The sequence below is a fragment of the Labrus mixtus genome, chromosome 12 (genome assembly GCF_963584025.1).
Source record: "Labrus mixtus chromosome 12, fLabMix1.1, whole genome shotgun sequence".
Taxonomy (NCBI): Eukaryota; Metazoa; Chordata; class Actinopteri; order Labriformes; family Labridae; genus Labrus; species Labrus mixtus.
Window position 1 is genome coordinate 25,328,869 of NC_083623.1, and position 288,358 is coordinate 25,617,226.

Below are 288,358 nucleotides of genomic sequence, written 5' to 3' on the forward strand. Positions count from 1 at the left end.
TCTTAACCCAAGAAACTTTCATCATTACTAAACCTAACAAGGATTGTTTCTTAAGTTAAAATCACCTAATGCTAATTGTGTTAGCCCGTCAATGGTAATTGGCACTATGTGTTTACATTAAGCTATAATGAATTAAGATGTACATCTCAGTCCATCTGTGAGGGATTGTGCCCCCAGCCCCCCCAAATGTTTGCTTACATATGCAGGTATCTCTGCATCCCATTTTCAAAAATAATTGCTGCATTGGCACCTGATTAGACTCCGGTCCTTGACCCTTGTGTGTATGTCATTCCCATTAATCCTGGCCATCTTCACTGCCCTATCTATTAAAGGCAGGGTTTTTTTAAGATTCTGGTTGAACTTGTCTTTAGGTCCTGGCAGAAATTAATAACTCATGTTCTCTGAAACAGGAACACAGAAAATATGTCATCTGTAGCAGTTGTAAGCCTGTAAAAACTTCAACCTATATCTGCCACGAGGTACCAATTTGATGAACCAATCAGATGCCTCCCTGTCTCCCTGCTCGCTCTCTACCCCCTGCGTGCATACAGAGTTTAAATTATACTGTGAGTTTACTTACTGCTGAATGAGACATGAGACGACGTAGTTTCTACACAATGTAAGAGATGAGCTGAAGTCCCCCTCGGGAGAAACGGCGCTCGTGCATGTAAGTGAGGGGCGTGGCTTTTGAGGGCGCACAGAGGGGAGGGGGTGGGTGTAGACGGAGCACTGAGGGAATGCTACATTCAAAATCATGCTAGTTTTTGAACGTTACCAACCGCTCCTTTAAGGGTAAAAGATACAAAACGATGTAATATTTTAAAAAAAGGAGCTGGTAAGGTGGTGTTAAGCTATTAAAAATGACATCATCCCTAAAATCAATCAATTTCAATCAAGTTTCTTTCCTCAAAAGAACTTTCTGTTTGTCCTCTGCAAACTCTGCAATACATTGATAAGTTAAACTTTCTGAAGTGGAAAATACAGGACTCTACATTCGTCAAGCAGCGAACTGTCTGCCAATAATTTGTGCGTTGAACCATTTGTGTGTTGGCGTTGGTGGAGAGGACTGTGAAGAAGCGATAAATTGTCATCTCAACCATTTCTGTTGTGTCCAAACAGCTCGGGGAAGAGTCCAGAAGAGAGAGAGGGAGAGACAGATTCATTGCTCTCTGGAGATTTTTAGTTCCAGAGCTCGGCGTCTCTCCGGGGAGAGAGAGAGCGACTCACACGGTCAAAAGCAGCTGGAAGTTTCTCAGAAAGTGAGAAGTGGTCTCCATCCGCTGCCTTCTAACATCTGACTCGGCCAGAAAACTAGAGATGTGAAACTGCTCGGCTTCTCGTCAACACTTTTGGCCACTCTGCACCAAACATTCAGTTCAGACGCTTTTGTTTCGGTTGTAATATTTGGATTCGGTGTTTTGGCTGGATAAACTGCCCCGTTTCTCTTTTTACTGCTTGACTCAGCAACCACACATCCAGCTCCTCCTCCTCCGTAGCCCCGGCATCTTTTATCATCATCAACACGGTCATAATCAGCGCTCACTTCACATTAAAGCAGCGTGTCACTGATGCAGACCAGCTGCTGTTTTCTTACATTAATCTACAGACGGACAAGCCCACATTCTTCCCCATGATTAATGAATATATTTCCTATCATAAACACAAGGACATGAACCCAGGGGCGTTATGGGAAATATTAAGGAGGAGATAGTGACTGAACATCTAATGGGATTTCCCACCAACCGTAAGGACAGCACATACGCTCACATACAGTAAAATGTGTAGGGTTTTCCCCCCCCTGTGCTTTCCTCACCTCCACTGTGATGTATCGTAAAACATATATATTTCCCCTCCCTTCCCTCTCCAGCTGTGAAAATATTTTCTCTGTCAAACATCTGTTGGAGGAATGTGGGGACAGAGCCGGCCCTGCTTCCTGTCAGTAAAGCTGCAGAGTGGTACACACACACACACATACTCCCTCCCGTCTGCCGGCTCCTTCCTGAGGAGGGATCCCAAACATGGCACATACAGTACGTCCCTCTAAGCATCCTCATCCTCACATATACCCACACCTAGTGATCGCAGAGATATTTATTCACAATAAGGAGTCCGTCATCTTTATTCACACAAAAGGGGGTTATTCATTTTTTAGTCTTCTGACTACTCAAAGATCTTTTACACTGCAGGTTACACCTACACATTCACACACTGATGGTAGAGGCTGCTGTGTAAAGTGACCATCAGAAGTAACCTTGTGTCGCCTCGTTCTCGCCTTTTCTACCTGTGAGTCTTCTTGTGTTTTTTGACCATTTTCTGCCTTCTCCTTGTTGCCATGCCTTTGGGTTTATTTGCACTGTTGACTGCTTACCCGTGTACTGACCTGGACATTCAGGTCTGCCCCACAGATGCACGTAGTGTTCAAATAACTGTCCCCTAGTATTTCTATTTTTTGAACGCCTTGGATGTTATAACACAACTGTATACGCCTGTATACTTACATTTAGTCATAAAACAACTTTTGTGTGCTGGATGTGTGAGCGTTCATTGTCAACAGTTTTCTTCTAGATGAATCATTTGAATTGAAAGTTGAAATGAAGTAAACGTATCATCAGCTTGTTCTGTAGAAAGAATCGTGCAGCTCTGCCTAAATGGTTTGGTTTACTTGACTAAAACATTAACTAAGTTTCACAAGAAGTGCTTCTACTCTTCTTATTACAGACGTGGTTTAAACACAGAGGTAAATCAGCTAATAATACAGCGGGGGGGGGGGGCAAGCATAACCTTGAGCCGCCATAAATTCCTGTAAAAGGGGGGGCCAAAACTCCATGACCGTAAAGTTTGTCACAATATTATGTTACTGGTTTGCCCTCACTGGGAGGGAGAAAGAACATCATGATGGATGTTTAACTCACCGTTTTTAAAGGGGAACTACAAACGTGATTGGCCAATTTGTAACAATTAAAATAATATTTCCATTCTGTTTAAGCAAAAACAACTCTAACTTGAAGTGAAAAGTTCAAGGATGAAATAGTCGTCATGCAGAAAAACAGGCTGCAAGTGATTAAAGACAAAGATTCAGGACTTCAGGTTTCATTCTTTGTGATGGTTAGAGGTCAAGTTGCATGTAGGGACTCTTTAGCTGCTTTCACATCAGCACTCCTGAAAATGTCTAGAGAATTTCAAGGAGGGTTGCCCCTGAAATCCTCCTGATCTGGTTGTTCACACTTGAACCTCACAGCGGGAGACTATCCCTATCTGACGGGAGGGGGGGCGAGGGGTCTCCTGAGGCAAGACATGACGTAAAAAGAACGAGGCAGAAGTGGCACATGAAGCTACACGATGCTATAATGACAATATTTGTCTTTATATCAATGCTACATGTAATTCAACAGAATCACACTATGACCTAAAGAGCGGAGAACAACATCCTGGAGAACAGGAAACATAATGCAGCAGGTTCATTACATGCACAGAGGTCATATCGCTTTCGTGCAGACAGTCTAGTCATGCACCGATCACAGGGAACAAATGTCACTATGACCTCCCACTCGCTCGAGGTGAATTCTCCTGATTATATCCTGCTAAATTATCAGAAAAGCTCACAAGGACTTTCTGCAGATAAATAACAAGTGGGCTAGAAGGAGAAGCTTCAGATGAGATCAGAGTGAAATATTCGGCTGTTTGCGTTCACTCACACAGCTCACCTCAAAAATATGAAGTTTCCACAGTGATGTCACAAGTTGAGCAAATTTGAAACAGAGCATTTTTCTCTGTGTTGTAAGACTTATGCAGACCACAAACAAAGGACTGGATGGATTTATTTCACATTTTGTGGATCAGTAGACACTCAGGTTACCCAGATATATGTTCAAAAACACTGTCAAAGAGGATTTTTCATAATATGTCCCCTTTAAATTTTTCCAGGAGTTTTGTGCAAGTGTGAAAGCCTTACATGAGTGTGATTTCAACCATTTTTAATCATCAGTCACCACGCTGAGGATGTTCACATGGCGGCCTCGACTGAATGAATTAGTTAATAATGATGATCTCTTTACTCAGCAGCCTCTACCATCAGTGTGTGAATGTGTAGGTGTGACCTGCGGTGTAAAAGAGCTTTGAGTAGTCAGATGCTACAAAAGAACGATACAAGCTCAAGTCCATTTATCCTTCATCATTACTGTCTGTATCAGATGTAAACGTGCGGCCTCTGCTGCATGGATCAATAACACATTAAAGAAACCTTTGTGTCCTCATGAACAGCTCTGCATCCTGTGCTCAACCCAAAGCCTGCTGATGGACATTGTTTTTTTAAGTTTCTCTCATTATGGACTTAAACTGAACCCTGACGTCTTGTTGATGCGCGGTCGATGCACGCGGCTGTGATAACCCCAGAGTCATGAAGTGAAGACAGTTCCTGTCAGGCGCTGCCGTTCACTCACTGACAGCTCTTTGCACTTTTATCTCAGTGGGTCAGGCGCTGTCATTTGAATGTCAGCCCACATGATCAGGAAGATTTTTATGTCTCTGGCTCTTCTATATACACATCACTGCTGCTACCGACAAAGTTGTGTATTAACATATTTCATGTGAAGGGAAGGGAGTAAAATAATTGTGATTGAATGTTGAAAAACAAAGGTCATGTCAAGCGGCAACCTTTGGTGTTGAAAAATGCAGAAGTGCAAAATCCTGCAGTTCATCGAGTGTCCACTTGAGGCTGGATGCAGAATTACCTGAAGTCACATACACACCCATTCAAAAAAAATAAACGATGCGTGTTATTCATGATTGACAGGTGGGCATTAGGTAAAGAGGCTAAAACCCGCCTCAGCTCCAGCTCTCAGCCTATCGTTAGGTTGACTGAAAGTTAGTGTGAGACAGCATTTCCAACATGGCGGCTGCTGCCGATGAGCCTCCAAAGCCTCCTGAAGTAACAGATGGCTGATGTCACTCAGTAATATTCACAGTCTACGGGTCGTATACAACAATACATTTTGTTATGTCATTCAAATTGGACTTTTGTGATGCGGTGTTCATTTATCAAAGTTTATATTGTAAGTGATTGCCAGTTGCCAAATAGGCAGCTTTTTTTATTTGAACAATGGAAGCCTTTCCCCCCTTTTTGTTGTTTTTGAATACACGACAGAATAAAGGGACGATCTTTCTCCAGACAGCTCCAAACTCAAAATGTACACCTCGTACTAGGCGGAGTCACATTAATGATCTCACCAAACAGTGAAATGTGAAAAAGAGCTTATTTTAGGGTTTAGTAATGAAAATGAATAATTTCTGTAAAGTACAGGCACACGTGTCAATCATAGGTCAAACCATTGATGTTTTTGGCTTATTTCATGTTACCATAGAGGAGCCAATCTTGTTTGTATTTAACTTATTATGTTTTAACCTTTACACTGAAAAGTATCCCATGCAGGTTTGTCCTTTATTTTTCTTCTGCCTCAGTGTCACACAAAGCTAAGCAGAGGTCCATCGCTCTCTCAGAGGTCATCCAGTCAAAGCACCCAACCTCATCCTTGGCCCTACATCCGCTGTCTGCGTGACCTCCAAGGTCAGCTTGGTCAGGAAGCAGATGGGCAGGGGTCTGAGATAGCCCCACATGCTGGGGTCAGTTGTGATTGGCTGTGTTCCTGTGTGGCTGGACGATGACAGAGTGTGTTATCAGAGCGGAGTGTGAGAGGCCGGCTGTTTGGCTCCGGCTGCACTGGGGCCTGACAGGAGCAGCTGGGCTGCTGCACAGGGTTCCCATTATTCATGTGGGGTCCTGGCATTAAGTCTGCAGCACACTGCTGCGCTGGGAGAGCTGCACCAACTGCCACTAACTGTACGACCAAGACTGTGGAAGGACACAGCAAGAGGGGACGTGGGGTGGATCTGAACGTTTCCTGCCAAGAATCCTAAAAGAAGTCTGTGATACTGTACAGTGGACATAATGATGCTGTGTCACTGAATGCACTGAGGGGGGCCTCAGATCCTACACAAAGGAGGATATTTCTGTCTTTAGATGCAATTTGAAAAGTCCTACTATGGTCAGAGAGGAGTTCCTCATTACACATGATTTCACCAAGCTCATTAGCGTAAACACCTTTAACATGACAAACGAGTTAGCAAACACATTTCTGTCCACATACCCCGAGAAAACAAAACAGTAAGCATTCATTTGGAGTTTAACTGCATGTCTAATACTCACTGGCTCTGCAGACACTGATCGTGTCACCACCCAGTTGCTCCAAGTATCTTTTGTTTGGTTCCTAAAAAGTGTGATACAGTGAGTTCATTATAACTTAACCATTGACAACAGATAACTCCTGCTGCTTTATTCCCTGCATTTTTATTATTGTGTTATTTTCCATCTTGATTTTGACATTTAAACCTCATTAAGAACTCATGATATCGTTCCCTTAGTACGTCAGTAACTGTTTTTATCTAGGTGGTCTCAACTTGTATATGGATTGTGGGCTGGGGGGTCGGGGTTCATATGTTGTTGGTGCTTGTGTCTTTTATGAAAAGCATTTTGTGCTACATCACTGTTTGAAAAGTGATATACAAATAAAGTCTGACTGATTGATTGCTGAAGGTTTAGAGAGACTGAATTGTAATAAAGCCAAGGGCCGATATCTGTGAGTTTTAAAAGCTCTCCTTGACACAGTTGTAATTTTTACACCCAGCACTCACATCGTTTAAAAGCTTTATATGTGATTTTTCACACTTAAATATAATAGAAATCAAGTATATCCTCTGAAAATAACTCTGTGAGTCATAACTGTCTACAATGGGTGTAACACCCGAGTCCCACTGTCTGTCATGTTTTCAGAGTTTTCAGAGTCCTATCTTCAGTTTGTTTACATCACCAGGACGGCCGGCTGACTCCTCCCCTTGTGTATAAAAGTTCTTTAATTGAGGGACTAGAGAAAAGAAGAATAACATACTGTACTCACTGCTTAACTGTGTTTCTAGATCACGCTCATTTCAGGTAAATTTACATGCAGTGTGAAGATACGAGCCTAATAAAGATCGCTAGCATTAGCATGTTAACACAACAATGCAGCGCAAGTTGTTTTGGTGTCATGCTGGTGCTCGAGGGCGACATCTGCTGGATCAAAAAATCGCATATAAAGCATTTAAGTATTAAATGAACTCGCTGCCGCATAAGCTCCTGGTGTTGTTTTTTTGTTATAAAATGAGGCGTGGTCAGGCGCAAAGCTGGTGTGTTCCTATCTGGAGGACACAGAAAGTGAGTGCACCTTAGACCACATAACCACCTAAAAACCTGGTCTAAAGTCTGAAGTCTGTGATGCAGGATGTTTAGATGTCATGAGCGAGTTCATAACACACTCTGAGCTTGTTCCACTCACACAGGATACACAACATCACACCTACTTCACAGTTTCATATCAGGGAGTTTTTTAAAACATTCAAATATCATTTTTAGTGGAAGCTGAGAGACGGAGAGCTTTTTTTATCTGTTTCTGTTTTCTGTGGAAACACACAAACACACACTAACACACACACAGACTTTGCATGCAACAGAGCTCTGGACTGATAATAATTATATAACCACACTGTGATAATTGTGATAATTGTGCCCACAGATATAAATGCAGACTGTCCAGTTTTCTACATGCATTTGATAATATAACTTAGGATTCCAGCAGAGAAAATAATGAAATAATTGTTTACATCCTATCTTTATTTGATGTTGAGCTCACAGAACATAACAGAGATCCTGAAGGACCGAAGTCCACCTTGTAAAAACTACAAGTCAGCCTGCAGGTTCACCTGGCTCATAAAGGAAATGAGAGCTGACACTCTGATTGGTTTGATCTATGTTACGTTCAAAACACACCCATGCCTCAGATCATGTGCTGCATATCTAGAAAAATGTAGCCTGACACGCCCCAAATCACCTTGCACCCCACACTTTAGACACCATCAAAGAAGGGCCCTTAAGTTTAAAGGTCAAACATTGAGTCTTCACGATGGTGGTTACTGAGTATTTGGGCCCTGATGCTGTATCTGACCATGGTGTTGATAAAACGTTAATGTAGAAATATTTCTATTAGCTTTAGAATAATGGAGTCATCAGTGTGTCCTTGGCCCTCCTCGTCTTTCCATTAAGTGTGATGAACATTACTTCCCTTTGTTGCCATAAACTCTGTTTCACTGTATTTATGACAAAGTCTTTTATTGTCCTTTTCACACAGCAGTCCCAGCTGCACCATCATCTATTCCACCGGGACTCCATCTGATTACAGTTGTTGCCTCCTACTCTTCCTGTCTGTGAAGTACACCAGCTCTGGTCAATTTGTCATGCAGCTTGTCCTCCCTCTGCCCCCCCGCTGGAGTGATGAGTGTTCAGATGTGGACAGATTGAATCTGGGTTGATCACCACTGTCCCTTTCTTCTGTTCGCTGCACCTCTGCTCAGGATTACTACCTCAGACTTCCTGCCAGGAGTTACACCAGGATCCTTTTTTATCTGAGCACACTTGTAAAATAATCCTGTTACAGGCCCACTGAGCACATCAACTGAAGGAGTCCTCCACAACACCTCATCCTGTCGTTCAGCATGATGGTTCATTTAATGCTTAATGGTTTTCCTGTTTAAGCAAATCGGCCCAGGCTCACTTATTTAAAGGACAGGACCAGCACTCCCCTGTACAGAAAATATGAAGCTACAGCTTGAACCACACCCGGCACACACTTTATGGTGAGGGTTGAATTTGTTGATGACTCATCTGTTTTGAGTTGATGAAGGATAAGAAGCATTCATAATATGACTGACATGATTGTAAGGTGGGTGCAATGTAGTGATTTGTGAAGAGGCTTAAAAGCCGCCACAGCCTTTTGTCATGTTGACTGAAAGTTAGACTGAGACAGCATTTCCAGCATGGAGACCACCATGGATGGGAATACAAAGCCCCCTGCAGGAACAGACGGGTGATGTCACTCTGGCTTCGTCCATTAATATTTACAGTCTGTGTGCTCAGTGCAGGTCGTAGTAAACATGCAACTATACTTGTAGAATTTGTTACTATAAACAAAGAGTCAGCCATTTCTCCCACCACTGCCAGTGTTTACTTGTTGTCTCATAACTTATGTACATAACCCACTTATGTAAGTACTTGGGTTGTGCTGCATGGGTGAAGGGAAATGGATGAATTATCCCCCCAAAAATGTACAGGGATTTTTTTCCTACCAGCCCACGAGTACATTTTCTGCATGAAGTCAAACAGGAGGAGGAAGAGGAGGCAGCAGGAAATATTCCAGAAAATTCATCACAGTTGAGCAGGAAGTGGGGGGGATATAGGGGGGGTGATGTTTATATCCTGCGACCAGCATGCAACTGATGCCATTTCTGTGCTCATAATGCTGCTGCTTCATAATGTTTTCTGTTTTTTAAATGTTCCTCTCTGCTCTTTGGTTGATACTATGAATATGTTGATCTACACCTAACACTGATATTAAGGCAGAAGTTGTCGTCAAAGCGTCTGACTCTGTTGCTCCTGACATTTCAACATTATTATTCTTTATCATCATGTCCTGCCTGCTGAGGAACAAGGATAGTGACAGTATGAATAACTGAGGATGAGGGTGAATCGTTGTTCTAACATGAAGTGAACTTACCTGTTAAACCAACTTACCTCCCTAACAAACCAAGAACAGGAGAAAACATGGTTAAAGTAACGATACACCCCCCTTCTGACACAAAACAAACTAAGATGCATGGCCGGTTGGAATGTCAGGGAGATGGGGCGACGGCATCTTCCTGCTCTTATAGAGGGAAAGACCTCTATGCAGTGTACGATTTGTTGGAGCAGGAACTTGATCGGCCAATCAGCTCCTGGGACTGGCATACCTATTTACAAGAATGAAAACAACACAGCAAGCAACACAGCCGATAATACACATTACTGCTCACAGTGGTAACACAGGGTAGCTGTTGAGTCATTTGTTCGGTCATAATGCTACAAGCTCGTCTTGTTGGCTGCTGGCAGAAAGAAAGTTTGTTCAGATTTTTTAAAAACCAGAAAAGATCATCTCATCGTGTTGCCTAGAAAGTCAGTAAGTATATTTCCCAACATGTCAATCTTTTATGTAAATCAAATATTTCTCAAATAAGTGATGCGTCACTGACACATTTCTGTCTCCACAGTGAGCCGTAACATGTTACTGTGTCTCTGCAGGTGGTACAGTTTTCAAATGAACGAGCCATGCCATAAAAAAGTGGGTTAATGTTTGTTCAGAGACCGGGTGGTTATAAGCAGGAACAGCTGTGCATGTGTTGATGACGCCCCAGTGTACAGAAAAGCGCTGTGGCCTCTGGTCAGCGTACACACAGCAGCTGTCTGAACTGTACTGTACTCCACCAGGAGAGGAAACGAGCGGGAAGATCGACAAGAACGCTTTTTTTGAACGGTTGTTTCATGTGTAATTACGAACCAGTCCCTGTGTGTGGGAGTCTTTAATCTTTTCTATTCAAAGGTGATCAAAGCACTTCCAGTTTGGCTCAAAACTACAGAGTTCTGCTATTTGAAGTCTTTTTTCTTTCTTTTTCCAACTCCATGTTTTTGATTGAGAAGCGTTGGAGTGTGTGCTGAAGTGAGAACATTTAATCATCCAAATGCCCAGACTGGACGTGACCCGGTCGGATAAAGAGAATTTTATATCAGCCATGAGAGAGCTGAATAGATTTTTCCATTTGAAGAGGGGTTAAAGGGGAATGGGAGTCAAATTTCTGGTGAATTAGAGTGAATAAACCTCATTTTTAAAACTGGCTAATCTCACCATTATTCAGTATACTGCCTCCTCCAGAGATTAGAGATTCATCTTCATTTTGCTATGCGTGTTATTCCTCAAGCTTCCTGGACCTTTCCAAAACTGTTAAGAAACTCCATGATGTGGTTCAGATTGATGCAGGCTGCAGATCTGCGCTCTGATTCTGGTCCCTCCTGCGTGATGAATGGATCTCATTCTCATCTCATTCTTATATTGTGCCGTCCATTCCTCTCTGCCTGTATGTGGTCAGTTCGGTTTTACTTCCTGGTTCAGCAGCCAATAGGCAGAGTCATGAAGGACATCAGGTAACTGTGTACACCTGAGTTAATCAAGCCTCAGCTGATTTAAGTGGCTTCCACAGATAAATATATCACTACTTAATTCATTACTAATGACAGTCACCACTTTCAGCTCTTTAATACAAACATAGGATGTGGGTCCACATTCAACTCTATGTACTAATATAGTTTAAACATGTTTTAGGGCAAACAGCAAGCTAGTTTGAAATATCATCATGTAGGATGGGCCTCCTCCTTAAGTGTTTGTTAAAGAAGAAACCCAATTTTCCAATATTTATCCACATTTCTGTTTATGGAGCTTTTAAGAAACATGCTAATCAATATGTGATTCTTGGGGTACAGGGGGTTAATTTTTTATAACTGGTCTGTTTTTGATCTTAGTAAAGGAGCAAGCTGTTTGTGAGGACCTGGGAGTAATAACATGTTGAGGTAACATTTAAAGGTCAGGTGGGTGGTTGGGCGTGAGCTGTGCATTGTTTGATTGTTTGAAGAGACCAGAGCTCAGGTCCACAATTAGACTTAGCATTAGTTTGATTGCTGTGGCCGCGATCTTCTGATCAACAGGAAGTGAAGCTCCTGTTTGAAGCAGGTAATGAAACAGAATGAAATGTATGTTGATGCCTCTTTATAACTAAGAAGAGAGACCATCAGGGACATGATTGATGTTTTCTGTATGGTTTATAATGCATGTCACAGCTGCAGCCAGGTTGGTGTCCAATGAGGCGAGTCACTAAAACAACAGCAAGTTACTCAAACTGCCTCTTTTTAAAATCTATGCAGAAGTCTATTGAAAAAATCTATTGAAGACTAGAAAATAACGATACAAGCTCAAGTCCATTGAACATTTTACAATATCCCAAAATAGCGCCCATTTACCTGTTAAGTCTCGGTTCAATACGAGTAACAAGTAATTGCAAAATTTCAATAGTTAATCATATTTTAATCACATGTTTGATATTTAATTGTTTCACCTTAAAAAATAAAAATTGCTAGGCTTTTATTTTGAAGTTTTTTGCTGTCTTAAGCTGAGAGTACTTTACTTCCTGTTTTAATTCAACAGTGATTTTATTTTGACATAAAGTAAGGCCCTTCTGGTAGAGTGAAGGTAAGCACAGAAACAGGAAGTGGTTAGGGATCCCAAATTGACGTCAAACAGCTCAAAGGAACGGTAACAAAGTTCAATGTGTGATGTCATCAGGTGGATATTACTTTGGACTCGTCAGCTGAGCAGTCTGAGAGTTTGTTAAAGTGAAATGAGACATTCAAAGATGCAGCAGTGTTCTTCTTTTACATCACTGAGACTACAGGGAGACACTGAGGACGACTATCTACGGAGAGCCTGAAGGGACAAAATAGTATGAGATTAATCAGGATTTAAAAATGAGTTAATGATGTCAAGCTTTGTCTGGTCTGTCCTCATGAAGAGAAAAAAACAACTTGTAAAATGTGTGATTGCCGTATGGAGTTCAGACTGATGATTTCTAAACTGTTTCAGGTACTCATGGAATCTAAACGCTGAGTGTTTAGTCTGATCTTTGATGGATATAGTGTGAGCTAACGTCTTCTCTACAGTCGTACAGAGCACGCCGGGCTTAAGGCGACCATGACTGCAATCCAATGAATAATGGCCTTTGGATCTGAAGTTTGCACCAATGTTTGATCTGAAATCAGGTTGGATTAAAAAAAACTCTTCATGAGCCGGTTATAACTGTGAGGCCGTTAGGGGGGTTTATATTCCCACTTTAACGAGAGCTGGCGGTTGTGTTACACTGTAATTAATACATCGTGGCAGAAAGTCACAACTTCAGAAGCAGAGGGAATGCCGGAGTCCCTGAGAGGAAAAACGAATCATTTTTCATCCTTTGAAAAATAAGCTGGACGGGTAGAGTAACATGGAAATGTGCCAGACGGGGGCTCTTACAGAAACACAGAGCGGGGTTCGGTGCACGGTAAACATGGCTGCTTGTTTCAGAGACTTTGAATTCCTAAAATGACTTTTGACTTGTGAGCGTTAACGCAGAGCTCACTGAGGATAGTTTTTACAGAATGCATCAGGCTCTTCTGATCCTGAGTCTGGGTGGTTACATGTGCGTCCCTGTGAGGTTGGCGGTTTAGGGTTTAAGAATGTAGTGGACGTCGGAGAGTGAGAGCCGGATCATTAATACTCTTCATTCTGCGGGCGTGGGGAGGGGGCCCCAGGAGGATATGTGGGGAGCACGATGGCAGCGGTTGTGTGTCTATTATCAACGCAGCTGATTTGTGCCCGTGACCTCTGCAGTCACAAGGGAGGGGTCACTCCAGGGGGAAAGATTAAATCTCCCCCTCACATGTCGGACGCAGGAAGCCCAAATGTACACAGCAGTCGATTTGTCCTGGGTGTGAGAGGCGACTGATTAGACCAACAATGCTTCTGCTGATGTTTGTTGTTTTTTTTTGCTTTTCGACACATCTGGCTGAAAGCGAGCGATGCTTAAAATTTGAATATTTCCCCATCGCGTCAATATTTCATAGCGCTCGCTTTTTAATTTAACCTTGACCTCCGTTGGGTTTCCTCCAGAAGTATTAGAATACAGATTAGACTGGAGTGGTGTTGGGGGATGAGTTTGTCATTACATGTATAAGAGCGGGGCGTGGGAGGGGGGTTCAAACACAGCAGAAAAATCTCCACCTTCAATACTGCTGGGACTTCTCTGATTGGTTTTCCAATAAATCAGGGTTTCAGACTCCTGCGCAGGAGAAAATCACTTGCTCAGATATTTGAGATGGACATTTTCTTCAGTGGGTGGGTCACTGGGGGGGTGGGTGGGTCACTGGGGGGGTGGGTGGGGGGTCTGTGGCCTGGAGAAGCTTAAATTACAGCTCCAGAGGATGTGGGGATTGACAGGCCTGATGGGTCACAAACAAGACTGATAGTAAATTACAGCTCCATCATGTGAGGACAGCCACGCCCTCTTACACACCAAAGAGTATCGACTTCATTCAACGACTACAGAACTGAAATGCAGATCAACGGTTACAAACACCAGAATCTAACAACTGAAATGCTTTGCTGTACTCATTAAGGTTCCCCAGTAACAGCAGGGTACACAGGATGTACACCATGAACTGCCCCCCCCCCCCCAGTGTTTTTTTGTAAAATAACATTAGGCCCCATCTTTCTTTTCTACCTTCTTATTTGCTAACAGAATCTTCTGTATGCTACACTGTTTATGCATCACGCATCCCTAAATCTCGTTATCGATTGATTGAGTGTGTACTTGAAAGTTAAAGAGCACCAGTAAAACAGAGATAAATAGGCCCAGTACTATTAAAAATCGAAATATTGGGGCTGCACTTTACGAAAGCTATTGTCCTCAAATCGGGTGGCTGGGGTTCAAGTCCGTCCAAGTAGCAGCTGCTTTCCTCATGTCATTCTCTCTCTCTCTCTCTGGGATGTTCTACTCTTTCCACTGTCCTATCTATCCATTATCTAAACCACTTATCCCGTTCAGGGTTCCAAGGTGGCTGGAGCTGATCCTAGCTGCCATTGGGCAAAATGGGGGGGGGGGGGGGTACATCCTGGACTGGACACTAGCCAATCACAGGGCTGACATATAGACAGACATTATATATTCACGCTCACATTCACACAATCTTAGAGTCACCTATTAACCTAACGAGCATGACTTTAGACTGTGGGAGGAAGCCGGAGAGAACCCACCTACTTCAACTACTTTTGAAACAAACAGGATATTTTGCATTTAAATTTTTAAGAGAATTGAAAATAGAGAATATTTTTTTATTCATATATTGACTTCAAACTTCTTAAAAAATAATAAGAAATTCAGATAATGTAGAATATTCTGATTTAAAAAAAAAAACTCAGCAGCAGCAGCAGTAGAGTTAGATTCAGGGTCTGTCTTCATGCAGAAAGCCGGGTCTCTGTAGAGTCTGCTTAAATCCTCACATCCTCACAAATAAACTCCTGCAGTCCTTGAAGATCCACATCGCTTGTGTTTTTCCTCAGAATGTGAAATACATGTTTATAGTCCTCCAGGGGAGACCGCAGTAACCCTCTGAGGTCCATGTGGAGGTGAAGAGGAATACATTTTTTATCATAATTCAGCTGCCCAGTCTGCTTTACAGATAAGGTTTTTCCATTCTGATAGAAGACACAGTCCATCATTTATAGCTGAATACACTCAGGTGTCTGAACGTAGCAGGTTTCTGTCTTTATTTCTTATTTCTGTGTGAAGCAGTAAGAGTAAGACCCAGAGTGCCTTTGCCCCATATAACACCCTCGAGAGGAAATCAAATGCTTCTGTATCGACTGGCACAGGCTGTAATTGCTGTACAGCAGCAGCCATAACACTCAATAAGTGAGCCAAGCCAGATCTGCAGATTTGTAATCTGTCGACTCTGCCACACATTTTCTTTTTATTCGCGCTGTTTTTTTGAGAGGGAGGGAGGGAGGAAGGGAGGGAGGGAGGCTGGCAGGGGTCCCGTCCTGCAGCAACTGGGAAACAAAAGAGGAAGAGAGCCTCCCTTCTCCACGCTGAGAGGCCCAGGGGAGACACTGCAGCTGCTTCCTGCGCTTCAATCTGAGGGCAACACTGCCCTCTAGAGTGTCTGCTGCTGTAACTGCGGCCTGAGGGAGGGGGTTGGGAGGGCTGCAGTTACCACAGGCTGGTGTGTTGCCATGGTGGCGGTGCTGATGATGGTGGTGGCGGCGGGGCTGACAGTGGAGGAGAATGCTGATGATGATGAATCAGATTGTTTATCCCCACCGGACCTGATTTAGTGCTTTGTTTTCTCGTGCAATGTTGAGTCTGCAGCAGCGTCTTGGTGTCTGTGTGTGTGTCAGGGGAGAGTGTGATGTGGTCGTGTGTGTGTGTGTGTGTGTACGTGCTTTATCTGCTATTAATTTATTAATTGGATCAAAAACAAAAGGAGATATATTCAAAGAGATGAAGAAAGCCCTCCACTCCCTTTGACACCAAACACTTCAGCACCATAACTCTTAAATGAATACCCTTGATAGAAATATAATGTTGGTGTTATGATGCATTCAATCCTCATAAAACCAGATCAAAAAATGTGTTTTTATAGCATTATAATCATTAAACAACTTTTATACTTGTTGCTAATACTGCCGTTCAATTTGTTGTTGCAAACAGAAGGTTGATGCGGGGGAAATATGTAACTTGTCAGCAAGATATTTCGTATTTTTGCATCTTTAATAAGTGTTTACATTACAGTAAATTGTCCATTTTCTAAAAGTAATGATGACAGTCTTCGTAAAACAGAGACTCTCTTTGCGTTGTCTCCTAAATAGATGGGACCTGTTGATGAGTGAGGGTCCAGACCAAGAGGCAAAAGCCAATGCGGTAGAGCAAAAAGCTGCAGTTCCCTGAGTGTCCACATGAGGCTGGCTGTGAAAGCTCAGGAAGTCACATACACACCCCATTCAAAAATGCCTGTTTTTGGGGGGTTTTTTACAGCAGAAATGTTCAAGTTCACAGTCTACAAGTCTGGAGTTGGTCGCTCATGTCGTTATCGGCACATACTGGATGGGGGTGAATTATTTTAGAACTTGATTTAAATGAAGGATAAGAGTTATTCTTAATAAGGCGCCTGGATGACCTGACTTATGGGCTGGCGTTTCATAGCTGTTTGTCAGGAGGCTTAACCCAGAATTACAACAAAGTCCAATTCAGCGATTGTGTTTCCACAGCTCATGCACGCCAGAAGCACCCCTCAGCTATGCTCTGATCCAAGTATGCACCAAGTTTTTTATTGGAAGAAGACCGCATCAAGCATTCATCGAAGTTGAAAAAAGTGGATCGACCAGGACAGGAAGTCCGACAAGGTAACGCACATTGAGTTTCAAAATAAAATACAATATACAGAATCCTGATCGAATTTTCAATCATTTTATTAACTAAATGTCAAAACAGGCATCAAACAACAAATCATCCTCAAAAAAGAGAAAGAAACATGCTGCTATTCGATTTTTCTTCCTGAGTGATCTTGTGAACTCCTGTAGATCTGCTAATGTCTGCTCTCATGCTACAGAAACAGACCCAGTGAAGCAGGTCATGTGCCATCAGGACGGAGTGAAGCTGTGGTACTGACTGAACACAGAGCCTCAGACTATGTGGACTCATGGTGACAGCCATCGACAGGCTTCATAAGTCCCCTTCGGTAACCGATGGATGACGTCACTGAGACTTGGTCCATGTTTATCTACATCCTGTGATCAGCACGATCAGTTTGATTACACTGTTTTCTTTTCAAACGTCTTAACTGGATGAGGCTCGCTGTTTTCACTAAAATGTAACACTTTGAATATTTATATTTTCCTGAAACAAGGTCCACACTGAGTCATTCTAGCATACAGCCACTGTGTGTGTGTGAGAGAGAGAGAGAGAGAGAGAGAGAGAGAGAGAGAGAGAGAGAGAGAGAGAGAGAGGCCAAAATGCTCATTAGCAAAGATGGTAGCGTGCTGAGGTTAATTGTTAATTAAAGGATGGTGATGATGACACACGGTGAAATCATTTCAGAGCATGTTCAGGGTTTCAATCCTCCCTCTCAGGCTGATTCGCTCTGATTGGGAGACTGTTTTTAGACTCGTTAAGCTGATTCACATCTCCTGTTGACACAGCCTTAACACGACTTTGTCAGTCTTCAAGTAAACATTCTTTCTAATAACAAAAGTACTGTGGATATGAGTGATTCTGCCTTTGGATCCCAATAGATACGATTCAGTCAGATTAATGTAGTTTTTTTTAATGTACAACCATCCAGTGTGAGGGTCATTTTTCCCTTTTTCAAGGACACAACATCCTCAAAGTAGACAGTGTTTTAAAAGAAGACATTTATGTCTGAAAACAGAAATGGTTTATTTTATGGCAGATAGTATATCTAGAGAGGCGCTTGGAAAGCACAAACCTGAGCTAAGGCCAGAAGTCAGGGCTTGTATGATGCACTCATCTGAAAGTGAAACCACAAAAGGTATATACGGTATGTGTAGACATCCAAAGCAACAAAAAAAATGTAGGGGGGGTGGGGGTCTCCTTAGAACATCTTACAAGACGTCGTCACAGCAACCATAACTAAAATGATTGGAGGAGCATGAAGTGTAACCCAGAACTTCCACCAGATTCGTTTGCATTGCGTGTCTTCACCGGCCCCGTTTCGACTCTGTGCAGCCTCTTCCATCAACACCCACTGGCTGCGGACGGAGCACAGCCGTCAGCTAAAGTGCTGAGACAAAGGAATTTCTGCGGCAATTTAACAGATTCACTTGCGACAGCGCAAAATAATACGATGTATGTGGTATAAAACTCTATATAAACCTTATAAACAAACGGTCATTTTTCTGAGTGTTTTATTCTGAAAATAAACCAGTTGTTTCAGTGTCTGACTTCCCGTCCCGCTTGTTCTTTTCTGTGCTAAATTGGGCTCCGGCATCCGGCAAAGATAGAAGTCCTGCGTATCTGCTGTGGAGGGCACCGGACTGCCGGATCTCAGACGCAGTACATAAAATGAAAACTCTGAGACGGACCGAACATGCATCTGGTGAAAGTTGGCCGAGAGGGACACTGTGCTTTGTTGTTCTTCTGCCTTGTTTGATTGAGGAGGTGCTACATTTGTGAACTGTCAAACAACCCTAGGGTTTACCTTCTTAGGTCATTATAATTGTTTGCTAGAATACCCTTAACCATAGACGGAGTATGAGATATTAGGCACGTGGACTCTACAGCCCCCACACACAATTATTGGCAATAGCATAATAACTATGTCGTACACCGACATTCAACTGAACCTCAGCAGGATTCGAAGCACATGAATATTGAAAGGCAAAATCAAAATATTTTCATGGCCAATATCAGGTGTTTGCATAAGGAGTGTGCACTGCAGAGAGAGAAACAGAGACACACACACAGAGGCAGACTGAGGTTTATTTGTTTTAGTTTTGCTTTTTAACTCACTGATAATAATTACTGATTTTATTAAACTGACTTTAACAGAGTGTCAGCGCGCATCGTGACAGCGTTGACTCGTCTGAACGGGAACAGAAAAAGGAATCTCTGCGCTTCATATCAGGACTTTAAAAGCAGCAAATTACTTGCTTTAACGAATTTCATTAGTTTATAATATTAAGAATCGTAAAATATAATTTTCATGAGGCTGTTAAGCCAGAAAGTGACGGATCAGTAAAGCATAAGGAAACTTTTGCACGGGCACGGCGCGCTCAATTAAAGACTTAATGTGCAATTTCTTGATCCAGCAGATGTCGCCCTTGAGCACCAGCATGAAACCAAAACAACTCACGCTGCATTGTTGTGTTAGCATGCTAATGCTAGTGATCTTTATTATGCTCGTATCTTCACACTGCATGTAAATTTACCTGAAATGAGCGTGATCTAGAAACAGTTAAGCAGTGAGTACAGTATGTTATTCTTCTTTTCTCTAGTCCCTCAATTAAACAACTTTTATACACGAGGGGAGGAGTCAGCCGGCCGTCCTGGCGATGTAAACAAACTGAAGATAGGACTCTGAAAACATCACAGACAGTGGGACTCGGGTGTTACACCCATTGTAGACAGTCATGACTCACCCCCAATTCACACATATTCCGTGCGTGCCGCGGTACGTCAGCACCACAATTTTGCTCCGTCGGACGGCTCACGCCCATTCACACTGGATCCGTTTCTGGGACGTCAGCGCACCCATGACACATCACAGGTGAACTACAAGATCCCGCGAGAATAAAGAGAAAAACATGCAAACAACATGTTGCTTTGTCTTTCTGATGAGGCATTGTTGTTAATTCGGTGTCTGTTTTAACGTAATGTTGATAAAGTGATGAAAAATACGATCGTATATTGTGTTTTATTTTGAAATTGACCGGATGTTCTGTGCGTTTCCTTGTCTGACTTCCTGTCCTGGCTGTCATATTCTGTCCAGCTTGACGCGTGCCTGCAGCGTATTTCGGCGAAAATAGACTCGCTGCGTATTTGAAACGAAGTAAAGCGTAGTGTCGTCTGTGACACGCAGCGGAGACGGACCACAGCGTGCCCTGTGTGAACACAATGATTGACTAGAGTGGAGGCTAAGTACAACGTAGTGCGCTGTGCTGACGGACCGCAGCGCGCACGGAGTAAGTGTGAATTGGGCATTAGATCGATGTGAAGATTGGAGTCACCAAATACCATCCTCCAGCGATGGAAGCAGAGCTGAACATATACAGAGACTGCAACCAATCTAAATATTTGCCTGCTACATTGCTGCAAGCTTCAAAACTGTGTTGTCTCCATGGTTCACCATGAACCACAATCATGAACAACACAATCTGCTAAACTTTCCCCTGTATGACTAGTGATGGGCTCAAATCCTAGAAAGCGTTCCACGACACAGCATGTTTTGCTCACAAACCTAAATATAAATGTGAGCTGGTCCACTTTGGTCTAATCGGGGTTCAAGTCGACTATAACAGAAAAATACTTTGCATGATGTAATTCCTTTGTAATTGTTTGTTCTGTTTTTTTCTCCCATGAGTTCAATAAATTATTCACAATATTGAATGATAAATATGAAACACTGCCTCTACCCATCGGTCCAAATTTTCGTATATGCTCGGCCAAGATCATAGCTACCCAATAGTTCGTCTTTTCCCCTAAATGCAAGGCCCCTCTCCCCAAAAAACTTGATGACGGAAACAAATTGAAGTTGGTGCCTTCTTGGTCGAGAAAAGGCAGAAAGTGTCTTTTTGGCTCATGTTGATGAAAGACACCAAATACCAGAATGCACAGCACCGCAGGCCACTCCCACTCAGGTCCTCTAGTTCAGAATCAGAAATACTTTATTAATCCCAGAGGGAAATTCAATAAATACAGTTTCTCCAAAATATACAGTATAGCAGTAGAAATATAAAAACATTTACAGACATATTTACTTCAACACATAAGACCATTTCCTCAACTGATTCAGAGATTTCTTCCAGAATTGATCTTGGAAATTCCTGTCAGAAAACAGACTCTATGTCTGTGTCCATAGACAAACAGTGAGAGCACAGACACTACCAGTCTGCCCCAGCTCGAGCCGGCCCCGGCTCCTCGTCCTCACCACCGCTGACAGGCAGGCATTATGTCTCAGCTGCTGAGCTGGCAGCGGCCAGCGGAGGCAATATAGCCGCGAGACGGTTGCTGCCGACAGGCCGGTCTTGTGTCGCGGCCAGCGCCAGCAGCCAAAACACAAGACCGGTCTGTCGGCAGCAGTCATCTCACCGCTATATTTATATTTTTTCGCCATTATCAGCTTTCTCCATAGAGCCTGTTAACATAGCTTCCAAGCAATATGGCGGACGTTAAGTTTCGATTCTGGGAGTGAGTTCCCACCCACTGATCTGTGATTGGTCTGTAGCTTCAATGGTTGAAAATATGAGGAACTAGCGTTGTAGTTTCACCCTTCTAACCGCAACAGCTTCCAGTGACGCAAAAAATCATAATTTTTGCGTCACTGGAAGATCCTTTTCAGACTTAGAAATACAAAGCTTAATGCAAATGGGTGATGTATCCCTTTAAACACTCCACAATACTAATCAAACACTAATACGTCCCGGTTTTGAACAGTCACTATCCCGGTTTTAACTAACCAAAACACGATAGACAGATTGGAACACAACGAAACTTTGTCTGCTGCAATCATGAACAGCAGAGTTACAAAATCTGGTCACATACACTGCACTCGCGCTCCAGATGTTATGGTTCATCCTTGCAGCCCCTCCCTTCCTCGTGTTTGTTGTTAGTTTTCCTCTGTTTGTCTCTACCCTCTGTTTCTCCTCCCCTGTGTGTGAGTGCAGGTGGGCGTGGTTTTCGCCCCAGGCAGCCCAGGTGAAATCAATCATCCTCATCTGCAACTGTTTATCTACTCCGGTCCTTTCACCACTCGTCACCTGAGTATACAATATCTCTCTGTGGTATTAACCTCGTTTTTGGCCGACATCTTTGAGTATCGTTCTGTGTGAACTACTAGTGTGTGTTGCTAACTTCTACCTCGGTGTCTCTCTGCCTCAGTGCCTGGTGTTTTGTGCTCGTGCCTGCCCGCCTACTCGTGGAAGTCTCTACCTTGTGGATTTTGTTTTTTTCGCTTCCAATGCTCTTTTGGCATTGTGGTTTTTTGTTGTCCCGCATTAAAGACTGTTTGGATTGTGCCTCTGTGTCTGGAGTTTTGCTTTTGGGTCCGTACTCTCGTGCTGAGTCATAACACCAGAAACAGACCCAGTGGGGCAGGGTGCCATCGTCCAAAAGAGCAAAACCGTGGCTCTGACTGAACACATTGCCGACGGACCATGCTCACAACACTGATTGTTTTTTCTATATATGGACCACTTTACTGAAGTGGTTCAAAGTCAGGTTAGAAATGTTTTGAAATGTTGTTTTTTTTTCCCCAAAATGTCCCTACATATATCATACCATAACTGAGGTACACATATCTATAAAAGAAACATCAGTTTCTGTATTTTCAGACTGTTTTAGTCTCCTCAGATTTGTCACTACAGAGTATTACACTATGATAAAAACCTATTCTGTTAACCTGATAAGATTGTGTTTCCTTCCCTTGTTTATAGAACATTTTATCAGTGATCAGACTTATTGCAAAATCAATGATGAAATGAAAATGAAAAATGAAAGTATGTAGTATGTATTGGCCAACCAATCCCAATATTGTCCAAAGCAGTCACCACTGAAGGCCAACATTAATTGGACAGAGCGTCCCTTTACATTCAGAGCTTAAGGTGGAATGGGCCTCTATCTTCTGGAGCTGTTGGTTCAGGTGTTCTTACGTCTCTTCCAGGCAGGTCTTGTGGTGCAATGTTGGTGCACGATGGGTGGAAACATGACCTCTCTGTTGAAGAAGCAGCTGCACACTCTTGGGGTGCAGATCACTTGATGAACGCTCAGTGTACCTTTGATGGCGGTCAGCATGTGTTTACTCTGTTCTTCCTCCACGTTGAGGAGCTTGACTTCGGTGAGGAAGGAGTGTGTCATAGAGGACTTTTGCTGTGGGAATGTCTGGGATTGTCTGTACCCATGCCAACCGGTTAATAAGCAGTTCTCTTCATGGTGGCTCCAAAGCCATCGGCATGCCCTTTGCCGTGACCAGCTTCCAGAGGTAAAGCCCATCTGGAATGGATTGGTGCTCATGATAGAAGTTTTTGCCCCGAAGTGGACATTTTGCACATCCTCCGCATATTTGCACTGCCAGTTTCTTTTCTCTTTTTAAAGATCTATTTTTGGGCATTTGTGCCTTTATTGGAGAGATAGGACAGTGGATAGAGACTGGGGATTGACATGCAGGAAAGGAGCCACAGGTTGGATTTGAACCTGGGCCGCTCGCTTGGAGGACCATAGCCTCCATACATGGGACGTGTGCACTGCTCCACCAGTGCCCCACACTGCCAGTTTCTTAAGTAAAGGCTTTAAACTTTTTCTGCTTCATGTCTGCCTGATAAATCACTTCACAGTCACAGGAAGTTCTTTCTATATACGAGTCTGCTGTACAATAAGTTTGCAGACGCAGACGCACAGCACAAAACCTTTGTTTAAGCAGGCTATCAAAGTAAGTATTGTTTCCTTTTATATCCCAATCAGTCCATCTCGTTATCACTGGTATTGAGATCATTGGAGAAAAGAAACAGATTTTCTAAAAAGTTAAAGTATAAATGTTTCCATTTTTGCAGTACTGACAGTCAGGTTACTGTGAAATCTCCAGTTTCTGTTTATGAACTGTTTCCACTCAGTCTTCGTCAGCTGGAGTTTGTGCTGAACGCAGATTAATCAGCTTTACAGGTTTGTCTATCGGCTGAAGGAAAGCGTGCAATCTTCCAAACACAGTTTCCATTCTGAGTAAACTGTGATGCTCTAAAGCAAATATTTGGACGTTTTAATTGATGTCAGTCTTTGTTTGGGCCACGTCTCATTTCCAGCCAATGTTTTTATAATCTCTCTCTCTCTCTCTCTCTCTCTCTTTGTGTCTCGTCTGTTCTCTTCATCCCTTCCTGTCTTTCTCCTAATAACTCATCTCCTCCTCTCTGAGGGATGATTTGTCCTTTGGATTTGTTCCTTTTTCACGAGGATTACCTTAAGGTTGAATAAATACATTTTGATACAGGCATTGATCCCATAATTATCTCTGATGATGAACTTCATTTGAGTCTACAGGGAAGCTGTAGGTCTAATTGATATTATCTTATACAGAGGCCATGAGGAGAAACCATCTTGATTCATTTAACCTCAGAAGTCTTAATGTCAACTCACGATCTTGCTTGTGTATCCTGAGTGCTGCACATTTTTTAGACAGTTGAAAGTATAAAGACACAGCCTTGAAAATGACCAGACACATCCAGCAAAACATAGAACCTCAGGAAAAATGGTTGACATTTATTTAACACAACTATTAAAACATCTCTCACCTAATGGAGACCATAGAGAGGATCAATCTGAACAACCCCCACCACAGCTCAAGCCTGTATCCCCTGCAGTTTGCTTACCAACCAGACATCAGGATGTATGACGCAATCATCTACGTATCTGCTGGCGTACACCAGTTTCAGGCCCCATTTTGTGTGTACGCAACGTTTATAAATGAGACCCCTCGACCGCCAGCGTTCAAATGACGACATGAGGCAATATGTGATCACTAGTCCGATTACGGAGGGGTCCAGAGAACACTACGGAGTTCGACATCGTCTTAACAAATGTACACTCTGACTCCACATTAACCTCAGTGACTTCAGACTGGACGAGTCTGGAGTCATTAGTGCCAACATGAACTACGATTGTACCAAATCTACGTTTAGTCTTTGCCAGCAACTTTAAATTAGACTAAATGTCCCCCACCCTGGCCCCGGGGATACTCCTCACTATGACCACTGACTTTACCAACTTAACATTTCTGACTAAGGAGTCTCTAATGATCAGAGTTTTAGTCTCAACGAGTGTGTCGCTAAGTTGGGAAAATTTATTTGAAACATTTAGTGGTTGGTGGGGAACAGTGTGCTTCACCTCGGCAGTGCTCGGGAAGTGCCCTGGCGCCTCTCCAGCTACAAGACCAACTTCCATATTATGGTCCGCACCGGGTCATGAACCGGTGACCCTCCAGTTCCCAACCCAAGTCCCCAGGACTGAGCTACTGCCGCCAAATTATGTATGTGGTCTCCCAAGTTTGAGATTTGAGAGTCGTATAAGTGTGTAGCCAGCTTTAGAGAGAGCCTGTCACTATCTCTGATGGTGAGATAATGAGTCAGCCCAGAGCGCTATAACCCAAGGAAATATATCACCTTACCACACCTGCTCCCAATCAGGGCCAATCACACACACACATACCTGACACTGCACTGATATAATTATCTCCTCAAACTCAGTGAGTGACCAGTGTGATACCTTTAAAAAAAGGTCCAAGATATAAATGAGTCTAAATAATTATTTAAGCAATTATAAAAACCTTAAAGCTATTATCTTTAAAGACTCTTTAGCCTTTTGGGATTACAATTAAACTACATGCACACACAAGAAATACCAGGAAATATCCATCCAATTGCTCCCAATCCTAGAATGTTCCAGTCCAGTTTTCTGAACATTTCATGCACAACAACTTGTATGTCATTTTCTTAGTATATCAGGATCTTGGGTTTAAAGCTCTTTCCAACATCTGAGAGTAAACTGAGCACAGGTTATTACTCACTGCTGCACTACGGTTATCTCTCAAGGGGGGGTAAAACCCAGTTTAGAAATAAATGTGAACTTGTGCCTGTGTTGGTGTGTTTTGTTGGGTTTTGTGATGGTGTCCTCTACATGTCCTCCAGTCTGCACGTTGAGTCAGTGAATCCCTTTGAAGTGTGTGATAATGATGTTCTTACACACACTTCTGAGAGCTTCTGTAATGAAGCCAGGCTGAGTCAGTCAGTAGTGAAGATGTCAGAGGGCAGAGCGAGAAATAGAAAGCAATTTACTACTTACACCACCAGTCTGGACGCTGACAGCATCTGGACCGAGTGGACGACCAATTAGATAAAGTGCTTTTGTCGCCCAAAATTCCCTCAGGCCTGTCTCTCTCTCTCTCTCTAACATAATGGGAGAGATGAATGGAGCTTGTTGCAGATACAGAGCCAGAGAGAGAGTGAATGGAAGTCATTTATGTTCTGTTTTGCTCCCAGTGACGTACATTGTGTGGGTCGATTAGTAGACGGGGTGATGCAGAGTTGAAGCTGTCTCCCAGGGAGATTTGTCTGATGTTTCCTGGATTATTCTGTCCTCTCAGAGACGGTCTCACATCAGCAGAGCAGACAAAGGACAGCAGGTAGAATAACTTTGACAACTTTTAAGATAATTATTCAATGACACAAGTCACAAAAACACATCATTTAAAGACTGTGTTTCCTGCAAAGTCACTATTTACACAACTACAACTAGATTTATGTTGACATTGATTTGCCATCATGCTTCTGGTTGAAATTTATCCGAAGTTAACTGCAAAAAAAAGGTTTTGGCCACAGCTATGGTGTTTATTCAGTGGTTTGCATTATGGGATCGAATCGGTTACATTAGCAAGGTTAGCATAGCTTTCAGACAGCTCCAGAGGCATTTTCTTCCCCTCTACTTCAAACATTTTACAGGTTCACTGTCCTACAAAGTGTGTTGTACTATGTTGTTCAATCGTCTTAAACTGTAGCCTGCATAAGGGGAAGTAGGCCATTGTAAGCATTTATGCTTGATTGCTAATGTTATCACATTGCTGTTAGCAATTGACCTATCGATAAGCCCCGCCCCCTTAGCACACTCGGACAAACAATCAGCTCACTGCCAAAAGACACAATAGCAGCTGTCAGTGTCAGAGACATATCCTTAGGTCGGCACTTTTTAAGACTCAATCACATTTTTTACTTTGAGTCAATGGGGTTAGCGTTAGCCAGCCTTTGCTGTCTTCATAACTTTTCAGATAAGTCAAAGTGAACACTTCTTTTAATTGGATGGGCTTTAACTATAAACCAACACTGATTTTTGATTATTAAATACTAAGACTAAGTTGAAAAGGGAATATGATGAGTTAACACTACAAAACTAAAGTTAGTCGTAGCGTTACGTTGCATCATTTGTTGAAAAGTGATGTTATATAATTTTTCTGGGTCAATGAATGCATTAAAGCTAATGCAAATATAACTGATTATTTTAATTTTGGCAATGTATTTACACAATTTTCATCTTGGTGATAGGCAGTCGTACATGCATCAAAGTAGGTCATTTACATGTACATTGAAAAATTGATAATATGCATACATTGAAATTTTACGAGCTTCACTTTTATCATCTGTTACAGTTACAACTACAAAGATCTGTGCAATTCCAGTGTGCCTACTGGCATGAACAGCTTTCACAACAGCCACTTGACTAGTTCACTGCAGGCTTCTGACGCCATTGGCAGAATGCTCCACACAGGAAGCCACACGTGGCTGTCTTCATCCAGGGTCCATCCCCTTCCTTCTGGACTGGTTGTAGGACCACTGGGCCAGTTCAGATGTTGTCCAGATCCCAGATTGGCAGGCAAGTTGCTTGTACTGCTGCAGGTAATCTTGAATTGGTGGAGTTGTCTCCATTGTTTTGTTCTTCTGGAAGAACAACTCTCTCCTTGCTTCATTGACAGGCACTGTGGACTTGTCTTTGCCCAGAGCATGGCAGATTTAAATGAAGAAATAACACAAAGGAATTGCATGACTTTTGCCCCTGCTAAACCTGTGCAGATTAATCCAAAAGACATCGTCTCATGCTTGGCAAATGTTGTGGGATCAACACCAGAATATTCATACATCCCGACCCAATGCTCCGTGCCCTTTTGACCCAGGAAGTTGTGGAAACATTAGACCCCACATTAAACATTTTAATCCAGGGTCTCATTGCAAATAGTTATCAGTATTGATCCCAAATTTCACTGCCATTTATAGATGTAACTCATTTCATCTCGATTTGTTGGGTTAAGTTTGATTTATCTGACCGATACAAAGCCTGACGATCCTCTTCTCCTCAGCTGTCAAACTGCTCTCCATGGCTCACAGTGAAAGTCATCTTCAAACACATTAATTCATCCACCTCGTGTTCCTCATAAGCTTTCCTTATTTTGTTTCTAATCGGTCCATTAACATTTAAGCGTAGGTCATAATGGCACATTGGGCTTTAATTTCTAGTTCACACTGAATCATGAGTCAGCTCTGCTCTGTTACTGCTACATGCTCCCTCTCCCGTCAACACCCATAGGCAACAAACACATAAGGTCATTGTTCTTAACTGTCAAAACAAGTCTTTTATTCTAAAAATATGACCAGACTTCCTGTCTGGTGTCTCTCTGAGTCATGACTGTCTACAATAAGGGAGAAGCTCGAGTCCCGCACGCTGTGTTGTTGTCAGAGCTGTGTTTACATGGACGGGACGGCCGGCTCCTCCCCTTGTGTATAAAAGCTGTTTTAGTCAAGGACTAGAGAGAAGAAGAAGAACATACTCACTGATTATTTAAATGTCACGTTTAGATCACGCTCATTATGTGTTAATTTAACATGCAATGTGAAGCTACAAGCTAACTAAAGAGCGCTAACATTAGCATGCTAATACAACAATCCAGGCCACAGGTGATTACAGCTCAAGCAAAGGACAATTTAATCCGCCAGTTGCACTTGACTCCTTCGTGCGAACACAAGGGGAGGGGGGTTGGAAGTGTGTTGCTGGAGGAGAGCGGAGGCTTCAGATTTTGCCTATCGTCGACTGAAAGTCGAATGTTGTCGTTGTTGTTTTTGTGCTCATTGATCCAAATTCTCATTTGAGTTTAATCACATCATTCAACTATTTGTCTTCTAGACTTTGGATAACTTTTTTATTCTGTGATAGGACTCGATCAGTCCTTATTCTCACTCATTAAGTCTGCATTAATATGACCTAATAACCATATTACAGTAGGCACAAACAATGACGGCCCAGTGTGTGCATATTGTGGCAGCATCCACAATCTACACATCTGTCAGACCACCGACAAAGAATTGTTCTTAACCCTAAAGATTTACTGTAGATTTACTCCAGATCATAATATTCCAACAAAAATGGGCCACAACTATTTAAAACCAGAGAAAGATTTAATCCAAAAACATTACATACATGACACTTCATAACAGCCAATGAGAGCCTTTGTTGAGCTGCCTCTCCCTGTTCTGACGGCCAATTGTACGCAACTGTGCCGATGACTGACATCTCTTGAAGCTAATGAAATTCTCTAAAAATGGATATAGTGCACACACTAAGGAGATTGATTTAAAGTATGATTGGTTTTCAGAACTGCATTTTATTTCACCAAGATAGGCTGTGAGTCATCAATTAGAAAACTGACAAATCTATGTAACATTAGACATTAAACACCCCCATAAAGCTGGAATGGAACAAACCTTGTGCTCGACTGTGAGGCTGGCAGTCGACTGAGGCGCTGATGAACGAAACATCGAGTATTGGACTACATGGGGTCAGCCCTAGTCTCCACTTTTTCATTAGTATACAATATGCTGTGCTTGATTAATTTCCCCAAAATTGAGTTTGACATATTAAGGACCTCCAAATAACCTTGGGATATTTCTTTGGCCTTGAATATTGCTTGCCAGGTGTCCAAACACTTCACATGATTACATTAAATCCTAAATTAAAATTCCATTTAAATGAATGATTCTACACTGATGTCTTCTTCTGATAAATGTGTGTATGGAGTCCACCCACCCTTTTTTAATTCTTGGCCCCTGGTCTCTGTTGCTTCTATGCTTGGAGAGCATCTGATGGACTGAACTGGCATTTGGGGAAATGGAAAAGAAATCACAGAAATTGATTGAAATTCCATTTAAAGTAATTCTTCTACACTGATGTCTTCTTCTGATAAATGTGTGTGTGGAGTCCACCCACCCTTTTTTTAATTCTTGGCCCCTGGTCTCTGTTCCTTCGGTGCTTGGAGAGCATCTGATGGACTGAACTGGCATTTGGGGAAATGGAAAAGAAATCACAGAAAGACTTCCAGCATGTGTGATTTGCAGCTCTCTAATCGTTCGGATAGTTTCAGTTTTCAACGTACGTGAGCGGAGATTGAATCACTCCGTTTTCCCACAAAGTCAGACCTCTGCTCTACATTTTTCAAATTGCTCTCTCTCTCTCACACACCCGCCCCTCCGTCCATCTGTTTCTAATCAACACTCGCTGCCAAGACCGAGATACATTTCTCCCCGAGGAGCGAACTCACACGCTGAGAGAAATTGCAAAGGAGTCTGTAAAGTGGACATTAAGAGTAACCGGATCTCACGGGAGAGCTGCATCTACCAAACAGCCATTAATGTTTTTACATGGTGTTAATCATTCTTATAATACCAAGAAATGTATTTAAATGGTAACTCATTTGGATGCTTACATGAATTTGGTCATGCATCTTAAATATTGAAAACCACAATAAAGGGGTTTAAATCTCAGAACTATCCTGAGATTAAAACACTCTGAAGGCCTCAGGGTTTTTTATGACACTGTATCAGTCCCTTTATTAGTCGCCTTTGACACTGCTAAAGTGTCAACACATCATATTTTAAATATGACAGCTGGAGCCAACAATACAACTGGTTGCTTTGTCTTTCAGGATGTTATAATGTGTCCGTCAGCCAGCACACTAACCCCCAATCCCCTCATACTCTGTGGGATGTGCACTGCCCCACTGGATCCGTTACTGGAACGTGAGCGCAGCTAAATGCAGCCGTGATCAACTGTACTCACATCACAAGAGAACTACATGAGAAAAATGTGCAAATAACTTGTTGCTTTGTCTTTCTGAGTATCATTTGTTGTTTGTTTGGTGCCTGTTTTGATGTAACGTTAAGCAGGCGCGTCTTTCACTGAAACGTAATTTCATCCCCCACACTTTTTACAAGTGGAGTCATTAATGAAAACCTATTGGTCAAGTAAGATTTATTAAGTGACAATTAAGCCAATCATGGCTGTTTACACTGTTACAGTTGAAGCACGGTAAAGTTACGTGCATTTAGCAGTAATCCTTCTGTCACTCATCACTCAGTCAGAGCTCAGAGCTAACAAATGGATACATGCTACATGTAGCATCCTTCTGAAAGAGAGTTACTCACCCAAACAGATGTTTTTAAGATAAATCCACCTAACAAAACAACGTAAGTGTAACATTTTCTCCTCTTGGTTGTTCTTTTAGCTGTATTTATTTACTCCCGTAACTTTACGATGTAGCAGTAGAGTAGTCCCCTTTGCAGTTTTTCAAAATAAAAGCACATTTTATATGAAGACTGGAAATAAAGAGACTGAGGCATATGGCAATAAGAAAAGCAAAATAAAAGCATCACAAAGAGCAGTTTTGAATCTCGTTTTTTAGAGCTTAAGCTAACTGGGTTACTCACAATGGATGTTCATAAAGTTAGTGTCTAATTATCTTTTGTAACTTTGTCTTGTTGTATGATGTGTCAGCTAAACTTAGTTATTGGACATTAAATGAAACAGAATGTGTTGATTTGCTAGAGGGTGGTAATATACTAGCATTAGAACACCCGCACTTTTAAAATCGCTGCTCCACCCATGATGTTAAGTGATGGAATATACAATACGATCGCTAGTCCGTATATTGTGTTTTATTTTGAAATTTACCAGACCCTCTGTGCGTTTCTTTGTCTGACTTCCTGTCCAGGTTGTCATATTCTGTCCAGCTTAACGTGTGACTGCAGCGTATTCCGTCGAAATAGAGCGTAGTGGCTCTGGTGGTACGCTTACTTTTTAACCATAGACTGTATATAAGAAGTGGACATCATGGTTACTGTGACATCTCAGTTGGTTTGTGGACACGTCAGTGATGAAGCAGAGTAGAATTTTCTGGCTTCCCCGACTTCCAAGGTGCATGGAAAGTGAAAGGCTTGAAGAGGTCAAAAAGCTCCAGCAACACTTGCAGTATAAAGATCAACTTCATTAACTTTATTAGACCGACATGTTTGGGCTTGTGGTCTTCAACTACACGTTTTCCTGAAGCTTTTTGACTTCATTAAGCTGTCAGTGACCATATTTGGACAGAAAGGTGGAGTCAAAGAAGAGTAAATGCTATGCTACCAAAGTCTAAACCACAGTTTCTGTTTAATCAGAAAGTCAATGGCGTTGTTTCTCCACACAATGAGATGTAAGGGATAGTAACCTGCTGCTGGTTTTCACACTGCTCTTGTAGAAGAGAAAGTGGTGACTGAACAAAACCAACGAAATCCCACATTATCCTGATGTTCACCTTTCATGTTGTCAGTCTTTAAAACCCTTATTTTATCCACTGCCTGGAACGGTCCGTTTCAGCTGCTGTCTCTTTAAGGCCCCCTCCCCACATGCCCACTTTCTTCTGATTGGTCAGTTCTCTGGAAGCTTTCAGTGGTGCAGAACGCTGCAGGGCTAGCCTGCTAGCGAAACTTATCTGTTCGCATCGGGTGCAGAGGGGCGGTAAACAATGCCATGGTAACAGCGAGCTCCACCAATCAGAGACGTCGCTGTGACACTCTACGGTATTGGGTAGTGAAGTATTTTGCCCCAATATCGTGAATAAATCTATTTTTTTCTTAAAACGAGGTTGATATCATCAAACTTTTGTTACCTACAGGAGCATAAACCATCGTATCACATTCGATTGCTCGTAGTAAGTTTACCTGGGATAGTTATGACATTATGGCTAATATTCAAATCCACTATGGAGAATATGTGTGGGAGTTTTACTTCCAGAACAACACTGTTGAGGCCTATTTTGAATAACTCTTATCCTTCAAGTGAGTGTCCACTCAAGTGGACACTCGAGGAACTGCCGGATTTTTGCACTTCAGCATTAGTTTTGATGAAAAAGAGGTCATTGACTGTTGAGCTCTTTTAGTGCTAACATAATAATAAATGATGATTCATATATCTAAATCATCTGTTGCTCATGCTTCTGTGTGTCTTAAGTTACAATCATATAAACATGATGTTATAGTATTTGTCCAAAAACGACATTAGGTTTCTCTAAAATGCACCAACAATACGAGCTGAGATGTAAGCTGATAAAGTTTCACACATGATTCTTCACAAATTGCAAAAGTTGTTATCATTGCTGTGTCCACAGAGCTGTCAGAGCTTCCAGTCAGTGAGGAGGTGTTTGTTGTGATAGAGGTCATAGTTTTCTCTGGTATGTGTGGAGTGTAAGGAGACACTGAGGCTGAGGGGAGAGGGATGACCTGCTGGACCCTCTGACCTTTCGGCCCTCTCAGCAGAGGCCGCCGTGCCTCTCTCCTACTGCCCTGCGCTGAAGCTGATTCTCAGCTAGACACACAAAGTTCCAGCTTTAAGAACAAGTATCAAAATAGCATTTTTATAGAGAATGTCCTAAATTTATCAGCAATTATTTTGTCATGAATGCCATTATTTGGTTTATAATTATAGTACGACCAAAGCTCAAAGAAGAAGACAAATTTGAAATATGAAAAGTCCAGTTTCCCCTCTTGTCTCATTTATGGATGTTGTCAAATGTTGTTGTATGAGGTCGCAAAAGTTGGCTCAGGGGGTTCAAACACTCATCCAAAAGTTTATGGTTGATTTACATTCAGTTGATTCATTTTTGATGAACATAACATACTAACATTCATATTTATTCAAACCCAAACATTCTTTGGATTTCATTATGTAAGTTATGTACCTACATGACTGAGCACAAGTTTATACTAATTTAACCCAACACATCTTCTTTTCCCTCAGCATCTTTTCCCACTTACTTTTTGTGCCTAAACTTAACGGAGCTGCTTCATGACTCTTACATAGTTTGATGATCATTGCACTTCTATAACTGATACCAATCAGTAAGATCATCATCAGACATTAATGAAACATACTATGTTGAAGTGCTGGCTTCTCTGACAACAATGCAGCAGTCAGTATGTCCTCCTTCTAACTTTAGATTCTGGTCCTGAATGCTCTGGATTTGTTTGGACCAGAGAAGGTAGACGGTTTTAAGACACCCCCACACGGCCGTTTTGGACGCCCCTCAGTTTGTCAGATATGAGAGCAGTTATCAGGTCAACAGGTGTTGCAGTGATGGAAGTGTTCAAGAGAAGTGGTTCAGATAGAAGTGATTGTACCCGACCTAAAAAGCCTCTGCATGTTTCTAATAAGCTCCACGAGCAGAAACGTGCTCAAACTAGGATCAATATTGGAGATGCAGAGTTTGCACATTTTTTTCTTATAATCAAACCTGACGTATTTGACAAGTAGGGAGTGCGAACGTGTTGTGATATGATAAAATAGTATTATTTAATATGACCTTTTTAGCCCATTTATTTTTGGAAATATTGTCAGAAAAATGATAAACTTTTTGGTTTTTGCAAAGCGCTGCAGTTCTCTACTGAGTAGATCTTATGACACTTGCCCTGCAGCACTATGGATAGATTTCTCCATGTTGCTTTTGGCTCAGAGGGCAGTGTTGCACCGTGCCCAGCCTGCTGTATCGCTCAGCTGCCAAAAGCCTGCAGTGGCTTGGGATCACATGACTGGCCTTAGCTGAATAGGTTGGCAAAGAAGACCACCCAACAAACTTGGCCTTTTGTAGAGAAGTTAAGAATAAAGTGCTGAAACCTCCTCCATCCACTGAATACTTCCCTGGCATGTGAGTGATCTCTTTGGTGTTTACACCAAAGCATGTGCTGAGAATACCAATGGTGCAATGGTGCAAACACAGAGAGGGAAAAGTCCTTTCTGTCTGAGTGAGCTGGTGAAGTAAACAGAGTGTGGTTCAGCACGGTCAAACATCAGCCCTTTTTGTGGTTTACTGCTGCTCCTGTGCCACTTCCAATTGCATGAAAGTGTTTTATAAAGGCTTACATTGGACTCAAACGAGCATAACTGGAGTCTAGAGTTACTACCGAGGCTGCAATTAACTCTGTTATGGCACCACAGGGTTTTCATGAGCAGGTAATGTGAGGGTGAGGAGCAAAAGACTGTTAGTGAATGTGGCCTCTTTGTTTGGAAAGTTAAGCAAACATAGGAAAGCTTTAAACATGCATTCTTTATAACGTCCAGCAGGGGAAGAATCCATTGGAAGTCTTTAGCCATGTCGCATATCGCAAGACAGATTGCGTCACAGCGGTGCGTCGAAGGCTGTCTGATTTTGAAGGTTTTTTTTAAAAGCAGCTGACTTATGTTTCCTAATTTTCCCTGGCCACCATGGATCCATCAGTTGCTACCGTCATGAGCCGACATATCACAAGATTTAGTCAAATGAGTGGATGTTAAAGTATTTTTTTTAAAGTGTCCTTCTAGTGCTCTTCAGTTTAGGGATTCAAGTTTGAGTACCTCTCTTTTAACTTCAGACGGGAAGTGAATACAAATATTTTGAAAAATGTTCCTTTAAAAATCCACCCTCTAGGTGCTTCAGCCTTCTTCAATATCCTGATATTTATTGAGTTGCATTTTGAAACAGATAGCGGACTCTCAATTGGCTAAGTCCTTTTGAATGTAAGTAATTAGTTTCAGATCAATTGTCTTAAATAACAAAAGGTTTAGTAACATGATGTTAGTTCTGTAATTTAGTTCTGTTAGAACTGTAAAGGTTTTACAGGCCAAGCTGAACAGAGCAGATTGACCCGGACAGGAAGTCATTTGCGGGAACACATAGAGCATCTGGTCAATTTCAAAATAAAACTCCATGTAAGGCTGTTCGTATATCCCATCACTTTTTCAACATTACATCAAAACAGGCACTGAATAAACAAATGATTATCAGAAAGACAAAGTATCCTGCCAGGTTCATGTTTTTCTCTTTATTCCCATGTGGTCTTGTAGATCGCCTGTGAATCCAGATGTTTGGGGCTATACTCCACCTGTGCAACCTTTTAGAAACGGATTCCAGGAGGGTATGGCTTGCAACACATATTTAAGATTCACTCCAGTTCAATGGATATCTGAAAAACAGGTGTTGTGCATTTAAAATAATGAATATAAATATTCTTGTTGTTTTGCTCTGTTACATGATGTCCACTGTAGTGGAAAGATCTGTAACTTCCTCAAAATGATGGCTGACTGATAAAAATCACCTCAGGGTTTATTTTCTGCTTGTAATACCTCATGAAGATGTTTATCAGGTCTAAGGGGTTTATAAATTGTGTAATCAAATGTTTTTCAGTAGATATTGGATGAATACTCTTACATTTGGACTTGAGTTTTTGCAGTGTAAACTGAAGGCTGTTATGTGGAAGTCATCTCTGCCATACATAACTGGAATGTGACAACCTGTTTATTGGTCACTTGAGACATCTGACTTCCACATAGTGCTACGAGCTGTAGCATGACGTATATATGTGGGACGTATTTGGAACTGCTTACAACATGGTCTCTGTGGAGGAGACACAACTGTGTCTGCTCGGTCACTCGTTTCAGCACGTTCTGCCTTCACAGTGTCCATCTGAGGAGGAACTGCAGCTTTTTTAAGTTTCAGACAATACATCCATTGTGTTGGAAGGTGTCACAGTCATGGCTCTTCCTGCGAGACTCGCACAGTATCGATAAATTTAGCACGTTTTTGAAGGTCTGACCTTGGAAGACAAACAGAAAGCTCATGTCTGGGGGCTGTGAGGAGGAGCTGGATATCAGAGCAGCTGTTTCTTTTCCGCCTGCCGAGTGCGGAGTGAGTGCTGAAGTTAAGACCCTCTGCCCACCCTGGCCGAACAGAGGGGGAAGGGGGAGGGGGTGCTGCCTGTTGAGCCCAAGGTGAAAGGGTGCCACAGTCCTGCAAATGGATACGGGGAGCACTCAATGTGACTCTGCCAGTAAGAGGTAGAGAGGGGGGGGGGGGAGGCCTCAGTTTGGATGGGTGCTCAGAGCCTGCCTTCTGCTCAAGAGACAGAAGCCCTCTGTAGCTCATTTGCCCCTCTTGTCCGCCCTTCTTTCTCTCTTCTCCTCTCCCTCTTTCTCTTTTTTTTTTTTTCCAGCCTTCCCATCTGTATGTGATTTAGGCGCAGGCTCAGGGGAGAGGCAGGTCCGCTAGGGGAGAGGAATCAGCACAGGGAGGGAGGGAGAGAGAGAGGGAGGAAGTCCACACCAAGTTTGTTTTACAGGACTCAACCCCGGGCCGGGACTATAGGCGTACAGCACTGCATCTGGAGGTCGGAGCAGTGGAAAAAGTGAAAGCCAACGAGTGCAGCCCAGCTAGAGGAGCTGCCCGGAGACGCTGACAGGAGCACAGACAGACAGAGAAAGAGAGAGAGAGGGGGATCATTGCTCCACTGGGCAAACACACAAATATGGCTGCTAGATCTCTGTCCTGCTTCTGCCTTCTCGGCATCCTCTCAGGGATCGCCTCTCCAGCGTCTGCTGCCAGGCTCGGGGAGCAGCAACAGACTGAGCTCAAAGTAAGACTGATTTGTTTGTTTTTTTAACTCTTTGGTTTGTAATCAGAGCGTTGTTGTTGTGGTGACTTTTCAAAGTTTCTGTCTCATCTACAATCTGACCTGGACTCTGCGTAAAGAGGCTGAAGATCAGTGTTGAGTGTTAGTTCTGCTTGTCCTCTGAGGATCTGTCTGGACTTCTCAAAGGTCCAGCTTTGTGTTCATTATTGTGTGTGTTTGTGTCATCAGAGGAACCCCAGGGCTAAAGCTCACATGGGGCTCTGAGTTACTGTCTCCAGCCCTGTCATGCCCCTCCCGCCCCTCCCTGACAGACCTCTAATGGAAACCAGCTGCCAAATGTTGAGCAACACCCCAGAGAGTGAGAGAGAGAGTGAGAGAGAGAGAGAGAGAGAGAGAGAGAGAGAGAGAGAGAGAGAGCACAATGAGCAGCGAGGGCATGAGAAGGACTGCTGCCCAATGTTCCCTTGGCGTAGTCTACCTCCCAAAGGAAAGAGAAGCAGAGGCCAAACTTTAAAACTGAGCTGACAATCATTTCTTTAATAGTTAGTTTGTGTTGCTCCAGAGTGTCTGTGTACTGTAATGACTCATCATACACAGATGTTGGTTTACAATCACTTTGGTTGTAGAGAAGTTGTAGGGGCGGCTGTGGCTCAGTGGTGGAGTCAACCTGAAGATCATTGGGGGTTCACTCCCCAGCTTCTTCAGCCACATGTTTCAGTGTGTCGTTGGGAGAGACACCCCAAGATGCTCACATGCTGTGAATGTGTATGAATGGGTTAATACTGGTGGTCACTTTACAACAGTGGTGAAAAAGTGCTTTGAGTAGTAGCTGGCAGCAAACCAGGTCTGACTTTCTCTGTTAGCGTTAGCTTGTTCCATCAGACTGTTGGAGTGTTTGTGGCTTGAAAGTGTTTCATCAGGTCAGTGAATTGGTTTAGTAGATGTTCGGCTGAGGCTCGTGTTGAAGTTAGCTTGGACTGTGAGAGAACGCTAATGGGAGGATTTGGTGTATCAAAGACTTTAGGTGGCTGTGGCTCATTGGTAGAGTCGGCCGTCTCTCATCAGCTCCTGCAGCCACATGTCCGATGTGTCCTATTGACAAGTACTTCATCCAACCTACATGGGCTAACACATCCTCCACTACATGATAACATCAAACAGAAAGCTAACAGTGACTATTCATCTAGAACCACTGGAGCCACTGTCGACTGCGAGGTTCCCCTCAGACGATCCATGATTGGTCCCAATGTTTCTCTCGTTCAAAGGGAGCACATTATGGATCAGCTTACCACCTTAAAGGTTCATCTGAAGCTGTGGCTCAGAACAAATTAGATCTGTGACCAAAATCTATCTTTAATTATGCCTACATTGAAACATCTATGTAGCTAACCCTGCAGTGCGATACTGCGTACATATCCATGTACTGTGTGCATAGTTACAGATGTGTAATCACAGCAGCACTTTAAAGTAGAGATGTGGCCGATCCAATCTTTTATCGGTATCGAGTCCGATATTGAAGTAATTTACATATCAGCTAATACAGAGAGAGAGTCCAAGATCACATGGGAATGTGATATGTTTCCACGTCTTTATAAACATTGTTGTTTATAACAATGTTCATTAAAATGCTATTGTTCCTATTTAAAATTAATAATTAAAACAAGCACACTTGAAAAATACCAAACGATCCCTTTACTGTGAGGCAGAAGAACAGGGTGTGGTTGTTGCACTGTGGGGAATGTTATCGTCTCTGTGGGGGACTGAAGTTCATATCCTGTCAAATAACTGCACCGTTCTCAAACCTCTCCTCCAGTAGTACCTGTTTAGTCTTTTTGACATTCTGTCTCTAAAACATAAGCTTTGGATAGAAAAGATTTTGTCACTGTTGATGGATACAGACGTTGTTTAAGAAACATGGGCAGCTGACATCAACTGTGATGAAGCTAAATGGATCTAAATGCTTTATTTGAGAGATGATCACTTTTACTGACAGGTTGATTAAAACTGTCCTAAATCCATCTCCACAAAGAAACGGGTGACAGACCTTCCTGTGAGGATTCGATGTCACATTGAGTTTTCAAGCTTTCTTAGTTAATCAGGAGATCTATTAACATCGTTTTCACACCTAACCTGTTTGGTTCAGTTAAAACAAACAATCAATTTGTTTTAATTAGGGTTATTATTTAGGTTACTTAGGCCCCGTGTTCACATAGAGTTTCTTTTACAGGCAGAAAAGCGCTGGCTGTGCGCTCGCTAGGACGAAAAATGCTGCACGTCCGTCCGGTCTCTATGACAACAGTTTGTTGACAACGACCGCTGTATGTCCGACACTGATCCGTTACTTTTTACAAAATATTTTTTATTTTTAGATCGATTACTTCTTGATCAGACACAGAGCAGAAAAGATGTGGGTACAAGACACCGACCGTGTGCTGCAAAACTATGTTAATATCATATATTAAAAATAGAACGCCTCCTGACAGTAACGGCGCCTTTTCTGAAAAGTGCAAAGATTTTAAACTCAAAGAGCTCGGAGAGGACGCACAAAAAAGGCGGAGCACCTGGAAAAAGAAGTTACACGCTTCGCTTTTCCTCCAGGCAGCCGCCTGCTGCTTTGACCGCTCTCTGCTCATTGGAAACAATAAAAAACATGCAGGCGCTCAGAAAAAAATGCTAGGCGGGCAAAGGGCCTAAGGGTTCTAAATCTCTTTGCTGAACATGTATTAAAGACCACAGGCAGACCTGACGGATCTTCAGAGAGAACAAATCTTAAACTGATGACATGGCTGGATGGCTTGAACTCTACGGGGAGGGGCCGGGGAGAGAGCAGAAAGAAGAGAGGCTAACGATGAGGGTGAGACTCCACGTGATTGGACAGATGATGATTAGCTGATGAGTCAGCTGAGTGACTGATTACAGCCCTAGAGAATGACATGAAGTGTGAGTTTGCATCCAGTGAAAGGAATGAATGAGAAATAATCAACAACCATGACTCTGAACTTATTCTAGAGCGTAGACTGAGGTGTCAGGCCGAAGATAAACTACTGGAAACTTTTACATAGACGTTCTGCTACACTGCAGCTGTCATCTTGTGGACGCTTTGATGCTTTTCAGCTTGATTTGTGTCCATTAGCCATGAGAACTGGACTGGAAGGCGGTGAATCTTGGTATCTGAAGATGTAAGTGTACATACAGTGACTGATCGGTTAAAGGAAACATCCTGAGAAAAACATTCTGTAGGTCAAAAAAGTCAGAGTATGTGGAATTATTGAATCCCCCAAACTTGGCGACGAAAACCCAGCATATCTAAAGAACGGCCTTGTCATTCATTTTATATATCGTGCATGTTTATTTCTCAAAGTCTTAGTTCTCTTAGTTTAGAGGTCTCCGGAGAGAGGAGGGCCTCGCCCCTGCAGCCAGACTGTCTGCGTTGGGATGAGTTTCTCATGACCCGGGATGTGTGTAGTCCTGAGGATGTTCAGAGGAGTTAGCATGACTAAATCCAGTGTCTGAACCCCCCCACCCCCTCCCTCTTCAAGGTCAGTATGAGTACAGCAGGCAGTTCCAGTTGGGAAAGAAAAAGCGGAAATGAGACTCAACCTTCAAGCTTTAAACATTTAATCCACTTAATGCTCCCGCTCTGGGAAAACTCTGCCAGCATGCAGATGTATACGTACAAGCCCAGCGTATATAAGGACCAATCCTATTTCAAACTTATCTCTGTAAAACAACACTCAGGGGGTTCATCTGTCTGTCACAGAGGCTTCCCACCCCCCACCCTCCCTGCAGAGAGAGGGCATGCTCACAGTTTTCAAAGCCACATGAGCACACAGTGTGTTGACTTTGGACAGCACTCAAATCCTGTTTTTGTGCTTCGATACCAGCGGCGTTTGTTCTGCTCTGTTGTCGCAGAGATACACGGCCTTAAACCTCCGACCCCTGGAAGCACACGCTCAATAAAGGAGGAAATAAAATGTAATGTAGTGGTTAAGACAGCAGAGCACAGGCAGAGGACTGCTTCACATGCAAACAGAGAGAGAGAGGCGATATCACATGTTGAATGTCATCTTTGTTTCGGCTCTGCGGTGGGCACAGTGGGAGGGCGGCAGAAATAGCTCGCATTACTGAGTGAGCTCGTGTAGTTGGCAGGAGGCGGAAAATGTCAATTGGTTTTAATTTGCATGAGAGTTCGAGATGTAGAACAGTAACCGCCGTGTTTGAGATTCATTCTTTAATCTCTCTGTGTCACTAATAGAGGATTACACCTGAGGAGATCATTTCCTGAAACGCAGAAACACAAATGTACATTTAAAGGTTAATTGAAAGCCTTTTTTTCACAAACTGCTTTTTAAATCTGCCTTGGAAACGATCCCAGTCTGATGGGGGGGGCTGATGTCAGGAGGCGGGACATGACGCAAACAGAATAACCAGGAGGTGGAGGATATACCTCAGATCTCAGCGCTACAGTTGCAAACCGGACAAGGGGCGGCTGTGGCTCAGTGGTAGAGTCGGTCGTCTCTCAACTACAAGGTCGGGGGGATAGATCCCCAGCTCCTGCAGGAAGTTGTCCAATTTGTCCTTGGGCAAGACACTTAACTCCAAGTTGCTCCTGCTGCTTTGTTGGTGGTGTATGAATGTGTATGAATGGATTACTGCTGGTCTCTTTACATAGCAGCCTCTACCATCAGGGTGTGAATGTGTAGGTGTGACCTGCGATGCGAAAGCGCTTTGAGTATTCAGAAGACTAGAAAAGTGCTAATAAAGCTCAAGTCCATTGAGTATTTACAAGCAATATGGACGCCTCCAGGAGTACTTGTGTTTTGTTAGCTAATACCTGACGATAACAACACACTACGTGATAGTTTGTGCGAATTTGTGAAATAACATGACAGCATGTCCACAGATAGAACGAGCAAGATACAATCGTGTGATTGATTTATTTCCACTAAAAGAGGATCAGGTTGATAATAATCACAGCAGTTGCAGCTTAAACATTACGGTTGATGCATTTAGCAGCCATGTTGGTTTTTAAATTGGGCTGCGGAAGTTGCTCCGAGTTTCAGAATTGGAATTCTGACTTCAGGTGGATGCTTGAGGCTGGGCGTCAGGTACGTCATTGGTAGTATTTCCAGATTACCTCGCTGAATTTTGAGGGAGCTCCGTCTACTCGAGAGACTGCATTCTGCTGCCAGGGACAAACAGATTAGAAAAATAACAAACAGACAATAGCACTGAGTAAAGCAGCACTTATTTGGACACTGAAGGACGTGTAAAGTATTTTTTTTTCAAGGAGGAAGAATTATCATGCAGCTCTACTCATGACGCCGTGTGTTTTTAAGTGATGAAGTCGAGCAGTTTGGACGATGCTCCGTCAACGTCCTGACCCCAGCCTCACCCTCATAAGAGTTTCATGTGTTCCCAGTCTTGGAAAGAAAGCGACTCAGTTCATTTCCTGATATTTGAACTGTTGCTTCTAGTTCTGACACTTCTTTTATAAATGCAGTTCATGAGGACAACAAGTCATCTAAACATGGGAAGTAAAGGAAGAAAAGACAAGCTGCTGAGGTGCATACTCATGATGCATTCCTCAGATTTTAAAGTCATTAAAGACCGACCCCCAACCTCCCCCCCCCCCCTTTGTGTATACACACTGCAGCTGTCTGAAGCATCGCAAACTGTCACACTGCTTAAAGGTTTGAACCATTTCTAAACTCCTTTAAGTGGATTTACAAATGGTAGATAGTGTCTCGCTGTTTTATTTCACCATAAAGTTTCTGTTTACAACTCGGAACAGCTGGGAATACCATCTGTGGTCAGAACTCTTTTAACCCCATAAGCATCCTCAGCTGTATTTCCCAGGATGTTTACATGGAGGCCCGTCACATTGAGTGTGTATGTGGTAATGTTGGATGTGTGTGTATATTCAGATCTCTGCGGGGAAGAATGAGCGCTGCTGTTCACAGGATGTTTCACATGATCTGCCTGCAGAAGCACGTCTTTGTGTCTCAGTCCATCTGTGAATAAATCAAAGGAAAATGCGAATCATCTAGAGAGGATACAGCTCTATGTGTCCGTCCTGTCTGAGGAATGTCCTGCATGTTGTGAACGAGTAGCATTAATGTCCAGTCGACTGAGCGGAGCGTGGAGGTCAATGTGGACTTCTTAAAGACTGCAGCTTTTGTCCGCCTCGCTGAATGCTGCTGCATGTATAATGTTCAAAGACGCTCAAAGGGTAGTTCAAAGGCCTGTGTGTGTGTGTGTGTGTGTGTGTGTGTGTGTGTGTGTGTGTGTGTGTGTGTGTGTGTGTGTGTGTGTGTGTGTGTGTGTGTGTGTGTGTGTGTGTGTGTGTGTGTGTCTGGTAGGGGAATTACACCATCCTGAGAAACTGTGGTGAACAAACATCGGACAGGAAGCAGATTTTAGAACGACGTTGTGTTAAAAGGAGGGACCACTTGGTTTAGGTTAAAGCCTGGTTGTTGTTTTTCTTTACTAATTATTAATATAACAATGATATATAAAATAATATATAAATAAAAATGTAAACTTGTTTATTTAAAACACAGTTTAGCATGCTACAGACGACACTCTGGGAGAAGTTCAACTACAAACCTGGGTGGAGCTCTTAGTAATTAAACTACAGCTACAAGGAGAATTCACCTCACACAGCCCCTAAAGGATTCTTTTAATCTTTTGACCAGATATGAGACCCTCTAGTAAGCTCTATTAAAAACACATTCTGTAAAGAGTAAATGAGCATATCTGCATCAGGATGCAACCAACCTGAGGGTGAAGGAAAAACCAACATTAACGTTAAGTATTTCCTTGAAAGATATTTACATCAGTGTTTTGTATATAAGGGGATTTATACATTTTCAGTCGTCCATCCATCTATTGTATATTGTTTTCCCAGTTCAGGGTCGCGGGGGGCTGGAGACGATCCCGGCTGTAATTGGGCGAGAGGTGGGGTTCACCTTGGAATGGTCGCCAGTCAGTCACAGGGCTGACATACAACCTCTCACTGTTGGAGGAAGCCGGAGAAAAAACATGCATGCGGGGACAACATGCAAACTCCATATAGCAGGGTACAGTCCAGGGTGTACCACGCCTCTCGCCCAATGATGAGCTGGGATCGTCTCCATCCCCCCGCGACCCTGAACTGGAAAAACAGTTTAGATAATGGATGTATGGAGGACAGTTGATAGAGTCAGAAATCAAGGAGAGAGAGAGAGGGGAATGACATGCAGGAAAGGAGCCACAGGTCGGATTTGAACCCTGGCCGCCCTCTTTTGAGGACTGTAGCCTCTGTACATGGCGAGCAAGAACTAACCACTAGGCTACAGAGGGGGTACACCTGCTTGAAAAGAATCTTTATTCTGCTGTATTTGTGCCTCAAGCTTTCTTCAAACACAACTCTTAATAGAAAATATCCACTTTGTGTGGACTCGAACGAGACAGAACTGTTGGAGCCTCGTTCTACTGTTTAACTTTTTAACTTGGTGTGTTTTTCTGTTTCGGTCTCAGGTGTGTGCAAAGGGATTCTTCCTGAGCGAGCAGAGTATATGCTTATCATGTAACTGCAAAGGCCACGCCGACTACTGTGAAGACATCACCGGTGTTTGTTTAGTAAGTGAACGATCAACAACAAGGTCGTGACTGTTAAAAAAACAGCTTTCTTTTTCCTTCTTCTCATTGGTTCTTTGTCTCTTTCAGAACTGCAGGGACCACAGCACAGGAGATTTCTGTGAGATGTGTGAGGACGGCTACATGCTGGCCCCGAGCCTTAACGGACGCCACACCTGTCGACCCTGCGCCTGCCCCCTCTCCGTCCCCTCCAATAAGTAAGTCGCTCTGTTTCTTGTTGCTGCAGCCACATGTCTGTGTGTTGGCAAGCGAGTGAGTCATCTCTGAAATACTTTCCCCCCCCTGTGTGTTTAGCTTCGCGGTGCATTGTGACAGAGGAAGTGCCGTCCTGCGCTGCAAGTGCAAACAGGGCTACGCCGGACATCTTTGTGAGAGGTCAGTGCTGCGGCTGCTCTGAGCAGAAGATATCAAACAGAACACGTGCAATAAGGCTCCACATGCTCATCAGATACCAATTACATATTACTGTCTGAGATCGTCATGACAACACATGAAGCAGACATTACATTGCACATACAGTATGTGTTCCTGAAAATATCTAGCTTTGATTTTTTGAATGACCTGATTGACAGGTGGACGCAGTGTAATGGTTTGTCAGGAGGTTTAAAACCCGCCTCAGCTCCAGCTCTCAGTCTGTTGTCAGGTTGACTGAAAGTTAGGGACAAAGAGCTGAGAACCTTCAAAATAAAAGAAGGTGGTTTTTCTACACTGAAACAAGTTGTGATATCGTCAGTCATCTTACAGAAAGTCTTCCCCACCTAGGTGTGCTCCAGGTTACTATGGCAACCCCATGGAGATCAACAACAGCTGTAAGAGATGTGACTGTAACGGAAACTCTGACCCCAACCTGATCTTTAACGAGTGCCACAACGTGACGGGTCACTGCCAACACTGCTGGGGAAACACCGCCGGAGCCAACTGTGAGAGGTGTGCCCTGGGTTTCTACGGCGACGCCATCACTGCCAAGAACTGCAGAGGTGAGGACTAACTACAGTCTATGGGTGTTTGATTTTTAATTAATAGTAACAACATAAAAGGGGAATTATCGCCTTAACTTTTATACAAATTTACAAATTGTTCATCATGAGAACAAAACTCATGATAACTACAAGACACGAGAACCCAGGAGCTCCCAGGAAGATATGTGTAAGATGTAAGACACTGTAGACGCCGCCGCCATGTTTGTTTGGCTGATACGTCACTTGGCTGAGGCTGAGGCTTTGCAGGTAGTCTGCAGCGATCAGAAACCCATTTTATTTTGGAGTTCTGCAGGCTGCAAAATCATGTTTTTCAAGTTCATGATGAGGGCTTCTCCCGCTTTCTGAAACCAGGATCTGATGTTTACATGCAGAAACACAAATACAACAACAAGAACAACAGTTCTACTTGAGCATATTTTTTTGAAAGATTATTATTATTATTTTTGGGCTTTTTGTGCCTTTAATGGAGAGATAGGACAGTGGTTAGAGTTGGAAATCAGGGAGAGAGAGAGAGAGTGGGGAGTGAAATGCGGGAAAGGAGCCACAGGTCGGATTTGAACCTGGGTCACCCGCTTGGAAGACTACAGCGTCCGTACATGGGGCGTGCACACCAACCACTGCACCACCAGCGCCCCCTACTTGAGAATCTTGATCCAGCAACAAAGCTAAATTCATAATGAAGACAGGGACATTTATCGCTTCAACACGTTATCTGACTTTACATCACAATTGTTTTTCTAGTTTTTCTTCTCAATTATCTGCAATTATTATGAAGGTGTATTTTCCTTTTGTTGCTTTGTGTCACTGAAGCTGTTCAGTGGAAAACAAGCCAATGTCACCGTGCAGGATGATGGATTACCGTGTGTCTTTTAAAGCCCTACATGTCCAAAAATATTTAGCCCGTGACATCATTCCACCTCTAACATTCTCCTCTTTCCGTGTGTCTGTCGCAGATTGTGAGTGCAATAAATGTGGCACCTCTTCATGCGACGACAGGACCGGAGTGTGTCACTGCAAGCCGGGAGTCACCGGACAGTTCTGTGACCAGTGTGAGGTGAGAGACCTGACTGAAGACAGCTCAACTTGTGTTTGAAGAAGGGTTAATGGTTGAGTCTACTTTATCACATCATGGGTGTTACTGTCATAAATGTGCCATAAATACAGCAACATTACTGAAAAGATGTGAGACGGTCGCACAGGTTGCAAACAAAATCCAAAGTTAGACAAATTTTGGAGAAAAGTATTTATAAATTAGGGCAAACGTCAAACCCCCAACGATGAAAATTTTTTAATTGCAAATGGGAAAATTTCAATAGTTATTCCCAGTTAATCATATTATTATTTTGCATGTTTGAAACTCCATTATTTCCAGTTAAAAATGAATATGTTAGGCTTTTATTTTGAAATTCTGTACTGTCTTAAAGTACTTCACTTCCTGTTTGAATACAACCTTGCTTTTATTTTGAAATAAAGTAAGGAGTTTCTGGTAGCTGGAAGGTTAGGACATGAAGGTAAGCACAGAAACAGGAAGTGGTTAGGGATCCCAAACTGATGTCAAACAGCTCAAAGGAACGGTAACAAAGGTCAATGTGTGATGTCATCAGGTCAATGTGTGATGTCATCAGGTGGATATTACTTTGGACTCGTCAGCTGAGCAGTCTGAGAGTTTGTTAAAGTGAAATGAGACATTCAAAGATGCAGCAGTGTCCTTCTTTTACATCACTGAGACACTGAGGACGAGTATCTACGGTGAGCCTGAAGGGACTCGTTCATTAGTGTGTCCCCCCCTCCCCCCGCCCTATAGTGTGTCATGACCTGCCAAAAGGGCATATTAAGGGAGAGAAACCAAAAATGATCTTTATTGACCCAAGCCTGAAATTAAATTACAACAAAGGTTAGAAGTGGACATCAGAAGAGTCAGTATGAGTGAGTAGGTGTGTGGAAAGTGTGATGTGCACAATGTGAAAAGGAGGAAAAAGACCCTTCTGGGATTTGCCCTCTGCTAACCCAACAGAAACTACTTTCCCACACTGTGTTGTAGCTGCATCTCCTTTAGTTGTCATAGTTTCCAGCATACTCTGCCAAAAAGTGCCTCCAGGTTTTGGACTGTCCTGTACTCTGGAAAACCAGGGCCAACCACATAAGGGGCTTGCACATTACCACTTTCATGAACGCAGGACACCTGGTCACGCTGCTGTAAACATGTCATCACTTTAAAGGAGCAATATGTAACTCTGACACCTAGTGTTTAAAATGGGTACTGCAGTCTAATTTCAAAACATTGTAGAGAGCTGTCTCTGCCCCCCCCCCCCCCTCTCTAAAGTCGATGCTCACACAGGTCACCATGTGGTGGACACTGTAGCTTCAGTGTTTATCCAGCTCTGCATCGGTCTGTAAACCTTTCTGTGTTCTAACCTCTCTCCATTTTTCAAAAGCATCTCCAATATTGATCCTAGTTTGATCATGTTTCTGCTCGTGGAGCTTATTAGAAACATGCAGAGGCTTTTTAGGTCGAGTACAATCACTTCTATCTGAACCACTTCTCTTGTCCCCTCTCCTCACTGCAACACCTGTTGGTTTGACCTGATAACTGCTCTCATATCTGACAAACTGAGGGGCGTCCAAAACGGCCGTGTGGGGGTCACCTTAAAACCACCTACCTTCTCTGGTCCAAACAAATCCAGAGCATTCAGGACCAGAATCTAAAGTTAGAAGGAGGACATACTGACTGCTGCATTGTTGTCAGAGAAGCCAGCACTTCAACATAGCATGTTTCATTAATGTCTGATCATATAGTAAGGTCACTTTATCATTTCACTCACTAGATATCTTACTGATTGGATCTTCTCTACATGGGGCCTCACAGGGGTCAGGGACTGCCTTGAACTATGGAAAACCTATTTTGTTGTCATGATGCTGTGTTCTCAAATCTCAGCTTTAATTTTGCAGTGTGAAGTTATTGTTATTGACAGAAATCATTTTCATAACAACCGTTTTTAAGAACCAAGATCTGACACAGCATGTTTTACTTCAACATGCTTCTTAATGAACTTGAACAGCCTCACAATGGGGTCTTACTGTGTTTGTCACTCATCTAATCCAGGAGGGCTACTCCGGTTTCTCCAGCTGTCAGGGATGTCGGAGGTGTGAATGCGGTCCAGCTTCCATGCGCTCCACCTGCCACCCTCTCACCCACAGCTGCCCCTGCCGCCCGGGGGCCGGAGGTCGTTACTGCGAGCGCTGCCTGCCAGGACATTGGGACTACAGCCCCTCCGGCTGCCAGAGTAAGTCATCTGTCTGTCATACCACACGTCAAACAACCCCGGGACCATTTGTCGAAAACATTCAATTGAGGAAAAATCTTTCCCAGAGGAAGAGGCTGAGCCGAGTCCTCACGTTCCCACACCCACCGACGCAGTAGATCACATGATGTCAGAGAAGCATCTGCTGAGAGATGTGACCCTGTGGCCGGAGACTCTCTGCTGAGAGCTGAATGACATCACCATGCAGCCCAAATCGACACACACACACACACACACACACACACACACACACACACACACACACACACACACACACACACACACACACACACACACACACACACACACAGCTGCCTAAACCATCAGTCCCACAGAAGAGAGAGACCGCAGGACAGATGTGCAGGACTGGAGCCAACACAACATCTGTCGGTCCTGATGTATATGTAATAACTGTACTGAACAGTTTCCAGCAGATCTTGAAATCAGGCTGATGTGCTGATCTTTCAGTTTATCACTCTCTGATGAAATGTTTCTGCATCTGTTTTTCCACAGAGTGTGACTGTGAGAGCGGACACTGTGACATGCACACAGGAGAGTGTCTGCCAGAGGCCGCCACGGTCAACCTGTGCAACATCAGTAAGTGGAGCAGCAGCTTTATAACAGACTGCACTGTATACTACATTATACACTATAACTGTACCAGTGGTGTTTCTTGGTTTCAGGTTGTGATGAGTGCATTTGGCATCTGATGAGGGACTTGAGTCTCTCCAATACGACACTGGACCAGCTGAAAGTGGGAGTGTTGAACATCTCTACTGGTGCTGCAGCCAACGACAGACTCAAATACTACAACTACACGGCTCACCGACTGCAGGTTCATTCACATATTTTTTAATCTGACCCGGTTCTGAAACCTTTTAGAATTGCTCCTGTAGATTGCTTCAGCGGGCAACGGTACTGACTGTCTCTGTGGACAAATGTGGGAGCTAAAGGTACATCCACCTGAAGTGGGTTTTTAACAAAAAGACGGAAAATTGTTATTCAACACTGAAGAAAGGGTCCCTTGAGAGAGCTTTTGGTCAAAGAGTAAGATCTTTTTTTAACCTTTGAACAGCTGTTTATCCACCAGTCCCCATTAAAAGCATTTACATGGACTTGAGTATCCCGGTTATGAGCCTTATCCTGGTTCTCATCATATTCAGGGTATGATCCTGTATCTCCTGTCATTGTCATAGTTTCCATCATACTCAAAAAATTGTGCCTCCAGGGTTTAGCTAGGCAACTGTCCTGCACTCTGGAAAACCAGGGCCAACCAAATAGGGGGACAATGTTTAATTTGCACTTTCATGAAAGCAGGACGCCTGGTCACCCTGCTGTAAACATGTTTATTTCTGCTGTAACCATTGGAACTTCAAAGGAGCAATATGTAACTTGCAAATATTTGCTTGTAATATTTGGTTGTTAAAAAAATAACATTGCCCAATATTTGCTGGCTAGGACTTCCATTTTTTCTGCAATGTTTGTTTTGCTGATGCAGTGCTTACCCGGGGGAGAGACCGGGGTAAGGCATAAACATGCAACAGTGTAACATTGTTTTTCAGAGTTCTCCAGGACGCAACATCGGGTTCATCAAAATTGGGATAAGAGCTTATCTAAACTCGGGATATGATGACTTAGACTTAGACTTGGAAAACGTTATTTATCCCAGAGGGCAATTTGGTTCCACAGTCCACCCAGAACATGCATACATTTACAAACAAACACTTATCAGAGACAACAACCAAATCAGTACTTGACAAAGATGAGCTCTGACATGCTGATACCCTGGTGTGGTCTCTTTGGACAATGACACACTCAAGGGCCAGATGAAAAGCACGATGTGTGCACAAACATAAAAACAGGATACTCAGGGGCGCTGGTGGCGCAGTGGTTGGTGTGCGCGCCTCATTTATGGAGGCTGCGGTCCTCCAAGCGGGCGGCACAGGTTCAAATCCCACCTGTGGCTCCTTTCCCGCATGTCACTCCCCACTCTCTCTCTCCCTGATTTCCAGCTCTATCCGCTGTCCTTTCTCTCCATTAAAGGCACAAAAAGCCCTAAAATTAAAAAAAAAACAGGATACTCCAGTCCATGTAAACATAATCACTGAAAAGAAAAAGTTAACTTTTCCCTACAGAAAATTGAAGTAATTTAGACTACATCATCCTTGTTAGTTAGTAGTTGTTTTTTGTGTAATTATGTCTTATTGCTAAATTTGAAACATAAAAAACAATCATGAGCCAACACTATAAAGCAGCAGATCAGCAACTGGTGTTTACCGCGAGGTAAAATCACAAGTAGCATTATTTAAACTGAAGTCATGATGTAGCTAACAGCTGCTTCTGGTAAATAAAAAAGGTTTTTGCTTTACAATCATCTCCCTGCAGCAATAATGTGGGACACTTCAAAAGACAATCTGGTCAGTACATTGTACTCTGATTGTGCACATCTGTTCTGAGAGATTTTCTTTCAGTTTTATGGTTTAAAAATGATTTCCCAGGAGATGGAGAGGACTTACAGAGAAGTCTACTGCAGCGCTCCAGAACACAATCACACGATGTTTCTGACATTAAAACATTGAGCTCTTTTGTGGTCTAATGAATGGCTTTATCTGCTCTGCTCCCAGACTCAGTTTCAAGGCTGGAGAAACAAGTCCTCTGTGATGAAGGCCCAGGCCGGGGATCTGGAGGAGGCTGCAGAGGCTGTGGTTTTGGATATCAAACAGCTGGGAGAATCGGTCAGCAAACCCACCGTCTGTCATTTAATGCATGATTTGGAGTTTGAAGGCTTTAGAGATTCAAGGCCCTGGAAATATATTTTGTGTAATTTCTTACGGTGATGTTTCCAGAAGCAATGGAAACAGCTAAACTTGAAACCAGTGGTGACTGGTGCATTGTTTCAGGGTGGGCCCAGTTTCTCACAGATGGACCAGGATTTATAGCCTATCTTACTTTGTTAGCTTGATGCTAACACATATTGGAAAAAAGCATTAACTGGCTAACAGAATTAGCATCACGCTAATTTCAAATAAGGAAGTGGAGTAAACTGGATGTTTTTACGAGACACCTGATAGCTTCAGCTCAGTCTTTAGAAGTAAGTGACTGATTGATCATGGTTATTGATCAGTTGTTGTGGTGGTTTTTTTCAGGAGAGTGTGGTGGAGGCTTTGGGGAACAAACTGGAAAACGACACCTTGGAGACGTTCACCCTGGCTGAGCAGCTCAACACAAACCTCACTGAACTCAACGTACGCATTGAAGGTACAGACCAAACTCTGCTCACATACACTCCACATGATAACGATAACTGACTTTGATTTTGAGGTTCATTTAAGCGCTCTATTCAACAACTTAAAACACGTTAAAGGCTTCTTCCTGGGTTTTTAAACTTGGTTGTATTTCTGCATATACTCAGTCAGGTACAGAACATTTTGGCACTGCTTCTGCACATTGATTCAGCCATCAGCTACTGTATAATAATTGCATCATAATGTTTCAGGGAAAAACTGCTGAATCAGCGTACTTCCCCAAAAAGTCAGTTTATGGCTCTGACGGGTTAAGATTGTCATCTATGTGTGTTCATGTATGTTCACAGAGATGATCCAGGACTGGGAGCTGTACAGCGTCCACCAGGATGTGGATCCAGAGGAGGTCAGACGAAACACTGAGTTGGCCCAGGGGATGGTGGCCTGGATGAGGACACTCGATCTGTCCCCCCGAGAGCCCATCGCCACTGACGAGTCCACTGAAGCCCATGACGGTGAGATCTGTGCTCAAAACAGACAGAAACATGCTCCTCACTAACGACTTGCAATTTCCTCTCATCGTCTTTGTCATCTTTTTGGTCTGGGTACACACAGCACTCATAAGGTGGTCTCCAAATTACATCACAATTGTTCTTTAGTTTTCCATTTTTGTACTCGAGAGTGAAGATGAATCACAAAGAGAGAGTAAGACCGGATCATCATATTCAAATCTTATATATTTAAATAAAACTATAAGCATGTGAGGAAGATGGATGGATGAACTCATAGTCAAATAAATGCAGCTGAAAAAGATGTCACATGAAGATTTATTTTGGTTCATTTGGTCACCTAGAGAACAAAAGTTACAAAATAATATTGGGAAAAGAAGTCATGGGTCCAGTGTGAGCACAATACTGAACTACGTTGGACTTCATTAAAAATGGGTGCTGCCAGCAACAACAAAAAAACAGTGTTAGGCCCCTTGTCCACCTAGTGTTATTACCGTGCAGAAAAGCTGTGCGCTCTGGATGCGCTTGCATGGAGTTTGTGTGCTGAGATTAAAAGCACTGCCCGTCCATCCTGTCTCTATGACAACAGGCTGTTGACAACAGCGGTTTTTACTGTATGTTTTTAAAAAATATATATTTTAGATCGTTTATTTCCCGATCAGACACGGAGCAAAGAGGATGTGGGTACAAGACTTCAGGAAATATCCTACATTTGGAAAAGAGAGCCGTCTGCTCCTGTGAGCGCCCTCTTCTAATTGAAAACAATTTTAAGACGCTGGCTCTCCGAAAAAAACGACACGAGGCCTAAACAATTTCCAGCTTTTTTAGAAAAAACACAATTTGGATGTACACAAAAAACAGAGATCATGTACATTCTAACAAACACTTTGTTGTGTCAGGAGGATAACAATTGGAAGCCGATTCTTGATTTTCACTCACCGACAACCAAACTGTGATGAGCATGAGAGTTACAGCAGCAAACCCACGAGTCAGATGTGCATGTTTAACTTATTGTAAGTGATTGTGTTTGCAGTGCTGAGGCGTGTCCGTCAGCTGGAAAAGAAGTTGATGAGCACAGACAGCCGCCTGCCGCCCGTCAGGGAGGTTCTCTCTCGCTTCTCCACCAAGCTGTCCGACGCTCAGGGCTTCCTCCATAAAGCAGCCGGCCATGTTCAGGAAACAGAGGACATAAACAAAGCCACCATCCTGAAATATCAGAGGAGCCAGGTAACTTCTCATAAGTCTCTAGGATTCTGCTGAGTGCATCTCCCCCCCTCTTTTCTCATTCTGTCTGTGTGCAGGTATGAATGATTCAGTCCTGTGGGAGAGCTCACAGCCCTTCCTCCCTGCTGTGAGAGTGTGCTAGCATGACATTCCTCCTTTTAAATGCCGTCTGCTTAACCTCCTCTCCTGATGTGTCAAACAATGTGCAGTTTTGCTCCATCACACTGCGCTACCTGGCCATGACAATAACACAAGAAGGTCCAAACTTAGCATTCCCTGCACTGGGGGGGGGGGGGGGGGTAGGGAGAGACGTCTGGTTGTTGTTTGTCAGGCATCTTAATGTCTATTACTTCTGGTATTTAAGGCCTGAGAACAGAAACACAGAACCATCTGTGGGAGCTTTGGGCTGTTACATTAGGAGGAGGCCCACATGGAGGGGGGAAGCTACACTGCAATGCTCAACCCCCGCGATCCCCCTTGAAAATATTTAGAGCCTACAAATTTAAAAAAAAAACATGCCTTTATTTTCCAAGATGGAGCCAACACACATGATTCTGACTGTTCAGAGAAGATTCATTGCAGGAAATTTAACCAGATAAAGATCAACTTTTATACATCAAGACGTATGTACTCTATTAGTTTCTGCTTTGCAATCTCCCAGGGCAACCGCAGCACCCCCATGAAGGCGCACTGATCGGCTGTGGCTCAGTTGGTATAGTCGGTTGACTCTCAACCGGAAGGTTGGGGCTTCGATCCCCAGCTCCTGCAGCAACACGTCCACTGTGTGGGCAAGATACTTAACCCCAAGTTGCTCCTGCTGCTTCTGCAGCGGTGTGTGAATGTGTATGGTTGGATTAGTTTAAACCTCTACCATCAGTGTGTGAATGTGTAGGTGTGACCTGCAGTGTAAAAGCACTTTGAGTTGTCAGAAGACTAGAAAAGAACTAAACAAGCTCAAGTCCATTTGCAATTAATTAAAACATATAAACGTCCATGACATCTGTCATCAGTATTTTAAAATATTCAAACTGTTATGGTCTCTCCAGAGTTGTAATGTCTTGTCCTGTGATGTGATGATTTATCACTGAGTGAACACCATTTTAATCTGGATCCATGAAGTGTGATCGGCCTCTAGTCGTCACGTCCTGGCTGACATTACAGGTCTGCCGTCCAGCAGGACGTGTGTGTGTGTGTGTGTGTGTGTGTGTGTGTGTGTGTGTTTGTGTTTGTGTGTCCATGTTATCAAGAGTGGAGATCTCTATGATCAGGTCTTCTGCTGTAAATCAATGCAGTGAATGGTGCATTAACCAAACATGGAGCCTCTCTAATCTGGGGCTCTTCGTCGCCCTCAGCACAGACCGGTCGACCCCGGCTGCAGACACACAGTGTGCTCACTGCGTGGTCGCCACAGCCAATCAAGTGCTCTCATCAGTTTGTATAACTCAGTCATGCAGGTGAACTACAGTAAAGGTAGTTTGGTGAAACAGTAAAACATAATCCACAGCCACCACATCACCAGCTGCCACAGTGCCTCCCACAACATGACTCTACTTATTAAACTGTAGATAAAAAGATATTTTAGAGGCATTAAGAGAATGACAAAGGAGTGTAAAAAGACATTTCATGTTCTTGGGTTTGGACATTCACTGCACATGCTGCCATAGACACGTCTGATGTTATTTTAAAAATACACCTTTGAGGGGTGCAGTTGGCCTTAAATCATACATTAACACTCCTTTGTGTTGCTTAGCTTAGCATAGCTAGCTGTGTGTTTGAAAACCACTCCTTCAAATGTCTTAGTGTTTTCAATTGGCTCTCATACGAATAAGTGGAAGGTAACAGGAAGGGGAAGGCATTGAACCCCCTTGACAACGCTTCAAGGGTTGATGCTAAGCTAAACCCTGGGATTCCTGGCTCTGGCTGCAAACTTAACTCACAGATATAGATAATATAAATCTTCTTACCAATAAAAAACAAGAAAACATGGAAAGGAAAATGTATTATTCCTTAGTGAACGTTCCTGTAAAGTGTTCAGGAAAGCCCCTCCAGGTCAACTTTCAGATCCCCTTTTCAACCTCATGATAATATTTCTGTCCAATAAAGACACACAATGATGCAGCAGATTTTTTTTTTTTTTTTACCATGTTCTGAAGTTAAACTGGAGGATTTTGATGTCTTTGTGCCTTGCAGTCGAAGCAGCAGAGGCTGGCAGAGGACCACGCTGCTGTCAACGCTACTCTGGAAACAGCCCGAGGATTCATCTCGGAGACAGACGGAGCCGTGGCCGGGATGGATGCTTTAGTGCAGGTAAGGTCATAAACAACAGCCTGCACCCTTATGGCTTCTTATGATGAGGGGGGAGAATGAAATCATCTCTGGGTCCCTGACGTCCAATGATGCTCGGCTTTCTTTATGGCTCACTGAATGAGGGAGTATGTTTCATAATCTAATAGACAGTGATATCAGGCTGCAGTATCGCAGGGCCCACATTGAATTTATCCATGAAATGGATTCCAGAGACGCAGCCTGTGTCAGATTCTTAAACGAGCCAATTTGATTTGGAAGCAATTTGTGGATTGCTGGAGATTGAATAAGCCGTGTTCTCAAACAGCTCTCCACTTTTAGTCCAGTACTCTCTATTGAGTTACTCTGTGGGGGATTGCAATCATCCTGAGGTAACAATGTTAGCTGGTGTGTGTGTGTGTGTGTGTGTGTGTGTGTGTGTGTGTGTGTGTGTGTGTGTGTGTGTGTGTGTGTGTGTGTGTGTGTGTGTGTGTGTACTTTAAGTTATCACAAGGCACAAGGATTCCTCCAATGGAATACAAAACAAAAGCAGTTGATTATCCTTGCATATCATTTTTAAAAAAACCTCTTAAATAAATGTGTACATAATGTTTCGGTGTGTACTCTCTGCGTGCACAGAACGTGTCCCAGTACCACGCAGCCATTGATGGAGCCGGCCAGAGGCTGCAGGAGAAGACTGAGCGTCTGTCGCTGGCTGACGGGGATCTGGTGCAGAGGGCCGACGACCACGCTGAGGAGCTGGACAGACAGGCCAACGAACTGGAGGAGTGAGACTCTATTTATTATTAATTCAAAACCATGAAGTAAACGAAACACATGGTGTTTTCCAGGCAGACAAAGTGAAAAGCAAAAATGTTTCTGAGGTTACATTTCAGGATAAAGGAAACAAAAAATGAATTTACCAGGGAAAAAATGTGATGCGATACAATGGGATTTATCTACGAAACGATAAAACATGATATACTGTGAAACATCTACCATAAATACAATATGATGTTACATCTATGAAACAATACACTTATGATATGGTATCATATGGTACAATACGGCACGATTTGATACACTCTTAACCTTTTAAAAAGCATCTTCTAAATAACTCTTCTGTTTTGATCTTATTAAAGGAGCAGTATGTAACTCCTAGTGTTTAAAATGGGTACTGCAGTCCAAATTAAAAACATTGGAGAGAGCTGTCTCCCCCCGCTCCCTCCTCCCTGTGTCGAGGCACTCACAGGTTGCCATATCTCGGACACTGTAGCTTCAGTGTTTATCCAGCTCTGCATGGGTCTGTAAACCTTTCTGTGTTCTAACCTCTCTCCATTTTTCAAAAGCATCTCCAATATTGATCCTAGTTTGAACACGTTTCTGCTCGTGGAGCTTATTAGAAACATGCAGAGGCTTTTTAGGTCGAGTACAATCACTTCTATCTGAACCACTTTTCTTGTCCACTTCAATCACTGCAACACCTGTTGACCTGATAACTGCTCTCATATCTGGCAAACCATGTGCTGATGTCTTAAAAGCACCTACCTTCTCTGGTCCAAACAAATCCAGAGCATTCAGGACCAGAATCTAAAGTTAGAAGGAGGACATACTGACTGCTGCATTGTTGTCAGAGAAGCCAGCACTTCAACATAGCATGTTTCCTTAAAGGTCCCATATTATGCTTTTTCTGGTTTTATATGCTCTTTAGTGTGTTTTCCATGTGTCCTGTGCATGTTTAGACACATCTATGTGCAAAAATTCAAAGTCCGCGGAAACGCGGCTTCTCCTACCTCCTCCTGTTAGCTGTAGCATTAGCTGCATGTAACGCTCGGTTCTAGCCCCCCTCGATAAAAATTTGTCAGTGCGACGTCATTGTCAGTGTGAGATCACTGATCTAAGCCCATTGGCTCGTTGTTGCAAGCCCAGCAGCTCATGTTGAAATTTCCGAGAAGCGTGCTGAGCAACTGACCAATAACAACAGAGCGGATCGGCAGACCAATCAGAGCAGACTTGGTCCACGAGGGGTCTAACAGTGTGGGCACAGCAGAGCGTAGCTGACGGACTCAGAGCGGAGAGGGAGCAAGGAGGAGCAGTACATGAAAACAGATACTTTTTTCAGACTTTAGCTATTGTGAACATACAAAAGTAGGTACATAGATTAAATATACGAACCCCAAAAAAGGCATAATATGGGCTCTTTAATGTCTGATCATACAGTAAGATCCTAACCCCTAACCCACCTGGGGGAGGGGTTACTGCCCTTTGTGATGTCATGAAGGGAAAATCTCCAAACAGCCTGTTTGAGCACACATTTTCTGAAAAGTGGAGCAGGCAGAAGACAGAGAGGATGGACTATACTCACAATTGGGGGTTTGTAGACAGACTAGAGACACATGTATTAGTGATAGAAAACAATGGTGAAGTGTATTTTCCATAATATGTGACCTTTAAACGACCTTCAACACTTACATTTAAATTTGGAGCTTCTGAATAGTGGCTGTCTTCTGATCTGTTGTTGTTAAAACAGAAAAATGGATTACTGCAGCTTTAATTCAATATGATTTCCAAGCTCACCGGGGAGATTTGATGCTGTTACGTTCAATATGGAGACAATCAGATAAGACTGTAGCATCCATCATCCTGTCTCCTCCAGGGATCTGAAAGAGAGCGACGCCAATGGCTTTGTGCAGAAGGCCATAAGTGCCGCCAACGTCTACAACAACATCATCAAATACGTCGACGATGCCAACATCACCTCCATCACCACTTTCAACTTATCTCAGAGAGCTGAAGATGTAAGTAACCTGACAGAAACACACAGCATGCACACACTGTTGTTCCTGCTAACACCTGTGGCATGATGTTATGTTGTGTGTTTTCAGGCCGTCGATGGGATCAATGCACAGCTGGGGTACCTGGTAACCCAGAGCGACAATGTTTTCAAGGAGTCTGTGTCGTTACATTCGGAACAGAAAGGTTTGAAAGGAGACATTTGCGACATGTCCTTGTTGTTCATGTGTTATTTATCAGATGTCCCTTTAACAGAGTGCATCTCTCTGTCACAGAGGTAGAATTGGAGGTGATGGAACAGCTGAAATACATCGAGGAAACCCAAGAGACCATGGAGAAAAACACCAAGAAACTCGCAGATCTAAAGGAAGACATCAGTGGAATCCATGCAGGTAACACAATACTCCTTTCTTATTGGTTTGTGTGACATTTGACGAACTCAACAACAGATGAGAGATCCCATTTAATATATGGTTTTTAACCCTTAAAGAGGGACGGGATGGCCGGCTCCTCCCCTTGTGTATAAAAGCTGTTTTAGTCAAGAACTAGAGAGAAGAAGAAGAACATACTCACTGATTATTTGGATGACACATAAGAGTTTTTAGATCATGGTCATTTTGTGTCAATTTCATTGCAATGTGAAGCTACTGGCTAACTAAAGAGCGCTAACATTAGCATGCTAGCACAACAATTCAACAACGAAGACCAATTTTTGTCCACTGCTTGCCCTTATTGGTGCTTCATTATGGTGCGTTCCATTTGATTGGCTTGATTTTTCATTCGTTTTTAAAATTGAGACTGAATTTTATTTTTAAACGTCCTCATCCAGACAGAACCCCGCAGCGGCTGGAGTTCACCCTGGAGGTGGCTAAGGGGACTCTGAACCGCTCAGCAGAGGTCCTTCAAACCATCAGCCCAATCAGTAGCAAGGTGGAGCTGTGGGCCGACAGCATGAAGAACAATGAATACTCCACAGAGGCTTATGAGCAGGCGGTCGAGTCTGCAGGGGAAGCAGGTACCAAAACTGCTGCAGTGTTCAAAACAACAAACTCAAACACAGTGTTTAGGTTCCGATGGTTTTAAAATCCTCGGTGTGGGATCTCTTTGTAGTGGAGAGCCTGAATGGACTGGTTCCTGCGCTGCTGAGCAAACTGAAGGTGGTGGAGGAGAAGAAGCCCGTCAACAACGTGACCACCAACATCATGAGGATCAGGGAGCTCATAGCCCAGGCCAGGAGCGTGGCCAAGAAGGTCAGTGCATCAATTCAGCACAATGTTATAACCATTGTATTCAAGGCCAAGATTTACATGCAACCATTAAAAAAATCTAAGCAGGCTTTATGAGAGTGAGAGTGTCTGCATTCACATAATTAGTCCGACTGTAACTCATATGGTTTACCTTCTACTGCAGGTCCAAGTGTCCATGAAGTTTAACGGCCAGTCGTCAGTGGAGGTTCATCCTCACAGCAACCTGGAAGAGCTGAAGACAGTGACGTCCATCAGCCTATTCATCAGAGTGGACCCGGACAAGGATCCCATAGAGGACCGCTTCGTCCTGTACCTGGGAGACAGAAACGTGAGGAACATGTTTATCACTTGAGACGCTAAAGCCAACCAGAGAACATGCAAGGGGATACAGATAGAAGTCATGACATGAGTAAAGGCATATTTAGTTTACAAATCCCAATAGTAAATGGACTTGAGCTTGTATATTTCTGTATAGTCTTCTGACTACTCAAAGATCTTTTACACTGCAGATCACACCTACACATTCACACACTGATGGTAGAGACTGCTGAGTAAAGTGAACATCAGTATGAATAGTCCAGGAGCCAGGTCCATCCTTCAGGATGTTTTATGCTACCGTTTTTTTACTATGATTTTTAGTTAGCCCATACCTTGGGCCATCACAAGTTGATAACAACCACTCCCAACTCAGGGCCGTTTGGTCCTGGGGGGCCAAAAAAAACCTTTTTGAAAAATGCTCAGGTCAAGATAATAAAAAGTCACAAATTATCTTGTTAGAATTGCATCAATAGCCATACAACTATGAAATTTGGCACAGAGTATCCTGAACTAAAGGGGAAAGCAGCAAAATAAGATTTGGGTACTTTTTGCCATTCAGTTTGAAGTTATCATCACTAAAACTCACAAAAAGACAATGCAAATAGCTTCTGCTGCACAAAATCTAATGGAATATGATTAGGTTAAAGCACTTTATTGTTAACATCACTGTCTCGTTTTTATTTTGAAAAACTTCCCTGATTTATACACTTTAATTTGAGCCCAAGGTGACATTTTTACTCTGAATATTTCACTTTCTGTGGACCTAAATACTTCACTATACCTCACAGCAGAGGGAACAGAATTCTCCAGATGGGAGTTAGCATGGAACCGCACTTCATATTTCTTTTTCATATGTTCTGTTTCACTAAACATTATGCCTTTCAAATGAGTCCTTCTTTATGCTTTTTGGCATTACTTCTACAAGTATTTTTCCTTTTAACTATGCAAGGGATGGATATATTTTTGTGCCTCAGGAGCTATTTTTATTGTCTTTTAGTGACAGCCGCTCACTTTGTCACCAGAGGCAAGTTTTGCAATATGTCACTTCAGATGGATGTGTCACTCTGAGTGTGGCAGTCTTTCGTCTGAATAAGAGAGTAAATAATGTGTAATAAATCAATTGGTGTTAAAAAAAAAACTGTTTTTATCTTTGTGAAAGATTTAAGCATGGGATCATTCTCAGATATCAAAGAGGATCTCTCAGTCAAACAGGAGGTAGTGAGAGAGGATGTTTGTTTGTAGCCCAGTGCTGCTGCTGAAACTTCACAAACTTGCACCCAGAGGCCCAGGGCAAAGATAAAAGGGCAGGGCGCTGCTTGTGGACAGCAGTACTTTGTTTCTGAAGTTGGAGGCAGCAATGACAGGCTTTGAACACTCACAGTTGCCGCTTTGAAAAGGTCTTTGAAAAGAGACGCCGGTGATAATAGTGCATGCATGTGCCTTCAAAGATGGAGGTCATTTACATAAATACCGTCAGCCCCCTCCCACTCCGGCACAGAAACAGTGAAGTGACCCAGTGTGAGGCCTCTCTGTTCTCTGTTGACACTTCACCTCGGTGATTTCACAGCCTCTGTTTTATATGGAGTGGTGTTCATGAGACTTTTAATGAGGAAAAGAAGCCCCAGCAGGAGAGCTTTTAATTCTAACAAATTAGTAATGTTTTTGTTTTGAAACAACTGTACTGTACCGTGAAATATCATGAAGGCAATGATGAGAAAAAGAGCAGCGAATGAGCTCACGGTCAAGTTATAACACAAGAGTCTTTTCTTCTGTTTCTGCACGCAGGGCAGGAAAGACTACATGGGTCTGGCCATCAAAAATGACAACCTGGTGTACGTGTACAACCTCGGAGGAGAAGATGTGGAGATCCCGCTGGGCTCTAAGCCTGTCAGCCAATGGCCTGCAGTCTTCAACTATGTCAAAGTAGAGAGGTAAAAACTGTTAAAAGAAACTTCAGGTGACAACTTTGGGCCTCATGCAGGAACCAGCCAGACAAACCGACTGATTCAAGTGGTGCAGAAACTTTCTTTAATTTTTCTTCTTCTCATATAGATATCTGGATGAAGTGGTTCGCTAGTTTAGCTAGGTTATTTAGCCATGAGCAACAGCCCAAAGAGATGTGGTGTGAAGTCGAGGACTTCTGTCCTCCAGAGTCTCCCCTTTCAAGGCCCAAATTAGCCAGCACACTGACACGGCTACATGGATTAGAATTTCTGTTCTCGATGCCTTAAAAGCTTTTATTTAAGAGAAATCTCAGGCAAGGACACAGGCACGTTCCTGCATGATGTCCAAAGTCTCACATCCTGTTTGTTTCTCTACGTCTAACTAATGTCTTCTCTGTGCTGTGTTCTTTCAGACTTGGCAGACATGGAAAAGTGTTCCTGACCATCCCCAGTCAGAGCTCCACAGACGAGCAGAAGTTCATCCAGAAAGGAGAGGCTCCAGGCACCGACTCGCTGTTTGACATCGACCCCAAGGACATAGTGTTCTTTGTTGGTGGTGTCCCGCCAGAAGTCAGGGTAAGGCCTCTTCCAAATATTTCCTTATTCAAATAGATTCTTTTTTTATCTTCTGTATTTTCAATCTCAAATGACTTTTGTTCTTTTTCCTTTTCATGAACTAGCTTCCCCCTCCTCTGAGTCTGGCTCCTTTTGTGGGCTGCATCGAGTTGGGTTCGCTGAACAATGACGTGATCAGTCTGTACAACTTCAAAGAGACGCACAAAATGGATGTAGAAGTATCAACACCGTGCCCGAGGTACAGATTTTCCTGGACACTTCAGTCTATAATGAGGCTCCAGGGCTGATTCAAATACAACAGCCGACTATGTTCTTATGTATTTCTCACATCACTGAAGTCTTAAAGTATTTTATTTCTCTGTACAAAGTAATATATCCAGATTCTCACTTCTCACTAAACCCAACATTCAAACTGGGCCACTCCTCCTGGGCTTGTCGCCCCCCTGAAGCTCACGCTCACTCCAGGACTTTAGTGTGTATGTTTACTGCTTGTACCTACACAGCAAGCTACCGCACACTAGCACAAGCTAACCACAGGTGTTTGTTACCCTCCTGTCCAACAGAGATCAGACCAACTCAAAGTCTGCTGGTGAAAGCAAACACAAGGTTCACCCTCGTTTTAGAAAGAGCTTTATCCACAAAAATGACAATCGCTGATTTGTATCCACTCCTAAACTGACCTGTGCACTGTCATTGCCTGAAGGAAACACTCCAGCTCCCCGCCCAAAAACGTCCCAAGTCAATCAAACAAAAACATGAACATCCAGTCAGAGGACAGAGTCTCTGCAGACACAGTCACCACCACACATGTATGGAGGAACATAAGAGATGATTGAGCAGCTTTACTTTTGTATAAGTCTATATTTGCTACTGACTCCATCTTTAAATTGTTGATACACATAGGTAACAAAGTCAAATCAAGCTAACTAATATTATTTCTCCGTCTGCTCTCAGGTACAAGTTGGCCTTTTCTCAGAGTCGCATCACCAGCTACCTGTTTGATGGAACGGGCTACGCACTCATCAATAACATCGAGAGGAGGGGAAAATTTGGTGTTGTCACAAGGTTCGATATTGGAGTCCGTACTGTGGCAAACAGTGGGGTCCTTTTCCTCATGGTCAAGGAGGTGAGTCTAGAAACTCTCTAAATCTTTCACAAAAGACCTGAAGACCCTCTTTATTAGGAAATATGAGCAGAAGTCTACTTTTCTACATTTAGTTTTACTGTTTCAGAGAAACTAGTTATTTGTAAGCAGAGTGTCATCACACAGGCCAGAGAGAATGAAAAGTTCACATAAACTGTGCAATAAATATATGAGTTCATGGGCGTAGTAGTGGGAGATAAGTGGGACTGTCTTCCCAGAATACCAGAATTTTAAACTTTGTAGTAGTAAAAATCAAATGATATCTTTACCTGTTTTTATACCACAGCAACAAAACCAGAGGTCATAGGTGGCCAATATTGGGTCATGTCTTGTGTTTAAATAACAGAAGTTGCAGGAAACTCCTTCACATTGTCTGAATTTTACAAAAACATCAATAACATTGGTATTTTTATTTACATTGGACGTTGGCAACATTGCAATATATGCATCGTGCATTGGCGATGTTTGAATTTATGACTTTTGCAACACGTCAACATTGGGATGTGTGTGTTGAACATTGGCAACATTTTGATCAATGCATTGGGCAATGGCAATTTGGATTTGTGTTTGTTGGACTCATTGCGATTCTTGCATCTTACGTTGGAAACATGGCAACATCGGGATGTATGTGTTGAACATTGGCAACATTGACATTAATTGTGGACATCGGCAAGTTGAGATGTTTGTGTTGGACATTGGCAACTTTTCAGTCTATGCATTGGGCAATGGCAATGTTTGGATTTGTGAGTTGGAGACGTTGCGTTTATGCATTGGACATTGGCAGCATAGCAACATTGGGATTTATGCATTGGACAGTGGCAATGTTGAAATGTATGTGTTGGACTGCATAAACAGTTCAATGTATAAATCCCAACATTGCCAACGTTATTGTACAATTTAGACAGTGTGCAGGAGTTTGCCTGTCATTGTTGATGGATATATTCTTTTCCTACACACCTGTCTTATGAAATAAATGTAGTTATTATAAAAGCTTCAGTGCTTTTGAATAGTGTCAATCAATAAAATAAGAGATTGTCATTGTACGATGTGTGGTATCAAAAAGGATTGGCTGAAACCTTCATTTAAATTTTTCAATGGGTCATTTGTGTAATACAGGAGTGTCTTATAGTATTATCATTAAGTTGACTGAGGGCCTTTACTGGGGCCAAGAAATCCAGGAGACGCCCCTGATTACATTATATCACACCTTCTGCCCTTGGACATAAGAAAAACTGAAACGTTTTAACTGCATTATAACATTCATTCTCTCTATCTGATGTATTCTTAACCCTTTTTTTTCCAGGACAAATTCTTCCTCTTAGAGTTAAAGGATGGCTACCTGCGCCTGATGTACGACTTTGGCTTCAGCAGTGGGCCAATCATTTTTGAGGATAAAACACCGAAACTCAAAATAAATGATGCAAGATACCACGAGGTAGGATTGATCTTCTCTTTTAAGGCCTTTTTTCCAACTTGTACAAGAGTTAGGTGTCGCTGTAACAGCAGTGTTGGTCTGTTTCCACAGGTGTCTGTGATCTACCATCAGTCAAAGAAGGTGATCCTCCTGGTGGATAAGAGCCATATTAAATCTTTAGAGAATCCAAAAACCACTCTACCTTTCACTGATATCTACATAGGAGGCGCTTCGTCCAGCATTCTCAAATCCAGGTGAGATTAATATTGATGCAACCAAACATCCATTTACACTCATCACAATAGAGGTCAGGTTTTCAATGAATCAACCTTTATAGCATGTTTCCGCTGATAATGCTGTGATCAGTTTTGAGATACATCACTGTCAGCACTGTTGAAGCAAACAGGCAGACCAACAATTGTCTTTATATCCAGACCATGACGACCAGCCGACAATGTGCTATCGACTAGCTAACTAAAAGCGAACATATTTCTGCTCTTAAAAAATAAAATAGTAGCTTTAAATTTAAGCATTTAATAGTTGAGTCCAGGATGATGCCAGACCTCAGTGGATGGGCGGACGGAGCAACCGTCAACTTCCAGTAAGATATCTCCAACGTTCCCGAGAAGCGTCTTGGGAGGCAACAACCATGACCTTGGTTTTATTGTTATTAAGTTTATGGAAATTGGTTAACATCCAGGTGTGGATGTTTTTGCAGGCAGTTGACCGAGAGAGTGGAGGGTTTGGAGCTGAAGTAGAGCTGTGTGTCATCGGCGTATGAGTGTAAATTGAGAGTGCGGTGGGTAGATGATCTGACTGTGGTCTTCAAAGTTTCAGCCCACTGCTTCTTATTTTGTTGCAGACACTTTACACAACTGTGTGGATTAAAGGAACATCGTTGGGGGCTGGTTTGTGGCTCTTTTGGTGGAGTGGGGGGTTCAATCCCCAGCTCCTGCTGCCACTTGTCCGATTTGACCTTGGGCAAAACACTTAACCCCAAGTTGCCTCTGCTGCTTCGTCAGCGCCGTATTTTTGTGTATGAATGGGATTAGTCAATACTGATGGACTCTTTACAAAAAAGACTCTACAATCCTGGTTTGAATGTGTAGGTGTGACATGCGGTGTAAAAGCACTTTGAGTCGTCAGAAGACTAGAAAAGTGCTGCACAAGCTCCATCCCATTTACCATTTATCATGTTGCAGCTGAATTAAAGATGCTACCTAGACAGATATCTGGTGTAGTGCAGCTCAGAGAGTCCACCACAGGATTCTGACAGTACAGTTTTCCCCACAGGCCGGAGCTGTCTGCCGTCGTGGGCCTGAAAGGCTGCGTGAAAGGTTTCCAGTTCCAGAAAAAAGACTTCAACCTGTTGGAGGAGCCCGGCACCATCGGCATCAGCAGCGGCTGCCCTGAGGAGTCATTTGTAAGTGCTCCCCGCAGGTTCACACTCCGTCAGCGATAATGAGCTGCATGGCTGCCTAATATGGATGAAACTTAAACTGCACACAAACACGAGCTAACACAGCCGAGTGAGAGAAAATAATTGGTTGTTCCAGCTCAACAGCTTTCACATGAGTCAATCGATATTACCATTTTGGGATCACTGAACTGTAAGCTGCGCAGAGAGTGAAGATAATGGACGTAATAGAAAGTGAAATGTGTTTTTTATTGTGACAGATGTCCCGTAAAGCTTATTTCACTGGAGAGAGCTACCTGGGATCCACAGCAAAGTTTTCACCCTTCGACAGCTTTGAGGGAGGAATCAACTTCAGAACTCTGCAGCCCAGCGGACTCCTCTTTTACCACAGTGATGGGGTAGATATGTCTTATTTTTAGAGAGTGCACAATGCCAAACATTCTATTTGTTGTTTACTCGTACCGCTGAATAACGAATCTTCATGTTTTTTTCTCCCTCCTCAGTCCGATGAGTTCAGTATCACTGTGGAGAACGGAGCTGTGGTGATGAACTGCAGAGGCACACGAGTCAAATCCCATAAGAAACAATACAATGATGGAAGGACACATTTCTTGGTGGCTTCAGTGAACAATCAGAAGTGAGTATTTAGTTTCACAGCTGCAGGGTTCAGCTTTGAAGTCCTGTGTTGACCTTTCAGTTTAATAAGCTAAGAATTTAGTGAAGTGTATGAAGGCAAGTTTATTTGTATGGCACCTTTCAGACACTCAGCAAATCAAAGTGTGTGACATAGCCATTACAAGCATTTCATATATTTAATCAGATAATTTGTGTGTGCATACACAATTAATACTCAAGCGGCAACCTCCAGTGTTAAAAAATGAAGCCAATGCGGGAGTGAAAAATCCTGCAGTTCGTCGAGTGTCCACTTGAGGCCGGCTACAGGAGCACAGGAAGTCACATACAGAACTGCAGACATATTTTATTTATTTATTCATTCAACGACTGACAGTGCACATGAATCAACATTCAGACTGATGTAAATGTACCCGAGTTAGCAGAGAGTATGGGAGAAGACCTTTAAATTTGAAGGTCCCATGACATATAACCAAAGTATTAAAACTTGTAAAGTATCAACAACACAACATATATATATAATCATAAAAGACAACATTTAGGAACTATGCTGTGACTGAAAACATATCTTGATTAATTAAGGCAAAAGACTTCTGCAAAAGCAGGCTTCGATCAGGACATTACAGCTTGTTCAGCACACATCTCGAGAATCCAATTAAATCAAATGCAGATCTCCTAAATCCATGCCAGAGCCAAAAACAGAAAGTTACTCATTAACTTTGCACATATATCAGGTACATTTAATGAAAACTTCTGGGTACATTTATGAAATAGGCTGCAGACAGGCATGATGGCGGGTTGGTAGACAGATGGTGGAATATGTGAGGGGTGGTTTGCTGTAAGAATAAGTCTGAAAAGACGGTGCACTGTTGAGTTGACCTGCTGAACTGTTCTCAGGTATTCGCTGCTGGTGGACGACAAAGACAAGCAGGAGAAGAAACGTCCGTCCTCAGCCACCAGATCATCCTCGGGTCCTGCCGTGAAGACTTTCTACTACGGAGGGTCTCCGAGCAGCAGCTTCAAGAACTTCACCGGTTGCATCAGCAACGCTTACATCAACAGGTAAAGAGTCACCTGTCACTACAGATGACAAGCTCATACCTGACAGAACTGTCTTGTTATTTCAGCTCTTTATGGAGGGTCTGGCTCTGCTCAGCATGTATACTATACTCTCTGTCCCTCTATGTTAGTGAGGAACTCAAAAATAAGGCTGTAAGCGGGGAGCTACGTCCATGTTGTTGCTATGGCAACATGTTCCCCCAACTCTGTAAGATATGGCAGCGTGTGCAGTGGCCCTGAGCCTAGACGTATTAGTTCTGATTTACTCCTCTTATTCTTGCACTTGCAGGACTCAAGTTTGCAATAATAGTAGCACAATGTGAAATAAAAAACTGATGTTTGTGTTTCCTGTATAAAAGTCTCATGTCTGTTTGACCTTTCCTTAGATCCTGCTAAACTCTTCATAACAAGGGTCATCAGATTTTGAAGAGTAGGATCACTGACCAAACCAAGAGTCTGTCTGTCGAGACATGCCGGTGTTTATGTGAGCGTTTCTGCAGCTTCCCTGTGTCTCTCTCTGTTTCTGCAGACAGGACCGGGACATCGAGCCTGAGGACTTCCAGCGCTACACAGAAAATGTCCAGACCTCTCTGCAGGACTGTCCGGTCCAACGTCCCCCAGTTGCTCTGCTGGCACGACACAGGGACCACACTTCTCGAGCCAGACAGAACCAATCACAGGTAGAATGAAAACAAAAGAGTATGATCATCATATCCATCTTCACCTTTAATCTATCAGAAGGTCCTTGCTTTAATTCAAAATAAAAGCATGTTAGAATTCAAACAGCAAGTAAAGTACCCTCAGCTTGAGGAAGTACAAAAATTCAAAATAAAAGCCTGGCGAAACCTTTTTTTAATTCAAAACAATGGAATTTAAAACATGCATTTTGGGAGCGCTGGTAGCCTAGTGGTTAGAGAGTGTGCCCCATCTATGGCAGATCTATGCTGCGATACCATCGGTCTGATGATTTAATTACACAAAAAGACGACTAAGCTGCTCATAAACACAACAGTAACAGCTTAAACATCCCTTTTGATGCACGTAGCAGCCATATTGGATTTGAACTCGGGCTACTGAAGATTCTCAGAGTTTCTGAGTCTGAATTCCGACTTCAGGGGGCGTTCCTGATGACCGGCAACTCAGAACTTCCGACTTCCGAGATCAACTGGAACGCACCAATAGTCCTCCAAGCAAGCAGCCCGGGTTCGAATCTGACCTGTGGCTCCTTTCCAACATCCCTCACTCTCTCTCTCTCTCTCTCTATGATTTCTGACTCTATCCATTGTCCTATCTCTGAAATAACTTTTTTAACTTGTTAAAGCCACTCTCCCGCTCGCTGTGAATATGGAAAATGAATCCTCTTTTTTTGGAGACTTGAGCCTTCCTGACATACAACCCCTCTTCTAGATCAGCAGGGATCCATCTAGCCTCCCTCTGGGCCTGACGGAGCTGAGGAGTGATGACCAGGAGCCATCAGAGGCGAACATCGAGCCCTGTTACCTCTCCTCGAGTCCCAGAGCGACCCGCCAAGCCTTCCACTACGGTGGCATCGCTGACAGCAGGCAGCAGTACACAGACCTCCCAGAAATCTTCTCTGAACGGTACGTGAAGCAAAGAAGTCCTTTAAGAGAAACCTGAAAGGTCAGGTATTTTTAAAGCTCACTCTGCACGTGTCCTCTTTCAAGGATTTCTTTGTGTCTGCACGCATGACTTAACGCACCTTCCACCTCGCAGGTCCCACTTCTCCCTCTCCCTGAAGACGCACTCATCCTCTGGCCTCATCTTTTATGTATCTGATGTCCAAGAAGACAACTTCATGGCTCTCTTCCTGGCCCACGGGAAGCTTGTATACACCTTCAATGTAGCAGACCAAAGGGTGAAAGTGAGGAGCGAGGGGAGCTACAATGACGGTGCGTGGCACAATGTAAGTTTCTTTCAATCTGCACGCACGCACGGCCGGATTGCATGTTTGGTTATGTGTCAACAATTTCTGCAGTGACAAGCTCCTCTCTCTCCTCTCCCCGCTGAAGGTTATTTTTATCCGCGATGGAAGTACGGGGCGGTTAATAATTGATGGGCTCACAGTACTGGAAGACAGAGCGCAGGGAAGCAACGTCTCCTGGCATGTCAGCAGTCCCTTCTACGTGGGAGGAGTTCCTCCAGAGAGAGCGCAGAAGAATATCCAGGTACAGGTCGACGTTCATGTGGAGACGATAATGTTCAAAATAAAAACACAGAATGCCTCAAACTCATTAAAACCTCTAATGAACCTAACATAACCACAGAGTCAGACTGAGAACACATCCAGCTCTGCTCGGCTGTTCTCACAGACAGACACAGCAGGAAACCACAGCTATGACTCTTAAACACCCCGAACCCTCCAGAAGCATCATCTCAGTTTTTTTAAAGATGTAATAATCACAAAAAGCTTCATGTTTTTGTTCACATTAAATTATAACGACACTACATCTTTATAGGGGAGTTCTGTTGTTTATATCTTGGCACTATTGTTACATAATTCAGGCTCTAAATCACAAACAGGAAATGAGATTTCTTCAACTGGCTGCAATTTGATCATTCTGGGAAAATCCACCTGATTTTCTTTAAAGAACTTGTTTTCACTAGTGATGGTCTCAGATTGTTATTCTTAAAGTGTCTCGCAGAATTAAAAAATGGTCCCTACAGAGCGAGACATTTAGTCAAAGAGTAAGGTGTCACATTAAAAAATAACTATTGACAAAACAGTTTTTTTTTACCTGAAGGAGTAAGTCTAGTTTGTCCTTGATAGGTGTGTATGTTTGTGTTACAGTACTAATTTGCTATTTTTAAAGAGAGAGAGCAGCTACTCTGGCTCTGTGAGGTAAAACGACTGATTTGTTAAAGGAGTCTGGTCGCTTTAAAGACCTTCTGTTTTTGCCGTGTAGTCTTTAATGAAATACCTTAACTATCTGTCTATCTCTGCACAGAACCTGTTTGATTTGTTTGAGAAACTTTTGGGCAACAATCTCGGCCTGTAATATATAAAAAATAAACTTATTTAGTGAATGCACCTTGATGGGATGTATTTTCTACTAAGGATTGTGTTGCATAATGTTTCTCAGCATAATCTAATTTGCAGCCGAATGCTCTACTACATTAACCAGCTAAGCATTGACTCTGTCTGTGTAATGTTTGATACTGGAACATTCAACCAGAGGAGGTATTGAACTGTGCCAGAGTCCCTCAGAGTTACACTTTCTTCCATCCTTTACATTCCAACGTTCATATGTGTTTCCAGAGAAACTCTCTGCACAGCTTCAACGGCTGCTTGAAGAACCTTCAGCTTGACGGGCAGTGGCTCTCCTCCAGGGTCGAGACTTTCGGGGTCACTCCATGCTTCGAGGGGCGCTCCGAGGCCGGGACGTACTTCTCAGAGGAAGGAGGCTACGTCGTGTTAGGTATACTTCCTGATTTTTCTTTGGCTTCAGACTTACACTGAGGAATTTGAGGTTTCTCGTCCCAAATGTAACACAATGTACATTTGGCAGGAGCTGCAGCTCTGTGCAAACTGAACATCTGTTACATTACACGGCTCGTTAGATTTCCTCTCTGAGCCCCCTCTCTGCTCTTTCACCATCCCCGAGTGCACGGGGAGAGTTTGGTTGGGGCGAGGGAACATGATACCCTCAGTGCAGCTGTGGTGAAACTCTGTGAAACTGGAAAGAGAGGAGGGTAAGGCCCCAAAAGAACTTGGGAACTCAGCTGCAGCTGCTGGACCAGTCCAGTAATTTCACACGTACACGCACCGCTGAGAATCACGTCTGATTAATGTGTTGAAAAGGTGAGGCCCGGAGCAGATAAGGCACCAGCACTCACTCTATCTACCCCTCTCTCTCTCTCTGCTTCTCTCCCTCAGATGAATCATTCAACCTCAGGCTGAAGTTCCAGTTGGTGATGGAGGTGCGCCCCCGTGTGGCGTCTGGGGTGCTATTGCATGTGCCCACAGCAGAGGTCAATTTCACTTTGTACCTCCATCAAGGAAAGGTTGGTCACTGACATGGCGATGCAGCAGACTTTACACTCTGAGGCCATGTTATGAGGAATGCATCCTCCAATCACAATGTTTAACTAAAACCATCGTGCTTGTTCTCAGGTGGGGATCGTTGTCAAGGACGGGTCTGATGAGCTCAGCACAAACGTGTCCCCCAAACAGGGTCTGTGTGACGGCAACTGGCACAAAATCACCGGTGAGAGTTCAGATTTAACACCCTGAAAGACCGTAAACAGACACATGAAGAGGAAAACACTGAGAGGTTGAAGGGGTCTTTAATGACTAGAATGTATTGGTCATATTTGACGTCTTTTCTGGAGGGTAATCAATTTTTTTTATAACTTTAAAAAAAAGGAGCCTTGAATAAAATTAAAGTGTCATTTGTAAGGTTATGGTATGAAAAGGGTTATTTTTTTTGTCTTTGGGTTATTGTTTTGATATTTATTTTGGGATTACTCTTAACCTTTCCTGCTTCGGCGTTGACAGTGGTCAGAGCACACAGGCGACACTTATTGGGAGTTTTAGCTCTTGACTTCAGGGCTAATCCCCATCACTTTCACCAAGCAGCCTCTAGCAGACAAAGAGAGTACGGCTTCTTTCTTCAGGAGTCGGAGCATTTGTTCTCACACAGAGCTCAAACTGCTCATCCACTTTGCTCTTACAGCGACTGTTAACTCGTTTCTCTGTTCTGTCCCCGGCATAAACAATGTTACTCACACATCGATCAACTGAATATAACACTCACTCACTTCCGTTCTCTCTCTCTTCACTCGCTCCACCACCCAGACACATGCACAGACACAGGTGGATAACGGGTCACATGGGTATGGGATGTTGATGTTGTATTGATTTAATACACCTGTATTCCTATATTGTACTTAACCATTTCATTTTCTTCACAACAAACCTCAAATTAAAACGTTAAGATTTTTATTCGCTGTATTTTTTGTAGCCTTAGTTAAAATATACGAGAATTCCCCTGATAGGTTACCGTGTTCTAACCTCTCTCCATTTTTCAAAAGCATCTCCAATATTGATCCTAGTTTGATCATGTTTCTGCTCGTGGAGCTTATTAGAAACATGCAGAGGCTTTTTAGGTCGGGTACAATCACTTCTATCTGAACCACTTCTCTTATCCGCTTCCATCACTGCAACACCTGTTGACCTGATAACTGCTCTCATATCTGGCAAACTGAGGGGCGTCCAAAACGGCTGTGTGGGTGTGTCTTAAAACCTCCTACCTTCTCTGGTCCAAACAAATCCAGAGCATTCAGGAGCAGAATCTAAAGTTAGAAGGAGGACATACTGACTGCTGCATTGTTGTCAGAGAAGCTTCAACATAGCATGTTTCATTAATCTCTGATCATATAGTAAGATCACTTTATCATTTCAGTCACTACATGTCTTACTGATTGCTCCTTTAATATGTAAAATGAAAAGCTGAGAAAATTAACATATCCATTCCTGTCCTGCATGATCTCAGTGATCCGAGATGCCAATATTATCCAGCTGGTTGTGGACTCTGAAGTCAAGCATGTGATGGGACCCCTGAACCCCAGCGCCTTAGACTTCAAGAAGCCGGTGTTCATCGGTGGAGCTCCAGGTTAGAAATGACCATATTTCTTTACTCTCGTGCCAACAGTTCTTTACGCTCATCTTGTGCTGCTCTTTCTCAGACCTCGTCCTCCCGGAGAGCCTCTCCACCAGGAGGCCCTACGTGGGCTGCATGAGGAACCTGACCATCGACGACAACCAAGTGAGCTTCAGTAAAGCTGTGCTGGTCAGCGGAGCAGTCGGCGTTGGAGCGTGTCCCGCAGCATGACAACGTCCTGATCCCCCAACATAGCACTGACCAAACACATTAAAACAACTCTCTTTGTGCTAAACATAACCATTAAGAGAAGTGGCACTGTTTGTCTGATGTTTGTCCTCTTGTCTTTTATTCTGATTCATTCTTCTTTGTTGTTTTACATGAAAGTGTCGCGTGCAAAAGATATGACCAAATTGTCCAAATTAAAAAGAAACACATAAAGGAAAGAAACTCATAACTGGATAATTCAAATGTGATGAAAGTAAAGGTTATGAACCAGCTGAAGGGGTCTACAGTTTATCGGTTTCTTCCACTTAGAAACATTTTACAGTGAACAATATGAAAGACAGATTCGATCCCTCTACTGGTGCAAGTTATGCTCCACGAGCCAGCTTTATAATCTCAGCATCACAGGTTTTATACAAGACCATGTTCAGAACTGTCTCTTTTTAACTGTTTTATTTCTGATGAATAAAAAGTATTTTACAACCATCTCATTGTTTTTGGTCGTCTCTTAGCCGGATGGCTGGGGGTTCAATCCCCAGCTCCTGAAGCCACCATATAGACTGTAAATATAATTCAGTCATCTGTTACTACAGGGGGCTCCGAAGTATTAACGGCAGCAGCCACCATGCTGGTAATGCTGTCTCAACCTAACTTTCAGTAAACCTGACGACAGGCTGAGAGCTGGAGCTGAGCTAAGCAAGTGTAGCGGTTGTGTAAGCATATAGTATAAGGCCTTTCACAGCCACTCTTGTAGTAATAAGCTCCAACATTGTTAAAATATATAAACAAATAATTGAGCACTTATTTATGAGTACTTTTAGGGGAGCTAAACACTAACTTATCACGGATACAGCATAGTGCAGACTGCCAACGACACGGGCAGCGGGCTGCACAGCTCAAGCCTGCAGGAGCTCCAGCAGAGGGCGCTCGTGTTACACAAAGCATCAGTCCCAGTCAGTCATATCTACAGTCTATGGTCCCAGTGGATACTCATCACAATACCTAAAGAATATGTATTTACATATTACAAAATAGTAAAATAAGAAAAAATTATGGCAAGTGGAATCATTAACAAGCTCAAGTCCATTCCTCTTTTTTTTTCTAGGATTATTTGGAGATGAATTACAATATTTTAGAATATTATAATATACAGTATAGGCTATATAGCCTATAATGTTCTCAAATATATATATATATATATATCAGTTTAGATTTAAAAACATAATTTATGAAATCTTAAAAAAAAAATTTAAACTATTAAAACTGTGAATTTGAGCTCCCTTCACTTTGTTAGAAATAATATGAGATTTATAATAAAATATGTATTCGTATGTGTCACATTGAAATGACCAAAAAAAACCCACACATTTTCCAAAATAAGTTTAAAACAACAAATAATGATAGGCTATGTAAAATAAATCTACAAATATCTTGTGAGTATGTGTATGTAAGTGTAAACATTTCCAGAGTAGACGAATAACAGTCTCAGCGTGGGATTCATAGAAGGTAAAACTGAGGCTAAATCAATATCTTTTGTTTAAATTTAACTCAAAAGGATTTGACTTGATAACACCGATGAATAATTGTAAAAAAAAACCTTTAAACAATAATAATTAGGCCTACTGTGGTAGAGGCGTAGACTGTAAATGTAATGCCTCAAGTTTTTTTTTAAGTTCACAATTTACGTTGATTAAAAAGTTGTCAAGAAATTATTTTATTGTAATTTTACCATACATTTTTTTAGAATTGGCTTTGTTAAGATTCGTTTCCGGAAATAATCTTATGAGAGTCACTCCTGTCCTACAGTCGCTCCTGTCACGCCAGGGGCTGCAGCTCGCTCTCGAGACGCAGCTACACCGTCTCCATGGTGATACGTCATCAAAGCTCGACCAAACAAAGTGAGGGCGCCAGTCTGAAGAAGCGTTCAAAAAGTTTTTCTAAAACTCGTTTTGACGAGTAAATGCGGGAGAGATGAGAAGATTAAATATGATATAGGTCATCTTTATGGGAATATATTTGTGTTCCTACTGCAATGACGCAGTCAGTCGTCGTCCAAGGTGAGTAAAACTACTGAGATAACTGATTAAACAGTAGAGTTAAAAAAAACAATAACAGGAAGTGTTGTGCTTGATTTTGAGATATGTCAGCTATAAATTGTATAATATTTATTTATTCAGTTATGCTGTCTAATGTTTAAATCCGTGTTCTCCAGTGGGACAGTGTGGAAACCAGGTCGGCTGCAGGTTTTGGGATCTTGCTTTACGGGAACATGCCCATGTCAATAAAGTGAGTGTCAAATATTATATTTTATTTTATTGTTTTCAGCACATTTCATACACATGTGAACTCAATGTGCTTTACAGAAGACAGAAGTAAACAAACACAATATAATATCATAACAAAAATATAACAAGTAGGTTTAAAAACACATGAATTCCAAAACACATTTATAAAAGGACCCTGCGCCATCCCATACAACACTGACACACATACAGGTTGATGTGTAAGGTAGACACACACACACACACACACACACACACACACACACACACACACACACACACACACACACACACACACACACCTGTTTCTACTAGAGGGCTAATATAGGACTATGCACCAACTGAATATGAACACACACACTCACAGATGAAGAAAGAAAAGCAATGACGGCTCTTAAAATAAATGTTTCTGCAGGATGTTTGTTCTAAATACACACAACACACTGATATAAAAAGCTGAGTCAAACACATTCAGCTCACCACACATCTGTTTACACTATAACACTGTATGTTTTAAAGCAAGGACTGCAGTACAAGACAATTTGAAATGTCCTTAACGTATACGTTCACTGCATTTTACCATGACTCTCAATTGCTAGTTGAAAAAGTTATAGCTGTTATAAAAGGGGTTTTAATAGAAGCATATTCAAAAAGAACTCTTACTCTTATTCTCAGTCATTAATTAGAACAAGAATAGAAACTATTTATTGTCATTATACAATGAAATTAGAAATGCTTCCCCTTAACGTATCATTTATCTATTTGCTTTTAATGAATGTTTTCAGAAACCAGAAATAAAATCAAACAATTTTTCAGCATATTTTCTTGCTTTGCAGCACATTTCCAGTGCACAGAGCGACCTCCACAGCTACAAACAGCCTGCATTCAATGAAGAAGAGAGGGACGATGTCTGTGTAGAAAATATTTACAGCAGATGATGTACGTACATTACACAGTCAAAAGTAGCTTGCCACAAATGAAGAATATACGTTTATTGCACAGTCAGAAATTAAAATTTTGCAACAGTAAGAAATGTTTTTTCTGCTTTAGAAAAATCTGATTAAGAGAAAAAATATATGTATGCTCTGACGCTCAGGTAGAAAGTGTATGAATAGAAGTAGGTTAAAATTAATAAATATATAATACACAGTGGGCTGCACAGTGGTTCAGTGGTTAGTGCACAAGCCTTACAGTGAGGAGGTTCCTGGTTTGAATCCCCGTCTGACAGCAGTCTCTCTGTGTGGAGTTTACATGTTCTCCTCATGTAGCGTGGGTTCTCTCCGGGTACTCAGTCTTCCTCCCACAGTCCAAAGACATGCTCGTTAGGTTAATTGGTGACTCTTAATTGCTCCTAAATGTGAGTGGCTGGTTGTCTGACTCTATATGTCAGCACTGTGATTGACTGGTGACCAGTTCAGGGTGTAACTCCGCCTCTCACCCAGTGACAGCTGAAATCAGCTCCAGCCCCCTGCGATCGGGAAAAAGCAGTGTAGATAATGGATAGATGGATGATATTATTGCAAAAGGATAAGTAGGTGAATAAGAGAGGAAGGGTGATGCATTGGAGGGTCAGTGCATGTTTGAGTTCAGTGTGGTTGTGGCTCTGGGAAAGAAACTGTCCTTAAAGGCAGGGTTGGTCATTTCCTCCAGATCCACTTTTTAAGATTTTTGATTGAAATTGTCTTTAGGTCCTGACAGAAATTAATAACTCATGTTCTCTGAAAAAGGAACAAAGAAAATCTGTCATCTGTATCAGTTGTAAGCCTGTAAAAACTTCAACCAATGTCTGCCACGAGGTGCCAATCTGATGAACCAATCAGACGCCTCCCTGCTCGTTCTCTACCCCTAACATGCACGAGCCCACACTCAAAGAGCATCACCGATGACGGAGTTTATACTGTGAGTTTACTTACTGCTGAATGAGACATGGATGACGTAGTTTCTACACAATGTAAGAGATGTGCATGTAAGTGAGGGGCGTGGCCTTTTAGGGAGCACAGAGGGGAGGGGGTGTAGACGGAGCACTGAGGGAATGCTACTTTTAAATAATACTAGCTTTCGAAAAAATAAACCATCCCTGCCTTTAAATCGGTTTGTCCGTGTTCTGTTGGACATCTAGCGCCTTTCAGTGGGATACACGTCGAAAAAGATGAAAGTTATTCCTCGGACAGAACTTCATGAATGATCCATCATTTCCATCATCAAGCACAGATTTTTTTAAATCTTTTGCCGTCTCGAGCGTTTTAAAATGATATCTTATGTTGGTTTCTGGAAATAAAGACAAAACATTTTTTTAACTGTAACTTATAATCAAATACAGTTTGATGAAATATATCTCAGGTGCATCCCTGGGAGAAAGTCTCTCACACATTATCAGTTGAAAACAGACTTTTTTTTATGGTCACATCTACAGTAAACTCATCCCTTGTAACACATCTTTGTTTTTCAGAAAGGAGTGTACGATGAGGCCCTCAGTAGTTTTTTCCGAAACGTGGACTCAAGGTAATCTCTTCTGTTTTTAACCACTTATTCCTGTTCCTCCTTAAAATAGTCCCCTTTATGTTGACGATTTTCTATATGCTGGGCTTTTCTAGGAAACGTGACGGGGGATCCTGCTGTGTTGGTGGGAGGATCCAACATCTGAAGGCCAGGGTAAATTCTCGCCTTTACCAGGAAACAGTTTTTCATCTTGTAGGCTTCCCAGGCGTAACACTTCAGAGTCAGGGTCAAGGTCAGGCAGGGAATTCTGTGTCGAAAGCTTTGGCATTCATTGGTTAAGGTTATAAAAAGGATTTATGGAATGAAGACGGGGGGGGGGCAAAGAGCAATGCAATATACGTGCTGGCCTCATAATTGCATATTTGAATCCACAGGCGGTGCTGGTGGACATGGAGGAGGGTGTGGTCAATGAGATCCTACAGGGCCCGTTGAGAGAGGTTTTCGACAGCACGCAGCTCCTCACAGACGTGTCGGGTTCAGGCAACAACTGGTGAGAGACAGACGAACCACAGGACGTCAGCTCTCCAGCTCACATGGCCGGGGGCAACTGTTACAAATCAATATTTTGTGTAGCTGGGCCCTATTAGAACACATGTTGGGGTCCAAATAACTGAAAGGGTTAAGACGTTTTGTAAAGGTCCTATAGACTGCTTCCATAGGACATGCTGTTAGTATATCTATAATGTGATCTTCTGGGGAAACAAGTCAATTTGAAGTACTTTGAAGTCTCAGTGAAGACCCCCCTCATCCTGATGATGGCACCATGCTGCTCTGATAAGTTACAGAACCTACCCTATGGCCCTTAGTCACCATGGCAACTCAAACAGCGTTGCCAGCTTCAACAGACTCAGGATCAGTACATGCAAGCTCCAGGTAGTGACAACGCTGATACTACCTACCCTACCAAACGGCCCCCTCAGCCCCCCCACATCTCAACCCTGTAGACTGATGGGCAGCCAGAGCCAGGACATCACCGGGGTTACCAAGAGGGACCCTCCCCTCTCTGGTGTTTCGTCCGATTATCAATCAATCTTCATTAGTATTAGCAGGTAGAAGACCTTACTCCTTGTTATATCCTCTACAAAGACCCAAACCCTCATGAGCACTAATAATCATTTCAAACCACAAAGTCTAAAAACAGTACAAATAAACTAACCAGACCAGCAGCACCATGTTCTACAAGGTTAACTTACCAGTTCTGTCACTGAGTCTGACAATGTAAAGGATGCTTATGTTTAAAAATGTGATAAAATATAGTGACCTATATCTACAGTTCCTTTCTGTAATGATGTTAGAAACCCTTCAGGCTCAAATATTCTTTCTTTTCAAACACGCGTACACGTAGACAACCTGCTGCGTCGTGAACGTAAATGTTCACATACTTCCTGATGTACAACGCGTGTTACTGGAGGATTCCTCTGGGGGGAGCACCTCATAAAATCAGATGATGTAGAGATGATCTGTCACCAGCTATTTTGGCACGCATGTTTGTTGCTATGCAACGGCAATGACACATCATGTTGCGGGTTTGATCTATTAACTTTTTGCTGTTGTTGTTGTTGCTTTCTGGTGTCTCCGATGTCATTTCTGGCTTCTTCACTATTACAAACTTACACTGTTAGTAGTGCGAACGAATAGCGTTAATTTCTGAGGACGATTGGCGAGGCCGATGTCATGCGTGCGCCTTCACGTAGTGCTTTTAAGAGGAAGTTAAATGACTTGGAGGCGGACACATCTGGATGTAGATGATCTCCCTGATGTGTTTGTGGGCGATGTTAACAAACTAGAAGGAAACTCTTCAGACGCTCCACAAACAGAGGCCGCTGCTCTCAGAGAAGGACTGTAGAAATATAATTCTGTGGACTCCTCTCAGACAGGATCCAAAGAAAGTACTGGAGCACACAAACCGCTGGAGGGACTGCGTCTTCCTGGTTTGGACTCTGAGGAAGGAAGACGCAGTGTGTTGAAACGTTCCTTTGCACCAAAATAAATTTGGCTTCAGTGATTTGCGTGCTCCAGGACTTGCTGCCTGAGAGGAGACCACTGTATTATCTTTTGAACGATCTTCTTGACAAACATTTGCATATTTAAATGAGTTAATTATGTCTGTTAATGTCTAATAGGGTCTTTTTTTGTATTTGTATGTGTGTGTGATACTCTGCCAGGACACTCTTGACCAAGAGATTTTTAATCTTAATGAGTTTCTCTCCTGGTTAATTAATGTTTAAATAAATGAAGATGAATCAATACATGTAGCTCAGAATATGAACGACGTGCTGCTTGTTCTTCAGGGCCGTTGGACACATGACGTACGGCTCAGCCTACAGGGAGCAGATCGTCGACAAGCTGAGGAAGGCAGCAGAACACTGTGACTGTCTGCAGTGCTTCTTTCTCATCCACTCCATGGGAGGAGGTAAGCCGCATATTTGTTGACCTTGTTCATATGCTGTGTTCAATTGCCTGTAGGAAGACGATAATTCCATGTCGGTTTTTCTGACATCCAATCTGAGTTAATAATTAACGAACAGGTCATTCTGCTTACCTGTTAGTGTTTGCCCTATAGTTTCTGATTTGAAATTCCGACTTGAATAGCTGCTGCATTGAACTTTACCGAGTCAGAGGTCGTTTTTTTCCCCGAGTTCTGAGTACAATGGAACGCAGCATATCTGACAGCCCAAATCAGATTTTTGTGGCACAGCTAGACTGTATCCAGCTGGATCTCATAGAGTCTGGATAAAAGTGTGTGTGATGTAAATCTGCAGCTCAGTTCACAGGTACACGTAGAGATCAGATCTTACAGTGTCATCTCAGTCTGGATGCTGTGGACACTGGAGAGAAAATTCAAACTGATCACTCACAAAACAACAAATTAAAGGTACACAATGATAGAAGCAAACATCGGTATCAGCCAATAAGGGTTTTAAAGTAAAATAATGGGAGCGTCTCTAAATAAACATGTTTGCAGACATAAATAAGAAGCAGAGACACATTGAATTAGGACAGTGCACATTAAACAACATGTTCAATACACAACGATGTAAATATACCGGAATTAGCACAAAAGCTTAACTTCATCCGTAGTCCTCAGACAGGTACTGACAATAACGTAAATCCAATTTACAGTCTTCTGGACAGCTCACAGAAGAACTCACCGAAAGTTTGACAAACAGAATGGACACATCAGTCACATAAGAAATAACAGACACACTGACGATGAGCTCATTCAAAACGCAGGATGATCCAGAAGCTCCCGAGAACGGACACCATGAAGTGGAGGACACATATTATATGTTTGTTTTTACCAATGTGAGTTTTCTTTGAAAGGTGAAGTAGTCGTCTCAATCCCTGACATGTGCTGGTCATTTAACAGACGCCACCTTCTGACTAACTTCAGTTCTAAAGGTTTATCTTTTGGGCTTTTCATTCCTTTATTTTAGAGACAGGACAGCAGATAATGTCAGAAATCAGGGAGAGAGAGAGTGGATTCAAACCTGGGGCATGCGCACTAACCGCTTGTCCACGGGCGACCCAGACTACCTTCAGTTCTACACCTCTGTACATTACAGTGTCCTCTAGTTTGTTCTCTGCTATTTATCCTGTTGTTAGCTTTTTTACGGATAAAATAATGTAAAGGTGAAGGGGGAGCCCATTCAAACTTTAAAAAAAACAAACATCCAGTAAGGTTTAAAATCTTATTCTAACTAATGATATTGCAGTAGTGTAAATGATGAGATCTGGTGTCCAAAATGTTGACTTGATGTGTTTTAACGAGCTCACTGTTGTATGTGACCAAGATGTAAAATGTTATGTGAGAAGTGACAAAGATTTCTTTGTGTGCATGTTAGATTTTGCCTGCTGTGAAGTCAGAGAAGGTCGAATATGACGGACATCTTCCAGGTTGAACTTAATAACATTTGAGATTTTAAGTTCATCGAATTCCTTTCACTTTATACTCTCAACCAGCAGGGGGCAGCATTCACCTTGAAAAGTGAAATTTGAAAAACCGTTTAAAAAAACACCAATGTAAGTTTGTGTCATTTCCACAACAGAAAGTGAATCCATTGTTTTTGAATGTTAGGAACGGGCTCGGGCCTGGGTACGAGAGTGCTGGGTCTGCTGGAGGAGGAGTTCCCCGAGGTGTGTCGGATCGTCACCTCCATCTATCCATCTGCAGAGGATGATGTCATCACGTCTCCGTACAACAGCATCCTGGCCATGAGGGAGCTGACGGAGCACGCTGACTGTGTGCTTCCTGTTGAAAACCAGGTCTGTGCAGGTTTAATGTTCCCTCTCTCTGCAAACGAACCTGCTGAGTGCACAGACTGAGATCACAGCTAAGTTTGTGATCTATAAACATGACTGTTAAAAGTGATGTTCATCGATCAAGCTTTTGATGAATAATGTCGTAGAGTGTTGACTGACATGAGCATTATGACATCTATCTATCGTGTGGGTCCTGTAAACATATAAACACTGAAGATACACTCGTTTGTAATGATGTGTTGCCGCTGCAGGACGACTGCATGAACGTTTATTTTCTCCGCCCTGAATCTGGCTAATGATCCAGCGCTGAAGACCTTTGATCAGCCCGCTCGTTTGTATGCATTTTCATTCATGATGAACTTTGCATTGACCGTGTAAGGTTGAATGTGGGCGTGTAGAGGGCGGTGTATGGAGCTGATCCTCGGGCGCAAATTTTCAGGTGCGCTGTGATTTAAAAAGGGGACATCACTTGCAGCTGTGCGTATGCCTGTTTTACAAATATGAGTAATTTTTACCGTACACCATCTTCAGGTTTTTGTTGTACGTTAGTGTTGTGGTATTCAAAATCAGTCTTGGTCTCAATACTTCTGTCGAAACCACTTTTTGAAGGTCTCAGTCTGGTCTCGGAATCTAAATCATTTTTACGCAGCCTTGTCTCGTTTTCAGACCAGGCGCCCTCCAGATTTTAAATCAAGACCACCACTGATAGTCTATATATATATCACTGTGATTAGAAGGAAAAAGCCTCTTTCTAAAAGAACAAAAAACTTCATAATAACTTCATCATGATTAGATTTCAACCTTCCCTGTGTCACGCTCTAAGTGAGTGACACGCCCCCTGTGAACAAGATGATGATTTTTCATTTATATTTACGGTCTTGGTCTTGACTCGACCTTGATCCCTGAATATCTTAGTCTTGTCTTGGAGCACTCTGGACTCGGGTATGTCTTAGTCTTGGTTAGTGTGGTCTTGACTTGTGTACGTACACTCTTAGTATGGATCCTACGCTCTGTTTTATAAAAGAGACCCCAGATTTAATAGTTCCCTCCCTCTCTCTCTTCTCCTCCTGCAGTCGTTGGTCGACATTGTGAACAAGATAAAACAAATGTCTCACGTTGGAAAGCCGGGCTCTGTGATCAAGTCGGACAGCTCAGTCATCTCAGGGCAGGGGGGGCTCAGCGGGGCAGAGAAGCCCTTTGACGCCATGAACAACATTGTGGCTAACCTGTTGCTCAACATCACCAGGTAAAGTATCTCAGGTCTGACCCATGTGGGACTTTTGGGGCTGATAACAATAACGATATTGGGGGGAGAAAAAATCTGAAACAGATAAATCAGCCGATATCTTTCTTAGATCTATCTTCGATCTGTAGCGATAGATAGATATACACATTTATTGTGATGATCCCTCAAATGCAGTTATCAAACACTTGTGGAAAAGATATTTAAAGAAGACAAGATGGTCACTCAACTGGAAAGTAACTGCTCATGTACATGCATCATCGCCTGACATCACCTGAGAGTGATAATGCTTGTTGTAATCCATATAGCTCCCTCTGCTGGTGACAGAGAACTGCTAGTGTAATACACTGAAACTCAAATTAAATGCTGTTTGACTGATGAATAAATCGAGTAATATTGGCGCATATCTGAGATAAGATTAACCGATACCGATAGTCACTGAACAGATAATATCAGACGATAATATCGGCTGGTTGATCGAATCAGTCGGGCTCTAACAGTATCACTGTTAAACATGCTTCGATGGTTTAAGTCCTATTGTTTTTTTTGACTCTTGATTCTACATCTTTTCATCAAAGACTTCCAACCTCCAACTTAATAAATTTTTAATGAAGGCACTTAAACTGAATATTTATAATACCACATAATATACAATACTAATATAATACTACATAATATACAATGAGCTCAGTTCTTTCTCATCCAAAGTTTCCGTCAGACCGAACTCTGTCAGTCAGGTTTATCATCATGAGCTGCTTTATCAGCGGAGAAGCTAGCCTCGGTAAATAAATCAGCTCACCTCGTCCGACCTCATAGGAAGACTGGAGGACTGAGAGGGCAGCTGGTGTATTTCAGGGAGGATTTCATCGCTGCCAGCGAGACGCCACAGCTCGACTGTAAATTTAGCTTGACTTTTTTTGAGCTGAGGACCAGGTTAACCAATCAGCACAGGCCTTATAGCCATCCAGGCAACTTTAATGATAGAGGAAACATGCTGTAATAAAAAACTGTCACTCACAGTGAGGAACTGATCATGTAGAGTCTGTGAATGTGTTGCAAAGGGGGGAGGGTCTTTTACTGTAAAATCAGTACTTCATAAGTTTCACTTACACTGCAGAAACTCAAATCTTAGGAAGTGTGTTTATCTCATTTCCAGACAGATATCTCATAATACGTTTTATTAGTCATATTTACCTGACTACTCCAGATCAACATTTTATTTTGAGATATTACAAGCACAAAAAATGAAACGCTCGTAATATGTTAAATCTGCTAATAAGCTAAAATATTCATTTAGTTTATTGATATGAGACGTTAGATCTTATTTTAAGGAGCTTATAGGAGTGATATGCAACACTGACACCTAGTGTTTAAAACAGGTACTGCAGTCAAAATTCAAAACATTAAAGAGAGCTGTCTCCCCCGCCCCCTCCTCTCTAGAGTCGATGCTCACGCAGGTCACCATGTGGTGTACACTGAAGCTTCAGTGTTTATCCAGCTCTGCATGGGTCTGTAAACCTTTCTGTGTTCTAACCTCTCTCCATTTTTCAAAAGCATCTCCAATATTGATCCTAGTTTGAGCACGTTTCTGCTCGTGGAGCTTATTAGAAACATGCAGAGGCTTTTTAGGTCAGGTACAATCACTTCTATCTGAACCACTTCTCTTGAACACTTCCATCACTGCAACACCTGTTGACCTGATAACTGCTCTCATATCTGACAAACCAAGGGGCGTCCAAAACGGCCATGTAGGGGTGCCTTAAAACCTCCTACCTTCTCTGGTCCAAACAAATCCAGAGCATTCAGGACCAGAATCTAAAGTTAGAAGGAGGACATACTGGCTGCTGCATTGTTGTCAGAGAAGCCAGCACTTCAACATAGCATGTTTCATTAATGTCTGATCATATAGTAAGATACCTTTATCATTTCATTCAGTAGATATCTTATTGATTCGACCTTTTAATAATTACATTTGACTCATTAAAACAATCTAGGCCTTATTTTTCGCTTGTAATAACTTAATATAAGATTTGTATTTGGACTTGTGGTGTAAATGTGGCTTAAGAACGACACTTTGATTACTGCGCTAAGATTTGAGTTTTTGCAGTGCGCCTCTTCAGTTCTCTTATGTGTCACTCTAACTTCCCTGTGTCTCAGCTCAGCTCGCTTTGAGGGATCACTCAACATGGATCTGAATGAGATCGCCATGAACCTGGTCCCGTTTCCTCGTCTACACTATCTGTTACCGAGCCTCACGCCTCTCTACACGCTGGCAGACGTCAGCGTCCCCCCCAGAAGGTGACTGCGCTCTCACTGTCACTGCAGCTATTTTTTTCTCTCACAGTTGTTTGGTGTCCCGCAGAGCTCCGAGTAGTGAGCTCACGTGAACTCCATCATCCCCTCAACACGGGTGTCATGTTGACATTAGTGATGAATGAGAGGGGATCCCCCCATCAATGACCTCACTGGTTAGAGGGTGGGAAAAAAACAAAACATGTGCACTGGTTCTTAAAGGTGCAGTCAGTTCAAATGTTTGTTGCAGTTTGTAAACGCAACATTCAAACTGTTGCCCCTCCTCCTGGGCTCATCGGCACCAGAAGCTCACACTCACTCCAAGACTTTAGTATGTACGTTTACTGCTTGTACCTACACTGCAAGCGACGACACGTTAGCACAAGCTAACCACAGGTGTTTGTCACCTGCCTGTCCAACAGAAAGCAGACCAACACTGCATCAACCAAAACAAAACAAAACATGAAGATCCAGTGACAGGACAGAGTCTCTGCAGACAGTCACCACCACACATGTATGGATAAGTGATGATTGATCGTTACATTAGTATATAGTCTGTAAGCTGCTGACTCTACCTTTAAAGTCTCACTGACAACAAGACATTCATGTTTTACAATCAGCCGGACAGATAAAAACTTAAATAAATCAAATCAAATCTGTCAAATTTAATAGAATTGTGATTAGAAATCTGAGAATATCATGAAGATGGATCCCTTCAGAGTCAGACCTTTATGTCAGGATGTTAAAAATACATTTTCTACTTGGTCTCTTCAAAGCCCCTAGACTCCAGAGACTGTAAACATTATCTAACCCTACAGGACAAATGATTTACTGCTCTCTCACTGTCTCAGGCAGGTTTAGTTTATGAGCTTACACATTTGAACAAATATGATCCAGGTGAGGCAGCGGTAGATTAACAACATTTGTGAGCTACAATGAAAACAGTGACTTCAAAGACACAAATGTAACGCTGGTTTCTACTTTCAAAGAAAAATGATCATTATTAGGGCTGTCAGCATAACTAGTTACTCATAATCAGTTAAGGTCTGAAATGAATGCAGTACATTTTCTTTAATCCTGATTAATCTCATGTTATTTTGTCCCTTTAGGCTCACCGTAGATAGTCGTCCTCAGTGTCGCTGTATTCTTGTCAGTGATGGATTACGGCGATGTCATTTATAGACATGCTGCAGCTTCAACTCTGAAGCCTCTGGACGCCGTCTATCACTCCGCCCTCAAGTTTATAACAGCTGATCTATTTGACACTCATCACTGTGATCTGTATGAGAGGGTCGGTCAGCCTTCTCTTGAAGAGAGGCGTAGCAAACACTGGTTTTTATATATCTTTAAGGCTCTTATTGGAAAACTTCTACCTTACATCACAGACCTGTTGGAGTGGAATTCAGGCGCCTACATGACCCGTTGTTCTGATTGGCCCGTTCTTAAAGTCCCTCGAGCTTTTACTGAACTCGGTAAATCTGCATTTTCTTTTGATGCCCCAAACTCGTGGAACGCCCTCCAGCAAACTCTAAAGATCAGAGTTCTTCCCTCTCTTCCAGAGTTCAGGAATTTGATTTTGAGCCACTTTGTTTCAAATTGTAACTGTTTTAATTGATCTCAGTGGTTTTTGTCACTGATTCTGAGTGTATGTTGTGTTTGACTTTGCTTGTAATCTCGACGGCGTTGGAAATGAGGGAAACCTCAGTGTCCTTTCAAGAATAAATAAAGGTTTGTAATTTTGGATTTCCAATTCACATGATAACAACAAATGTGATTAATTTAGAAAGTAACAGCCCTAATTATGAACTTAGTAAAAAGGTCTAACTCTGTGAGGATTCTTTTATTTTGCTGCTGTTACAGCATGCTTCTCTGCTGAATGACTGAATCCTCCTCAAGAATGTGCACTCATTGGTCCTTAGCCCCTTAAGACCCCCAAATGGAAAAAAGTCAGTCCCAACTTTAATATGAACCAGAATTCATGGAGCTGCAGGCTTCTGACAGGAAAACAGCATTTGATCCGCCAACCACCTCCTCCCTCCTCCCTCCTCCTCCCTAAATCCAGCTGCCATGAAAGTATCCTGTGTTTGAACCGTAGAGACCTCGTCTTCTCCAGAGGAGCTGCTTATTGGTTTAAAAAGAGTGGTGGTCTCACTGGGCAAACTCTCAGCATGAATATCTGTAAGTGTTTGAATGCAAAGCAGGGTGTTGCTTAAGGATGTCTTGCCTGCTCAGCAGAACGTGTAGAGTAAATAAAGGTACAAAACACTTCTTTCTTATACATGTTGACCCCTGAATACACAACCAGCCAGTCCTACTCGAGGGTCCTGAATCCCTTCAAGACCCTTCAAGATTAATAATGTAGACTTTATACTCTGATGGAGCCTCAACTAGGACTGTCATTTTCTTTTCTTATAACATGTCTCTTAATTCCCTGTCTAGACTTGATCAGATGTTTAGCGACGCCGTCAGTAAAGACCACCAGCTGATCCGGGCCGACCCGAAGCACAGCCTCTACCTGGCCTGCGCCCTCATGGTGAGGGGCAACGTGCAGGTGTCTGACCTCCGCAGGAACATTGAGAGGTAAGCACCATCCTCCGTCTCCATCTGCATCAAAACATCCCACACAACTCAGTAAACCCCCTAACCTCCTGACAGGGGCCCAGAGATGACCTTCACTCTCTGCCTCCCAAATAAGTACCCCCATTTAGCCCTGACGGCAGTGATTCATGACTGGTCCATTCAGCATCCTGCAGACCTTGTTTTTTCTGTGGCGCGTAGTGGAGGGGAAAGTGAGACAGACGCTGCTGTGAGCGCACATATTTGGACGTGACCATGGTGTAAAGGAGGGAAAGAAGGGGGGGAGGAAAGGACAGAAATATTAGCCGCCAAAAGTTTCTTTAGGGCACACTTCTTCACTGGAGCCATAGTGCAACATGTGTGCAACAGAAAAAGTTAACAGGATGTTTGTTATATTTGTGTAACATTAAAGAGCTGCTAATCGAAAGAAAGATGAACTCAGTATTTTTAAAGCATAAAAGCAGAATGAAGGTGGTTCAAAAATGCTTCTCTTCTGGGGCGCTGGTGGCGCTGTGGTTAGTGCGTGCGCCCCATATATGGAGGCTGTAGTCTTCCAAGCGGGCTGCCCAGGTTCAAATCCAGCGACTCCTTTTCCCGCATGTCATTCCCCACTCTCTCTCTCCCTGATTTCCATCTCTATCCACTGTCCTATCTCTACAATAAAGGAACAAAAGCCTTTTCTCTAAAGCCGGACGTATCCTGTACGATTGTATGAAAATCGTGGTGGAATGTCATCTCACACCTTACGACTGGAAGGTTTAGATCGCACGACCAGAGCTCACCATTAATGTGCGTATCTGCGTTTCTGCCATGATCTGAGGGGGGAGACAGTTTAAACAGGCATGTATGCTGTTGCCATGGTGTTTTCCTGCTGCCAGTCAGTTTGTGCAAAAAAAAGTTCGAGTCTCAGCTCTCACTTTGGGAGTGTTTGCACTCGTACAACCAAAACCTCAAACATGCCGGTCAGGAGCAGTTGATCGGGAGTGATCGTGCCTCAGTGTTCATGGCACGACTAATGGTGAGCGATGACTTCAGAGTTAGTCCCACAACTCTAGAAAAGAAAATGTCATGTTGAAATCTTGAAGTCATTCCTCTTCTTGTACAGTCATCCATGTTTTCTACAAAATGTGTCAAAGTCACAAGACTGCAGTTATAAAAAATAGTGGTGTTACCGTTTCAGTTTTGAATGATTCTGATAAATTTGTATCATTCTTTAAAGGTAAAGTTTTCCTCTTTGGGGCCCCATTAACCATCACTTATGTCCCGTCTCCAGACTGAAGCCTTCGCTGCCCTTCGTCTCGTGGAACCAGGAGGGCTGGAAGACGGGCCTGTGTTCGGTCCCTCCTGTGGGTCACTCCCACTCGCTGTTAGCTCTCGCCAACAACACCTGTGTGAAGCCCACGTTCATCGAGCTGAGGGAGCGCTTCACCAAGCTCTACAGAAAGAAGGTGCTCTTAAGTCATTCAAGGTTTAGGACTCTCCTTCAGAAAGAGTTAATTTAAAAAACATCTGATTTTCATGTGTGAGTGTCAAGAGTCCAGAAGAATGACGTGTGACTGAACAAAGCATGCAACCTCCTGTGTTGAAAAATGAAGCTCATGCTGAAGTGCAGTTCCTCGAGTGTCCACTAGAGGCTGGCTGCAGAAGCACAGGAAGTCACATACACACCCATTCAAAAAAGCCAGTAAATTAACGAGTTTACAGCCTGGTTCACAACATGAAACAGGTCTGATTAGTTATTGTCCTCATGAGCACACACTGTTTTCATAACTCATCTGTTTTGATATTTTGAACTATACATGTAATATATATCCACAGCTTTTGGAGTGCTCTTTAAAAAACTGGTACTCAACTGGTGGGTCAGGACCCAAAAGTGGGCCGAGGAGTCATTTTCAGTGGGTCGCAAAAGTGTGCCTAGAAAAAAAAAAATTGGGTCATAAAGTTTATAATGAGCTTTTAAAACATGCTTGTGTACCGTCTTGTTCCAAAAAACACAAATGTAATTGGTTGAAAAATATTATCATAAAGGATCACATCTTTCCCCGCAGGCTGAGAGCTGGACTACTCTGTGGCTAGTAGGAATGCAACCCTGACAAAGTGAAAACAGACTTTAGAGCTACACAGCTGCACATGAACTGCATGCTGTCGACTTGGCTGAGTTCATAAGAAATTGTCACGCAAGAAGACAGTTCAAACATTTTTTCTCTCTGCTTCTTATTTCCCGGTGTGACTTGTATTCTGAACTTTTTTTCATTCCAACAGTAATATTTCTTATTACCAGCTGTGTGTGTTCTTTCTTGTGTTTGTTTTCCCTCTTAAAGCCTGACATCATATTGTTGTCCTTCTGCTCTTTGAAGGCTCACCTACACCACTACCTGCACGTTGACGGGATGGAGCAGGAGTTCTTCTCAGAGGCCGTCAGCTCCCTCGACTCACTGATCGAAGAATACAATCAGCTGGACGCCACCAAGGGGAGACTCGTGCCCGATGCACCCAGACTCGACATCGCCAGATGAAGGTCGCTCTGATGTTAACGTGCGTGTGTGTTTGTGTGTGTGTTTGTGTGTTCTCTGTCTGCTTACAATGCGATGATCATTGTTTTTTAAAGAATGACACAACACAACCAAAATGTTTGTACATACCTTTATAATTTATATCTCGTTACTGTCTAATTTATGACCTGATTCAACATTTTCAGGAACAACATGTCACATTACAAGAGTTTCACTCAATATGTTTTAGAACCTGATATAACATGTAGGTGACCATTAGGAGGTTTTGGTCATGAATTACCGTAAAATCTGGTGTATTAGACTCACTTTTACATCTGAACAACGGGCTGCACCTTATATCCCTGTGCCACTAATACACCTGTACAAAATACTCAGACATGCAACGTCATGCCTGCATGTGCAGCCGTCACCCAGTGCTGAACACAGATCAGTCTGAAGGAGCCATGTTAACAACTTTTCTCCCTCATGAGGTCATTATTGTGCTTTTAAAAAGAAGGCTGGTATACGGTGAAGTAAATCAACCTTGTGGAGCGCTGGCTTGATTGAAAAGACTCCTCAATTAAAGACAACAAGTGACCAGCGGAGGTGGGAAGGGGCTGTTGGTCCCGGGCTGTTGGTCCCGGGCTGTGGCTCCGTACTCCTCAAGTATCAGCACTACCGTGAGGCTGAGAGCTGAGCTTGTGTCCTGCTGTAGCCGTCAGGATTGTAAACTCCACATGGTGAAAACAGATGGTGCTACAAGAGCTGCACAGAAACTGCACGTTGTCAACTTTGCTGAACACAGTGAAAAGTGTCACGCACGAGGACAGTTTAAACCTTTACCCCCTCAGGGTGACCCTCAGACAAGGCTGCGTCTTAGGGCGCACTCACACAAGGCAATCTGTATCGTTCCCAAGCACGCTTCAACCCTAAAGTCCAGTTTGTTTGACTACTGTGAGTTCTCCATACCATGGTCAATCACGGTACACTTCCTTAGTTCTGGCAACGTTGGAAGAGGTGTTCTTCGGCATGGTACAGTTCATACACGAGCAGAAGCACAGGTACACAACGTGGAGATTAAGTATAATCTGCCCCCGCCTCCATTATCGAGAAATAGTGTGCTCTGGCTGTATCTGATCAAAATAAGCCACAAAGTCTGTAAAGTTTCATGTTCTCTGTGTTGTTTTCTGATGTGCGGACGGGGACTCCACCGAGCGTCCCTTTTATTTATTCTTTCTTCAGCCTGTCTTGTAAACTAAGCATGCTTCATGATCACATAAAGCCATGCATGTGTTGAATTGCAACGTTATGTACAAGAGATAACCGTGCTCAGGCCCTGGTTAGTCCTGGAATAGGGAGGGGGGCATGGTGCTTGAGTACAGTACGGGCACCTTTGCCTCGTGTGAGTTTGCGCTTATATTCCAGTGCGACTTACATCCAGATTTTACGGTACATCTGCCATTTCCACTAATGCACTGGCCACATGACTTAACGTTATTGCACGATCATGTCCTTAGAAAAGAGTTCATTAAAAAGAAAAGCTTCAAACTTTCATGAAATATCTTGCCGCCTTTCTTTCTTATTGAATGAGGTTTTGTAGTTTCAGTTCGAGTCTTGTGGTTTCTTGAGGCACGTCACCAACACTGAGGAGAACTTTAAAGGTCTCATATTATCCTCCATTACTTTAAATAAGTCTCAGAGCTCCTCAAAACATGTGTGAAGTTTCTTGTTCTAAATCCACTCTGATCCTGTATTTGATCATGCCTATAAACCCCTCTATTTCAGCCCTGCTCAGAACAGGCTGTTTCTGTGTCTGTACCTTTAAATATGTAAATGAGCTGTGGTTGACCACGCCCCCTCTCTGGAAGGGCTTGGGTGTCTCGGTCTTTCTCGCTCCTATTGTTTACAGTGAGAAGGCAGACTCAGAGGGCAGAACAAACACCTAGCTGCGGGAGTGTCACCCACCTGGGGGAGGGGTTACTGCCCTTTGTGATGTCATGAAGGGAAAATGTCCAAACGGCCTGTTTGAGCACACACATTTTCTGAAAAGTGGAGCAGGAAAAAGACGGAGAGGATGAACTTTTCTTATAATTGGGGGGTTTGTAGACGGACTAGAGACACATATTAGTGTTAGAGAAACATGGTGAAGTGTTTTTTAGATAATATGTGACCTTTAAGTTCTAGTTTTGGGGTCAACATGATTTTAAGGTTCAACGGCTGCTACGTTTTTAGGGGGAAATTTGCCAAATTAAATCTAAAGTTTAGCAAAGGCAGAGTTGGTCATTTTCTCGACGGGGTGTAAACAGAGCAATGACCAACCCTGCCTTTAACAGAGCCAGTTTCAAATTGTTGTAATAAGTGTTTTAGCAACATTACATAAAGGTTTTCTTCAGAGAAAGTTGTTTTTGTCCTGAGATTCTCTCGACATAATTGGTACTTTTGCCTCGCAGGATGTGGGAGTTGGTTTTCCACTGCCGCCTCAACTTTCCCCCCCGTGATCACACTGCAGCCCTTACATTACTGTTTAACAAACATTACCTTGTGCAATTCCAAACCTTTATATACCTACACATCACTTTGATCTCCAAATGACACAAAATATCACAGTGTCCCTTTAATGATCGAAGTCATTCTTCCTTAGGTTTTGTCCGTCTTGCAGTGTTGTGTGTTTTTTTGTGTATTTTTTTAAAGAAATTGATCCTTCTAAAGATGACTCTTTTTGAACCTAATCATGTGTGTGTGTTTGTTCCTCAGTCTGACACCGGGGGGGGGGGGGGGGGGGGGTCTCGTCTCCTGCGTCTGTGTCTCTGGACTTCCCTTAGAGTAATCGCAGCTCAGAAAACATGTCGCCCGGGTCGTTGCACTTCCTCTGGCACACGCAGGACGTCACCCACTGCATCTTCCACTGCGTGTTGGAGCCTCCCTTGCACGTGAAGTTGACCTTGATCATGCGCGACTTGTTGGGCACACAGCAGCGCTTGTCTGTACACACGCCGCAGTACGTGGGTTTAAACTTCTTGGTGCTGGTGCAGCCCGAGAGGGTCAGCTTCTCCGCTTTCTTCGCTTGGAATTTAGCCCTGCATGTTTTCCCCTTCGGCATCTACGAGAGGATATAAACGGTTTCATTTTAATATGTTAAAAATGAAAAACCATTATAAATATCTGAAACTAGATTCTTGAATAGACCGGTCACCTTGATACTCTTGATCACGCTCTTCTGACACGGGCGCAGCAGGCACAGTCGGCGGTCTTTCCTCATCTCACACTTGCCGTTGTCGTTGTTGACGCGCACCGAGATCCCCAGGCCGCAGGTTTTGGAGCAGGGGCTCCAGGGGGTGGTCTGGACCAGACAGTTCTTCTTCCAGGCTAAAGGAGGATCCCTGTAAGCTTTCAGTATTACAGTTAAAGGGCACTGTGTCAACAACACCCTACACCAAGAGCCCGTCTGGGTGCCACTTAACTGTCGAGCTGAGCACGGACTGGAGAGACCCCCGAATACATACTCATCTCAAGGAATACCCTTGTTTTAAAGATATGAGTTATTCATTCTACATGTTTCTTTTGAGATGTGACACCAGGCGCACCAAAAAGCAACAAATCTTTAGTTTATTTGAGACATCCCAAAGAGTTTTTTCCACTTTGATATCTGAAAAACACACGTTATGACAGAGTTAATGTATGCGTCCAATCAGAGTTCTGACTTCAGGGGGAGCGGTCCTGACCACGTTTCAGACCAGCACCTCTGAATTCCTGACTGTTGAGATCAAATGGAACGCACCAACACCACAGGTCCTGAGGGGGGGCAGGACCTTCTCCATTGCCGTTCCCACCCTCTGGAACTCACTCCCATAACCATTACAGACCCCCCCCCCTAACTTTTCTCCTTAATGACATCTCTAACACCTCTTCTGAATCGCCTACAGCCACTAACAAACTCTGTCTGTGCCGTTATCACATCTGCACTCCTGAAAATATCCAGATAATTCCAGTTTGTAGCCGTTTAATTTACGAGCACAGAGATCGTAGACTGTCTGTGCAGCAATCACAGTATATGACCGTCACGCCCTCTCTCATTGGCTCGAGGTGAATTCTCCGCTCACTCGCTGACTTAATGCAGAAAACTATAGAGGGTCTGGCAGGAGAAACTCCAAGTGAAGTCCGAACGAAAACATTTGACCACCAATGTTTGCGTACACAGATACAGCCCCTCCCGGAAAGATCAGAAGATTTTCAGGAGTTTTTTGTGTGAAAGCACTTTTAGATTACTTCCTCTTTATTTTGTTTTGTTGTTCTTTGTGAAGCGTCTTTGAGTAACTCAGAAAAGCGTCCAATGTAAAGGTAAACTTAATCTCGCCTCTCCATTTCTGGTGCCACCGCCTGAGTTAAGATGACCTGGAAAGAGGAGGGACACTTGTAACGCTGCATAAAAATGTAAAAACAAAATGTTCAGCCTTCCTTTTTGGATATTTAAACACTCAAAGAGTCAACACTGCTCTTGTCGTTAGTGTGGGCCATTGTACGTTCACCAGTTAAATGTTCACTTTCTGTTTAAAGAAACACTTTTAACGGAGTTTCATGCCAAGCAGAGCGCACAAACCAGCACTGATACATCAAAGTGAATAAAAACAGAGCCGCCCCTGTCGTCCTGGTTATAACTGGATCCATCCATCTGTCTGTATCCCTCTGTGAGGCAGTCTAACCACAGGCAGCCACACCTCACTCCCCCTTCACTACCACAGTAATGAAAGCCCCCCCCCCCCCCTTACTCATTCACATAACTTGGGGAGTAATTAGCATTCCTATCCAGACAGGCAGGCCCTTCTCCGCGGCTCTGCTCCACAAACACTCACCTGACATGTAGGTGGTGTCCTGCTGGTGCTTCTTTGGGCTCTGGCCACTGCGGAGGCCGGCTGGCATGTTGCCCATCAGCGGGGCGGGGCCTAAGAGACCAGCAGGCTTCTGAATGAAAGCAGGGGTGCAGCCGATGGCCCCAGCGATACATGTGCACTTATAGAGGGGGCTGGGCTGGAAACCTTCTCCGTTCTCATAGTGGGCCCCATTCAGGTCACAGCCCACGGCCATCAAGTCTGAGAGAGGGGGGGGGGGACTAGTCAGGGCTGGTGAAGATTTAAAATACAGACAAAGATCCTAAAATATTAATGATGATATTATGTTATTTATGAAGTCATTTCTAATACTCAGGGTTGTAACGGAAAAGTTGTGATTTTTTCAGGGATGTGAATAATGGATTTTGTCTGACTTAAAGAGATGACCCACGTGAATTATATCTAAAATCCAAGCATCATCCTCCAGTGTTGAAAATGAATCCAAAGCTGAGGTGCAAAATCCTGCAGTTCCTCAAGTGTCCACTAGAGGCTGGCTGCAGAAGCACAGGAAGTCACATACACACGCATTCAAAAAAGCCAATTTTTCAAAAAACAAAATAGGTCTGATAAACTCATGTATCGATCAGCACACACTGTACAAAATAAGTACATTTTTTGATGAAGGATAAGAGTTGTTCACAATGAGGCGTGTAGCTGACCTGACTGACAGGTGGGAACGAGGTAAGGGTTGATCAAGAGGTTTAAAAACCGCCTCAGCTCCAGCTCTCAGCCTGTCTTTAGGTTGACTGAAAGTTAGAGTGAGTCAGGATTTCCAGCATGGAGACCACCATCAATGGGACTCCAGCGCCCCCTGCAGGAACAGACAGGTGACGTCAAGATGCTTCAGAGAGTGCACGTGACATGCTTGGCTCCCCAACAAACATCATTTTATAAAACGTCTCCTCTAGGATCCAAATTTTATTGGACCAAATGGATCAAATTCAGCCAATAAGGACTAAAACTGACGGGTTTGTTACTTTGAGTAACATGTATCTCATATCTAGTCGCCCCCTTGTGGAATGACTGTGAGGACACCCAAATCCTCTCAGCTCTGTTCCATACATGGTCAGGTTTTATCATTAAAACTCATCTCAGTCATCTTAAAAATTCCTCAGCTTCTCCTGCACATGACCGTCTGCTCAAGTCAGAGCAACAACTTGGAAACTTTGGAAAGAATATGGCGCTTGCTGACTTGACGTCATATTTGCCACCAACATGGGGGTCAAAATATGTTTTGTTAATATTGAGATATTTTTGATTAATTCCTGTATTGCAGATGAATTTGTAAGTCAAATATAACTCGTAACAGAGACCCTCCACACATCGTCTTTGTAGAATCCACGCTGTTTGTTGTTGTTAAAACATTCCACTTTCCCAACTGAAAACATGTTAACACACTAAAGTCGGAAGAATGACTTCCCAACTTGGAAACTGGGACCATCCGAGGAGCTCCTGAATGCAGCATAAAGCCTCCTGACAAACCGCTACAATGGGCGATTGCAGTCAGATCAGACACGCCCCTAATTATGCATAACTTGTTTCCCTAATGAAAATCAAAATGGGTGAATTCTAAACATCGATGTTTACATCCATTAATGAAGACATTAACTAATCTGGGTGTAAACATGTTTATATTCTGCTGTCAAAACAGACATTTTAATATGGGGTGTGTATGTAAATGTAGGTCTTTTGAAACCGGCATCTAGTGGACACTAGAGGAAGTTTTGTATGCACTTCCACATTGGATTCATTTTTCAACACTGGAGGTTTACCCGTTGAGTAAGACTCAACTGTTTTCCTTGTGTAGCGCTTGTCCTTCATTCATGAAGGGCAGAAGCTTCTCATTTGAGATGCTTTCTCCAGTCGAAACTTCAAAACCTCCCCAACAGCAAGCCCTCCTGCTCCACTTATTATGTAATTTAATTAACTCTGTGGTCTGGTTGAACTGTTTCTACAGAGATCTTTGTAAGGAAAAATTCTCCGCTCTGTTAAATCAGTCCTCAGAGTCAAAGGAGTATTTCTTTTGTTTGGACTCTAAAAGACTCTTATCTTATCTTATATTATCTTTGTGTTTGTCCATTTCAGGATTAACATTTTCAATTAAACTCTTTCTCTTACGTTCATATATCATCTGACTTATTCAGCAAATACTTAGATCTACTCACACGCACACACTCCGACCTCGAACCTCGGCTTGTCTGCGGAGAAGTCGCAGTACATGCCCTTGTGCGGGTCACAGACGTCCCTCTCGTTGCACGACTGTCCGATCTGCCGGGCGCAGCTCTTGCAGCAGCCACATCCGTCCAGGACTGAGCTCACCCCCGGGGCACAGTAGGGTCTTGGCTGACACTTGCAGGGCCATTGGCAGAACTGCCGCCTCTCAGCAGCAGCTCGCCCATCTCTAGCGGCCAGCTGCCCATTGTTCTGAGCCCTGCTGAGGCACTGAGGAGGAGGACAGAGATACATGAGTGACTGCAACTCAACTTTTCTGAAGGATTGGATTTTGGAAACCGGACATGCTAAACATTAATGTTTTGCTTATTCTGACTCCTGAATCAAAATTGTAATTGCTTTTTGTGCAGCAATTAGCTGTGGCATAAGCAGCTTCAATACATATAATAGATTTCCTCAGAATAGCCTCACACTACAATGCCATCCATCCATTATCTTCAGCGTTGATCCTGTTTGGGGTCCCGGGGGGCTATAAGCCGATCCCAGCTGTCATCGGGCGGTACACTCTGGACTGTTCACCAGTCAATCACAGGGCTGACATGTAGAGACAGACAACGAGCCACACTCATGTTCACACCTACAGACAATTTAAGAGTCACCATTTAACCTAATGAGCATGTCTTTAGACTGAGGGAGGAAGCACACAGGCACGAGGAGAACATGCAATTCCACACAGTCTGATGGGGATGGGAACCAGGAACCTCCTTGCTGTGAGGCAACGGCGCTAACCACTGCACCACAATGCCACCTTTTCAAAATGTTGATGGGAAAATAGTTACGCTTTCTCCTACATCTAAACTGAATTTGCATACAGATATACTTTTGCTCTTACATTTCAAGACTTAACGTCTTCTCTTATACATTAAAACTAAGTGTAAATATTCAGGGCTAGAAATAAGTTCTAAATACATCACTTGTAGGAGGAAAGCTGAGAACAGCATCACTCTTGCACACTTAATTGCAAAGTTACTTAAAAGGAAAGTTGGTATTTTTATATTTTAGACTCTAAATGACTAACAAGTACAAAAATGATTCATAGTGAAACTACTACTTCCTGTATTGACCAGGTCTCACTTGGAAAAGAGGTTCTGGTTCTAAGTTTAATTAAATGTACTGTTTGCATGTTATGAACTATCTTAAAACAGAAATAAGCTACCTTGTATACCTGTATGAGGTGTACAACCAGTGATGTAGTGGTGCCTGAAGAAGTGGGTATACTCTTCATTTTCCCCAAATGTTTTTTTAAGTACCCCCTTCCAGCAGAGTGGAAACTAGTGTTGTAGTACTGGAAATCAGTAATAAAAAGTGGTCTCAAGACCACTTTTTGAAGGTCTCGGTCTCGTTTTTGAATCGAAAGCATTTTGACTCGGTCTTGTCTCGGTCTCGGACTGGTTGGTCCACCACTGACAGGCTTTTTTCCCACGTCATTACTGTGATTAGAAGGAAAAGACCCTATGGAGACTGAAACTACTCTGTACACCTGTGTATATAGAGCCCGACTGACATAGGTTTTTGGGGCCGATACAGAAAAAATCTGATACCGATATCTTTTCTAGATCTATGTTCGATCTGTAGAGATAAATAGAGATATACGAGTATTGTGTTCATCCATCAAAATGCAGTCACTCGACTGGAAAGTAACATGCATCACTGCTTGATGATGATTGTTGTAATCAATATAGCGCCCTCTGCTGGTGAAAGAGAACGTTTAGTGTAATACAATGAAACTCACATTAAATGCTGTTTGACTGGTGAATAAATGTACTTATATCAGCGCATATCTGCGATAAAATTCGCCGATACAGAAAGTCACTTGATATGCTAATATCGGCCTGTATTATCGGCTGGTCGATTAATCGGTCAAACTCTACATGTGCACTTCACCACTGGGTACAAATCAAACAGTACAACAGAACAGACAACACACAATGACCTCAACTTAAATGTCTCACTACATCTCAGATACATGACGTACCGCATAGATTATAGTCAACAGATCTATGGCATGCCGAGTGTTACGGCATCAAGGATTCTTAAGGATGGGGAAGTGTTGAACAAACAGAGGACAACATGAGTATACTTGCACATAACCTTTTTATAAAATAAATTCAAAAGATATTCAGGCTGTCTAATGATTACATTTTGTAAATAGCGATTCATCTCTAAATGTCAATAGTTAATCTTATTTTTATATCTCTATTTTGTTATTTGCCTTTCAAAACAGTTGTTGTTTTGCTTTTATTTAGCATTTTAGTACTCTCTTATGCCTAGGGTCCTTGACTTGTTTGGGAACAAACCTGCTTTTATTTTGAAAGAAAATAAGGGACTTATGGTAGAGCGAAGGTTTCATCATGACCTTAACTAAAGAGAATCGAAATTGTAACGGATCACAAATTTAAAGGTCACATATTTTACAAAATATACTTGACCATGTTTTTCTTTGACTAACATGTGTCTCTAGTCTGTCTACAAACCCCCCAATTATGAGAAAAGTCCATCCTCTCTGTCTTCTGCCTGCTCCACAGGCCATTTGGAGATAAACTCTTCATGACATCACAAAGGGCAGTAACCCCTCCCCCAGGTGGGTGATACGCCCACAGCTAGGTGTTTGTTCTGCCCTCTGAGTCTGCCTTCTCACTGTAAACAATAGGACATGGAAAGAGAAAGCCCAAGACACCCAAACCCTTACAAAGAGGGGCGTGGTCAGACACAGCTCATTTACATATTTAAAGCTATGCTGTGCCGCGCTTCCACAATGCCAAAACCCAATGTGAACTCACAGACAGAGACACCAATATTACGCCATCGCTGAATCAATATGAATGTACAAATGTGCAATGATGTCTGTTTTGGTATTGGCTATTGCCAACAATAGCCTGTGTTCAATATCATTTTCATCGATCAATTAATACACATTTCCGGCGACTCCATTTAATGTCCTAGTGACCCCAGGTGGGGATGGGACTCTAAGGTTTGAAAAGCCTCATTTAAAAAGAAAGAAGCCAAAAAACTAGACATGATTTTTTTTTAATCTTCCACAACAAACAAGGCTGCACTCATAGTAAGAACAAAGTTAGTATTCAAACTACAAATAGACAAACTACTTCCTTGTTTTCCTAAAAAATCTTTGTTTTCTATTGACTATGCCACCGTGACTGCTCTGAGCCTCTTGTGCTCCATTTCCCCCGGCTGCTTAGTGCTGCCAAGGGTCAGGAGGGGTTATGCCAAAAATCTGAAGCCTATCTGCCAGGTTTACTGAATGAGCTCATTTCATGGTGTGAAAATGGGTCCTCCGAATCTTTAAATGCAAAGACCTCAGACTTTGCTCCCCTTTGAGAGAAAGACCAACCTTCACCCAATCATAGAACACAAGTGGAAATATTCCCCAGGTTCTTAAGAAATCTGAACTTACAAAACTTTTCTAAACAGAGCAAGATGCATTGATCCTCTGTAGGAGACTTTTTGAACCTCTGCTATACCAAGAATTCCCAAGCATCCCAGTTGTTTATCTCCCAGTTTCTTCATGTATGGCAGGTGTTGAGTGTCCTCAATGGTCCGTCTGTTTGCAGTGTTAGAATAGTAAAAAGATAATTCTCTTCTTACCTGTTGAACAAGGATGAGCAGCAGGGAATGGCAGAGAAGCGATAGCATCTCTTAAGTGAGAAGGTTTGTGTGAGCTCCAGGAGGGCGCAGGGGGACGAGGGAGCTGGAAGGTGGGATTTAGGGAGGACGACTGACAGAGGGAGAGGGAGAGAGAGGAATGGGGAGGGAAGGGTGGGGGGGCCGAGAGATTGGGAGAGCTGACCTGTCGGAGAGAGGGGGACAAAGCGCCCCTCTGTCTCCTCTCCAAACACACCTTTCCCCGCCTTACTGATCCAGAGTGGAAATATTTGTCTTCATAACTGCTGGGCCGCTCCGAGGCCTTCAAGTCCTGCCCACTTGTTTATTCTTAGTCTGCGGACTTGGATCGCATTTATCAGGGTTGCTGTATATCACCCTGTAAAATACATTTTAAGATATACCATATAGCTCCATGTGTTGATGAACAAAAGTTGAATTCATGCAGAAAGTGTTTTTTTAGTAGGTTGATGCATTCAGTGTATGTTGTTGTAGTGGGAAATGTAAGATGTATGCTCCCACTTAAAGTAGACTGACATGTGTTTGTGTTCACATTCCATTATTATTTACCCTTAGTGAAGAGGTCCCTCTCAAGAGCCTCGTCAACCTAAGGCAACACGTCTTTGAGAATTCATTTGGATCAAGCAGCGACTTCCAGGCCTGAGAAATTAAGCCAACACATAACTGTACTTCCCTGAAAGTCCACTAGGGGCTGTCAATCTGCATTAGGCCCCACGTTCTCTCTCTAATGTCCCGGTAGTGTTAGGGTGGACAAACTCTTTACCCTTGCAGGGTTGCTGGGAGGGTCATTGGAGTTTGACAAATAAGCCAAGGGAAACTGAAAATGGTAAATGGACTTGAGCTTATGTAGCGCTTTTCTTTTTTTGAATTAAATTGAATTGAATAGTCTGCTGACTACTCAAAGTGCTTCTACACCGCAGGTCACACCTACACATTCACACTCTGATGGTAGACGTTGCTAAGTGATGTGACCATCATAAGTAACTAATCCATTCATACACCACCGACGAAGCAGTGGGAGCAACTTGGGGTTCAGTGTCTTGCCCGAGGACACATGGGACATGTTGCTGCAGGAGCTGGGGATTGAACCCCTGACCTTCACATTGAAAAGAGCCAGAAAGGGGTCCAGATGGTGTCTCTCCTGTTCCTGCATAAGGACACGCTGACCTGAGTTTTGGGGTTGAGATGCCAATTTTTTTTTATTGCCAAACAGAAAGGACTCAGAACATTCAGTTTCCTGTTTTAATGGCTGTTGACCTGGATTCACTGACCTGTACAGCAGGCAGTCAGTAGGGGGCGCCCTCAATCTTTTGCCTTTAATTGACGGCTTTATTGCACTGACATTCTTATAGACTCTTTTAAAAAAAACACGTACTATACTAGTAGTATGTACTGATTTGGCCAAAATGCAGTATGCCAACAAATGCGAGTTCCGCAGTATGACAAAAATACCTGGATGTTGTACTGATTCAGGAAGAATCTACAGTATCCATCAGACCAGTCTCTCTTACGTTCTGTTTCCCACAATGCACAGCACAGACCAACCCACACAAAGATACCACCATTATTTAGAGAGATAAGAATGTTATTTTTGTTGGATTCTCTAAATCGTGAAAATCTAAATGAATAATGTGTCAGGTTTTTTAAGACTGTAAGTGGATGCTGTTTCTGTCAGCTGGGCTGTTGTTTACTTCCTCTTTCCAAGACCGGAAACCAGCTTAGAAAATGCTGGAAAATAACCACGACTGGCACTAGCCTCCGCTCTCCTCCAGCGATTCCACACCTCCAACTCTCTCCCTTCGCATTCAAGCGCAAGCAAGAACTCAAGGTGCGGACAAAGTTGTCTTTGGCTCGAGCTGCAAATGCCTGTGTCCTGCACTGTTGTGCTAGCATGCTAATGTTAGCGCTCTTTAGTTAGCTTGTAGCTTCATATTGCACATAAGCTGACACAGAATGACCGTGATCTAAACACACTTATGTGACATCACATAATCAGTGAGTATATTCTTCTTCTTCTCTCTAGTTCTTGACTAAAACAGTTTTTATACACAAAGGGAGGAGCCGGCCGTCCCGTCCATGTAAACACGGCTCTGACAACAACACAGCCAGCGGGACTCGAGCTTCTCACTCATTGTAGACAGTCATGATTCAGAGAGACATTTACACAGGATAGACTGGATTTCTGATATGTAAAATGTTACATATTCTTCCTTTAGTGAAGCTTTGCTAGAATAAAAATACTTACTTACTGTATTTAAAATGACTATTTGTACAAGTGACCATTTCTGTTACTATTCAAAGATATCTTTGCATATTTTATATTTTCCCCATTGTATTATTTCTCTGTGTTTGAGATCTCACTTTTTGCAGTGTTGCCTAACAACAGCTGCACAATTGTACCCTGCTGGAGTTCAGAAAACTGTCAGATACAAATGTTTTCAGCACAAGTCTGAACTGGGAACTGTGTCAAATGTGCACTGGACTGTCCACATAATCCCACCGCATTTTAGGAAAGAGCCCATAAACAGGAGGCTTTATGAGCAGGGTGAGAAAATAACCAGTAATTCCTGATCATGGGTAAACGTGTGCAGACGATCAGGAGGCCAAACTGCTCACTAGACAGACAGTCATTAAACCAGACAGGAATTCAACCAATGCTCAGTGGTATGCTCTAACAATGCAACACATCTTTAGTGTGTGTTGGTGTTTGTGTTCCGTTTCATTGATTTTTTAAAGCAGATTGCAGGAACTCTCTCTTGGTTCAGTTAATCAGATTAAAGATCTGAAGAATTTGGTGTTTTCAAAGAAAGGGAGCAAATTAGCTAATATCGTCCCAATAATCTATACAAAGCTTTTACCTGTCCACTGACACATTGTCAGAGGGGTGGTCTGTTGTGCTGGAGGGCGACCCTCCCACCTGTAAAGATCTCTGTCTGATCTCACTAAATGACTCCTTCTCGCTCTGTTAGTTCACATTTTCTCCTTAAAGCAGAACCCCTGACCTATAGTGCAGAGACGACGCAGAGCCGCAGCCGCCCAAAAATGTGAATGACCTGATCCTGTAGGGACCATTACTGCATGTGCTCAGGGACACTTTCAGTGTTTTTTATTATTATTATTATTAGTTCATGCTCTGGGGAAACTTACATTTGAGTAAAGTAGTATGATATATGGTCAGTTACAAAGAAAACAGTTAAGAGAGAAGAAAAGAAACGAGTAAAGAAAGTTAAATATGATGGTTAATCATATCCTGGAAACAGAAGGTATGAGGCTGATATACAGTTAATATCTGCACAATTCATATAAAGTGATGATCAAGTTTATACATATACCAAAGTTGTAACTTATAGTGTAACAAAGCCAGAGTGTAGGATCATTCAGAGACACACAATTGGAGAGAACATGAAGTCCTTGAAGTGTTTGTTATCTCTTATTTAGGACAAGTAATATTATAATATATTTGTGAATTTATCTGATTCCAGGTTTCATAAGATGGAGAGTAAATGGAGTTTGACATTTTTTCTAGACTTAGTAATGTTTCAAATGTTTGTAACCATGATTTCTCATTTATTGTTCGTAATCTTCCAGTTAGAGGCAATGATTCTTTTAGCACTCATAAGCCAACATTTACAATCTTTTTTTCAGAAGCCATGTTTGTCTTCATCCCTGAAGGCCTTTGCACACTGAGTCGGTTTTTTCTGTCCAAACATTGACGCACATTAAAAAAAGATATTCTCATGTTATGTGCACACTGACTCCGGATCTCTCGTCCATCTTTTTTTTTTTTGGGAACAGGTTCGATTTTCTGCGTTTATTCGCATCCATCCCTGTTTGTGTGTGTGTGTGTGTGAGTCTGTAGTGTCCCTACCTCAAACATACTGCCAGCTGCTGTTGAGGATCAGTTGCTTCACAGAAATTGGAAAGTGTTCTTTTTAATGTTTGGTTCCAGTATAGAGAGCAGCGTATCAAACTGTACCACTGACATCCTGAAATACTCCTGGAAGCCGTCGGGATTTTCGCAATTAATAGAAAAATAAATTCAGCCGACCCAGTGTGCAAAATGTCTGTGCGTTAGGTTCAGGATAACGGAACCAAAAAAAAACATCCTAAGAAACGGAGTCAGTGTGCAAAGGCCTTTAGTCTACAAATTCAAGCTGAAACTCTTCCATTCAAAAAGGAAACTGCATGATCCCATTTTGCTTCATGAAAAGAGTGAACTCCTCTGAAGTGAATTGTGGCCCGTTATCGCTCACAATTTGTTCAGGCAGACCATTTTTAGCAAAAATTGACCTGAGGACACTTACAGTCTTTTCTGAAGTGGTTGACTTCATCTGTATCACCTCCGGCCACTTGGAATGAGAGTCAACGGCAACCAGGAACATGGAGTTCACAAATGGTCCTGCAAAGTCGATATGCACTCGTTGCCATGGCGCCGACGGCCATTCCCATGGGTGAAGGGGTGCCTGTGGTGGTGCATTTTGGACTCGGTGGCAGCCTGAGCAGCCTTTAGTGATGTCCTCAAGTTGTTTGTCTATACCCGGCCACCAAACATAGTTTCGAGCTAGACTCTTCATCTTGTCTGTACCAAGGTGTCCTTCATGGAGAGTCTCTAACACCCTGGCTCGAAGTTTTGAGGGAACTACGACACGGGAGCCGCACATTAAGGTTCCCTGACAGATGGAGAGTTGATCTCGTCTAGCTCTGGGAACAGAGGGTCACCATGAGCTGGCCATCCCCGCATCGTTATTTCGTACACTTTTGACAATGTGGGATCATTCCTGGTGTGTTTCTGTATGTCAGAATTTGTCACTGGCAGCTGATCCACCACTGCTGTGTGGAACACATCTACTGGATCTGGATAGGGAGCATTTTCTCCTTCTGTTGTTAACAGGGGCAGGCGTGACAAGCCGTCAGCGTTGCAGTGTTGTTTTGTCCCTTTGAATTCAATGTCATATGAGTGAGCTCCAAGGAAAAGTGCCCAACGTTGTAAACGGGTGGCTGACATTACTGGGATCCCTTTTCTGGGATTAAAAATCGATACCAGGGGTTGGTGGTCTGTCACAAGAGTGAACCTTTGGCCATAAAGGTAATGGTGGAACTTTTTAATACCCCACACTAGACTGAGGGCTTCACGATCGATCGCTTGACAGTGATCTAGAGGCGAACACAATAGGGCGTTCAGATCCATCCTTCATGAGGTGTGACAGAACACAACCAATCCCATAAGGACTAGCGTCGCAGGCCAGTCTGATGGGTCGTGCTGGGTCGTAATGGGTTAGCAGTTCATCTGAAGTTATCAGTCTTTTTGTCTCTTTGAATGCTCTATCACATTCCTCAGACCACTGCCATTTTGCTCCTGTCTGCAGCAGCGCGTTGAGTGGGTAGAGCGTTGTAGCTAAGTTTGGGAGGAACTTGTGATAGTAGTTGACAAGGCCTAAATACGACCTCAGCTGCGACACATTTTCTGGTTTTGGTGCCTGGAGCACAGCTTAAATTTTCTCTTTTGATTTGTGTAAGCCGTGCTTGTCAATGACATGTCCACAGTATGAGATTTCGCTCCTGAAAAACTCACACTTATTTCTCTTCGCACGCAGGCGAACTTCTCCCCTCCTGCCAGCGATGCAAAGATGTCGTCAATACGTGGCAGTGGGTACTGCACAGTACACAACACAGGATTGATGCTCACTTTGAAGTCTCCACATTATGCGAACAGCTTCAGCCTTCCCTTTCTTCATCACAGGGACAATGGGCGTCGCCCAATCACTCCATTCAACTTTTGACAGGATGCCAGAGGCCATTAGATTCTGTAGTTCAGCTTCCACCTTTGGATGCAGCGCATATGGCACCGGACGGGCTTTGTGGAATTTTGGACTTGCATTTTCATCCAACTCAATTCTTGCCTTTATCCCTGTTAGGGTGCCTATGCCTTCTGCAAACACCTTCTCGTGGGTTTTGAGCAGCTGCGACAGTCTCTCTGTGGCACTGTGTGAACTATCATTGTCTGTTCGAGCCAAATGTAGAGCTTTAATGGTGTGCCAGTCCAGTCTGATCTTCCTCAACCATTCACGGCCGAAGAGTGGCGGCCCTCCCTTTTTCAACACATACAGCATCAATTGCAGTGTTTTACCCTCATACGTCACTTTCACTTTCAGTTTACCTGCGGGGCGCACTCTTTCACCTGTGTAGGTCTTCAGCCGCACAGAGGTCCTCAGCAACGGTAAGTTGGGGAACAGTCGCTTGTAGTCGGCTTTTGAAATGACAGATAAGGCTGACCCTGTGTCTAGCTCCATTTTCAGTCTTATGCCAGACACATCTGGAGTGATCCAGATCATTTCCCTGTCGTCTTCCTCGGTTATGTCATGCAACTTCAAACAAGCCAGTCCAATACTGTCAGACTCTGATGTTGATCCACTTTCACATGTTGTCACATTATGCACATGTTTACCTTTGTATCTTGGCTTTTTATCTTTGTTTGATTTTTCTCTTGGTGCTTGCTTGTTGCTGGATTTCTGTCTGCACACTCTCTCCATGTGTCCGGTTCTGTTACACTTTCTGCAGTTTTTGTCCTTAAACCAGCAGTCGTTTGCATCATGAGATGTTTTGCCACATCTGTAACACTTGTGTTCTTGTTTTCTAGTGTCATTCATTGACATTTTGTGTATGCCACTGTCTACAGCTTTCTTCTGTAGCTCCAAAGCATCCTTAGCTGCTGTCTCCATTGATACTGCAATAGCCAGTGCATTTTCCAGTGTAAGATCTTTTTCTGACAGTAGCCTTTTCTGTGTGCTTTGACAATGCATGCCACAAACCAGTCTGTCACGCAGAGCATCAGAAAGTCCTGCTCCAAATTCACAGAACTGAGTCAGCTTGCGTAGTTTAGCAACATATTCTGAGATGCTTTCATCTTTAGACTGGTTCATATTGTGAAAACGGAATCTCTCTGCTATCACAAGGGGCTTTGGGCTCAAGTGATTTTTTAATATGTCCACAATGCTTTGAAACGTCTGTGTGGCAGGCTTTTGGGGGGCTAGCAGGTTTCTGAGCAGGCTATATGTTCTAACACCTATAAGGCTGAGGAGTGTTGGAACTTTCTTTTCATCCTCCACATCATTTGCAGTGAAGTAAAGTTCAACCCTTTTCAATATATGATTCCCAGTCTTCATTTGCACTGTCAAACTCCTCTATTTTGCCAACAATTGACATGCTCACGTTTTGTCCACGTTATCCGCGCTTTGAAGTTACCGTAGCCGTTAGCCTGGTTTAGCTCGTCACTCACGAGTCCTGTTTTTTTTTTTGTTTTTTTTGCTCTTTTTCCTCTCTCTGCCGAGCTCCGCAGCCTCCCTCAACTGTCAGTGCAGCCGGGATCATTCACTTGCATCTCGGTTCGTGCTCGTCGCCAATTTGTTGTGTCTGTAACAACTTTTCAATGAAAGACGGAGACAGAGCTTCAACTCAGTATGACGCTTTACTGATGAACGGCAGGTTACAAGAAGTCCGGCAACACATATCACTGCGCCAATGTAATTAACTATGAAGTGCGCTGTAAGGCACAAGGGGTGATATAATGTATGCATGTATAAATAGTCCATACACTACACAACTCTCTACTGGCAGGTCTTCCTACATGCACGATCAAACCTCTGCAAATGATACAAAATGCAGCAGCACGACTGGTCTTCAACCTTCCTAAAAGAGCACATGTCACTCCGCTGTTCATCTCCTTACACTGGCTCCCAGTTACTGCTCACATCAAATTTAAAACTCTGCTGCTCGCTTACAAAACAGCGACAAAAACAGCTCCTCCTTACTTTAATTCTCTCATCCAGGTCTACACTCCCTCCCGCCCACTACGCTCTGCCAATGAAAGGCGTCTGATCCAACCTTCACAACAGGGTCCTAAGTCTCTGACTAGACTCTTCTCCTCTGTCGCCCCCCGGTGGTGGAATGAACTTCCAAACTCCATTCGATCTGCAGAGTCCCTCTGCACCTTTAAGAAAAAGCTAAAGACCCAGCTCTTTCATGAATACCTACTAACTTAATGATGATGGTCTCCATATCATTGATGATGGTTGTGACGATGGTTTTTGTTTGATAACGATAACTTATAAGATTTTCTTTCAGATCAGTTTCTATACTGTATCGTTTGCTCTTACTGACATTGTTCCCCTTTTTCTAGATCCTTGCTTGTGTTGTATTTACTCTCTGATGTACGTCGCTTTGGATAAAAGCGTCTGCTAAGTGAATTGTAGAATTGTAGCTAAAAGGCAATACTCGATATATGGATATGTCTATTATTAACAGTCAGTTGCACAAGCTCAACATGCACATGAAAAATAAACAACCTGTTTGTGAAATTTAAAGGTAATATTATCAAATAAAAGAGTTCCTTAAAGGGGCGCCGATAGCCTAGTGGTTATGTCGGGTGCCCCACGTACAGAGGCCATGGACCTCGTTGCAGTGGCCGTGGGTTCAAATCCGACCTCAGCCCCCTGTTGCATGTCATTCCCCTCTCTCTCCTCCCAACGTTCCCTGTCTCTCTTCAGCTGTTCTATCCAATAAAGGCAAAGAAGTCCAAAAAAATCTTTTGAAAAAAAAAGTTCCTTAAATATGATACAATAAATAAAAACAATTGTCCTTTTCTGCGTAACAAAATAAACAGCTGTTTACTTTTTACGACAAGGGCAAAAAGTTTTGAAGAAAAGTTAATAGATATAGGGCCTGATTTACTAAAGGTTTGCATGTCTTAAAACGTGTGCAAACTTGATACCACCAGCAAAAAAAGTGCTCTCTAATCTACTAACAACGTGCAGTGAGGATTGTGTCTTTCAAATGAGCAAAACAACACACATTGACTATTTAGTACCTTTGCCTTAATGAATATGCAATATGGGGCGTTTCTGCACTAACGTGCAAAATACTGGGAGGAGAAAATGCAAAGAACTGAAGTTAGTACACGCATTGTGATTTACCAAACCTGGCAAAAATTGTGGTGATTGTGACAGTGTCTGAATTTAACACCTTTGAAAAGAACGTGCTAACCCAGGAGACCAGTGTTACACACAACAGGCTGCTGTTATTGTAGGAGGAGACATAGGCACAACAAAAGAAGGCATAAAGATCGCGTTTTTCCCCACAAGTGTTTACATGTTTCAAATGACAGAAAAATAAATGGCATGTATTTATTTTTTAATTTGATTCAATATTCTAATCGTTAAGGAAGAGAAACACCATGATTAAACTACAGGCTGTTGTTGCCAAAGCCTACAGCCAAACAAAACTGAACATCCACAGCCTCTGCATTCAAAAGAATTTCAACATTGACATTTATTTCTTCCTATTTCCCTCTTTTCACCAACATTATATTTTAAACATGGATTTCCTTTTTCTCGGGTTGCGCGTCTCTCCCGCAGCTCGCCCCCTCCGGTGCGCTCCTCTCCATAGTGCGCTTGTCTCCTCCCTCTAAAGCCCACTGCTGCTACTCTGTAGGACGCTTGGATTGGGGTACCTCACCACTGTTTGTACCCCCGTCTTCGATACCTTTTTTCAGGGCATTTATGTCCGATCAGACACAGCGCTGGCCAGCTGTCTGGTGAGGACACAGTGCGCACCTCCTGCGCAATGTATGACACTTCATTCTTAAGATTGAGGGAAGAAAAGAGAGGCCCTGTTTAATGCCGATGTTTTCTTATAACCAACATTTTCTTTGTAATATTCAGATTTATATCCTATAACTCAAAAGTATTGTGCGTTTATTTGCCTCTCCCACTGATACCTATTTTACGCTTGCAGTCATCCTGCTTTCTGTCCAAACTCTCCGTGACGTAAACAGTAGAACACGCAAAAGCCTAACTTAAATAGTAGCGCCTCCACAAGGTTTGCACCTGTTGTCATTCACGCAAATTTTCTTAGTAGATCACCCGCAAAACGCCCACCAACCAAACGTGCAAACTTTTGGAGTGAACACACAATTTAGTACTCTTTAAATGAGAGGTTAGTAAATCTGGCCCCAAATCCGCAACTACCCGCACTGTGATGTGTCATTGCCGTTGCATAGCAACAAACATGCAGGCCAAAATAGAGAGGAAAGAAACATGACGTATCTCTACTTCAGTGTTTTACGTCGTCTGATTCATGTGGTGCTCCCTCCAGAGGAATCCTCCAGTAACACACATCAGTACGTTGTACATCAGTATGTATGTGCACATTTACGTTCACGCCGTAGCAGGTTGTCTACACATACAAGTGGTTGAAAAGCAAGTATATTTGAGCCCTCGCATCTTTTTATTTTCATGGTTTTTTTTGGTTTGTTGTTTTTGGGCTTTTTGTGCCTTTATTGTAGAGATAGTACAGTGGATAGAGTCGGAAACCAGAGGGAGAGAGAGAGTGGGGAATGACGTGCGGGGAAGGAACCACAGGTCGGATTCGAACCAGGGTCACCCGCTTGGAGGACAACAGCCTCCATACATGCGGCGTGCGCACTAACCACTGCACCACTGCCCCACCAGCGCCCCATCTTGCAGTGTTTTGATCCAAAAAATGTACATGAAGTAGTTTGTAGACGGTGTCAACAATAGATGGTTCTCGAAGGCAAAAATGGAAACCTTAATTTTTCCTCAGGAATTCTCTTTGTTACCCCCTCCCAGTTTGAGGCCTAAACATCGGACTCCAACAGCTCATCAAAAGAATAGCATGAGGCAGTCCTCTCAGATTTCACCCAGGAGCCCTGCTCTACATTTATGAACGGTTACAATAAGCAAAGTCATCAGGAGTAATTCGGAAGAGAAGAACACTCTCCTGTGTGTCCCCACTGTGAAAACATTAGCTGAAGCCAAAGGATGGCCCAGTAAGACTGAGCTATGGGAGCTGTGGTGATGATGGCAGCGAGGGGCCGAAGCAGCCATAATCCCTCCATGCTGTATTCATCTGCTACCTTTGTGTCACAGTTTAAATGCTCACTCCCCCCACATGGAATCCAGCTGGAATGTGTGTATCTTTAGCCAGTACCTATGTCCCCACTGAGAGCAACGATGATGAAATGTTGGTTTCAGTCAATAAACACTGCGACACAAACACTTTATAAAGGCTTGTTTGTGTCATGCAGAAAGGACAACACTGCAGAAACTCAGACTGAAGTCACAGTCCTTACCTAAGTCAAACTTGTGAAACTTTTTGAATGAGAGTGTGCGGGCACAGGGGACAAAAGCAGCTGCTCAGCCACCATCACGCAGCAGCTCCTCCCACCCAGGGCAAACACCTCCCTCCTGCTTTACTTAACTCCCCATTCCTCCCTCGGAGAGCTGCACAGCTCACAGATAGCCAGGTGTGAGCACATCTAGGGGCCTGCACACGTTCAGTTCTGTGTTGTTGGGTTTTTTTTATCTCAGACTTAACTGATGCTTGACTCTCTGCTTTGTGCATCAGCTCTATTTTATGAACACCTTTTGAATCTTTTCTGATTATTAACTGGTGGACACATTTAAAGTCTGAACCTTTAATAAGCCAGAGAAATGAATTTTGATGAAATTCTCTGTCTCATCGGGGGCTTCGGGCGGTTCCAGAAGCTCTTGTACGTGTGGATCTCTGTACCTCAGATATTCCTGGCGTTGCACATGTTCATCTCTATCTTCTCCGGGGCTGTTCCTCCACATTTGTGTCGCCTCACATGGCCTTCAGCTGATGCTCCTGCTACCACGAACTTCACCCACAGCCGTCAGTCGGCCTCTGATGGCTGGACACGGCTGTCCTGCGCTGCCCCCTTGAACCACAGTGGCCTTGGAAATGGACTCCCTTCTGGGAGCTGCCAGGGGGGCTGGGAGTACAGTACAGAGACCTTTCAAAACACCATAGTGACCGAGGTGAGTAACAAAGCAACAGCCTAACACAATGAAGTGAATATCTATATTTGCAGCTGTTGTATTGGATATTAGGACTCCATGCAGCTCAGGAATTTGGAGGGGCTTAGTAGTGTTTTAGAGCCTGACACGTGAGACAGTCTAGAGATGGACTCCTACAGTGCAGGCATCTTTTGGGGCCTTCCTAAACGCTGACACAGTGCGAGGTTTTGTAACACATGAGCCTGAGGGGTGAGCAGCAGGAGCAGTTACATGAACCAGATTGTGTAAAGCAATGGAACATGTGGCTGGCTGGCACGAGATATACATTTGATTTCACAATGTGAATGTGAATATTCCAGAGGGTCAGTAAAGATCCAGCTGTGGATAAGTCTGTTTACAGTCCCAACTTGCTTTACACGACTGCGGAACCACCGACACAACGCGTCATATCAAGATCCAGGTACTGGGGTTGTCAAAAATGTCAATACTGTGAAACCATGTGTTTTTATATGGCATAATCTACATCATCTTAAAGGAAGAATATGTAACATTTTACATATATATATCAGAAATCAAGTATATCCTGTGTAAATGTCTCTCTGAGTCATGACTGTCTACAATGAGTGAGAAGCTCGAGTCCCGCTGGCTGTGTTGTTGTCAGAGCTGTGTTTACATGGACGGGACGGCCGGCTCCTCCCCTTGTGTATAAAAGCTGCTTTGTAACAAATGTAGTTCAGCGTGTCAGCACTCGGCGATCTGAGCGTTAAACGCCCTCAGCATCAGGGTTTTTTTGTGTCGCTGCGCTCTCAGTTATAAACAGTTTAACTTTTGTAATAGTGCGACGGTCATCAGTGTCACTGGTTCCTCACTGGCCAATGAAATCACGAATGGGCGGGACTTCTGATATCAGCTTTGACAACAACAGTGGCGGAGGAGACGCTAGTCTGACTCATGTTTGAGGGAACATTTTCCAGGTGTAGAGCTGATGATGACAAGATTCATTTACATCATGTTCATGGCAAAAGTGAACTTTTGCTTCCCCCTGTACTCTCTGTTAGGTGTGTTTTTAGATAGCTCTGTGTGCTTAATATTTGCTTTGACTCAAGGAAATATCACCAAGAAAACATGAAGGTTAAGGTATCATGTCCTATCATCAGCAGCAGCTCTATTTCCTCTAAAAGACGAGTCGGACTCTCCTGTAACAGTGCTGTTGACAAAGCTGATCTCAGAAGTCCCTCCTTTATTTGTTTGGTCTGTGAGGGAGGAGTGACACTGATGGTGAGCACTGCCACTAGAAATATATCGCTCAATTCATCTTTAGGACCTCGGTAGCCAGTTTGAACAGTCGACTTTTTTCATCATAATGTATATGATTTAACATTCTTTGAATAGTTACATGGCTATCTTACAGATATCAATCATTATTCTAACACTTGTTTGATGTTTTTACTCAATCCTACCCAGTAGATTGAATGACTTGACTTGATATACAAACTGGATCTGTTGCAGAATATAAACCAAAGTGAGTGTTATATTAAAAAGTAGAAATAGAACTTGCTTTTTTATATCTGAGGACCTGACAGTTTTATTTCAAAAGCCGAAGTGGAGGTGGAAAATGTGACACCAATAACTACCATGCTGAGCCATGCTTCAATCAAAAGGATGGGAGAGGGGAAGCTGCATGGCTGAAGATCAAACCGCCATATTTATATGTTGGGATTTAGACATGTTTGTATAAAATGAGGGCCTTCACCATTCGTTCAGGAGTCTGATCTTTTTTGATGAAAATGCAATGAAAATTATTTGTATTGTTAAGTGAAGGTAAGGTAACTTTATTTGTACCCGTAGGTAGATTTGGTTTGCAGCGTGAGTCGGCCTCTTTTTACACACAAAACGACAGCACAGGACAAAACATGAAAAAACATGATGAAGTGACAACAGTGCTCAGTACTAAAGAGAAAAGCCTGTCAGTAAAAAACAAAGATAAAGTAACCCATCATAAGAATAAGAATAAAAACAAGATAAAAATGAGACTATAGCAATGGTAGAAATTAGCCATCAGTAAAAACAAGATAAAGGAAAGACAAGATCAAAAGTGCAGAGATCAATAAATATACTAAAAATGCTCCAAAAGAAGATTGCTTCTGCATTATATCTTGTTCAGCTCACTGATGGTTGCTGGGACAAAGGACAGGGGGAGCTGGAATTCAATATTTGAGGGGTGGGAGTCTTTTAAAACGGAGCCAGATATCCTCTGTAACTGTTTACTGTACAGGGATTCTGGGTTCAGCCTGCTGGACCATTTCATAATTTGATCCAGACATTTTTTGTTTTTGATGTTCCCAAACCATGACACCAAGCAAAAGGATAAAACAGATTTAATAAAAGCACGATAAAACAAGGTCAACAAGGTTCTGTCAACGTGGAAGGAGCACAGTTTCCTCAAACAGAACAACCGCTTGGTGTTGAATAATAAAGACAAAGGGAGAAGACAATAAAAGGAGTTTTTGAAAACATGAATGAGCACTGCTACTTTCTTAAAGATCTGGTCTTTAACGCTTGGTTTGAGCACAACAGCTTGTCAAAGAGGAATGTGGACCATACCTGGGAATAAGAAAGGTCAGAGGGACACAGAAAGGCCCTTTGGGAACAAGGACACCAGGACTGAAATTCACAGCAATCTGGATCTTTGGACCTTATAAGGTCATACTACTTTGAAAAAACATTTTCAAGCAGGTCTCATGTAAAGGGTTTAATTCTCAGACAGTTCATGAAAAATGTGTTTAATAATTGATCTGTCCTGCTCTTCTTGCAGTGGGATTTGGTTTGTGATAATGCCAACCTGAACAACCTGGGCTCCTCCATCTACATGTCTGGCCTCCTGGTCGGAGCTGTAGTGTTTGGGAGCTTAGCTGATAAGTAAGTTTGATTGCATGTACCAGTCTTCAGCAAGTGGCAACCTCTAGAGTTGAAAAGTGAAGTACAAAAAACTGCTGTTCCTCGAGTGTCCACTTGAAACTGGCTGCAAAAGCCAAGGAATCCTAATGAGGTCTCATTTTAAAATGCTTGTTTAAGAGCAGAAATAAACATGTTTACAGCCGGCATAATGAAAATAATATCAATAGCTCATTATTCGTTGGTAAACACTTTACAAAGGGGGTTCATTATTTATAAGTTTGTTTTGATCTTATTAAAGGAGCAATATGTAACTCTGACACCTAGTGTTTAAAATGGGTACTGCAGTCCAAATTCTAAACATTGTAGAGAGCTCCCCCCCCCCCCCCCCCTCTCTAGAGTCAATGCTCACACAGGTTGCCATGTTGAGGACACTGAAGCTTCAGTGTTTATCCAGCTCTGCATGGGTCTGTAAACCTTTCTGTGTTCTAACCTCTCTCCATTTTTCAAAAGCATCTCCAATATTGATCCTAGTTTGATCACGTTTCTGCTCATGGAGCTTATTAGAAACATGCAGAGACTTTTTAGGTCGGGTACAATCACTTCTATCTGAACCACTTCTCTTGAACACTTCCATCACTGCAACACCTGTTGGTTTGACCTGATAACTGCTCTCATATCTGGCAAACCGAGGGGCGTCCAAAACGGCCGCATGGGGGTTTCTTAAAACCGCCTACCTTCTCTGTTTCAAACAAATCCAGATCATTCAGGACCAGAATCTAAAGTTAGAAGGAGGACATACTGACTGCTGCATTGTTGTCAGAGAAGCCAGCACTTCAACATAGCATGTTTCATTAATGTCTGATCATATAGTAAGATCACTTTATCATTTCATTCACTACATGTCTTACTGATTGCTCCTTTAAAGAGTTTTCCATAAATTTGCATAATTTGGAGTTTGGCTGATTTGACTAACAAGTGGGCTTTGAACCAACGAGGGCTGCCTTAGTTTCACCTCTTTGCCATTCTCAAGATTGATTAAAAGTTTGGTCGAGACCACCATTTTTGGTTTCATAAAGCCTCTGCAGAACCCAATGTGTGACATCACTGACACTATACGTCCGTGTTTCAAACAGTCTTAAATAATTTCTGCTCTACAAAAAAATGGTGTTGACACCAATTTTAATGAACCATTTTGTAAATAAAGTTTTTAGGTTTGTTGGAATCCCAGAATGACCACCTTTTGTAAATGTCTCCTTTTTCAGGTACGGTCGCAGAATTATCATCCTCATCAACCTCGCTGTCCAGGCTGTCTTTGGCGTCGCTGCTTCCTTCGCCCCTAATTTCTACGTGTACACGGCTCTTCGGTTTATCGTTGGAACGTCTATCTCCGGGGTCATCATGAATGCCTTCGTCCTGGGTCAGTGTCTCAGATAAGGTCACAGCTGCGTGTGATTCATGTCTCCTTATCTTAAAGCTGCCACACAGGCTAAGGCACTTGTTACAGTGGGACACCCTCATTTCCTGGTGGAAAAACAAAGAACAACACAGAAATTGCCATAGCTTAATGATTTCAGTTTTACTCGGTTAGCATTATGGTAACTTAACTGCTGCTGCACTAACACTGTGCTTTAACTACAAGCAACTGCCCAGCTATCTCATCACACTACGACGGACATAGTGATACAAAACCTTGTATATTGGGATGTTTCTAAGGCCTAGTTCACACGTAGGCGGGTATTTTTTCCTCAGTTTCAAAAAAGAATCCTGTACACACGCTAAGTTCTCAAAAACATCTTCGTCTACATGAAAATGCGAAAACACACTGTAACAGCTGTCATGAGCACGCCAAGTCAAAACGATGTTCTAGACATGCTCAAATTTTCCCGTCATTCCTCTGCAATGACCATTTAATTTACAACGTTTTCCATTTACTGTAGGAGTCTCTGCTCGTCAACATAGTGGGAGAGTAACTTTGTATGCTTGTGTAAGCATGTATAAAGTCCAGTTAGCATCGTTAACACCAGCACTCGTCCTGTTACGCCTGCCATCGCACTAATCTCATGTAAACAAAAGTGACAGCGTTGCACGATGATGTCATATGGAGAAGAAACCGGCGCACAGTGAGACGTTACAAGAATCAAACTCACTTCTCCCCGTCTACACATAAACACCTTAAACAGAATTTCTGAAAATCTTCACCCTGGAAGGAGTTTCCAAAAGGTGACTGAAAACGCAGTTATTTGCATTATTTGCACGTTTCAAGGCTAAAAGCTCTTGATTTTTTGTGAACATCAAGCCTGGCAGACAGATTGGTTTGATCGTGTTAACTACCTTTTCATATATCTGACTGTGAATCTTCTCCAGCCATCCGTGCAGGGAGGTACCTAAAGGTGCTTGCAGCTTTGCAGAATAGCATTTGTCACACTCAAAAAAGCTCAGCGTCTTTTAAGAAAGAATGTCGCAGGTACTCGAGAAGATTAACAAAGCTCACTTAGGTTTTCTTTTAGTATCTGTTTGCCTAATAAAGCAGACTCACAGCTTCACTAAGTAGGTCAGGAAACTCAAGTAGAAACTCACAACACTGGTCGTGGAAATCTTGAAGCTGTAGCTAAATGAACTATCCAAAGAAATGAGAGAGAAATGTTTTCTCTCTGCTGCTGTCAGTATGTTGTTTTCCATTTTCTAAGTGAAAACAAAAGATGTGATCCATCTTTTAAAATATTTAAGTTGTACAACTTTATTCTGTTTCCTCCGAAGATGTATAAACAGTATTTCAAGTATTTCCTGTTTGTGTCTCATACAGGCACCGAATGGACAGGATCCAGGCAGCGGATGCTGGCAGGGATCATCACCGACTACTCCTTTGGTTTTGGCTACATACTGCTGGCCGGCGTGGCATACCTCATCAGAGACTGGCGTAAACTGCAGTTAGCTATTTCAGCACCTGGTTTCCTCTTCATCTTCTACATCTGGTGAGTCACAGCAGGGCAGCACATTGACCCCGCTCTGACACAATGTGTGTTCTGATGCAGAAAAACAGTTTCCTAAGTTCTCAAAAGAAAATGAAAATCGATGACAGACTGCATTTGTTGTGCTTTTTCAATGAAAGATACAGGTGATCACTTTTTCCTATGAAGTAATGATGTCATAAAAAATGGAGCCCGACTGATATAGAATCTTTTCCTGTTTCCTGCATGTCATTCCCACTCTCTCTCTCTCTTATTTCTAACTCTATCCACTGTCCTATCTCTCCAATAAAGGCATAAAAAGCCCCAAAATAAATCTTTAAAAAAGAAAGGAAAAGAAAAGAGAGAGAGATAGATAGATTTAGATTTATTGCATTGATCACCCAAATGCAATTATCAAACGCTTATGGAAAAGACAGACAGTGTAACATAGACAAGATGGTTACTGGAAAGTAATGTACGTGTGTCACCGCTTGACACTTGAGAGTGATGATGCTTGTTGTAATCCATATAGCGCCCTCCGCTAGTGAAGGAGAACTGCTAGTGTAATACACGATACTAAAATGAAATGCTGTTTGACTGGTAAATAAATCTAGTAATATCGACGCATATCTGCGATAAAATTAGCTGATAGCAATAGTCACTTGATATGCTAATATTGGCCGATACTATCGGCTGGCCCATTAATCAGTCAAGCTACAAAATGTGTTTTGCTGAATGAACACTGGTACCAAATTCCTAATGTCTCTCAGGACATAATACACTGTTGCGCCTGCTTATCCTGCAAACATGTCAAAAAACGATGTCTACTTACCAAAACATGCACAAAGGGTTAAATGCGCCCCTAACTGCGCCGCAGAGCAAACAGCATTTCTGTGCGCCAGGGATATTTTCTGGGTATTTAACTGAGCCATTATACAGTCATTTTGGGGGGGAAGATCAGTAATGATGCCGCTCACAGTCACATGTAGTAAGACTGAAAGATTAACCGTCTGCTGAGAGTTGGTGGTAACTGTGCTGCAGTATTTATGGTACTTAAGATATCCTGCGTTGACTTTCCAGTGATCATGACAATAACTCCATCCTCCGGATCACCTAAAGACAAATCATCTGTAAATACAGGCTGTAAACGGGACTTTGACATTTATATTACTGACTTTGAGACAGAGCAGATAGTGGGAGGAATTATGCTCAATATTTGGTGGAATTAGCAGACGCGGTAAATTATTATTGAATTCCCACCTCAGTGTCGCAGCCCATTGAAATCTAATGACCTACTTCTCAGGGTATCCTTTACTATGGATGTTTACAATGATTGTTTTATTTTTGAAAAACATAAATGATAATGTATATAATATTTGATGTACCTTTGTAAGCTAATGTAAGAAAGGCGCTAGTCCTGCAGTACTATAGTGCGTAATTTGAGTGTTTTTTTCTTTATATTTAAGGGTGTTGCCAAAGTCAGCTCGCTGGTTAATGGCCAATGACAGGCAGGAGGAAGCATGGGAAGTGATCCGGAAAGCAGCTCAGATGAACGGGCACCCCCTCACCAAAGATCTGGAGATGTGTCAGGTAGAGATTCTAACACTTTCTTTATGGTTCTCGAGTCATGAGATGTATCTTCTTTACACAGCTTTTCAATAGTAAAATTAAAGGTCTTTGTCAAAGCCTGGTTGATGTTGTGAAATTCTACCTTTGTTCAGCCTCCCCACATTTTGTCAAAAAGTTTGGTGTGATTTTTAAAAACAATTTACACTCATAAATTCTGTTTCATTTTGGGACCAATTAAAGGATAAGGTCAAATACAGCTGTGACCTTAAAAACATTTTCACCATAGACAATTTTTTTGTGGGGTTTCCTGTTAAATTTAGACTTACAGAAGTCCAGAAAGCCTACACTTACAGTATATGACAGTTTACAATCCTATAGGTGTTTTCACATCTGCACTCCTGAAAATATCAAGATCATTTTTGGAGGTCTGCCCCAGAAAACAATATGCAGCAGTTCACAGGATATAAACGTCACAACCCCCTCCCATTTGCTTGAAGTGAATTCTCCTCATTATATCCTGCTGTGAGTTCACATCAGCTCACTCAGACTTTCTGTGGAAACTCTGGATGAAGCTGTAACTCTCCTGGAGCTCAACTCCTTTTCGGCATGACAGCTCGCCTACCTGTCGCAGCAGGTCCTGTTAGCATGATAAGCTAGGCTACCTAAGCAACAGCCGGAACCCGAGATTGTCTGAACTTTGACTCATCTTAGTGTTTGTATTAGTGATGTTTTTCTTCTGGTTAAAAGAGCAATAGTCTTGGAAACGACACTGATTGACAAATATGCAGACAGTTTATTGTTTTGTTTGGTAAGAACTGGGACAGGGACTGTTCAAAACCAGGACATTTGAGTGTTTCATAGATATTTGTGGGGACTCAGGACACAGAGCTTGAAAAGGAGACGGTCCTGGTCAAATCGGCATGTATGGTGGTCACTCTACTTTGAGGATAAGGAAAATCTGATATTAATGTCATTATGATGGTTGTTGTTCTTGGAGTGAAAACTTCTTTGAATCAAATAATAAGACGGGTAGAGCTGCAAACTGTAGCCAAAAATTGAATCAGGTACAAGCTTTGTCACCAGGAGGAAACATTATGTTCTCATTGAAGTGCAGCTTTTTTAATATTACCTCCAAACTGTTGTGCTCCTCCTCAAAAAGTCAGTTGCAGTGCTGTAGGAAAGCATGCTCATGGTTTTAGCTAGCAGAGAAACGCACTGTTAAATATACTATTTAACACTTTGATGTTGTGTCTCTGAAAGGCAAAGAAAAGTATGGTGCTTAAAAGCCTTAATGTTGATGAAATTTCTTACTACTGCTGTATGTGCACAGTGAGCTCATGGTCAGCTCTTCACTAAGTTTAAAACACAGCAAAACATTAGAAAATGTCACAGAACTGCACAACAGCAATGCATTTCTGCATATTGAGTCTCCAATGATTCCTGCTCACTGTGAAGCAACATAGTCACTTTGCATACATGTTTCTATCAATCATTATCGTTTCAACATGCAAACTACTCAAACAGTGCTGTGTGGTGTCCCTTTATCAGCCTGACTTTAAAGTCTCTCCCTCTGTGTGTCTCTTTTACCAGGTCTATAAAGTTGAAGAGAAGACAGAGGTGAAGAGAAAATACTCATTCATCGACCTTGTTCGAACCCCGAAGATGAGGAAGCAGTCTTTAATTGTGTTTTACCTCTGGTGAGTATGAGCAGAGCTTTACCTGCTTCATCATATCAAGACTAAGGTTAAAGGGTCTGAAAGATTATCCTTTTCTCCAGCACTGTTTACTCTAATTGTCATTCTAAGTCAGTGAAGGAAACACCCAAAACATAGCTTTTCTACTTTTCCTCGGTTGGTAGATGATACAGCCCTCAGTATCTACCCTCCCCCTCCTCTGTGATTCCCATCTGTTGTCAGCTGTCCAATCGAGTAAAGGCCAAGCAGCAAACTCCGGTGTTGAAAGATGAAGCCAATGCTTAAGTGTAAAATCCTGCAGTTCCTCGAGTGTCCACTAGAGGCTGGCTGCAGAAGCAACAGGAAGTCACATACACACCCATTCAGAAAAGCCTGTTTCTACAGCAGAGATTAACATGTTTACAGCCGGGTTCAAAACACCAAACAGGTCTGATTAGCTCATATCTGGATCGGCACACACTGTACAGGGGTTAGGGTCTAGAGACACATACAAGTGTTAGAAAACATGGTGAAGTGTATTTTAAATAATATGTGACCTTTAACTATCACTGATCTTATTCTCTCAAAGCAACATCTGCTTTATTTTTAATATCCATCTCTCCATTATTTCCAACCCCTCAGAGGGAACCATACAGGTTTTTATTTGTTGTTACCATCATTTAAGTATTTGTTCTTTTCTAACTATAAGAAGTGAACCGCAGCCGCAATGTTTGTATGTTGACAAGCTTTTATAACTCAGTATTAAAGGAAGAATGTGCGACCTTTTGATCCAGTAGATGTCGCCCCTTGAGCACCAGCATATAACCAAAACAAACTGCTGTTTGGCCACACCTCATTCATACTGAAGCTTTCGCTCTCCTCCAGAAACACACCTCCAACCCCTCTCCCATCACACAATATTTAAGAACCACTAAGCGCAAACGTTGGTCAAAATTGTGCTTGGCTCGAGCTCATCCATGTAAACATGATGGAGACACTGCTCAGATCACAGTACAGCTGGCGGACGATTCTCACTCATTGTAGACAGTCATGACTCAGAGAGGATATATTTGATTTCGGTTTGTTAGATAATGAAGTTATTGTAAAGTTTTCATCGGGACATCTGTGTGATTCTCTTAATTATGATCTTGTTCAGAGCAGAATGTGCAGGTTATAACAGACTTTCATTAATGTGTGATGAACTTGAAACGCATGGTCAGTAACTCAGCAGCCCTGCAGACTGTTGGAGGGTTTTACAGCCCACTCAATGTGGCAGACCCTCCACAACCAGAGTTGAAGGTAGGGGTCCACAGAGTTGGTAGGTTTAGTGGCCAGTCTATAAGATGACTGGAATGCACTCCTGCAGATCGTTAAATGTTAACGAGCATGCGCACCCCTTTTGTACGCAGGGTGTGTTCAAGTAGTGCATTGTCATTTCCTAACCACTCATCAAAGAAGACCTCATGAGGCTAAGGAAGGATGTGAGGAGTCCACAATGACTTATACTGTTTTCTCAAAGTTTAGAGAATCTGAATCTGAAGTCACATTAAGATGGCTGCAGACATGAGACGATTTTGGGCCCTCTTTGCCCCCTTCAACAATCGGGGGGGGCGTGGTCAAATTCACCGCTTGTTGCAACCAATTATTTGTCAAAAGAAGAAAAAGAACTCAAATGCTTCCCATCGAGTCACAGCCCTTCAATCTGGAATCCTAATTATCATAAATGTTTGATTTGATGTTTATGATTTCTAGTCCGAGTGACTCCGATGAGCCAATGAGAAACAAAACAAAACACACAGCAGGACAACCAGCTGATGACGTCCATCGTCCTCCATATTTGTTTTCTTCCAAAGTCTGGGGTGTCTGTGAGGTCTTGTGTCTGTTTCTACAGACTGCAGATGTGTGGTCTCCAGGTCTGGCTGACTCATCTATAGTGTGTGCGTTCGGAGGATTATAATATTAAAAATCCTTTTGTCTGTGGCCTCCCACATTTTAAATCAGTTAAGATTTGAAAATCCTCTCGAGTGTGGCCAGCTTAAGGTGGATGATGTTGGTCTGCAGTGGTGAAATTACTAAGATCTGTAGATGAATTCAAAATGCCTGTTGTGTTCTTACCGTGCTGTCTGATGAAGACACTTTGCCTTTATATCATAAGTGTAATTGGACAAATTCACTGAACCAACAGTTGAAAAAACAAACATACTAGCTGCAGAAAACATGATGAAGCATCTTCTTTACAAGCACAAAGATGGCACCAATCACTTAATATAAACCTCATCACTCCTGTCCACTTGCTCCTGGTGAATTCTCCCTTGCACATCACCACAACTTCACACTGAAATTTAACAAGGGGTCTGGCAGGAAAAGTCTGAGGTAAAGTTCAGACTTTATAGATGCAGCTCACCCTTGAAATGTTGTTAATGTTCAGGATATTTGTGTTAAAAAAAAACAACCGTTTAAACATTGGACAACTCCAAGTGTTGCACAGGAATAAACTTTAGGTGAAGAAGTTCAAAAGTATTTTAAAGATCTGCAAAAATGTTTAAATCTTAAAATCATGATACAACTGTGAATTACACATTTGATTGAAGACATTTATATCTATATTTTTTTTATCCTCATATTTATTTTGTAAAACCAAATTCTTGGTCATTATTTATTTTTTGTTAAACAGTGTTAAAGGAGCAATATATAACTCTGACACCTAGTGTTTAAAATGGGTACTGCAGTCCAAATTCTAAACATTGTAGAGATCTGTCTCCCCCCTCCCTCCTCTCTAGAGTCGATGCTCACGCAGGTCACCATGTGGTGGACAATGAAGCTTCAGTGTTTATCCAGCTCTGCATGGGTCTGTAAACCTTTCTGTGTTCTAACCTCTCTCCATTTTTCAAAAGCATCTCCAATATTGATCCTAGTTTGAGCATGTACTTCAACAAAGTATGTTTCCGTAATGTCTGATATCATATAGTAAGGTCACTTCATCATTTCAATCAGTAGATATCTTACTGATTGCTCCTTTAACATTTTCATGTTTTATTTTACTTTAATCTCTAACCGTCCAATCGTCTGTTAAACACTTAAAAAATGATAAACAGAGGTTTGTCAAACAGAGATTTAAAAAGTCTCATATATGCAGGTAAATAATCCAACACATTTCAGCTTCAAGTCATCACCTGATAAACACACTTTCTGTACAAGCACATTAAGGGTTGAGCTGCAGATACCTTTATGAACAAGAGAGGATGATTAGGTTACCTGAAGGATAAACCAAATTGTTTTCTGATTGGAAATTCTTTAAAGGTTCGTCATTCCCGTATTTGGATCCCCTGTTGTGTCATGGCGGCCACTTAAATACTTCCAGGTCATTTACCTTAAAAAGGGACCGTTTCTAAACAGCAACAGGACCGCAGCCTGTGTACTCTGGGGGAGGAGATTTAAACGGCAGCCTGTCAGTAAGTTTTCAAAGTGTCTTGGTGTGCCACAGTGTTTGCTTTAAACAAAAACTGAGAGAGGCCTGCTCCATCTGTCGGCAACCATCAACATCCCACCATGGTTTACGATTGGAGAGCCCTTCAAATGAAGTTTTGTTGAAGACTTTTTTTTAACTTGAAGAATTGTTGGGAATTTAAAACTCAACACCTGAAGCAAAAAACAGTTTTTATACCTGACCAAAACACCTGAAAAATGTGCCTCACATTCTGGGTGAGCTGCATCTGTGAACACAACGATTTCATCCCAACTTAACCAAACTTTTTCATGCCCATACCCCACTAAAGATTCTGCATGAAGGGGGGCAATGTGTGTATGCTAGAGATGAGCCGAATATGAGTTCAGAAAGGCACAGATAGCATGATGTGTCACTTACTGATTGCTCCTTTAAAGTAACAGTCTGAGCCTGTTAATACTTTTGGTTGATGTTCTTTACTTGATGATTTAGGTAGCTGCCATTACAGCCTGTTTGGTGGCTATCAGCTGAAGTTATCTTTTCAGGGATATTACAAATATTTTTGTACCTATTTGTCATCTAGAACTCAACATATGTGGAAACAAGCTCTGGTGTGCTTCTGTGTCCTGAATACTTAAAAGCTGAGCTGTGTGATGTGATGTTTTTGTCCCCGTCTGTTTCAGGTTCGCCAACGTGCTCGTGTACTACGGCCTGTCCCTCAACATCTCTGACTTCAATATGAACATCTATCTGACCCAGCTGATCTTTGGCCTGGTGGAGATGCCTGCACGCACCATCACCCTCTTCACCCTCAACCGCTCCCGCAAGATCTCGCAGCTGGCTTTCCTGGTTGTGGGCGGCACGGCCTGCCTGCTCACCATCTTTATCCCCGATGGTATGAACAGAAATCCTTTAAACACCTTAGGGCCCTACTTATTCTCAAATATATGAATTGTTTATTACAATGTGTGCAAGCTGTTAAAGAGCATGACTCTTCTGCATCCTCTCCTGTAGACCTGTCTGTCATCAAAACCGTGCTGGCCATGATCGGGAAGTTTGGTATCACGGCCTCTCTCTCCATCATTTATATCTACTCAGCTGAAGTGTTCCCCACAGTCATCAGGTAAGAGTCTACTTCACATAACCTATATTTTGAGCTCCTGATGGAAAAAGTCATACAACTAATCAAGATTAGTGACAGTTAACAGCTTGTGATTAAACAAGGATAGAGAGGTGGTGTCCATGGTTACCACAGAGCCAAATGACATATTTTTGAAGGCCAACCAGGAAGTAGCATCGCCATGGGGTCTAATGAGAATTTGCCTGTGGGATTTTTTCATTGGCTTTTGGATCATTGCAGAAAATAATCTCTGTGGCAAACACACGTTTCTGAAGCGTAGGCGTTTTGTTCAGCAGGATAATCTTCACACATGAACACCATGTTTATGATGTTTGAAGTGTTAATTCAGCTGACAGAAGTAAAAAGCTAACGTTATGCTACAAGCTAACTACACCACGGTCGGATGATTGTGACGTCACTAGTGTTATGCTACAGACGATCTCCGATAAACTAATCAGCGTAGCTTAATAAATAGTTTACTAACATAATATTTGCCTTAACCTAAAGATTAAGCCTACAGGAGATCTCAGACTAGTGAGAGAGTTCCTCTGTGTCCGGCGTGATGACGTTTAATGTCCCTGACAACCATTGTAGTCACATTTAGCCACTTGTTAGCAACCGTCTTTTTAAAGACGCGTAAAAACTTCAAAATTCACAAGTGGGGGTATTACCTAACGTAGTTTATGTGGTCTAACAAAACGGCAACATCTCTTAAGCTTTTGTTAACCACAGACCTTATTTCAGGTGTCTAACCACAAACCCATTCATAATTCCCATTGACTTTTAGATTTTAGACCCCATGGTGCTAATATGCTTACTCACTTCTGGATTTTAGGACTCATTCTTGTGGCGCCCTACTTGTTTGTTAAAATAATGAATTTGATCAATCATGAAAACAGTGACATCAGAGTCTGTTGTTTGATTCTGAGGTTTGAGATGATGAATAAAGAAAAACTCTGTCAGCTGTAAATGTTCATTAAAAGTATTCTTAGCCCAGCCTGAGGAGGAGGAGGGATACATACACGATGTGAAAAGGCCTAATGTTGTCACTCATGGAATGCCTCTTGTCCAATCAGATTGTTTGGTTGGAGCTTACTATGTAAGAACATAGATAAAGGCTTTGTCTGAAACCGCAGACATATCATATTATCTAAATAGCTTTAAACCGTAAAGTAAAGCTGTCTTTTTAAAGGACACATATTCAACTCCTTTTAAATAAGTCTCAGAGCTCCTCAAAACATGTGTGTGAAGTTTCTTGTTATGAATCCACTCTGATCATGTATTTGAACATGCCTATGCCCTATGTGCAAGCATATTTAAAAGACCGGCCCCCTCAGTGTCTGTCAGTAAAAAAGCTGGTCCTTGTACAAATGTAGTTGATGACCAGTGGTTTATACAAACTCACCAACAGAAAGTGTTTTCTCTGGGAGTGTATCGTCTCACACCAAGCCTCAGATAACTTGTGGTGGAGTGTGTTTGCATGAGAGCTGGCTTTATGGTCAGAGGTAACGACATGATGAGAAACAGAACAGGTGCAAATATAAATTGTTGATCCAAGAAGGGAGACAGGATGCTTCAGGGTCCGAGCACCAACATGTGTCAGCATACACTAATCACTCACTCCCTCTCTCTCATCATATGTATGCGGTTGTGATGTCAGGTTTACCGCCAAAAGGGCTTGATGGCACATTTGAAACTCGTTAACCTTTACATTGTCTTAGACATACAGAAATCAGAATGGACCTGACCTTTACTGTTATTATTTCAGTGGATTTATACTGTAGTGCTTTGTGATAGTCTACAGCCTAGATGGTGTGGGATTTGTATCCTCAGGTGAGTCTTTTTACTGATTAAGAGCTTTGTAGTGATTATTGGCATTAGAATATCAGGTAGGTAGTGAATAATGAACAGGTGGAGCAGGTGATGAAAAGTGTGTGCTTTATAGTTTACCGACTTTCAGAACCACGGGCAGCGCCACGTTCAGGTGCGCTTATAGGCCTCGATTTCCGGCTTGGAATAGCCTAATATCTCTGTGGATTTGGTGTTTGTGTTTATGTGAGCCTTTGGCTTTAAGGATGTGCAGTAGCATGTAAATAACCCACAGCTGGTCTGCAGATGTGTGTGGAGAATGTACCACTCTGATCCTGTATTTGATCATGTCTAGAAAATCTCCAAACAGCCTGTTTGAGCACACATTTTCGTAAAAGTGGAGCAGGCAGAAGACGGAGAGGATGGACTTTTCTCAACATTTGTAGACAGACTAGAGACACATATTAATGTTAGAAAAACCTGGTGAAGTTTATTTTACATGATATGTGACCTTTAAAGGTGACACCTGGACTGTACAGTTTCTAAACTAGATATTCCTCACTATAATCTCAAGCATGCACACACTATAAGATATGAAAATAATAGCACATCACAGACTACAAGATTATCGTGCCAGACGGAGGAACGCACCAACTCAGGTGACCTCATGTAAACATTGGAGCTAGAGGTTCATTTTGTGATTATAATGCTCTGTGCAGAGAGGACAAAAACATTTTTAAAAAACACGTGTTGGCTGAAGAAATGTCTGGAGAGACGCTGACAACACAGATTGTATATTCTTCATCAGGACCTGGAGGTCAGATGGTAACTTGCATTACTGTTGTCCGGCCCACCTGTCCACTCATTACTGTCCGCCCTCGTCTCCCGTGGTTACTGTAGTCACACACGACTTCCTCCAGACCCATTCATGATGTGATCGTCAAGATTTTAAATCCTAGATATCAAACATGTTTGAAATACATGAGGGCGTCCCGGATGATCTCCAAGCAGATCGGGGACGTTTGGATCTTTGTGCCACTCACACTACAAGATGATCTGAGAAGATAATCTGTTCAGAGCAGCCTTTAGTCTGTAACATCCCTGAGATTGTCAGAGAGGAGGAATCGGAGCTCAAATCTGCCTGATTATCCTGCAGTCTGAGCCAGGCTTAAGGGTCTCCTCACAGTCACCCCTCACAGTGGCTCTAGTGGATCTAGAGTTACTGGTTTTTGTGTCTTCCATTGTTTTATATGTTTTTTTCATCTATGCTCGCTCCTCTGTCACTCACAGACAGAACGGGATCGGTATCGGCTCCATGTGTGCTCGGACCGGAGGAGTCCTGGCTCCCATGCTGTACCTCCTGAAGGGCATCAGTCCTCACGCTCCCATGTTCCTGTGTGGCCTCTGCCCTCTGCTGGGCTCTGCACTCGCCCTGATGCTGCCTGAGACAGCCAACAAGCCTCTGCCCGACACCATCGAAGACGTGGAGGGCTCCAATTTCAGGTTTGTTTTTTTAACACCAAATCACATGACCATTTGATCTTAAGAAATGTGTTTGACATGTTTCCATCTGTCTCTCTGGCAGTGAGGAGGACGAGGGGGGTGAAGCAGGTGGTCCATGAGACTCCTCTGAAGACAACAGGCGGTGTCTACAGCAGCTGGACGGACTGATGAACAACAGCAGCACCACCAAGGCTGCCACACTCATGAAGCAGGCAGCACACATCAGGACTTATTTAAAGGCTGAAGTCTTCTTTTGCTCTTGTGGAGCTCTGCCTTCTCACTGTAAACAATAGGACATGGAGCGAGAAACATGAGACACACAAGCCCTTCCAGGTCATTCCAGGTCAGACACAGCTCATTTACATATTTAAAGGTACAGACACAGAAACAGCCTGTTCTGAGCAGGGAGGTTCTGAGAGAGAGGGAGTGAGTGATTAGTGTATGCTGACACATGTTGGTGCTCGGACCCTGAAGCATCCTGTCTCCCTTCTTGGATCAACAATTTATATTTGCACCTGTTCTGTTTCTCATCATGTCGTTACCTCTGACCATAAAGCCAGCTCTCATGCAAACACACTCCACCACAAGTTATCTGAGGCTTGGTGTGAGACGATACACTCCCAGAGAAAACACTTTCTGTTGGTGAGTTTGTATAAACCACTGGTCATCAACTACATTTGTACAAGGACCAGCTTTTTTACTGACAGACACTGAGGGGGCCAGACTTTTAAATATGCTTGACAGCCTGACAGCTGCCAGGAGTGATGTGAAGACGTTGGTGTCAGAGGGGAAATCTAATTTCTCTCCAATTAACCCAACACGTATTTTAGCCTTGTTTTTTTATATTTTATGTTTTGAGTTTAATCACCCGAAAGGGGGCCGGATGGGGAAGCTTTGGGGGGCTGGGTGTGGCCCGCGGGACGCCAGTTGATGATCACTGGTATAAAGTATTCAAACAGACAGCTCCACGCAGCCTGGCCAGCCACAGGATGACACTAACAGTCTGACTGATGAGGGTTATTTTTTCAAAATAAACTGACCTTTTCATCAATCAAACTAGACGTTTTCTATGTTGATTGCATATTTATAGAGTTACTACGAGAGCTGCTTTTAAAGACTATTTGACATTAACATGCAGTTCTAGTGCGGAGCGTGTTCTCAGTTGTGATGCTCTGCTCCGTGTGCTGCAGGCCGTGCTGAGGCTGGACTGTAAACTGTAGCGATAGAGCACACTCTGACTGACCAACTCTGTGATGATGAAACTTTTTTAAATGGCTCAAAGCCTTGTTTTTATCCCCACAATCAACAGATCTCTGATGTGCCTGTTTTTGCTGATAATGTCCAGTGTTATCAGCCAACCCTTATATCGGCCTGGCTTTGGTGCTGTGACGGATTTGAGCATTTATTTGTATGTTTCTTTCTTGTTACATCTGTAAACAAACCTCATGAGCACTGCTGAGTCCGGGCTCTGAACGTTTGGGGATCTCTCCTCTACCTGTAGTTTTGAATCTACGATTAGTGAGTGACACCTTGAGCAAAGCGGCTTCACTGCTTTTATGTTTTTTTATCTTTTTAGTGTATATAGTGTACATTAATCAACATTCAGACAGGTGTAAATAAATGTACCCGAGGTAGTCAAAAGGTCAACTTGTGCTGCAGCTCAGCAGGGTGCAGATACTCTCTTCTACACTAGGCAGACATTTTTGTATCTGATAAGTTTTTCACAGCTACGCCGACTTCTTCCTTCAGATGAAACCTGATTGGTTGTTTGTGTAAAGTTTGAAGCTTTGATTCATTCGGTCAGCGGGGACATTCCTGGTTCTCTGGAGACAACAGCAGTGTTTGGTCCACACATCTGCACAGACAGTTCACAGTCAACATATTTACAGTAACGACCAAAGCAGGAAGTGTCTGAGGAAACACTGACACCTACTGGTGCTCACTGAGTGTTACACCTCTCTCTGACAGCTCACCATTAAACACTTGAAATATTGTGCAAAGTAAAGAGGTTTCAGTGTTTCACTGTGCTCTGACATGTTGTCTGTTTCATGTTATGTAACTCTGTGTTGATGCATCTGTCTGCTCATTTACATTCATAAACAGAGATTTTGTTAATAAAAAGGCTCAAAAGGCTGTGACTCATGTGGGAAATGTTTTCATTGACGATCAAAAAAATAAAATAAAAGGTAGAAGGTAAGTCTGGACCATTGTCTGTATATTTATTTGATTTTTCCAACGCTGCTATAACACATCACATCACATCATTTTGATTTGTCAAACAGATTTAACAAAAGGTGACCGTATTTTCAAACCTCCAAATCTGGACGCTGCAATTTGACCATAAACCCACAGGTATGGATTCATAGATTCACCTGCAGTGATCGCTCGAGTTGGTAAAGGTTTCCACATTATTTTCCACTGTGGCCGACTGAAAATAGAGACATGCAGTGTGTGCAAAACGCAGCATATTCATTGATTGGTACTCTCTAAGGTAGTGTCTCTGATGGAGCTGTTAGGAAAACACTGACTCCCTTTTCAACAGTTAGCCTAACTGTTGTTACACAGCAGGTCCTGTTAGCATGATAAGCTAGGCTAGCTAAGAAACAGTTTTTTTTGGTTTGTTTTTGGTTGGTTCAAACCAGGACAACAATTCTACATCCTGACCTGTCGGACTTGTTTAATAATGAACATCACAACTTTCTACATGTGTCAAAGTTTCAGACAGCTGTTCATTAGGATACAAAAAACAAAGTTATTGTATTCTTTTATTTAAGGGCCAACCTCTGTGACATCATAATGAAACACTTTTCTGTCCGTCTCTCCAGTTCCATTCTTGTGATGTGTTATCCCAGAATAGTGTTTACACTTATATAACATATTACAATAAAGTGTATCTTTATCTTTATACGCTCAGATTTGAGCTTTTGCAGCGTAGTCAGGTTTCTGTGACCTCATGTTCTCTTTCAATCTCATGAAAACAAAACGATATCCAAATAAAGCTGGAATGAAACTGAAAGCCTTTGTTTTAGAGATAGGACAGTAGGGTGCGGATCAAGTCTGGAAATGGATCTGGTATCTGGAGGGGTGCTGGTTCTCTTCCTGAGCACTGCTGAGCTGCCCTTGAGCAAGGCACCAAACCCCCTCAGACAGCTCAAGAGTATTTCAACCTATGTGTGTGTAGCGTGTTGAACAACAGAGTGTAAAATTTAATTTCACCTTGCTTGGACGGAGTATACTTTCTTCTTCTTCTAGGGTCAGCTCTACAAAAGGGAAAAAGTATAAAAACAGGAGAGAAATTTAAAAGATAAGAGAGCAGGAAAATAAATAAAACAAGCACATAAGAAATATACATTGTTAGAGGAGACACTGTGAAATTAAAAAAACAAGAAATAGAAAAACATCAAACTCTATTCATAAAGTCTATGAGTTCATCTTAAAGCTGCTGTGATCAATCCGTCCTGCTGCAGACAGTTTGTGCTGCAGGGACACAGCACACCTGTGCACAGAGAACAGAGGTGTTCCAGTCTCTGCTGCCGGATCTGATCCTCAACTGAGGCGACAGTTGGTGTCTGACGTCTGCAGACCGGTCTGTCAGAGCTGACAGCCCCGCTGCACCCCGCTGCTAGCTCCCCACAACTCATAACCTCCAGCTGTCCTTTACTGGACAGGACAGAGTCACACACTAACCATAAGTCATCCCATCAAGATGAAGGATATCAGCAGCTTCTTACACAGTGGAGCTGGAATAAGGTCATAAATCACCTTATCTCAATGTCTAGACCAAAGTTATTCTCAGCAAAAATCCACTTATCCACACACAACAGTACGTACATGTGCGGTGCTGATGCATATGCTTTGTGGTGTGTTAAATGTTTTATAAAGCCACCTCCAAGATAACACAGACTGTGTGTAATGTTCAGACCCTGTACTCAGGTCAATTCAAGAATAAATAAACCAACATTCTGCAGATTTTTTTATATACCCACTTGGTTTTTTTACACATATTTTTTGCATATAGTGACCAACTTGGGGGAACAGTTCAAACAATAAATAAATGCCAGAAATGCCTGAGATACCATAATGCAAAAATAAATATATAACTATATGTAGCAGATATTTTTGAAGGTAGTTGAACGTGAAAAAGAAAAGTTTGGATATTGAATTAATTTTGTGTAAAAGCTAACATCTGATGTGTAATGATCAGTTTTGAATTTGCACTATATCAATTAAAAAAGGTTTTATATATTCAAAATACACCTCAACATGTTTCTCTAACACTAACATGTGTCTCTAGTCTGTCTACAAACCCCCAATGATGAGAAAAGTCCATCCTCTCCGTCTTCTACCTGCTCCACTTTTCATAAAATGTGTGCTCAAACAGGCCGTTTGGAGATTTTCCCTTCATGACATCACAAAGGGCAGTAACCCCTCCCCCAGGTGGGTGACACTCCCACAGCTAGGTGTTTGTTCTGCCCTCTGAGTCTGCCTTCTCACTGTAAACAATAGGACATGGAGCGAGAAAGACCGAGCCACCAAATGCTTTCCAGAGAGGGGGTGTGGTCAGACACACAGCGCTTACTTATTAAGCCCCTGATCTGAGCCAGGCTGAGGAGGCGATTGTTAGCCAGGAGGAGGCTAGCTCTTACTGCTGATCCCACACACATCATATTATTAAATAACATCTGTGGAGGCTGGAGGCCCATTCACTAAGCCTTTCAGGGGCCCAGTGGTCTCTGTGGACCGGCACACAATGAACGTTAAGGAACAATAACATCAGGCTTAATGGATGGAAATTAGATAAACAGCTCCTTTGATTAGTTTTGAACAGTGTCTTTATACGTTTCCCAGAGTCAGCTTCCTGCTTTTTAAGATTAGAGTGCAGTTCTTCACACAGACGAAAGATGGCGCTCCAGCGTTGAGTTAAAACCCAAACACATGTTAGACCTCAAACAGCTGTTTGTCACTGAAGACACAACTCAGCAAACGTCAGCAGGACTTTTCCTGCTGGATACACAGATGACATTAAGATGGTTTTATTAGACTATAACATTGTAATTATTTTTATCAGAAACGTAAGTGTAAAAGTATCACAATAAAAGTGAAGCTGGGCAGCTTCTGTAGCTCTATTGAGACTCTGTAAAACCTTCTAGACTTCATTAATTGTGTTGAACATCTTTTAAAAATACTTCTGAACTCGTTGCTTTACATTATATCAAAAAATATCCAAAGAAATCAAAACATTTAACACGATAACGCCTGCCCCGCCCATCTCCTTTTCTCTGCTGTGTTCTGATTGGACGACGCCATGTCCGTCAAAGTACAGGGCCCGTTGTGCGCACTTCATGTGATACTAGAAAGCTCGGAAATCCGGTTCACCTTACAAAAGTTAAGAAAGATAAATCTGGTTCGCAAAAGATGATTATATATTGTGCCACAAGATGTTTCTTTTTTTACTTTTTGGGACTTCAGGGGCTCCGTACTTAGACTTAGTTATAATTGCAACAGTTTTTTTTTTAAATTAAACAACAAAAAAATATGTAAAATTATGCTAATTGAAATCACAAATAGGATGAAAAGGCAGGGAATTAGAGGCCTGTAATATTTACTGAAATTAGCCTAAATAAGAACAAAAACAATAATCTTTTCTTCCTTTGTTGTTAAAACATAACTTTCCCAACTTCAGCCAGATATGTCTACGCATTTCTTGCTTGCCTTCCTATATTGTTATGACGGTTCGTTGAGGTTGAAACACTGATTGTGATTTTTCCGACAATCCTCGAAGGCAGCAGCGGTTTCATTGTGGGCCCTGCAGAGCTGCTAACGCCATCATCATCATCACACGCACACACACACACACAGCGGCCACGACGAGCAGCACGGCGACACCAGGGCACCGCTCCCGTTCCTCCCGTTCCTCCCGTCAGATCATTCACACAGGACGGACATGGATTACAGAGCTCAAGATTATTAGACGCGTTCAAACTGGTAAGAGACGCTGCTTTTTTAAAAAATTTTATCCATCCTCCAGCCCGGCTGTGTTTCTGCAGCCGAATGAATCACTTTGATTTCTCTTGGTGTTTTTGTTTTTATCATCGTTTTTTTTTTTCTTCTTGAACCTGAAGGTGTTTAGGTGGCCTGTTAGCTGGCTAGTCCTCCTTTATGTGAAAACGGTTGCTATGGTGAGGTGTCGGCTTCCTTTCTTTCTTCTTTAATAACGGTATCCTGTGTGCATGGGTTCACTTAAATAGCCTGCACACAGCTGCAGCATGCATGTAGCCCACTTAATGAAGAAACAGCACCTAAAGCTAATTAAACAAGTAGGTTACCCACGGGCTGTGTTTATTATCCCACAGGAGGGTTTAGCCCCAAATGCATCTTGACGCATTGGTTTTTTAGACCCTCTGCTCGGTTGTTTACCTCCTCCCTCTCTCTCTCTCTCTCTCCCACATCACCATCATCAGCATCACCTATTGATGCTCAGTGGAGTCAGATGAAGGACACCACGTCACATGACTATCAGGGCTCTCTCTCTCTCTCTCTCTCTCTCTCTCTCTCTCTCTCTCTCTCTCTCTCGGGGTCGTTTTGCATGCATCAGCTGAAGCCAGTGAACTTTAAAGGAGCAGGTTGCATTCCTCCACATGGAGGAAGGGTTGCAGGTGAAGCATGTTGGCGGTCACTTGAATGCAATCTGTCTGCAAGATGTTGGCTGTGATTCCTGTTGAGTTCATCACTTGTTTATCCCCCCCCCCCCCCCCCCCCCCCCCCCCCATCGTTAACTGGAGTGAGCTCATCACCTTTTAAACAATGAAGGGATTCCCTCCATCCTTTTCCTTCAGCCCATTAAAAGTGAAACTGCTCACATTTGTTACAACTATTGTGCATCGGGATAAGTCTCTCTCTCTCTCTCTGTCTCTCTCTCTCTCTCTCTCTCTCTCTCTCTGTCTCTCTCTCTCTCTCTCTCTCTCTCTGTCTCTCTTTTGCATCTGCTTATTACAACATGTGACAGACAGTGAGACGTGCCAACTGTTGTGCTTTTATTTTAGGTTGGCTTTCAAGGGAAGGCTCAAAGTGAAACTTTTACTGTGATGTTTGATTTAACACACTTTCTCGTGCTTCTGAAGTTCTTTAAAAGCTGATCTCTTCGACCTATAATTGTAAGATTTCTGCATCAGAGAGACAAACACTGTTTGTTTTACCACCTGTGTGAAGTGTCAGAGTGCTGCGTTCAGGAGCACGGTGTGTTGTAACGCTCTGAGGATAGATCCCTGTTTGCTTGGATATTGCTGTTGAGATGACAATAAGAGATTTAAAGGTCCTGTTGTGCTTCATGAAAAGTCATTTTATGTGAACTTAACAGAACTTCAATCATCTCCAACAGATCTTATTTCTTTGAAATCTAAGTTGTTTTGAACCCTTAACTATTAACAGGACACACCGTTTCTGTCATTAGAAATCTGGAAATTAAAGGTGTAACCTGTAGAATTTTTAGTGTTGAGTACTTACATTACCTCAAATAATTTCCAACAGTCATCACATTACCTCATGCCGCCCTGTCAATCAAGTCAGCTACACATCTTATTGTTAATAACTCTTATCCTTCATCAAATCAAAACAGACGAGTTATAAAAAAATTCACCCCGTACAGTGTGAGCCAATCAGGACATGAGCTAACTAGACCTTTTTTTTGAACCAGGCTGTAAACATGTTAATTTCTGCTGTAAAAACAGGCTTTTTTGAATGGGTGTGTATGTGACTTCCTGTGCAGGAGGTTGCCACTTAGAGTAAACCCTTAAAAATGTGTGAACGATGGTTTGATACCTGATTTTTAAAAAAACTACATTTGAACTACAACTGTCTCCTCAGCGCATTCAGCTCAGACCTTTCCCTTGTTTCACATTATGTTACGTTGCAGCCTGATGCTAAAACCGTTTAAATGAATGTTTTCTCACATCCATCTTCACTCAATAATGAGAAAGCGGAAAACATCATTTTTAGATTTTTTTTTGCTAATTTATTCAAAAGGAAAAACTGATCAGTATTCTGACCCGTTGCTATGACACTGAAAATCTAGCTCAGGTGCCTCTCACTTCTCCTGATCATCTTGTATCGCCACCTGTACTGGAGTCCACCTGTGGTCAATTAGACACACAGGCACACAGCTGTCTATGTAAGGTCTCACAGATGACTAAGAATATCAGAGGAAAAAACAGGCCATGAGGTGGAAGGAAGGTAAAGATTTTAGCATGAGGCTGCAAGATAGTAAGTGAAGGAAGTGGTTTGAATACTTTCTGAATGACCTGTAGACTCATCAATGTAGAGAAAATAATTGTTATACAGGAAGTAACTGTCGATTTTAATTTGCAGCAAGATGGAAAGAGATACCTATGAAAGAGACGTCTATGTTTGGGTCAGAGCAGGCGAATATGCAGTGAAGTATTTCAGATGTCCTCGTCTGACTCCTGGCTTCTTACAGGGAGAACAACACGTCTCTCGTCAGGATGAGTTATTGGTCAGGAGCTTCTCCTTTTTATTCTCGCTGCTAAACACAAAGGAGGAGGCGTGCCCGGTTTCACTGATCAAAGTCCCCTGTGTTCAGGCCGACAGCTTTAAGCAGCTTCTCATTCTGTTAGCGTTCACTGCGGTGCAAAAAGAGTTGCTCATCACAGCAGGAGGACAGGAGGGACCTGATCAGGCTCACAGAGGTGAGGATGGAAGGAAAGCAGCACACAGAGGATATAATGAGGGAGACAAAGTGGAAGGAAGGTTCGACAGATAGTCCCTTAGGTGGCCTTCACATATGAAGTCTGGTGGCCTCGATTGAGGTTGCATTTTTCATTTGGTCCCCCCCCCCCCCCAGTTGAGGCTGTAGCTCCGGTCAGTGGCTGCTGCCATCCGGCCTAATGCTGCACTGTGTGTTGTTAGCAATGCTAACGTTAGCCACATAGCCAGAATACTGATGTTCAACCCACAATGCACTGCTTTTTGGTTCACTTCCCTTGTTTGGTCTGGATCGCGTTCTCACCTACGGCAAACTGAACTCTGAAGCACTTAAACCAGGTGTTAGAATTCTTATTCAACCAGCAAAACAATAATCAATAATATATATCAAATAAAATGACTCCCAAGAAATATATTTGAACTCTGTCCCTTCACATACAAACAGGAAGCAGCAACAACTGTCAGGATTTTCAAAATAAATCTTTTAAACTGAGAGTAAGAGGAGCTGTTCTCATCTGGTCTGAAAGTCGATTTGTGAGCGCTTCTTACTGTTCAGTCTGTTTCGCCTTCAAAGACGAGAACGTTGAAAGTACCCAGCAGTGATGCTATCTGTTAGCTGTGCTTGTTTACATCCTGGTAGTAGAGCAGAGAGAGCTACAACCAGTCTGTGGCTGCAGCCCTGTCTAGTGGCAGGTGGCTGTATTACAGTTTGATCACAGCAGTTCACCGTCAAGTGTTAATAAATCAGGATGAAGAATATTTTCTACTGAATAAATAAACACTGTACAGCCATGCTTAAGGACTTTATTTATGATGAACAACATCTCTGGACACAACCTGCAAAACACCTGCTGCTGGATTTTGCACAGATTCACCTGATGTGAACCTCATTCATCCTTTTTTTATTCATTTGCAGCCTGCTGCTGCTGGAGCGTACTACTGTCCTGCACACAGAGCTCCTCTAGAGCAGGTGTGAAGTGTGCTCACAGTGACATCACATCACATCACCTCATGGCACTGTGGCTCCTGTCACTGCCTGTTTGTTGTGTGGCACATATTTGGACCCGGTCCTTGAATCAGAGCCAGCGCAGAGGGCTGGCAGAAGTCGAGGTGAAGCTGTAATCCTCGTCCGTTTGCAACTTTATGTAACCTCTAATCTCTGTTACTTCAGAAGTGCTCACTTTCCAAACAGGAAGCTGTCATCTGGGGGCAGTGCTCTGTCCATTTCTTAAGCTGCAGTGTATTGATTTGGACTGCAAAATACTTTTTGGGCCCAATGGCATCACTTGACATGCAATACCATGTTCAGCCACCATGTCTAATTGGCTCCAATGGTCCGGGCACTTCCTGGGGGCTTGATAGAGACAGACAAACATTCACTCACACACTTACAGGTACGGGAAATTTAGAGTCACCAATTAACCCAACCAGCAGTCTTTGGACTGTGTGAGGAAGCTACTGTAGGTAACCAGCAAATGCACAGAGAGATCATGCAAACTCCACACCGACAGGCCCAGTCCGATGGGGAATTTGAACCAGGAACCAGAAGCGGTCTCTGTATGGCTGGTTGGTCGCACTGGGGTTAGATTGACAGCTTTCACACCATCACAAACAAACTGATATGAAATCATCTCAGTAGAAATGTAGCCCCCCCCCCCCCCCCCCCCCCCCCCTCCTTCTCTTTAGCTCAAGTTTGAGGAAAAACAAGCATGAGAGTGCAATCCAGGAGTTGATGTCATCAGATTGAGCTCGCGGTGGGTTAGAGGGCTCCGCCTCCTGCGCTGACGTCTGCAGTCAGCCGCTCGTTTGCGCTGAGCGTCACACTCAGAAACCTCCGGGGTCAGAACGTCACCACAACACTGTTGTCCTTTGTGTCACGCTGCCGAGTGGAGAGAGGCCTGAAATGTGTCTCTCTCTCTCTCTCTCCTCTCCCTGCAGTCGTGACATACTTCTCAGGCTCAAATGAACTTATTGTTACAGATGAGTAAATGTTGAAGCATGGGTGAATGCAGCGCCTGGAGGGGGGGGGGGGGGGGGGGGGGGGGGCTTGACATGTGAGAGCAGAAACACAGATCATATGATCACCTCTGAACTCCTGCAGACCCTCCGGCCTCTCAACATCACCCGTGCATGTTCTGTTTCCCCTTGCTGTTTTTAAAGGCTCACACACGATCGATCAGCGTCGTTTACGTTTGTTTACGAGCCGTGCATGTGCTGCTGCGATATGAAGGGAGGAAATGATGTGTCAAAAGCATAAAAGCTTGTCAAACCGGGTCAGTGGAGATGTCCGTCTACGGGGGCGTTTCTTCAAAGGAATTCAATTAAGCCGAGTTGTTTGTTTGCTTCGAGGAGCATCGCAGATACCATCTCACATAATCCCCTATCGGCCCTCCACTTCCACCTGCCGCAGCCCGTCTTTGTGTTTGTCTGTGTGTGCGTTTACTCCTAATGTGCAGTCAGTGGACGCTGAGTGTGGCTTCATTTCCCCCCTGAAAAGAAACCTCATTTACATCTGGAGCACAGGCGAGACGTGAGCGTGGCGGTCTCTTATATCCTGCTCAACGTTTCCCGTTTTTAATCTGTCTCCTTTTTTTTTTGTTATCCTAATCTCTCCAATTCCGTTGAGCTCTCGAGTCCATTTAGCCTTTATTCAGAGGTTCAATAGTGCACTGGAGCGCCTCTCTCTATATTTAAAACCTTACCGCTGAATAGAAGTCGAGCAGAGATCTTTGAGTTCTGCCAGCCTCAAACAGGTTTCCTCCATATGTGTGACGCCTCGCTCTGGGCTTTCTAAAAGTTAGTCAGAGAACAGTTACTCGTCCAGTTTAGATGATGAAACAGCATCTTCATCCAGCAGTGTTTTACAGTTCATTTTCCAAACGATACTGCTGTGTTGTAATTTTAAATGTGTCGATCAGTTTGCCTAAGTTTCTTCCTCTTTCCATTACCTTCTACTTGTCCTGTTGGGGGTCTTGAGGTGGATCCCAGCTGTCACACATCACAGAGCTGACATGTAGAGATAGAGACTCTTACTTTGCATACTCGGATGGTCCCGGTTTACCAGTTGGGAAGTCGTTGTTCTGACTTCAGTGTGTTCATGTGATTTCAGTTCAGAAAGTTTGAATAATATGTAAAAAGTATTTTAACAAAAAAATAAACTTATTTTGTCTGCCATGTGATGACGAATATGACATCAAGTCAGCTACCAAACTGAGTTTCTGAGTTGATGTTCCGACCTGAGGAACGAGGAACCTTCCTGGTGAGAGCGCAATGGCGACAGCGCTAACCACTGCACCACCGTGCAGCCGTAGTTTATTTCTTCTTTCTTTACAAGCAAATTGTATTCTGATATTTTACTTCAGGGACAATCAAAGTCACAGAGGTGGTTTCTTTTTAACAAACGAGGTTGACTTTCAATATCAGCTAACTGATATAAAGATCTAAATATAGATACATAAATCAATCCTTGAGAATGATATATTGCTGCTTGTTAAAGGAGCGGTATGTAACTCTGACACCTCGTGTTTAAAATGGGTACTGCAGTCCATATTCAAACATTGCAGAGAGCTGTCTCCCCCCCCCCCCTCCTCTCTAGAGTTGCTCATGCAGGTTGCCGTTTCTTGGACACTGAAGCTTCAGTGTTTAGCCAGCTCTGCATTGGGCTTTTTAGGTCGGGTACAATCACTTCTATCTGAACCACTTCTCTTGACCACTTCCATCTCTGCAACACCTGTTGACCTGATAACTGCTCTCATATCTGGCAAACCGAGGGGCGTCCAAAACGGCCGTGTGGGGGTGTCTACCTTCTCTGGTCCAAACAAATCCAGAGCATTCAGGACCAGAATCTAAAGTTAGAAGGAGGACATACTGACTGCTGCATTGTTGTCAGAGAAGACAGCACTTCAACATAGCATGTTTCCTTAATGTCTGATCATATAGTAAGGTACCTTTATCATTTCACTCACTACATATCTTACTGATTGCTCATTTAAACTTCCTCTCCTCCTCTCTAGACCACAGGATGTTAAAAAGTTGATCACAGTTTTTGTTGTTATCTCTGAACATCCTCTTGGTCTCTCTAAATCTGATCAGAGAGTTACGGCTCTGTGTTTGAAATCAGGTCGTGGCCCGGCTCGGCGTGTTTTCATGTGTCGTAGGTTTTCTTTAAATGTGAACACTGGAGCATCTTCAGGCTCTCCGCATGCCAGACACGACTCACAATCCTGTGGGTGTTCTCCCCCGCTGAATGACGAGCAGCACAGACAAAGCACCTCACCACGCTTTATTATATATTAATGATATGTTTACCATGCGGGCGGGCACGCTCATGACGACTGTTTGTATTCTGAGGTGAACACAAAGTGCTCTCTGTATGTTAATGTCTCATACATGATTTAGCTGCTGTTGTTTTTCCAGCTGTGTCTAATGTCATGTGTGGGTTACAAAGGATATATTCTGTCCCAACAACGCCCGCCTGTGCAGCATGTGGACGCTGCCGTTAGAAAAATCTGCATTGCAAAGCAGCCATTAAGGTCTCTATGAATTTCAATGCTGTTTCTGATTCTGCCTCATGCAGACACATTTCCACGCAGAGCCCCGTGGTTAGAGTGGCTGTTCATACCTAGAACTCGTCTCATCTCAGGTGGTTAGTGTGTGCCAGACTCCACGCCCAGAGCCTCCATTAGGGCCAATTTCCACTGCAGTACAACGTCTCCTGAACCCTGCTGCCCGTCTGCCCTCCGTGCTCCGCTCCGTGCAGCGTCATTCCTCTGCATTGCTGATGCAGGCAGCGAGATGCTGACAGAGGAGATGATTGCTCATCCTGGCAGAGCGGGCGTCACGCTGGCACGCCAGACCTGGGCCTGCACCGTCACACAGATTTATCCTCAGAGTGATCTGTCACTTATTTAATAAGCCCCCCCAGAGCCAGACATTCCTAGAGACATTAAACATTTCTATTATGATAATAGTTTGAGAACCTTTGAATCGTTGCCATGGTTACTGAATCCATTTGCCTTTGTGCACAGGTTGCATTGTTTGATTATCAGGCAGAACTATTCTTCCAAATAGTAGAAGTGCTTTACTTTTTCACTACAGGATGTTTATCAACCAAATTCCCCTCTCTTCTCTCCTGTCTTAGCATTTGTGCTAAGCTAACCTTTCAACCACCTCCAAACTTACAACAACTTACCGTAAAGTCTGATGTGTAAGACGTTTTCAAAGGAACGGCATATTGCCAGTTTACATGACGACGCCTTCTTCAGCAGTTTGCACTCTGGAACCTGTTTTCAAAACTTTTCAGGTGTTTTCAGGCCCACAGAATGCTGTTGTCATGTTAACAAACACCTAAACTCGACAAAAGGTTACAGATTTTGGCGGAAATCGTTGTCTTGTAAAATAGTGCTGGGGCACTGGTGGCACAATGGTTAGTGCGTGCGCCCCATGTATGGCGGCCCAGGTTCAGTTCCGGCCTGTGTCTCCATTCCTGCATGTCATTCCCCTCTCTCTCTCTCTCTCTCCCTGATTTCCGGCTCTATCCACATTCCTATCTCTACATCAAAGGCACAAAAAGCCCCAGAAATATATATTTTTTAAAATTGCTTAAATGGGGTGCGTGCATAACGAGGGATGCAGATTCATGCAGGTACGATTATAGCACATGTTCCGATTATGAAGAACATCATAACATGTTGTATTATACTTACAACAATCATCACAATGCCAAATGTACAAGTGGTTTCTGTATCTCAGATGATCCCTACTAATAGTACTCGAAATTTGTCTCAGCCTCAACCTATTACTCTGGGAACAATATGTGGTTTCACACACCTGATGCCATCTTCTGCTGTCAGTCATTCAGGGGTTCACCCACCTGTGTTGTTCAGGAAGGTCATGATGGGAATATTTCTGAATATTTCAGTTTAACACATTTGGCTTCCTTTTTTTTTCTGAACACTTTTACTTCCTCTTGCTAATGCTTTAATCACCTGGCAAATCCCTCTCTCATGTGGTGTGGATCCAGAGAGCCGGTGCGGATGCAGCCTAAATGTGCACAGTGAGGATAATTGTCCATTTTTAATCCACTCTTCCTCCTCAGCAGTGTGTGTCAGTCAGCCTTCTCAGCGAGGCCGCTCAGCCCCTGCTGGCAGTCCTGACCTGTCAATCACAGCTCATTCGTCAGGACTCATGGGAACGGGGATGAACGAGTTTGGATTGAATTAGTGTTGCAGGATGTCACATCTTTACCATGAACTCCATGACAATGTTTGAGGAAAAAGCCCGGGCGGCGGAGTGTATTATCACTACTGAAGTAACCCACAGTCTGCAAGGTTGCTCTAAATCCATGTAAAGGCTGTAGCCTGCAGCTGTAAGCTTTGCAAATGCAGCTATTATTGAAGTGGCAAAGTGCCCTACTTACCCTTCAGAGACTAGTCCTGAAATGAACCAGGAGTGGGTGGCTGACGGCGACTTTATGTTAAACTGTGTGAGGCACGTCGTGTCTGAGCAGCACGGAGGGAAAGAAAGCAGTCGCCCACCACCAGAGACCTGGGTTCATTTCCCAGCAGGGGAACCTCGGGCTTGGCTGAGGCCCCCCCTAATGTTATGACTGTGCTCTGTTCAGGGGTGGGACGCCAGAGAGGGACCACGTCGCTGTCGCTGAGATACTTAATACTTGAGGTTACCACATGTTTTTTTATACCAAGAAGTGACTGAAAGTGAGTTCTCCTGCTTGTTTACGTGTATATGAATTTTAAAGATTGGGAACCATGGCAACAAAAAAATGCTTGTCCTTAACCGTAACAGACTTGAACAGAACTCTTTTCAATGTTTAATAACCGTTCAAATGGCTCACCAAGCCACAGGTTGTGTTTTTAGGGCACAGAAAAAGATAGCATCAAGCTGGCTACACACTGGACGATTTAAGGCCCGATTTGCCCCTCCCCCAACGATCGTGGGGGAGGGGGATTTTTTTCTTTTTTTTTTCCAAAGAATTCTCGAGTATCAAATGTGTTTGATGTGACTCAGCTCATTTGTGTGCATGAAGGTGGAGAAAGACGGTTGTATAAGTCACTGTGTTCAGTAGGAAGTTGTAGCTTGTAAATGAGTTTGTGTTGTTTTCAGTTTTTCGTTTCTCTCCTGCACAGGTCGTGTTGAAGGTGGAGTCAGTAGCTTTGTTTTTTCGCAGCTTGTTACCACAACATTCAACCTGCTCCCCTACTCCTGGGCACATCGCCCCACCAGAAGTTCACACCCACTACAGGATGTAGTGTGTATGTTTGCTGTTTGTACCTACACTGCAAGCTAGCGCATGCTAGCACGAGCTAACTGCCGGTGGTTGTCACTTGCCTGTCCAACAGAAAGCAGACTAACTCTGCATCTGCAGCAAAGAGCCAACACAAGGTTCACTCTTGACTTTACCTTTAAGCTGATAGGGTCACATTTCCTGATGTGATTCTTTCATAATAAATGCTTTTACACTACATAATAAGCGGTACTTTACCGCTTTGCCGCATCACTAATAGACACGTATGTGATTAACTCGGGGGGTAAATAGGCGTCAATTACATCCAAATAAAAACAGAGCCTGACTATCTTCTTGAACTTTGGCTGAACAGCTCAGTGCATGCAGTGCCAGCCTTCCTTCCCACTGACACCCCCCCCCCCCCCCCCCCGATCAGTACAATGAGAGCCGAGGTCTTCTGCGTGGATCCTGCCGGCCCGTTCAGCAGACCCACTCATCTGTCCCAGCAGTGAGCAGCAGAATGACTGAGCCTGTTGTGCCTGCTCTGGTCATGTGACAGCTTTGTGTGTCTCAATGACTTTTCCCCCCGCAGCCTCTGTGCCATTATGTTTTATTGGAGGAGGGCTGCTGATGAAAAGAGAGAGTCAGCTCTGCCTCCGGGGGCCAGGGGGCTCCACAGACTCACTGCAGAGCATGCTGGGAGTCCGTCGCCATGGCTGCATCCGGCGGATGGGAGAGGAAGGAGGCCGCAGAGCTGAGGCAGACATGTCGAGCAGCCAAATGGCAATTTTCTGCTGGTGGAGAAGACTTAAATCACATGTTAGAGTCACACACTGAGGTCGGCGCGAGTATTTTGGGAAGCCCTCACAATTCCTCTGCACAGACACCAAAAATAACCGAGCTGCAACCTGTGACTGAGAAAAGCTCTGGAGTGTCTGAACATCTGAATACTGCTGGTCGTTTACTCGCTGTAGTAAAAAATGTTTTCAAAGGACAAGAAGAAGGTCAAACCACATCTCTCATCTCATCCGGTTGTCTTCATTACCTGGCCTCTCTCTCTCTCTCTCTCTCTCTCTCTCTCACTTCCTCTCTGTCTCATCTTCTCTTTCAGTCCGATGTTATCTGCAGAGAGACTGAAAAAAGGCCAAAGCGTTCAATGCATTTGTTTCATTTCTAGCATCATACACAGGCCACCAGCTCACATGCTCACTTCTCTCTCCCCCCACGACCCCCCCAACGGGAAAGAGCACTGTAGAAAATGGATGGATAAAGAATTGTAGCTTCGTATCAAACCCAAAAAAATCTGTTACTGTGTGTGTGTGTGTGTGTGTGTGTGTGTGTGTGTGTGTGTGTGTGTGTGTGTGTGTGTGTGTGTGTGTGTGTGTGTGTGTGTGTGTGTATTTGTGTGTGTTTGTGTGTGTGTGTGTGTGTGTGTGTGTGTGTGTGTGTGTGTGTGTGTGTGTGTGTTGCGTGATAATATCTGCTATATGAGCTTTTTTTGTCTGCACTGACAATCTGCACGGAAAGTACCACATGTCTTTCAGGCTGTTTCCCATCATGCAGTGCTTCATGTGTATTGATTGTGCTGCTCACTTTTAACACTCAGAACATTAAATCTGTTGAGGCCTAGTTTAACCAACAACAGGAAGTCATCACGTAACAGACCCTGCATCAGAAACCCCCTGCAGCATCAGCAGCAGCAGCAGCAGGCTATGTGTTTGTTGCTGCAAACAGTTTCATCACATTTGAAGAAGAAGCCCGCATGCAGCTTCTTCTTCCTCGCTCTGCTCCAGCATCAGGAGAGCCACAGAGACAGATTAGATTAGATTAGCAGGGCTGAGCTTCAGAGTCAAATCAGCAGCTAATAGGTTGTGAACATGTTTGGCAGCAGTGACAGTGTGTCTCTTGTAAATAAAGGGCAGTGAGGAGGCGTGCTGTGCAGTTCACCCAGGCCCTCCTGCACACACACACAATGACTGCACTGTGTACCTCCGCTGTCAGTCTCAGAGCTGGCAGAGTAGACACTGTGAAGTTTATCCACTGGGTGTTTGCTGGAGATTTATCTGGATCATAAAAAGTGTCACTGTTTCTGCTGCGAGGGGTTCTCTTCACTTTCTCCGTGTCAGAGTCGTGTTGTTGAAGAGACGTGAGCAGCAGCAGCTATAGGAGCTTCAATATGCTGAAGCAGAATGTCTGTCTTTTTTTTATTTTAGGATGACATCTTTCATCAAAGTGAGGCCGTCTGGAGGTTGAAACAGGGACGTGCTGTACTTTAATCTCCTTTCTTCAGGAATATTATAACCTGACGTTCAGCACGTTTCACAGGATGTCCCTTTATTTTACATTGTACAACTTTCCTGTGAAGCTTAAGACACTCTGGTGGTTCTGAAGAAAGTCATGCAATCTTTATTTCTGAATCTATTGGAGCATCCTCTGTTACCGCTTCATCATTTAGACCCCCAATAGGGGGGGGATGTAAAAAGAACGATGCAGAAGCTGCAGATGAAGTAACAGAATCCTCTATACGATGCTATAATAAAGAAACGTAACACAGCAGTTTCATATCGTGCACTGAGATCATAGTGGTCGTGTGCAGACAGTCTGTGGTCGTGCATGAATCACAGTATATAAATGTCACTCCCCCTCTTCATTGGCTCCAGGTGAATTCTCCTGATTATATCCTGCTGCGTTCTCACATCAGCTCACTCTGACTTCATTTGGGATACTCGGGGTCTGGAAGTAGAAACTCCTGCGTTCACACCATTGACTTTATATAATCGATGAAGTCGAGTGACGTCACCCGTCTGTTCCTGCAGGGGGCGCTGGAGTCCCATCGATGGCAGTCTCCATGCTGGAAATGATGTCTCAGTCTAACTTTCAGTCATCCTAACGACAGACTGAGAGCTGGAGCTGAGGCAGGTTTTAAGAGGAGGAGGGACCAACAGGAACAATTAAAATTATATGACAAATCTCAAAGCTCATTTGAAAAACAGACCCAAAGAAATATGAAGAAGTTCAAATAAACATTGGTTTTGAATGGGCTACATTTTCATTCTAAACATCTGTATCAGTATTGACCCTGATTTTTTACACTCTGTGCTTCTCCTCGTGTGATAGAGTCTTCAAACATTGCTCAGGTGGTGTTTGTACTCGGAGGAGTAATCTTCTTCTTTTACAATGAGCCACACTGCATGAATACATCCCAGTCTTTTGTTCTTCCTCGTCAAGCAGCACAAACCCTTTTCAAAACGAGTCACTGTGTGAAAGAAAAGAAAAGTGTTGGCACTGAGAGAAGTCGTTCTTCATGTTGTGACGCCACACATTTAACAACATGTCATCACTCACACCTGAGAGGTGAATAGATGCTGGCCCTGCTGGAGAGGCCCAACAAACTACAGAGCCAATCAAGCAGCTGGCAGCTCCTGTGCTCTTGACACCCCCCTGGTGTTTACTCTCAGAGTTACAGTCACACCTGTCTGCTCCAGGTGAGGCGCTCTTTGTCTTTCTAAGTGGATTTGACCTCTTCCTCCCTCGTTCATGTTTATTAATCACCATGAGAAGAGGTCACAGAAGCTACTGGTGCTAACACAGGCACCACTCTCCCAAAGCATTGTGGGAAAAATGAGCAAGACGCTCGTGAATGACAGCGCCTGGCACACGCAGCTGACGTTCATGTTTTAAATGAAATGTCTGGATGAATAATGTAGCGTCTCTTGTGTCCCTGCAGGGCCTCTGTTTTGGCGGAGCACAAAGCAATGTGGAGGAAATAAAACTTGTGACACGTTGAAAACAAGAGGTAAGACTCTCACACTCGCACACACTCTCACTGCTCTCACTGTCGTCTGTAACTACATGAGAAAGTAACACATTACTTCAGGGCTGACTGCAGGTGTTTGGACTTCATCACACGCTCATTCTGGAGGTTTACACCTTGTTTTAAACTTTTTAGTTGTTTATGAATGAAATCTTCGATGCCCCTTGGAGAAGTTATCCTGCACCGAGAGCATGATAACATGACAGAGACGAGACACATCAACAGCCAGACCGCGCTGTACAGAATACCATCAACACAAATCACTCAAATGCATCATTAGAGTCTCACATGATCACCTCTGAGAGGCTTCTAGGAGCAGGTTCATCCTCATCCTGGTCTCTCTGCACCCTGAAGTCAAGAGTTCATACTCAGACCTAAGAGGGGGGGCAGAGGGTCCGCTGTGATCTTGTTCGCTAGGAGCAGTGTGTACTGGTCTGTCGGGTCAGAAATGCAGCACCCAGTTATCTAGTTTTAGTAGTTCTGTTGCAGGATTATTTTAAGTGTGTCAAAAGGATAAAAAACAACCACACACACACATTAAAGCACACACAGATACACACACACACACACACACACACACACACACACACACACACACATTAATACACACACACACACACACATTAAAGCACACACAGATACACACACACACACACACACACACATTAAAGCACACACAGATACACACACACACACACACACACACATTAAAGCACACACAGATACACACACACACACACACACACACACACACATTAAAGCACACACAGATACACACACACACACACACACACATTAATACACACACGCACAGATACACACACACAGCTGGCCACCACTAGTTGAGATCCTGTGCCAGAGGCAGGCCTGCTGTCCCACACACACACACACACACACACACCCCTGTGCACAAAGTGTGTGTGTACCTGTAAGCCGTGGAGCAGAATGCGGCCTCTTGTTGTTGCAGGTTGACCCACAGGGCTGCAGATTCAACCAGCTAAAAGCTAAAGTGATGTTTTCCTCTCTCTATCCTCACATAGTGCACGACCCGAGCCAGCTGTCTGCTCCTGCTGCCGCCATCTTTAATCCACACACACGGCAGCAGCAGTCGCACACATCCCTGCAGGGGTTAATGACAGTCATGTACCCCCCCCTGATCTGTATGAGTTTTTTTTTTTTTTTCTTATCCCATGTAACATATTGCATGAGATGAGGCTGCAGATGAAAGATGTTTCAGTTACTTCCTAATCCAAGTGTTAGCATGCCCGGGTCCCTGCTAGGTTTGAGTGGAACACGATGACTCTGATGTCAGATTAACGCTGGCAGCAGCAGCAGCAGCGTGTGCTTTGCCTCTTCACAGAACAGCTCACCCTGTACCTTAGCTCCAGAACAGTTTGTAAAAACTTTGTGATTCTGTCAAATGAGCACATTTTTCATCATGAAGGATAATGCATTTAGACTCAATACATGGACATTTATTATCTCACTTTCAACATCTATAGAGTAACTTTTCATGATCTTCACCTCCTTAATAATCTGATAAAATCCCTCATCTCAGCCTCTGCCTCAAACACTTAATTTCAGCTGCCGTCTCTTTAAGGCCCGCCTCCCCACGTGCCCACTTTCCCCTGATTGGTTGGTCAGCTCTGTTTGCAGTCACAGGGAAGTTTTGAGTGAGTTTCCAGCTGGGCGAGTCCTTGAAAGAGCCGCACTGGGTGGGCGTGTTCCTGCAACTTTGCTCCATGCTTTGCTCTGATACGTCTAATCCTGACGTCAGGTTCTGGACAAGTCTCGAGGAAGTTCTCATAACATCTCGTTCAGAGCAGCAGGAAACCACGTCCCGGGATTACGCCAATAACTGTTGTATCTTGTGTTTAAGAAAAAAAAACGTTGCAGAGGTTTAGTATGAACATCCAACATCGTCACATTTAATGTATGTATTTAAATATGGATCAGCAGAATAGACCTCCTTTAAAGAAGGGCAGACAATTTAGCACTAGTTCAATAACAATTCTCTCTTTCTCTCAATCATTGTATTTTAGTTTGGTAGCTGCTTCATTGTACACAGAGCAATGGAGAACATGCAGCATGGTAGGTTGTAAATGTAAACGTGACAAAAGGCATCTGAAAGTTATGTACAGAAGTCTCCAGAGATCAAAACCAGAAGCAGATCCAGTGAATAAACCAGAAATAACGGCTGCAGGTTCGACTCTTGGTATCGGTCGTTGGATGCATTGTCTACAACTCTCTCTCTTTTCATCCGTCCCACCAATAAGGACAAAAAAAGCTCCAAAGGTAGGAAAATGATTGTCTGGCAACGTTTTTGACATTCTGCGGTGGTCAGACACAGCTCATTTACATATTTAAAGGTACAGACACAGAAACAGCCTGTTCTGAGCAGGGCTGAAATAGAGGGGTTTATAGACATGATCAAATACAGGATCAGAGTGGATTTAGAACAAGAAACTTCACACACATGTTTTGAGGAGCTCTGAGACTTATTTAAACTGGTTGAAGAGGAGGAGGATATGAGACCTTTAAGCTTAGAGCAGTAGAGTAGGCGCCTCACATGCAGAGGAAAGTTCTCGATGAAATGATCATCAGTTTGAGTCGGCCTTTCAGTGCATGTCATCACCGCCCTCTCTCCTCCATGTTTCCTGTCAGCTGTCCCATCAATAAGGGCAAAGGGCAAAAAAGAAAGAAAGTGAGAATTGAAACCCTCATTAAGGCCTTTCTTACAGAATAAGTGAAGCTTTTGTTCTACGCCGCAGCATTTTGTCAGCCTCTCTTGTTAGTCGTCCATTAGTGGAGTGCAGATATTTCAGTCTGGAGCTTCCTCCTCTATTTGACAGTGAGTGGGGCTTCTGACATCTTGAACTTAAGCCTTCTCACAAAGGAGACACATTGTTACTGACGCAGCCGAGCACCCGACAAACAGCTATAAATGGAGAGGATGCTAGGCTACAATTCATCATGCGTTTGTGGTGAATTGCGATGTGTGTTCATTATGCAGGCTCAGTCATCGCTGAACTAATAGCTCCTTTATTATGTGTGCTCCACTTTCCTATTCGGCAGTGTCTCGCTGCTCGGAGAAGGAGCCAGCAGAGCGGCTTGATGCGGGGGGGGCGGGGGCGGGGGCAGAGTCACACTTTTTTTTGCTTGTGACTCAGCAGAGATTCTTCTGGGGTGTTGAGGTGGCGGTGACATGGAAGATATGTCCGCCACAGAAGAAGCAGCTCTGCAGAGAGAGAACATCAAGAGGCGCCTCACTGTGGGAACATGGAGCAGATGTGTCTGTTAGTGTGTGTGTGTGTGTGTGTGTGTGTGTGTGTGTGTGTGTGTGTGTGTGTGTGTGTGTGTGTGTGTGTGTGTGTGTGTGTGTGTGTGTGTGTGTGTGTGTGTGTGTGTGTGTGTGTGTGTGTGTGTGCTTCAGCGCTCTCGCTGGGTGGGTGGTATTGTAGGCTGGTGAGAAACAGAAGAATGAGTCACTGATTCCAATCATGTTTTCATGCCTCCACTTCTCTCTGAGAGTCGCTGCTTGGTGCAGAAAGACGAGCTAAACGGCACAGTGGTGATCATCACCCTCACATTGTCCCAGACACTGCTGTTCTGCAGCCATGGGACTCGAACCCAAACTGGTGTGCCTCGATCTTAACGCTGGATTTGGTAACAATCGATTTGGATAGATTTAGACAGCTGAAAGACATGGAGCAACAGACATGTTTATTGGAGAGTCAGCGCAGTGTGTATAGAGTCAAAAATCAGAGAGAGAGAGTGGTGAATGACATGCGGGAAAGGAGCTTCAGGTGGGATTTGAACCCAGGCCGCCTACCTTGAGGACTACAGCCTATGTACATGGGGTGCGCAAACTTACCACTCAGCCATCGATGCCCCAGTTTGTCTTTAGTTTTTATCCTTCAAATCAGGAATCAAAACATTTACAGACATTTCATTTCTTTTTTCATGTAATTCACCTTCCTCCTTTTTTTAATGCTGTCATAGTAGCAGTAGTAAAGCTGTCTCTTACAACAAGGAGAAGAGGACTTAATACACCGGTGACAGAATCTTAAGTTCTCTGAATTCTGAGCTAAACCATGTTCAGCAGAAGCCGGGAACCTCAACGTAGAGATAAAGTGTGAGTGTGACTGCTTCATTCTGTGTTTTCCTATTTTAATAACTCGGTCTGTTGGTCTCAGAGAGGACGAGACCTCTGTGGATGACTGAGCTCCAAGTGGAAACCTCATGAACGATAAAGACTGAAAAGATGATAACCTGAAAACTTATCTTACAGGAGATGCTAATCTTGTGGTAGCTTAGCTAACAGTCTCTCAAATTCTCTGAAATTCAGAAACCTCCTTATTTATCTGGTACTGGCATCAGTAAAAACCCTCTATTCAACCTCTGCCTGAAACAGTTTGTTTCAGCCTCTGTCTCTTTAAGGCCCCCCATGTGCTCACTTTCTTCTGATTGGTCAGCTCTCTGAATGCCTCTGATCGCTGCAGGGCTGCCAGGTGAGGTCTGCTCTCCAGTGCTGGGAGAAGAGACCCTATGAACGAGGTTTCAGCGGCGTATGTAGAGGCTTGAAGTCGTCTGCTTAAAATTCTTGGTTTCATATCTCCGGGAGGAGCTGGAAAACGTTTCTGGGGAGAGGGAAGTCTGGGTTGACTTACTTACTGCTCCTGCTGCCAAAGCGACACGACCTCGGATAAGCGGAAGAAAAAAGGAAAATTAACATTTACCTCATGATCTGAAACTTAGGTCAACTTCAAAAAATAGATTACAAATGAATGTGCGATACAGAATCATCTGGTTTTCTGAGCCCTGCAACATATTGTGCTCTGTGGTCCCCCCCCCCAGCTTGTTACCTCCTCGGTAATGGCTGCACCAGTGTGGGCTGAGGCTCCACTGTGGTGGTAGAAGAAGCAGTCTGTGGGTAGAAGTGGTGCAGCTAATGAACCTAGTTAAGCTCCACTCCATTATACGGACACATCTGGTGGCTTTTTTTCTGTTTCTGTTTTTGTCCACATGCTCTTCTTCCTCCGGCTAATGAAGAGATGTTCTGAGGATGTGGACCACAGACTGACGTCTAGCTGTCACAGGATGTTCTGTACTGTATGTACTCGGCTTCATACAGAGACTTAAAGAAACCCTTAGTGTGACACAGGTTCAGAGCATACAGAGTCTCTCTCTCCCCCCCCGCGGCCTGCCTTTGGCCACTTGATGTCTGTTAACCATCCTGTTGTAGAGAAAGAGCATGCATTTTGTCTGAAGCCATCAGATCCACTCATGTCTCATCTCCAGCGTCACTCCAGCAGCAGGGCTGAGAGACCCGCTGAGAGACGTCAGCTGTGGGGAACATCAAAGTGTCACTGTGCAGCAAAGCATCCTGGGATCTTCAGTCAACACCACACACACTCTGTCCCTGCAGCGAGCACAGCACCGCTTCAAGCTGCGAGGAACCGAATCCATCAGTGACATCTCTGAGTGCAGGAAGATACTGTAGAATCAGTGTGTGCGTGTGAATAAAGAGCCTGTATTATAGACTCATGATAGAGACACATCTGAGGGGAAACCCCACCAGGACCATGATTCATTGATTAGGAACAGGGGATTCATCTGACGATCCTCCTCTGCTCTTGTTAAGTCCTTTTAGTAACTAACATCACGTACAGATAGGTGACAGACGGGTGCATAGTGGTTGATATGATCGTCTGTTCGCTCTCTGTGGAGTATTTTTAATGCTTACATCCCAACAATCTGTAAATCTTTGCCTAAAAGGTTCCATAGGTTAGTAGGACTTGATAATGATGACAAAATGTGTCATACATTTTAAAAATACAAACAAATGGGCTTTTTGCCTCCAGTGGGTTTAGCAGGAGAGAGAGAGAGAGAGAGTGACCCATCCGCTCGGCCAGAGGTTTCAAACCTATTTTTTCCTTGGAGAGCAAATTTACCTTTTTAGGTACCAACAAAGAAACGTTGAACCCCCCCAGAGGCCACATGTAAAAGTGATTCATTGCTTTTTAAAATGAAGACAGGACAGTGGATGGAGTTGGAAATAACTTTGAATTGTTTTCATTGATAAAAATCTCTAAATATGCCTTCACAGCTTCAAAGCAGAAGGAGCCTGCTCTGTTCAATTTGAAAATGATTTTGCAGCTAATTACATCCCCCATCCAGATCTGGGTAAAACACACTGTCGTCCAACTAGTTTCTACTCTTTTAAAGGAAGAATGTGCAACATTTTACACATAAATAAATCATAAATCCAGTCTCTCCTGTGTAAATATGTCTCTGAGTCATGACTGTCTACAATGAGTGAGAAGCTTGAGTCCCGCTGGCTGTGTTGTTGTCAGAGCCGTGTTTACATGGAGGGACGGATGGCTTGTGTATAAAATCTGTTTTAGTCAAGGACTTTTGTGCAAAAAAAAAGCATTAACATCCCCTTTATTTAAGTTTAAAGATTCATCCATATCAATCAATCATTATTTGTATAGCGCATGTACTGTTATCTGGTGACGCTCTACAAAAAAGCATATTTGATTCTTGGCGTTCCTGTTGTCCACACGTCCTCGCTGCAGAGCTGGAGGTCGGAGCAGGCCGTGCATCAATGAGGACGGCGGTGGTTGTGGGGACGACACAGTCCGATGTTTGAGGCTGGTGAGTCAGGGACGTTGGGTAGTAGTGCCAGATCACCTCGCTGAAGGATGGGGGAGCTCCGTCTACTCGAGAGCCTGGCTTATAAAGTTTAATTGACTTTTTCCTTCATGTCCAAAAAAAGCAGTTGGAAAACGTCCTGAAACCAAAAGAACCTGCTACATTCAGATGAGTCCTGTGGTTTCTGTGTTTTATCCTGGTGTTGATGGTATGTTTGGATCGTGCGTAACAGATCTCTGCCATGTACGATCGGAGAACAATGTGCTTGAAATATCTCCTCGTAAAGATAAACACATAAAGTGCAGGAAAAGCCCCAAAATGCAGGTTTGTGTGCCAGTTTTTTTTTTCGTTTTTTTTTCACTGCACTCTGCCATGCACTGAAGGAACCATGTTTTAAGTCTGTGTTCTCTGCGATGCCCTGCCTTTGCCCTTCTTCTACTTTAAATCTAGTTTGATGTAGGTGGAGAGCGAGGGATGATTGAACACCTGCTCGGAGTGGTTTTAATCTACACCTCGACTGAAAGTTCTTTTGATGTCCCCCCCCTCTCCTCCGCCCCTCATCCCGCCGCTTTACGTCAGATAAAAGAGGGCAGGATGGGCGTATAGGAAACTCAGGGGCTGGAGGGTTTGACCACAGCTTTTTAATGATGGCTCACTTCACCCCCCCGTCTGTCTACCATTGCCTGTAATAGAGGTTTTTTCTGGGCGGGTGGAGGCCACGTGCAGGGGGGGCTGACGTTTGGCTCAGTAGGTCCTCGGATATTTATGCAGCGTGTTGTCTGTTTGTTCTGATTTCTGTCTTGTTTGTTTGACCGGAGAGTCACATGTCTCAGAGTTTATGAACTGTCTATGTTCTGCACAGACAGCTGGCTGCGCACAGGATGTGTGTGTGTGTGTGTGGGGAGTATGAGCTTGGTTGTGTAAGCGAGAGCAAGCCTCCCGTGCAGATGGCAGCACCAGAACCTCTTCCTGTTATACCGACTTGACACATCTGCTGCGGCTCACTAATAACTGATGTTGAACTAAATAGATTTGAAGTCTTTACAAATATTTCTGCTCCACTTCCTGTTTGTCACATTCTTATTTTTTCTGTAAAGTGGATTTTAAATAGTGAGTTTTGGAGTTTCAAAACCTTTTTATTTTTTATCTTAAGGCCTTAATGATACCTAATATCTACACAAAGTTTTTTTTTTAGTTTTTACTGTAGATTGGATCAGTCGTCAGGCGTGGGACTGAAAAGGTGGGCACAAAATGTGTCCACTGAACAGAGGTGTGTCCAGAGGCCCACCTTGAAATCTGATTGGCCACCCCAAAAAATCCTAATCAGTGATTGGCCTTTTGCCCTGTCAGAGGCAGGATTTATGTTAAAGAGCTAAAGGCTAATAGTAGTTTTCTTTACAGATCAAGGGAGCATATTTACTTTTATTTGAACTTTAAATTGAAAACAAGTATTTTGCACATCTGTTTTATAAGAGCAGTATATGTGTAATGGACATTTCTATAAACAAGAGTTTGTTTGAATAAAAGATCTTGAGTCAAGTAGTAGTCTCTGCTGAGTTTAATTCTCTTGCAAAACTACAGAGTGTAAGGACAGTCTGCAGTAAAGATCAAAGAAGACAAAGAGAAAACACACTTTTATAGTTTATCAAAAGAAGGGGGGTGGGTATGAGTAACCCCTGTTGTTGGGCAGATTGAAGAGTTTAATGCTAGACATAGTCTAGACAGTGTTTGTATCTTAGTTTGAAGAAGGGCAGAAGGTCATACAGAGGTTTTCTTGTAAAAAAGGAAGTTCATGTAGAGGTAAGGTTCTTCTCCTCTGAAGAACAGAACCTGCGGGGGCGAGGTGTGACTTAAACAGCGGTACTGTCATAAATGTTGCAGACAGGTCGATTTTTAGAAAATCAGCAATAATGATATTTCCATGACAATTGCACGCTGCATTACCCTTCTTACACTAACCCTTACCCTACTTTTGCCAATTTATGTATTTGGTGCTTTTTTGGCTTTTCCCACTGTGAAACCCGTTTTCAACACGAGGGTTAATCACTCAAAATAAACACTTGTCTTTTCTTGGTGTTAGAGGTTTCACATGCTGTGGTGGACCTCAAGTGCTCCGAAGGGCCAGCCACCACCAATCCCAACGATTGGGAGGAAAACAGACCATGTTGGTCCTTATCCACCTGGGAACCAGAGCATGCTGGACAGCGTTATGGCTGCTAGAGGGACAACCTGAACCAGAATTAATAATCTATTCCAGGAACACACAAAACGAACAGCCAAAACCCAACTAAAGGTTACCCATTCCGACCTAAACTGTTGTCGTGACAACAGGGCCCTAGTAACATAACATATCAACACCTCTGAGTAAACATTTGCTTGATCAAAATTAGTCATTTTGACAATGTAGGTGTTGGCTTTGAAGAATTTGAGTTCCAGGATTAAAAATACTGAAGTTCCCTTTTCGATATTCTTCAACGTAGCAGAAATGCATTAAACACGAGGTGATCCCCGCTTGTTTGCATGCAGATTAAGTCCGAGGCCGCCATATGTCCCGAGGGAAGAGAATGAACGCTGATTTTTATTGGCTGGTTTGATAAAGCCGGAGTTGGGACACTTGGAACAACAGCAGCTGTAGCTCCTAATTGACGCGCTTTAGACGTACTGCTCGACCCCGCTGAGCGCTGTGACAGGTATACTGTCACCGGAGCTGTGAGGAGGATCTGGGTGAACACGGCCTTCTAATGGCCTCACACTCAAATGGGCTTATTACGGACACGGCTGCACATCTAAAGGACTAACAATGGAGTCTTTCACTTGGTCATGGCAATGCTGAAAACGTCTTCTGTTGGGCCAATTAGACTTATCTTAACCCAACCAGGCAAGATGACCATCGAGCCCACAAAAAGAAAACCTCGGGGCCATACATCCCCTCAGGTTCGGAGGTCACAACACGGAGCAGCAGTTCACTCTTTGATTCCTCAAAGCCCTCACAGCATCCTGCTCCTGTCATTATTTCTGGTTTACTTTAGTGCTGGCTGCGGTCTGTCGAGAGGCTCGGCGCCGTTAAACGATGCCAACGCACTTCTGATGTTGCGCTGGTTTCCTCTGCTCGGGGCGGTGTTGTGGATGGTCAATAATGGTTCTGCAGTTTCCATCCACGCTCCACATGTTGGAGGTTTAGCTGTGACGTGGTTTTAATTATGAAAGGGGGAGGGGGGCTGCAGCCATATGCCGGCCCCCGGGTCCCCAGGGACTAAGCAAGCAGCTTAATGAGCAGCCTCATGGGAATTAGTGCTACTTTAACCTCCGTGTTTTGACTGCTGGGAGCGAACCTGCTGCCAGCTGATTTACAGCAGCTGATTGGTGGAGGAGGAGGAGCAGCTATAGGAGGCTTGGACGTCGTTCTGAATTGCTTGAGAAGTTCTTCACATGTTGTAGGACACAGCTTTAACGCAGAGTGACACAGTTTGTTTCCCCCTCAGCCTGAAAGCCATCAGGAAGACAAACTGTCATAAAAAGGAATTGACAAAGTCTTAAAACATAAAACCAAAAGGGAAAAATCAAGGCTTACTTTGTTATAGTCCGGCGAAAACATGTCAATCACATACCCAACAGAAAAAATCTTTCAAAAACAGTGGAAAAAACGGAGACGGTGATGTAACACATAGGACCGACATGAACTGACACAGGAGGGGGGGGGGGGGAGTGCAAACCAAAATCACAAAGAGTGAAACACTTTTTCAAAGCTTGAGACAAATTAACATTTTTGAAAACACATTTACAGGTAGTGACGAGAGCTGAGACAAATTTACAAGAGGCAGAACTACAGATGATGTTTTGTCTGTTGAAGACAGTAAACAGGATTTTTCTTTTCATCTGGACGGTCTCTGGAATTTGAAAAGGACACGGACTAGATAGGGGGACGGAGGACGCCTTCCAGACCATCTGTCTCATCCATGTCCCTCCCAGAGACCGTCCAGAAGAAAAGCCAAATCGCATGAACTGTCTCAGGTGGGTTTGACAAAACGATCATTCTGTCACCATAAACATCAGTATAACACATTTCCGCCCAAACAAACTAATTGACCACTCGCTCAATCACTGCCCGCTCACTTCTGGTATTTGGTACTTTCCCTTTACGGTAAGATTCTGTCGTTGGTAAATGTGTTTGGGGACTGGTTAAAGCGTTCTGCAGACTGTAAATTTGCCTCAGCGCTCTTAAAGTGTTTTGCATCATGGTGTTTGGTGAGACTAATGACACAGATGGAGTCCCTCAGGGTAGGGCACACAATGGCTGTATTCAAAAGTACCTACTATACAAGTAGTATGTCCTGACTCTGATGAAACACAGTATGCATTATACATAAAGTACACAACGTTACCCACGCTGCAGCTGTTTGAACACCTGGTTCGAGGTATGTGAGTGTCCTGAACTCATCTGCAGAGAAGAAATGAAAGATGGTGTAGCTGCAGTGAAAGACTTTCTAATCCGCCTTGGATTTAAGAATCTCTTCATTTCAAGACTTTAGTCCCCACAAGCTTGAATCCTGGCTGCAGCTTAGCTCACAAATATTAAGAACATGGATAGAGAATTTAGGGACACAGGAAGCAGGAAGTGATCCAGAGACTCTGTCTCTCAAACCCTCTGACTCTGTTGTCTTTGGTGTGTGCGGCTGATGTTTTCAGCACTTTCACTCTGTCAGGTCACTCTGTTAGTGCTGCAGCAGCATCTTCAAAACATTATCTGTTGATTGAGCTTAATGGAGCCCCCCCCGCTGTGCTGAGCTGCAGCCTTTGAACGAACCTAGAGAAGACGACGGGGGGCAAATTCCATCAGACCTGCCCCCCCTCATGTGATATATTACTGTAGTGACTGTTAGTCTACACGCGTCATAATCAGGTCTGAGGGGTGAGATATGGACTTGAATCAGATATTGAAGACACACTTTGTGCACACTGATCTGTGGTGTTTCTCCATGATGCTTTGATTGAGGATGCTCTCACTCCATGTTGCTCCACCTACTGAAGCAGAACTGACAGACAGGCCCTGTGTGTGTTTCCACATGGCTTCACATGATTGACAGTCGATCAATCACACAGGAAGCCCCCCCGGGCCTCGGCCTCACTCTCTCTCTGCTCCAGCGTGACCAGTGACGGACTCTTAGTTGTTCAGGATGGTGTGATGGTGAGTCTTTCAGACGATATGTTTTTGACCTCTGCTGATTCTACAGGTTCACCATTTCTTTGGACCAGCACATTCAACACTGAAGGAGAGTTAGTAAAGTCAAACGTTTAATTTGGGCAGTCATCATTAGTGTCAGCACGCGTTAATCACAAGGCCATCACATTCATTTTGATTTTACTTTGAGGTTCATTTTTATTGTGGAGACAGGTCAGTGGATAAGGAGTCAGATATCAGGGAGAGAGAGAGAGAGAGAGGACGTGCAGGAAAGGAGCCACATGTCAGATTCCAAACCCGGGCTCGCCTCTTGGAGGATTACAGCCTATGTACACGGGGTGCACAAACAAACCAGTCCACCACCGGCCCCCAAGAATCAAATGATTAAGGTGCTAGTTTGTCTGTTTGCACCGCAGTGTCTCCATGTAGTCACAGTGATGGAAAAGTACGAACCTGCGCTTTAAATGTCTCATTTCACATGAAAAATATCCAAACAGGAAGTAAATACTCTCAGCTTAAAACAGTATCAACATTTTAAATAAAACCATAAAAAACCTGGGTTAAAATGCAAAAAAAATGCTATTTCAAAAACCATACAAATTCTGTGATTAATCACAGCCCCACTTTGAATGCATGTTATTGATGTGTGCATTATTTAATATTATAAAGGCTTGACTGTCATGAAGAAACAGACTGATGACTTATCAAAGCTTGTCCATTCAAAGAGGTGAAAGAGACGATGCTCGTTCAGAAGCAGATTAAAAAAACTATAATCAGCGTCCCCACGCAGTGATCTGTCTCTCCATCCCGTTGCTAGGTTACCACAATCCTGAGCACCACAGGTCCTCGCTCTGTTGGCAAAAACCCGGTTGGCAAGAGCATGGGGAGTCTCCCCTTTCAGATCCTGTGAAAGACCCCGAGACGACCCGACGCGGTTTGGGAGACAGATTAGACGCTGTGATGTCACTCCATCTTTGTAGAAATGTCTCTGGATGGAAAAAAACTTTGTGTGTGTGTGTGTGTGTGTGTGTGTGTGTGTGTGTGTGTGTGTGTGTGTGTGTGTGTGTGTGTGTGTGTGTGTGTGTGTGTGTGTGTGTGTGTGTGTGTGTGTAGCCTGGCTCGGTAGGTACAGCACGTTCCTGCACACAGAGGAGCAACGTCTAGACAGCAGCCACGATCAGAGACACCCCCCTCCCCCTCATCCCCCCCAGCATCACCTCCAAAGAGGATTGTGTTCCGGCTGGGGATAATCTTTAAGGCTCATCATTCTTTGTCTTCACGGAGCTTGTATGCATGGATGTACACATGCACACACACACACACACACACACACACACACAACAACACCGACATACACAGAGGATGCAGAGGAAATGGAAATTTCACAATAAAAGAAGGTTTTACATATTTTCAGCGTTAAAAATCTAACTTCATTTTCATGAAACGTAATAATGTTTCACATCCTAAATGTTCTTCACTGTCGTCTTTACTCACCGCTCCAATAATGATAAAACAAACAGATAAACCTGGACTACCTGTTTATGTAGAACATGCTTTAAACAATCTGAGACCAACAGTCTGTCATATAAAAGCTTCTTCATCATTTCCCCCCCCCCCCCCCCCCCTTCAGGGATGTCAACTTTACAAATTAAAAAACAAATCTCTCAGTCAGCCTCAAGTGGACACTTCACAAACTGCAGGATTTTGCACTTCCGCGAGGTTGCTGCTTGATCCTGCTGTCGTTTGGAGCGTTGGTCGTGCACTTCCTCAGAAATTAACGCTAAGTATCCTCGAGATGCAATATAGATATAACCACTAGGGGCTGTGTAAGGTTGTATGGTGAAGAGACCGGTGGAGACAACATGGGAGACACCAGAGAGCGGCTACAACAATGACTCAAAGTTTAGGAGACAAAGTGAATGACTAGATGAAGTCCAAGTGATCTGAGGATTTACATAAAGGATAAACCTCCTCGAGTGTCGCCATGTTTGTTTACATCACACCATGTAAACACAGAACCTCTGTTTATGATTTGATCTGATTTATGTGGTGCCGCCTCTTGAGCAGTGATACTCAACCCGAGGCTCATTTGGGACTAGTCATGGCTCATTTAGGTCCTACTTGGAGAAGAAAAATCCAAAGTAATTAATTTCAAAAAGGGAAACATTGTCAACAGAAATTATTCTTTACAAGTCATGTCACTGTGTTTCCTCACACATATTTAAGGAAACAAAGAGGTTTTTTGATTGTGGCTCTTGCAGAAATATTTTTGGTCAATGTGGCTTTTAAGTCAAACAAGGCTGAGTACCACTGCTCCAGAAGGATCCTTCAGTAACACGCGTTGTACATCGGCAAGTATGTACCTGAACAAAGCGCTCTGTAATGGAGTTTGTTTGGCTAAGTTTTCAGTGACAGACTTCAACAGGCTGTTATGTGACTACTGATGACATGTCTGATTGTTGCCCCCGGTAACCACCAGCTGATACCTGCATGATAAACACAGACACGCTGTGGGACATGTCCAAGCTGCGTTTAAAACAAAGTTAACTAGTCAATGAAATATGAAAACTTCATGTTTCTCTGTAAGAGTCCACAAATTAACTCCCATAAATGTATTTTTTTAGAAAACTGAATTTACTTCCTCTATGTACAGCCAATCAATGCGGCCCGAACCGTGGGGAGTGATCTGACCACTACGTTTTAGTACATGTACTTTGATTGGGCACAAAATCTGATGATGCAGACATCATTGGCGGGCTGAGAGTTACCAGATCTTTGGGGGGATGATTCACACCTTTTGAACCTATTTTGTATTTAACACCTGCTTGTTACAGATATCCCCCAGGTTTAAAATAACATGAATTCACCTTTACGCTGTATAAGGCAGGACGGACAGAGCGGGGTCTGCTGCAGAGACATCCTTTCATCTGCAAGAGGAAGTTACCTCAGCGCCGTGCAGAGTGGCATCCGACTAATTTTTCCCCCTTGTCTGTTCAGGCCATGGAGGATGCATAGGGCTGCTGGGTAATAAAACATGCATCAGCTCAGTGAGAGTGAATGCATAATAGCATGTGGACGTCGGTATGCTTCAGAGTAAAGCTCTGTGTGTTCCTGCTGCTGTTGGAGGATGAACAGAAAAGGGTGGAGCAGCCTTGATTGACTCCAGGTCTTCGGGTTCGCTGAAGTGAAACTTTAAAAAATGAAACGCTGTGAGCTGGAGCACGACACGCAGGCCTCCTCGCTCTATTTATAGAATGATTGGTCGACTTGGCTTAAGACACTTCATCAGCACTGCTGCCTCCCTGCGAATGGAAGGAGTGGGTGTGTTTTTTGTGAGTGTTTTGGGGATGAGCCATCGTGTTACAGACACCGAGGAGAATGGAAACTTAACACCCTGCTTAGGTGTCTTTGAGGCTTTAAACCACATCCTGCAGCCAGTCATATAATGATGAGGCTCAGTTGCTGTCTTGAGGCTTTTTGAGTGCTGCACCTCCTTTTTTCATATCTGCACGTCACGTCTGCAAGAAGATGCAGTACCCACAACCTGAGACGCTCACTCGTTACAGCGTCTGTTTAACCTTTCAGTAGATTTTTTTTTTTTAAATGTGGGTATTTCCTTTAAGTGTTTTGCCCCTCTACTGTTGTAGCTGCAAAGCTGTGGCATAAGAAGCACCTCAATCTATTCTGATCCATTACAACACGTGGCTGCTCATCATTCTTGGTTGTTGACGTGCACTAAACAGTTCCAGGTCCATTTGGATCCTCTATCGGCCCTGCCAACTGAGCTAAACCAGAACCTGATTTAAATTTTATAATTCTACTTCGGAGTTTTTAAAGAAGACATAGTATAGCCCTTTCCCATCTTTTCAAACAGTCCCCTGTGGTCTAAGTGAAACATCTGTGTTGTGCTTTGGTCAAAATATAACATGAATCAAGCACCAGAGGAGGTTTGTGAGCCTGTATAAACCAGCTCTCTCAGAACGCTCCGTTTTGGTGTGTGTGTCTCTTTAAATGTAATGAGCCCCCCCCCCCCCCCCCCCCCCCCCCCCCCCCCCCGAGTTTTCTCTGTAGATATCACTCCTCTGTAGAGAGAATAAAAATGACCTGAGCAAAAGTTTTGTTCTAGACTGGAGGTGGAGTCAATGGATGGAGATACCAGGAGAGGGGAGGGGATTTCTTTACCAGAATCCCACTGTGACATCACAAGGAGAGCACATTTGAAACAGAGCATTTTTCTCTTTGTTGTAAGACTTATGCAGACCATAAACAAAGGACTGGATGGGTTTATTTCACATTTTGTGGGTCAGTAGACACTCAGGTTACCCAAATATATGTTCAAACACACTGTAGAAGTGGATTTTTCACTCTTTAAAACGGGTCGAAAAAAAACTTGGACGGTGGCTCCAAAATAAGAAAACAACCTCTCTTCACTGTTAAATTTCAAATCTGAAGGACATATAAGAAACATCCTGTTCTCTCCCCCTACTGTGACAAGTGGCTGCTGACAACAAATGAGCGCCTGAAAATGTCAAGCCATCCCTCTAAGGGTGCTTCAAAGGAGACTCTGAAGGTGTCTCCTCTATTCTGTGCTCATGTGCTACTTTGTGTCTGAGCCAAAGCCCAGCGGTGCTGAACGCCACACTGATCACCGTCTCGTGCACACAGTAAATACATAAATACTGTATTTTTAATGACCTTATATGCTTACACAGACGGGCATGAGTTATCCAGATGTCTGAGCACTTACTGTAACTGCTCGACTAAAAATGAAACTACAGTTGAAACTAAATATAAAGTGTTTGGTTTCCTGCCTGGTTCTGTTGAAGGGAAGCACTTCAGTGAAATTTAAAGATAATTGATGGTTTCCTGGAAGTTTCGATGGGGAGAGAGAGCAGAAGCAGCATCATCTTGTATTTGGTGTTGATTCATCACAGAGCTGCAGGGGAAGGAAGGAGTGTGTGTGTGTGTGTGTGGGGGGGGGGGGGGGGGGGCTGCCGGGTCAAGTCCTGGACACAGCTGCATTATTAACAGAAGGTCAGCTGTCAGCACACGTCTGCAGGCCTCACATCAGGCAGCTCACTCAGTTTTGCGCCCCTGGGCTGACAAGTTTCTAACCTTGTAGGCCATTTAATGAAGGTTCACGAGCCCTCTCTTCCAGCTTGACTGGTTTTTTCTTGTTCCAATAAAAGAGAGCCAGAGCCACGAGGAGAACATAACACACGGAGGCTCTGAAACTACTTTTATGACCATGCCGTAAAAAGATGTATGATGAGATTTATTATGGGAGAGTGGAGCCGGCACGTGTTGACCACAAGGACTTATATGGCTGCAAAAGAAAAGAGCTAATCTATACATCGATTGGCACATTTCTCAGTACTTAGGTTGTTTCGCTTTGGAGAAAGTTTGCTGATATTTTAAAGCAGGAGTTCAATAAATACATCCCTCCCCTCAGGGCTTCTTCAGGAGCTTTGCCCCCCAAATGAATGGACACACATTGTCAGGAAAGACGCTCTTAACAACCAGAGCTGCTCTTTATGTTTATGTCTCATCAGGACTTTTAGATTTGAACTGGTTGAATGCTACATTAGCTGTCGACTAGCTGAACCTAATGTATTATGAAATATGTTGCAGCTGTGGGCTCAGTGGTAGAGTCGGTCGTCTCTCAACAGAAAGGTTGGGGGTTTGATCCCCAGCTACTGCAGCCACATGGTGGTGTGTCCTTTGGCAAGACACTTACTGTACCCTCAAGTTGCTCCTGCTGCTTTGTCGGCGGCGTTTGAATGTGTATGAATGGATGAGTTCATTCTGATGGTCTCTTTACTCAGCAGCCTCTACCATCAGTGTGTGAATGTGAAGGTGTGACCTGAGGTGTAGTCTGAAGACTAGAAAGGCGCTTTCCAAGCTCATGTCCATTTGTCATTTCCCATTCCATGTTATGCATGAAATCTGTCCTGTATTTCATGCATATTGTTACGATCTGGACAACAACCAACAGTTTGTCAGATTCTCTACGTTCATACAACTTTAAACCTGCATCACAGCAGACTTTATAATCCACTTGTTTCCAACTCTGTGCATGGCGTCAGATGAAGGTTCTTCTTCGGCCCTCTTGAGGTCGTTTCAGAAACTTGGCTCAAGCTGTCATCAGTTCATTTTCTATCGATTGAGGAATCGTCTCCCCCCATGATGGTACTTTTCTTCCCAACAGTTATACTCTGGTTGGAGGACGGTCTCATTATTATTATAGGATGATCCAGCAGAGTCGTTGGTCGTCTGGTCTCTTGGAGGATCAGTACAGAGCGATCTCTCTCTCTCCACCTTGGTAGATCATGAGGTGTCACTCTCCCTCATCTCCCACCAGCATTGCTGTTGATGCTGCTGCTGACACTGAGCCGCCCTGACACAATGGTGTCACTGCTTGCCCCACCCAGCTTGAATTTGAGTGACAGGAGCATCGAGGACAGAGGCTAGGCCTCCGTCTCTGCAGTACTGTATGAAGAACGCGGGGCGAGAGAAAAGAGACGATCATGGGGGGGCAGAAATGGTGGCGGCCTGTGTTGTTGTGATTGGAGCTCCGCCTCCAGGAAGAGATGTAGACCAGCATGTGGCCTCTGCGCTTCCCCCCAGCAGAACCACAGACGAGCTGGAGGAAGCCTTGTTCCAGTCTTGACAGCTGGTAATCCCAACCGGAGAGGAGCCGACTGAAACGAACCGTACACAGCAGTTTATTTAAAAAAAACGTAAACTTGACCATCTCCTGTCTTCTTCTTCTGCTTTAGGCAGTTTGGAGGCTGACGTTCTGCACAAAGGCCTCCATCAGTTGGGAGTGCGACCTGCACAATCCGAGGAGCTCCCACTGAGAGGCATAAAGGCAGGATGGAGTGCATGATTTTTAATGAAGGGGGGGTTGGAGCATCCTCAGGCAGACCCCCGCCGGGACACGTGTTGTAAAAAAAGAGAGCTGTGAAAACAAGATAATCTAGACCAGATCCCCGGCTTTATAGACTCTACTCCACCCCGGCTTCTTTGAAATAAACTGAAACCTTGCAGAGCACAAGCTGGCCTTTGAAATGCAGGAATGCTTACCTAAGGCCAAAACAGAGAGGATATTAACTCTTTAATGTTGACCTTGAGGAAGGCCGGTAGCGACTACACCAAGTCTGGTGAACACAACATTAGTGCTTGTGATGCCGGTGTAAGTCCTTCCTTATTGTCCTCCTTTACTGACACCCAAAGGTCACATGTAACCGAGCGATATGAAAGTTTTTTAGACCATCTAAAAATAGCCAGGTCCAAGTTTTCCTCCGTTTCCATCCCAGCTGGCTGATTCCTAGAAAAGCGTTTCTGGTCAGCTGTGTGTGTTTTCCTTTCACTGGCCACAGACGAGCCTGGCTCCCTGGAAGAGAAGAGGGAGGCCCCTCTTTTTTGTGTCATCGTAGGGTAGGTAGGCCTGGAGAGGGGAGGGATCACAGCTGCTGCTGCTGCAGCAGTGTTGTTGTTGTGTCTGCAGCGTTTCCTCCTGTGATGTGCCAGGTGACCTCTCTGACCCCACAGCATGAAGTCCAGACCCGCTGAACCAGGGCTGCCTCCAGAGGGTCTGAGTCTGTACATCAGTCTAGAAGCTTTATTTAATATCCTGAAGGATAGAAATAGAATTTAGTTAGTATCAAGCATGATGCAAAATGCACATCGATGTGTGTTTAGTAAGATTAGTCTTCTTTATCCTACAATAGATCACAGCGTTACTAAGAAAATCAGACGGTTTCTATAGACCCGGTTCTTATCACAGACTCTGGAGGACTCACTGTACTCATATCGATACTCGGAGAAGAAGTCCAGCATGCATTGCAATCTTTCTTTCAGCATATGATGGAATAAAAGACGCAGCAGTAGTGAGGGCGTGTTCCATGTTTGTGTGGGTACATCCCTCCGCCTGACTGTGTGTTGCGTGTGTGTGGGGGGTTAACCTTGACTGGCACCAGCCTCCACCCTCAGCGGGACGCCGCATGACACTGGCAGGACGGCATGCTGGGAGTGCGAAAGACAGGGCCTTCCCCTGGCAGAGGAGGCAGCTCAGCATGTGACACCCCGGAGCCCCATCATTAGCCTGCTCACTTTGTCAAGTGTCTGTCCCCTGCCCGTCTTCTTCCATCCTTTGCAGTGCTCTCTCTCTTCCTCTCTCTCTCTGTCTGTGTGTATATTTTGGTTCTCCTCCTGAAGAAGGTCACAGCCTGAGGACAGTGTGAGTTGAATAATTATTTCATGATGTGTTGTCTGTATTATAGCAGGGTGAGAAGCAGCCGGTGTGGTCGTGTTATCAGCAGCCAAACTGTTGAATGAGGGTAAAGAGGGCCGCTCAAGAAAGAAGTAGACGTCGTTGTTTTGTGACATTCGGTCTGCGGTCGGTGGCACAATTATAATTTCCTCCTCCAGTTTTGGATTTCCTGGTTCTGTGTGTTCCTGCAAAGGTCAGCACTTTCTGAGGGATCAGCAGGAAATGTTCAAGTCTGTTTGGACTGAGCCGTACTTTTACCATCGTAACGGGCTACAGCTGCGTTCATGTCATCATGCACTTTGGCACATCCACTTACACGGATGTTTGTGTAACGATATGAACAGAGGGAGGACAAATAAATGTTAGGAGATCATGGAAAACTGTGAAGTTTCTTATATCAGAGTCAGACACATAACTATTATAGACAAATCTAGCTAAATACCAGCTGTCAGGTATGAAAAGGTCTGGTCGACAACCCTTGGATGAGTTTGGACGAAGCCTGAGTAACGTCACCCGTCTGTTCCTGCAGGGGGCGCTGGAGTCCCATCGATGGTGGTCTCCATGTTGGAAATCCTGTCTCACCCTAACTTTCAGTCAACCTAACAACAGACTGAGAGCTGGAGCTGAGGCGGGTTTTAAACCTCTTTACAAACCGTTACATCGCGCCCGCCTGTCAATCATGTCAGCTTCACGCATAATTGTGAATAACTCTTATCCTTCATCAAATCAAAACTGATGAGTCAAAAAATTCACCCACCTACAGTGTGTCAAACATGAACTAATCAGACCTATTTGTTTTTTCACCAGGCTGTTATTCTCTGTTGTAAAAACAGGCTTTTTTGAACGGGTGTGTATGTGACTTCCTGTGCTTCTGCAGTCACCCTCTAGTGGACACTCGAGGAACTGCAGGATATTTGCACTTCTGTATCGCCTTCATTTTTCAACACCGGAGGTTGTCACCTGGTTGAACATCAATAGTTGAAGCTGTAGATTTTATTAATGTCACTTTTTATAAAGAAAAAAGTGGACACTCAAGGAACTGCAGTGTTTTTACGCTTGTGCATTGGATACAAAACTACAATCTGTGATACATCTGATCTCTGTCTTGAGGGTTTGCACCAAATATCACTCAAACATTTTCATATTTCCATTCATGAATATTTCTCATACCAAATACAACCCCCTTAAACACTTTAAGATTATGGAACATTTTGTGTTTCCCCCTCTGTTCTAATTCTCAGTGGTGACATGATGACATGTGGAATAGTTGAGGGAGGGGGAATACTCATGTGAGTCTCTCTCCAGCAACACGGCTTTAAAAGGTGAAGAGCTGCATTATATTAAATGTGTCCTTGTGAAGGATATATATATATATTCTCCCCAATGCATGTTCCAATCTGTGTGAACAAATTAGTAGTCAACCTCCTTACCCCCCCCCCTCCCTGTTTTGAGGTGTATTCATTCAGACAGACGTGATCCCACTGGGTTCGACCTCAGTCCCTCAATGACCAAAGACATGGGAAAAAAAAACTTCCCTGTGGAGTTTATACGTCCTCCACCTCCCTTCACCAAGCACCCACAGCCCCCCCCCCCCCCGCTTCTAATGAACCCCGCCCCCCTCCACATCAAATATGAATGCAGCATCTCCCTCGCCGACTGCCCCCCCCCCCCCCCCCTGACATACCTTCAACTCTGCACATTCATCCCATGAATTATTCACTCCAGAGTGGCACGTGGACTCGGGGCGTGCCACTGGCAAAACCCCCCCCCTCCATCACCATCTTCTAGATCCCTCTTTTCTACCACCTGGAGTCGGACTACACCTTCATCCATTTTCATCCCATTTCCTCCTTTAATGACTCTCTTTACATGTCCAGGTTCAGTCTTTGCACTCAATGAATTTGGTCCATTCACTGTTATATGAATAGCCTTTCACTAATTATGGATCGGACTCCACTGCTGGTCATGCCCTGCTCTGTAATTGGATTTTCCCTGAGGTGTCATTGATTTTTATGTTGAAAGTGGCTGAAATATGGGGGGGGGGGGTCGCTCTGTCTGATATGAATCAGGAGAGGATCCCAAAAGCAAGCCGACAAAGGCAGAATTATTCATGTTCCCTTCTATTAAAAAGTGTCGCTGCGATGGTTCATTTCCATGAACGACGCTTCCTGCAGCCCTGTGGGATGAAGAGAGGGAGACTGGAGGAGTAAACAGCAACACACAAAAAAAAAGGCCCCCACGGCAAGCAGGTGGCAGCTTTTTTTCCGCGAAGGAGGAATAATTAATCAGCAGAGAGAGGCTGCGTGAAAAGGAGGGAAGGAAGGGGGGAAAGAAAAGAGATGAAAGAGGCTTCAGTTCAAAGTGTGCAGTCAGTGATGAGCCTGCTCCTTCACTGCAGGAAGGAGTCAGATCTGTCACTGCTGTCCATGGAACGACATTATTGTTCTTATTGATTAGAAAAACTCTGATTTAAATACAGAATCTGCTTTTTGTTGGATTGTTTGAAGAAAGATTTAAATGGAGATATCAAACACAAACACGGTTTAAATAAGTGTTAAATGATGATGATGTCCTGAAGGCTCGCTGAAGAGCCGTTCACACCCTGATGGTAGAGGCTGCTGTGTAAAGTGACCATCAGAATTCACTCACACAATCATATTCACCAAGCAGCGGGAGAGGCGGTGTGGAGACCACTTTATGAAGGTCTGGGTCTCATCTCTGAATCAAAAGCATTTTTACTCGGTCTTGTCTTGGTCTCATTCTGGGCGGACTCTGGATTTTAGATCAATACCGATCAAGACCACCACTGATAGGCCACTTTCCACGTCATTATTGTGACAAAAAAGAATGGCCCTTTCTAAAAGCAGAAATAACTTCAATTCATTTATAGTTTGATTTGTATCCCCCGGTTGTGGCCGCAACCTTCCCGGTGTTACGGTCTGAGCGAGACCCCCATGCTACACACTAACGAGAGTTGATGATTTAATTTATATTTATGGTCTTGGTCTTGGTCTTGGTCTTGTCTCGGTGTCGGTCTAGCCCTGACTTGGTCTTTGTAGTGACTCTGTCTCGATCCCTAAATGTCTTGGTCTTGGTTTTGGTCTTGGTTTTGGTTTTGGTCTTGGTCTTGGTTTTGGTCTTGGTCTCATCTCGGTGTCGGTCTCGCCCAGCCTTGGTCTTGGTCGTGACTCTGTCTCGATCCCTAAATGTCTTGGTCTTGGAGTACTCTGGTCTCGGGTACGTCTTGGTCTTGGTCTTGGTCTTGGTCTTGGTCTTGGTTTGTGTGGTCTTGACTACAACACTATTATTGATCTTACAGGGCTGATCATTCTTTATTCAGTGGGAGGAAACTGCCTTTCAGACATTTGTATCTGACATGGTGGTGTTTCTAAAAGTCTGATAGCAAAATGTGTTTTCTTTGTTTTCAGGTCTGAAAACTCGACTACAGATTTAAATAAAACCAGTCTTTCCTTAAAGCGGACATCAAACTGTGTTACATAGTGAAGTGAAGAGAGGTACTGTTTGTGTGTCCATGTGTGTTTTTGTTGCCATCTTCTATGATCTGTCCCTAATCAGATCCATAAATCCAACATCCAGCGTCATATGATCTGCTGTACTGATGAGTCATATCTCTGCCTGCCGTGGATTAAATCCATGTTCAAAGACGATCACTCATCAGCTGCACAGGGACAGCTTTCCATCCAGCTCAGAGGGATCAATACATTTGTTCAGTCTGCCTGTACCAGTCAGTGCAGAGCGCTGTGTGGTGTCAGTCAGCGCTGCCGTCTGCTGTGAGCACACACCATTAGAGATGCTCTGCAGTCTTACACTGAGCGTGTAGCATTTTGCCTCTGTTGCTGCCTGGCCCCCTGCCTGCCTGCCTGCTCGGCGGCCTGTCGCACAGGATTACATCGCCTTGCTGACAGAGTCGTCGTGGCGCATGCTGCTTCAGCGGGGGCTCCATGTGTGAGCCCGACATTTAACTCTGCCCGCTCGGTGTGAAGCCGGGTCGCTGACACGGGTCACACAAAGTTGATCACAAGGAGCACCGAGGTTATTCTGCACTCATCCTTAACATATACTTAAAGCAGCTGTCAGTACTGTGTCTTAAGACGTACTGCTCCTTTATGATCTGAGTTTTAATGCAGAGTTTAAGTAAATGTCATCCTGCATTTTAAAGTTCATTCAATCCAACACCTTGTTTACTTTTCATTAAAGGCAGTGTGCTTGAAGTTTCCCATATCAGGCGATATCTTACATTAAAAACAGGAATAGTAATAAACAGAGGACTCAGTTTGAAAGAATCATCCTGAACCCGTTCTCCTGTTTGCACACAAATAATACGGTTAGATCACTCGGCTTCCAACACCCCCCCATCTCCTCTGACAACCTCTGATTGTGCTGACGGGCGCTTCGGCCTCTGCGCCCGTGTGCCCTGTGATGGATCCGTCTGTAATTATGCTGAAAGAGAGTGGTCACGGTGTGTCAGTCAGTGCCAGGCTGCTCTCTCTTAATTGGTTGGCTCTCTCAGTGGCTGCATCAACAAAGAGCGAAGCCTCAACAGGGGCAGAGCGGTGAACACATCCTAAATGCTGTAATCTGTAACACTGAAATCTGCTCTGAATGTTAACAGAGCTTTCAGGTTAACACAGCAGTGTTCACACACTTAACCAATGATGTTTATCTGTTTAGAAAAATGGTACGTTTTGCATTTTATGTTAAGATTTATAATACACAGTCATTGTATCTTGTTCAACAAGGTTGGGTGATCCTATCTCACACAAAGACGTGATATACATCGGTTTCTTTTTAAAGCTATCAGAGGAAAATAAAAATCACACTTAACAGACTCATTCATCTTCAGGCTGGGCAGAAACGTTCCTCAAAGCAGTTACTGTTCAATGTTCCTCCAGTCAAATCAGAACTGAAAATATCTGCTTTTTTCTAATTCAACACCGGATTCTTGGAAAAAGATACAACATCTGCTTGAGGGAAATTAACTTTTTCCTTTTGGGCATTTTAGAAACCGTATTTTAAACCTCCCAACCTCCGTTTGTTTCACCTGTTCGTCTGGACTACGGTCAACTCTGAGTTTGTTTTCATCGGGGGAGGGGAGTAGCAGAGAGAATCAGTCCCATGATTCCCCACCAGCCTCAACTTAATCTTTTGTTATTATTTTCTTTGAGAGCCCCCTGGTGGTGGAATTTAAATACTGTGCGTTTATACAAATGATTAATATTTTGGCCTTCAATGTTGCTCAAATGTTGTGCTCAAACTGCAACACAAGCAGACCGCCACTAACTGCTTTCCCTGCTCTACTACCCGGATGTAAACAAGCACAGTGAATGGATATCATCACTCTAGAAAAATGGGAGATAAAGTTATATGTAGGCTGTGTCAGGTTAAACTGGCATATCGACCGGAGTAATGTGTAACCACATTTAGCTCGGGCATGTGGATGTTAAGCTTCAGGGACGACTGAAGGCTGGTGGTGCTAGAGATGCTAATGTTAGCAACACTTAGCAAACCAATTTATTGTTCACCTGCTGACTATTTTATAAAAATTGTGGTTGATTTTGAGTATTTCCTGAGTTTTTTTCATACCTTTTTAGATGAAAGAGGAATTACATTTCAATTTAGCCAGACTGGGAAAAGAGTCGTCTGGGAACATCTGTAGATCTTTTGATTCAGATTTTTGTCATTTTGGATTCGAGATGACACCAAACTTAAGATTCAAGTATGAGGGATCATTTTCCGGGCAACATAAATTTCCACTGCAGATCTCCACATGGATGTTTGTCTATCAGGTGTAAGTCACTTTGTTTCTCTCCATCTCTTCAGCTGTTTCTCTTTCCTCTCATTATAAGGTTGGTGTTGATAATCTCACTTCACAGTGCTAACAGTTATTCAGTGACTCTGTAAATGAGTACCGGCGTGCAGTTTCTTTCTGTGATCCTCTTCATGTTTACTTGCTCAGATGGGGAAGCCCAAACCCCTCCTTCATTCTTCCTCAGTGTGTCCTCACAGTGTGTCAGCAGTGAATACATTTACTGTCTCCGCTGCAGTCAGATGAGGTGACTCAGCCTGGAGACAAAGAAACGCAGGGGAGAGGGAGACGGGCAGCGGAGAGTGAAATATGTATTCTGACTGAGGACAGACCCCCGAGCTGAAGGCCAGACCAGACACTTTGTCTTCAGAGCAGAGGCTGGATTTATCGCCTGTTGTGTCTGCGCTGAAAAACCAGTTCTCCTCGTCTTTGTTTTTTTGCGGAGAGACAAATTAGACGGTGTTTATTCCTCTGGGAGTAAACTAAAGTGTTCCCGGGTAATCTTGTTGTCCCTGCTGTGGTGTGGCTGCTGCCATTTTTCAAATCTTTGCATTTAATTCTGCAGAGGGAGGGGCGATGCTAGCTGTTGAGAATGTACTTGGAGATGTTTTTAGACTGCAGTCTTGAACTTTATTTAGATTTGTTCAGTACAAGGCAGGAACATGCTTACAACATGGCTAAGGGTGGTTTCACATTAGGGATCCAAGTACACTTGACCTTAAAGTCCAGTTCATTTGATCATTGTGAACAGAAACCGTCCTCTGGTACTGTGCACATGTCTGCTTGGGAATGATTCATGTGTACTCGAGTACGGTCCATGGGTGTAAACACAGCCGTGCTCAAACAAGGAAGTGGACCGCGATATGACTTTACTCCAAGCGGCTCCTGACGCTTCCAAAAAAACTTTTTGTCCACGCAGCACGGGCCTGTTTCATCCTCTGAGCTGCACGCTACATGTGGAAGTAGGAAGAGGCTCACTGTTTGGCATCTCAGAAATAACAGAAACATCCACAGTTAGCAGGATGGACTCAGCCAGTGAGTGGTTGCCATGGTTGCATTTTTGACAGCCAGCTCTCCTTTGATCACCACATCACCCAGCTCACAAGAACTGCCTTCTTTCACCTTAAAAACAAAGCCAGTCTGCGTCCATTACTCTCTTTCTATGCTGAGGAAACACTTATCTATGCATTCTCCACAGCTGCCCCCTCCCTCTGGAACTTATTCCCCACACATAGTCAACACTACCTTCAAATCATCCCTCGAGACTCGCCTTTTCAAACAAGCTGTTAGTGTGTGATTGTGCTGTGTGTGTGGTTTGTATGATCCTCTTCTGAGTCCGCGTAGCGCTCCTTTCTACATTTTTTGACGCGTGTTAAAACAGCGACTCCCACTGCAGTGGTACATTTTGTAATCGGAGGATTATAGGAAATGATTTATCTGAATCCTGCACAGTAAAAAGAAGCGCTGCTTTGCTAGAGTCCAACATGTGGACGACAGGTGAAGATTTGTCTCCTGGCTGCTTGGACTGACTTTGATTGTTTGGCTCCATGATAAATAAAAAAAAAACCTTCATCCAGTAGCCAACACTCTGTCTGCCCACTGTTCTCCATTAAGATCAACGGGGTGATGGTGACGGCAGAGCTCCACGTCTCCCCTTCTGAAAGAGAAAGAGAAACAGACATATTGTTTGTGTGAGTCATCCAGAGAGCAAACTGTGTGTCAGCCTTTAAAAGAAACAAAGATCCTGCCTCCCAGAGCCGAGTGCGTATCAGTGGAGGGATGTGGTCTGTAGAGAAAGCAGTGTGACAGGGGAAATCTTGAAGGGACTGATGAATCGTCTTCTTCCAGACACGACGTTTTATCTTATTAACCAACAGTCAAGCATTTGTTTCAAGTATTAAGACTGCTTAAGTCATAGTTTTCATTTCCCCTCTCAGTATCAGGATGTATTTCATAGTTTTGATGTATTCCACCTCGTATCACATTCAGTTAAAGATGTATTCCAGGGGGCGCCAGATAGCCTAGCGGTTATATCATGCCCCCCATGTACAGAGGCCATAGTCCTCGTCAGAGAGAGCTGCCCCCCCCCCCCCCCCGCCCCCTCCACTCTAGAGTGGATGCTCACGCAGGTCACCATGTGGTGGACACTGTAGCTTCAGTGTTTATCCAGCTCTGTATGGGTCTGTAAACCTTTCTGTGTTCTAACCTCTCTCCATTTTTAAAAAGCATCTCCAATATTGATCCTAGTTTGATCACGTTTCTGCTCGTGGAGCTTATTAGAAACATGCAGAGGCTTTTTAGGTCGGGTACAATCACTTCTATCTGAACCACTTCTCTTGCCCGCTTCCATCGCTGCAACACCTGTTGACCTGATAACTGCTCTCATATCTGACAAACTGAGGGGCCGTTTTGGACGGCTTAAAACCTCCTACCTTCTCTGGTCCAAACAAATCCAGATCATTCAGGACCAGAATCTAAAGTTAGAAGGAGGACATACTGACTGCTGCATTGTTGTCAGAGAAGACAGAACTTCAACATAGCATGTTTCATTAATGTCTGATCAGATAGTAAGATACCTTTATCATTTCATTCAGTAGATATCAGATTGTTCTTTTGCCAATGTGACCAATCAGTGGCTAAAACAATAACTTTAAAGATATATATACTTATCAACTGGGGACTTATTTCAGCCTGTTATTGTTCTATTTGTCATTTACACCTGAAATATGTCAAACTTGACTTGTAATGACGGTCATTTCATTTCTCACTCGTGTGTCATCTTCACCGACCTGATGTCTTTTGCTTCCTCGTGTCGTTCCACAGATTATAGATAATGGGCTGTGTGCAATGCAAGGATAAGGAAGCAACCAAACTCACAGACGACAGAGACGCCAGCATCTCCCAGGGAGCCGGGTACCGCTATGGCGCCGACCCCACGCCACAGCACTACCCCAGCTTCGGGGTCACCGCCATCCCCAACTACAACAACTTCCACGCCCCCGTCGGACAGGGAATGACCGTCTTCGGGGGGGTCAGCACTTCCTCTCACACGGGGACCCTGAGGACTCGCGGTGGGACGGGTAAGGGACAGTTCAAGATCTCAGGTTGAGGACTTTTTCCTGTCCTGTTTGCATTTGTATCACACTTTTTAAATCCCCGACCCTCCAGTTAAGAGATGACCAAATCTTGGATCTCTACAGAACAAACCTTTAGAACATATGGTTGTAAAATGTGGTGGTGCTGAACTGTTCTCGGAGCTAGAACACACAAAGAACACACTTTTCTTTGATCACAGCTTTTTCTCATTAGCTGCACGTTGAAAAGGTCAATGCCAGAAAAATAAGTCAGAGTTTGCACTGACTGAACTTTAAAGGTCACACGCAAAATACACTTCACCATGTTTCTCTAACACGAATATGTGTCCCTAGTCTGTCTGAGAAAAGTCCATCCTCTCCGTCTATTGCCTGCTCCACTTTTCAGAAAATGTGTGCTCAAACAGGCTGTTTGTAGATGTTCCCTTCATGACATCACAAAGGGCAGTAGCCCCTCCCCCAGGTGGGTGACACTCCCACAGCTAGGTGTTTGTGTCTGCCTTCAAACCGTAAACAATAGGACATGGAGTGATATTGTCTCTTAATCATGAAATCCCTAGAATATGTAGAAAAAGAGCCCAGGTTTTCTTTTAAAAAGTTAAGTTTGCGGGGCGCTGGTGGTGCAGTGGTGCAGTGGTTAGTGCACGCGTACCATGTGTGGAGGCTATGGTCCTCCAAGCGGGCGGCCCAGGTTCGAATCCCACCTGTGGCTCCTTTCCTGCATGTCAATCCCTACTCTCTCTCCCTGATTTCAGACTCTATCCACTGTCCTATCTCTCTCCATTAAAGGCACAAAAAGCCCAAAAATAAATCTTAAAAAAAAAAGAAAAAAAAAGAAAAAAGTGAGGTTTGCATTCAAGAGAAATAATCCAATTGTTGCAAAAAAAATGTGCAAAACTGGTTCGATGCCAGCCACGTGCTCAATCACAGTACTGGAAGATTACATCTGTGTGAGCAAAGAGAAACAGCTGCACGTCGGCTCAGTCTGCGGCCGCTCTGGCCAGCTTCCAGGTGAAGTGTGTGTGGGACTGACAGAGGGTTCACTGCAGAGAAACTCCCCTGATCAGAGTGAAACAAACGACTGCAGGAGTGAAAACACGGATCAGCTCCTCAGTCACACAGAATGACAAGCGAGAGTAAAGGAAGGATGTCTACTGGAGCAGAAGATGTTGTGGTGTTTTGGAACAAAGAGGCAGGAAATCATTCATTTGAAGGGTTCTTCATGGAGAGAGATGTGTCTTTGTTGTTCGTCAGATGAGGAGGACGAATCTTCAACACATACTGGAGTGTGAAGGTTTTTTTTCTTTTGACTTCATTCCCACACAGATAGAGGCTTCCCAGTACGCACCCAGCGATCACAGCTCACCCACACACACTGTATCCAAACTCTCAGGGATGCTCTGCACAGTTAATGACTTCCTATAGCATCCAAAAATCCTGACAGTCCTGACCCCTCTGAGCCCCCCCGCACCCCGACAGCTCCACGGCTGACCTCGCCCGGCCCCCGTCAGGAACGTCCGGCTGGCATTAGCACGGGGCTTTGTGCTCGGGGGGCTCTTTGTTTGGGTAGGGAATATTCCCACTCAGGATATCCTTTATGTCTGACTGAGCCGGGGCCGCTCTGCAGAGGAACTCAGCGTTTCCACTCAACTTAGCAGGAGTCCTCTCCCTCAAAAAAGAAAAAAAGTGTGGATTATTTTTTTCCTGCGCTGCATAATCCAAATCCACACAGTGGCAGAGGAGCAGAGAGGGGGTTTAGCTTTTTAATTTTCTCCTGGTGGGGAGAAATTTGGACATAAGCCGTCTCTCTCTCAAACCTCGTTATAACACAGCTACACCCCCCCCCCCCCTCACTCTCGCCTGGAGGAACCCAAATTGCAATTGGCAGCAGAAGTTTTATTGATTATCAGTTTATCTTTTCCAGCTTATGTCATTCCCCCACATGGAAATATTCACAGCTTGTCCTCTGACCTTATGCAACTCATCGAGCAGGATCCCACCAGATGAATCCATACTCTGCACCCACCTCTGCTGAGCTAATGGAACATTCAAAACAACCACAGCTGTGATGCATTCAGGGTCCTCGTTATGCAGCGAAGGTTAGGAAACCGCACATGTTTCTATCAGATGGTCTGCTCTCCTTTTCTCTTCTGTCACATGAAAAGCAGCAGGTTCGTCTCCTATCTGCAGTCCCCATCAGCCTCACACAGCCTCTCCATATCAGCGCTGTTTCCCAGAAAGCCTTGGCCTGCTGAGAGCGTCTGAAGTGAAAATGACTTGAATAAATGCGATCAAGAGGGTTTAAGTGGACTTTGAAGAAGTGCCTGTTCAACTTCCATTTGTCAAACACTCCAAAGGCATGAAACAGCCTAACAGCTGCAGTCAGCTCAGACCTGAACAAAACACTCAGAGAGCTGCTTTTTGTCTCTTCTCCAGAACGCAAATCAAGCTCATCAAAGACTGTTAAAAGTGCAGAGATCTGAACCTTAACAAAAACGCTCAAATGAAGCGCGACAAACACGGCGCTCACACGGGGTGCGACACCAAAGATTAGTCAAACTCACCTGAAAGGACGAAGAACTCTGAAGGATGAAAGATTTTACTAAACGTGTTTCTATAAACACACTTTCACCGACTCACTTCCAGCTTTCTCTCTTTGTTACCATCATCTGGATCTACTGCTGTCTGAACAAGAGTTCCCTTTTTGTTCTTGAAACAGTAGTTTGAACTTTTTTTTTTTGATTTACGACAACAACAGTTTCAGCGTGCAGAGCATGTGAGGTGATGGAATACAACGGGCTCCATCTGTTCCCTTTTTTATATCGGTTTGTGTTTGAAACAAACAAATTAAAAATAAAGTCATACAAGAAGACAGCAGTGCTCTAGGTGAAAGACCTGAATGTAAAACCTCTGATTGGGTTCAGTTTAGCTCTCACCAGTTGGTTAAAGAAGCATCTTGTTTTGCCGTGCTATCAGCCTTTGGGACTTTCCAAAACAACATCACAGTCGAGGATAATCAAACATCTACTTGAAACAAAGCCTCTTTTTAGAAGAACCAATCACAGACAGCATCTCTGGGTCGAGTCGAGCAAAGGACTTAGTGTATGTAGCATCGCTCTCCATCATTTCTCATCATTTGTCCTAAGGCACAAATATGAACTTATGAAAAAGAGGTAAATGGACTTGAGCTTGTTTTGCACTTTCCTAGTCTTCTGACTACTCAAAGGTTTTTTTTAAAGGTCACACCTACACATTTACACACTGATGGTAGAGGCTGCTGTGTGAAGAGTCCATCAGTATTAACTCATCTATTCATACACATTTACACACTGATGGTAGAGGCTGCTGTGTGAAGAGTCCATCAGTATTAACTCATCCATTCATACACATTTACACACAGCTGACGAAGTGTCTTTCCCAAGGAAACACTGGACATGTTGCTGCAGGGGCTGGGGATCGAACCCCTGACCTTCTGGTTGGGAGATGACCGCCTCTACCAACTGAGCCACAGCCGCCCCAGAAAGATGGTTGTTATGATTTTTCTCTTATAAGGATTAGCAGGTAGAGGTTGAAGGGATGTTGAATATGACACCCAAATCAGAACCTGTGCTTAGGTTAGTCACCACCGGGTGGCTGCTTTAACAAACAAGGACACACTTGATCCGTCCAAATTCAGGGGAAGCGTCCTTAGAAGTATGTGTAGGTTGTAGCGGGGCAGATTCGAACCCACGGCCGCTGCAAAGAGAACTATAGCCTCTGTGGTCCATGTGTAGCATCTCTGAATGTTTATTTGGCTTCACTTTCAGTTCAGGCTTTTTATAAGCCACAGAGTGTTTCACTTTGAGAGTTAGATCTGACTTTTTTGGTTAAGTTAATTTAAAGCGACCCAGACTTTGGCCCCAGGATCCCACAACATTGTTACTAAAGCCCCGTTTCCACCAAGTGGTCTGGTTCAGTCCGGTTCAGTCCGGTACGCATTTATTGGCGTTTCCATTGGCGTTTGGATTGGTACCAAAATAACCAATCTGTTCCATCCTATGTTTGTGCTACCCTTCTGTTGGGGTGCCAATGCGTACCGATTGGCCACTGAAGGGTGGAGCCAGACACACTGCAGTCCATTGATTGGTTTAAAGAATCATCACTTCCTGTGCGACAGTGAACAAATACAAATTACTCTCTTGGATTTTGAGAGTCATTTCAAGTCTGTTTTTGTTTTTATGACTAATGTCAGTGCGTAGCTCCGCCCCATTGACGACCACTGGGGGTGCAGACCATCTCTGCTGGACGTCCTCCATTGTTTCTGTTTGTTCACCGTGTCCGGTTCTTCTTCTTCGTTGAACTTATTGGTTGGCTACACTGTGCTGCTATGATGTCACGCTGTAACCTAACCGAGTGGCTTATAAGGGTACTGTTGGCTGTGGAAACATAAGCTAGATCAGGGTTTACTGTACCAGACTGTACCATATTGTACTGAACCAGACGGCTTGGTGGAAACAGGACATAAAAGTCTGTGTTTTCATGTCTCCATATATTCAGTTTATATCATGTCCTACCATCCTCACCTAAAGGCTATTTTAACAGCTTGAGTTTTTCTCTGCATCATAATTCCTTTTGCTTTGTTAACCTCCCGCTGTGATCTGTTAACACATCCTACAATGAGCCTTAATTCCCTTTTCACACTTGCCACAAGCCGCAGCAATAAGCAGAAGTGTCAGGGTGAAAAAAATGTTCCTGTGAGAGACAAAAGTGCTGCTGGGAGCTATTAAAACCAGAGCTGCTGTTCCTTCTTCTCCTGTGACGAGGGTGACTTCATTAGGATTAGAGCAGGGAGAGGGGATAAGACTCAGGGGGGAGAGAAGGTGACTTTAGGTACTTTGTGGGAGGAATTTAGATTCTGCAAAGGTTTTTCCTGCCGTTATCGAGCCGATCGTACGGAGGGGAAGGAAGCTGAAGGTAAAAGAATTACAGTGAGCAAAGGTTAACGATGTTGCAAGAGAAGACGCTGCTATGATGGAAACTAAACAGCCCACAAGATGAAACTATTAACCACTGTTACATCACCTCGTGGTTTAGAGCCTCACAGGTTCAACATGGAGCTGTCATCCTCTGTATATGAGGAATGGTTCCTATAAGGATAAGCTGGTAGAGGTTAAAGGGATGTTAAATATGGCACCCAAATAAGACCCTGTGCAAAGTTAGTAGACACTGTGTGGCTGCTTTAACAAACAAGGAAACACTTGATCTGTCAAAATTCAGAAATAGCATCTTTAGAAGGATCCAGCCTTTGTAGGTCACCGCTCAGGCTGAATTGAAATGAGATGCTCTGGTCTACAGAAGACTTCCTGTTTGCACCCTTACCCAGTGGTTACTAAGCATTGCTCCTGTTGCCTAGCAACCTTTACAACTGCATCCTAACTAGCCTTTGTGGTCACAACTTTTTATTTTAAGGGTATTTTAAAGTTTATTTTTTCTTGAGTTGAAACCACTTACTCACTTAACTTTTAAAAAGTCATCGTTGGCCACTTGAAAGTCCGCTACCTCGTTTGACTTTGGGTGAGAGGAATCTCGGTACATGACGGGCCACCGAGGGTACACCGGATAGATTCTTCATGGCCCGGGGGAACGTTAGGATGCATTTTAAGGAGCAAACGAACTGGGACTGCCTAAACTCACCACTGTGACGCAATGTTTCTTCAAATTCTCCCTTCGAATGATGCGGTCCTGAAATAAGACACAGCTGACGTCTGCAACTGAGACGTTTGCCTCAGTACACTTAAACCAAATATTCAAAATGTACGCAGGAAATTCTATTTTATTTTATTATACCTTTATTTTACCAGGGAGTCACATTGAGATTTTTGAATCTCTTTTTCAAGAGAGACCTGGGCACATCAGTGGCAAATAAAATAAATACTAAAAACATCGAAGTAACAGACATCAAAACACAAAGTAGATGCATGGCCAATATACACAACAACATCATACAAACACATTAAAAGTCAAGTCAAGGTGTCCAATGCAGGGCTATTAACATAGACAACTCCCAATTGATGACATGTGACTGTTGGGTTTCACAAAATGTTTTTGAGTTTCATGAGAGCTTTTTATGTTTGTCTATTGTTTCTGCATTTCATGAAACGATGTTGTGTTTCAGGAAATGTTTTTGCATTATAAAATGTTTTCATGTTTCATGAACTGGTTGATTGGAATTACAAACTTATATAACTGCTTCTTTTTTTTTTAAACATGCAAACTGCATCTGAAATATGTTCTTGGGAAACATGATTGGTTAGGATTAGCAGCACCAAAGCTTCATTAACTGGAGGTGGCTTTTGACGCCTTTGCATGAATTTTCTCTTTCTAATATTCCCATTAAATCCAACATGTCAGACTCTCATTCAGACCACAGATCGGCCTCTCTTTACTCAGCGTGCTGCAGCTGCCAGCACATCCTCACTCAAACACCATCCTGAGCTTCATTTTCTCTCACTAATCTGCCGAGTGCTGACGCTGTGTTTCCATCCGTCCTGCAGGAGTCACCCTCTTTGTGGCACTTTATGACTACGAGGCGCGGACAGAAGACGACCTCAGCTTCAGGAAAGGAGAAAGGTTCCAGATTATCAACAGCACGTAAGTCTCTCACAGCTGCTTATCTGACCCGCCCACACTCAGGAGGAAAGCCAGTTTCCCATTTTATCAGTGCACTGAAGAGGCTGGAGCTGCTGGGAGGAGAGCAGGCACAGTGTTGTATTTCAGCGGAGGTAAAAGTGGCAGCTCGTATCTGGTAAAGAAGTGTTTTAGTTTCACAATCCGGTGCGAGCTTCAGCTCAGAATAAGTCGGCTTTACTGCAGCTTTAGGAGACTCTGACAATACCTACAAAAAGAAACCTAAATATAGAATCGGCATCGACTTTTTATGCGCGCAGAATTAAAGAGTGCAAAGCATTTCAGTGAGGTGAAAGTGGTGGCTTCAGCATGTAATTTGACGATAAGCAGTAAACACAGTTTATTTAGGATTTACAGAGGGTGGAGCCGAGTCTGCAGCACGCAGGGATGAGAGCGGCGCTCCTTCAAGACTTCCCTCCGAGCTTGGACAGGAAGTGCCCCGTTACACCCTCAGAGATGTTAGCTAGTCTTTCAGTCTTCCAGTCAGCAGAACAGCAGTCGAGCAGTGTGTGTGTGTGTGTGTGTGTGTGTGTGTGTGTGTGTGTGTGTGTGTGTGTGTGTGTGTGTGTGTGTGTGTGTGTGTGTGTGTGTGTGTGTGTGTGTGTGTGTGTGTGTGTGTGTGTCTTTAACCATCCTGGCCTCAGCTTGCGGATGGTTTTCATTTTCTCTGCTTCCTCTCTGTTTTGGGTTCCTGCAGTGGTGCAGTGACATTTGAGGAGGCGGGGGGGGGGGGGGGGGGGGGAGCGCTGAGTCTGTGCTCTGACTCTGTTCTGCTTAAGACTTGACTGTAATGAGGCTGCAGAGGTACTGCTCTGCATGCTGTGACCCCATTGTTTCATAATAAAGCTGATTATCTCTATCCTAGCTGTCAGGAAACAATATGTTGTGGACCTGCTCCAACAGGCTGCTCCTTTATATCAGTGCTACGTGTAGTTCAACAGAATGACAACATCAACAAAAGAGTGGAGGAGAACATACTGATGAACAGAAAACATAAAGCAGCCGTTTAATTACATCACATTACTAAGAGATCATAGTGGTCGCATGTATACACTCTATGCACCGTGCAGCAGTCACAGGATATAAATGTCACTCCCCCCTCCCATTGGCTCGAGCTGAATTCTCCAGAGAATATCCTGCTGTGTTCTCATGTCAGCTCACTCGGACTTGCTGCAGAAAAATTACTCAGGAGTCTGTCAGGAGAAACTCTGGGTGAAGTCAGAGCTTAAAATTCAGCTGTTTTGCGTTCACACATCTCCTCCCTGAAATGTCTGGAGTTTTTGTGTGAAAGTGTGAAAGCCCTAAAAGTGTGCATGCTCTGTGGGTCCAGTAACTTGGAAGATTCGAGTACTTTTACACGTGGAAGTCAGACTTTTAAGTTTTGTGTGCCACTGAGCAGCTTCCATAGGAGTGAAATGATCCATTCTGTTATACATCCATGGAACAGAGTCTGTAGTCCTCGTCTCAGAAGTGGTGTGTTTGAATCTGACTTGGGACCCTTTGCTGCATCATGTCCCCCCCCTCACCGTCGTCTCCCAACATGTCTCTCTTCATCTGTCCTGTCTAAAATGAAAAAAAGCCCAAAAAAGAATGAAGGGAACAATAAACCAGAGACTTTTTTGTTCTGCAAAGTTAAATCACTGTTTTTGTTAATGGAGTCCGGTGGCTTTGAAGGGAGATTTGTGGCTGCCATTTCTGTTTTTAAAAAGAGGAATGTTATAAACTAAAAGATATATATAACAAAAGGGAATAATCAGTCTATAGAGGAGAAAAAAGAAATAGGAATAAAGAGGAAGAGGAAAGTAAGCATCGTGGCACTGTCAGACATTATGGTGATGAACGCTGGTTGGAGGGCCCCAGTCAGACTCAAGAATCACCACTGAGGCCGACGGCCCAGGTGTGAATCAGACCTGTGGCTCCTTTCCTGCATGTCAGTCCCCTCTCTCTCTCTCTCTCTCTCTCTATGTCTCTCTCTCTCTATGTCTTTATCCACCGTCCCATCTCTAAAAAGAAAAGCCTGAAAAATAAACCTTTAAAAGATATAACAATATGTCTGTCAGTGGAAAAAGCAAACGGTTTGTACTTGATGTTTTTTGACAGATAATTACAGCTTGTTTTGTGGCTGCAGGCTGAAGAAAGCTGCTGGAGCCATTTTCAAACCTTACTATATATAAAACAAACAAACAGAGCTCAGGTCTAAAAACATTTCTCTTCATTCATGCAGTTTTAGCATCAGTCAAAATGCTCAAATGAATGCAGCACTTGTGTTTGTTACTTGATACTTTTCCTTCACACACACATGCAGTCCCTCTGATATGAAATGTTAATGCTTGTGCCATATGGGTCTTCTCCTGATGAATTATGTAAACTCTTTACTGTACATGTCCGCCTCATCACCTCGGCCTTTGGCCCAACAAGGTCGTTCTTCCTCCTCACCACACCCAGTTAGCATCCTGTCCCCGCCAGCGTGCTGCACATTCCTCCACACACACACACACACACACACACACACACCTCGGTCTCTGCTGGGCCTCAGCCACAGCAGGAAGAGCCTGTCATTAGAGCGCAGACTCTTCTCCTCTTCCTCCTCCTTCTCCTCCTCCTCCTCCTCAGCAGGGGCATCTTCAGCCCTCTCTGCTCTCCTCCATGCCCCTCTCATACCCTCCCACGCCTCACTGCTTCAAACATGTTCTGAGCTTCTTCCACACTGACCCCTGCTGGACACGAGGAGATAAAAGCCTTCAATCCTCTGCTGTGTTTTGCCTGTGAGTGCTGGCAGGAAGTGACTGACAGATGCCAGAGTAGGGGGGGTATGAGCCACCAGAGATCCCAGCACCATCACCCAGTCTGAGCCTTATTTTGTTTGGTGATCCTCCAGGAAACAGGCGTCCATGTCTGAATGTTTGTAAGGCTCCGCTCTCAGAGTGTGTTATTGTGAAGCTTCATCAGACATAATCAGGAAGCAGCTCCTGTTTTACTCAAAGAGCCTGTGCTGTTAGTAAACTAAAGTGTTCTCTGACTAAGCTGCATTCATGAATACACACACTGTGGTGTTATGAATGGTATGTACTGTACGACTCTCGTTTACAAAAGAGATGTTCCAAAAGTTGTTTTCTGCTTTATACCAATTACAAGGCCTAAATATGCAATCATCAGATGAATGAATGAAACCTTTATTGCAACTCAGGGAATTCGCCTTGCAACAAGAGCATACAAAAATGACAAACAAGTTGCAACCTCCGGTGTTGCAAAAAGTAGTCAGATGCAGAAGTGCACATTTCTGCAGTTCCCAGAGTGTCCACTAGAGGATGGCTGCAGATGCACCGGAAGTCACATACACACCCATTGAAAGAAAATATGTTTTTTTAACAGCAACAAATAAACATGTTTACAGCCTGGTTAAAAAAAACAAATAGGTCTGATTAGCTCATGTCACTGTAGGGGGGTGTATGTTTTGATGACTCATCTGTTTTGTTTTTATGAAGGATAAGTGTTCTTCACAGAGAGGTGAGTAGCTAACCTGATTGAAAGATCGGAGCGGTGTAATAGTTTGTCAAGAGGCTTAAAATCCGCCCTCCGCCCTTAAACAGTCATTTGCTGTGGTAACCGTATGAGGCGTTTTTTACGTCTAAGGTCGGATGTTGGCGCTGGTAACGACGTCCCACCCAAGCAAGCGACATTGAAGCCTCTAGCAGTACCTTTGTTTTGTTAGATAATCATTTGTAATAACAACAAACTATGTGAAAGTGTGCGTGCATTTTTACAATACTACCGGTGTGATTGAGTCCTTTAAACACTCTAATGTACAGCTTAAACCTTACTGTTGATCAATGTAGCAGCCATGTTGGATTTTAGCTCGGGTTACTGAAGTTCTGCAGAGTTTTCAAGTCAGATTCCTGACTTTAGGGGGCGTTAGGGGGCGCGGCAAATCAGAATTTCTGACTTCCCAGATCAAATGGAACGCACCAACAATTCATCCATGGCAGCAGCAAAGATCGGAGGTGTCAGTGTTGGCTCCACAGGTGCTGCCTGTCAATATAGGCAAGGTATGAGAAACTGCTAGGGGCCCCCTGGCCAGAAGGGGGACCCCGAGGGCTGACAAATTTTAAACCACAGCAGTGACCCGAAATGTGCAAAGTTTGCAATAACAGTAGGAAACCCCCCTAAGAGGGTCCCATCAGACTGAACAAACTCTTGTTGCACTTACCAAGCATCGCGTGTGTTATTACTATGAAAAAGTTTGTCAATGAAAGTCAGTGAAGGAAAGTGAATTTTTTACAGAGGGTCCCAACAGACTCTAGAATCATCACTGCTCGGGCCTCTGATTTGGAGCGGAGGATAAAATAATAGATTTCTGAATGAACAAGTCGATATTTTAGGGCTAATTAATTTCTGGGTCATCTCTTGCTCGGAGTAGGTTTGTTTCCTTCAGTTCAGGCTTTATCCAAAGATCGTCTGTGAGGGGTATCAATATTTGAACACTGACTCTAATCAGGCAGAGAGGATTTACATTCATATTGTGTCAGGGGGAGGTTCTTTGTTTACTCTTGTTGTTGTTTTCTGTCTTTTTGCGGCAGTTGGTTTAAGGTGGGGGTTGTTGTTGGGGGGGGGGGGTTCTGGAGACAAAGAAGGAGGACGGTCTGGGACCCACCCCGCTCTGTCTGTTTATGTCTCTGCGGCTCCACATACACACACATCTCACACCGCACAAACACATCCTCTCCCTCTCCTGCATACTTTTCTCTCTCAGAAGGCAGATTGTTGAGACCCCCCCCCCCTCTCCCTCCCTCCCCCCCCCCTCTCCTGAGGGATCTCCATGTACAAAAGGGAAGCAGGCCTGTTTCTGTCTCTGACATCCCTGCAGGCGATCCCCCTTCATGGCTTTATTCAGCACAAATGAAGGACTAACAACGCCCCTCCTCTCCTCTCACTCTGTCTTTAGCATCCTTCTCACACACACACACACACACACACAGACTATTCACACACACATTCCCTCCCGGTGTATGAAGGATAATGATAGAAACCAGCTCGGGGGGTGTCAGAGAGACATTGTCAGTGTGATGAGGGACATGTTTGTATGATTGTGTGTTTATGTGAATGCGTCGGTGATGATGGTAAACCACGACTGCTCGCTGTCCCGTAAGGAAGTCAGATATTGATTTGTGTTAAGAAGACAGTGGAGGAATGAAGCAGAGGAGGAGGGAAGTGGTGTAGACGTGCAGGGTGAAGAGTAAAACATGTCTGCTGGTTAAGAAGAAATAAAAACCACAGCATTGGTCCTGAGACAGTTTCTTCTTCTCCAGTGTTACACAGTTCATGGAAGTGCAGTGAATAATTCATCTATTCACTCTTCTTCTATGGATTTCTGCGCTTTTATTGTTGAAAAATCGGGATTAGTGGCAGAAGTGCTTCATGAACCTGATGTTTACATGCGTACCGATGAATAAAGCCTCATTTCCACCAAGCGGTCCAGTTTGGTTCAGTACGGTTTGGTACGCTAAACCCTGATCGTGCTTACGTTTTCCACAGCTAACCGTACTGTAAGTGCTGTAGTAAGCCAGGTGGAGATAGCCGTGTAATATAGCTCTGTAATAGTGTGACATCATAGCAGCGCAGCAGAAGAACAGGACATATTAAACAAAGGGCAACAATGGAGGACGTCCAGTAGAGGTCTGCACCTCCGAGGTGGGCTCGAGCTGGAGCTGACATTAGTCACAAAAACAGCCTTGAAATAACTCTCTCAAAATTGAAGAGAGTAGTGGGTGTTTGTCCTTTATTACCACTGTTGCACAGGAAGTGACAATTCTTTCGACCAATCAACAGACAGCAGTGTGTCTAGCTCCACCCTATAGAGTTGGATCGGTACGCTTGGCACCCCAACAGAAGGGGGGCAAAGAAAGTAGGACGGTACTGATCTGTAATTTTGGTACGATTCCAAACTTTTGACAGTTAAACACCAATGAATGCGTACCGAACCAAACTGAACTGGACCGCTTGGTGGAGGCGAGGCTTAAAAGAAGAACTCATGTTTGGACCCACAGAGACTTTCTAGGTCCCTTTTGCATCTGCTATTGGGGACTGTTGTACTTCTTGATTGCAGTGTGAGTAGAAAAGGATGGACACCCAGGTTGGACATTTCTCAGTTGAAATTGTTTATTCGGGCCGGCACAAAAAACCTGGCTCTTCTGTCGTTGTTTCTGCAAACTGCAAAACAACTTAAGATTGCCTACCACCACCGACTGTACAACAGTGCACCAGAACCGTGTGGCGGTTCTGAAATGTCTCATTCTGATGTTTATGGTGCAGAAACCGTCCAAGTACCTGAAATAATTGTGTCCAAACTAAAGTGAGTCCATCTTTTTGAAGTGTAAAGATATCAGGAAGGAGGAGGTAAAAATTCATTTCAAAGTGAGAATATGAAGGGTAGACGATGAGTGTCTGAGAGAACAGAGGTATGAAAGAGCTCACGGTGCAGCGAGGACGAACAGGCTGAAGAGATCAGGCTGTTAGTGAAGAAGAGATGCACAGAGGACAGGAGAGAATGACACTAATGGCTGTGTGGGCGTGCAGGCTGAGAGGACTTTAAGGAGCCTCTCCTCCTCTCTCTCTCTCTCCTCCTCTGACCTCTTTTTTCTTCTCCCACATTTATTAGACACAATCTTTGAAAAGCTACTAAACTTCAGTCACACATCAGCAGTGGAGTGTAGACATAGAAACCACAGAGCTGAGAAGAAAGGAAAAAGGAGTAACACTTTAATGAAATATGGTTTATGATGTTTAAAAGCAGGATGAAACGTGTGCCTCTGTCACTTTCAAATAAAGGCCAAATGATAAGAAATAAAGGCAAAAGAAACACAAAGTTTGTTATGGATATAAATTCATATTTTGTCACATTTCATGGTTGCGATTGTGTGTTCGCCGAGCCTCAGCTGATCCTTTATGTTTTCCACATGGACAATCCAGTGTTAAGAAATGAAGCCGATGCTGAAGTTTAAAATCCTGCAGTTCCTGGAGTGTCCACTAGAGGTTGGTGGCAGAAGCACAGGAAGCCACATATACACCCAATCAGAAAGCCTGTTTTTACAGCAGAAATGAACATGTTTACAGCCTGGTTTTAAAAATAAACAAATAGGTCTGATTAATTCATGTCTCGATCGGCACACACTGTACAGGGGGAGGGGGGTATTTTTTGAAAACTCATCATTTTGAGTTGATGAAGGATAAGAGTTATTCACAACAAGGCGAGTAGCTGACCTGATTGACAGACTGGATAGTCAAGAGGCATAAAACCCGCCTCAGCTCCAACTCCAGCGCCCCCTGCAGGAACAGATGGGCGATGTCACTCAGGCTTCATCCATTCATATTTAGTCTATTTTCAAACTGAAGCTGTTCTTTAAAGTGTTTCAGTGTCACTGAGCAGGTCAGCTCATATGAAACAAAGTGTACTAATGAGTCTCTCTCTCGTTCTTTTGTCTCCATCCTCTCTCTCTCTCTCTCTCTCTCTCTCTCTCTCTCTCTCTCTCTCTCTCTCTCTCTCTCTCCACAGTGAAGGGGACTGGTGGGACGCTCGCTCGCTCACCTCCGGTGGCAGCGGCTACATTCCCAGTAATTACGTGGCTCCGGTGGATTCCATCCAGGCTGAGGAGTAAGTCCTTGTGTTTCTGTGTGTGTGTGTGTTTCTGTGTGTGTGTGTGTGTGTGTGTGTGTGTGTGTGTGTCAGAGAGTGTTTAGTGTGTGAGTACGCTGGTTCAGGACTTTGATCCAGAGCTCACTCTGAAGCAGAGAGATTAGGGAACGCCGGGCCGCAAACTGACAGCAGCACATGTGCAAACTTTTAAAGGAAAGAGGAAGAAAAAGTCGCCGTCATCCCTCAGTTTGTACTTTCTCTCCAGTGCAGATGATTTAACAGATAAAACGTTTGTGTGTGACACTTTAAAGGAATGGATTCAGTATTTAAAATGCCATCCAGACGCTGGGTGAGAGGTGGGGTTTAGCAGAGAGCACATTCTTTGTTATTGTTTTGATAGAGAGCCCCCTGTTGGTGAAATCTACATACTGTGTGTTTAACTACCTCCAACACTCCTCCACTAACCTGCACCCAGCATGCCCCCGCCCTGCACCCAGCACCCAGCATGCCCCCATCAGTCAGGATCATGTTTCTGAATAAAGATTTATAAAGTTCACTGTGAGGTAGAATCTCATCACGAGCCGTGGAGCATGCTGGGATTAGAAACACAGCGGAGGTTTGGGTGCAGGGTGAACGAAACACACACTTTGGTGTCACATGTCCTTAGTGTAGCTTCAGACAGATTGATAAAAATGCAGAGTTCTGGTCTCTAAAGGGTTCAAAATCACCTCAATCAGGACCTTTCTTCACTTTCATGATCGTTTATAAAATCCTAAAGCCCTCAAACAAGACCTTTCTTATAAGCTTCATTTTATTCTTTTAATTGTAGACAATAACTGTTTGTCTGAACTTGAAACAAACAAGTTCAAACCATACATTTTATGAGGTTTTGAGTCTTTCCCACTTTTCTCTTGAGATTAGCTGTAGAAGAGTTTGTAGAGATGGCTGCTCTCTCGTTTTTATGTGACAACTGTTTTGAGTGGGTGGTCCAAAAAGTCTAAATTAAAGGTCTAAATTAGTCAGAATGAAGTAGGAGTAGGAACATGTAACATGTACAGTCATGTTTTGTTGCCATTAGAGGAAGACAAGGTAGATGGGGAACACAAACAAAACAACTTAAAGTTAGCAGTATGTAACTGTGACACCTAGTGTTTAAAACAGGTACTGCAGTCTAAATTCTAAACATTGTAGAGAGCTGTCTCCCCCCGCCCCCTCCTCTCTAGAGTCGATGCTCACGCAGGTTGCCATGTGGTGAACACTGAAGCTTCAGTGTTTATCCAGCTCTGCATGGGTCTGTAAACCTTTCTGTGTTCTAACCTCTCTCCATTTTTCAAAAACATCTCCAATATTGATCCTAGTTTGATCACGTTTCTGCTCGTGGAGCTTATTAGAAACATGCAGAGGCTTTTTAGGTCGAGTACAATCACTTCTATCTGAACCACTTCTCTTGAACACTTCCATCACTGCAACACCTGTTGACCTGATAACTGCTCTCATATCTGGTAAACCGAGGGGCGTCCAAACAAATAACAATCATCCAGGACCAGAATCTAAACTTAGAAGGAGGACATACTGGCTGCTCTAATTCATAACAAATGTTATCTCAAGACTAACAGACTGATCAGTCTAATATTAACATTAACAGCTGCAATGATGATGAAACAGGAAGGACTGAGTCTGTTAATTATAGAGGTTGAAGTTGAGCAACTCTCAGATGCACTTCAACGTTTCTAATAATGATAATAGATATAAGGCTGATACTTCAGTAGAGACGGTCTGGAGACATTACGCAGGGCAAGGATGTGCTTTTTTTTACCACGTTGCTCTTGCTTGCTCCATTCAGTAAAGGAAAAAAAACCCTGAAACGGTACCCCTCCCCTCCAAATGCATCATTTTTATGTTGACAAATCTGAGCTCCATCAGCATGAGAGCTCATCTCCATGAAGAGTGAAGGTGCAAACCACTTTTCTCCACATTCAGACCAAAACCCAGAGCAAACTGCACGGAGCAGAACAACTATGGATGTGTTTGTGTATCATGAAGAGTGTCTGCTTTGTGAATTAGACTTTAAGATGGAGCAGAAAGCCGGAGCAAATGATGAGCATCTTTGCAGCTATAAGGGTTTTAATTCATCCTTAGTGAATCAGGCCCTCAGTGTAAAGCTGCACTAGCAGTCCCTAGTGGCTGCAATGCTTCTCACATCTGGCATTTTAAAGGATTAAAAACAAACAGTGTCCTGAAATGTTGCTCTTCTCCAAGCCTGCATCATGCGGTTAAAAAGGTTTTTTTTCTCAGCATGCCACTGATAAAAATGACAAACGAATCTGCTCAGTGAAGGTCACAGCAGCCTGCCAAATACATGATATCATCTTTTGTAAGTACATGCATTTCTTGGCCAGTGGACATTTTGACTTTCTTATCACTAATGGAAAAAGATGTGAGGTCAATATGAAGACTGAACCTCCAACATCGACATCCAGAGTCTGACTCCTGGCCAACGTGAGACATAACAACCAGAAAAACAATCTGCTAATAACAAAAACAAAACAAGTCTGAAGAGTTGTCCCAGATTGAACCAGAGATTCTCAAACTGTTAGTATGTTATGTCAGCCTGGCTGTTGATGTGTTGTGGGAACCTTAGATGCACATCTGGACTCATATTACTATATGATCAGACATTAATGAAACATGCTATGTTGAAGTGCTGGCTTCTCTGACAACAATGCAGCAGTCAGTATGTCCTCCTTCTAACTTTAGATTCTGGTCCTGAATGCTCTGGATTTGTTTGGACCAGAGAAGGTAGACGGTTTTAAGGCGCCCCCACACGGCCGTTTTGGACGCCCCTCGGTTTGTCAGATATAAGAGCAGTTATCAGGTCAACAGGTGTTGCAGTGATGGAAGCGGTCAAGAGAAGTGGTTCAGATAGAAGTGATTGTACCCGACCTAAAAAGTCTCTGCATGTTTCTAATAAGCTCCACGAGCAGAAACGTGCTCAAACTAGGATCAATATTGGAGATGCTTTTGAAAAATGGAGAGAGGTTAGAACACAGAAAGGTTTACAGACCCATGCAGAGCTGGATAAACACTGAAGCTTCAGTGTCCACCACATGGTGACCTGTGTGAGCATCGACTCTAGAGAGGAGGGGGGGGCGGGGAAGACAGCTCTCTCTGATGTTTAGAATCTGGACTGCTGTACCCATTTTAAACACTAGGTGTCAGACTTACATATCACTCCTTTAAGTTCTTTCACACCGTTCTGTCTTCAAATGGACTTTCAGTGACGGGCCCTGTGTCATTGAGCATCAGCAACACTCCTGATCTGCAAAGTACAATAATCTTGTCTTGTGCATGACTAACACACTGGAGTCAAAGTAAGAAAGGCGTTCTAAATGTGTCGTTTCCCCCCTTGTGGTTGCAGCTGGTACTTTGGTAAACTGGGCCGTAAGGACGCTGAGAGACAGCTGCTGTCCACGGGAAACCCTCGAGGGACCTATCTGATCCGGGAGAGTGAAACCACTAAAGGTAAAACCACACACAGGTTTAGTTAATTTGGGGAACTTGTCTGAGCTCAGATAGTAAGTATATCACCTACAGAGGAATTACCTTAAAGACCAACCTTTGAGATTTCCAGTGTTCGGTACTTGAAGGAGGATTCATTTGTTTTAAAACATGGAGCCTTGAGAGTCTTTTGGATCTAAATTATCAATAGGTACAAATGTTTATGGTATCTCTGCAAAAAAAATATCTTCATGGTGTAACCAAGGAACCTGTAACATGATGATGATGACAATATTTAGGCTGGTTTTGATGCTGATTAGAAGGACGATAGACGATCCTCTCTAGATCCTGGCTTGTGTTGTTCTTACTCTCTGTTGTTCATCACTTTGTAAAAAAGTTTCTAAAAATGTCTTAAAGCTCAGATGAATTATAGAGCTGTAGAGTTCCTGTTGAGTTTAGCACTTGAAGATCTTGTTTGGTGACTGAAACCCGGGCCTGTCTGTTCTCTTAGGTGCCTTCTCCTTGTCCATACGGGACTGGGACGATGTGAAAGGTGACCACGTCAAGCATTATAAGATCCGCAAGCTGGACAGCGGCGGCTACTACATCACCACCAGGGCTCAGTTTGACACGCTGCAGCAGCTGGTTCAGCACTACTCAGGTACAAACACAGAGCTCAGCTTAATTGATGTGTGTTTGATTAGATTTGAAAATAGAAGTTAATGCAATACCACCATTTGTTTTTCTTTGTGAAGGTTGCCTAATTAAAGGATGTTTACAAAGAATGTCAACGTGTATATAATGGATTAAAGGATGATTTTTTTGGGAGGTATATTCAGGTTAATTTGAGGATACATGGAGACAGACACACAGAGGAAGATGGACAAAGATGGACAGAAAAGACCAGACTTAAAGCTGCCTTTAGAAAGCTTTAAACATGAACTGTCTTTGACGGACTACATTACCCAGAAAGGAGTTCTCACCTTGTCTGAGACGTGTTTTCTTTATGTTTGATTGACATGAAGGTATTGACCAGTGCAGCTTTACACACACCGCACTGAAAGAATCTGTGTTTGTGTGTTTTGCATATGAAGCAATTAGCCTCAGAGCCACCGAAAACATCTGCATTCAAAACAAAGGGATGTTTCCAGAGAGGGATTTGTTATGATGCAGTCGTTCACATTTTGCACAAGCTCAAACAGCATCGTCAAAGCCCTCCCTCCCTCCTCTCCCCGTCTGGTGTCCGTTTCCTCAGATTGATCCAGAATGCATTAAGCGGACACAGTTACTCTGTAATTGCATCTGATCTGCAGCGCACGTTTACACATTAAGGAGGAATCAAAGGTGCCACTTATCATGAGGCACGAGGAGAAGAGAGGTGGAAAGCTCAGTGTATGTCAGCTAATGTTACACATCTGCTGCCTAACATACACTTACAGGTATTTATTTATATACACGTCCATTTTTAGCTCATTGATGGAGAAACATGATGTCGTATCTGAAGAGGAAACCGAGTTAGAGCGTCAAATCATCCACATGTCCAGGAGTTTGTTTTCTGTTGTCACACTGTTATAAGAGGAGAGGGGGCGGTTACTGTCCTTAGTTTTGCTCATACACTCTGACTTTGTCTCCATCTTTCTCTTCAGTTTGTCTTCATTGTTTGTCATGTCACAGAGTAACAGTGATATATACACCACTCTGTGTCCTACTAATCCATAAACGTGTTATTTTTATCACTCCCTCCCTCTGCTGGAGAAAAAGGATATGTCTCCTGTCATGCTCCACTTGTCACATTGACTCATCGACTGTTGCCCTGAAATCAACAGCATGGATTTTTCTGTATGTGTTTGTGTCCTCACGGCACAATAACCGCTCCTCTCCACATTTGATCAGCGCTCCAGATGACGTGTGGAGCCGACGACGCGTCTTTGTTAACAAACCATGACTCTTTTCAGGGCTTCTGCTGCTTTCTTTGCTTTCCTCTATTTTTCACGTCTTTGACGAGCTCCGGAGCGTATCTGGCTTCATATAATGACACTTTTCTTCACATTAATGTGAAAGGATGAAAGAGGAAGCTCAATACCAACCACCTTCAAAGTAAAACATGTGACATTTGATAGAACAAATAACTCGTTCCTTCTGTTTCAAAACATTTTAAAGACAAGAAAGCAACCTTGATTTGTTCAAACTTGAATAAAGCAAAGGTTTGCTGTTATAGAAACACTGAGTTGAAGGTCCAATCTGTAAGATCTGTAATGAATGAAATGATAAAGGTACCTTACTATCTGATCAGACATTAATGAAACATGCTATGTTGAAGTGCTGGCTTCTCTGACAACAATGCAGCAGTCAGTATGTCCTCCTTCTAACTTTAGATTCTGGTCCTGAATGCTCTGGATTTGTTTGAAACAGAGACGGTAGGCGGTTTAAAGTCACCCCCACACGGCCGTTTTGGACGCCCCTCGGTTTGTCAGATATAAGAGCAGTTATCAGGTCAACAGGTGTTGCAGTGATGGAAGAGGGCAAGAGAAGTGGTTCAGATAGAAGTGATTGTACCCGACCTAAAAAGCCTCTGCATGTTTCTAATAAGCTCCACGAGCAGAAACGTGATCAAACTAGGATCAATATTGGAGATGCTTTTGAAAAATGGAGAGAGGTTAGAACACAGAAAGGTTTACAGACCCATGCAGAGCTGGATAAACACTGAAGCTTCAGAGTCCACCACATGGTGACCTGCGTGAGCAACGACTCCATAGAGGAGGGGGTGGGGGGAGAGACAGCTCTCTGCAATGTTTAGAATTTGGACTGCAGTACCTGTTTTAAACACTAGGTGTCAGAGTTATATATTGCTCCTTTAAAGGAACATTGTAACCTTTCATCAACCAGAACAACATTATCATACTCTAAATTAAAAGCAGGTTTGTGCCGAAACAGGAAATACAGTCGCCTGAGTTTAATAAAGTACAACCATTCAAAATAAAAGCATAACAAAAAAAATTTAAAACGTGAAATATTATTTGAAACGTGCAAATTGAATGCATGCATGATTGAAAACAGCCCTGAAAGGAACCCTGAGTAAATGTAAAACAAAATGTACTGAACTCTGATCAAAGCAGAACATTCATCAGTTGAAGCTGCCGTGCCTTTCTAGGAAACCTCCACTGTTTTGATGCATGTTGTGTGGAGACCGTCCACATATCGACAGGTTTTATGACGGCCAGCAGAGTGAACATGGAGCTGCATCGATTCATGAGTGCAGCAGGTGAGGCAGCAGGCGGGCGGCACAGATGGGCTTTGATGGTCACAGTGCAGGTAGAACAGTCTCACGGGTCAGACGCAGGCCGTTATCTCATCTTTACTGCCCCCGTGCAAACAACCCCAGTCTTATCACTGGCAGCGAGCGAGGAGGGGGGTCACTGTCCTGGGAGTATTAAGGGGGGGGGGGGGGGTGTTACTAGACATCAACATGGAAGTACCAACGGAAACTCTGCCCAAATCCACTGCCCGAATCAATGAAGAGCAAACATGAGCGCTTCCTCCAGAGTAAAAGCGAGAGATGTTTGATGACACAGATGACAGGAGGTCACCGGTTAAAGAGAAAACAGCCAATCGAGAGGATCGAAGAGGAAGCAGCTGGAGGACCACTCTGCTGCCTAAACAAGGCTGTTAATGCTTCTCATGGTGCAGGAAGTCCCCGAGCTCCATCTTTATGTTTGACCACAACAGTTCATGTACATTACCCCGAGGAGTGACCGCCTGAAAGGTATCACTTTACATAAATTACGAGTCATTATCGTTAAAAGGCGAGTTATAGATGCAATTAGTCAAAACGAGCCGTGTTGACCTTAAATGGCCGACGACGAGTTGTTTTTCTTCGACCTGCACTGCAGATTTTGTAGCAACGTGAGACACTTTACTGTCATTCAGAAAGATGGAGCCACACTTTAAATCCTTCAAGATCAAATTGCAGGGGAGTGTCCAGACTTTATTGACTGGGGGGCGCCCAACTGGGGCCCCTACTTATGAAGGGGTGGCCAGTTAGTTATTTGAACGTAAGACAGTGTGCATATGTTGCTATGCACCTATGTCATGAAATAGATGTGAAAAGTATTTATTTACTATTTAAAATAGGAACAAAAAATAGATACTAAAAGCGCCCTAACCCTAACCCTAACCCTTTGCGAAAAAAGCCCATATAGTCGTTTTACTCAAGTCCAACCTCTGACGAGAATAGCCAATCACAGTTTAGAACTTTTAGGGTGGCACCTGGAGTGGCCAATCAGATTTCATTAAAATATGAATACTTTAATATATGATACTTAAATGTTAGTAGTCAAAGTAGAAATTAAAAGTGGAGAGAGAGCGTATAATCTACAGTATGCATCAGACCAGTCCTCCCTGTGTACTGTTTCCCACAATGCAAAGCGCCAGGTCAGAGCTCAAAATAACGGGACAGTAACGTCCTCTGTAAGTGGAGGCTACGCTGTAGCAGCGTTTGATGTCAGCTGGGCTGTTGTTAACTTCCTGTAAAATAACCACCGACTGTCAGACATACTACAAACTACTGTCAAACACAGTATGCAGTGTCCTCAGTGTCCCTGCTGCCCACTGCAGCTGGTTGATCAGTACACATGAATGGAAACACTTTTCATTTAATTGGAGTAAACATTAATAGAAGACGTCAGTCCCACAGTTTCTGCCCTTTCACACAAAAGCCAGCCAGGGATTCAAACTAAAACCATGTATGCTCTAAAACAAAAGAAAGCTGGTCCTTCTGCAAAAACAAAGAATGATTCAAACATTTTAAAAGGACTTGAAGTCCCCCCCCTTCAATGGTTCAGCCCGTTAGAGCTCGTCACCCTCAATATCTCCTCTATGAGAACTCTGGGTGGCGTTTTAATTTGTGTTCAGATGTGTCGGAGTTTGCAGCACTCTGGTTGATTTGATGATCAGTGTGAATCATAGAGAGCACATTAGACTGATTGCTGCTGCATCACCTGACCTGGAAAGGATTTTCAGCTTTTATAATAACTCTGCTCTTTGTTGTCTTTGTCTCCAGAGTTGACTTGTTGCTTTGAGTCTTCCACTTGTCTGCAGAGAGCTCCGCTAACTCTTTTCGAATCTCTCCCTTTGCTTTCACCTGTGCATCGCTGTGCCGCGCCCTGTGCAGACCGAGCCGCCGGGCTTTGCTGTCGCTTGGTGGTTCCCTGCCACAAAGGGATGCCCCGCCTCGCCGACCTGTCCGTCAAAACCAAAGACGTGTGGGAGATCCCGCGGGAGTCTCTGCAGCTCATCAAGCGCCTTGGGAACGGGCAGTTTGGGGAGGTCTGGATGGGTATGGATCCAGACACCTGTGGTAGAGGAGGCTACATGGAGGTGACCACGCTGAGCCAGCAGAGACACCGGACTTACAGTCATGAGCAATTAATCCGGCCGGGTGGGGGGGGGGAGGGATCAAATGAGAAAATAGGGCAGGAAATTCTGATAATCTCCGTGCCAGAGAAATAATTCTGTCTTCTGACCCCCTCCCTCCAAAAATCAACATGTGTTAAACATCCAGCGTGTCAGGAGACTCTGCTCGCTCAGTGTCAAGATGGCTGCCTCCATGTGACCTCAATGCATGTTCCTCTCGCCGATAATCAACCCTGTGTGCCTATTCCTCCCCCTCCCCCCTCCCCATCCCCCCTCCTCCTCCTGTAGAGAGTGCGGATGGTTTGTGCTTTAATTTAACGGGCGTGTGTGTGAACTACATCCCCGACACTGTGGGCTTGAGTCATGATGCCTGGGAGATCAGCAGAGACGCACTTGTGATGGAAGTAAAGTTGGGGACGGGATGTTTTGCTGATGTGTTTTACGGTAAGAGAACCCCCCCCCCCCCCCCCCCCCAAAAAAAATACATTTTTGATGCTCAACATGGCCACCCTCGTGTGCTATTCAAAGATTTAAAAAAAATCAGTTTTATCCTTCAAACATTACTCCAGGATTTTAGGGTTTTTGGGATCCATGAAACTAAAATAAAACATAAAGGGTAAAGATTAAAGTGATTATTTTAACTTAAACGCACTCAATACATAAACCAGAACAAACAATAAGATCAAACTGGTTTGGTTTTATTGCCTAAGGCAGTGGTTCTCAACGTGTCTGACCTTAGAACCCATCTCCTTCATGAAAAATTCAAAATGTAAATTTCTGATATTTTTCAACCAATCAGAATCATTTAATGAAAAATTATACAGTTTGAATCTAAGCCGATTCAAAACATGTGACAGAACAAAGACACGGAACAAAACAAACATGTTAAAACTAGGGCCCGACCGATATGGGACTTCTGGGGCAGATATCGATATTAGGAAGAGAAAAACCCGATACCGATTTATCGGTTGATATCTTGATCTGTAGAGAAAGATATCAATTTAGATATATACATACTTATTTTATGTTGATCAATCAAATGCAGTTATCAAACTCTTGAGGAAAATATATTAAATGAGATGGTCACTCGACTGGAAAGTATCTGTGCGTGTAAGTGCATCACCACTTGATAATGCTTCTTGTAATCCATATAGCGCCCTCTGCTGGTGACAGAGAACTGCTAGTGGAACACAAAGAAACTCAAATTAAATGCTATTTGACTGGTGAATAAATCTAGTAAAATCAGCGCTGTGATAAAATTAGCCGACACCAGTAGTCACTCGATATCGGCCGATATTATCGGCTGGCCGATTTATCGGTCGGGCTTTACTTTAGAAGGCTCTTCATAGACTTTTTGATACAAGTCCTATGAACACCTTCACGACTCACTGAAAACGTCTCCAAGACCCACTTTTGGGCCCCCGACCCACCAGTTTAGTACCACTGCTCTAAGAAACATCAAAATCAAAACCTGCCAAAGTTACTCTGAGTTTACGTTGAATAAAGATCAGCCAACCGTTTGAGTTAAGCTACAAGCAAACTGTTATCTGGCCCGTTAGCATCTGAAATGTTCTGAATCATTACATCATGACACTTTTTACAGGGACGACGTCGTTCAAAGAGTTATGTTGTTTATTCTTCATTAGCATCGACACATGGCTGCAGCTACTCTTCCTGAGGTCTGCAACATAATCAAACAGAATACAAACAAATATTCAGAACAAAAATAAAATAAAGTGAATCACACATAAAAGTTCATCCTGACCCTGACACACACACACTCACAACCCAAAGCCACTCCTACAATATGAACCTAAATAATCCTAAGTATGCCTTCAACTAGACAACAATAAACAAAGCTGAACAAATAAAGCACAGTTATTTAAAAGGTAAGTAACACCATAAAGGCTGTCTCGTGCTGCGGGTAGGAGATGCTGGACAAGCAGTTTTGACAACACAGTAGCCGGAGTAAGATTGGCCTGACGTGTCGAGTCTGCTAGTACACGACCAAAAACCTGTTTGGGGTAATTTATTTATTATTTAATTATTATTTGAAAAGGGACAGTGTACATTAATCAACATTCAGACGGATGTTAATGCACCCGAATTGGCCGAAAAGCAAATTTTCATCTGCAGTCCCTTTGCCAGATGTTCTTTGACATCAAAGAATTAAATGTAACCCATTAACATGTGTTCATTAGTAAAGACACAACAACAACAACAACAACAACAACAACAACAAATAAATACATGTCATGTGGTATAAGATCCATTACCTGGAAGACAATAGTTCAGGGGACTAACTGATGGAAAGCCAACCCAAGGCTGTGGTTCAGAGTCAGACCTATGAATTAAAGTCCTTCTCAAACCATCATGAGTACCTGGATCATTGTTAACAAAATGTTTTTTATATTATATTTACAAGTATCCCAGGTTTATTTCCCCCCCTAAAATACAGTAATGTATAACAATCCCTGTGTGTTTAAAGTCTTATTATCCACCCAGTGTTACAAAATAAATAAGAACAACCTTAAAAACATCCGTCCTCTTCCATCTACCAAAAGTTTCTGTTTTTATTTTATTTTTTAATGATCACACATCCTTATTTCTGCATCGGCCATGTTGGACTAAGTGCCAAACACAAAGCGTGTGTGTGCGTATGCGTGGGCGTGTGTGTGTGTGTGTGTGTGTGTGTGTGTGTGTGTGTGTGTGTGTGTGTGTGTGTGTGTGTGTGTGTGTGTGTGTGCGTGTGTGCGTGTGCGTGCGCGTGCACGTGCGTGTGCGTGTGTGTGGTTCTCACATCCCAGCTGGACACACACTTAGGAGAGGGATTTCCCCCTCCAGATGACACCCATCCTCTGGGATCCCGTTACCTCAGGCCTCAGCGGGTGACCGTCATCTGCTCGCTCCCCGACACAGCTGCATCACTAAAGACGCTGAGCGGACTCTGATTTATGAGCTTACCCTTCAACATTAAACCTCCAGACCCAGAAAACATAATGTACAACAAATGTTAGCTGACGTTAGCTCTGTCTGCCCTTTGGCTCCCCACTAATACTCCTGCATCCAGTCCTGTCACAGAACGAGATGAACGGAGTCCGTCTTTATCGGCGTGATTACAGCGATCCATATCGTTTTATGCGTGCTCTGACGCGGTAGCTGGAGGTGGTTTCACGTCGTCCGTGTGGCAGTTAATGGCATGAATCCAGTGAGGAGCTTACATGCTTGCTTTTTGTTAATCATCCTACAAAGGATTATCTGCTCCTGTGTTGGAGCATTGTGGCTCTCAAAGCTCAGCAGGATCCCTCTCCTGGATTTTAAAAAGCCATTTCAAATCGAGGGTCCACTCTAAATCTTGTACCCATTTAATTATCCTCCGGCGTACCTCAGAGCATGAGAATCACGGTCGAGCTTATTCTCATCGTCTCCTGATCTCATTCTGTGCTGCATGTTTACCCTGGTGTGTTTTCAAAGTGACACTTTTACCCTGTTTTCTGACTGGGAGCTGCCGATCATCTCCTCCGGTCAGACAGCAGAGTTTTCATTTGAATATGAACCGGTCTTCCTGCCTGTACTGATGTCAGCGTGTGTGTGTGTGTGTCAGGAACGTGGAACGGCACCACTAAGGTGGCGGTGAAGACTCTGAAGCCTGGCACCATGTCCCCCGAGTCCTTCCTGGAGGAGGCTCAGATCATGAAGAAACTCCGCCATGACAAGCTGGTGCAGCTCTACGCCGTGGTGTCTGAGGAGCCCATTTACATTGTCACAGAGTACATGGGCAAAGGTAACACAAACATCTTCATATATAGATATATATATATATAGATATATATATATATACAGATATATATATATATATAATCGCTAACTTAAGCCCACCATCACACATTAACTCCTGACACTCCAGTCCTGAAGTATTTCAAACATGTTCCTCCAATGTTGAGAAAAGTCCATCCTCTCCGTCTTCTCCCTGCTCCACTTTTCAGAAAATGTGTGTTCAAACAGGCCGTTTGGAGATTTTCCCTTCATGACATCACAAAGGGCAGTAGCCCCTCCCCCAGGTGGGTGACACTCCCACAGCTAGGTGTTTGTTCTGCCCTCTGAGTCTGCCTTCTCACCGTAAACAATAGGACACAGAGAGAGAAAGCCAGAGACACCCAAGCCCTTCCAGAGAGGGGGCGTGGTCAGACACAGCTCATTTACATATTTAAAGGTACAGACACAGAAACAGTCTGTTCTGAACAGGGCTGAAATAGAGGGGTTTATAGACATGATCAAATACAGGATCAGAGTGGATTTAGAACAAGAAACTTCACACATATGTTTTGAGGAGCTCTGAGATTTATTTAAACTGGTTGAAGAGGAGGAGACTATATGTGACCTTTATGCTGCTTTCACACATGCACTCTTAATTTTTAGAAAATGTTTAGATGGACTCTGAAATCTTCCTGAGTTTATTATAATCAAAAATGAGGAGGAGGGGTCTCAGGAGGCAGGACATGATGCATTTATATCCTGTGATATATTTTCAGTAGTGCAGATGTGAAAACAGCTTGTTTGTACAGGTCTATGGACAATATCTAAATCAGCCTGCCTTCGTCTCACCTTGTGTATAGATCAAGTTGTGCTGAGCTTTCTGTAACTATTTAAATGAACCAATAAGATCCATAGCTTTGAGAGCAGAACACAAACTCTTAAAGTAGAAAACCTATAATCTGCATTACCCTGCTCATGTGAAACAACAACCAGTCTGCTCTCCCTCAGTGTGGCACAGTGCGTGATATGTGCACAGATGGCACAGATAATGCACCATACCTGATATTAACCATGAGGGAATTAAACTGGGACACAGAATGAAACCTGCTGTGAGAGACGCAGAGCAGTGGTCACACACTGGAACAGAAGAGACGAGAGGAGAGGAGAGAAAACAGGTCTCATGAGGGAGAGAAGCCAAAAGAACAATCAGAGAGTGAGTCATGTAACAGCACAGGCAGAAACTAATGAAACAACAGGAGTTCATAAAGTCTTTAATGATGTCAGTTCACCACTCTCACTGACTGTTTCCCTCACATGAAGTCTCTGCAGCTCCAGCACTTAGTAACATTTCAGTCAGCACCACTTACTCAAGACATAGTTCTTTATTTGTTATTATTTATATTTGGGTCCTGCAGAGAGAGCAGCAAAGAGTAGGCAGGCTAGAGCAGCTGTGTTGTTGTCAGAGCTGTGTTTACATGGACGGGACGGCCGGCTCCTCCCCTTGTGTATAAAAACTGTTTTAGTCAAGAACTAGAGAGAAGAAGAAGAACATACTCACTGATTATTTGGATGTCACGTTAGCGTTTTTAGATCACAGTCATTCTGTGTCAATTTACATGAAATGTGAAGCTAAGAGCTAACTAAAGAGCGCTAACATTAGCATGCTAACACAACAGTGCAGGAACAGACAATTGCAGCTCGAGCAAAGGACAATTTTGTCTGCCGCTTGCGCTTGACTCCTTCGTGCGAACACAAGGGGAGGGGGGTTGGAGGTGTGTCTCTGGAGGAGAGCGGAGGCTTCAGTATGGAGGAGGTGTGGTCAAACTGCAGTTTGTTGTTTGTTTTTGGTTTCATGCTGCTGGATCAAAAAGTCACACATTTCTTTAATTACCTTATTTTATTTATTTATTTATTGGGAAGAGAGAGAGAGATAGAGTGGGGATTGAAATGCAGGAAAGGAGAAACAGGTCGGATTCAAACCTGGGCCGACTACATCCACATAGCATAGGATGAGGATGAGAGAGGAGGGAAACAAAGAAGGGGAGGGAAGGAGCATAAACACTTAAATGTTTAATACAATCGGGGCAAAATGAATGTTACAAAAGGATTTCTTTACTGAAACGTTATGGAAAAGATGAAAGAAAGGACTTTGTATTCACTGCACTTCACTCAAACTGTTCGAGGCGTTCCAAAGGCAGCGTGCAGGAATTACTTTTCAAATCAGCCCTCTTTCATCAAATGGGATTTTTCCTCTGTTTTAACATTTGCATAGTACCTGTGCTCTTCATATGCTGCTGTGTGTTTGAACACTTGGCATGAGCATGCCTGCAGATTTTCTTGATGTTTTTAATCATCTCACAAGCGGGGTTTGTTTTATATTCCATTCATCATAAGAGTAACTGTTGTGGTGTCCTGTGGGAAGCCTTCAGTGTTTGAGGCTTTTAACACGATCCATGAAAAGAGTGGAACTCAGAAAGCCACAACAATGAGCAGTGAGTCACCACACAACACAAGAATGGAAACCTTGATGTTCATCGCTGTGTCTGCTACACGTCGGTCAGCCCGTCATGTCGGGGGGAGAGGAATGTGTTTTTAAAGAGGCGTTGTGATGATTGTATTTAATGTGATCATCAAGTCCTCCAGGCCTTTAGTTATCCTCAAACCATCATTGTTAGTGATTATAAAAGTAGAATGGAACATGCACATTACAAACCTCATGTCTCACAAACACTCAGTCACACATTGTTGTTGTTATTTCTGTGTTCCTGCACGAGGCGGAGAGGAGAGTGCAGCGGTGATTCACTGAGTGTCTGTTTGTGTTCACGGCCTGACGTCACACTGTTTGTGTTTGTGTGTGCTGCAGGAAGCCTGCTGGACTTCTTGAAGGACGGAGAAGGACGAGGGTTGAAGCTGCCGAACCTGGTCGACATGGCTGCACAGGTACACCTTCATCAGAAAGATATGAGCATGTGTGCAGAAGTTCTCTTGAAATGTACTTCAGTTAAAAAAAAGCTCTGGTCTCCTTAAGAACAACAGATAAGTCATATTTTGCACAAAATCCCTGTTGATGTTTGCGTGTGAGTGTTGCTGCAGCTAAAGCGACCGCTCTGCCCTCCAGGTTGCAGCGGGCATGGCCTACATCGAGAGGATGAACTACATCCACAGAGACCTCCGCTCAGCCAACATCCTGGTGGGAGACAACCTGGTGTGTAAGATCGCTGACTTCGGCCTGGCCAGGCTGATCGAGGACAACGAGTACACGGCTCGGCAAGGTGGGGCTTCACATGATGTTATACAGTATATATGTTCATACTTAATGCTCCCTCACACACTCTGCATGACTGCATCATGTCATGGAGGGAAACTCTCTCAGAGGGCTGCGAGAATGTGCAACACGCCCACAAGAAAATGAGTTAGCTTTGACCTCCAGATGTTTGCTAAACGTGAGCACAAAGTGAAGCTGCACAGAGGCACAGAGTTCAGGAGGAATGTTGAACGCAAACTTATTTTGAACCCTCCGTGTTTGTTGCCTGCTTATCTGTCTGCATTAGCTGTTTTTCTTTAAAGAGAGGAGGATTTTTTTTTTCACTGACGTGTCCGTCCTTTTATCATCACTCAGTCCACACAGACGCTGTGGGAGCTCGTTCAAAGGAGGGCGAACTGTTTGTCAGTCAGCTGATTGAAGAAATCTGCAGACTTGTGAGGATTTTCTTAAGGAGAGGGATTAGGGCCACATGTGAAACATTTATTTTAAAGTCTAACATTTAAGCCGGAGCTTTTTATTTGGTGTCAGTAGCTAGATTTAAAACTTTAAACTCCACTATATTCTTTAAAGTGGGCCTGAGCCTTCATCTACTGTCTTCATATCAGACAAAGTACTAAACAATCTCTGGATATTGATGAAGCTACTCTGTTGTCGTCAGGCTCCAGAACAAATCCAGCAGGTGGTCTTTGAGTTTTGAGCTGTGTTTTGTCAGAAGGCTTCACTCGCTGTGCGCTCCATTAAACGCTCATGTCACCTCTGCTCTCCTCAAGGTGCAAAGTTCCCCATCAAGTGGACGGCCCCGGAGGCCGCGCTGTACGGGAAGTTCACCATCAAGTCGGACGTGTGGTCGTTTGGCATCCTGCTGACGGAGCTGGTCACCAAGGGTCGGGTGCCTTACCCAGGTGAGGAAGCAGAAAGGGTTAAAGTGACAGCTGAGACACCGTTCACCTTGAGCCTGCTCGGGAGAAAGTCGATAAAGTGGCCTGATAAGAAAGAGAAGAAAAAAAACCTCTCCTGCATGTCTCCAAAGCACACACACAGCTCTCTCCATGACAACAGGCGGCCCCTCCCTCCCGCTGTCTGTGGGACTAAAAGGTTCTTAAACGCTTGAGTAACCTTCTCTCCTTGCCAGAATGTGAGATAACCCTTAATTAGCAGCCCTCGCCTCGTGGGACAGCTTGAGTTTCAGACAGAAAGTGGAAGAGAAAGCGTGGCGGGGGCACAGGGTGCACTCAGAGTGTGCAGCTCCACGCGGGGAGGGGGGAACACATGTTTGTCCAGATGGAGCTGGTGGGCTGGCCGGGCTTCAGGGAGAAGGTGAGGGAGGTTAGCACACAGGCAGCTCAGGGAGAAGTGTTATGCTAACAGATGTGTGCTAGCAGCTCTCTGAGGACAGATCTGTGTCCCCGACATCGGTCAGTAGGAGACGTATTTTTACTTTAAGTTAAATTAGTGTTTCAAATAATGATTTTTAAAACATTTATTTAGCAATTCAGTTTGGACTCAGTTTAGATTTTGGGTGTTTAAAGGTGCCTTTGAGAAATCAGCTCTGATTTCTCAAAGGCACCCTGAGGAGCTGCACATATGATGTATACTACGTGTCGGCATTAATGGATGTAGAGTTTAAACCACAGCTCAGTGTCTGCTGCACTTCTGACCTCAGACCTACGTTCACATCACTATTATTAAACTGTTATAAAAGCTGTATGTCTGGATGATTTGGTCGTTAAGGGCGCACTCACACTAGGCAATCCGCACCGTGTCTAAGCACGCTTCACCCCTAAGGTCCAGTTTGTTTGGCTAGTGTGAGTGCTCAGATCCGTGCTCAAGCACATTACGGGACAACTTTGCCGAGTTTGAATGCGCCCTAAATGACAGCAGTCCTCCTCACTTGGTTGTTACACAAGCACCTCACAGCGGGTGATGGGGGCAGGGCGTGTCATGAGGCAAGACGTGACGTAAAAAGAACGATGCAGAAGTGGAGGACGCAGCAACAGAGTCCTCTAGAACAGTGGTTCTCAAACTATGGTACGCGTACCACCGGTGGTACGTGGGCTCCCTGTGGTGGTACGCAAAGAAATCTCAATTTTTTTATTTTGGTCATACTCTTATCTTATCTGTCTTGTATCTATTGGGTTGTATTAATATCAAATGTGTTTTCCCCTCTAAATTAATCTAGTTTTTGCAACAAACAACTTTAATCTGCTCAATTTATGCACAGACATAAACAACAGGAGTATGCCTCGCGTTTTGAAAAGTTCCACTCGATATTCCGTTATAGTTCAGTACTGAAACAACAGCAAGCAGTTGTAGACCTACATTAACAGATATTCTGTTATTTATTAGAGTTCAGCACACTATCGGCAGCAAGCAGCTGTACATTTATATTTTTAAAACGGAGCCAGAAGAAGCTTCAGTTTTGATGCATGTACGGACAGCGGACCTTATCGCTCCCCCTCCCTCTATCTCTCTCTCTCTGAAGCTCTGAAGCTGATGTGATTCTGCTCTCTTTTGATGTCTTAACACTCCGTAGGAGTCGAGAGGGATTTTTTTTAAAAAGGCAGTTTTGCTATGTTGAACGCAGAGACTTATAATACAGCGGCTCTGTTTGCACCGAGCCTGCAGAGCGCACGCCTGCACTCTCACGCGCGCTCTCTCTCTCCCCCGCTCCCTTTCTAATGTGTGTAGAAATAGGCCTACAGTGTATTTTAACGTCTACCATAATGGTGGTACTTGGAGAGCCAAATATTTTCAGAGGTAGTACGCAGTCTAAAAAGTTTGAGAACCACTGTGCTAGACTATGCTATAAAAATAATATTTGTCTTTCTATCAATGCTACATGTATTTCAACAGAATCACAATCTGAACTAAAGAGTGGAGAAGAACATCCTGGAGAACAGGAAACATGAAGCAGCAGTTTAAATACATGCACTGAGAACATAGGGGTTGCGTGCAGACAGTCTATGCACTGTGCAGCAGTCACATCTATACGTCACTACCCCCTCCCATTGGCTCACGATTCATTCTCATGGCAGGATAAAGTCAGAGTGAAAGAATGTGACTGTTTGCATTCACACATGTAGCAAACCTCGAAAACTTCAGGAGTTTTGTGCAAGTGTGAACAAGGCTGTAGGGATCTTTTTTTAACCCTGTGTGTGTGTTTGTGTGTGTGTGTGTGTGTGTGTGTGTGTGTGTGTGTGTGTGTGTGTGTGTGTGTGTGTGTGTGTGTGTGTGTGTGTGTGTGTGTGTGTGTGTGTGTGTGTGTGTGTGTGTTTCATCTTCAGGCATGAACAACCGCGAGGTCCTGGAGCAGGTGGAGCGGGGCTACAGGATGCCGTGTCCACAGGACTGCCCCATCTCTCTGCACGAGCTGATGCTGCAGTGCTGGAAGAAGGACGCAGAGGAGCGGCCCACCTTCGAGTACCTGCAGGCCTTCTTGGAGGACTACTTCACAGCCACCGAGCCTCAGTACCAGCCCGGGGACAACCTCTAAACCCCCCCCCCCTCCTCCTCCTCCTCCTCCTCCTCTACCCTCTCTCTCCTCCTGCTCCGTGTAGGCCTGCAGGCTGGGACTGGACTGGCTGAATCAGCGCTGTTACACAAACTCTGGAGCCCTCCCAGCCTGGACTTCTTTTAAGGATCTGTACAGCTTTCTGAGCTCCAACACCAACCCCCCCTACAACACAACCCTCAGTCTACGACACGCCCCCCCAGTGTCTGAACTCTGCAAATGCAATGATTAGGGAAGAGGCGGGATGGAGGATTAGCGGAGTGAACTGGGGCTGTGATCATGCAATGAAATCCTTGTATTCAGTGTAAATAAGAAAAAAGCTTGTTTTACTTTATTTGTTGCTTCTGTTTCAGATTTTATTTTCTCCTGCACAAAATAATGATGATGATGATGATGATGAAGAGGGCAAAGGAAGTGAAGCATCAGGCACGGCACAGTGAATCTGTGTGTGTATTATACTGTAGCTCCTGTTTTCCTTCACACACATTCTTTTGGAAGTTTTTTTCTCAATTTTCGTTAATATGTTAAAAAAAAAAAAATGTCACCCACATTTTATTGCTTCGTTCTTGAGCTCTCAGTTTGTGGCGCTCTCAAGATTCACTCAGCGACATGTTGATCTCTGACCTGCTGCTCAGGATGATGTGACGATGTTGTCCTGATGTGTTTCAGGCTGCAGGATGAATGAAGGTGATGATTCTGATCAATCGTTTTCATTTCACTGCTTTCTAATTGGTCATCGACTGAAAGATGATGGAAAGTAGAAATCTCGATATTTTTGGTGGCCCAGTGGTTAGTGTGCGCGCCCCTTGTACAGAGGCTTAAGTCCTCGAGAGCGGGCGGCCCGGGTTCAAGGCTGCCTGTTGCTCCTTTACTGCTTCCCCACTCTCTCTCTATCCAGTTTCTGACTCTATCCACTCTCCTGTCTCTAAAATAATCTGGATATTTGAATCTGTTTTGTGCTACTGTCTGATAGTGGACATGATTAAAGTGTTACATGGTTGTAGCTCTGAACTAAGGCAGAAGCATACGTACGTAGCCTGAATTGCAATAATTAACTACGCGACGAAACTACCCAGACCGCAAGCCCGCTGCTAATTGGTCGACATTTTCCTGTCCTGGTGTGCTCCACATGTACAACATCGAGATACCGAGTCTGAAAATGACGAGAAGATAAAGAAATGTTCTTTGTATCATGAACCATGAACCTCTCTAGGATGTCTGCTCTCCTCTTCTTTACAATAATCTGCTGCTTGATATTTATCAGCTCCAACTCCAACATCATTCGTTACATTTCAGTCGCCATGGTTTCCTGTACACAAACGAGCAGAAAATGTGTTGCAGAGTTATGCAGACAAACCAACCCACAAGTACGTAGTGCTTACGACTGAACGAAACTACGGAGTAGTTAAGACTCAACGCTGGAAGTATAAAACCGGGCTGAAAGTCTGTAGTTTGGGTCCAATCATGGAAATAGTGGGCCGAGCGAAGCCTGGCCTGGCTGACTGGTCATCAAACTGAGGACTGGTCGACCTTAGTGTGACATTTAAGTTCACACAGACGTGATCTCTGGAAGAGGTGTGCACATTTAACACTCTGGAGCGTCTTTAGATAAGTGGTGTTTGGTTTCCACTGATCTTAAAGCCTGAATATTCATGGGTGGTGGTTGACCAACAACTAGAAAGACACATGAGCAGACATTTACATCACCTTTGGTCTAAACCACGATATCCCAACCATGTGGTCCAGACCCAAAATGAGGTCACATGGAGTTCAAATGGGGTCCCCTGAAATGTGTAATTATTAGTCAAAGTAAAAAATATCGGAGTGCTGATAACCTAGCTGTTATGACGTGCGACGTACGTGTATAAATTCTATATTCCCCATCACAGCGGCCGTGGGTTCAAGTCCGACCTCTGCCCTTTGCTGCAGGTCATCCCCCCGCTCTCTCCACCCAACAAGTCCTGTCCATCTTCAGCTGTCCTATCAATAAAGGCAAAAATAACTCAAAAAGTATTGGAGCATTCTGCCTTAATTAAGCTACAAGACGTTAGCTCATGCTAAAAACATCTTGCAGTATGTTGGTCTGTCTCTCATCCATGTGTCATGCGTCCAGCGTACAAGCTCACCTGGCTGTTCACATCGAACACAGAGACATCCCGGCCTTTCTGCCCTGGCCACAATAATATACCTGCAGTAAATAAATGTGGGGATAAATCAGGATTTAAATTTGAATCGTTTTAGTAAAAAGCTTGATGTGTTTTGGATGCCTGGTTCTTCAGAGTTTTGTGAAGTCAAAGTGGGGTCACAAACTAAAAAAGACTGAACCAGTGTTCTCAACATTCATGGTGACTAAATATGATCTGATGTCTCCGAGGAGTTTCACTATCGTTGTCTTTTCAGTCGATGATCATGACAGAAACATTGGTGAAATAATGATTTGTTGGATTTCCTACTTTTTAAACCATCTGCAGCTCGGGAACCAGGAACAGGCTCGCCTGTTAATGACAGCATCATCAGAGGAAAATGGCCGCCTCTTAATATGGTTGAATGAAGGAGGCTTCCTCAGACATGCATGATGCAGCTGTCGCCCATCACCTTCATTTACTTCTGCTCTTTCCTCCAGAGCTTCCTCAGAGTGTCAGAGCGTGTAAGGATTTTCAACATATCCCTCCTCGCTTGTTGTTTTCAGAAAGTCTGGGTAGAAATGTTTTTCTATTTATACAGCCAGTGTGGTTTTTTTTTTCTGTGAGTTGGACGTAAGAAGGATTGAGAAGAGAATCATTTTTTAGAAGAGAATATGTTCGTCTTCTTTGAGACGACAGACGGCGTCCTGTACGTCGTCCACTCGAGCCTGCAGAGCGCAGACATGCAGCTGCATCTGGACCGCCCCCCCTCCTGAGTTCCTGCTTTTTATGTTTCACTGACGAGGTTTATTCTTTCAGTATTTGAGTCTTTGCTTTTGACAGAGTATGTTTTATTTAACCCTTTTAAGTGATCCTTAAGAGTCAATGTTCAGAGGAGCTTCACGTCGCAGAAACATTTGAATTTTATTCATGAACCCAGCAACGATCAGGTGGTTTCACATCCGATTGGAAACTCCTTATTTTCAGTTGTACAGCTTTACGGTTCCAAGTGTCGCTAACTTTCCTCCTTTGTATCTTTTCATTTCCTTTTTTTTAACATAACTTGTTTTGTTATTTCTGTGATTTGGAGTTTCAGAAAAGAACAATAAAAACATTTTACACTCTTTCCAAGACAATCCCATTTGTGTTAGGGATTGACAGAAGCATCAGGTTTACATTTCAATCAGGAGAGACTAAATTAAGAGTGAATGATTATTCATTATGATCCTCTTTTTTGACCACTTTAAATAAGTCTCAGAGCTCCCAAAACATGTGTGTGAAGTTTCTTGTTCTAAATCCACTCTGATCCTGTATTTGATCATGTCTATAAACTCCTCTATTTCTGCTCAGAACAGGCTGTTTCTGTGTCTGTACCTTTAAATATGTAAATGAGCTGTGTCTGACCACGCCCCCTCTCTGGAAGGACTTGGGTGTCTCTGGCTTTCTCGCTCCATGTCCTATTGTTTACAGTGAGAAGGCAGACTCAGAGAGCAGAACAAACACCTAGCTGTGGGAGTGTCACCCACCTGGGGGAGGGGTTACTGCCCTTTGTGATGTCATGAAGGGAAAATCTCCAAACGGCCTGTTTGAGCACACATTTTATGAAAAGTGGAGCAGGAAAAAGACGGAGAGGATGAACTTTTCTCATTGTTGAGGGGTTTGTAGACAGACTAGAGACACATATTAGAGTTAGAGAAACATGGTGAAGTGTATATTGTGTAATATGTGACCTGTTAACAGTTTAGGAAAAGATAAACATGCAATGTCTTTGGCGTTTAAACTAGATCTTAATGATTAGAAGGGTAGTGAGACAGACAGCAGGATAGGATACCCCCCTGATGGATCATCATCGATTGGGACACACTGTACAGAGGGGTGTGTTTTATTTATTATAACTTATTAATTTTGATTTCATGAAAGAGTTATTCAAAATAAGGCGTGAGGCTGACATGATTGACAGGTGGGCACGTTGTAGCTGTTTGTCAAGAGGCTTAAAACCTGCCTCAGCTCCAGCTCTCAGCCTGTCGTTGACTGAAAGTTAGGCTGCGACAACGGGTGCGTTCGAATTGTCCCTCCTCTCTCCTTTCACTATTCACTTTACCTTAACCCCGGAAGCATTTAAGTGGCGGCCACGATAAGAGCCGTTTGAATTCTCTAAAAGTTAAGGAAAGGTGGGTCAATGCTATTATTATACAATAATAGTGAGTAATATACTTCTGATGGACTCTTTACTCAGCAGCCTCTACCATCAGTGTGTGAATGTGTAGGTGTGACATTCAGTGTAAAAGCACTTTGAGTAGTCAGAAGATTAGAAAATAAATATACAAGCTCAAGTCCATTAACCATTTACATAAGGATAGTTTTATCAGATTTCTATCACAATAATCCTCTGGATGCACACCAGACGATTTGGCCAGAGCTTGAGACCACACTCCTGCAGTTTGTAGAAACCATTTCACAGAGGCTTTTCCAAAAACATGAACTCTCCCAGAAACTTACGAGATCAAACGTGACTTCAGAAAAAAAAAAAAAACCTTCTTCAGCGAAAAACAAAAAAGTAATGTGAAAAAGAACCTTGGTGAAATCCTGGTTGAGAAGACGCTTTGTGTTCACCATGTGTGTGAGCCGTAAAAAAAATCTGTCAGAGCAGCCCAAGCAGAAGAGAGTTTAGGAGAGTTACAAACATTTCCCCACTCTGTCACAGGGACTGGTTAACAAAGAGTGACAGCACACACAACACCCCAAACATTGGATCAGCTAAATGGAATTCAGCCATTATCACAGTCATGGATTACACCTGCACCTCCGGACATTTCACACATTCATCTTTGCCAACAACCCTGCAGTGAAATAAAGACAGAGAGAGAGAGAGAGGTGTGAAGTGTCTGCTGCAGGTGAGCTGATGCTCCTGCAGAGAGACAGAACAGGTGAGAAACAGACACAGACGAATGAGAGCTGGATGGGGGACTTTTTTCTCGTGGTCAGAAGACTAAAAAAGTGTTGCAAGCTCAAGTCCATTTACAATAAATTACAGATTTACAAAGCCAAATAAGCGAGCGGACCATTATAAGGTGTTCACTTCACAAGAGTTTGGATTCTCTGCCCGAGCACATCTCAGAGCCGCGTTCAGACACTATCTTCAGTGTTTATCCAGCTCTGTATGGGTCTGTAAACCTTTCTGTGTTCTAACCTCTCTCCAAAAAGCATCTCCAATATTGATCCTAGTTTGATCACGTTTCTGCTCGTGGAGCTTATTAGAAACATGCAGAGGCTTTTTAGGTCGGGTACAATCACTTCTATCTGAACCACTTCTCTTGTCCGCTTCCATCGCTGCAACACCTGTTGACCTGATAACTGCTCTCATATCTGACAAACTGAGGGGCGTCCAAAACGGCCGTGTGCGGCTGCCTTAAACCCTCCTACCTTCTCTGGTCCAAACAAATCCAGAGCATTCAGGACCAGAATCTAAAGTTAGAAGGAGGGCATACTGACTGCTGCATTGTTGTCAGAGAAGCCAGCACTCTTCACTTGCTGAAAGTTTAATTTACCTGCTTGCGTTTATTTACCATGCTGGATAATTTTAGCATTTAATCTGTGATCACTCTGTGACTACTCAAAGCACTTTTACTCCGCAGGTCACATCTACTGCTATGGAAAGTGATCATTATTAACTAACCAGATTCATACACAATCATCATATCATATGAGTAACTTATTTACCAAGTATACATCAGTCATGTGGCTGAAGGAGTTGGGGATCAAACCCCCAACTTTCCAGTTGAGAGATGTTCGACACTGAGCCAAAGGCCCCCCTATTAACTCACTCTGATGCATATAGTTTTTCACCCCAGGAGGTCTCCTAAGGACTGAGATGGTCAGTGAATAACCTTCATCTTTACCAGGATCATGTCTCAACTTCAAGGGGAAATCCTTAGAAAACATCCTGATTCAAAGGATTTTCTTAGTATGTCGTTTGAATGTCTTGATACTAGGAAGCTTGTTGATATAGAGTACTGCCATTATAAATGTTAATACAACTGTACCAGTGTTTGAAATTGGAGAAAAGTCCGTCTCAGCTGGTGAAGTAAAGGGTGTAGCTAACTTCCCATGAGGTGAGTTTTCCAAACGGGTATTTTTCCAGTATTAGCCATTGACTCCTGCTTCTGTTTGTTCTCTGCTGTTTGATTTCTGGATCAATACAAGTGGGACGTGTAAAGTGTGAGTGACTCACCGTCTGAACAAGGTTTACGCAGGTCAAAGTTTCCTCTGCACCTCTGTGGCATCAACCACTTCAGTACATCACAGCAGGGTGGCCTCCCCATCCACAGCCAGATCTGTTGAAAAAATAGGACGAAAGGGGAAAGCTTTCTGGGGCTCAGTCACATGGGGAAGGCCCGAGGAGGTTAGCCAAAAAAAAAAAAACCATGATCCATTCTTATGACCAAATTTGCTAGATATGTCGCAATCAGTAGGGCCATGCCACGACCTGCACAGAGTTAGCATGCCAGAAAAGAAAGAAGAAGAAAAGGAGGAAGCTGGCTCTGGCACTTGACCGCAACAAGAACTAGTTAACAAACTTATTTCAGTCGACTCCAAAGGCTGAAGGGAGCCAGGCAGAGGGAGCTAATGTTAGCCAGGAGGCTAGCGCTAACAGTACTGATTAAATGTGCATACGCTGATTTAAAGGGGACATATTATGAAAAATCCACTGTTAGTGTTTTTGAACATATATTTGGGTAACCTGAGTGTCTACTGACCCACACAATGTGAAATAAATCCATCCAGTCCTTTGTTTGTGGTCTGCATAAGTCTTACAACACAGAGAAAAATGCTCTGTTTCAAATGTGCTCTCCTTGTGATGTCACAGTGGGATTCTGATAAAAAAAAATCCCCTCCCCTCCGCTGGTATCTCCACCCATGGACTCCACCCCCAGCCTAGAGCAAAACTTTTGCGAAGGTCCTCCATTTTTATTCTCGCTACAGAGGAGTGATGTCTACTGGGAAAACTCAGGGGGGGGGGTCATTACATTTAAAGAGACACACACACCAAAACGGAACGTTCTGAGAGAGCTGGTTTATACAGTGTCACAAACCTCCTCTGGTGTTTGATTCATGTTATATTGTGACCAAAGCACAGCACAGATGTTTCATTTAGACCACAGAGGACTGCTTGAAAAGGTGGAGAATGGGGATAATATGTCCTCTTTAAATCATATCCTGGGAGGGCCCAAAAATGTTAGACTTAAAAACCACAGCAGTACCTGAAATTGATATTTTAAAGTTCCACCCACTTCAATAAAGTTTTATCTTATCTTATCTTCATTTAGAATGAAGTTTAACAAAATCAATTATCAAATCAAAAGTCTGGGGGGTGAAAAATGTGGAATACACAGAAAAATACTTGTAGTAGGTGCCAAGACAGACTCATGTGAATGTTAAATAGATACACGGTTTAATCCATAGATACTTCAGTAAGAGTTTATAATAAGAAAAAGAAGAGAGAGAACAGGTTTTAAAATCTGACAGCAGAAGGATCATTGGTTGAGAGAGGTTGTGGCAGAAACTTTCCAAATCAGCTGATCACCAGAGCAGGGAGATGGAGGAAGTGGTAGAGAGGGAGTGGATGAGTAATGAATGTGTGAGAGAATATAACCAGTCTTCCTGCTTGAACTTACACTGAGCTCCATGTTGTGTTTTTGAGCTGGTTTCCAGTCTTGGAATGAGGAAGTAAACAACAGCCCAGCTGACGTCAAACGCAGCTACAGTGTAGAGTCCACTTACAGTCTGAAAAAAGCTGACAAGAGATTCATTCACATGTTCATGATTTAGAAAATCAACAAAGATCACTGGTGGTATCTTGGTGTGATTTTGTCTGATTGTGATTATTTCCCCTGTTACGGTGGACTTTACTGTCCGTCACTTCGATCCCCAAACTGGTGCTTTGCATTGTGGGAAACAGAACGTAAGGGAGACTGCATCCAATTTTTTTTGGCATACTGCATTTCAGCCAGATCAGTACGTACGGAAAACAGGAAGCACTAACAGTTTAACAAATCAAAATACAGAACAAAACCAAAAACTCATGACACAGAGTCTTTGTGGGGAACATTGGAGATAAAAACGTAATATTTACATTTTGTTCTGATAATTTAAAACATAACGCTGGTCGTAGGGGCCCCCTGTGACTCTTTGCCCAGGGACTCAACAGAGTCTAGAACCGCCCCTGTCAGCGAGGTGATGGTGTGCTCGCTAAGTGTTAAACTAATGATCTATGTTCTAAAAACAGTTTCAATCCACTACTGGTTGTGATCACTCATCATTTCTTTTTGAGTTTGTGCGCTCTGTCGCTGCACTCCAGTGGAGTGTTTGCGTCTGAGGACAGGACTTCCTCCTTCTTCCTGCAGCTTTATCTGAGCAGCTGCTGCCCTGTCCCTCCTCCTATCATCAACACTCATGTTCTCATGCAGACATCACTGGCTGGGATGCACCTCTGTGGAAGACGCTTCATCTGTGTGACGCTGCCATAGCTCCATCAAACACAGCAGCAGCAGCAGGTATGTCTTTATGTTTTTATACAATTTAATACTAAGATACCAGATATTTCATTTATTGATTTACAGTGAACAGAAGGAAAAGGGGAATGTTAATATGTCTGGCCTCCCTTCTTAAGATAAGTAAGTCTTACTTAAACAACTATCAACAACAACTGTTATGATGTATCAATGGAGAGACATTTTCATACAGCAGTAAGAGAAATATAAAAAGAACTTTTCACAGAAGCCTTCAGTGCTCGCTGCATTTCAGTGACTTCCATGTGACACCTGCTCTATATTCACCTTCTGTCTTTGTCACTGTGAGTCACAGAGGAGCTGAATCAAATGATTGTGGCTCAACATGTACGGAGCGTCTAATCTCTGTGTGTGTGCAAGTTCAAACAAAGTTAAACTAAAACAGAAAGAAAAAAATTAATTAAAATGTTAAATATGATTTACAATGAAAAGGGAAATAGATACATTTTCAAATGTATTTTAGTATCGGTTTTGAGTGTGCACAGTGGTGCAGTGGTTAGCGCTGTTGCCTCACAGCGAGGAGGTTCCTGGTTTGAATCCCTGTCTGACAGGAGCCTCTCTGTGTGGAGTTTAAATGTTCTCCCTGTGCATGTGTGGGTTCTCTCCAGGTACTCCCACAATCCAAAGACATGCTGGTTAGGTTAACTGGTGACTCTAAATTGCCCTGTAGGTGTGAATGTGAGTGTGTCTGGTTGTCTGTCTCTACATGTCAGTCCTGTGATTGACTGGTGAACAGTCCAGGGTCTTGTCCAATGACAGCTGAGATTGGCTCCAGCCCCCTGCGATCCAGAACAGTAGAAAGCGGTATAAATAATAGACAGATGGAAGATTGGTTTAGTGTACCATAAAACATATAATTTAATAGCCTAGGCTTTAATTTCCTTCAGTCTATGAAATGACCCTTCCTTTATTGTGGACAGGAGTCAATAAGAGACAGGCTTTTAATTATAAGCTAATAAAACTTGTGCACATCACAGACGATTAAACAATTAAAATATCAATAAACCCATTTTAATAAATCATTAGTTTGATGTGATGCAACGCTGCTTCACGGCCTGCATACGAGCATTATTCTGTCTTTCTTGGACAGATGTTTATTTTTTTGTCTTTTTTTGATTCACAAACTATTCCAACATTGAATGCATCGGGGGGCTTTAATTGAGACCCGCCTTTATTTATGACGTGCAGCATCACCAGGCTAGTAAAAGGGACGGGGCCTTAAATTGGGATGAGCTTTTCTTTTGAGATTTACGGTATTTCTTCTTCACATCTTAGTCATCATCTTTCATCTTTATACTTGTATTCAGAGCACCTTCATGCAGCTGCTTCAGTTTTTCAACATCTTTTATCAGTTTCACCGTAACATCTCCGAGTAGTTAAAAAAAAAAAAAAATCTCTGGTGTGTAAAGTGTCCCCTCACCTGTGTTTGCCCACTGAAGCCTTTCCTCCTTCACCTCTCTAATGGCTTTATTGCAGGTATTAGCATGTGAGCTGTTGCCAAGCGGGGAGGGAAAACATGGAGGGAGCCAGCGTCATCGCCTTCGTCACCGTTCAGAAGATCTACTACCCGCTCCTTTGCATCATGGGTATTCCAGGTTGGTATCTCCTCTCCCTGTTTGGCCTGCAGCTGTGCACGCTCGGATTGGTTTTATTAGAACAGTTTTTACCAATTCACCATCAGGTGTATATTTATGGGTTAACTAATGACTTTATTGTTGCTAATCAATCACTTTTAGTTCTCTATGTTCCAACGTAGTTATCAAGAATATTATGTCCCCTCCTAATGAAGCACATAAACTATATGAGAAGAAGCTGTAGATGTTGTGACTTTACTCATCGTTTGGCTGACTGCTTTAAACTTTAAACTGGCACTTTAGCAGTCCCTCTCTTTTCAGGCTCAAGGTGACCATATTTCTATCTCTATCCTGGATGTCAGGTCACCGTCGTATCTTTTCAATCATGGTGATCATGACATAAGGCACATCCTGCTTATTCATCTATTGAGACCCTGTGTCCATCTAGTGTTTTTTTCTGGGCACCAGTTTCTTTTTTCAATTGTTTTCAATGAGGAGAGAGTGTAGCAGGCGGTCGTCCCTGATAAAACTTGTAGCACCCAGCGTCCTTTTCTCAGAGCCATCCCCCTTTTTGTGCGGCTGCTCAGAGTGCTGGTGGGTGAAAATCTTTCAACTTTGAAGAAGATGGATGTGGACGTCACCGCAATCTTTTTCAAAATTTGAAATATTCCCCATATTTTTGTCTCCTGCAGATCATGCCCTGTGCTCACATCCCCCTCGCTACCCGAGAAGTTATGGTGGAGGGCCCCCAAGAGTGACAACTCTCCTGGCTTTTTAGGTCCAAACAGTGTTCAGGGACTCATTTGTTCTTTTGAGTTAAAGGGATACTTCACCCGTTCAAACATGAATCTGTATTGACATTGGGTCATATATGTAGTAGAAATGTGAAATACATTTTGAAGTTGGTACCTTCTTGGCTGTGAAAAGGCAGAAAGTTTATTTTTGGCTCATGTGGATGAAAGACACCAAATCCCAGAATGCACAGCACCGCAGGCCACTCCCACTGAAGCTATGCTCTATTTACAGACATTTACTACAACACATACGGCCGTTTCCTCAACTGATTCCGAGATTTCTTCCAGAAGGAATTGGCATCTTGGAAACGGACTCTTTGTCTGTGTCCATAGGCAAACAGTGAGAGCACCAACACCACCAGGGCGGTTAGAAAACATGAGGAACTAGCGATGTAGTTTCTCGCAAAATTACAATTTTTGAGTCATCGGAGGCTGCTTTTCAGACAAGAAATACAGAGCTTTCCCATCTCAGGGGAAAATGAGGGCAGGATGCACGACCATTCAAAAACACTACCAGGTTTCTAATGATACAAAGATTAATGCAAATGAGTGAAGTATCCCTTTAAGTTCACTGTGTATTCCGTTCAGAAATGTAAGCATAGAATTGTTTCACTTCTCCATCTTTCAAATTTCACTACCAAATCTCCAACCAAAGTTCCTCTCAGCTCTACTTTTACTGTAGCCCCTGTAGTTGTTTTTGTTTTGGTACTCAGGCCCATATACAGTGCATTCATGAAAGTTGTTTCCAGCAGCAACAAAGCAGCCAACCTTTTTTCAGGAGACCAAAAGTACAACAGCAAATGTCAGTTTTCAGCTTCTTGCACTGCTGCCCCAAGTGGCCAAAGTTATCAGTGCATTTAAAAATGTGTTGGTTGTTAATTAAACATTTACCAGAGAGACGTCTGCCACTTATCCATCTAAGATTTCTCTGTTTCTGTCTTCCAGCCAACCTTTTCACATTCTACATGATCTGCTTCCGTAAATGTGGGATGTCTGACGCTGCCATCGTTTACCTGAGCTGTCTGGCCATTGTTGACACGTTCTACCTGGTGTGGGTGATCCTTATTGACCTGACCCTCACCTTCTGGCAACTGCAGCCCTTCTGGCATTCCCACCCCATGTGCAACATCCTGGCCTTCCTGCAGTATGGATCACTCTACAGCTCCTCTTGGATAGTGGTGGTGTTCACCATTGAGCGGTACTTGGTGTTGCGCAGCACAGCGGCCAGGCAGCACTTTTCCCAGGTCCGCGTCACTAGACTGACCTGTTTGGCTATTGTCCTGGTGTCACATCTCGTCTCCGTGCCGCTGGGTTGGATCAATGTTGTTTCACCTGTGAACTTGACTGTGAGCGGTGAGAACATGACGCTACCCAGGTGTCATTACCGCGATCAGACCTACACAACTATCATTGTGTGGATAACCACCTTCCTCTCAGGGGGAATACCCATAGCATTGGTCATCGTCTTCAACTACCTCATCGGGTACCATCTGTGCCGTGCAAGCAACCTCTTCACTAAGGAGGAGCGTCGGGTCATGCGCGGGAGGAGCACCAGGGGCATGTTGAGGAGGACCATCCTGCTTCTTGGAACTGTCTCCGTTTCATTTGTGGTGCTCAGCTTGCCCCGCTTTGTCACATACTGCATCCTGAGGACCGAGTACAACAATGAAAACTTTAACAGAGACAACTACAGAATCCCCATTAACGTGGCTGGAGACTTGGCCAACATGCTGCAGAACCTCAACTCCACCACCAACTTCCTGCTCTACTGCATGGTCAGTCGGCGCTTCAGGCGGGAGATGGTCCAGGTGGTGACTTGTAAGGGGAAGGCCCGTGAGCTGGGCTCTGTCCTCACCCACACCACCATGAAAGTCTTCTCTGTTGTAGATCACAAGGCCATACTGTCCAGCGACAACCGCCCAGTGGTGCTAACCAACCTCAAACAGACAGAGTAGAACGGATCCGAAGGAATGGACAGAAATCAGACTTTCAAAACTCTTCAAGCTTAAAAGCATATTCTTGACTTCGGCAGCTGTGGCTCAGTTGGTAGAGTCATCACCTTTCAACCAGAAGGTTGAGGGTTCAATCCCCAGCTGAGCAACATGTCTGATGTGTCCTTGGGCAAGACACTTAAACCTGCATTGCTCCAAAAAGTGTTTGCTAAGTGAATTGTAACATTGACTTTGGAATTTGTAGGTTGACATAAAAATCCAAATTAAATTCCAATTATGACCATATGCTGGTTTGTACCTCGGTTGATCTGAGACACCCAAATGGAGTCGTTGATGAAAGGCCCTTGATGGGATCCATACAGTGCATACAAAATTTGAATGGATCTTACACTTAAATTGTAATTAAGCAATGGAAAAGCTAACAACATACCCATGAGCCCAGCCATACTTTGTTTTTTAGTGTTCCGTTAGCAGAATGTTTACATCCGACACACCACTAACGTTATACCTGCTAAACACCAGCGCAGTGCTGCCATCGTAAGTGTGACTGATGCTACAATATTTTCTTATTTTTTCTTATTTCCCTGTTTTCTAAAGGGGCTATTTGATATGTGCAGAAGTGACCACAAACCCCTCTGACTTTGTTATGGGATATCAGAACTTTAAGTCAAATTTTCGTTACTTCAGTAAAGTTTTTAGTGGCCAGTGATGGTCATATGCACTCTTGTTTGCCGTGTTGATAAAAAAGCATTTTGGGTTGGGGAACTTTTCACTGTAAAACCACAAGTGGCCACTGAGCAAAGTTGTAGGCCCGTTGGCATGACAGGTTTTAATTCAGAGTGTATAATTAAAACACTGTAATTTAGTTTGAAGAACCACTTTGCCCACTTTGCTTTGTTAGCATGGTCATTTACTTGTTTTGTTAACAGAAGAATGTACCACTTTTTGATCCAGTAGATGTCACCCTTGAGCTCCAGCATGAAACCAAAACAAACTGCAGTTTGGCCACACCTCCTCCATACTGAAGCCTCCACTCTCCTCCAGAAACACACATCCAATCCCTCTCTACTCGAGTTCGCACAAAGGAGTTAAGCACAAGCGGCAAACAAAATTGTCCTTTGCTTGAGCTGCAATTGCTTTTGGCCTGTATTGTTGTGTTAGCATGCTAATGTTAGCGCTCTTTAGTTAGCTCGTAGCTTCACATTGCATGTAAACTGAAACAGAATGAGCGTGATCTAAAAACTCTTACGTGACATCAAAATAAGCAGAGTATGTTCTTCCTCTAGTCCTTGACTTAAATACATTTTATACACAAGGGGAGGAGCCGGTTGTCCCATCCAAATAAACATGATGTAAACAAGGGCCTGACAACAGTACAGCCAGCAGGACTCGAGCTTCTCCTTCATTATAGACAGTAACACAAGTTGGAAATTAGCAATAGCTATATACTCTTTATGCAGTAAATCAGTTTCATGCTTTGTATTGAAACTATGTTAAATTGCATTGTCCCTATTAAATGACTCTTTATTTATGCTTTATTTATTTTAAACATGTCGCACATTCTTCCTTTAACAACACAATATAAATATATGTAATAACTGAATCAACGTGTATGGACCCTTGTAACAAAGATTGTGATCAAATAAATAAAAGTTTAAAAGGCCGTAAAAAGTTATTCTCCAGAGTTTGATTGTAGGTTGATGTTCTTCACTTGTAAGAGGAGACACACTCAGGACCGGCTTTCTAACCTTGTTAACGTTGCTGCTCTTCTAAAACTGATCATGATATTTAATAAGGAAGCAGGAAAGAAAGAGTGAGGCAAAGGTGGAGGATTGGAGTACTAATACTTTTTGTACATAAAAAAACATCAGATTGGCCATTAACAAAGAAATTCTACTTCATGTGTCCATGGTACAGACATCCACCTTTCAGTCTAAAACAAGGAATGCAGGGATTCCCCTTTATGTCGTTGCTATGGAAACACAGGTCCTCTATTCAAGTGTTCAGATGAAATGCAACTTTTCAACAGTTAACCCTGACTGACTGCACCAGCAGGGCCCACACTGCCAGAGACTTACACTGGCCAATAAGCAGTCTCAATGAGATGTTTTATTTGCATAAATGGGTCACGTGACTTCTATTTTGCAAAGTGGGAATACTTCCTGTTTCCCTCAGAACAGGTCTGAGCTGTGGCTGAGGTAGGAAAAAAAGCAGGTCCGAGAAAAAGGAAGGTGTGGGAGTACAGTGAGTACGCTTTTATTCGCTTTCATTCAGATTTACAATAGAGAACATGGAGACTTCTGAGTCTGACTTGTTGTTTGGAAAGTAATACCTGGCATACCTGTAGATCAGGGATCTGACCTTTGATCTAGTTCACAGTGTTACAGTGTAAACCAGTTCTAGAGTTACACACCCAGTCAGCGAGGAAGACGTGTGAATACTCCAGAGATCAGTTAATACCTTCCTTTATAAGATGTGTGTTTTCATTAAATGTCATTTTAGCTATGTTGTGGAGAGTGAATGTAAGGTACAGTGTGTCTCTTTATGTTGTCATGTTCTATTAAATTCCTTCAGCTTTGCTTTCATTTTCACCTCAGCAGAGTCGAGCAGAGACGTATCCTTGGTGATGGACTCTTTCAAAGGTAGGAAAACAAAAGGGTGTCAGACTCACAGCGGTTATAAATCAAAGTGTCTCTCATGGTGAAGCTCAAACCTGTTTTCTCTGTCGTCTTTTTTTCAGGACCGTGTCCTCACATGAGCGTTCCTGTCGAGATGGATGAGAGCATGACATCCTCAGGCCTGGATTTAGCTTTGGCTCCGTCCTGCAAACAGTGCAGTGAGGACGCAGAGACCGCCAGGAGGCCTCAGGAACATGCCTGTGAGGAATATGATGCTGCAGCTCCTGATGCGAGGCAGTGGAGACCACCTGAGAGCCAGTACCAGCCCCCCTTCATTCCCCCTCAACACTCAGGACAGATGAACTCCCCCCGCCTTGCTGAGGTGTGGCAGCGGGGTCTCGGAGAGCGGGCGTCGCTGTATGAACAGGACCTCGTGGTCAACCACAGCAGAGGCTTTGCACAGGGCCGCTCTGTGGAGGAGGCAGAAAGCTTGGAGCCCCCCCTCTCACTCATCTCCGACGCAAACAGCCCCCACTACGTCCCGCCACGGCACCCTGCTGCACGTATGCCCGGTCAGTGTCACATTATCATTTGTTTGGGACCATGAGATGACAGATTCTCTTAATTTCTCTGAAACACACGAGCAGATAACTTAATCTGACCTCATATTCATTGATCTAACAGTGGACGATTACAAGATGATAACATATGTCAGAGGTTTAAACCGCCGCTGAGACCCAAACTAACTAACTTAGCATCATGACCCAACTATTAACCAAGCAGCAACCTCCGGTCTTGAAAAATGCGGAAGGGCAAAATCCTGCAGTTTGTCAAGTGTCCGCATAAACACCACAGCCGAAACGTTTGATCTTTACAGCATAAATAAACATGTTTACAGCCTGGTACAAAAAAACTAAAAAGGTCTGATTAGTTATTGTCATCACACACTGTACAGGGGGGGGATTTTTTGTAACCTATCCGTTTTGATTTTGAAAACGATACGTGTTATCCATAGTTTGGTGCGTAGCTGACCTGATTGACAGGTGGGCACGATGTAACGGTTTGTCATGAGGCTTAAAACCCGCCTCAGCTCCAGCTCTCAGTCTGTCATTAGGTTGACTTAAAGTTAGGCCGAGACAGGATTTCCAACATGGCGGCTGCTGTCGATGAGCCTCCAAAGCCCCCTGCAGGAACAGACGGGTCACATCACTCAGGCTTCATCCATTAATATTTACAGTCTAACACAGCATGATAAACTGGCTGTTGGATGGTAAATGGACTTGAGCTTATAGAGCGCTTTTCTAGTCTTCTGACTACTCAAAGCGCTTTTACACCACAGGTCACACCTACACATACAGACCCTGACAGTTGTTATTATGTAGTGAGACCATCAGAAGTGACTAATACCATTCATACGCATTCAGACGCCATCGACGAAGCAGTGAGAGCAATTCAGGGTTAAGTGTCTTGTCCAAGGACACATTGGACATGTAGCTGCAGGAGCTGGGGATCAAACCCCAGACAACGACTCTATCAACTGAAACACAGCCGCCTCGTTACGGCCTGTTAACCCAAGTAACTAAATAAAAGAAAAATAAATAAGAAACAAAAGGGGCTGGAGACCCGGTCAAAAAGAACAACAGATGGGAGAGCCACGGCCCATTAGGTGGTTGGCTCGGCACCTCCCCCTAAAACTACCCGAGAAAAGATTCACTTAAAGAAACCAAAAGTCTAAAAAAAGTATCTGTGATCTTCAACCCAGACTAAAATAACAAAACCCAGAAATGTAAACATGCGTCAGGGAAAAAACTGTATGGAACAAAATCTCCTGGCCAGAGCGTGTGTGCCTGACTCCTTTAAATACCATTACTAAAAGAAGTAAGATTGTTGATTGTTGCATTTACAATGAAACCCAGAGACTGTTCATCAGAAATGGATGTGGCCATTGTGTTGTCAGTTAGCCAGTCAGTTTGTGGACCACTCCTCTTCTTATTTCATCGTTCTTCCTGCTGGTGAATAGTTGGGTCACATTGTCTTAATGAGCTGTTCACCCTAAAATAGTTTCATTTGTGCGTGTCTCAATGGAGACTTTTAGTGTCCCAAGACAATTATGTAATAGCTAGTGTCATTAGTAGTGGGCTATAATTAGTAGTTTGGGGATATTAAATGACATATTTAACCAATATTACATTTTCTACATTCACTACAGTTTCCTGCAGCACACTATGAGTCTACTCATATCTGCTTTGGAGTTTAGAAACATAAATACTTTCCAGATGACTACATTTAAAAATGGGACAGACAATGAAATCACGTGCCAGACATGCAACATTTTATTAAGTTCATCACGATTTCTGCAACATCTGTGAAGAATTATGTTGTAGAAGTTGCCTCCCCTGCTCTGTTAGGTATCATTCGGCTGCTGCTGCTCGCTGTGTTTCCGTTTGAGTCTGCATGACCTCATTACTGCAGGACTGGAAAAGAATTTATATCTTCCTCCTCCTCCTCGTCTCTCTGCAGGCCCGAATCCAATTCAGGGGAGGTGTGCGTGCTGCCCTCCAGCCAATCTGCCCCATCACAATTATAATGATTTCCATTATAAGCAGCAAGGTTACCCAGCGGATGCACGCCAGCAGCCTCGACACCACCAACCGCCAGGGTGATGATGAAAAACATTTCTGTTACCATGTGATATTTTCAACATTTATACACATAAAACTTTATTTTATTCCCCTCCACAGGAATCCCCCTAATAATGTGGAACCATTCAGACATGCTCCAAACTCCCCCCGTGGACCTGTGGCTCAGTGTGCAGCCCCGTGTGCAGCCCCGCCTAGAGACGTGATGCACGAGGTCAGCGTGGAGCGCTCCTTTCAGCCTGCTCCAGGTCCAGGTCCAGGTCCAGGTCCAGCCACATGGGAGATCAAGATCAGCCTACCCGAGGAGAGCAGTAAGTCCACATGACGTCACTGCATGATCCTCTCCATGAAGAGTTCATCTCCTTTTAAGGGAATCTTGGAATCTCTTTTATTAAGTTTGAGGTCTAAGAGAAAAATATATAATGTGCAAAGCTGGTTCTAAGTTTATGTCCCCTTTGGACGGGAGCCTCTCTGTGTGGAGTCTGCATGTTCTCCCTGTGTGTGCGTGGGTTCTCTCCGGGTTCTCCCACAATCCAAAGACATGCTCGTTAGGTCAACTGGTGACTCTACATTGCGCATAGGTGTCAATGTGAGTGTGGCTGGTTGTCTGTCTCTATAAAGCCCTGTTTCCACCAAGCGGTCCGGTTCAGTACGATACTCATTTATTGGTGTTTCCAACGTCAAAATTTTGTAATGGTACCAAAATAAGGGATCTGTACGTCGTACTCTTTTGGTGCCCTTCTGTTCTTCTGTTGGGGTGCCTCTTGTTTACTGTGTCCCTCTTCTTCTTCGTTTAACTTCATTAACAGCGGGCTTCACTGTGTTGGGCTGCTATGATGTCACACTATTGCATTGCTGACGCGACTATCTCCATCTGGCTTACACTCCGCTTACCAAATAAGGGTACGCTTGGCTGTGGATAGGAAAGCAAATTCAGGGTTTACCGTACCGAACTGTACCGTACTGTACTGAACCAAACTGGACCGCTTGGTGGAAACGGGGCTTATGTCAGCCCTGTGATCGACTAGCGACCAGTCCAGGGTGTTACCCCGCCTTTCGCCGAATGACAGCTGCTGGGATTGGCTCCAGTTCCACCGTCTCCCCCCGTGACCCGAACGGGAAAGGGAGGAGCGGTATAGGCTGTAAAATGACCACGCAGCCATTACTGCCTGTTTTGCAGCTGCACCTATTCATTTTAAAGCTTGCAACACGTGTAATAATTAGTTTCATGTGAAAAAAAAAATACCAGAAGTAATTAGAAGAGGTAACAGGTAATGATAATGATCAGGTTCACTGACTTTTCATTGACAGGGAATGTTTTCATCACATATTCTGTGGACGTAGCAGAGGAGATCATTCCCTTCGTTAAATTTCTGGGCGATCAGGGCTTCAGACCCAAAGTAAGTCCTGTCATGTCTCCATCCATCTTCATTCTCCATGACTTCACATGAACACAAACACTCACACAAGGTCTTTCTCGGACTAGATTGACATCTTTGACGATACGATCCAAAGGATGGACATCACCAAATGGATGGACAGATTTCTGAACGACGTGAGTCTGACTTTGAGAGTTTGAGCAGAGAATAAATCGTTTTGGGTTTTTTTAAATGTGTTTTCCTCTGTTAACCTGATGGAGGGATTCTTCTTTAACAGAAATCTGTGCTCATTATCGTGGTGATCAGCCCCAGGTACAAGGAGGACGTGGAGGGGAACAGGGACGACGAGCACGGCCTGCACACCAAGTACATTCACAATCAGGTTGGCTCTCACACTCTCATGAAGTGCAGAAACTTCTGTGTGAAACATCGCCCTCGTGTGGCCAGAATATAACTCAAATTCCCTCCCAGCTGCATGCCTTTAGGAACATGAGAACGAGGAGAGATGCCTTCTGGGATTCTAAAATAGGGCATTTCACTCCCAGCTCCGCCCACTGTCCACCCCACTCACAGTCCCACAGTGTCATTGTGTCACAGCTGTGGGCCTGTGAGGCTGAAACAGAGCAAAGCAGCTGTTTACTTTCATATGATGCATCAACTGGGAAGACGAACACGTTCAGTTTGACCTTAAACTGTATGTCGTCGACTGAGCCACCATGATGCCACACAATGTTTCTTTAGAGTAAGAAGTTCACGTCTTATGGTAGAGGAGTAATGCTGCATTCAGGTGCTCCTCGGATAGTCCCAGATTCAGAGTTGGGAGGTTCTTCCGACTTCAGTGTGTTCATGTGCTTTCAGTTCGGAAATTCTTTGTTATGAGTTCTATTTGAGATAAAAGTTGATGTGCAATAACAAAAACACATTTTGCCCCCCGCGAGACGACAAATATGTCAGCAATTCAGGTACCTAATTCTTTCCCGATTTTCCGAGTTGTTGTTTCAACTTCACTTACAAGGTGTCACCAAATGAATCACTTTATGAGAAACACTTATTATTGTGCTCAGACACTTTTTGGATAACATGCAAATAGTCTGCAGTCATGGTATTTGTTTTATATTTAGATGGGGGGGGTCTCCAAACCCGCTCCCCTCGCATTTGCATGAAGGCAGCAGGAACACAAAAAGAATTTAAGTTGATTGATTTGAATAAATTGAGGTGAAACCAAGTAGCGTCCAGCTTTCCCTCAAAGATGTTCACATTCAAAGTTAATGCTTTTGTTTTGGATTTTGGCTGCATGTTACTCACACTTGCAGAGTTTCTGAATTTGCTGCACATTTTTCTTAACCTACATCTTTTCAGCCTTTGCCAAACACTTGCACTTTTCAGCCACCGTATAGTTTACGAGGTTTGGTAAACCACACAAATACAAACAACTGAAGAGCTGCAGAGATTCTTAGCTGTGATTACTAGAATGTAGAATGTAGTAGAATGACTTTGTGTTCTTTCATTGAGTCCAATGAGCTCTGATCTTCCTCTTTTCTTGTTGATCCAACAGATCCAAAATGAGTTCATCCGTCAGGGCTGCCTGAACTTCAGACTGGTCCCCGTGTTGTTTCCAAATGCAACCAAGGTGCGTTCAAGAAATACACACGTTTAAAGGTTGTTCACCCAAATTATGAAAAGCTGGAAGTTTATTCTAGACCTGTTGACTTAAAGAAACATAACAATGAATCCACTTAAAAGTGTCCGTGCCAGTTTTTTTTAGCTTTTCACTTCACTAACATCCTTAATTGAGCTCTCTTTTAAGAATGGAAACCACCTGAGGTAACATGTTGCTGTTATGAATATGCTTTAAATGAGTAATCTGTAAGATATCTAGTGACTGAAATGATAAAGGTACCTTACTATCTGATCAGACATTAATGAAACATGCTATGTTGAAGTGCTGGCTTCTTTGACAACAATGCAGCAGTCAGTATGTCCTCCTTCTAACTTTAGATTCTGGTCCTGAATGCTCTGGATTTGTTTGGACCAGAGAAGGTAGACGCTTTTAAGACACACCTACATGGCCGTTTTGGACGCCCCTCTGTTTACCAGATATGAGACCAGTTATCAGGTCAACAGGTGTTGCAGTGATGGAAGCGGACAAGAGAAGTGGTTCAGATAGAAGTGATTGTACTCGACCTAAAAAGTCTCTGCATGTTTCTAATAAGCTCCACGAGCAGAAACGTGCTCAAACTAGGATCAATGTTGGAGATGTTTTTGAAAAATGGAGAGAGGTTAGAACACAGAAAGGTTTACAGACCCATGCAGAGCTGGATAAACACTGAAGCTTCAGTATCCATGACATGGTGACCTGTGTGAGCATCGACTCTAGAGAGGAGGGGGGGGGAGACACCTCTTTTCAATGTTTTGAAATTGGACTGCAGTACCTGTTTTAAACACTAGGTGTCAGAGTTACATACTGCTCCTTGAACATGAGCAGCACTGTACAGAGACAACCAGAGACTATAAATAATTAAATTCTGATTGTATAGAAGTCTTTGATGAAATGTCTCAACTTCTAAGTTGATCTATCACCTCAGAAAAAGGAAGCAACAATCGTGGATTTGAGTCTTCTTACTTTTTAAAACATGGTCCTATTAAGAGTGTAGAATGATCGAGGGCGAGTATCGTGTTTTACCACACGGGTTTATTGTAAGCGCTCAACATCAACTCTCTCACAGCGAGGTAACAACACAAGACCCAAAGCATGTTCCCGTCTAACATAAAGCAGTTTCCCTGCCGTAAACATAACACTGTCGTGACAGTCTTTAACTTGGAATACTGTTATCTACTTGCATATGTGACAAAGAGTAAAACAGAAAAAAGAAGCAGGGCGTGCTTTAGGGGTTTGTCTTTGTCACATCCACCCTGTCATCCAAACACGGTCAGTTCTCTCTCAATTAAAACCAAGAACGTCACAATGTGTCTGTGTTTCAGCAACATGTCCCAAACTGGCTGCAGAGCACCCGGATCTACCGCTGGCCTCGGGACACCACCGACCTGCTGCTGCGTCTGCTCAAGGAGGAGCGTTACATCCTCCCACAGCGTGGGGCCGACCTCACCCTCACCGTGCGTCCCCTCTGAGACAAACACGATGGATTGTTGTTAATATGACTGTTTCATGAGAAGCCTATCTGTGGATTTATCAAGCATTTGTTATCTCACTGAACAGGCTGAAAACCTTAATGACGATTGTTATGATATGTGCACTCATAAAGCTTGGTTGCCATGGATACTTCAAAGGACAAAGACAATCCATTAATGATGTCTTTCTAAATCATATATTTCTCAAGCCAAAGTTTTTTTTTCTGTGAGTAACATTCACACTCCCAAAGAGGAGAGGTGGAGAGTTTGAAATGTTTCAGGATGAGGCCGGGACGATGGTGATGATAAAAAGCCTCAAATTAACCTTTAAAAACAAAACTGAACCTGTTTTTCTATCCAGCACCTGATGAAGAGCTAGGTCGGGCTTGAAACATTGTGTTTTTTAAATGCATATAGCAAATAAATGAGTTTGGGAGCCATATGTTGGGAGTCTTTGTGCATCATAAACTGCGGGTCATAGTCAATGTCAAAACAAGAAACCTGCAAAGTCTCCGTCTAACCCCTAACCATAACCCTATCCACAATAACTTACATGAAGCAGCCTCATGCCATGATTTGGTTTTGTATTTTGTATATTTTCAGTGTTTCATTCTTTCCTAGTGTTGAATGTTTCCTAGTTTAGTCTTTCCAAAACAGTTTCCTGTTTGATTTTGTTATCCTAGTGTATCTCTCGAGGATTTAGGGTTTTGTGTTTTAGATTGTAGTTCTTGTCTCCAGTGTTTCTTGTCTTGTGTTTATTCCTGCCTCTGTGTGTGTTTCCCTCCAGTGTGATTACTCTCATTGTCTTCACCTGTTTCAACTCACCTGTGTTTGATTACCCCATGTCTATGTAGTCTGTGTTTCTCCCTCTCTGTGTCAGATCATTGTTTGTTAGTCAGTCCATGCTGTCAGATGTTCCTCGTGCTCCTGTGTAGTTTCCTTGTATCTTTTTGAACTTTGTTGGACTGTTTTCAAATAGTACATTTTTGTCAATCGGCGTATATGAGAGCCTTGACCTCTGTGGACACTTTTAAAAAAGCAGCTAAAGACCCAACTGTTCAGACTTTATTTAATCTGTGTGTATTTGATTTTATGTAAATGTCTGTTTGTTTTTATATTCTTATTAATAAAACACATTAATTTAAGCACAAAGCTGTATGTGTGTTTGGCTGTGTGGGGTCTCCAGAGTTTTGTGGGTTCAAAGTGGGATCACGAGCTGCTGTAGCGTGAACATCTCCGTGTTGTTTGTGAAGTCTGTGATTGACCAACAGGTGGCAGCATACCCCAAATAATAACAACACTCTCCACCCTGTTCTCAAGCACATTCATCACTTTTATTTCACTTCATGTTATTGTGTTTTCATACTTCATAACCAAATCCATTGCTTCAGCAGAGGATACGACAGTGGCACGTTTCACTCGTCTCTAGAAACACACACTGTGATCCTAAAAAGTCTTTATGAAGGTCATGAGAGCGTGATCGTGATAAGAGGCACAGGAAGCCTTGCAACAGGAACATGTCGTCTGTATGTTTCAAACAAACCTCCAGATAAGCCTCAGCTTTAAACCCTGAAATGAATCACTCGTGCCCCGTCAGTGAGCACAGACTGGCTTCATGTAGTCCGCCTGTTTACAAAACCTGACCACAAAATGATTTGCTGACATCAGAGGGGACGAGTGGCACTGTCCAGGCTCTTATCAGCTCCTGCATGATGGAGCTGTGTGCAGCACAGCAGTGCTACCACAACCAATAAATCCTCTGTTTGTTATTGTTCCTGGACGTGCCACTCCACTCAGCCTTATCTGGTGAGTCACAGAAACCAGACACAATATTCCACCCAAAAGGCCCCCACATGTAATCCTGCTGCTAATACGATACACTCCTCACTCCTGCTTTTATACCTTTTGTTTATCTACATTAAACCCATGACAACAAGTGTATTAAGTCCTGCTACAGGAGCCTGTTGGGATCAAAACAACATTGATTCATGATTAACGAGGAGTGCTCTTCTTTAAGGACGTCCTGCTTTTTTAACTGTTCATTTATTATTTTCACATTTTACCTGTAGAGTTAAATGGAACACACTGACCCGAGCAAGGGTTTTTTTTTTTTATCAGGATCTGAGTGCGACGAGGAGGCCTCCTTTTCCCCTAAAACAAATTAACCTAGTTATCACAACCAGGAAAAACTCGTTTTAAAGCAGTATCAATCCAAAAAAGATATATTTGTCTTCTCTAATTCTTCCAATGCAGTTGAGGCTGAGAGCTGAGCTGCTGCACACTTGTTTTTAGTTTAGGATCCCCACAGTTTTAATCTTCACAAGTTTTTTTTATATATCCGCAGAAGTCACCTCATCTCCAAAACAAACACCAGACAGTCAGATAAGAAACATTTGCAGCTCTTTCATCTATAAAAAAAGTCAAAAAGCTGCCGGTCCGAAACTCTCACTCTCCCAGTTTTATGAAATCGTTTGATGTCAGAGGAGTATATTTTGACCCTCTGTTATGTGCTCTCCAGCAGAAGCCCCTAAAACATCGACTCTACTCTCTCCATGTACACGTAGAGCAGCATAAGGGACATTTTTATTAACTCAAATATTTATCTTAACAAAGTTCCACAGGTTTTGTTTTTCAACACAACGTAGGCCAATACCCCCACATTAAACAGGGTTAGGATAGGCATTACATATTGATATAGATAGACCAACAGCACTAATGGAAGCCTTTGCATTGAGAGTACATGGGACCTTTTTAAAAATGGTGTTTCAGATTAAAGCTGCATCATGACACACTCTTTAACCTGATGGTCATATCCTTTTGGAAACTGTTGGCATCAGTGATACTGGTTCATGTCCAATCTGTGAAACAGGTCTTCTTCCTTTTTTTTGCTCCTCTTTCTTGCGGGGTCCCACAAGGGTCTAATTTAGCTACCCTGTTATTTCAAAGTCCAACAAAAAATGTCACCCCAGGCAATGCCCCTGGAAGAATTAGACACAATCTCTCAAGTCTCCTGGAATGGAAACTCAAAGAAACACTTTCAAACTGAATATTAAGTTATGAGCTCAAATAAATAATTGATGTTTGTGGTTCTGTATACGCACGTCACGCAGGTGCAGGGCAGTGCAAAAACAGCAGAAGATGAAGAAGACCATAGGCCTGAACACTTGTTCAAATGCCAAACAAAGTTTTTATTCATTACAACTTTTCAGCCCGAGGTCTTCTTCAGGTGATCACATGCTCGTTCTCTGTGTGCTGTTAGTTTTGACTGACGCTGGTCAGAGGTGCACACCCTTAAAAACAACCAGATGTAGATGAGCATTGAATGATTCTTTCATCAAAACTATTTGTCCCACTGAGGCTGCCATACAGAAAAAGTATGCATTCAGTGTAGAGTAAAGCACTTTAGATAAAAGCTTCCCTTAAGAGCTGCACTAAATATGGCGTATATAATATTTCTGGATGAGTTTGAAGTTAAGTGTGTCCCTCATATGCGCTCTCAGACCTCGGGCGTGCTGCTGGCAAACGAAGCAGACGTCTGCTGATTGGTTCATTAAGAAGGCCATGGCTCTCACTCAAGGTCAGCACACTCTCCACACACACTGAGCGCCCCTCTCTCCATCGAGATGGAAAATGCTAATGACAGATTTTTCATCATCCCGGGAGTCGTTGAGTGCGATGTCCCCGGCATGAACCGGACCGAACCAGCTGTTTGGGAGGGTTACGGGCCGGGGAGAGCAGAAAGCTGTGAGCTCAGCAAACATCAACCTCGGCTGCCTGTGTGCAGAGGCCATTACAGGAGTCTGAGAGGAATACTGAACAGCCCCAAGATGAGTGGGAGGCAACGAGACATCATGCACACCGCCAGTGAAGCAGCTATGTGGGGGGGGGGGGGGGTCTGCAGGAGGCTCAGAGCTGAAAGTACTTTGGGGTTTCAGGTTGAAAAGATAGATAAGGGAGTAATGAGAGTGAAATAACACTAATTAAAAATTCACACTTTACAGATATGATGAGATGAAATGAAAATAAATCTAGGACTCTGCAGACGTGGGGATGCAGACGCACTCAGAAATTAACTTTCTTGAACACATAACTTTATAAATGTGAGACTCCTGGACCGTCTGAACAGCTGTGGTGGACTTGAGCTTGTATAGCTCGTTTCTGGTCTTCTGACTACTCAAAGCTCTTTAACACTGCAAGTCACACCTACACATTCACACACTGAAGGTAGAGACTGCTGCTTTCTTTTGTGTATCCAGGGTTTGAATAGACCTATTAGTGTGTGCCTCAACCACCTCCAGGGACAGGATTTGTCCCCAGTCTCTAACACTGTTATTTTGGGAGGTCACAGGCTGAAAAGATTTGAGGACCCCTGTTCTAGGATACACCAGTTGGACTTATATCTTACATATATTTACATAAAAAATGACCTTTAAAGTGCGTTGAAGGCCTTTTGAATATTTGTTTGGTGTTTGAATGTTTCCTTAAATTCTTTCTGTCTTTGATTTTATTGTTGCAAATGGAGCCAGGTGATCAATTAATCAATCAATTAATCAATCAATTAATCAATCAAGACTTCTAGTTTAGTTTTTGTGTTGTCTTCTTTAAAAAGGGCATTTTGATAGCTCATTTTAATACTGCTTATCTAATTTTTAAAAATGTATTATTGAAGTGACTGAACTTTTAGTGGGTATCTTTTGTAAATCATGGAGAGGGGGGTGGAAGGGAAATATTAATCCTAAAATATCTCAGTTTAACAGGTTACAGGTCAGATAAATACAAATTAATATAAATATTACCCCTACCCTGGGAGGCTGTAGAACGACCCAGCAGGCGACCCAGGTTCGAATGGTAAATGGACTTACTCTTGTATAGTCCTTTTCTAGTCTTCTGACTACTCAAGGCACTTTTACACCACATGTCACACCTACACATTCACACACTGATGATGAAGCAGTGGGAGCAACTTGGGGTTAAATGTTTTGCCCAAGGACACATCAGACATGTTGCTGCAGGAGCTGGGGATCGAACCCCTGACCGACTCTACCAACTGAGCCACAGAAAACCTATGGCTCCTTTCCCGCATGTCATTCATGTCAAAATAAAGGCATAAAAAGCCCCAAAATAAACATTTGAAAAATGTATATATTATCCCTACCCTTAATAATATTAAAGTAAATGTATATATTTTCATGTTTTCCACAGTGATATTAGATGGACTTACATTCATATCTTGTTAATAATAATATGTTCATTTTATTACATTTCTTATATAGTCTCACAGTGTACTTTAAATTAACCCCACCGTCACCAAAGTTAAATCAGCCAATCACAGAGTGTAGTTCACCTGTGGTAGAGTGGTGTTTCCCAGATCTTTGGTCTGTGTCTGGGCTTGTTTTGATGCTGCAGTGGCGTCAAATGAGGTAAAATATCGTCAAGCGTTTTCATGAACTCCCACAATACTGTTTCCTGTTGCCCTGTCAGCGTGCGTTTAGATACAAAATAAAAGTCCACCAAAGCGAGACTGAAACGCGGGAAGTGCTTGCTGCAGCATTACGTGTGAGTAAAAAATAAATAAAAATGTTACTATTTTTTTTTTTTTAATGACTGCTATCACATTTAAGCAAACAATAAAGTTACACAATCGTATTCCCCCCTCCCCATTTTCTATGAAGCTGTTTTTGCATTATAATGAAATGTGTGTCCTATTACACAAGCAAGGTAATGAGCCTGTATGCTCACAGTGCAGGTTTTAAAGTGGTAGAATAGGGCTTCACTCAACCAGAAGGTCACTTAAATAATTTATATATTTATTTTTTTAAACATATGGAATCGAAAAGTAGCGAGTCATTGAAAACTTTGACAACCTTAGACTTGTGGGTTATTATTTTGAAAGTACCAAACAGGTAAATCCTGTCTCTTACCGCTGAATTTATGGTAATTTTTACAACTTATTTGTTTTAATATTATATACTGTATTCTTTGATTTGTGCTGTGATTTGAATTTCCTAAGTCATATGTGTTTATTGTTCTTCAAGGAACTATGAATGTCGTGAATGTTTGCCTTTGTAAATTTGTATAAAATGATAGACTGAAAATATTAATAGACAAGCCTGGGATCACTCTTCTGTTCCTGCAGGGGGCTTTCGAGCCTTATCGATGATGGCCTCCATGCTGGAAATCCTGTCTCACACTAACTTTCAGTCAACCAAACGACAGGCTGAGAGCTGGAGCTGAGGCGGGTTTTAAGCCCGCTGCCAAACCGTTACATCGCAGCCACCTGTCAAAAATGTCATCTTATTGTGAATAACTCTTATCCTTCAACAAATCAAAACTGATGACTTACTAAAAAATTCCCCCCCTGTACAGTGTGTGCCGATTGAGACATCTTTTGTTGTTTTGTACCAGCTGTAAACATGTTAATCTCTGCTGTAAAACCAGGCTTTTTTAAATAGGTGTGTATGTGACTTCCTGTGCTTCTGCAGTCGGCCTCTAGTGGACACTCAACGAACTGCAGGATTGTGCACTCTGCCCGTGCTTCATTTTTCAACATTAGAGGTAATAGAGCCCAAACAGTTGTTTTTAAACACAATGCTGAACACTCTCACAAGGCTAATAATAATGATAATGATAATAATAATAACTTTATTTATATAGCACCTTTTAAAAACACAGATTTACAAAGTGCTTTGACAAACAGCAAAAACAAGAACAAAGCAAATTAAACCAAACACAGAAAAACATAAACAACAGCAAGAACATAACAAATGCAAAATACTAAAAATAATTAAATACAATTCAACAGAAAAGAACCCAAAGTGCACGATACCCAACAGACATATATAACCCGACCATATAGCCAATAATAATATTAATAATAGCCGATCACAGATCCAGATTTTAGGCCACTGGGGTGACCAATCAGATTTCTAGGTTGCCCCTGGTCTGGTTTAATGTTAAGAACAAATGTGCTGGATGTCCATTTGTGTATGACAGCATGTGGCGGTTTTACTCTGAAATGTAACCGGAAGTGGTTTTGTTATTCACGCTGGCTTGCATACCACCGTCGGTGTTAGCCATCGAGGGGCTAGTAGCCTGTTATGGAAGAAGAAGGAGCACAACCGAGGGGCTCCCTGACTCGGACTAGTTCTGGTTCTGAGGCGTGATTTGGATAAATAACGCTACAAAACCGGAAGTCTGGGTGAACGTCTTCCTGGCGGAAAACAAAAACAGCACAGAGGAAAGCAGCCTCGGTTATAAGTACAACATGTATCCAAAGGCTGCGAGGCGTCCGAGAGTTACTCGCCGCCGTCGAGCTTAGCTCCCCGGCTGCAGACCGACAGCGGCGGAGGATCTTTGTTCGAGAAAGCCGGGGTTTTCCTTCTGCTTTGACGCGGTCTGACCGACGTGACAGCTCTACCCTCGGTTAGTATCGACCACCCACCGAGGGCACACTGTCTTATGGACTCCTTACGGTAGTTTTTTTTGGTTTTTTTCCGACCCTTGCTGACGGACGCGGCAGTCAGTCATGTTTTCCGTGCGGATCGTCACCGCAGACTTCTATCTGGCAAGTCCCGTCAAAGACCTGGACGTGTGCTACTCTGAATTCAGGGAGAGCGACGTGAAGAAAGTACCGGTGGTGCGGATATTTGGAGCAACACCCGCAGGTGAGACAACTCTTGTTGTTTGTTTTTTTGTGTGTTGTTGACGCTTTAATGGTGGCGGGGCTTTTCCTGCAGCGTGTTAACGTGGTGGAGTCTGCAGACACATCCACACTTTGTGTTGTTCAGAGGACACATAACGGGGTCTGTTCAGCATGCAGAATGACAACAGGAAGATGATTCAGGGTGTTGACACAGTGTATCACCGCTGTCGCTTTGCGTACAGGCTGCAGTCCCCCTCCTCTCCTTCCTCACACGGCTGTGGGCTTTGTGTTCGCTCCCCCTGCTCCACTATGGCGTGGTGGACACTTGTGCTTTAGCCTTCCACATGTGGCATTCAGGGACAGCTTGCAAAGGTGGTTTTTTATTGTGCTAATTGCAACCTGTGGAGTGTGGACGGACAGGAGTACAACATGCAGCCTCCTCCCTTTTTAGATTTTCTCCCCTTTTTTGTTCTGTATAATCTAAATTAAAAGACAGTCGCAGAAGACATTGAATGAAGCGTTGTGGTGAAATAACGACTGCGGCAGCTAAAGAAATCAGATGTGAAGAGCAGAGATCGAGACAAAGGGGGAAAAAAATGGGATTCCGTCAAAGCACTGTGGTGTCATTCATGTGATCCATAGAAGCAGGAGCCACAATGACAGTACATTAATATGCAGCATGTAACAATGAGGGAGACCTGATACAGGAAAGTGATCGTGAAAGGAATGTTGATGTCATTAACCCAGACAAATCCTATTGTGTGCAGGACAGGGCTCGCAGATTCCTGCTGTTAAAACAATCATGCTCATACACTGTGTGCATTGCAAAAGGAGGGGCTGACACAGCTTCAACATATAGGTTTGTTTTTTCTTTGAGGTTTGCCACATGCCCTGCTCTCTCGGAAAACCCATTAGCCCACCACTCTGAGTACCTTTAATCCCATCACCACAAACAATAGAATCATTTCCTGCACAACAGCTCAGCATTATTACCCCGGCTAAATCCTCTGGTGACTTTTGTTGCCCTCTCTCTCTCTAGTCCGTCTGACAGGTGAGAGCACCAGTCAAGTCCAGTGACTGTGTATTTTTAGCAGGGTGAGTCCCCTGGGGGGGGGGGGGGGGGGGGGGGGCAGTAAAATGGGAGCTAAGTTTGTCCCTCATGCTGTTGCTTTTAAAGCAACCAGATGTGCAGGAGACGTGGTGGACAGTGGGTCAGGGTGAGGGTGTCAGCTTTAATTAGGTTTCTGACATAAACTGCACGTTCACATTCAAGTGTACTGATTTAAAGGAGATACACACACACACACACACACACACACACTGCAGCAGAGCTCGTTGTCACTGAATGTTCCTGTGAGAGGAATTCACTGATTCAAGCCCGACAAACCCAAAACACGTCGGTGCATTGTTCTGTAAACAAATATGAGATTTAACATGATTTGTAGTTATTTTAACTTCTTATTGATGTGACATGGCTACATGTTTTTTGAAAGGTGACATCTCCTGAGCTGGGGCTGCTCCATTATGGCAAAAATCATCACATCGATTATTTTGATTGATCTCAACTTAGGCCCTGTGTTAAACTTGTGTTTTTTTCCGGGTAGAGAAGCGCTGGCTGTGCGCTAGGGGGCTCTTGAATTAAGGGTTTTAAGGAATTAAGGGCGCTGAGAAGAAAAGGGCTCCACATCCACCCTGTCTCTATGACAACAGTCTGTTGATAATGGTTGTTGTATGTCCGTTACTTTTTACTGTATGTTTTATATTTTAGATCGTTTATTTCCCGATCAGACACAGAGCAAAAGAGGATTGTGGGTACAAGACACGATCCGTAAGAGCTCTTGTCTGAAAGCTTTTCAACTCGAGCGCTCGGAGCTCATTTGAAACAATTGGAAAAAAAGATGCTGGGTTGTCACAAGGCCTTTAAACTGCAGGAAGGACTGAAGGCTGCTAACACTGCTAACCAAATTACATCGCTGACAATTTTCAATACATTTTGCTTCTCTCTGTTTACTCCTTTTTATCTTTCTGTCAGATTAGCGGGTTTAATGGAGTTTCTGTTTAACAGACATTGAGACTCGTTGGCTAAGAACATCCTTAATATGAACCAGGCTCTACTTTTCAACTAAAGCATGACAATGATGCAGATTATTTTCTATTTGGAAAGGGATACTGATCAAGGATTTCCACATCCTCCTCCCCCCTTGAGTTATTCCATGCATGTACAGTATGCATGCAGCACAGGCAGGCCAGCCCCCGGATGTTAAAAAAGAGAGCAGAGGGAAAAAAAGCAGGAAGTGTAGCATCGAATTACACAGGGCTGATTGGGGGGGGGGCTCAGGTCAAGGAAGGACAGGGAATCCAAGGCCTGGGGTTGAAGGCATGGCCAAGGCATGGTGCAGATGCTCTGCTGACCGCTTACACCAGGGTAAACACTCTGATGAGATCAAAATCTGATTCACATTAAAGTGCTCATGAATTCCTCCCTTCAGGCTAGACAATAACAACACAATGAAGGCAAACACTCAACTCGTTCTGGGTTTGGTGAAGCCTGTTGCTGAGCTCAGAGAAACAGAGAATAAGAAAGAAAGAGAGAAAGGAAGAAAGAGATTCCTCTCCGCTCCAATGTGTTCCAGATGGTGATGTAATTTTATTTCTGGAAACGCAGAGTTCTGGCTCCGGCTCGCCACAAGTGATACATTAACTGAGAGGAGAGTCAAACTGTGGAAATCTGCAGGGCACCCACCACAGCACACAAACTACAGACACAGCTCCATCATTACTGCAACACAGAGGTCTCTTTTAAACCACATATATAACGGGGAGACAATGCAGACTGCTGTGTTTGAGTACATACTCGTGTGAGAACTCGATCAGTGCAAAGCTTTAAAGGCTCCAACACTCACACCTCCTCTGATGAGGTTTGTACATAAACATAAATGCTATCGGATCAAAATGTAATCTTTGCTTTGTTCCACCAGCCGTGTCCTGATGTTTTTCAATGATAGATCAAACATGCACCCTGCTGATGAAGTTCCCAGACGTTGCCTGCTGTCTTCTCTATTGTTAATCAAACTTAGTCCACAGGCTGCCTACCTGACTGTTTCAAGGCAGACAGCCTCTGAAACACAGGCTGTTAAAGAGGGAAATGTTGAGCTTCTCTAATGCCACATGGAAGACAGAAAATAGGGGTGTAATGTTTCGAGGATGTTTTGGTGTGCTACTAACCAAAGAAGAAGAGAAAGAGACAGCAGTCCCGTCACAGAGACCAAAAATGTTCAAGAAATTGTGACCGGGGGGGGGGGGGGGGGGCTCAGCTGCCATTTAAAAGTGTCTGTGATCTCCCAACATGTTAGCTTCTGACATGGGACTTCTATTCTTATGTGCTTGTCGTTGTTTAGCTCCTTGTATACTGATGCCTTTACAAAGTTATGCCATCATCACACCTTTTGAATATTTCAAAATTGGTGTCCCAGTGTGCGATTGTAGTTTGAATAAAGAAACGAAATGTATAGTTTTTCTAAGTGTTTGTTCATCACCACCATCTCAAAAATATATATTATTCAAGGTGTTAACCTCCACACGCTGTGCTAAATGTGGTTACACACTGCTCCGGTCGATATGCCAGTTTAACCCCGATACAGCCTACATATGACTTTAACTCCACTATCTAGATCAAACTAGTGCCAAACCGCGCTGCTCCTGCTAGATGCTATCCGTTCATTGTGCTTGTTTACATCTGGGTAGTAGAGCGAGGAGAGCAGGCCCATTAACCTGTATCCACAGCTAGTCTGTGGCTACAGCCCCGGCTAGTGGTTGGCATCGACCGGCATTTTAAAGCCAAAATATGAATAATTTGCTTAACATTGAGCATGGACTTTTGTCGGCTGTGATGTTCTGTTACATGTGCTGCAGACAGTGAAAGTACTGTCAGCCCTGTTCAGACTGCTGTTTCAAGACTCCATATTTACATCCCTGTGATGTTTCGCCTTCAATTTGCTCGTCATGGAGGCGTGATGGGGGGGGGGGGCGAAGTGATCCCACCTCCGCTTTGTGTTAGTGCATGTCTGACTGTGTGTGTATGTGGAGCTCCCGCTGTGCCGTGCATTCTGCAAGGCAGTAACGTACTGTGGATTCACCGACTGGTACAGGAATTTTTAAACCATGGCGGAATCAATATGATCGTACAAAGACGTGATGACGGCTGAGTTTATTTACAGCAATGCAATAGGAAAAGGGCTTATATGATCAAAATCACACCATTGATACAACTACTAGACATCACATCTTTATCACCACATGCATGTTTGTGTTTTTATGTTCCAGTGGTTGTACATTAACATTATTAAAAAGAAGCCATGAGATGAGATGCTTCAGATTTGATAGGAGCAAGGAGAGAATACCAAATATCTGTGATATCAGTGTATCCAAATCAGTGTAACAACTGGGCTTTAGCAATAATCAGCAAGCTTCTTCTAGAGATGCCGACACACTCTTTACAGACTGGACACCATTGATCTCCACTCTTGATGCCGACAACCATGACCCAGATTCAGTGACAGGACCCCCCCTCACCCCACCCCCAACAGCAGGAGGCACACTGTTTTGGTTCCTTTGCTCAGACCTGTGCACTCGTGTGATATTGTGTGTGTGTAAAAAGTGGAGAGAGGAACTACAGGGAGGAATAATACCAGAGGGCCTCTTCCTCCTGCCCCCCCCCCCCCCCCCCCCCAGGTTTAGCTCTCTCCAAGGGAGCCCTTAATGCCATCTGAAGGAATTCCTCCAGGATCCATTAATAGGATAATAGGCGGTTTGAAAAGGACTCTGTGGCTCATTAGGCAGAAGGTCATTGTCCCTTTTAACTGTTTACTCCCCTCTCTCCCCGTCTGTAACTCCAGTTCAATCATCTTCCTCTAACTGCCGCTTCAGTGGCTCCTAATTATGTTTTAATCAAGAGTGATGCCTGTTTGTTGATGTGGGGATCCAAGAGTTTATATACTGTCTTTTATCCTCGTTAGTTTCACATGGACTGTCTACTTTTCTCTACCTTTTCAGCATTGCAGAAGCACGGCACAGCTGGAGCTCCACATGCACACACTGCGCTGCGTTCCCCCACTGATACCTTCTCACCTCTGCAATGCTTCTCTTACTGTCTCCAAAGATGGTACAGATTTTGCCTCTGTGACATATAGATTGGAGGCAAAACGTCACAGGTCATAAATATAGCGCCTTGTGTCAATATGGCTTCTCTTGCTCACACAGGCCTGTGTGTGAACCATGTGGGTGGGTGTGTGGGTGGGGGGGGGCTTTGTCTTCCTCTGCTTCCATTGATTCCACAGGTGGTCTTTGTACTGGGTTACAGGGAGGCCGAACAGCTTGTGGTTAATGAGCAACGTTTAGAGAAAAGTTATCTGTTAGTCATTCAAATAGGTGATAAATTACCTGAAGACTCAAACTTTGACATCTCTACTTATAATCAACAGTATTGTGGCTATTTGTCTAAAAAAAACAAATTAAGATAAAATGATAAACAAACCACATAAACTCAACAAAGAGCCACTGATGCAGCGTTCCAGTGAGTTCTCACGCAGGCATTAAGTTCAATGTCCAGTCAGGAATCTCTTGTTTCTTCATTTATTTTAGATTATGACGTACAAACATTTCCTTCTGCATCCCATTCACCTGTCTCAGTGACATGGTAAAAAAAAACCTGTGTCCCCTCCTGGTGCATCACCCAACAGTGACACACCTGGAACATTTAAAGGGTTCCTAATCTGCCCCCTGGTGTTTACAAACAAAAATGTTTTCTGTCCTGTCACTGTGGGCAGAGAGTAGATCTATATGGTACTAAAACACACGTCTTGTGTTGGTGACATCAGTCTTACCTGCTTGTGTAAAAGTGACGCAGCAAGCAGGTACATCACTGTCACCGTGTCAAATGCATCCTGAACTTAGCAGCTCCATCCTGCAGTTGAAGAAGAGCCACTAGAACTTGAAAAACTTGTCACCTGTTTAAGCAGCTTAAATCAGAGAAATCAAACAAACCATCCTCGGTAACTACTTGGTAGTTGTCTTGAAGAAGCTGTGAGAGCACAGCAGCTGCCTCAGTGTCCTTGATGCTGCTGTGGCCCAGTCACTCTGATTGATGGCTTTAATAGCTCCCTTCAGCTCCTCAGTGGGTATCTGAAGGCGTCACTGTCGAGGGCACAGGCTTCACACTGCAGCAGTCCTTGTCCCCACAGATTTTTTACATCACCTGGATTCACATCGAGTCGGGTGTGACCAGTAGTGTTACATAAACATCTGTAGCTGTTTGATGTCTAATTTGAAACCAACCAGTTAATGTGCAGGCTCCTTCTTCATTTGAGATTGTTGATCTCTGGAGAGTGCCTGCTCAGGTGCGACTGTGGTTTAGCATCTTGTCTAAGGAGGACACTACAGCAGAGTGATGTGTATATATGTATAAGTAGCATTGCAAAAAGCCTCCATCTGTCCAACCCAGTGACTCCAACTCGTCATGTGTCTGTGACTTTAATTCAGCCCCTGAAGTATGAATGCCCCGTCCCTTCTTAACCCTGTCAACACATAGCATGAAGGACCCACAACGATGGTGTTTAAAAAGTGTACAACGCAGCCAGGCGTGAAAAGTGGAGCTTTAACTTCATCGTCTATGATCATAACTTCCACATCTTTAACACAGCGTAATGTTCCTTTAAGAAGTTGTAGTCTCTACATAACAGGGTGGGGCGCTGGTAGCCTAGTGGTTAGTTCACACATAACGACCATGTGTCGATGTCCCAGGTTAGAATCCGACCTGTAGCTCCTTTCCTGCATGTTATACCCCCCCTCTCTCTTTCCCTCTCTCTTTCTCTCTCTTTCTCTCTCTCTCTGTCTCTTTTCTCTCTTTCTCTCTCCCTCTCTGTCTCTCTCTCTTTTTTCTCCTCTCTCTCTGTCTCTCTCTTTCTCTCTCTCTCTCTCTCTCCCAGATTTCTGGTTCTATCCACTGTCCTGTCTCTAAAATAAGGCATAAAAAGCCCAACAATAAATCTTTAAAAAAGCACAGCATGGTAGTCTATTGGGCGTGGCTTCTCCTCACATTCATTGTTTTTCTTTTCATACCCGATGTACCCGAGCTACAGACAATGCAGTCTGTTGTTTAATGTCCATTTGAAGTAGTAAACGTGTCTTCAGATGTAAATACAGTACCTGGTCCTGCTGAACTGTAAGCCATTGCCCTAAAGTAGAATAAGCCTTGGAGTTGTTGTTGTTGTTTGTCTCTGGGAGCTGTGTGCCAGATGGCTTTGTCGATGAGGTAATGTGATTTAGTTCATCTCTGGGGTGAGATGTTTAATGCTCGTTGGTGAGGGAGGGATGGGGGATGACAGGAAGTATTTTGTCTTTTGACAGAGTTGTGTTTGATGTGAAGTGCTCGCTCTGAAGCAGCATCCTACAGAGCGCTGCGTCTGACCACAGGTTTGTAAAGCCGCCCCTCCTGGAAGCCCCTCATCTTTTCTAAAAGCCTGGTCCTGTAACGTCGGTTCTGTGTGGTCTCTGTGAGAGAGAGGCCTGTGTTGGCACGTGTTGTTGGGTCATTTCAGGTCCTCCGCTCAGTGTCGGGCTCTTCCTCTCTCCTCCTGCACCATTGTCCCCTCAGAGAGAAAGAGGAGAGGCACCCGGCTTTTGTCCACTGACTGAGTGAGAGAGAGAGAGAGAGAGAGAGAGAGAGAGAGAGACTTCCCACTCGGTGTTCCCTCAGGGCTTCTGGCTCCGCTGCTGCAGGAGAACTCTGCGGAGCTTCAAGGCAGATTAAGACCTTGTTTAGAAAGAATGAAAGAATTTGGCAGGCCGAAGGAAAGCTTGAATCGCTGCTGGAGGGGGGAGAACTCTTTGAACCTGCCGTGCTGTGCCATTCAGCGTGGATGTTAATGAGGCCTGGGAGTGTGTGTGTGTAAACAGTCATGCACACATATACACACAAAGACAAACAACGTGATTATGTTTTCATGTGTAGCGTTAGGGGAGAGTTAGCTCTGCCTCTTGTTACTTCAGGAATGCACCAATGCTGCAACAAGTGAGCTTTTCTGGTGAACATGTTCTTGTGCAACACGTAAAGTATTAGTATTTTACTTTTCAATGAAACTAGACTGCTTTGCTTGATCACATTTAACCCCTGCTTCTGATATTTCACTTTAAAACAGGATTTCAGTACCTCACCTGCCTGCGTCATTTTTACCCATGCAGGTACAGATTTAATCTACGCTGATTATGTGCTTCACAAAGGGAGAATGAACCCTTGTCTTCCTGCCAAAGGTCTCAAGTTCGACCTATCCAACCAAGCTCCCACATGTCCTCTTGACACAGACTCTGTATGACATCATCCTTACTGTAACAGCAGTTTAAAACAATAAGCAAGAGGGCGGCATCATAATAACAGTCGGTAGAAAAAAATGTTTTATTGTGTTAGTCTGACTAAAGCTGGACTTAAAGCAGACTTAAATGCATATAAACATTTCGGTCCAATTTCTGCACCTAGATAATGCGGCTGGAGGTCGATTTACTCTTGCATGTATACAACTCAATCTGACCCAAACTGGACTGTGCTCCACAGACTCTGTGCCCGGCTTTCACCCCTAAGTCCATCTGGCAGAAGTCTTGTTGCCGTCTGCACCATAAGCTAGAGGGAAAACGTGCAGTGCATTGTCTCGCTATACAAATAATAAACAAGAAGTAAAGTGTGGAGCATGTACGCAATGTACAGAGCTGTAAGTGGTCTGTGTTTTTACCGTTTGCTTAAGAGGTAATGTTGAGTATTTAGGTGTAAAATCTAATTTGTTCATTGTTGCTTAAAAATTCGGATGGGTCATGTTTATTTCCCCCGCTAACCTCTATGGGCCCTCCCCATGTGACCCGGCACCAGAAAGCTTTCCCCTTCACCCCCCCTTATGGGCAGCCTTGGTACTGATGAAATCTAAAATGTCAAAGCAACGCGACCAATGCTTTTCTCTTCTATGATCTTGATTGGACCGGATCATTTTGTTTTCCTTTTAGCTGCAGATCACGCTAGCTTTGACTCAGTACATTTATCTCACCGTTAAAGGCCGTAGACCAACAGCCAGCAGTGTTTCTGCTGCTGCAGATGCATCCAAAGGGTCTTTTCAACTGATCAATTTTTAATTTCAAAGCAGTCAGTCTGGGAGCAGGCTTATTAAAAAGGGGAGGGGGGGCGAGATATTCTGGAGACCTTGCTCTAAAAATAGCACGACATATCAGTGCTAGCGTGTGTGTGTGTGACACTGATCCTAAATGCAGCCGAGCTTCAGTCTGTGACGTTTGAGTGTCTCTAGTTTTGGATTTTGGGAAACATTTACGGCCTCTGACGTCAGAAGAACTCAAATCTCTTCTACCCCGAGGAGTTGTGTCTAGACCGGCTCTGCTGTTTTTTCATCTCCTCTCTGTTCTGCCAATAATCCACTGCAGTCACATTCATATCTCACCTGTAATTTACTGTGCTTCTCTTTGTGTCATTATGGCTTTCCCGTTGTTAGACTGAGAGTGGAGGGGTGGGAAGCGGGAGGAGGAGGAGGGGCAGGGTGCTGAGAAGAAGAAGAAGAGAGAGAGCACCCGTGTGTGAGTGTCGCTCAGCCCGATGCACCAGCCGAGCCGTCGTTCCCGCTTTTTGTGATGTGTGGCAGAGAGAGAGAGAGACACACCGTGAATATCAAATTCAGTCTGAGCTGAGGAAAGGAGGGCAGGCAGAGCTTGGAAATCTCTCCTGTCGTCTGGCGAGAGATCGCCGTCTCTGATCAGAGTGCCGGTCCACAAACACACACACAAACACACACACACACACACACACACACACAGGCAGCATCCTTCAGCGTCGTAGCAACCACTAAGGAACACTAGGACCAGTTTTCCTCACGCTCATTATGAAATCTGTAGCAGCTCTCTCTGCAGTTTGTACTGAAATGTCTCGATTCTTACATGGTGTTCACACATTTCTCCCTAATGAGGATCTGTCTTTGTGTCCTTGTAGTTTATTTTATTTTTGTGACGTCACAACCAATGTCTTTGTTTCTCATGTTCAACTCCGCTCCCCCCCCCATGATCCATCCCTCTCCTTCCTCCCCGCCTCCTCTCAAGGTGCTCCACATTAAGACCTGCTAATCCCGCTGATGTGAATCTCCAGTAAGCCGAGATCTGCATTCATCGAGGCGGCTTAAAATGGAGACGCACATTATCTCACTAATTTCTTCCATAATGAATGTAGAAGAGTTTTACAATGCATTACATAACACAGCTCACAGCTTCTTCACTTGCTTTGAGGTATCAATGGGGAAACTATAATTACACCCAGGGTTCTTTTTTTTTGTGTGTGTGCATATTTTTGGTTTAATGACTTGCACCACAAGAAATATTAGGAACAGCCCCCATAGTCGATCGCTTCAATTAAGAGCGGGGAAGCAGGCAATGTAGTCGATGATAACAAGGTTTTAGAAAGTGTCCAATTATGTTGTAGTACTCGAAATCGGTCTTGATTGCAAGTCCACTTTTTGAAGGTCTCAGAATCTTAAGCATTTGTACTCTGTCTTGTCTCGGTCTCGGACTTGCAGACTCCAGATTAGAAGGAAAACGCCCACTTAAATTCATATGTAGTTTGACTTTTATCCTCTGGTTAGGGCAGCAACCGTCCCGCTGTTGCATTCTAATTGAGTGACACGATGCTGCACACAAGATGATGATTTTCTGTGATATTTATGGTCTTATTCTTGTCTTGGTCTGGACTCGATCCCTATTGTCTTGGTCTTTTTCTAGGTCTTGGAGCACTCTGGTCTTGGGTATGTCTTGGTCTCGGTTAGTGCAGTCTTGACTACAACACTAGTGTCCAACAGGGATGGATGTTTTTGTAAAACAATTAGATATATTTCCACCTTTTATTTGAGTAGACATAGTGCATAGAGTAGAAACAATCAGAGAGAGGGAAATGACACGCGGTAAACGAGCCACAGGTCAGACTCAGACGATCGCTACTCGATTTGGGGACTATAGCCTCAGTACATGGGGCGCAACCTTACCGCTAGGCCAACAGACCCCCCTAAGGTATGCTTTCTTGAACCACAATTAGCCTTTACATTGTCACCAGATTCCTGTCATTTTACCCACCAGAAGAAGACAGGAGGTGCTTGTCTACTACTCATGCTATTTTGTCCCTTAGGCTCACCGTAGATAGTCGTCCTCAGTGTCTCCCTGTAGTCTCAGTGATGTAAAAGAAGAACACTGCTGCATCTTTGAATGTCTCATTTCACTTTAACAAACTCTCAGACAGCTCAGCTGACGAGTCCAAAGTAATATCCACATTATGACATCACACATTGACCTTTGTTACTGTTCCTTTCAGCTGTTTGACCTCAGTTTGTGATCCCTAACTACTTCCTCTTTCTGTGCCAACAGCAACAGTACGGCAGGATCAGTTCCCGCTTCCTTATGTAGCGCTCTTTGATGTTACATCCGGTGTTTCCGCAGCAACAATAAACATGTCTCTGTCATGGGGACAACCTTTTATTGTCAACAATGCCGCGTTATGATGAGGAAAAAAAGGTGTCAGTAATGAATGAACAGCCTGCGTTTAGGTCCTGATTTTACACAAATGTAGGGTGAGTATTAGAAACACGAGTGTGAGGTCTTCAGCGCCATCTGAGTGGAGTGACATCACATCTCTCTGAAGGAGATTTTATAACTCTCTCAAACATCACAAAACTCTTTGATATGGAAATTGAATAGAAGTTCCACTTTTAACTATCAAGAAATGACAGCTAAAGAGATTTAGTAAATGTCATTAAGACAGGAATGAATGTGTGTATGTGATGGCAGCATGTGTGCGTGTGTGCGTGTGTGTGAGTGAGAATAAGAATATCCCTGCATGTGTGTGAGTGGCTGCAGGCACCCTGAGGAGGATTTTCCCTCTGCTGGTCACAGTCTCTGCCTCTCTCTCTGTCTCTCTGTCTCCCCTCCTGTCCTCCACATTCCTTTGTTTTCTTCGACATGCCGTTCCAGTTTCGAGGGTTTTACCTTTCTCTCCCTGAATCACATCAGCGTTTCCTTTCATTTCTTTCCACCATCCCCCCCCCCCCCCCCCCCCGTCTTTCTCTTCTGCCCTCAGATTGTCCTGGTCTCTTCTCCACGGGAGAGAGCTGCAGCAGAGCGAGTGTTTACTACTGGAGCTGGTTTGGCCTTTGCCCCCTCACCTTGTTGACGGCCCCTGGCCTTCCCTCCTTCCTTCCACTCGTCCCCACCTCAAAGCTCCACAGCCTTTAAATCCCTCTCTGCCCTGCACACCCACCTCTGCTTCTTATCTGGTAGCCCCACTCACTCGCATGCCTGAACACTAAGATGGTGGCGGTCATTAGTGGGGGCAAACAGAGAGAGTGGAAATGACAGGTCCTTTGTAGGACGAGGTGGACCGGGGCTTTATTCAGTCCAGGCTAGAAGTTTCTTCCCTTAAGCCTGGCTGATGATGAGTGCTAGGATTAGAAACTTATATAGACCACCTATATATTTTCACCTTTATTTCATAGTTTGCAGATGAGATGGAGAACAGAAATGGGGGGAAAGATTAGAGTTGTCACTTTTGACTCATCTCAGAAGTTATACCTTTATCAAACCTGGAACCCTTCAGCCATCCAGGTGGAAATGTCTCCTTAATCGCAGTGAAGCCAGGAGTTAGTGAAGATCACTTCCAGGCAAGACTTCCTTTTCTGTGCGGAGTTTACGTCATGCATTGCTAACGTCTTCATTCTTTTGGTCTATAACATCCCATGTGAGCTGCCCTACCAGTTCATCTGTTGTGTCTCAGCCTCAGACTAAATCTGAGTGGAAGAAGCCTGACACACTACGTCCTGCAGTGAGTGTGCGCTTCTGATGGAGACGAGTCCAGGAGGAGGAGCCCAAGTTTGAATGTTGTGTTTACAAACTGCAACAAACAATAGTTCTGACTCCACCTTTAAAAAAAAATGTTCAAGCTTTTTCTCAACCAATCAGGGGGCAGCAGGGTGGAGCATCCTCTGACTTTCTCTCACACATCTGGTGGGAATGTTTTTACTTCTTTTAATCTAACATTTTAATAATTGAAACAGGCTTGTCCACAGAGTCACAGACGACATTGTGTGCAGCTAACCTGCAGTTTAATGTCCTTTTTGTACGTCTAAGTTAAATCTGATTCCCCCCTCTGCATAGGAAGGCGTTTTCATTCTTTCCTTTGCATGTTGATGCAGCTTAATTGAATTAAGCCTTCTGCTCCGCCTCATGCTTCCAGCCTTTATTTCCCACTGTACCTCACTGCTTCTGCACTGCTCTCCCTCTCCATTAGAGCTCTCTTTTCCTCCCTCCCTCCCTCCCTTCTCCTCCTCCTCGTGCTTTGCTGCAGGGCACAAGGCCTCCATCAGCCTGTGTGCGTCCTCTCCTGGTCCTGCCCTGCTGCTGCCCTCGAGCTGCTCTTGGCCCACATGGCTGCAGAGCTGATGCTCCCAGTATTCATGCACAGTGCCCGGGCCAAACAGACGCAGACAGGGGAGGGGGAAAAAACGCAGGATGGAGGAGAAGTTCAGCCGAGGTTATGTGGGAATAAAGTGTCCTAGTTCACAGGGTTCTTCCTGTAAACTCTCTGCTGCTAATTACCCTCTTACAGAACGGACTGCTCCTTTCTGTGCCTCTCTCTCTACTCCCTCTAGCTCTATTTTCTCTCTCCCTCTGCCTTGTTTGTCTCTCCTGCTCTCCCTGGTTCTTCACGTCTCTCTCTCTGTCCACACTGAGGTGAAAGCCATTTTTCTCTCTTTCCCTGCTTCCTCCTCGTCTCTGTGCTCTCCAGCTGTTTCATTTCAAACATTGCTCAAGCGTTAAGTGGATTTCCAAAATTCTGGCGCAAGAAGATGCAGGAGGAGACTGGATTACATAACCAGTAACTCTATATCTGGCACATTATCAGGCATGCAGTGGCTGTTCATGACTTCTTCACTTTTAATATGATATCTCTCTTTTGTTTCACACTTGTGAAATCCTGACATTGCATGAATTTCTATGTCAGGCAATAACAGCAAGCACGCTGTGCTACAATATTTGTGGCTAAATGATACAAAACGAGAACTCAAGGTTCTTATTTTCCCCGACTTATCTCTTCACTGAAGACGGTCAGATGATACAAGTTCTTCTTCTGTAGCAGCAGCTCCAGCTGGCTGGTCCAACAGTGCAAGTGTTGGCTTTGTGACACGAGAACATTGTTAGATTTGACTGTAAATGTTAGCGATGGGTATGATCACTAGGGCCCGACCGATATGGGATTTTTGGTGCCGATACTGATAGCGATATTTGGGAAGAAAAAAAATCACATCATTTTATTTATCTTTTACTTCATTTTAGTGTATCAATAATGAGTCTAAAATCAACAGCCTGTTGACAATCCAACAGGACCGTTTTATTTTTTGAATATTTTTCACCAGAAACACAAGTCTATCAACTCAATCGAGATAGCGTGCAGCTCTCTTCTTCATCACAATATGACCTTCTGACCAGAACACCTGTTCAGAGCGCACAGAAGTTCCTGGTTCCACACAAATATTTGCGAGCCATATTGGAGAGTTGCGGGTTCATAGTGACCCCGTGTCTCTCCTCCAAAGTCGAGTGTGACGAGTGTCCCTCAGAGAAGTTTGCATCTCGTGAATTGCGCCCCCCGTTGCTCTTGCCACAACATTATGGTCTTCATTTACCGAGGTCAAAGCAGAACAAAGGCACCAACTAGATTTGAAACACCTGCAAGATTTCAATTGTTTATATACTGTGTGTGTACGAAGAGGAGTGTAGTTTCTCCCTCAGCAGAGGTGAGAGGAGGATGGAAAAAGCAGGTGGAGGAGTGGAGGGATTCATATCTCGTCTGCCCTTCCTCTGACTCTACCTCAGGTGCCTGCAGACAAAGAGAGATGCTTTGATCTGAGACAGGATCAGATTATTTTTTACCAATTTTTTCTTTAATCCCAGGAAAGTTGACTGAGCATGTATACTCTCTCTCTGTCTCTCTCTCTCAGAGATAACCTGCTTTGCTTGTGTTTCTCTCACTCATTCAAGCCTGTGAGTGTGCAGGCGGCTGCTGACCGGCTCTGCTGTAAACATGACTGAAAATAGTACCTTGCTCGAGGGGGGCAGTTTTTGATGGGTGAAAATCCGCTCCAGGAAGCGGCCGAATATTTAATGAAGTGTGTTGTAACCTGTTTTCAGCTATTTTATTCAAATTTAACTAAAATAAACTACACATATCATGTGTAAAAACATACAACACTGGCCTATTTCAAAGGAAGTCATAACATATCTGGGGCGGCAGTAGATCAGCCCGGTGCGGATGATGTCTGTAGAGGTGCAGATTCACTCCCTGAGCACTGGAGGTGTCACCAAACAAGGCACTGAACCCCAAACTGCCCAGGCGGGCGCTCTTTCCTGTGCAGCGGCCTCACTCTGACATCGCTCCATCAGTGCATGTCCACAGGATCCTGTTTGCAGTGATGAGTCTAGAGTCTGTTGGGGCCCTTAGCAAAATTACACTGGGGGCCCCTCCAACCAGCATTCATCGACATTATGTTAAAAATAATCTGACACCAATGACAATTTAAAGTGGCCAATTTAAGTTTTCACCGGAATATTGAAACATTTAGTGCAACAACATTACTCTCAGATGGGGCCACCTTAGGGAGGTTTCCTACTGTCATTGCAAAATGTGCTCATTCTGAGCCACTGCTATGGCTTTAAATTTGTCAGCCCTCACGGGGGCCCCCTACTGGCAAGGGGGGCTCAAGCAGTTGCCTGCCTGTTTGTGCATGTGTGTTTCAGCCTGTGTGTGTAGCATCATGTCTCAATAACAGAGTGTCAAAGTAAACTCCCCTCGTTGGATTAATAAAGGATATCTTCTTCTTTCTTCTTCCTTCTATCATAACTGCCAACGACATGTTGACCCCTGTACCAAACCAAGAAAAAACATTGTGAGATAGTGAAGTGTAACCCTTGTTCACAGCCTGGAGAGGTGTATAAAGCTCAGCCTTTTGAATAACTTCTGTAAATGATTCAAGTGAAAATAGGCAAAACGTTGAACTTAAAGATGCACCGACTCTGAGACAGTCTCAACATGTTGAAATGAACACCCAAATGTAGAGGAAGAAGCACCGCACAGTTAGGTGGTGTGTTAAAGCTTCACATTTATTAAAGAAATCGTTGCAATATGGCAATAACATCTCCACAAAACCCAGAGCTTCATTAATGATGATAGAGGAAACCTGAGCTCAGCCTTAGAGATGGGAGGGTGAGGAGCTCAGGATGCCTCCTGGACGCCTTCGCTGGAGGTTTTCCGGGCACGCCCAACTCGGAGGAGACACCTGGGTAGACCCAGAGCTCACTGGAGGGATTATACTTCCCGGGGGGGAGCTGGAAAACGTTGCTGGGGGGGAAGGAAGTCTGGGTTGACTTACTGCTTGCTGTCACCATCAAAATGTCTGTGTTCTGTACAAGGGTTGTGTGGTTTGCATGTGAGGGTCTGTGATGACATATTACTGTCGTCCATTATCTATGAAATTGAGCAGATTGAAATCAGTGTAGTTCTATACTAAAAGTCTACTTAAGGAGATATGTGAATGTGAAACAGGTTTAAACTTTTTCAATCCTGAGTCTGGGGTCGGCATCCTTCACTCGCTCTACAGCTGCAATCTGCAGTGTGAGCTCGCACTGTGCTCTGATGTCAGTCCGCCTCCTTTGTTCGACAGCACTCTGCTATTCATGCAGGTCATGTCTCCCTCTTCAACACACGCACACTCGCGCTGCAGTGTGATGAATGTGGCTGGAGCAGCTCGATGCAGTAAGATGGGGTTTTACTCTGTGGGAGTTTGTTGACAGCCTCCCAGATTTCCATTTGTCTGTGGCTTGCGTCCCGAGCCTCCCTCCAGTGTGTGCAGCTGTGTGTGAGCTGACCTCGCTGAGGTGTAGAACATGTGACTCACACAGGATGAATGGGAACAGTGGATCCGCTGTGGAGAAGGTTGGACTCTCTTCGCTCTCACAGGCAGATGAGGGATGAGAGGTTGCACTTTTACATTTTTCAAATGTCACCTCTTTCAGATCCTCAGTCCTTGTCTTGTGGCTCCTCCGGCAGCACAGCGCTGTCTGATCAAATATATGACAGATTGGAATACTTTTCATTTTGAACTGATTTCAAATTTAGAACATGGATTAATTTGCAAGCTCACAACAACCTGTTTAGATGTGAGAATCTCATGTGTGTGGCTTTTTTTAAGTTCTTATTTTTGTGATTTCTGCAGAAAGATAAATAGGTTTGATTTAAGGTTCAGGGCGCTGATGACCCTGTGGTAAGGTCGCGCCCCATGTAGGGAGCATAGACTGGATGAAGTCTGAGTGATGTCACTCATCTGTCACTACAGGGGGCGCTAGAGTCCCATCAATGGCGGTCTCCATGTTGGAAATGCTGTCTCACCCTAACTTTCAGTCAACCTAACGACAGACTGAGAGCTGGAGCTGAGGCAGGTTTTAAACCTCCTGACAAACTGTTACACCGCGCCCACCTGTCAATCAGGTCAGCTAGGCACCTCATTGTGAATAACTCTTATCCTTCATCAAATGAAAACACAATTACCGTTTCAGACACCATGGATGACGCCCATATTTATTTGAAAAGGGTCTTTATGTACTGTATATTTTAACTTTATAAACCTGCATGACGCAGATGGGTTGAGAGAGAATGGAGAATAGACTAAGCAGCGTTTGAAATATCAACATTTTACAACCCAGTGAAAAAAGACAGAAATGTCTTCCTGTTTGAACATGGGGTCTACATGGCGCTGTGTAAAAGCTGCCTTCTTTTCACCGTGACTCTGCACGTGTGGCTGAACCATGGGGCAATGATTTGAACGGGTCACAGATCAAGCCTGATCCGGTTCACCACTTGACATGACACTTTTGAACGCTGTTTTCTCTATGATTTGAGCTTCATGGGAATGATGGGCAGAGGGAACAGAGAGAGATGACATTTACCAGCTGCCCAAGGCAGGCTCTGAACTCAGAACCACACAAGAAATGACGCAGATCCGGATGCCCCATTTACACCCATGTTTGTCCATGTGATGTGTAGAGCCGGTGAGAAGTGCAGTGAACAAAAGTACAGACCGGAGTGTACACATAAGTGCTTTCACCTTTACAGAGGCTCAGTACTTAACGATAGACGATTCTCCAGAAACCCCTTCTGTACACTGCGACATGCATTCTCCTGTCTTCTCGATCTGGTTGTCATCCGAGGTCAGGGATTGTTGGTTCTGGATGCTTAAAGGGATACTTCAACATGAATCTGTATTGACATTGGGTCATATATGTAGAAATGTGAAATACATTTTGAAGTTGGTGCCTTCTTGACCAAGAAAAGGCAGAAAGTGTCTTTTTGGCTCATGTTGATGAAAGACACCAAATGCACAGCACCGCAGGCCACTCCCACTCAGGTCCTCTAGTTCACAATCAGAAATACTTTATTAATCCCAGAGGGAAATTCAATAAATACAGTTTCTCCAACATATACAGTATAGCAGTAGAAATATAAAAACATTTACAGACATATTTACTTCAACACATAAGACCATTTCCTCAACTGATTCAGAGATTTCTTCCAGAATTGATCTTGGAAATTCCTGTCAGAAAACAGACTCTATGTCTGTGTCCATAGACAAACAGTGAGAACACAGACACTACCAGTCTGCCCCAGCTCGAGCCGGCCCGGGCTCCTCGTCCTCACCACCGCCAACAGGCAGGCCTTATGTCTCAGCTGCTGAGCTGGCAGCGGCTGGTGGCTGCAATATAGCCGCGAGAGGGTTGCTGCCGCGCGGAGCGACCGTGCTCCCGGGTGCCGGGCTTGCGGCCGGGCTCCCGGCGAGCAGTCATCTCGCCGCTATATTTATATTTTGTCGCCATTATCAGCTTTCTCCATAGAGCCTGTTAACATAGCTTCCAAGCAATATGGCGGACGATAAGTTTCGATTCTGGGAGTGAGTTCCCACCCACTGATCTGTGATTGGTCTGTAGCTTCAGTGGTTGAAAATATGAGGAACTAGCGTTGTAGTTTCACGCTTCTAACCGCAACAGCTTCCAGTGACGCAAAAATCATAATTTTTGCGTCACTGGAAGCTCCTTTTCAGACTTAGAAATACAAAGATTTCCCATCTCAGGGGAAAATGAGGGCAGGATGCACGACCATTCAAAAATACTACCAGGTTTCTAATGATACAAAGATTAATGCAAATGAGTGAAGTATCCCTTTTAAGGTTCTGTATTTTATTGATCGACTCTTTGATTAACATCAAGCAGAAAACACCTGTCGTCCTCCTGTTCTCCTGCTTTATGTGATGTTCTTACCACATCCCCTGAGCGTCCATCTTGCTTTAGATTTAGCTTTGTGAATCTGCTCCCTCCGTCTGCGCTCCATTCTCGGCAGCCAGGCAGACGTACAGACATCCTAACGAGAACAAACGTCAGGAAGATCGGCCTGCACAATTACAGCTTCGACCGACCCGCCAACATCGCAACGCAGCCAACCTCGATTTTGCCATTTTGAAGATCGATCTATTCTTGTTTTGTCTGTTAACGGAGGACTGGCATGAAGCCTCTCCTCCGAGTGACCATCTGGTCAGACTGGCTCTGCTGGTGCCGTCTGTCTCCTCAGCCGGGGAGACGTCAGGGATAGTTGGCATGGAGGTTTATCTGTTGCCTGTCGTCCAACCGGCTCAGCTTGAGCGAAGGGGACGTGCTGGCTACAAAGTGGTCATTAAGGGAGAAAGGGGAGCTGACTCTGTTCCCTGTCATGAATCTGGGGCAGGGACACAATGGATTGGTTTCTATTCACCTGCTTGCAGCTGTCACAGGCCCTATCATAAACACAGATTATGTCCACTTTAAGATTACAATAATAATCTGAGAGAAAACCTTATTACACAGACTCAAATGTTTACCAGCTTGTTTAGGAATAACCAGAATGGGACGTCATCTCTCCAGACTCCAGTCAGGACAGACTGTGGAGCAGAGGGGAGGACCCAGCTACTTGTCCTGCTAACAAAGCCCAGGCACAGAGAGGGAGACTCACACAGTCAGTTTCAGGCGTTGAATCCCTCCTAGCAGAACTCGCTGCCTAAGCAGGAATATGGTGAAGGCTTTTAACCATTTGAGTCTCTGTGTAATATGAAGATAGAACGCTTCATCTGTGCTGAGAATGGGATAGTGTTGGCGGTCATCTTTGGAGTTCAGAGCTCCCTGCAGGCACTGGAATGAGTTATCGTGATAAAAGGTTCAACAGGGTCTTGTCTTGATGGTTTGTGTTGGTTGTAGTTGGAAGGTGGTATATGTTATAGTCTTTGCAGGCAGTATTTAAAACATTGTCTTGAAACTTGAAAAAAAGCTCCACTCAGTGTGAAAATGTTCTGACAGAAAGCTCCAGAACTACTACATCCTAAAGTGAGATATTTTGGTCAGCTGCTGTTTCCAAGGTCAAGAATGAACTTAATTTCACATGGACAAGACTCAGGGACTCATTATAAAAACATGTCAAATTCAACAAGAACAGGGGAAACTTCATCTGTGGCTGGACTGCACTCAAGCTCTAAAACGTGCCAAGGATACGTGACGGTTGTTTAGAGCAAAAGGCACAGACTCCAGCTCTGCATTTCTTGTCGTGTTTGTGCTTTGTGTCCTGTGTAGAGGTGTAGAAGTGAAGGGTTGCAGATGTACAGAAGGCTGGAAAAATAAAGTTTGTGTGCTGTGGGTGTTCTGGCAGAGAGCTTCTCCTCAGACAGCTTAAAGGAAACAGACATTTTGCATGGAGGCGGCCTTTTGCTTAAAATGCATCCAAAGTCTGGACACAGCTCAGAAATCTGTCAGCAGTAATAAATTAGCTGTTCAGAACAAAACTTTTTATTTGAGCACCACACAGAACTCTTACATCTGCCTACATGAGAGGTTTCCATCAGCACTGGCTGTTTCCCAGACATTAGATCCCTTCAGCTGTGGCTCAGTGGTTGAGTCTGTCGTCTCTTAACTGGAAGGTTGGGGCTTCAATCCCCAGCTTCTGCAGCCACATGTGCGATGTGATCTTGGGCAAGACACTGAACCTTAAGTTGCTCCCACTGCTTTGCAGCATACGAATGTATATTAAAGGATTAGTTACTTCTGATGGTCACCTTTACATATCAGTCTCTACCATCAGTGTGTGAATGTGTAGGTGTGACCTGCGGTGTAAAAGAGCTTCATAGTCAGAAGACTAGAAAAGAACTATACAAGCCCAAGTCCATTTGCCATTGATCATTTCCCGCTGACCAACAGTTGACAATGAACGTTAGTCAATTTGTGTTTGTTGCTCAAACTTACCATGTTGTTACTCCTGCATTACTCTGTGTCCAAGCATGCAGATAAAATACTTCATGTTTATGTACTGTGTTGTAGAACACCTCTTCCATCCATGCCAGGGCCGAGGAAGTGTATCTTGCATATAAGCATTGGATCACTGCACTCACACTAGTCAAACAAACTGGACTTTGGGGGTCAAACGGGCTTGGGCACACAGATTGCCTAGTGTGAGTCCGCCCAAAGAAAATGAACTTTTCTTGACTGATGAAGTGTTTACCTAAAGGTGGCAACCATCATCCCTTGACTATATATCAGTTAACAGTGCCCATTCTTCAAAGAGATTTCTTTAATTACCTGCCCGTGGTGTTCCAGGTAAACTAAAAGGATCCGGGGAATAATCAGCTCCTCCCTATCATGGTGTCAGACTTGATATCAGTCTGACTCCCACACAGAGACAAGAGCACACAACGCAGGCCTGCATAATTAGTTTATAAAGCAGGGTGCGTGAAGTCCTTTTTCAGCTCTCATTCACACAGCGGCTCGTTCATGTGCACTCCATCCTCCCTCTCCTCTGCAGCAGTTAATTTAAGGAGCAGATGATGGGAGTGAATCCATTAGAAAGAGTGTGATTTAAAGGGCTGCCCTCCCCCCTCCTCTGTTCACTCCTCGTCCTCTTACTGCACACACACACACACACACACACACACACACACACACATTAAACATTTCTAACTGTTCATTCCCTCTCAGCCTAATATAAGAGGCATCCTAACACAGGGGCTGCTGTTCCCAACTTCAATTAATTAAATCCATTTTACAGACCCGTACATCACGGAGGAACATTCACACCACCTGACATTAACTCATTAAAACAGACGCAGGGAACATGGAGGCTGGTGCCAGCAGTGCCACCCAGGCAGAGGAAGTATTGATTGGTCGGCCTCGTCATGCAGATTAGTTTATTTCTCTGTGTGTCTATATTTGACTATATTTATTTATACATTAGCGTGAGCACATCCAGTTTCTTAGACAGGCTGAAGGATTTTGAGTGGGCGGTGGGTATTTGTGTGTGTCTGTGTAGTTCCTGTGTTTTGTAAACCAACGCCAAAATCTGAGACAGAATTGTTCCTGGAGAAGCTGAGAAGGTTTAGGAGTCTTTAAAAATAAAGCTGTGGTGATTGTAATTAAGAAGTTCCTTTAATGTAATTTCCCTTTGACCACCGAAGTCCAGTTTATTTTGGCAGGGAACGGTTGTTCATGCACGAGCACAAGCACAGTAACGCAGTGTGGACATGACATATTTATCCCTGTCTTGCACGTTTGAGAAATCCAGGAGTGTTAGAGGGCTGCAACGACTCAAAATGACGCCACAAAGTCAGTGAAGTCTTGTTAGATCAAATGTACCGTGCTTTATCACTACTGGAAATCTTAAGGCTGAGTGTTTTATTTCATGTAACTCGGTGCATGAGTTGATGTTGTGACTCAATCACGCCACCTTAAACGCCAAAATGACGACTGAGCATCGTGTTTGATTTGAACACAACTCATGCATGACACTGTAGTGATGATCAGATCTTGAAGTGCTAAAAAAAAAAGTGACAATATTCTATTTCCTCTCTTGGAGAAAAAAGTCCTGTGTGTGTTGTTTCGGGCGCTCCAGCAGCTCTACACGCATGGTGATGACTTAGAATAGGTAACCATGCTCAGGCCTGGTTGGGGCTGGAGCAGTGTGAGAGCAGTGTGAGCACAGGCCAGCGGGGGACTAGTGTGAGAGTGCGCCCTTAGATACTGCAGAGTTTTAAGAAAGTAGTTCAGTTAGCTGCAGTCCTGTAATCCTGTTACCCACATCAGTACTCTCTAGGTGTTAGTGAGCATCTCAGGCAAGGGCCAAAATACTAACATAACATTAAGACTGTATGTGACTGACAGGTATCATTAAAACTCTGCATCACTTATCGTTTGTATAAAATACATTAGCCTTACGGGACACTTTAGCTAGTTAAGCTAAGTACAATCTAACAAACAATCAGATTGTATTTTGCCGACCTGATGTTAGCCAGCTTGCTGTAACTTCGATCCCCAGCTCCTACAGCCACATGTCCGATGTGTCCTCGGGCAAGACGCTTAACCCCAAGTTGCTCCTGTGTAAATGTGTATGAATGGATTTGGACACTTCACACAGCAGCCTCTACCATCACCGTGTGAATGGGTGAGACATGCGGTAGTCAGAAGACAAGAAAAGCTCCATACAAGCTCAAGCCTCTTTACCGTTTGCTTCTGAATCCGCTGATCTTCTCTTCTCTGCACAGCATTTTGCTCCACTATAAGGCCTTCCATTTGGCTATTACCTAGCATGCCAACATTAGCTAAAAGCCCATGAAATGAACAAACAAATATAAAGACTATTTGTATACAGTTAAAAAAATGCAACCTCAACATCCACTTGTATCTTGAACTGGAGAGATGAGCACATATTTCCTGATGTGTGTCGTTCCCTCTGCGGGCAGTGGGAGCTTCGAGGCCTTCATTTGAAACCGCTCTCCCTGGGCGTTATTTTTTAATTAATACCAACGCCTGATTTATTAACTTGTGCTCCTCCCTGTGGCAGCTGTCTGTCTGATTACACATGTGGACTGCCCCCCCCCCCCCCACACACACACACACACACACACACACACACTTATTGCTCTGCTCACACGTGCAGAAAAGCACCGGGGTAGATGTAGTTTGCTTTTTAAGTGTACAGTTTAAGAAAGAAGATAATGGCATCACCAAATGTTTCTTTATGAATAACATCTTGATGATGTGTTTAGGTCTCTGTCACTGGATGGGATAATGCTTACTCATTCAGTCACTTGAGGTCATTTTGATCACACATGTCCTGAACTCCAGAAAGAGTCCCGAACATCAGCTGCTAGTGTGAACATGTTTAGTCGATTAAACCGTTGAATGTCTTCATCCTCCCTAGTCGTTAGGGGTGTTGGGGGAGTTTTGCTTCCTAATTTCATCACTGTTTGTCTCAGCTGTCAACATACTGTATTCCACTGTTGTGTTAAAGGAGTGCTACCCCCCCCTCACCTCATCTCAACAGAGTATTTTGAGCTGTGAGGTCATGTAAATGTGCGCGGTTCTGGTGTCAAAGCTGACTTACTGAAAATGTCAGGGCCTGTCAGGGAAAGTCCTCCACTGATCTAGAGAATGTCAGGAACACATTTGTGAGAAGGTCTTCTGTCAGATAAAGCTCGTTTCGAGAAGTAAACCTTTTATCAGACATGTGGATTTGCTGCTTGAACTACACAATTTAAGCGGCTCTGTATATCCATGTTGCGTCACTATTCCCCCCGCCACATGATGATGACCTTCCTACCACTGGAGGATTTATGAATGACAGAGGGGGGAGGGGCTGTGAGGGCTTCAGGGGTTTTATCTTTCGGGGGGGGAGGAGCCCTGGCTGAGGTCCACTCTCGTCATCTCTTTACCCTCCCACCCCTCTGTTTGGTCATGTTAATCTTCAGGGTCGCTCCATGACTCAGCAGCAGGAGTATTAGCAGCTCCACACTCCCACCACTGGGTCAGTGAGGCAGACAGACAACAGCTGAGTCATTGTTATGAAGCCCCACATCTCCTGCTGTCTATGAGGTACGCAGATCAGGGTCGTCAGAGATACATTTGATTTCTGGACAGATCAGAGACTGCATATCGCTGCTCGTCTTTTAAGCACACACAATCATGAATCATAAATCAGAAATGATTTGTCTCACATCTCATTCCAACTTGGTGTCAATATGTCTGCTTTCCATTGTCCATGGCTCTGTTTTTATGGGTCTCCCCATGCTCACCTGTGAGCTATGTTACATCAACGATCGGCTCAGATCAGTCAGATGAATCAGATGAAGCCCCAGCTAGGGCATCCTTTAAATTGATTGGTGTCCGTTTGGCGCTGACTCTGAGGCCTAGTTCACACAAATGTTGCATGTCAAGGACATGGTTTTCATGTTTAAAGGGGGTCAGGTCTTTGTAAACGCTGTTAGGAACCAATCACAAAGCAACAATCAATGATAGCTCAAACTTTCTGAAAGTACCTTTAATGAATCTGATTTCTCATCCCTCAGATTGACTGCAGAACAATTTACATTCCAAGTAAAGAATCAGATGTTTGTCCTTTTCATCCTCTCCCCTCAGCTCACGCCCCCCTCTCCACGTATACCTTCCTCTCTCTCCTGAGCACACACACACCGCATTTTTATCTCTAAAGCAGCCACACGCAAACACACCTTTTCTCTCATTATCATTATTTTCTTCTCAGTCACACTCTCTCTCTCTATCTCTCTCTATCTCTCCCCCTCCATCTCTCTCTCTCCCTCTCTCACTCTCTATCTCCCTCCATCTCTCTCTCTCTATCTCTCCCCCTCCATCTCCCTCCCCCTCCATCTCTCTCTCTCTATCTCTCCACCTCCATCTCTCTCTTCCCCTCCCTCTCTCTCTCTATCTCCCTCCATCTCTCTCTATCTATCTCTCCCCTCCATCTCTCACTCCCTCCATCTCTCTCTCTCCCTCCATCGCTCTCTCTCTCTATCCCTCCCTCCCCCTCCGTCTCTCTCTCTCCCCCTCCATCTCTCTCTCCCTCTATCTATCTCTCTCCCTCCCTATCTGTCTCCCTCCATCTCTCTCTCTCTCTCTCTCTCTTTCTCTCTCTGTCTCTCTCCCTCTCTCTGTCTCTCTCCATCTCTCTCTCTCCCTCCATCTCTCTCTCCCCCCTCCCTCCCTCCCTCTCTCTCTCCCTCCCTCTCTCTGTCTCTCCCTCTCTCTCGCTCTCCCTCTCTCCCTCCCTCTCTCTGTCTCTCCATCTACCTCTGTCTCTCTCTCTCTCTCCCTCTCTCTCCCTCCCTCTCTCTGTCTCTCTCCCTCCCTCTCTCCCTCTCTCTCTCTCCCTCTCTCCCTCTCTCTCTCTCTCTCTCTCTCTCTCTCTCTGTGGTCTGACCAGCTGGGTGGAAAGAATCACTTGTTTATCCCTCCTGCTGTCTGTCAGGGGGCTTTTTGCTTTGCTGTTGCATAGCAACTGCAGCAGAAGCCGGCATCGGCAGTTTACTGTGTGTGTTGCTGTGAGTGTGTGTGTGTGTCAGAAAGAGAGAGAGTGCAGGCTGTAGACAGACGCGTGCCGCCCTCACCGCTCCCTCACATCCTGAGTGCCTGCCAGCCTTTGTGTGGCTCACAGTGGAGATCACACACACACACACACACCTTAGTATTGTACTGTTCAGAGACTCACACAAGTACACACTCCAGACGAAACAGAGACCTGCTGATCCCACCGTCGCTCTACATCTCATTGACTGCTAAACAATTTTCTCTTCAATGGTTGGTTTTTAACCCTTTCATTCCCAGTCTATTGATTTAAATGACCGGTTTAAAAGGTTGTTTAAGTGAAAGTGTTTTATTTGTACTGTTTTGTTATATATGTATGAATCGTAGAAGTTGACTTAGTGTGGATTCAAAGTCCAATAAAATCATATCATATCATATCATATCATTAAATTTTTACCACTTAAACACAAAGGTTTGTCCTCCATTTCCCAACCTCTTCCATCCGATTTGATTTAGTTTACATTAAAATATTTAATAAAAAGTCTTATCACGCAAACACACATATTTTGCTCAAGTCCATCTGCCATTTATCAAAAGCCACCTTTAACTGATCAGATATGACCGTCAACCAATAATTGTGATTTCTGCACCTACAAAGTGCAAGTCTATCACCTGAGCAGATCAGTTATCATCTTAAAAGGCTTAGATAATGACCAACAACCAACAACCTCCTCATGCTCATCGTTTAGGAACACCAATCTTTATTTGGATACACAGTGTTTCCCCGCCCCCCCCTGAAGGTCAAGTAAAAAAGTTTTTTTTTTTTTTAAGATTTACTTTTGGGCTTTTTGTGCCTTTTATTGTAGAGATAGGATAGTGGATAGAGTTGTAAATCAGGGAAAGAAGTCATTTAAGGATACCTTTCCAATAGAAAAGGACATCTGTCATTAAAAGTAACACATGAACACCAAGATTCATTCAAGTGTTTGTGTCGGCATGTCGGCTTGTCCCCACCCCCCAACGCTGTAAACCTAGGGGAAACACTGATATAACTCGTTTTGTGTGCGCTCTTGTAGGACCATTTGAGACTGCGTAATCATCAACCACTATCAGAGCAGCAAACTCTCACAGATGACAGACTTTAAATCATGAAAGAAGGTTAATTACATTATTTAAGCAGCTTGAAAAGTGGCATCTTTCCTTAAAGGTCACATATCCTCCTCCTCTTCAACCAGTTTAAATAAGTCTCAGAGCTCCTCAAAACATGTGTATGTAGTTTCTTGTTCTAAATCCACTCTGATCCTGTATTTGATCATGTCTATAAACCCCTCTATTTCAGCCCTGTTCAGAACAGGCTGTTTCTGTGTCTGTACCTTTAAATATGTAAATGAGCTGTGTCTGACCACACCCCCTCTCTGGAAGGTGGCTTCGTCTTTCTCGCTCCATGTCCTATTGTTTACGGTGAGAAGGCAGACTCAGAGGTCAGAACAAACACCTAGCTGTGGGAGTGTCACCCACCTGGGGGAGGGGTTACTGCCCTTTGTGATGTCATGAAGGGAAAATCTCCAAACGGCCTGTTTGAGCACACATTTTCTGAAAAGTGGAGCAGGTAGAAGATGGAGAGGATGGACTTTTCTCATCATTGGGGGGTTTGTAGACAAACTAGAGACACATGTTAGTGTTAGAGAAACATGGTGAAGTGTGTTTTGTATAACATGTGACCTTTTAATAAATAACTATACATTATTTGATTGTTTGATGATTGGGTGCTGAATTGTTCATATTTTTGACTCCAGTGGACACAAGCTGTGTGTCTTATCTCTCTGCTGATTTAGTCCCGTTCATTTATAAAACAAAGTTTATACAACTAAAAATCTCATCCTGCTTCCTTTTATTAGTCAATTCACTTATTCTAATAATCTATTCTGTTGAAGTGTGGTGGGGTGTGGAAGTGTTTTTGAAGTGTCACCAGGCTAGTGAAGGGGACTGGGCCTTAAATTGGGGATGGGCTTTTATTCAAAGTTTTACAGTAAATAGAAATGATCAGACTTTCTGCTGATGACTGTGTTTGCTGCTGTTGCTCATAAAGAGGCATCATTATTCATTTCAGTCTGTTACATAACCAGTTTAGAGCTTCAACAGTCATCATAGGATTAATAGTTCACAATGCAACTCTCGTTTAGCAGAGCTTCATCTCCAAGGACGACGAACACACATTAACTGTAGATTCTTTTTTTATCTCACAATGATAGTGTGTCTGTCTCTGTAATGTCTTCCACCGTGAGCTCCAACATATGCTGCGTCTTCAGGTTCAAGAGAAGCTCATTACCTTTCAGCACCACATCTCATCTTGCATCATCACCCCCTTCTCCTCCCCTCTCTCCTCCCCGCACCTCCCTATTTGGAGGCAGTCACATGCATCCATGTGCAGAGAGATGCTGGGAATATTTCTCCCTCTTTTGGAAGCTCCACTTCAGGTCCAGCAATCTCAACGGCAGGCAGCACCTGTCACACCAGAGCATGGAGAATTGGCAAGCTGTGTGTGTGTGTGTGTGTGTGTGTGTGTGTGTGTGTGTGTGTGTGTGTGTGTGTGTGTGTGTGTGTGTGTGTGTGTGTGTGTGTGTGTGCGTGTGCGTGTGCGTGTGCGTGTGCGTGTGCGTGTGCTGGAGAGAACCTTTCTTCCCCTTCCTGACAGTCGGGAAGGTAGACACGTCTCTGGGCATGTGCAGACACGTCCTGGCATGAGTCGAGCTCCTGCTCCACACCGCCTCCTCCTGTTCAACTTCCCCTCATTGGTGAAGCTAAGTGGATGTTTTGTGAGCCTCAGTGCCCTCATTCTCAGTTTTTTCTCTCTCCCCCCACTGCTGTTATTATCCCTCATGTAGCCGGATTAATCACAGCGCTGGCTCCTGCAGCAGCGTGCAGATAGAGAGCAGGATGACGGGGGATGAATCGGAGCGTGTTGTCTGCAGCACAGCTCACCTCGGATGACTCTCGACAGCAGCAGCAGGAGCGAGTGTACATGTCTGTCTGCCGGCGATGATGCTCCCCCCCCTCCCCCCCCCCCCCCCCCTTATAAATACTGTATCTCACCCTCTCTCGGCACCGGCTGACCTCACTTGACATCAATCAAGACCTCAATCCTCTCCGCTCCTCCCACAATCCCCGCTCTTCCTCCCTGTGTCTGTTGAGTTATTTAGCTAATGGGTCGCTTTTACACCGTGTGCATGTAAATCATGAACCATGACATCACAAGTCTCCTTTGATGCCTCCATGTTGGAACTCATCTGTCGCCCGTGTGACCTCGCAGTGATCGGTCAAAAAGTGAAGTTTACTGGAGCTGCAGCAGACTGAACGCATCACAGACCCTCTGTGTTAGTAGAAGGAGAAGAAGCCACAGCTGCTGCTCAGTCCATGTGTTTCTGAAGGACTTTATCAATGCATGCTGGGAAAATGAGTTCTGTAGCCAGGGCACAAGTATTCTAAATTTACAACTGACTTCATTGTTCAGCATATTCTTCTCTTATTATTATTAAATGCAACATGTTCTTTAAACATCAAACACAATAGTTTGTAGTTTGGCTCTGATGTTACTGTAGATGCACTCTGTCAGATTATTGACCATGTTTGAAGGTGAAGAAGTTTTATGGGGATGATAAAGACGGGTAATGTTGCTTTAATCTATCGAGTCGTACAAATGGAAGGTGGAAGTGTCCCCCTGAAGCTGGGCTCACACCGTTTGATTTCAGGCCGATTGTGACCCCATTTTTAAGTTACACAACTGATTGTCAAGTCCCACAGAATTGTGTGCATTTTGCCACGCAGCGTACACAAGTTCTGATCATGGCCCAGTCAGCTGACCGGACCAGTCGGATGAATATATGGCATTGTTAAAAATGTTGTCGTATGACCTTTTTACACTTGTGCTGTCCTCGAGCAGAGGGGGGTTTGAGGTGTGTCTCTGGAGGAGCTGAGGCTTCAGAATAGCGGAGGTGTGGCCAAACAGCAGTTCCAGTTTTGGTGTCATGATGTTGCTCCAAGGCCACATCTACTGGATCAAAAAGTTGCACATTCTTCCTTTAAAGGGGGTCTGCCTCCAATCAGATTTGTCTATACGAACCTCCTGTTGGCATGTTGAAATGGCCTTGGGTGTGAAGAATGTGCACTCCATTTTCTAATGGATGTCTTGCCGACTGAGAGATGTTTCAACTTCATTTGATGTACTGTGTGGGTGTCTTTGCAAAGTTTTTCAATTTTTTGGTAATTTTTTTACTATTGGACACCAGTGTGTGAGTTTTTGGGAGAACAGCAGAGGATGATGGATTTGATCTTATGCAAAAAGGAAACACAGTTTTATTGGTGGTGTAATAAAAACCTGGATCCTTTTGTGTTTTAAAAAAGCTTTAAATATATTTTGATGCTCTTTTTGTGCTGCAGGTCAGAAAACGTGTCTCCACCTCCACGGCGTCTTCCCTTATATCTACATCCCATACGATGGCTACAGCCAGCAGCCAGAGCGCTACCTGCGGCAGGTGGCCTTCAGCATCGACAGAGCCCTTAATGTTGCCATGGGAAACCCCGCCTCTAACGCCCAGCACGTTTTCAAGGTGGTGCTTGTCTCTGGCATGTAAGTACCTACTTCAGCACAAACAAATGAAATATTGTCCAGGTTAATTTCCACTTTGATAACTGGATTAATTTTTCTTGTCTTGCAGGCCGTTCTATGGCTACCACGCCAAGGAGAAGCACTTTATGAAGATATATATGTACAATCCTCAGATGGTCAAAAGGTAAGGTTACTGCAGATCGATTCAGTTAAACGTGAACAGGGCTGATGTTACTGAGAGCCAGACTGTGTGCGCATGACTCTGCCAGCTCACTAAATGGAAATCGATGGCTGTGTATTCAGTTGTTCAGTTGTGTGTGTGTGTGTGTGTGTGTGTGTGTGTGTGTGTGTGTGTGTGTGTGTGTGTGTGTGTGTGTGTGTGTGTGTGTGTGTGTGTGTGTGTGTGTGTGTGTGTGTGTGTGTGTGTGTGTGTGTGTGTGTGTGTGTGTGTGTGTGTGTGTGTGTGTGTGTGTGGTGTGTGTGTGTGTGTGGTGTGTGTGTGTGTGTGTGTGTGTGTGTGTGTGTGTGTGTGTGTGTGTGTGTCGCTCAGTAGCACACAGGCAGACTGTGAATTATTGGACAGAGCAATCAGCGTTAGCAGTGATGCTGTGAGTGGAGCGCTGCTGCTGAGTACAGCAGAGAGGGAGAGGTCCACAGAGAGAGAGAGAGACGAGATGTAAGGATCTAAATAACTGTACGTTTACGATTTCAGAAAGAAAGAGGAATAAGAGAGGAAGGAGACATTCTGAGAAAGACAGCACACAAGGAACCACAGCAAAGACAAGCCCCAAACAGGGATTCAGGGACAACAGACAGCGAATGATAAAAGAAGAAAAAGATGTGAGCGGCACGAGTGTGTCTGCCCCTCCGCCTCCCCTCACCCTCTCGTCTCTGATCAGTCTGTCAATCAGTCAGCACGCTGCTCTGACCTTTAAAGGGGAAACATGACTCCAGGACGGAGCTCAAGGATTCACAGAGTGAACTGAGACCTATTCATCTTTATCTACCGTCACCATGCATGCTGTGTCAATGTGAGGCTCCCCTGTGGTGAGGGACGCTTCTGGACGACTGGGTCTCCAGTTAAAACTGTGGAATTAAATTTATAGCTTCCCTGATTTAAAATAATTCAATAAATAACTGAAAAAGTCAGGTTGACCTTTAAAATCGGAGGTTCTGTCTGCTGTGGCTCTGAGGAGGTTTCAAAGAGCACGTCAAGAATAAACTGTGCACAACATGAACAAAGAAAAAAGTCTGAGGAAGAGACTCTAACAGGACTTTCACACCTGCAGAAAACGACGTTTATACATCGTAAATGCATTGCTAGAAAAACAGGCTTGTAAGGGAAGAGCTGTTGGGCCATGTTGCATGTATGTTCCCTCCCCGATCTGCTCAGAAGAAAATCAGGACCCTCCCGATTTGACATCAGAAACCCTGTTGTATCAGGAGAACACAGAGGACGGCCGAGCACGCACTCTGAGAATTATCTTGTGGAACGGAACAATAGCCAATCAGGACGCAAGCTGACTGAAGCAGTAAGCACAACTAAGGTAACCATGGCGACAACAGCAATCGTGAAACATAAAGTTGGATGGAGGACAGAAATGGAGGATAAATGTGTTGATCTGTGAGTGTTTATACAACGTGTCTGTAAAACAAACAACTGACGAGGAACAGAGCTGGACCGACTCTGTTACCGTAACAGATCAACCAGGTAGCTAATAGCTAGCCACAGTTAGCTTGACCATCATGTACGAGGTTTGAGAGTAGAGACTCTGGTTGTTGTTGGTGAATGAATCTGTGTGTGTGTGGTGTGCTGAGCTATAAGAACTGAACTGTTACATCTGTCATGATTTGTCTTCATGTGTCGACTCTCTCACATCTTTGAGTGTGTACCACGCTGTTAAAGATTACAGTTTGTATTTTTACAATATGAAGCTCAGTATCTGTCTGTATGAAGCTGACTTCACCTGGAAGAAAACACAAACACTTTCAAGATGAAAATCATCGTCTGAAATCACAGCAGCTCAGTCGATAACATCTGTTTGTTGTTGTTGTTGTTGTTGTTGTTGTTTTCTCCTCTGTCTCATCGGCAGCTTTAGTGTAACAATAACTTGTGTGTGTTGTAGGGTGTGTGAGCTGTTACAAAGCGGAGCAGTGATGAACAAGAGCTACCAGCCCCACGAGGGCCACATCCCTTACCTGCTGCAGCTCTTCATAGACTACAACCTGTATGGCATGAACCTGCTCAACCTGGGCGCTGTCAAGTTCCGCAGGAGCCAGAAAAAAGGTAAGAGAGCGAGAGCTCGGCCGTTTAACTTACAGGTATGTAGAGTAGAGAAAGGCTGGCAGTCGTGACTTGGGTTACATTAACTTTTGGTACGTTTCGAGAATCCTCTCTTTGTTTCCATCTTTAAAGTTGACCTCTCTGGGCACCAGTAGCCTGGTGGTTTTGTTGTGTGCCCCATGTACAGAGGCTGTAGTCCTCATCGCAGCAGCCATGGTTTCTAATCCGACCTCGGCCCTTTGCTGCGTGTCATCCCCCTCTCTCTCCCATTATTTCCTGTGTCTCTTTAGCTGTCCTCTCCAATAAAGGCCCAAAAAATATCTTTAAAAAAAATCAAGTTGACCTCTCTTTACTTTGCACGTCTTGTTTTGTGGCCTCTTTCCTCGACTTCTCTTCATTTCCTTCTGTTGTTGTTGTTTGACTTGAACCGTCTCTCCTCTCTCTCTTTTGTTAACCACATCTTTCTGGTCCAGTTTGGCCGCTTGGTTTATTTTCCTTGCTGCATCCTTTGAAGGCAAAAAATCAAATTTGAGGAAAGCTCAGCGTCAGAAAGCTTTCACAGAAAACATACTGAACCAGGAGGTGTGAGGACAGAAGAAGAAGAAGACGCAGATATTGAGTGTCAGGAGTGACATCTTTGCAGTCTTGTGGGTCTTTGTCTCGGTGCCCCGTCAGCCCTACAGACAGATCATACAGACTCCCAGGAGAATGACATCCGCTGATTTGCCTCAAACACTCTGACTCATGAGGCTGAGGCGCAGCAGGTTGCCTGTGTGAAATGAACACTAAATATTGGCAGCGCTTGTCCTGACGCTGTCTTTACAAACCTCGACCCAGACTCAAAGTAATAAGTGAAAACTGATGATTTTAATGATTGTCTTGTTTCTCAGCTGCTTCATTGTACACAGAAGCAACTAAAGCCACAGCATGGCTAGATAATATTTATGCTACAATGTCCCAAAATAAACCTTCACTGTTTTACCAGGATTATAAGGACCTTCTCTCCAATATAGGGTCGTCAGAATTTCCCAAACTTTGATAATTTGATCGATTACGCATGTTTTTTGTAAGGTTTATTTTTTGACTTTTTATGCCTTTATTTAGAGATCGGACAGTGGAGTCAGAAACCAGAGAGAGAGAGAGAGAGATGACGTGAGGGAAAGGAGCCACAGGTCGGATACAAATCCAGGCCACCCGCTTGGAGGACTTTAGCCTCCATACATTGGGCGCACGCACTAACCACTAGGATACCACCGCCCCCTTACCTCCTCTTTTTATGACCCTCTCTCTTTTTATTTTCCCGGCTCCTCGTTTAGGAGCAAAGCGATGACGACAGCTCTATGCTTGCTCAAATCAATGTTTTCACACTTATTTTATTTGGTCGCCCGTTTGCATGCCCTCTCCTCAGGCGCTCCCAGCTGTTGTTTTCCCAGATGTGCTCAGGTGGTTTTTGGACTACGACGCGTCTCTGTGTTCGGCCCCTAAGTGTGTGCTTCCTCTTGAATAGTGAGCACTCGGGGTTTGCTCTTCAGCTGTGACCCTTACCCGTCAGTGGGCCTCCCAGTGGGAGTGGCAGACAGAAGGTTGGATCCTCAGATCCTGGGTGAATCTGACCCTCAACAAACTCCACTTCACTTCCTCCTCATGGAGACTTAAACCCTTGATTTCCAGCTCTGTTTGATCCCAGCTTAGTCCTAATCTGAGACCGGTACCCCCGCTCATCATCGCTGATCGGACCCCTCTCTTCTCCCCCCCCCCCCCCCCCCCCCCCCCCCACACACACACACACACACACACACACACACACTCCCAGAGAACAGAGAAGAGAGGCTCCTCCACATGTGAGGGCATTAACGATTCAGGACAGGAAATTCCTCACTCCATTTTAATAAAGTTCTTTTTTGTGCAAAATCCTCACGCTTGACTCTCCTCCGACAAAAAGCAGTGCTCCCATGTTTGATCCACCTCTACTCTGATGCAATCAACAGAAAGTTCTCCTGTGTCCCGGACAACAAAGACACTCAAACGCCCCAATAATGGCTACACCTGTTTACATTTCCTGCTCCCCTCCAGCTTCCACTTGAAAGCCAGTTCTTAATCTGGGATCAAGTAGGGGAATGATAAAAGGGGCTGGACTGGTGAAAAGAGGCCTCTTAAAGATGAAAAAAAACCTTAAAGGGTTTTTAAGTCACCTTCACGTCTCAAAACTCACCTCAAAAAACAACAAGCAGGCTGCCAGGCTGTGTTTTAAAAAGACTGAGAAAGGAAACTGATATCTGCAGCTTCTTATTTCAATTGTGTCTCAAAGTGTCCCTTTAGAGGGAGCTCTTTTCAGACTTCTGTTACTACCTCTGAAGATGGTACAGAGAGGGGATCACTTCGTCCCCCTGTTTAGTTGAAGGCTAAACATCACAGAGGCGTCTGAACAGAGCTGCTCTCTTTCTAAGAAGTTGTTTCATTCATTTACTGCAGGATGTAAAAACACTTATTTCTAAATGTTTTAAAATCAAGTGTTGATCGTGTCTTTCTTGCTCTTCTGGAGTCTTTAACGCCTTCTGTGTGTGTTTTCCCAGAAGACGCTGCTGCAGCGGGCCCAGACAAACAGACTCCCAGCAGCAGTCGTCCCAGCATCAGCCCCTGGAAGAGCCCCTGCACCTCCAAACTCAATGACAGCACCCTGGGGGGCACGTTTGTCCGCTGGGAGGAGAACGCCATACCCTGGTGGGTGTCACCCGGCCCGGCCTCGGCTGCACAGTCTCTTACTTTACTACAGCTGTCATGATCGAGCTGCTCTCAGCGTCATCTGTCTTTGTCTTTAACGAATAAAACGCTTTTCCATTTTGAAAACATTTATAAGATACAGCCCTTTGTTTTGTTTTATTGAACTATTTTTAGTTTTCTTAGAAGTTTATTTATTGAAGCTGTAAGTCTTTATTATTGAGGTACTCCTTTATTTGAAAAGTCAACAAGCAACACTTGAAGATTCCTTATTCCACACACACAGAATGTGACTTACAAAAAGAAGCTCCTTTCTTTATACATACGACTTCAAACTGAGATGGTTTGACAAAAGTCTTCATGCATCCTTAATCTATCTATTAAGCTGTTTGCACATATTTCTACACTATCGCTACAAAAGTTACTGTAAACTAGAACCTCTCTTGAAGCATTTTCATATCTCCCCTTTTTGTGTTCTTTGTGTCTGCCTGCAGCTCTCTGGTCCTGGACGAGGTGGAGAAGCAGAGCACGTGTGAGCTGGAGGTCGATGCTGTGGCTGTGGACGTCCTCAACCGGCTGGAAATCGAAAGTAAGCACCCCCCCGAGGATGTCCAGTCCCCCACCCTGTCAGTCACAGTGTTATAGCACCACTCTGAGTGCTGCATGAATGAGACAGAAAAGGTGAAAGGTTTCCTGCTGAATCATCAGCTAGGAAGGTGCTGCAGCACGTTTGGCAGGGATATTTTGATGAAACACAGGTACCCCCCCCCCCCCCCCCCACCCCCCACAGTCTCCACACATCAAATCCATTAGCAGCCCTGAACGTAAACAGTGCGGCTCTGACCCATCACCTCCTGTCAGAGAGGAGCCGAGAGAGGAAGAGATTAACCCGTGAAGATGGAGAATTCACCAGATTGACAAAGAGATCTGAAGCAGACGGTGTTTCCTGATGGAGCCATGCACACCTTGAAGAGATATCTTACGTGTTTACCCTTCAGCATTTAGTGACAGCGATTTAGATTTTATGCTTTAAGTTTGAGTTGATGTAAAGCCAGGTTTGTTTTATTGTACTGAGGAAACGAGAGCCCATCCTCACACTCGGAAGAGAACACTAAAGGTTTTTTCAGACCGAAAGTGACTCCAAGTATGAAAACATAAAGTCACTGCAAAGACCAGAGACACTAGTTTAGTTTCAAATATAAAAATCATGATGTTTATTAATAACTGCATCTGTCAAACTGAACTCCTGTCCATCCGTACAAACGAGAGGCAGCTGGACTCGTTGGTTTTCAGATCTTTTTCCTCCTTTTTTTCTCCAGTGGGAGCCGACCACAGAGCAGCTGTGCTTCTATATGATGGTGCAGTTTAACGCTGGCAGGGAGGATTTCTTGGTTTAACAGTCAAACATTTCTCCTCCATGTGAAGTCTGCTGGTGTAGCTTTAAAAGAATCCTGCACGTGTGGTCAGGTTGAGGCCTCTGGTCACTGAGGCGGAGCCCTTCATTCTCAAGCTTTTGTTTGTTTGGTAAACACTGTACAGGACCTTCTGATCTCCATCAAGCTGGATGCAAAGGCATGAATTACAGAATAACTCGGAGAGGAACGGAGAGGCGGCTCCAGGGCAGCGCAGCTCGTGTTGTGACTCATACTTTCCCATCTGCTCTGTACGGTATAATAACGGCACCGCTGGAAATAGAACTACAGCATGTATGGTTAGAGTTTGATGGCTTAGGTCTGGCACTGACTTGTTTGTCTCTGTTATGATCCACATTCATAAAAAATCAAAGAAGTCTTTGTTGATCATGAAAAAAGCTGAGTGATAATAAAGCATGAAGGAAGAGTCAGCTGACGCCGTGTGCTGTGACTCTGCTCTGTTTCCAGATCAGATCGGCAGGAACCCCGGCCTGCAGGCCATCTGGGAGGACGAGAAGCAGAGGAGGAGAGAGAAGAACCAGGCGTCCCAGATAGAAACCCCAGAGTCACAAGGTGAGAACGTTCACAGTACAAACTCTGTTCCCGTCTGAACTCTTCAGAGCAAAGACACTCTTTCTCTTCAGTAGTTAGTTAGCACTGATTTATCTCAAAGGCTGCTGGTAGAAATGTTGTCACAAGATTGTAGATACCAGAAACATACATGATGTCATAATTCATCTTTTTCTTATTGTCAACAAGATTCCTGCAAAGGTCGGCGTTACTTATGTGTTGTACTGTGTCTTTAAATCTCCTGACTTCCCCGAGCTCCTCGGATCATACTGAGAAAATAAACCATCAGCCACAAATATACAGTGTTCATTTTTTAACAAATTACGCTTTTTTTATAACATTTTTGCCATTTATCGGAAAGTAACACTTGTCTAAAAGATTTATAATGAAGGGAAGATGGTCACTTGACTGGAAAGTAACTGCGCGTGAACGTGCATCACCGCTTCACTATCTGGAGAGTGATAATGTTGGTTGTAATCCATATAGCGCCCTCTGCTGGTGAAAGAACTGCTAGTGTAACACAATGTATACTCAAATGAAATGCTTTTTGATTGGTGAGTAAATCTAGTAACATCGGCACATATCTGAGATAAAATTAGCCGATACCGATAGTTACTGGATATGCTAATATCGGCCGGTATTATCGGCTTGGTGATAAATCGGTCGGGCTCTAGCGTTGGATTAGAAGCATCTCTGTGGACAATGTTGCTTGGCACGGTACAATTCCGCTGAGACTTGTGTGAGTGCGCCCTTCAAGTTTTGACAGCGTTTGAAGCTAATTTAAATTCTTGTCTGACTTGATGAATTGTTTCCCCCTTGTTTTGACGATCGTTAGCTTGTTATAACATCTGTCTTAGTTTAGGTGTTAAGCACTGTTCACGTGGAAGACAGCACTGACGTTTTCCATGACCACACACTCAGAGAATCATCAATTTTACAAAATGTCACTACTGCCATCTCAGACTGCCTTTTTAAGCCGCGATACTTACGGCCCTGTGACATTTCTCCTTCAATCTGAATGTTGTGGAGGCGTAATGGTGGGATGAAGTGATCCCCCCTCTGTGCTGTATTTAGAGGTAGTAACAGAGGGCATTGCAGGGGTGAGACAGGATCAGCAGAGACAGCGGGGGGAGTGCAGCTGTGTGTGTGTGTGTGTGTGTGTGTGTGTGTGCATGTCTGACTGTGTGTCTGCTGAGACACTGAACAGAAATGAGAATTCACAGACTGGTACACCAATATATTCACACTGTTGCAGAATCAAAATAAATGTATAAAGATGTGAGGTGGCTGAGCTTAGTTAAATAATTTTTTGGCGTAAACGGCCGTCCAAAAAGAGCTAATGATGTGTGACTGGTGACATGATTTAATCTTCTCACCACAAAAAATATACCCTCTGAGATGTCATGGAAACAAAGTGACAGATGATCTAATCTGCTGTGTTGTTCATCACAATGTGTTTGCTTCTGCATGTCAAGACCGACGTACAGATACTCTGATTTCCCAGCTCTGAGAAGTTTACAGAGAGGAAAAGAAACTGTCCTGGATCTCACAGAGATTTCACTTTGAATCACAGAAACTTTCCAAACAGCTCTGGTGTGTTTAACTTCATCTAGTCCCGTTTTAGTGTTGTGATTAAGACTCCACAGAAACGACAAGCGCCCTTAACCCTGATTACTGACCAAAATGTTTTCATTAGAGCCAAGAATGTGACGCCTAGAAACACTCTTTTCATTCAGTCTGACAGTTCCCAGCACTATAAATAAAAAACTGCTTTATTGAAAAAGTCTGTGTGATGTTTTTACAGATCGAGGGAGTGTCACTTCAACCGAGAGCGAGCAAATCTTCATGAGGAGATTCAAGGAGATTCTGAAGGAGAACGAGTTTGACGTGTAAGTCCTTTGTCTTTCCTTTTGATCTATTGTCGGCTTGACAGTTTGGGGCGGGAGTGACGGGACTGGGCAGATGTTTCAGGACATACTAGATCTGAAAGTCATCAGCGGACAATGAGGAAGGTCTGAGCAGCTGGCAGAGAAACAGTGTTTGAATATGAGCACAAGATGCTGCCAGTCAGTCCTCAGTTCACCCCACGTCTAACAGCCTCATGTAAATATTTTTGTTCCTCTTCCTAGTCTCTGTTCTCAGCTTAGTTATGTTATTGTATCACGTCAAATGTTTCACAGCTCGGTCCATCAGTTTGTTCTTCAGACTTGTTAGTTTTCTTTTTTATGCTTTGAGAAGAGCACATTATAACTTATGTGTTGTTAAAAGCACCAAATTCTGATAAATGGAGCTACCGTAAAACTTCTATTAGTTCCTTCAGTCCATGAAATGACGCTGCCTTTGTTTGGGATAAACGTCAGAACGAGACGGGCCTTTCATTATATTCAAACAAAACTTGTGCACAGCGTTGATTGGCGAGACTATGAAATGTCTTGAAACAGGGCTTAAGATACTAAAACTGTTTTAAGGAGCAATATGTTACTCTGACACCTAGTGTTTAAAATGGGTACTGCAGTCCAAATTCAAAACACTGGAGAGAGCTGTCCCCCCCCCCCGTTGCCATGTGGTGGACACTGAAGCTTCAGTGTTTATCCAGCTCTGTATGGGTCTGTAAACCTTTCTGTGTTCTAACCTCTCTCCATTTTTCAAAAGCATCTCCAGTATTGATCCTAGTTTGATCATGTTTCTGCTCGTGGAGCTTATTAGAAACATGCAGAGGCTTTTTAGGTCGAGTACAATCACTTCTATCTGAACCACTTCTCTTGCCCGCTTCCATCACTGCAACACTTGTTGACCTGATAACTGCTCTCATATCTGGCAAACTGAGGGGTGTCCAAGGGTGTGTGGGGGGGGGGGGTTGCCTTAAAACCGCCTACCTGCTCTGGTCCAAACAAATCCAGAGCATTCAGGACCAGAATCTAAAGTTAGAAGGAGGACATACTGACTGCTGCATTGTTGTCAGAGAAGCCAGCACTTCAACACAGCATGTTTCATTAATGTCTGATCATATAGTAAGGTACCTTTATCATTTCATTAACTGAAGCTCTGAGACGTGGAGGGAGTTAAAGCCGCGGGTTTAAGACATAGGAAGCAAGGACGGAGAAAGTGAAACAAAAACAGATGTAGCGAGGGGAGGGGGGCAGGGGCAGGCCTAGTGAAGAAATAGGGGAAGGAAAGAACCCCCTCCCTTCCACACCCTCCTCCTGCTACTCCCACGATGTACAGGCATTTCCTGTTATAAATAAAAGTACAGTCAGCTCGGCAGCCTTGTATCAGATCCAGATGGCTCCTATTCACGAACCTCTGATGTGAGACAGGAGCAGAGGAGAGGGGAGGAAGTGTCGTGGGTGAGCCTGCCTCCCTGCCTCAGTCCCCCCTCTTTAAATACTCACACAGTCTGTCACTGCCCGTGTGGCTGCTTTCTTTTACTCTGATATGCACAATGCTGATTCTCAAGGACTCACTCAGCGCTCAAGGCTTTGTTGGAAATTTCTCATTTTCTCATTAATGTGTTTTACAGTCTTCCTTTTGCTTCACAAAAACATCTTCAGTACTATTTATAAACACACTTATTCTTTTAACCCAGCACACCAGGGCACATTAAATGCATTTTGAAGAAGGTTTTGTGATTCACAGAATAATTAAGTATGTTTTCACACCATCCTTCAGATTCTGGGTCTTTCCTCACTCTGCAGCTGAAACACAACGCTGGTAGTGGTAGTTAGCACTTCAACATAGCATGTTTCCTTAAAGGTCACATATTATCCTCTTCTTCCACTTTAAATAAGTCTCAGAGCTCCCCAAAACATGTGTGTGAAGTGTCTTGTTCTAAATCCACTCTGATCCTGTATTTGATCATGTCTATAAACCCCTCTATTTCAGCCCTGCTCAGAACAGGCTGTTTCTGTGTCTGTACCTTTAAATATGTAAATGAGCTGTGTCTGACCACGCCCCCTCTCTGGAAGGACTTGGGTGTCTCTGGCTTTCTCGCTCCATGTCCTATTGTTTACAGTGAGAAGGCAGACTCAGAGGGCAGAACAAACACCTAGCTGTGGGAGTGTCACCCACCTGGGGGAGGGGTTACTGCCCTTTGTGATGTCATGAAGGGAAAATCTCCAAACAGCCTGTTTGAGCACACATTTACTGAAAAGTGGAGTAGGGAGAAGACGGAGAGGATGGACTTTTCTCAACCAGCGTTTCTTTTTCTGTCTTTATGTTTAGAATCCTGAAAAACTAAATTATCCAAAACGACTTCTTTAGACCACAAAATGAGTCGTTAAGAAGACAGAGACCACTCAACATTTGGCAGGATCATTTATTTCTCAGGATTTTATCACGTTGGTGTGCTCACTGCATAGTTTTGAATCATCACAAGAAGTGGGAAGGTGCATCTATCTATCCATCCATTAACTATACCGCTCCAAACACAAAAGCTTCTGTTTGACGGACTCTTTCTATTTCACCCTACTCAGACTCCCCTTCAGCGAGGGGGCGTGGCATGGAAGAGAAATGTGTTAATCGCTGCAGTAATCTCCCGACGCCTGCCAGCCTCCCTCCCTCTCTCCCTCTCTCCCTCGTCGCCTCTAAAGTCGTTAAGATAGCAGACTAATTAAGAGACAGGCAGACAGTGGCACGTGTACGCTGACTCTCCAGAGGCCTTTTCCTCACACGGCTCAACAGAGCAAAGTCTCTGAACGACAACCAGGCTGCAGGAAAATCTCGCTCACTGTCAAACTGACATCAGAGGCTGGAGAGGCAGCTGGATGCTTACTGAGTAAAGGCATAAAAAATAACCCACTGATTTCAGATGTTTGATCATCAGCTCTGGAAATCATTCACAATTCAACAGGCGTGCTTCAGGTTGAGTTTCTCAGTGAGGACAGAGAAACCTTTAGTTTATTTAAGTTTTAAAGTGACTCAAGGACCAATCTGTTAGAATGAAATGATAAAAGTATCTTACTATATGATCAGACATTAATGAAACATGT

The 288,358-nt window shown here is 43.6% G+C and overlaps 8 protein-coding genes across 13 annotated transcripts in view; 7 read left to right on the forward strand and 1 right to left on the reverse strand.

The window, feature by feature from the left end:
- Positions 1-37,085: 37,085 nt before the first annotated feature.
- On the forward strand, positions 37,086-75,598 carry lama4 (laminin, alpha 4). The gene is made up of 40 exons (XM_061051265.1): positions 37,086-37,544; positions 45,063-45,164; positions 45,252-45,379; positions 45,477-45,557; positions 45,945-46,159; positions 47,116-47,216; positions 49,266-49,446; positions 49,978-50,061; positions 50,148-50,299; positions 52,089-52,199; positions 52,611-52,722; positions 53,057-53,221; positions 54,249-54,442; positions 56,630-56,746; positions 57,362-57,510; positions 59,379-59,520; positions 59,608-59,701; positions 59,791-59,907; positions 60,345-60,530; positions 60,626-60,765; positions 60,926-61,090; positions 62,866-63,011; positions 63,437-63,599; positions 63,704-63,837; positions 64,554-64,725; positions 66,047-66,178; positions 66,269-66,411; positions 67,451-67,580; positions 67,835-67,972; positions 68,078-68,211; positions 69,105-69,269; positions 69,796-69,946; positions 70,674-70,867; positions 71,001-71,190; positions 71,297-71,452; positions 72,544-72,703; positions 73,162-73,289; positions 73,399-73,492; positions 74,780-74,899; positions 74,973-75,598. The coding sequence occupies exons 1-40, from the start codon at positions 37,437-37,439 to the stop codon at positions 75,116-75,118; spliced, it is 5,640 nt and encodes a 1,879-aa protein (XP_060907248.1). The 5' UTR covers positions 37,086-37,436; the 3' UTR covers positions 75,119-75,598.
- A 1,387-nt stretch (positions 75,599-76,985) lies between these two features.
- tube1 (tubulin, epsilon 1) lies at positions 76,986-94,319 on the forward strand. The gene is made up of 12 exons (XM_061051354.1): positions 76,986-77,169; positions 77,325-77,398; positions 79,844-79,896; positions 79,989-80,046; positions 80,268-80,383; positions 82,185-82,306; positions 83,972-84,159; positions 85,230-85,402; positions 87,557-87,697; positions 90,131-90,271; positions 91,542-91,716; positions 92,626-94,319. Exons 1-12 carry the CDS (start codon positions 77,145-77,147, stop codon positions 92,782-92,784), a joined length of 1,425 nt encoding a protein of 474 aa, XP_060907337.1. The 5' UTR covers positions 76,986-77,144; the 3' UTR covers positions 92,785-94,319.
- Positions 94,320-95,075: 756 nt separating this feature from the next.
- Positions 95,076-103,620, reverse strand: ccn6 (cellular communication network factor 6). 2 transcript variants are annotated; one of them, XM_061051379.1, is made up of 5 exons: positions 103,482-103,620; positions 99,812-100,088; positions 97,611-97,847; positions 95,954-96,126; positions 95,076-95,860 (listed from the first exon to the last, which is right to left on the reverse strand). In XM_061051379.1, the coding sequence occupies exons 1-5, from the start codon at positions 103,527-103,529 to the stop codon at positions 95,579-95,581; spliced, it is 1,017 nt and encodes a 338-aa protein (XP_060907362.1). In that variant the 5' UTR covers positions 103,530-103,620; the 3' UTR covers positions 95,076-95,578. The 2 variants fall into 2 exon arrangements, with proteins under 2 accessions (XP_060907362.1, XP_060907361.1); XM_061051378.1 differs by having other exon boundaries at positions 95,954-96,147.
- An 11,212-nt stretch (positions 103,621-114,832) lies between these two features.
- Positions 114,833-132,581, forward strand: si:dkey-119m7.4 (uncharacterized protein LOC560629 homolog). Its single transcript, XM_061051347.1, has 10 exons — positions 114,833-115,372; positions 118,167-118,270; positions 119,512-119,666; positions 121,053-121,221; positions 122,664-122,787; positions 124,357-124,463; positions 128,568-128,779; positions 128,899-129,007; positions 132,104-132,316; positions 132,399-132,581. Exons 1-10 carry the CDS (start codon positions 115,025-115,027, stop codon positions 132,433-132,435), a joined length of 1,578 nt encoding a protein of 525 aa, XP_060907330.1. The 5' UTR covers positions 114,833-115,024; the 3' UTR covers positions 132,436-132,581.
- Positions 132,582-138,139: 5,558 nt separating this feature from the next.
- fynb (FYN proto-oncogene, Src family tyrosine kinase b) lies at positions 138,140-218,108 on the forward strand. 2 transcript variants are annotated; one of them, XM_061051344.1, is made up of 13 exons: positions 138,140-138,301; positions 152,005-152,073; positions 180,853-181,109; positions 187,655-187,751; positions 195,337-195,435; positions 198,836-198,939; positions 199,427-199,576; positions 204,086-204,250; positions 207,932-208,111; positions 210,947-211,023; positions 211,202-211,355; positions 212,119-212,250; positions 214,633-218,108. In XM_061051344.1, the coding sequence occupies exons 3-13, from the start codon at positions 180,863-180,865 to the stop codon at positions 214,839-214,841; spliced, it is 1,614 nt and encodes a 537-aa protein (XP_060907327.1). In that variant the 5' UTR covers positions 138,140-138,301; positions 152,005-152,073; positions 180,853-180,862; the 3' UTR covers positions 214,842-218,108. The 2 variants fall into 2 exon arrangements, with proteins under 2 accessions (XP_060907327.1, XP_060907328.1); XM_061051345.1 differs by lacking the exon at positions 204,086-204,250 and adding an exon at positions 204,616-204,771.
- A 5,309-nt stretch (positions 218,109-223,417) lies between these two features.
- Positions 223,418-229,542, forward strand: LOC132985342 (probable G-protein coupled receptor 139). Its single transcript, XM_061052688.1, has 3 exons — positions 223,418-223,536; positions 225,028-225,146; positions 226,865-229,542. The coding sequence occupies exons 2-3, from the start codon at positions 225,068-225,070 to the stop codon at positions 227,872-227,874; spliced, it is 1,089 nt and encodes a 362-aa protein (XP_060908671.1). The 5' UTR covers positions 223,418-223,536; positions 225,028-225,067; the 3' UTR covers positions 227,875-229,542.
- Positions 229,543-230,016: 474 nt separating this feature from the next.
- On the forward strand, positions 230,017-238,788 carry traf3ip2a (TRAF3 interacting protein 2a). Of its 4 annotated transcripts, none has more exons than XM_061052690.1 (10): positions 230,017-230,115; positions 230,469-230,513; positions 230,612-231,061; positions 233,010-233,148; positions 233,231-233,439; positions 234,440-234,528; positions 234,615-234,683; positions 234,785-234,889; positions 236,063-236,137; positions 237,490-238,788. In XM_061052690.1, the coding sequence occupies exons 2-10, from the start codon at positions 230,498-230,500 to the stop codon at positions 237,634-237,636; spliced, it is 1,299 nt and encodes a 432-aa protein (XP_060908673.1). In that variant the 5' UTR covers positions 230,017-230,115; positions 230,469-230,497; the 3' UTR covers positions 237,637-238,788. The 4 variants fall into 4 exon arrangements, with proteins under 4 accessions (XP_060908673.1, XP_060908672.1, XP_060908675.1 ...); XM_061052689.1 differs by having other exon boundaries at positions 230,472-230,513; XM_061052692.1 differs by having other exon boundaries at positions 230,472-230,513; positions 234,785-234,873; positions 237,490-237,629.
- Positions 238,789-244,714: 5,926 nt separating this feature from the next.
- rev3l (REV3 like, DNA directed polymerase zeta catalytic subunit) overlaps positions 244,715-288,358 on the forward strand; it is a 75,634-nt gene continuing 31,990 nt past the window's right edge. Inside the window, exons 1-8 of the mRNA XM_061051264.1 lie at positions 244,715-245,300; positions 276,218-276,407; positions 276,496-276,570; positions 278,513-278,673; positions 281,244-281,391; positions 281,883-281,977; positions 283,269-283,373; positions 285,175-285,259. Of these exons, the coding sequence (XP_060907247.1) occupies positions 245,162-245,300; positions 276,218-276,407; positions 276,496-276,570; positions 278,513-278,673; positions 281,244-281,391; positions 281,883-281,977; positions 283,269-283,373; positions 285,175-285,259 (998 nt within the window). The 5' untranslated portion in view covers positions 244,715-245,161. The remainder of the gene's footprint in view (positions 245,301-276,217; positions 276,408-276,495; positions 276,571-278,512; positions 278,674-281,243; positions 281,392-281,882; positions 281,978-283,268; positions 283,374-285,174; positions 285,260-288,358) is intronic.

Excerpts from the sequence above, each read along its gene's own strand:
- traf3ip2a (XM_061052690.1), top strand. Across the intron at positions 233,440-234,439 it reads CAGCCTACCCGAGGAGAGCA|GGAATGTTTTCATCACATAT; the intron begins GTAAGTCCACAT and ends TTTCATTGACAG. Across the intron at positions 236,138-237,489 it reads TGTTTCCAAATGCAACCAAG|CAACATGTCCCAAACTGGCT; the intron begins GTGCGTTCAAGA and ends TCTGTGTTTCAG.
- lama4 (XM_061051265.1), top strand. The coding sequence starts at position 37,437 with ATGGCTGCTAGATCTCTGTCCTGCTTCTGCCTTCTCGGCATCCTCTCA. Across the intron at positions 49,447-49,977 it reads CAGCCCCTCCGGCTGCCAGA|AGTGTGACTGTGAGAGCGGA; the intron begins GTAAGTCATCTG and ends GTTTTTCCACAG. Across the intron at positions 70,868-71,000 it reads CCAGAAATCTTCTCTGAACG|GTCCCACTTCTCCCTCTCCC; the intron begins GTACGTGAAGCA and ends TCCACCTCGCAG.
- ccn6 (XM_061051378.1), bottom strand. The coding sequence starts at position 103,529 with ATGCTATCGCTTCTCTGCCATTCCCTGCTGCTCATCCTTGTTCAACAG. Across the intron at positions 100,089-103,481 it reads TGCTCATCCTTGTTCAACAG|TGCCTCAGCAGGGCTCAGAA; the intron begins GTAAGAAGAGAA and ends CCTCCTCCTCAG. Across the intron at positions 96,148-97,610 it reads GGACACCACCTACATGTCAG|CTTACAGGGATCCTCCTTTA; the intron begins GTGAGTGTTTGT and ends TAATACTGAAAG.
- fynb (XM_061051344.1), top strand. The coding sequence starts at position 180,863 with ATGGGCTGTGTGCAATGCAAGGATAAGGAAGCAACCAAACTCACAGAC. Across the intron at positions 211,024-211,201 it reads TGGTCGACATGGCTGCACAG|GTTGCAGCGGGCATGGCCTA; the intron begins GTACACCTTCAT and ends TCTGCCCTCCAG. Across the intron at positions 212,251-214,632 it reads GGGTCGGGTGCCTTACCCAG|GCATGAACAACCGCGAGGTC; the intron begins GTGAGGAAGCAG and ends TTTCATCTTCAG.
- si:dkey-119m7.4 (XM_061051347.1), top strand. The coding sequence starts at position 115,025 with ATGAATTTTGATGAAATTCTCTGTCTCATCGGGGGCTTCGGGCGGTTC. Across the intron at positions 115,373-118,166 it reads AAAACACCATAGTGACCGAG|TGGGATTTGGTTTGTGATAA; the intron begins GTGAGTAACAAA and ends CTCTTCTTGCAG. Across the intron at positions 129,008-132,103 it reads GTGTTCCCCACAGTCATCAG|ACAGAACGGGATCGGTATCG; the intron begins GTAAGAGTCTAC and ends TGTCACTCACAG.
- LOC132985342 (XM_061052688.1), top strand. The coding sequence starts at position 225,068 with ATGGAGGGAGCCAGCGTCATCGCCTTCGTCACCGTTCAGAAGATCTAC. Across the intron at positions 225,147-226,864 it reads TTGCATCATGGGTATTCCAG|CCAACCTTTTCACATTCTAC; the intron begins GTTGGTATCTCC and ends TCTGTCTTCCAG.
- tube1 (XM_061051354.1), top strand. The coding sequence starts at position 77,145 with ATGACGCAGTCAGTCGTCGTCCAAG. Across the intron at positions 80,047-80,267 it reads TCCAACATCTGAAGGCCAGG|GCGGTGCTGGTGGACATGGA; the intron begins GTAAATTCTCGC and ends TTGAATCCACAG. Across the intron at positions 91,717-92,625 it reads CCAAGCTCTACAGAAAGAAG|GCTCACCTACACCACTACCT; the intron begins GTGCTCTTAAGT and ends TGCTCTTTGAAG.